Below are 244,483 nucleotides of genomic sequence, written 5' to 3'. Positions count from 1 at the left end.
ATAGATGAGTTCTTGCTGTAAAAAATTTCTTAAGCAACAGACAGCATAAATTCATGAAAGACAGAAGTTGTCAGACAAATCTGATTTCTTTTTGTGAGGAGGTAAGTAAAATCCTTAAACAAAGGAGTGGATGTGGACATATTATACTTGGATTTTGCTAAAGCATTTGACACAGTTCCCCACACATGGCTAATGTTTAAGGTAAAGTCTACAGGCTTGGAAAAATCAGTTTGTAAATGGATAGAAAACTGGCTTAAAGACCAAATTCAGAGAGTAGTGGTTAATGATTCTTACTCTGAATGGTCTTGGATTATTAGTTGTGTACCCCAAGGTTCCGTGTGGGGCCCTTACTTTTTAATATATTTATAAATGATATAGAGTCTGGGATTAAGAGAACCATTTCAGTCATTGCAGATGACACCAAGCTATGCAGTGGAATAACATCCTAACGGGATGTCTCCAACTTACAAGCCAACCTTAATGCACCGTTTAATTGGGCAACTGCGTGGCAAATGAGGTTTAACCACTTAAGCCCCGGAAGATTTTACCCCCTTCCTGACCAGGGTTTTTTTTGCGATTTTTTACTGCGTGAATTTAACGGACAATTGCGCGGTCGTGCGATGCTGTACCTAAACTAATTTCACGTCCTTTTTTTCCCCACAAACAGAGCTTTCTTTTGGTGGTATTTGATCACCTGTGCGATTTTTTGATCATGCGCTATAAACAAAAAAAGAGCGTAAATATTGCAAAAATAACAATATTTTGTTATACCCAAAAAAATGTAAAAATCAAAATTTTTTAACATTTTCGGCCAATTTGTTTTATGCTACATATGTTTGGCAAAAAAAATCGCAAAAATCGTATTTTGATTGGTTTGCGCAAAAGTTATCGCGTTTACTAACAAAGGGAAAGATTTTTGTCATTTTTTTTTTTTAACGAGTAATGGCGGCGATCTGCGATTTTTTTTGCGGTACTGCGACATTGCGGCGGACAGATCGGAACCTTGACTGACATTTTTGACACTTTTGGGGGTACCAGTGACATTACTGCAGTAATCAGTGTTATACATATGCACTGTTACTGTAAAAATGACACTGGCAGGGAAGGGGTTAACTGTATTGGAGAGGGAGGGGTTAAGTGTGTCCTAGGGGCGTGTTTCTAACTGTGATGGGACATGTCTCCTATTGTAAAAACAGAGATCAACAGTTCTACGTAGTAGAACCGTCTGATCTCCATTTTTACACAGGGGAGAATGACAGGCGGCTTGTTTACATAAGCCGCCCGCCTTTCTCCCGCTCTACCGACGATCGTAATGAGAGAGAGAGAGAGGGAGAGGGAGAGGGAGAGGGAGAGAGAGAGAGAGAGAGACGGGAACATGCAGTTCAGTTTTGGGCACCAATTCACAAAAATAATATTGGGAAACTGGAGAAAGTGCAGTTAAGAGCAACTAAACTGATATGAAGCATGAAGTAGCTCAGCTAAGAGGCAAGATTAGAGGAACTGAATTTATTTTCTCTTGAGAAGAGAAGTTTGAGGGGGGATATAATCACGTGTATAAATTCATAAGTTGTCTACATAGTGGACTTGGTGTTGAGTTTTTCACTTTAGGTCCTCACGACAAGGGGCCACTCTTTACATCTGGAGATTTGATCTCCAAATACAGTGGTGAAGAGCAGAGCTGTAAAAATTTGGATTAGACTCCCTCAAAAGCTGGTTCTTTCCAGCTCAGAAGATTCTTTCTTAAATGTACATAATATAACTGGATACTAACATTTATAGGTAAAGTTGATGCAAGGCATATATGATTGCCTCTTGGGGGATCAGGAAGGACTTGAAATTGGATCATGCTTTGTTGTTTTTTTTCCTTCTTCTGGATCAACAGTGGGTAAAAGATTGTATTCCCCCCTCTTTTATTGGTTGAACTAGATGTACTTCAATAAGCTGATCAAAAACACAAGACACTTGAGGTTCAGTTTCAAAAGGAGACATTGTTTTCTCACTTGCTAAACCCAGTCATTGTAGCTTGTCACATAAGTCAATTTTCTGCACTTAGTTATTGTGTACTGTCATGCTGGATACATTCCAATGGGAACACAAATGCATGGATGCAAATTTTTTAAAGTCATTAGCTGCCCTGGAGTACGTTCAGGCAGTTGCATGTACAACCCCAACTCTGTCGGATACAAGCTGTTACCTGGCAATTATGCTTCAGCTGTCTAAGCCCAACTCTGTGCTTCAGATGTCTCCCTCCCCTCATTGAGCGCCCTCCCTTAGTTGTGTTTATTTTATGATTTTGTAAAATGTTATTCATAATTCCTACATGCCTTCAGGCAAGTGATGAGAGAAGTCCTCTTTGTTTTTTTTTTCAGTGGTGGGTGCCCTTTTCCCTCAGTATTGCAAAGAGTGGCACTGATGTAATGACGTCACTGTTGCTAACACCCCCTCAGGGCTGATATTATTTTGCTACTGTAAAATGATGGTTGGACTGATTATTTAGCTGATAGCAGGCTGTGTATTGGTTAATGATACACCCACTGCCTGCTGTCAATCACAAGGCACGTGGACCTAATGGAGAATTAAGTGCCTTTAAATTCCCATCATGTTCCACACCCCAGGTACAAACACAGTTGTATGCTGTTTACACAACGGATTGCTGACTGTATCTTCAGTTCCAGAGTGTGAGTCCTTTATTGAATATTGAGGATACATATAAAAAGTACCAATGAGTTTCTGCACCTGGGGGCTTTGGTCATAGCTGATAGCATCGACAAAACACTACAATAAATAGTTTCTCCGATCTTGAGTGCTAAATGCAGGGACCCAGTTTCACTCTGGCCTCAGTATGCCTCCACACTTGGTTAATGCCCCAGATTTATGTATCTGTGTACAACAGGTACATAATTCTGTCTGCTTGTCTAATAAATAAGTAATTGCTGCATTCTTTGACAGTAAGTAGCAATTTAAACCAAACCCCGCAGAATGAACAAAAGGGAGAAAAGTAGGGATCCTAGAGCTGGGTCTTTCCTGCATCTACAAATGTAACCTCATCCTTCCATTAAACGGGCAGGTCTAGGAAACTTGACATTAGATCTTGGGCATGTGCTCTGTGTGCCAGCATCTAACATTGCCACTGACAAAAAGTGATTTTCTCTTCCTATTCAAAGGGCAGCTGAGTGTTACAATATGGGACTTTTTGGAAAACTCCCTTAAAACAGCAATTTCGATTCTCCCTCTTGAAAAAAACAAAACAAAAACAAAAAAACTGCACGTACCTGCAGAATCTTCAAAAAAGTGTTCACATAAGATAAAATACCAGGCATGCTGATAGGTAAAGCTCCAACATTTCTTGATAGTGCCAAAGCTTGCCTGCCCTTTCCTGCCTCCTGTGCATTCCTATTGACCAATGTGGCAGCCCTGTTAAGCCAACAGTAATCTAACAGGATGGGACAGAGCTCTGGCTTTAAGAACAATCAGGAAGTCATCCATACTTGAAGGCTTTTTGAAGTTCCTGCAAGTACATGCAGGCATCTTTAGGTGTCTACGCTTTATAACTGCAGCAGCTTTTTATTTTTTTTTCTAGAGACAGGGTCTCTGTAAATAATAATCTTATCTCTGTCTTTTTCTTTCTTTACTTGTATACAGTATCTTACACATATGTACTAAATAAATGTATATTTTACAGAAAAACTGATTTAAAATTGCTGATAGAAACAATTTATTTAGATCAATCTTTTATTACTGGTTTTCAAGGTATTTATAATGATTCAAAGTCACACGGTGGTACACACTAGAAATAAAATACATGGCTTACTAAAACACATAAGCGTAGAAGGTATACGGGAGTACAACCAACAACGTTATCTAGAACATTTATCATCCTCAGTCAAAATGTATACATTTCCTGTTCCTATCACAATATCTGACTGTTGATCTATAAAAGATGTTCATTTAATAAAGTTTGAGTTGAAGGTAGCGCTGGACTGGTGCCCCTCAAGGCTGCCTAGCGGCAAGTTACTGTGTGGCACGTGTAGATGGAATTGCTTCCAATGGGTTATATCCCAATTGTAGTTAGTAAGTGATAGACTCTGTTGGGGTCTAGGGCTGCTACCTTTCTAATAACGACAATGAAAGCATTACCGCAGTGAACAATTTGGGTGATTGGAGAAGGGTGCCCGATGTCCAAAAAGAGGAAGGTCTCAGTTGATGAATTTTATAGTTATTTGATGGAGATAAAAGTAAACAAGCCTGGCTACTGCAGAGCTGCTGATTAAATATAACCCTTTCACAATTTAACCACTCTTCAAGTAATACAGCCCTGAAGAAAGAAAGGGGGTCTTGTTTACTTTTATCTCCAGAAGATAATGATAAAATTCATCAAGTGAGACCTTCCTCTTTTTGGACATCAGGTGCTCCTCTCCAGTCACCCAAAGTATTTATTAAATACTTACTGACTAAATACTGACGCCCCCTTGACAACGTCAGAATGACGAAATGCGTTGGGAGGAGCTAGTCTAGCGTCACCACGTCACACCCGGAAGTACGAGGTCGGCCATCTTTTCGGTAGTACTGGGAAGATCCATTGCCGAAAGCCTCCGGTTCTCCACAGCGCATATGTGTTTATTCTTATCCTTTGTGGGTGAGTGCATACTCTATTGTGTTCTGTCAATAAACTGTTATTGAGGTAATACACTATGGGCTTGTCCCGTTTGTTTATTATCCCCCACTCCATGTAAGATATCCTGGGTGAGATATATGCTATCAAGATCCTGAGGGGAGCCTGTGCAGGTCTCTTCAAGTGGTTTGGAGGTCCTTGGAGCAGTTGCATTTGGGAGATAGGCTGCAGTAGTCCTAAACTACTTGATGCACTTATCCCACCGCTTTCTGGTAAGAGGGAGTACTTGGTGGTCAGGACCTCACGCTGTTTGATATCATCTTAATCACCTGGGTGGATAACCTTTGCAGTGTATTTATCTGGACTGTCTACTATTTTCACTACAGGCTTCATTGGCTGAGTAGATAACCTTTGCAGTATATTTGTCTGGACTTTATATAACTTCCAATATAGGGTATACTGGCTTATGACCAAGTTTTACACATACAGTTTATTGAGTACGTGGACTGTTTTTATATATGTGTATTTTGGTAATTTCATTCCAGCTATATTTAACAGCACACCCAAGCCATTGGTTTATGTGTGTAAAAGTTTATGTGCTATAGCGCAACTCCCCTTTCTCTCATCCATACCTAAACCTACCAGTGTTTGGAGTTTGCTGCTTTAGTCCTATAGGGGCGCGGGTTACATTTTCTTTTATATTTATTAAAGTGTCACTAACCAATGTCTTTACTCGATCTTATCCAGGGAAAAAAGTTACAATGATATGAGGACTAGAATAAAGATTATTGAAGAATATAGGAAAATAATTTGGAGTAGAGGGTTTCCATGTAGAAGCGGTAGCTTATAATTGGTACTAAGAAAAACAGGAGGGGTGGAAAAGGGAGGGAAAGTTCCACCTTTCTCCACCATGATCAAAACAACAAAGAACTGCATTGAAGAGGATGCCATAAATTAAAATTCTGCTGAGTACAGAACGGAATACGGAATACAGTCCAGGTAATCCAAGTAGTTGTATGCTGGTCCAGCCTATCATCTTCTGCTGCTAAGAGCTGTTCCAAGTCCATAATAGAATCCAACTCTAACACCCCTTCTGTTCAGAAACAATTTATTTAAACAGTGTATGTACTCTATAATATAAAATGTAATACCAAGCAGGGTAAAGAGATTTAAATGTGCTGTTTTGCCTGCCCATGGCAGGCCTTGCAATCCTAATTTGTTTGCTTTCTTCATCTCAAGTGCAATATTCTTCTGAAACCAGTTCTCAGTATATATTAGGTTCACTTTCCACAGAAGGCTGAACAGTAATTTCATCTGTTGCTATAAGAAAGAAATAGGGAAAATGTAAATGTGTAAGTTGTTGACACTGTATAACAAGCACTACCATTTTTTTTTCTGGGGTACACAATGATAGCATAATTTATTACTAGTGATATCTCATATTGCATACTATTATTAGTGGCAAAATAACAAATATCATGTGATGGCACTGCATCCCATATCAAAGAAGAAAAATATTCCAGGAGCTATTTAAAAAAAAGTATTTCTACCTTTTAATTTTAAAGTGACCCTGTCAGTACAGGGTCACTTGTAACGAAAAACATATCTATAATTGAAAAGAGGCTCTATGAATACTTAAATCTCCAGCAGCCCATTTCTTGAAATGCCTTTTCGTTGGTTCTTGACTAGTGTTGAGCGAACACGGACTGTATTATTCGTGTTCGTACCGAATAATTGGATTTTTTGTACCCGAACACGGACACGGACACTTTACTGTATGTTCGGGTAAAAATCCGTGTTCGGTCGTTTTATTTCCGGGTTTTGCATGCTTTGGCGCTCTTTTCATGGCGGGCTTTCAACAGCCAATCAACAATCGTTTAACTGGTGTGCCTTAAGCCATCCCAGCCATGCCTGCAAATGTCTCAGTAGCTGTGATTGGCCGTCTGAAGCATGTGACCAAGTCTTTATAAGTTCGAGGCAGCCGCAGCGGCGTCATTATGCTGCTTAGATTCAGGGACAGAGCACACATCAACGTGCTGGCTGCTGATTAGGGAAAGATAGGCAGGAAAAAACCATTTGTGTCCGGATAGAATTGAGGGACAGGTCGGAGTGTTTAGGCAGGGCGAGTTGTAGGCATTTTAGGGATAGAGTCTGCTGAATTATAGGGTCAGTGTCTTCTACAAACTACAATCGATATTGCTGTGTGGGGGGTGGGGTCTGCACTCAATCCTGATCTACGATCTCTTCTCAATCCTGTTAGGGACAGAGTCTGCTGAATTTTAGGGAAACTGTGTTCTACAAACTACAATCGATATTGCTGTGTGGTGTGGGATTGGAGATAGGCAGGTGTCAGTGATCCACATCCATTTTTCTGTGTGTGAGCTGCAGTGAACACAATCTTTTTGGGCTGCAGTGAACACAATCTTTTTGGGCTGCAGTGAACACAATCTTTTTGGGCTGCAGTGAACACAATCTTTTTGGGGTGCAGTGAACAAAATCTTTTTGGGGTGCAGTGAACACAATCCTTTTTGGTGTGCAGTGAACACAATCTTTGTGGGGTGCAGTGAACAAAATCCTTTGTGGGGTGCAGTGAACACAATCTTTTTGGGGTGCAGTGAACAAAATCCTTTTTGGGGTGCAGTGAACAACATCCTTTTTGGGGTGCAGTGAACACAATCTTTTTGGGGTGCAGTGAACAAAATCCTTTGTGGGGTGCAGTGAACACAATCTTTTTGGGGTGCAGTGAACACAATCTTTTTGGGGTGGAGTGAACAACATCCTTTTTGGGGTGCAGTGAACAAAATCCTTTTTGGGGTGCAGTGAACAAAATCATTTTTGGGGTGCAGTGAACACAATCTTTTTGGGGTGCAGTGAACACAATCTTTGTGGGGTGCAGTGAACACAATCTTTTTGGGGTGGAGTGAACAACATCCTTTTTGGGGTGCAGTGAACAACATCCTTTTTGGGGTGCAGTGAACACAATCTTTTTGGGGTGCAGTGAACACAATCTTTGTGGGGTACAGTGAACAGAATCTTTGTGGGGTGCAGTGAACACAATCTTTGGGGGGTACAGTGAACACAATCTTTGTGAGGTGCAGTGAACACAATCTTTGTGGGGTGCAGTGAACACAATCATTGTGGGGTGCAGTGAACTCAATCTTTGTGGGGTACAGTGAACACAATCTCATACTTCTGAAGGTTTGAGGGTGCTGCCTGTTCCATACTCCCCCTACTCCTCATCTAGCCTTTTAGGGGTACAAACAATAGTAATTGGGGCCTAGTGTGGTTGTGTACGTGTGATATACATACACTTTTTTGGGATCATATTTTCTATTCCGCTATTTAATCAAAAACCTTTGGGGATCAGTTAAATTGGGGGATAGTCTGTGTTGGTACGTGTGAGAGAGATCCACCTTTCCAAGTTGTTGGGGTTCATCTCATACTTCTGAAGGTTTGAGGGTGCTGCCTGTTCCATACTCCCCCTACTCCTAGCCTTTTAGGGGTACAAACAATAGTAATTGGGGCCTAGTGTGGTTGTGTACGTGTGATATACATACACTTTTTTGGGATCATATTTTCTATTCCGCTATTTAATCAAAAACCTTTGGGGATCAGTTAAATTGGGGGATAGTCTGTGTTGGTACGTGTGAGAGAGATCCACCTTTCCAAGTTGTTGGGGTTCATCTCATACTTCTGAAGGTTTGAGGGTGCTGCCTGTTCCATACTCCCCCTACTCCTAGCCTTTTAGGGGTACAAACAATAGTAATTGGGGCCTAGTGTGGTTGTGTACGTGTGATATACATACACTTTTTTGGGATCATATTTTCTATTCCGCTATTTAATCAAAAACCTTTGGGGATCAGTTAAATTGGGGGATAGTCTGTGTTGGTACGTGTGAGAGAGATCCACCTTTCCAAGTTGTTGGGGTTCATCTCATACTTCTGAAGGTTTGAGGGTGCTGCCTGTTCCATACTCCCCCTACTCCTAGCCTTTTAGGGGTACAAACAATAGTAATTGGGGCCTAGTGTGGTTGTGTACGTGTGATATACATACACTTTTTTGGGATCATATTTTCTATTCCGCTATTTAATCAAAAACCTTTGGGGATCAGTTAAATTGGGGGATAGTCTGTGTTGGTACGTGTGAGAGAGATCCACCTTTCCAAGTTGTTGGGGTTCATCTCATACTTCTGAAGGTTTGAGGGTGCTGCCTGTTCCATACTCCCCCTACTCCTAGCCTTTTAGGGGTACAAACAATAGTAATTGGGGCCTAGTGTGGTTGTGTACGTGTGATATACATACACTTTTTTGGGATCATATTTTCTATTCCGCTATTTAATCAAAAACCTTTGGGGATCAGTTAAATTGGGGGATAGTCTGTGTTGGTACGTGTGAGAGAGATCCACCTTTCCAAGTTGTTGGGGTTCATCTCATACTTCTGAAGGTTTGAGGGTGCTGCCTGTTCCATACTCCCCCTACTCCTAGCCTTTTAGGGGTACAAACAATAGTAATTGGGGCCTAGTGTGGTTGTGTACGTGTGATATACATACACTTTTTTGGGATCATATTTTCTATTCCGCTATTTAATCAAAAACCTCTGGGGATCAGTTAAATTGGGGGATAGTCTGTGTTGGTACGTGTGAGAGAGATCCACCTTTCCAAGTTGTTGGGGTTCATCTCATACTTCTGAAGGTTTGAGGGTGCTGCCTGTTCCATACTCCCCCTACTCCTAGCCTTTTAGGGGTACAAACAATAGTAATTGGGGCCTAGTGTGGTTGTGTACGTGTGATATACATACACTTTTTTGGGATCATATTTTCTATTCCGCTATTTAATCAAAAACCTTTGGGGATCAGTTAAATTGGGGGATAGTCTGTGTTGGTACGTGTGAGAGAGATCCACCTTTCCAAGTTGTTGGGGTTCATCTCATACTTCTGAAGGTTTGAGGGTGCTGCCTGTTCCATACTCCCCCTACTCCTCATCTAGCCTTTTAGGGGTACAAACAATAGTAATTGGGGCCTAGTGTGGTTGTGTACGTGCGAGATACATACACTTTTTTTGATCATATTTCCTATTCCGCTATTCAATAAAAACCTTTGAGGATCAATTGAATTGCGGGATAGTCTGTGTCGGTACGTGTGAGAGAGATCCACCTTTCCAAGTTGTTGGGGTTCATCTCATACTTCTGAAGGTTTGAGGGTGCTGCCTGTTCCATACTCCCCCTACTCCTCATCTAGCCTTTTAGGGGTACAAACAATAGTAATTGGGGCCTAGTGTGGTTGTGTACGTGTGATATACATACACTTTTTTTGGATCATATTTTCTATTCCGCTATTTAATCAAAAACCTTTGGGGATCAGTTAAATTGGGGGATAGTCTGTGTTGGTACGTGTGAGAGAGATCCACCTTTCCAAGTTGTTGGGGTTCATCTCATACTTCTGAAGGTTTGAGGGTGCTGCCTGTTCCATACTCCCCCTACTCCTCATCTAGCCTTTTAGGGGTACAAACAATAGTAATTGGGGCCTAGTGTGGTTGTGTACGTGCGAGATACATACACTTTTTTTGATCATATTTCCTATTCCGCTATTCAATAAAAACCTTTGAGGATCAATTGAATTGCGGGATAGTCTGTGTCGGTACGTGTGAGAGAGATCCACCTTTCCAAATTGTTGGGGTTCATCTCATACTTCTGAAGGTTTGAGGGTGCTGCCTGTTCCATACCCCCCCTACTCCTCATCTAGCCTTTTAGGGGTACAAACAATAGTAATTGGGGCCTAGTGTGGTTGTGTACGTGCGAGATACATACACTTTTTTTGATCATATTTCCTATTCCGCTATTCAATAAAAACCTTTGAGGATCAATTGAATTGCGGGATAGTCTGTGTCGGTACGTGTGAGAGAGATCCACCTTTCCAAGTTGTTGGGGTTCATCTCATACTTCTGAAGGTTTGAGGGTGCTGCCTGTTCCATACCCCCCCTACTCCTCATCTAGCCTTTTAGGGGTACAAACAATAGTAATTGGGGCCTAGTGTGGTTGTGTACGTGCGAGATACATACACTTTTTTTGATCATATTTCCTATTCCGCTATTCAATAAAAACCTTTGAGGATCAATTGAATTGCGGGATAGTCTGTGTCGGTACGTGTGAGAGAGATCCACCTTTCCAAGTTGTTGGGGTTCATCTCATACTTCTGAAGGTTTGAGGGTGCTGCCTGTTCCATACTCCCCCTACTCCTCATCTAGCCTTTTAGGGGTACAAACAATAGTAATTGGGGCCTAGTGTGGTTGTGTACGTGTGATATACATACACTTTTTTTGGATCATATTTTCTATTCCGCTATTTAATCAAAAACCTTTGGGGATCAGTTAAATTGGGGGATAGTCTGTGTTGGTACGTGTGAGAGAGATCCACCTTTCCAAGTTGTTGGGGTTCATCTCATACTTCTGAAGGTTTGAGGGTGCTGCCTGTTCCATACTCCCCCTACTCCTAGCCTTTTAGGGGTACAAACAATAGTAATTGGGGCCTAGTGTGGTTGTGTACGTGTGATATACATACACTTTTTTGGGATCATATTTTCTATTCCGCTATTTAATCAAAAACCTTTGGGGATCAGTTAAATTGGGGGATAGTCTGTGTTGGTACGTGTGAGAGAGATCCACCTTTCCAAGTTGTTGGGGTTCATCTCATACTTCTGAAGGTTTGAGGGTGCTGCCTGTTCCATACTCCCCCTACTCCTAGCCTTTTAGGGGTACAAACAATAGTAATTGGGGCCTAGTGTGGTTGTGTACGTGTGATATACATACACTTTTTTGGGATCATATTTTCTATTCCGCTATTTAATCAAAAACCTTTGGGGATCAGTTAAATTGGGGGATAGTCTGTGTTGGTACGTGTGAGAGAGATCCACCTTTCCAAGTTGTTGGGGTTCATCTCATACTTCTGAAGGTTTGAGGGTGCTGCCTGTTCCATACTCCCCCTACTCCTAGCCTTTTAGGGGTACAAACAATAGTAATTGGGGCCTAGTGTGGTTGTGTACGTGTGATATACATACACTTTTTTTGGATCATATTTTCTATTCCGCTATTTAATCAAAAACCTTTGGGGATCAGTTAAATTGGGGGATAGTCTGTGTTGGTACGTGTGAGAGAGATCCACCTTTCCAAGTTGTTGGGGTTCATCTCATACTTCTGAAGGTTTGAGGGTGCTGCCTGTTCCATACTCCCCCTACTCCTAGCCTTTTAGGGGTACAAACAATAGTAATTGGGGCCTAGTGTGGTTGTGTACGTGTGATATACATACACTTTTTTGGGATCATATTTTCTATTCCGCTATTTAATCAAAAACCTTTGGGGATCAGTTAAATTGGGGGATAGTCTGTGTTGGTACGTGTGAGAGAGATCCACCTTTCCAAGTTGTTGGGGTTCATCTCATACTTCTGAAGGTTTGAGGGTGCTGCCTGTTCCATACTCCCCCTACTCCTAGCCTTTTAGGGGTACAAACAATAGTAATTGGGGCCTAGTGTGGTTGTGTACGTGTGATATACATACACTTTTTTGGGATCATATTTTCTATTCCGCTATTTAATCAAAAACCTCTGGGGATCAGTTAAATTGGGGGATAGTCTGTGTTGGTACGTGTGAGAGAGATCCACCTTTCCAAGTTGTTGGGGTTCATCTCATACTTCTGAAGGTTTGAGGGTGCTGCCTGTTCCATACTCCCCCTACTCCTAGCCTTTTAGGGGTACAAACAATAGTAATTGGGGCCTAGTGTGGTTGTGTACGTGTGATATACATACACTTTTTTGGGATCATATTTTCTATTCCGCTATTTAATCAAAAACCTTTGGGGATCAGTTAAATTGGGGGATAGTCTGTGTTGGTACGTGTGAGAGAGATCCACCTTTCCAAGTTGTTGGGGTTCATCTCATACTTCTGAAGGTTTGAGGGTGCTGCCTGTTCCATACTCCCCCTACTCCTCATCTAGCCTTTTAGGGGTACAAACAATAGTAATTGGGGCCTAGTGTGGTTGTGTACGTGCGAGATACATACACTTTTTTTGATCATATTTCCTATTCCGCTATTCAATAAAAACCTTTGAGGATCAATTGAATTGCGGGATAGTCTGTGTCGGTACGTGTGAGAGAGATCCACCTTTCCAAGTTGTTGGGGTTCATCTCATACTTCTGAAGGTTTGAGGGTGCTGCCTGTTCCATACTCCCCCTACTCCTCATCTAGCCTTTTAGGGGTACAAACAATAGTAATTGGGGCCTAGTGTGGTTGTGTACGTGTGATATACATACACTTTTTTTGGATCATATTTTCTATTCCGCTATTTAATCAAAAACCTTTGGGGATCAGTTAAATTGGGGGATAGTCTGTGTTGGTACGTGTGAGAGAGATCCACCTTTCCAAGTTGTTGGGGTTCATCTCATACTTCTGAAGGTTTGAGGGTGCTGCCTGTTCCATACTCCCCCTACTCCTCATCTAGCCTTTTAGGGGTACAAACAATAGTAATTGGGGCCTAGTGTGGTTGTGTACGTGCGAGATACATACACTTTTTTTGATCATATTTCCTATTCCGCTATTCAATAAAAACCTTTGAGGATCAATTGAATTGCGGGATAGTCTGTGTCGGTACGTGTGAGAGAGATCCACCTTTCCAAGTTGTTGGGGTTCATCTCATACTTCTGAAGGTTTGAGGGTGCTGCCTGTTCCATACCCCCCCTACTCCTCATCTAGCCTTTTAGGGGTACAAACAATAGTAATTGGGGCCTAGTGTGGTTGTGTACGTGCGAGATACATACACTTTTTTTGATCATATTTCCTATTCCGCTATTCAATAAAAACCTTTGAGGATCAATTGAATTGCGGGATAGTCTGTGTCGGTACGTGTGAGAGAGATCCACCTTTCCAAGTTGTTGGGGTTCATCTCATACTTCTGAAGGTTTGAGGGTGCTGCCTGTTCCATACCCCCCCTACTCCTCATCTAGCCTTTTAGGGGTACAAACAATAGTAATTGGGGCCTAGTGTGGTTGTGTACGTGCGAGATACATACACTTTTTTTGATCATATTTCCTATTCCGCTATTCAATAAAAACCTTTGAGGATCAATTGAATTGCGGGATAGTCTGTGTCGGTACGTGTGAGAGAGATCCACCTTTCCAAGTTGTTGGGGTTCATCTCATACTTCTGAAGGTTTGAGGGTGCTGCCTGTTCCATACTCCCCCTACTCCTCATCTAGCCTTTTAGGGGTACAAACAATAGTAATTGGGGCCTAGTGTGGTTGTGTACGTGTGATATACATACACTTTTTTTGATCATATTTCCTATTCCGCTATTCAATAAAAACCTTTGAGGATCAATTGAATTGCGGGATAGTCTGTGTCGGTACGTGTGAGAGAGATCCACCTTTCCAAGTTGTTGGGGTTCATCTCATACTTCTGAAGGTTTGAGGGTGCTGCCTGTTCCATACCCCCCCTACTCCTCATCTAGCCTTTTAGGGGTACAAACAATAGTAATTGGGGCCTAGTGTGGTTGTGTACGTGCGAGATACATACACTTTTTTTGATCATATTTCCTATTCCGCTATTCAATAAAAACCTTTGAGGATCAATTGAATTGCGGGATAGTCTGTGTCGGTACGTGTGAGAGAGATCCACCTTTCCAAGTTGTTGGGGTTCATCTCATACTTCTGAAGGTTTGAGGGTGCTGCCTGTTCCATACTCCCCCTACTCCTCATCTAGCCTTTTAGGGGTACAAACAATAGTAATTGGGGCCTAGTGTGGTTGTGTACGTGTGATATACATACACTTTTTTTGGATCATATTTTCTATTCCGCTATTCAATAAAAACCTTTCTAGGGCAAGATCTTAAATTACAGAAATATGAGGAGACCGTCAAATAAGGGCCGTGGCCTGGGTCGTGGTGCTGCTGGTAGAGCTCCTGTTGCAAGGAGAGGACATGGTCGATCTGTGCCAGCTACACGCACAAGTGAAACACCTTCCTCAAGTGTGAGTAGGCGACAGAACCTGCATCAGTATTTGGTAGGGCATCAAACGCCCCTAGAAGTGATGAGGCCAGAACAAGTTGAGGCGATAGTAGATTGGTTTGCTGCTGACAGTGCCTCCAGTTCCTTCACATTGTCTCCCACCCAGTCTACTGCAGAAAGGTCAGAGTTGGCACCTGCAGCCAATGTCCAACCGTCTTTCACCTCACCCCCTTGCAAATCAGGCCAGCAGTCTGAGCCCCAAGCCATACAGCAGTCTCTTATTCTTTTTGAGGACTCTGTCAGCAGGGTTTCCCAGGGCCATCCACCTAGCCCTGCCCCAGAAGTGGAAGAGATTGAGTGCAGCGATGCCCAACCACTTATTTCTCAAGATGAGTACATGCAAGGATCATCGCAGCACGTCTCCGATGATGACGAAACGCAGGTGCCAACTGCTGCGGCGTTCAGCATTGTGGAGACCGACAAGGAGGGCAGGGGTGAAGACTGGGTGGAAGATGATGTGGAGGACGATGAGGTCCTCGACCCCACATGGAATGAACGTCATGCAGGTGACCTGAGTAGTTTGGAGGAAGAGGCGGTGGTCGCACAGAGCCACCAGCACAGCAGAAGAGGGAGCAGGGTGCAGAAGCGGAGCGGCCGTGCCCTAGACACTACGCCCGCTACTGCCCAACGCAGCAAGGGAACGAGCGCACCAAAGTCAGCTCAAAGGAGTTCTCTAGCGTGGAAGTTCTTTAGAAAATGTGCTGATGACAGGACACGAGTGGTTTGCACCCTGTGCAATCAGAGCTTGAAGCGAGGCATGAACCTTCTCAACCTGAGCACAACCTGCATGATCAGGCATCTAAGTGCAAAGCACGAGCTGCAGTGGAGTACACACCTTCAAAACCAAGAAACGTCTCTGGCTCATCCTGCTTCCTCTTCTGCTGCAGTCTCGGCCGCTCCAGCCACATCTGTAGTGATACCGGCACCTGCCACCCCGCAAACAGACGATCTGTCAGCAACACCACCACCTGGGTCACCAACAACCATCTCCACAATGTCCCGTGGAAGCGTTCAGCTTTCCATCTCCCAAACACTTGAGAGGAAGAGGAAGTACCCCCCTACCCACCCGCGATCCCTGGCCCTGAATGCCAGCATTTCAAAATTATTGGCCTTTGAAATGCTGTCATTCCGTCTGGTGGAGACGCACAGTTTTAAAAACCTTATGTCGGTGGCTGTCCCACAGTACGTCGTGCCCAGCCGCCACTACTTTTCCAGGCAAGCCATCCCTTCCCTGCACAACCAAGTGGGGGAAAATATCAGGTGTGCACTGCGCAACGCCATCTGTGCCAAGGTCCACCTAACTACGGATACGTGGACCAGTAAGCACGGTCAGGGGCGTTATATCTCCCTAACGGCACACTGGGTAAATGCAGTGGCGGATGGGCCTGAGGCGGATAGCAATTTGGCGCATGTCCTTCCACCACCGAGGATTGCAGGGCGCTTCAGTTTGCCTCCTGTTCGTAACTCCTCCTACTCCGCTTCCTCATCCTCTACCGCCTCCTCATCCGGACAGCGTAACACCTTCACCACCAACTTCAGCACGGCCAGGGGTAAACGACAGCAGGCAGTTTTACAACTTGCCTGTTTGGGGGACAAACCACACACCGCGCAGGAGTTGTGGAGGAGCATGGAACAGCAGACAAATGAGTGGTTGCTGCCAGCGAGCCTCAAGCCCGGCCTGGTGGTGTGTGATAACGGGCGAAATCTCATAGCAGCTCTGGGTCTAGCCGGTTTGACGCACATCCCTTGCCTGGCGCATGTGCTGAATTTGGTGGTGCAGAGGTTCCTTAAAAACTACCCCGATATGTCAGAGCTGCTGCAGAAAGTGCGGGCCGTTTGTGCGCACTTTCGGCGTTCTCACCCTGCTGCTGCTCGCCTGGCAGCGCTGCAGCGTAACTTCGGCCTTCCCGCTCACCGCCTCATATGTGACGTGCCCACAAGGTGGAACTCCACCTTGCACATGCTGGAAAGACTGTGCGAGCAGCAGCAGGCCATAGTGGAGTTTCAGCTGCAGCACGCACGCGTGAGTCGCTCTGCGGAACAGCACCACTTCACCACCAATAACTGGGCCTCCATGCGAGACCTGTGTGCCTTGTTGCGCTGTTTTGAGTACTCCACCAACATGGCCAGTGGCAATGACGCCGTTCTCAGCTTAACTATCCCACTTCTATGCCTCCTTGAAAAAACAATTCGGGCGATGATGGAAGAGGATGTGGCACAGGATGAGGAGGAGGAGGAGGATGAAGAGGTAACATTTCCAAGGCTTTCAGGGCAGTCATTCGCAAGGGGCTCCGAGGGTGGGTTCCTGCACACGCAAACGCCAGGGACGCAATTGTCCAGCAGGGGCACAGTTCTGGAGGATGAGGAGGATGAGGAGGAGGAGGAGCTGGAGGAGGAGATGGAACCATGTTCACAGCAGGGTGGCACCCAGGCCAGCTCATGGCCATCACTGGTGCGTGGCTGGGGGGATACAGAGGACACGGACGATACACCTCCCACAGAGGACAGCCTTTCGTCGCCTCTGGGCAGCCTGGCACACATGAGCGATTACATGCTGCAGTGTCTCCACAACGACCGCCGAGTTGCCCACATTCTAACTTGTGCTGATTACTGGGTGGCCACGCTGCTGGATCCCCGTTACAAGGACAACGTACCGTCCTTAATTCACTCACTGGAGCGCGATCGCAAGATGCGCGAGTACAAGCGCACGCTGGTAGACGCCATGCTGCTGGCATTCCCATCTGACAGCGGGGCCACAGTGGAAGCACAAGGCAGAGGAGGAGGAGGAGGAGGTCGCCAACGCAACCAGGGCACCGCCAGCACCTCAGAAGGCAGGGTTAGCATGGCCGAAATGTGGAAAAGCTTTGTCAGCACGCCACAACAAACAGCAGCACCAGCAGCTCAGATGGAACGTCTTAGCAGGAGGCAGCATTTTACCAACATGGTGGAGCAGTATGTGTGCACACGCCTACATGTAGTGAATGACGGGTCTGCCCCCTTCAACTTCTGGGTCTCCAAATTGGGCACATGGCCTGAGCTTGCCCTTTACGCCTTGGAGGTGCTGGCGTGCCCTGCAGCCAGTGTATTATCTGAACGGGTATTTAGCACGGCTGGGGGCGTTATAACAGACAAGCGCAGCCGCCTGTCCAGAGACAATGTGGACAAGCTCACGTTCATTAAAATGAACCAGGCATGGATCCCACGGGACTTTTCCGTACCTTATGCAGAATAGCAATGGATACCGACCTTACCCACCCATTGTTCCATTTTTGCTCTTTCTCACTCTTTTGGGGTGTACCCTCATTTAAAATTTTTGAAAAGAAGCAGTGTTGGCTACCTCGTCCTCCTCCTCAGGGCCAGATTAATGTAGGGGCTATTGGAGCTGCAGCTCCAGGCCCCTACCTTTTATATAGGCCCCGGGTTGGCCATATTCACTGTTACCGCTCTTCTGTCACTTGTAAACACAGAAGTCTGGCTTCTATGCTCGCTTCCCCAGGCAGCACCCTCAGAACCTCCCCACACAGCGTGAAGGCCGGACAAGGAGGGACAGTTGGCGATGCATGGATGTGTTTATGGGCTTCAGAGACAGCATCCCATGTTGAATTAGGCATGCATGGCTGCACCCTTCCTCCTCTGGGTGCATGGCAAGGCACGGCCCTTAAGGCCCTTCAAAATCCTCAGCACCAAGCCCATGATGCTGTTAATCCGGCCCTGGTCCTCCTCCACCGCCGCTTCCACCTACACCGCCCATAGGTGTGCGCAGCCTATTGCATTAAGGTGTGCACCCCAAAGTTGAAATACACATGCATGTGTTTGCCAGCAGGGAGAGTAATGTATCGGGGCCATGTACCTGTAGGCAAGGAGAAATAGAGCAGAGCAGGTCCCAGGGAGATCTTTCCCATCTCCTCACTGGCAATGCTATGTGCCCTAGGTGATTAGGGTGTGCCCAGGCACACCCAGCACACCCTGTGCGCACGCCTATGTCACCGCCACATCCACCACCACCTCAACCTCCCTCCTACTCCATATGGGCCTCGTCCTTCAGAGATGAAGAAGAACATTGTTTTATTTTTCTGTTTTTTTTTTTGTTGTTTTAAGTTATTTCCCTATCCACATTTGTTTGCAGAGCACTTGCCATGCTCTTAATTACGTTTTGCTGCCATTTGCAGCACTCTAGCCCTTTCCTTTGGTGTTTTAAAGCCATTTTAGTGCCTTAAAGTTCGGGTCCCCATTGACTTCAATGGGGTTCGGTGTCCGGGAAAAGTTCGGTAAAAGTCCGGGACACGGACCCGGACTTTTTTTTAAAGTTCGGCCGAACCCGTCGAACACGGACATCTAGGTGTTCGCTCAACCCTATTCTTGACAACTGCTGCATGTGTTTCACGCTTTTGAATGTGTGAAATATCTGCTCTCCTACCGCATGCCGTGGTTTCTACCTTCAGCTTGTACGTCACTACAGGATGTACAAGCCAGTGGGAGGCATCATTGCGTGTAATCATAAAGGTATATGATTTATCCAGCCAGTCAACTCCCTGCAGTGGTCAGGTAAAACCAAAGAGATGGCATTTTTAAAACTTTTTTCACTTGGTTAGTGAGAAAAAAAAAAGCGAAACAGTCTGAGCTTGGGGAGAATGAGGCTTGGATGCTTTATTCCGCTTTAACCCCCTAAATGAGCTTTATAGAAAGCACTCTGTGTACTTACCTATTTTAAAGCATTTTGGATACTCTATAACTCCGCTGAGACATTTGACTTTTAATTTCTCATGCTCAGAAGTTTTATAATCAGGCAAACAGGCAAATTCAATGGTCTCATTTTCCTTAATACCACATTTGTTTTGCACCTTTTGATTTCCACAATGCTTATTACCATTTTTCACTGTGATGTTGTTTTCTAGCATTGTCATTTCATTTAGAGAACAAGGTTCTGTAACATAAATATATGCTTTAAATATGAGCTCCAGATAAAATACATTTAGTTATAGACATACGAGTGTTTTGTGCAGAAAAACAATCATACATATAAAAAAAGGTTTGTTGTTTTTTAAGAACATTTTTATTACAAAAATGTGCAATTCAATGTACTGACGGAACTTGCAAAACAACATTTAAGCCCTAAAATGGACAAATATGTCCCTCTGGCCTTTCATCTTTTCCACACTGCTAATACATGCCTACAATTAACTCTCATGCCAGTTGCCTGCCAGAGCAGTATGAAATATCCATAAACCTAAAATTATAGCCCCTGGACTCCTTAGAACATGTGAATCTCTCTCTATTCTTCTGTACTTTGCTGCTTGGCAGAATGTCCAATTGGCAGGCCTGAACATTATTGCCTGAGGTTGGGGGAAGAGTATTTAGCCTAAAATATCTGACCAGGTCCCTTTGGAGTTTACACAGGTTGGCTGTTATGTAAAACTGTTGTTTTGCTCTGCATGGACATTTTTTAAATCACATTAGCCGTGCCTGGTAGACATGAAGAGCGATAACATTAAAGCATGGTGCTGTGTATGAATAAAAAGAAGAAAGCAGAACCTGCATATATATTAAACATGGGGAAGATTTACTGAAGCTGGAAAGTGCAAAATCAGGTGTCGCTCTGCAAAGAATCCAATAAGCTTCCAGGTTTTATTGCTAAAGCTTAATTGAACATGCTGAAGTTAGAATTTGATTGGCTATCATGCATAGCTGCACCAGATTCTGATTGCTCCAGTTTTAGTAAATCTACCCATATATATCTGTTTTATATACATATACAGTATGTTTACAAACTACATGTCCGATCACAGTGTGTCAAATCACAGCCGGTCACAAATGTATACAAAGGTCATAACTCACTGTTTCTGGCTTCTTCTCCTCAAACACAGATCCAGTGTGAGGAGAAGAGTGTTGGCAAACTGTGAGTTACCAATCTTAGTGTATTTCTACTGTGCACAACACACACCAGGATAAAGCTAACTTGTCACATCAGCAGTGTTACTGTCACCCATCAGTGCCCATGAGTGTACCTGTTGCCCATCAGCTGTATACCTGTCGCCCATCAGTGTACATGTCACCCATCAGTGCCCATCAGCAGTGCACCTGTTGCACTTCGCCCATCATTGCCGCCATCATCAGAGTACCCGTCACACAGCCACCATCAGTAGAGTCCCTGTTCTACAGCCGCCAATCAGCAGGGTACCCGTCCTACAGCCTCCCATCAGCAGAGTACCCATCCTACAGCTGCCCATGAGCAGATTACTCATCACACATCTACCCATCAGCAGAGTACCCATGCTACAGCCACCATCAGCAGTCTATATATCAAAGTGTCACCAGAACCAGCCATGTCAAAATTATTTACACTAGTGAGGAGAAGTTTTAAATCCTCAGCATGGCTGATGGGAGCAGCAGGGAGCTGTCACCGTCTGCTTCTGATTCTGTGTATATACCGGTCAAAAGTAGTGGATCAATGACTGAATCAGAGAAGGAAAGGGTCCCTCCTAAAAGGATAAGGCACTCTGAAAATCGGACAGCCACCAGCAGCGCTATACACCCCAATGGTCAATTTGCAGACACCAATGGAGCTAGTCCCCAGGATGAAAAACCCAGTACCAGCACTGGAAAAATACACCAGACCCCAAGAATTAGTGCCCATAAAACTCTCCCAGACATAATCGTGAACCCAATATGGCTTCCCTCAAACTCGAGATCAGCAAGTATTCCTCCAAGTATTTGGTGAAGCACAGCCAGGTGTGCAGGCAAACCCTGAATATTTTTCAGAAATGTATTTTTTTAAATGTATTTTAGCCTGACAACTTACTTTATTTTATTGTGGACCAGACTAATCTTTTTGCCCAACAATATATTGCAAACAACCCAAATTCATGCTATGCTCGTCCGTTTGAATGGAGGCATCTTACAGTGGAGGTTCAAGTTATTTTTAGGCCTCTCCATTAACATGGGCCTTACAAAGAAAATGAAGAATGTGCCTATTGGTCCACCCACCCCATTCATCACATGCCCATTTATTCTTCTGTAATGCCCAAGTGATGCTATGAAATGGTCATGCATTTACTTAATTTCAGTGAGATTACCCAGTGCCCTCCCCAAGATCACCCAAAATATGACAAACTATACAAAATTCGCCAACTTTTTCCCCCAAAGATTTGCTGAACATTATGTCCACTTCACTGCCCGGCTGGGAATCAAGCAATACATTCCCAGCAAAAGGGCCAGATATGGAGTAAAGATCTACAAGGTTTGTGAAAGAGCCACGGGATAAATGTATTCACACAGATTCAGTGTGTATGGAGGCAAAAGATTGCCAGCTCGAGCCCCCTGAGTGACCAACCTACATTGGCACAAGTGGAAAAATTGTCTGGGACCTAGCATTTCCACGTTTCAACAAGGGTTATCACATCTACCTTCAAAAGTCTGCCCCTTTTCTGCCACCTGTACCGTGAGAAAACCTTGGCCCGTGGTACCACCCAAAAAAACAGGAAGGGCTTCCCACAAACTTTAGTGTCCACAAGGCTACAAAGGGGAGAGTCAGCAAGTCTGATTAACAATGAATTGTTAGCCGTGAAGTGGAAGGATAAGAGAGATGTGTATGTCCTGTCCACCAGCCACAATGACACATTGGTGGAAATTCCCTAAAGACACTGTACCATCCAAAAGCTTATGTGTATCCAAGATTATAATGTCTGCATGGTAGCAGGGGGGGGTGGATTTCAACAATTAAGTGCTACAGCCCAATTTAGTAACAAGAGGGTTGCGTTTGTGGTACATAAAAGTTGCAATTAACCTTTTTCAATTGTCCATTTATAAAGCATATGTCACCTACCCCAAATCCACAGAAAGACCCACCATATTATAGAAGAAATCATCACATCTCTTATCTAACAGCATGGACCCCCCTCCCCCCCCCCCCCCCCCAGAAGACATTTGCTCTGATTCTATGAGCAGACTTCATGAGCGTCATTTTCCTGAGAACATTTCACCAACAGAAGCAGTCCGAAGAAGCCATTGTCCCCAATGTCCCTCCCAAAAGGGCCTATACATTGGAGACTGCTTCTGACATTATCTCATATCCCTAGCCCATATTTCTAACAGCCTGCCCCATTTTTTTATATCTGTTGATTTTTTGCCTGCTGTCTTAACTGACCTTCCACCTGCCTTCCACCTGAACTGACCCTGATCTGTTTATTGACTATGTCTCTGCCTGCTATCTGCTATCTGCATTGTTTATCAGCCACATTTCTGCCTTCCACCTGAACTAACCCTGGCTTGTTTATTGACTATGCCTCTGCTTGCCGTTTGGATTGTTCATCAACCACGTTTCTGCCTTCTACCTGCACTGGCCTCGACTTGTTAATCGATTATGTTTTTTGCCTGTCGCTTGGACTGATCTTTTGCCCTGCTACTGTAGTCGTGGGATTCAAGAAAACACAGGGGTCTCACATATGTGTTCTGAGTGGGGAAAAACAATTTTTGTTTTTTTCTGGGTTTTGTAATTCCCAGATCTGGGTCTGATGACCGAAAAGGCTTAGAAGAGATTTGGATGGGAAGAAACTTTTACACCTCTGATTTTTATGTTACATAGGTTGTAATTTTAGGTACAAAATCCATTCAGAAATTGAAAAGGTCTTGTGGTATCCCCATAATGTAGCAGAATGTATTTTGGGGTGTAATGCTAAGTATGTACAGTACATTTTGTTTGTTAGAAATATCTACAGTACAGTACAAAGTTAGAGCTTTATGCCACTTTGCTCCAGGGGACTGTCCCTCATCCCCAATTTACGCATTCCTATATCTCTGTAATCCCTAAATCTGGTAAAGATGCTTCCTTGCCTGATAACTATAAGCCTATTGCCCTGAACTCAGACTACAAGATATTCACCAAGATCTTGGCCACTAGACTATCAAAATGTATCCCCAAACTGATAAATGAAGACCAGGTGGGATTTGTTACATCTAGACATGCTGGGGACAACACTAGGTTCACCATTGACTTAATTGACCTCCTCAACAGGTTCCCTCTTCCGGCTCTAGTCTTGAATTTAGATGCCCAGAAGGCCTTTGATAGGCTGAGTTGGCCTTATATGTTCTCCACCCTGTCCCGCTTTGGCTTTCGGGGCCCCTTTTTTAGGGCCTTAGAGGCACTGTACTCGCCCACTATTGCTCAGGTCCGGATGTCATCTACCTTTCTGTCGCTTCCATTCTCCATGTTCAATGGCACTTGCCATCGGTGTCTCTTGTCCCACTGCTTTTTATCTTATGTCTGGAGCCCCTGGCTGAGGCCATTCATTCCCACCCAGATATTAGTGAGGTTTTGATGCGACATAGAGAATATAAGTTATCTTTATTTGCTGATGACATCTTGTTGACCCTGACCAACCCCCTGTTGTCTCTCCCTTCCTTACATTCCCTACTGTCCTCCTTTAGTGCTATCTCAGGGTATAAGGTTAATACTGCAAAGACTGAGGCTATGCCTCTACACGTACCACAATCTCTATTGACCCAACTTGAGCAGGCATACCTGTATAGGTGGTGCCCTTCTTCGCTTACTTATCTGGGTATTAAACTGACACCCTCTTATTTCACTCTCTACTCAGCTAATTATTCCCCTTTGCTTCTGGAGGTTTTTCACTCTTTGCACCAATGGACTGGGTACCCCTATCGCTCTTGGGAAGAATCAATGTTTTGAAGATGTCAGTTTTGCCTAAGCTACTTTACTTCTTTAAGACTCTACCAGCTGCCATCCCCTTGTCCCAACTTAAGGCCCTTCTCTCACGCTCGCTCCCTACAGGCTCTTTGGCAAGCAATGTAGTACTACGTTTGCACCAATGGACTGGGTATCCCCTATCTCTCTTGGGAAGAATCAGTGTTTTGAAGATGTCAATTTTGCCTAAGCTACTTTACTTCTTTGAGACTCTGACAGCTGCCATCCCCATGTCCCAACTTAAGGCCCTTCTGAGCAGAGATGTATAGTAACTAAGTGTAATGTTCTGGTACCTTTGGTACCCTAATTCCACTTTTCCTAAGTGTATGCGCCCCACCATTCTCTTTTGGTAAGGTGCGCATACACCTTTAAGACCGATGCTGTCATCACTGAGCGCCGCTGGAGCGGCTATTTCAACCTCCGGCGGTCTCACTTGCATGTTCGTTCAACGCCGCATAATCTGCCTTGAAGCTCTCATGCTTGCAAGCATACCTCGCTATCGGAACCTCGCTGCTGATCCCTGCATCCCGATACCGGATCATCCGCTCTTGCCGAACCTCTCCTCTGCTACATTGCTACTAGTGATAAGTACCCCACAGGGGAAACCTCTATAACATTTATACTAAAGCTTACACTAACTAGCTCTGCATACTAAGGACTATTACTACATCTGCATTAACTAAGATTGCTAGCTCTTGAGCCTACTACCATCTGCTCTTGCACTGGGTTGGTCTCTCCTGTATGTTCACCTGCTACTCTATCATCTGCTGCCATACATGATTGCTAAACCTATCTGCATCCCATCTGCTACTATCTTACTTTCAAGAACATTCCTTTCAAGTTTCTGTCACCTACCATCTCTACCCAACCTGTCTCTTCAGCCTATCATCACTATATTACTATATACATAAGTCACTCTAGGAACATCTTATTGAGTGTGTGTATCCACTTGCTGAATTGAGACTATCTACACATGATGAGTCTTGGGAGTTGGGATTGGTGTCTCAGCGTTTCTCTACATGACTACTGAAGTGGAATATTTCTGCAGCTGTAAATCCACATTATACATAAAACGCAGGACCGTTACAGATTGAACGAACCTCAAATGGATTCAGCAGAAATAACCACACAGGTGACACAATTAAAACAGCAAGTAACTGCGTTAATACACGCACTTGCTGAATTAAGAGAAGAAAATCAGGCTCTGACGCAGCAGGTAACCAGACTGACACAACTTACCACTGCTCAGTCCCCTGAACCCAAAATAAATCCTCCTTTGGTATTTACAGGCGATCGCAAAAAATCTCGCGAATTTAAAAACGCATGTGAGTTACTTTTCTTGCTAAAACCCCGTACCTACCTTACTGATCACATTAAGCTTTGTACTATTATTTCTTACCTAACAGGCGATCCTCGGGCCTGGGCAGACTCTCTTTTTGGGAAAAGCGATCAGCTTCTCAACTCCTATGCCTTGTTTCTAGCAGAACTTACTAGCCTATATGATGATCCCAATAGGCAGAGTACTGCCGATCTTCAATTAAGGTCCTTGAAACAAGGTAGGAGACCTGTGGAAGACTTTGTCGCAGAATTCAAGAGATGGACCCTTGATTCAGAATGGAATGATGCATCTCTGAAGACTCAATTTAGGCTTGGCCTATCAGAGGCCGTTAAAGACGAGCTCGCCCGAGCGGATCTGCCAAAGACCCTGGATGCATTGATACAACTCAGTATCACCATAGATAGAAGACTACGAGAAAGAAAGGCTGAAAAAATGGGAATGCCATTATCCAGTTCTTCTCGGATTTCGGCCGATGACCCCACTCCTATGGAGGTAGGAACCATACGCCCACCTCTATCAACTATGGAAAGAGCCAGAAGACGATCTGGTAATCTCTGCTTGTACTGTGCATCCCCGGATCACAAGATAAACGTCTGTCCCCTAGTCTACAAAAAGAGGGGTGAGTGTTCACATGTCCTCCTAGGGGGATTGACAACTTCAATTACTAACCCTTACCTTTTTGTTTGCTTAACATTACAGTGGGACCAGAACAGGATTACTACTAAGGCCATGATTGACACAGGATCTTGTGGAAATTATATTGACATACGTTTTGCTGCTTTAAATAAAGTCCCTATTATTTCTAAACCTAAACCTGTCTCAGTGAGTCTTATTAACAGTGTTCCTTTATCCTCTGGTCCAATCACTGATCAGACACAGGCACTCCTAGTCTTTCGGGAAGATCCTGTCTGTGGTGACAGATGAGATTGCACCACTATGTTATCAGGATCTCTCTGAGGTTTTTCTTGAGAAAAATGCTCAAGCACTACCTCCCCATCGAGACTATGATTGTAGTATTGATCTACTCCCAAATAGCAAATTGCCGTTCGGTCATGTTTATCCTCTTTCGCAGGATGAACTTTCCCATCTCAAAGAATATTTGGATGAGAATTTGGAAAAAGGCTTTATTAGACCTTCCACTTCTTTCACAGCAGCAGGACTCTTTTTTGTCCGCAATAAGGACTCAAGTCTCAGGCCTATCATCGATTATAGGCAATTGAATGCTATTACAATAAAAGATCGCTATCCTCTACCGCTTATCCCTGAGCTCATTGAGCAGGTGCGTGGAGCTACCTATTTTTCAAAATTGGACCTGAAAGGAGCATACAATCTCATTCGAATCCGTGATGGACACGAGTGGAAGACTGCATTCAGAACCAGATACGGATTGTTCGAATATCTTGTAATGCCATTCGGGCTATGCAACGCCCCTGCAGCCTTTCAACGATTTATAAACGATATTTTCAGAGACTTACTAGATGTCTGTGTTGTGGTATATCTGGACGATATACTTATATATTCACGATCCTTGTCTGAACACATAAGACATGTAAGACTAGTATTATCGAGATTGCTTGCACACAACCTATACGTGAAACTGAAAAAATGCTTGTTTCATAAAGAAGAAGTACTGTTTCTAGGCTACATCATATCCAAAACAGGAATCAAGATGGACATGAGTAAAATATCCTGCATTCAGGATTGGCCTACACCAACCACCCGCAAGGTGCTACAGCGATTCCTTGGATTTTCAAATTTCTACAGGAAGTTCATCAGGAACTTCTCTGCCATTGTGAGACCCCTCACACAGCTCACTAGCATTAAGAGACCATTCAAATGGTCAGATGAAGCAAATAAAGCTTTTCACCTGTTAAAGACAAGGTTTACTTCTGCTCCCATACTACGCCATCCAGACCCATCCCTCCAATACATTCTGGAAGTAGATGCGTCAAACATGGCAGTAGGAGCAATACTCTCCCAACGACCAACTAACACTTCACCACTTCATCCAGTCGCCTTCTTTTCTAAATCCTTAAGCAGTCCAGAGGTAAATTACCCCGTGGGTGAAAAGGAACTGCTTGCTATAAAATTGGCTCTGGAGAATTGGCGACATCTACTCGAAGGCACCCGATTACCAATACTTATATACACGGATCATAAAAATCTTCAATATCTTCAGACTAACAAAACTCTCTCTCACCGACAGGTACGATGGTCACTATTCTTTCTAAGGTTTAACTTCCTAGTGACCTACACACCTGCAGATAAGAACAAAAAGGCGGATGCACTATCACGACTAACTGAAGAAAACTACTTTGAAATCCCTTCCGTTCCTATAATACCTCACAAGCGTATTATTGGAGTTGTCCGTTCCTTGAAGGAAGAGGTTTTGCATGGTATAAGTTTGGATTCACCCCCACCACAACTAAATACTGATGCAGAAGGCTTCCTCTACTACAACGACAAACTTTACATACCACCTACCATGCGCACCAAGATCTTGGAATTATCGCATGATGTGCCTATGGCAGGACATATGGGTATGACAAAGACTCTTAATCTGATTACCAGGCAATTCTGGTGGCCTGACATGAAAACATCTATACAAAAATTTGTCTCTTCATGCAATGTCTGTGCCAGGTCCAAAATTGACACTACGAGACCATCCGGTCTACTATGCAGTCTACCAATACCCCAAACTCCATGGGAAGTTGTGTCCTTGGACTTTATAGTAGAACTACCTCCTTCCAAAGGATTTAATACCATCTTGGTGTCAGTGGACCATCTGACAAAAATGGCACATTTCATTGCTATTCGCAGACTACCTTCGTCCAAACAAACGGCAGAACTCCTGATGAAACATGTCTTTAAGTTACATGGTATCCCAAAAACTCTTCTGTCTGACCGTGGATCACAATTTATTTCCAAGTTCTGGCAAGAACTATGTCACATACTACGAATTGAGCGGAAGCTCACTTCTCCTTACCATCCGCAGACCAACGGACAGACTGAAAGAGTCAACCAATGCATCGAGCAATATTTACGTTGTTACACTTCTTACCAACAGGATGATTGGGTGGATCTTCTCCCTCTGGCAGAATTTGCCTACAACAACGCAACCCACAGTACGACCAAGCAGAGTCCGTTCTACTTGAACTATGGGTTTCATCCCTCTATTCTTCCACCACGCATCCTTCCTTCAAATAACCCAGTAGCCTCAGACTAACTTACCCAAATAAAGGACTCTCTGGGTTTGCTTAATACTACCATTGCACACGCTCATAGTCAACAAAAGAAGTACTATGATCTTCGCAGAAGACCTTCTCCTCAGTATGCTATTGGGGACCTCGTTTGGCTCTCAACAAAAAATTTAAGACTGAAAATCCCTAGCAAAAAGCTTGGACCTCTGTTCTTGGGACCTTTCCCAATCAAGAAACTTATTGGAAAAGCTGCAGTACAGCTTACATTGCCAATAGACCTCAAAATACATCCCATTTTCCATGTGTCGCTACTGAAGCCCCATGTTCCTGACCAAGGAATAAGGCCTAATATCCCCCTTCCTCCTCCTGTACAAGTTGAAGGTGGAGAAGAATATGAGATAAAAGAGATTCTGGATTCTCGTATCCACAGAAGAAGACTTCAATACTTAGTTCAATGGAAGAACTATGGGCCCCAAGACGACACCTGGCTAAACACCTCTGACATACATGCCCCTAGATTAATCCGCAATTTTCATGCGAAATACCCAGACAAACCAGCTCCAGGGGCCTTAAGGGGGGGGTACTGTAATGTTCTGGTACCTTTGGTACCCTAATTCCACTTTTCCTAAGTGTATGCGCCCCACCATTCTCTTTTGGTAAGGTGCGCATACACCTTTAAGACCGATGCTGTCATCACTGAGCGCCGCTGGAGCGGCTATTTCAACCTCCGACGGTCTCACTCACATGTTCGTTCAACGCCGCATAATCTGCCTTGAAGCTCTCATGCTTGCAAGCATACCTCCCTATCGGAACCTCGCTGCTGATCCCTGCATCCCGCTACCGGATCATCCGCTCTTGCCGAACCTCTCCTCTGCTACATTGCTACTAGTGATAAGTACCCCACAGGGGAAACCTCTATAACATTTATACTAAAGCTTACACTAACTAGCTCTGCATACTAAGGACTATTACTACATCTGCATTAACTAAGATTGCTAGCTCTTGAGCCTACTACCATCTGCTCTTGCACTGGGTTGGTCTCTCCTGTATGTTCACCTGCTACTCTATCATCTGCTGCCATACATGATTGCTAAACCTATCTGCATCCCATCTGCTACTATCTTACTTTCAAGAACATTCCTTTCAAGTGTCTGTCACCTACCATCTCTACCCAACCTGTCTCTTCAGCCTATCATCACTATATTACTATATACATAAGTCACTCTAGGAACATCTTATTGAGTGTGTGTATCTACTTGCTGAATTGAGACTATCCACACATGATGAGTCTTGGGAGTTGGGATTGGTGTCTCAGCGTTTCTCTACATGACTACTGAAGTGTAATATTTCTGCAGCTGTAAATCCACATTATACATAAAATGCAGGAACGTTACACTAAGTAGAACTACTTCACTACTGTACTTAAGTACCGAAAGGCGGTATCTGTACTTTCCTGGAGTAGAATTTTTTTCTCCTACGTCCACTTTTACTTCACTACATTTTTTCAATGATTTCAATACTTCTACTCCAATATTTTTTTTTTGTGCTGCATAGTTACTAGTTACAATTATAAAAATTACCACTGCAAGAACAGTAGATGGCAGGTTTCATGAAGCTCAAAACATATGTATTATCAGCGCATACGAAAATAAATGTTACTGTATGTATAAATAAAAGCTGCATTCGAAATAATAAAAAACAATATGATGTTCAAACTTTTGACTTCTTTCTTTAATAACTACATAACACAGTACTTGTACTTTTACTTTCAGTACTTGAGTAGCAATTTTTTTTTCAAAACTACTGGTACTTTTACTTTCAGTACTTGAGTAGCAACATTTTTAAAAAAACTACTTGCAGTATTGAAGTACAAAAAATGTTGATTACTTTAGTACTTCTACTCAAGTCACTTTTTGATCGAGCACTTCCACTTCTACTCAAGTCACTTTTTGATCGAGCACTTGTACTTTTACTCAAGTATGGGTTTTGAGTACTTTATACAACTCTGCTTCTGAGGGGCTTTCTTAAATTTATTTGGAATAATACCCCTGACTGACATTTTTGACACTTTTGGGGGTACCAGTGACATTACTACAGTAATCAGTGCTATAAATATGCACGGTTACTGTAAAAATGACACTGGCAGGGAAGGGGTTAACTTTATTGGTGATCAAGGGGTTAAGTTTGTCCCTAGGGGCGTGATTCTAACTGTTACTGGGCGTGGCTAGTGAAGTAACCACAGAGACATGCGATCCTATATAGCAAGATCACATAGCCTCTGTGCCTACTTCAGTGAGAATGACAGACGGCTGTGTTTACATCAGCCGTCTGTTTTTCTCCCTCTCCTGTGGAAGATCGCGAGTGGCCCGTAGCTATCGGAGCTGCTGGTCACGCGCGCTGGGTCAGCAGGGAACGAGCAGGGGCGGGAGCTCGGCTCTGGCGGCGGGAGCTCGCCCCCTACAGGCTCTTTGGTGAGCGATGCAGTACTATGTCACTTTGCCTGTAAGCGGCTGCGTGCCGCAGTAAATATACAGGAAGCGGTCGGCAAGTGGTTAAATATTATTATGCTTCCCACCTCTGATCGGTGACCTCCTGGTCCTCTTTGGTGGCTCCCAATCGGTGGTCGGAAATAGAGAGGGGTTCCATGTATCCGATTCATCCCTGTTCTTTTGTGTGGTCTGAGGCATTACATGTGGATCCTGTTCTGAAACGTATGTGTCTTGCCCCTATGCTTTTCACTTTGGAGATACGGCGCAAGTGTTTTCGGAAGTTCTCCCTCTCTTCACCATGCCCCCCCCCACACTTACAAATGTAGCAGGATTCCCAGCCATTGTGCTGGATGTGAGTCTGCCAGGGTTAGCACTAGCAACAACAGCACATTTAAGCATGTTCTCCAAGTGTGAGCACTGAGACAGGAAACAGTCCAGCATCTTTGGGTTTTGTATTTATTTAGGAACTTGGATGGGAGAAGGGAATGAGTGGGATACTCCTCTGGCTTAACTATTCACAAGGTAATGGGACAATTGAGAAAAATGCCCAGGGACGCTGACTTGACGCTGGCCGAATGCTGGTCAACGCCGGTTGGCACTGGTTAACGCTGACTTGCTGTCTGTTATCTCCGAACTGACTTTGTTACTCCCCGTTGGCACAAAGTCCTTTGTACTGCTGCCTTTAGCCCTCCTGGCTGAGGTAGCTACTTGTAAACACTGCTGCAACTCTTAAAACTTCAGGGCCCACACTGGCACCCTCTCTCACAGACTTCTCTTCAGGGCTTAGACTCTGGCACCCCCTTTCTAAGCCCTCTCTCCCGGTTGACTGGCTCCTGGATCCCTCTGACCTTCCGGAGCGGTCCCCTATCCTAGGCAGACCCCTGGGCAGTTTACAGTACTCATGACACTGCTTTCCTGGAAACTACTGCCCCGGCAGCTCCACTCGGTCCACAGCACACTGGATCCCTCTCTGCAGCTCAGCTCAACCTTCTGTCTTCTAGGCCGAACGCCAAGGACACCTTTCCTCACGCTGACAGTAGGAGAGACAGCCGTCACCCTCCTTCTGGGACTCTGCTTCCCGCCAAAGACACCCTGTCATGTGCTCCCCTCAGACTTATATCTCCTCCCAGAATGCACTGTGGCAGATTCTGCGCTCTAAGGTAGATACAAGCCTTGATGTGCCATTGACCAGGTTTCCTCCACTGCCCAATGAGGGCCCTCATTGGACACAGTGGGGAGACTCCCCAAGCTAAACAGGCACACCTGAGAACACATGACAGCCTAGCTGAACAATTAAGGCCTCCCTGATAAGCAGACAGGGCCACACATATACTTTTCCTAGCACCTACCTAGGAGGGTGCTACACAAATATTTTGTTTAATGCACTGCTACCGGATAGTCTACAGTTTAGTCCCACATGGTCATGGTCGCAGGCTCCCCTGTTTCAGCTCTGTAACCTGGTTCACCCGGTGTCTCGAACTCTGTACCCTTTCGAGACGTTGCGGAAGAAGTTCGCCATCCCGAAACACTCATTTTATTTTTACTTACAAGTGCGACACTTTTTTCACTCTATGTCAATGTCCCTGACTTTAGATAGATCTACTATGTTTGAGTACTTGTGTGCCCATGGCCCAAACCAGGGACACTTAGTGTCATCCATCTATTGCCTCCTTCATGATGCGGTTCCCCTTACTGAAGAGTCTCATTATTATATGCGTCAGTGGACACGCTTGTTGCAACAACCCATATCTTTACAGATCCTTTGTTGTCCTACATGCCAGACATCTTCCACATGAGTAAAAACCAGTTAGTAGAGGTTTTAATTAGTGATCAACTGATATCGGTTTTACGTTGCCGATACCGATATTTTGCCCAATGCATATCTGTATCGTATATTTTCTTTTTCTTTTTTTTTTAAAGGTAGTTTTGTGGAGGGATCTGGGGGTCTAAAAGCATTCAAAACACCAAGTTTGGCTTTTTTGAATGCTGTAATTTTTTTAATCTAGCGTCAGACAGTACCCAGAAGTGATGTCACTCATGACTATCAGTGCCGAATGCGGCTTTGATCGAGTCTCCGGCGGCCATACAGGATTTAGGGTGGATGTGCTAGAAGTGGTGTTTTGCGGGGGATTTGTGTCAGGAGTGGGGATTTTGAGTGTGGGGGGGGGGTGAGGTTGTGTACTTGTAGGGATCATTTGAGGGATTTGAAGGGTAAAGGATCTGTGCTAGGAGAGGTGTTTTTTTTTTGGGGGGGGGGGGACATTTGTGTTGGGGGATTTCAGCAGGGGAAGTGGATTTGTGCTGGGAAGATGGGAAATGTATGCTTAGAGGGAAGGCATGCAGATTAGTGTTAATTTTTTTTTTGGGGGGTTGTTGACACATGATGCTCATACATCCTGGGGGGGGGGGCGCAGTTTGGCATGGTTGCCCTGCACTCTAGATGACCTTGTCCCAGCCCTGATCATAAGGAATGAAGTATATTTTGCTCTCCAATTTATTTTGTATTGTTCTATGAAACAAATAAGCCAGATGAGTGTTTTCATTCTAATATAGGAGTATCATCAAGAGGGTCTGTTTCCTTTCATCAAAGTTTGATGTAGGGTCTCACTTTATAACATTCCTTTGAAAAATGACGAGACTTACAGAATATCTTACCGAAAAGAAAACCCTTTATAGCAAATCCAGTAAACGAATCACACAAGCACATTTCTGAAGGCATTCTTTACACCGCCAGCTTGAACACCCTCATGTTTCCATACTACAAGCAAGTGGCGTTTCTTTTTTTTACAACAATATACAAAGTGGAGCTTTCTTTTAAAACATTATTTATAATGATTAGTACACAAATAGTGGGAACCAGATCTTTTAGCTAAGAAAGTGACTGTGGGAAATGAAAATGTATAATAACAAGAATGTAAAAACATTTTAAAGTAATTGTAAAGGTTCGTTTTTTTTCTTTTAAATAACAAACATGTTATACTTGCCTGCTCTGTGCAAAGGTTTTGTACAGGGCAGCCCCGATCCTCCTCTTCTGGGGTGCCCTGGCGTCACTCCTCCTCTTCATCGGTTGCCCCCACGGAGAGACGCTTTCCATGGGGGCACCCGTGCACAGGCACGCTTCCGAGTCCTGCTGCTGCGCCTATTGACACAGACAGTAGGGCTCAGTACCGCCCCCCCCCCCCGTTCTCGTGTCACTGGATTTGATTGACAGCAGAGGGAGCCAATGGCTCCTGCTGCTAACAATCTATCCAATGAGGACCCGAGACAGCGGCTGGAGCTGCTGGGCTCGTGCTTGTCGCTGGAACGTTGCGGTTCAGGTAAGAATGACAGGGGGTCTGGGGGGCAGCTGTTACCAAAAATGTTTTCCCCCTTAATGAATAGAATGCATTAAGGTGAAAAACCTTGAGACTTTACAATGCCTTTAAGTCACACTATTTTGGCTGCTACTTACCCATCTTGACACATTTGGGGTATTTTAGCTTTCCCTCCAAGCATTTACCATTTAACAGCTTAGAATCAGATATGTTGAATTTTGGCAGGCACTTAAATTTTACAGTTTCACCATGTTTAAAATTCTTTTTGCTGGCAGGTACAACAATTGTGTTATTTCCTTTTAGGTAATCATCATTTAGGACACAAGGCTCTGAAAAGGCAATAGAAAAATGACTTTGGAATTATTTTTGCAACATATGATAATTTGACATTGTAAATAAGTATGCTTTTGTAATAGTACAGTTTCAACTATAATATTGCATTTTTTAAAATAATCATACAATCGTACACAGTTAATAAAATTTGAAATATCTTTTACATGTATCAAAATGTAATTCTGAAAGCTAACCCAGGTTTTGGTTGGGCCTCTATCACCTGAGATGTCCCAAATCACAAAGAATAATGAGCTGTACATCTTTCCCATTGTTACAAATGTTAGCGCTGTGGCTCTTCTTTTCCCCTTCAACGGTTAATCATTTATTATAGAATAATCTGTAGCCAGCTTGATTTCATGATTAGTAAATTATAGCCACAGACGAGGGCCTCTCACTGGAGACCAACTTGTTCTAATTGCTCTTTAGACTGCTGTGAAGAACTTATTTCTATGTTATTATACAAAATCATGAGTCTCTTTTATAGTTACATTTGCTAATTAGTCTGCAAAGAATATGGACAAAAATTTTAATAAAATGACAAAGATTTTTAACTAATGCAAAATGGACATATTCTAAACATTTAATACTTTTATTGAAAAAATGTATACTCATATTATCGTCAAATACACCAGAAGGGTTCTCCCCTAAAATTCACATAATTGTATTTTACCACTAAGTAGGGTCTTTGAAGTTATTGAAGGTCTGGTTGAGCTAAGACCCCTCCGAATGCAAATAAAAAAAAAGGATTTATATTTTTTTACGGAAGGGAATTTATGGCTTAAATTGAATTTTTCCATCTCCTTCTGACTGACTACTTTGCAAAGTGATTGTTCACTTGGATTGGTGGATAGGGTGAAGCTACTTTTACTTCAGTCATCCAGTCATTTGCAAGCAAGGGACTGATTTACCGAAGGTATTATGGCTGTTCACTTAGAAAGCAGAATGTTCACTGGAAAATAAGTGTAGTGAACAAGGCAATGCTTTGTACACTTTAAATACCCAATCAAGTATCAGAAATAAACCCTGTTTTTTTAATTACGTAGGGACCAGGCCTATTACTGGCAATTGTTGCTTACAAGTTAAAATCAGTATTTTTTGCTAGAAAATGACTTAGAACCCCAAGACAATATATATATATATATATATATATATATATATATATATATATATATATATATATATATATGCATATATATATATATACACACACACACAGTATTTATATATACAGTGCCTTGCGAAAGTATTCAGCCCCCTTGAACTTTGCAACCTTTTGCCACATTTCAGGCTTCAAGCATAAAGATATAAAACTGTAATTTTTTGTGAAGAATCATCAACATGTTGGACACAATCATGAAGTGGAACGAAATTTATTGGATATTTCAAACTTTAACAAATAAAAAACTGAAAAATTGGGCGTGCAACATTATTCAGCCCCCTTAAGTTAATACTTTGTAGCGCCACCTTTTGCTGCGATTACAGCTGTAAGTCGCTTGGGGTATGTGTCTATCAGTTTTGCACATCGAGAGACTGAAATTTTTGCCCATTCCTCCTTGCAAAACAGCTCGAGCTCAGTGAGGTTGGATGGAGAGCATGTGTGAACAGCAGTTTTCAGTTCTTTCCACAGATTCTCGATTGGATTCAGGTCTGGACTTTGACTTGGCCATTCTAACACCTGGATATGTTTATTTGTGAACCATTCCATTGTAGATTTTGCTTTATGTTTTGGATCATTGTCTTGTGGGAAGACAAATCTCCGTCCCAGTCTCAGGTCTTTTGCAGACTCCATCAGGTTTTCTTCCAGAATGGTCCTGTATTTGGCTCCATCCATATTCCCATCAATTTTAACCATCTTCCCTGTCCCTGCTGAAGAAAAGCAGGCCAGAACCATGATGCTGCCACCACCATGTTTGACAGTGGGGATGGTGTGTTCAGGGAGATGAGCTGTGTTGCTTTTACGCCAAACATAACGTTTTGCATTGTTGCCAAAAAGTTCGATTTTGGTTTCATCTGACCAGAGCACCTTCTTCCACATGTTTGGTGTGTCTCCCAGGTGGCTTGTGGCAAACTTTAAATGACACTTTTTATGGATATCTTTAAGAAATGGCTTTCTTCTTGACACTCTTCCATAAAGGCCAGATTTGTGCAGTTTTCGACTGATTGTTGTCCTATGGACAGAGTCTCCCACCTCAGCTGTAGATCTCTGCAGTTCATCCAGAGTGATCATGGGCCTCTTGGCTGCATCTTTGATCAGTCTTCTCCTTGTATGAGCTGAAAGTTTAGAGGGACGGCAAGGTCTTCGTAGATTTGCAGTGGTCTGATACTCCTTCCATTTCAATATTATCGCTTGCACAGTGCTCCTTGGGATGTTTAAAGCTTGGGAAATCTTTTTGTATCCAAATCCGGCTTTAAAATTCTCCACAACAGTATCTCGGACCTGCCTGGTGTGTTCCTTGTTCTTCATGATGCTCTCTGTGCTTTAAATGGACCTATGAGACTATCACAGTGCAGGTGCATTTATACAGAGACTTGATTACACACAGGTGGATTCTATTTATCATCATTAGTCATTTAGGTCAACATTGGATCATTCAGAGATCCTCACTGAATTTCTGGAGAGAGTTTGCTGCACTGAAAGTAAAGGGGCTGAATAATTTTGCACTCCCAATTTTTCAGTTTTTTATTTGTTAACAAAGTTTGAAATATCCAATAAATTTCGTTCCACTTCATGATTGTGTCCCACTTGTTGTTGATTCTTCACAAAAAAATTACAGTTTTATATCTTTATGTTTGAAGCCTGAAATGTGGCAAAAGGTCGCAAAGTTCATGGGGGCCAAATACTTTCGCAAGGCACTATATATATATATATATATATATATATATATATATATATATATATATATATATTAGCAGAGACCCTAGAGAATAAAATGGAAATTGCTTCAATACTTTATGTCACACGGTATTTGTGTAGCGGTCTTACAAACACAATTTTTTGGGAAAAAATAATAAATAAAAAAGAAAACAGAAAAAAATTTAGCCCAATTTACTTTGTATAATATACAAGATAATGTTATGCTGAGTAAATAGATACCTAACATGTCATGCCTAAAAATTACGCACGCTTGTGGAATGGCGACAAACTACGGTACATAAAAATCTCCATAGGGGACGCTTTAAACAATTTTATAGGTTATCTGTTTAGAGTTAACAAGGTGGTCTAGCACTAGAATTATTGCTCTCACTCTAACAATTGTGGTGATACCTCACATGTGTGGTTTGAACACCGTTTACATATGTGGGTGCGACTTATGTATGCATTCGCTTCTGCACACGAGCTTGGAGGGATGGGGCGCTTTAAAATATTTTTTTTCTTATTTATTTTACTTTTTATTTTTACACTGTCTGTTAATTTTTTATTTATTTTTTGATCAATTTTATTCCTATTACAAGGAATGTTAACATACAGGTAGCTTAGAAATAAGCATGACAGGGCCTCTTTTTTGCGAGATCTTGGGTCAAAAAGACCTCAGATCTCACACTTACACTTTGAAGCCCAAAAAAAAAAAAAAAAAAAGTAATTTTGCCCTGAATAGATGAAAAAAAATCATCCCTTTAAGGCCGGAATGCGGAAGTGATGTCGGACATCGCTCCTTTCCTCCAAGGCCATAGAGATGAGTGGGGGCTATCTAACCCTCACTCCACTTCCTGTTTCCCTGTCAGAACACAATAGAACAGCAGGGGAGATGGCTGTACTAACATTAGATTGTTAGTACAGTGGTCTTGATCTGAGCTGTCTTTTAAAAAAAAAAAAAAAAAAAACTAGCAGTGTGTACAAGGCTTAAATGTTAGGTGACCCGCCTCTACTCCCTAAAGTACTCCTTAAATCAACCTAAATGTCTCTAAAAGTTAGTGTGATTTGCTGCAATCTGGATTTTGTGTCTAAAAAAAATGTAGGTTGCTTAAAATCAGACCTTCACTCAATAACACTTTCCACCATCCTAATCCTCTCCTCTGCAGAACATAAAAAGCACACCAAATTTTTTGTTACCAGTATTTCTATTTACATTTTTTAGCTTGTGTTCAACTCATCCCCTGCCTCCATTTTCACCTGGGCAAGAATGATGTAGAGCCTCCTTTTGCAGCCTCCTGGGACACTGATGTCACATATCCCGGGAGGCTTGCCCACAGTGCAAGAAGATTCATCTGGTGCCACGTCATCAGGGGGGAGGCTGCAAGAACCCGAAAGAGACAGCCAGCTCCCTATGATAAAGAGAAGGAGGAAGGCGGCTTGGGGATGGTACATGCAGAAGAGGTGCGACCAGGGATGAAAAGTGCAATGCAGGATTTGCTGGGCTTTTGAGTATGTTTTTCTTGGATAAAAACTAAATGCAGTTTTGCGATTTAATGAATTGGGAACATGGGCACTTGTTTTCTGTGCCATATTATCATTTCTTTTTGTAGTTTTTCATCCAAGCGCCTACCTTTTGTATATGTCAGACAATATTTTTTGTATCTCTGCAGAAGGATAATCCACATAAATGGCCTTTTTTATCTATATACATCCATACACTTGCAATTAGACAGACAAACTATAAAACCTAATCACTGTAAATCACTACTAATTAGGAAGCACAGTCTGCTTATGCAATGTGTAAAGTATATGTTAAAAAGTATAGTTTACAGACTCCCTTTAAAATTAGATGGAAAGTGTACTTGATAAATATATCCTGTTAGATGAAGCATACTGTCAGCAATAAAATACAACACTTAAAAAAAAAAAAAAAAAACGACCTTGATTTATTAGAAATGTCTGCGTAAACTACACACATTTTCCCCACAAACAATATTCAGGCTTAACATAGATGCTGCATTGCAAAAATTGCACATTTAGAGACAATGATGAGCAAAAATAAAAATTGCTCAGATGGAAATTTGAATTTTGCATACAAAAATATGCAAAAATGTAGTTTTAAAAAGTGTTTTATAAACTCTCACAGGGAAATTTGATATGCATTAGCATAGGATGTGTTATGTTTGCTGTGCTATCTCCCTACAGGTTGCCACTTGTTTGCGTTCTGTCTTGGATTTTTTCCTCTGTTCTAGTTCCATCTTGAGGTTGTCTCTGCTGCTTTGTATGATCTTGTTGAAGCCACTCTTGCATGTGTACCTCAGCCTCTGGTTGGCACATATGCCGCTTGATGTTATTGTGAAGGGGCAATAGGGGATGTTTAATATGTAGCAGGGGACCTTGCACTACATTTCTGAACATGATGTGCATTCACAGCTTACTCACTGGGAAAGAGTAAACCTTATTGCGGACTCCCACGGACCTGGGGCAGGGGAACTCATGTATTGTGTTCTCAGTTAATGATGGACCAACTACAGTAATGTGATGATCATGTAACCTCTGCAGTGCACGCTCCCTGTATTCACCGTCGCCGACTGTAAGTTCACTGAAGGAATCACCTATGACTACCAACTAATAGAACAGGAGCATATTCTTCACAAAATTTTAAAGTTCGAGGTTGAATTTGTGTAAGGGAACACTTTACATTACAAAAGTGGAAGATTTAATACTACTTTAAAGATGCTGATTGTGTGGAAGTTTGTTCTTTGTCTCAGTTGCCATTTGTTTCATGGTAGAAATATAAAATTGTATGCAGGGAATAACCCAAAGCCAGAGAATTGTTCTCATGCTTTATTTTTGGGTGAGAGGATGGTAGAACATAGCAGTAGCAGTGACTGGCATTGGTGGATGGGCATATATATATATATACACACACTATATTGTCAAAATATTGGGACTCTTACCTTTACAAGCCCATGAACTTTAATGGCATTCCAGTCTTAGTCTGTAGTGTTCAATCTTAAGTTGGCTCACTCTATGCAGCTATACCACAGCTTCAACTCTTCCGTCCACAAGGTTTAAGAGTGTTTCTATGGTAATGTTTGACCATTCTTCCAGAAGCACATTTGTGAGGTTAGGCACTTATGTTGGGCAAAAGGCCTGGCTCGCAGTCTCCGCTCTAATTAATCCCAAAGGTGTTCTATTGGGTTTAGGTCAGGACTCTGTACAGGCTATTCTAGTTCCTCCTGTTATATGAATAAAGCCGGCACACGAAAAGTCCAAGAAAAATGCTTTATTCCAACATGGATAGCGGTGACAACATGACAGATGCTGACGCGTTTCGGCTTTATGCCTTCCTCATAGCATGTACATGTACAATAAAATCAAACTTATATAATGTGAAAACTGCTCCTAAAGCTACGGGCGGTGCATACTTAATTGCAATTAACATCAATACATAACACCAGGGGAGGGGTGGTGTATTCAAGTCGGTCAAGGATCAAGGAAGGTGTCCCATAGGAAAACAAACATTAAATGCCAGTCCACACTATTGCGATGACAGACACCGCATGCGACTCGGAGCGCACCACTCCTACAATCACACGCAAAGTCTGTGCGACACACACTCAGCCACACTGATTGCATGGGCGAATCAGAGTCGCATCGAACATGCATATGCCCTAATTTAGGTTTGCAGAAGAATCGGATTGCATGGTGGTTCACACCAGTGCGATCCGACTCGTGTGTGAACTGTCAGCTCGCACCATGACACGTGAGCTATCCCAGAGGCGTAGTAAATAAAGCATTGACACCCCCAGCGATTCACATACGGCAGTTCGAATCGCCATGAAAATTCAATGTGACGCAGGAACCCGCACTATATTTGCAGGGCTCCCGCATCGCACAAGTGTGGACCGGCACCAACCCTTAATAAACTTCACAATTCTAGTTCTAGTTCCTCCACCCCAAACTCGCTCATCCATGTCTTTATGGACCTTGCTTTGTGCACTGGTGCGCAGTCATGTTGGAACAGGAAGGGGAAATCCCCAAACTGGTACCAAAAAGTTAGGAGCATGAAATTGTCCAAACTGTCTTGGAATGCTGACGCCTTAAGAGTTCCCTTCCCAGAACAGTTGAAGCTGTTATAGCTGCAAAGGGTGGGCCAACTCAATATTGAACCCTATTGACTAAGGCTGGGATGCCTATAAAGTTCATCTGCGTGTAAAGGCAGGCGTCCCAATACTTTTGACAATATAATATATATATATATACAGTTACTTGCGAAAGTATTCGGCCCCCTTAAACTTTGCGACCTTTTGCCACATTTCAGGCTTCAAACATAAAGATATAAAACTGTAATTTTTTGTGAAGAATCAACAACAAGTGGGACACAATCATGAAGTGGAACAAAACTCTCTCCAGAAGTTCAGTGAGGATCTCTGAATGATCCAATGTTGACCTAAATGACTAATGATGATAAATAGAATCCACCTGTGTGTAATCAAGTCTCCGTATAAATGCACCTGCACTGTGATCGTTTCAGAGGTCCGTTTAAAGCACAGAGAGCATCATGAAGAACAAGGAACACACCAGCCAGGTCCGAGATACTGTTGTGGAGAAGTTTAAAGCCGGATTTGGATACAAAAAGATTTCCCAAGCTTTAAACATCGCCAAGAAGCACTGTGCAAGCCATAATATTGAAATGGAAGGAGTATCAGACCACTGCAAATCTACAAAGACCTGGCCGTCCCTCTAAACTTTCAGCTCATACAAGGAGAAGTCTGATCAGAGATGCAGCCAAGAGGCCCATGATCACTCTGGATGAACTGCAGAGATCTACAGCTGAGGTGGGAGACTCTGTCCATAGGACAACAATCAGTCGTATACTGCACAAATCTGGCCTTTATGGAAGAGTGGCAAGAAGAAAGCCATTTCTTAAAGATATTCATAAAAAGCGTTGTTTAAAGTTTGCCACAAGCCACCTGGGAGACACACCAAACATGTGGAAGAAGGTGATCTGGTCAGATGAAACCAAAATCGAACTTTTTGGCAACAATGCAAAACGTTATGTTTGGCTGGCGTAAAAGCAACACAGCTCATCACCCTGAACACACCATCCCCACTGTCAAACATGGTGGTGGCAGCATCATGGTTTGGGCCTGCTTTTCTTCAGCAGGGACAGGGAAGATGGTTAAAGTTGATGGGAAGATGGATGGAGCCAAATACAGGACCATCCATGATGGAGTCTGCAAAAGACCTGAGACTGGGACGGAGATTTGTCTTCCAACAAGACAATGATCCAAAACATAAAGCAAAATCTACAATGGGATGGTTCACAAATAAACATATCCAGGTGTTAGAATGGCCAAGTCAAAGTCCAGACCTGTATCCAATCAAGAATCTGTGGAAAGAACTGAAAACTGCTGTTCACAAACGCTCTCCATCCAACCTCACTGAGCTCGAGCTGTTTTGCAAGGAGGAATGGGCAAAAATTTCAGTCTCTCAATGTGCAAAACTGATAGAGACATACCCCAAGCGACTTACAGCTGTAATCGCAGCAAAAGGTGGCGCTACAAAGTATTAACTTAAGGGGGCTGAATAATGTTGCACGCCCAATTTTTCAGTTTTTTATTTGTTAAAGTTTGAAATATCCAATAAATTTTGTTCCACTTCATGATTGTATCCCACTTATTGATTATTCTGGACAAAAAAAATTACAGTTTTATATCTTTATGTTTGAAGCCTGAAATGTGGCAAAAGGTCACAAAGTTCAAGGAGACCGAATGCTTTCGCAAGGCACTGTATATATATATATATATATATATATATATATATATAAATATGTATGTATTAGAGTCCTGTAGTCAGATGATATGACGGCAGACACTAATTCAGCATTTATAAGATAAAATGGAAAGGCAACTTTTAATAATGTTAAAGTAAACAATGGCTGTCCTTTAAGCCCCGTACACATGGGCGGAATGTCGGGAGCTTTTCCCCTGTCAGAACACAACAGCTCAGTGGGGGACATCGCTGAACTAACCGAACATGGCTAGTACAGTGGCTCCGACCGGAGCTGACTGTCTTTTTTCGTGCAACCCAAAAAAACGAATAATGTGTACCGGGCTTCAAACTTTAGTTTACCTGATTAGTACACAAAAGGTGAGAACCAGGTATTTTGCTGAGAAAAGTTACTGTGGGAAATAAACATGTAAAAAAACAAGATTGTGAAAACATTTCAAGCCACGAAATGTTACAGTACAGTGGCTGCTACTCACCCATGTTAACACATTTGGGGTATTTTAGGGTTCCATTCAAGCATTTTACATTTAGCAGCTTAGCATTAGCTATTCCAAATCGTTGTAAGCAATTAAATTGTACAATTGTGCCATGTTCCAAATACTTTCCTTTGGCATTTACAACTTCTGTGTTATTTCCTTTTATGTAATCAGAATTTAGAATACATGGAACTGAAAAAGTAGCAGAAAAACAACTTTAATATTTTTTGTAACATTCTTATATTGAAACAATGTAAAATAGTATGTTTTTAGAATAATACAGTTGCACGTATTTTATTGCATATGTATACTTGTATAATCATAGAAATATACCTTGGTTTTAAATATCTTTAACTAGTTTCACACTATTGAGGGTGCAGGAATGAATTCGTAATGGCATCCCCACGCACTGGAAAGTGTAGTGTGTTTTCCCGTGCACGGAAAAGCATAGAAACACGTGAAAACGCATAGTGCCAAAGCACCATGCAGTTTCTGTGCTTCTGCAGTTTTAGAAAAGGGTCAGGGACCTTTTCTGTAGGTACAGAAGCCCATTTAGGCCTGGGTTCACACTAGGTGCGGAGCGAATTCACAGCAAGTTCACTGCAAATTTGCACCGCATTAAAATCACAACCTGTTCATGCAAACTGATTGCAAAGTGTATGTTAATTTAACAACAACCCGCAATCAGTTTGCGAAACGCAGCACAATTTGCAGAGTCGTATCGCATGCGTGTGAACAACATACGATCTGATTCTGGTGCGGACAAAAAAGGGTCCTGCACAAGTTTGGTCTGAATGCGATGCAAATTCAGCCATACAAACTGTTTTCATTGTACAGACATTGCATGGGATCTGCACAGGTAATGCGGTGTGAATCACATGCAATGTCTGCCATCGCACTAGTGTGAACCGGCCGTTAGGCCTTATTCACATCATATTTGCAGAAAAACCAATGGAAAAAAATGCACAGATTTCAAATTTACATCGGTTTTTATGCGAGCTTCAGTGAGTTTTATACATGTTGCAGATTCCTGCGCAGAAAAAATCCACTTGTGATACTAGTGTTGTGGTGTGAACAGGCACAAAGAGAACAATTTTTTTTTTTTTTGTGCCCTTGCAGAAGGCGTGCTAAAAAACTCATGTCGCTGTACACTGATGTGAACAAGGCCTTAAATAAATGGCTGCAGGGAACCGCATAGTGTGAACTGAGCCTTAAGAATGATTTTTGAACTTGCAGAGGCAGACATACAGTAAGTCTGTTTATTTGTTTGTAATGTCTTACACACATTTTAAACAGTTAATCCAGTTTTAAATATGTTAAAATGTAGTTGTGAAACTTGGGAAGACAGAGTATACCCAGGTCTCAGATGGGCTTCTAGGGGGCAAACAAAGTTGCACTAACTCCATGGCACCAACCAGCAGCTGTCGCATATCGATTGAACTCTGAACTGAACATATCGATTGAGTCATAGACCCTTGCAGAGGTTTTTCAGAAGATGCCCCCATTCCTTCACTTGGCCGAGGCTAGGCAGGGGAAGGGGGGGGGGGCAATAAACTGCAGGAGGTGAGAGGGGAAGGAAAGACGACATGAACCTTTTGAAAAAACTCATATAATGTCAAAGGATTAATTACGCCTACTAAAAGACATACAGAATTAGAAGAGCCTACACGTAACTCTGCCAATATAGTTTTCTTACAGGAGACATATATTGCACAAGATACAAATATTACAATTTATTCAAAACGTTATCTGATATGGTACTATGGAGACTCACCAATTAAAAGGGCAAGGGGGGTAGCAATCGGCCTAGCCAATGACATAAGGTTCTCGCTTGAGGAAAGTCTGGTCGACCCAGAGGGCCGATATATTTTCCCGAAGGGATAACTGCAGGGTATAGAATGTACCTTGGGAAATATCTACTGTCCAAATAAAAATCCAAAAGGTATTTAAGAAAAGTAATAGACAAGCTGATCTCCTTTAAAAAAGGTAATTTGTTCCTAGCAGGGGATTTTAATTTCTACATGGATCCATCTTTGAGTACATCGAGTGCGCAGGTGATGGAGTATTTCAACTCAAGGTAAGGAAAGGTAAAGTAAGGAAAAAAGCTTTTCTGCAGCCAATTGGTAGATGTTTGGAGGATCCAACAATTGGGGGAGAGGGATTATTCTTTCTATTCCCCTGCGCACTCAATGTACTCAAGACTGGATTATATAATGATAGAACATAGGCTGATAGAAGCAGTAGTTAGTACATCAATGGGGACAATGACCATATCAGACCATGCCCCAATTGTTTTGGAAAAAAAACTTCCAGGGTCCCATAAAAAAACAAATACTTGGAGAATAAATGAAGAACTGCTGCAGGATGAGGATGTGGGAAGAAGGGAATAAAAAGAACTGGACCAATATTTCCTTGAGAATGAAACCCCAGATAACTCTTCAGCAATGATAAGTGAGGCTCATAAAACATATATTAGAGGAATATTTGTCTCAATAGGCTCCATGAAAAAAAAAGGAAAGAACTATCATTAATTCATTATAAATAGATTAATAACAGAAATACATGAGCTAGAACAGAAACATAAAGGGAACATGGAAGATGGGACACAAAAATAGTATTAAAAAGAGATAAACTGAGAGAGTTGTTGGAGGAAGAGACTAGACGAAGCTTTAACCCTCCTCTTATGTTAGAATTCTGTTACTATCCATGATGTTAACGGGTCGGTTTTGACCCGTGTTTTAAATCAGCCATAAAATACCCTCTGAATAATTATTTATCATCAAATTTGTTTCTTATCTCTTGGTTACCTTGTTAGGCTTCTTTATCCTTGAAAAGATTGGTTTTAATATTTTTGGTGTGACCCCTTAGACCTTTCTTTTGATAGCATACCTCTCATTTTCAAATTTAAAAAATGGTAAAATAAAGTCAGCAACTCTGAAATGTATTTGTCCTATGTTTCTTCACTTTATGTAGAGAACCAGACAAGCAGGAAAAGAGATAGGCCCCTCCCTAACTACAGCTCACAGGGTTTAGAGGTGATTGGCTGTCAGTGTTACTAAGCAGAGAGAGTGTTTATGATTTCAGTTTTGGAACTTATTAGTGTCCTAAAATCCTATATTATAACTGGGTCAGAATTGACCCTAACACCATAAACGTCTTAATTTTCACCACAGTATTTTATAATTTAGTGAAAAGGATTCTTTTTCTATTACATTGTTTAAATAGAGGTTCCTGACAAAGTAAAAAAATCTTGATGCAATAAACAAATTTATGTGATACTTATAGACATTCAAAACCTGAAAACGGGTCGGTTCTGACCCTAACATAAGAGGAGGGTTAACAGAGTTGCTAAGGAAAAATATAAATGGGGAAATAAACCAGGAACATATCTAGCAAGATTAATAAAGAAAAAAAATTAATTTCATAGAAAAAATAAAAAATAGCAAGGGGGGAATTGGTTCATTCAATGACAGAAATAGCTAAAGCATTTCAAAATTATTACAAAACTCTATACACTGTCCGTCAAGTAGAGAAAACAAAAGTTACAAGAATATATAAAAGAATCAAAATTGCCTAAAGTAACAATAGATAAATTATCAGCATTGGATACTTCAATTACCCCGAAGGAAATAAGGGAGAGAGGCCTTAAAGAATTCTGCAACTGGGAAAAGCCCTGGTCTGGACGGGTATACCACCCTTTACTACAGGAGATTCAAGGAAATATTGGTTCCAAAAATTTGCTCATATTTGAATGAGATAGCAAAAAACTGAGAGATGAGAGTAGAATCACTGCAGGCTCATATAACATGACGTCCTAGCCCTCCTGATGTCAATTGATGCTGAGAAAGCATTTGACAGGGTGGACTGGGAGTTCATGGTCGAAACAATAAAGCATTTGGTTATTGGTTCAAGGATGAGTCAGTGGATAGGAGCACTGTATCGGAACCCATCAGCATTGGTAAAAGTGAACGGCAACCTATCACCTCAGTTTGAATTGTGCAACGGGATGAGACAGGGATGTCTTCTCTCGCCCCTGTTGTTTGTTCTGTCATTGGAACCATTATTGGCGACTGTTAGGAATAATATAGATATAAGGGGAGTGACGGTCAAGAACATAAAATTGCAGCATATGCAGATGATATTTTGTTTTTTATTAATAATCCTAGAATAACTCTTCCAAATATTATTAAGGAGTTGAAGAGATATGGGGAATTGCCAAACTTTCACGGACACAGCAGGTGACAGGACAAATCGTGGCACAGCGTGGCCCTTAGGGTGCATGCAAGGTGCATGACTAGAAGAATGGCATATGACATCCACCCAGACTAGCGGTGCTCCCACTCAGTCGTCATTTGTGTATAGGCCGGGCAAGAGACAATTAATCTTCAAGAATGAGGAAAACTTTATTAACAGAACAAAGATTTTTAACTAATGCAAAATTGACACATTCTAAACTTTTTGTGCTCTTACTGAAAAAAAGAATACTAATTTATCCTATAGTAATGTGCAGCAGCAAGGTATTTTGGAATTGTTGCTACCCAGAGGAAAACCCTTATGTTAGAATCACATCTACGTACATGAGGTAACCTGTGATTGTGGAAGTGGATCTCTTAAAGCTCAAAGTGAATGGTCTGCCTAAACGGAATATTCAAAAACGTTTGCATTAAAGCAGGCACTGGTACTCAAAGATGCTATATTGTAAGTTTCGAAACACAAAAAGGGGTTTCGTTTGAAGTACAGAACTTTAGTTATCATTTACCATAGCACTTTGGAAAAAAATTCTTTAATTACAAGTGTTTCTGTATTAAAACACAAAAACGCAACACATCGCACAAAATCATTGTCTTTTTATTTTGATATATATGAGAATATGATTTTATTGTATTGTTTACCTTACCTAGACATTCTGGTGAGTTATCCCAGATTCCATTCCGACATTTGTTTTCTTTCTTTCCTTTAAGTTTATAATGGCTAACACATTTCAACTGGAGGATGGATCCTGAGTCATACATCTGCTTTTTCTCTCCCATCCACTCGCCATTCTTAACTTCAGGTGGAGGAGAACACGACTTTTTTTTACCTTTTTGTTCTTTAACATATAATACAAATGAAAAGTTCATCAGAATGCATGCAAAGCAGATGAACAAATCTTATAACAACCAAAAATGTTTATGCTGGGAAACTTAAACTTTGAATTTCCCCTAATTTTTAGCCCAAACTGGCATTTTTGTGAAATTTCACAATTTTGAGTGAATAGGGTAGGCAAAAATAAAATGATTGGTAGTTTTTTAATTGGAACTTAGTTGTATCTGAGCACCACAAACTGAAAGCAAATTCATTTTTATTATTCAATGCAAACTCACCCATCCATCTGTTTCTCCGTGCTGTAGTTTGTTGAGAAAACCCCCCTAGCATTTCTAGCTGTAAAAAAACAACCACCTAAGTGCATAGTCAAACATCAACAACAACCTCTGATGGCCAATAAAGCTTCAATAATCCATCTAGGGATAGTGGAAGATCTGTGCTGGGAGCCAATAACTCCTGCAGCTACCTTTATGAAGTCCAAGGCTGACAGAGAGACAGAGACAGGAGCGCAGGATCCCATTAAAAGTTAGTATAATTTATTGCAAAATAAAAATAGCACACTTACATCTAAGTTTCTGTGATCTGGCATAAGCAGTTAGTAGAGGGTCAAGCCACTTGGTGTGAGGAAGTTGTATAAGGCAGCCAATCAACCAAGATATGCTGGAACAAGTAGCTCTTGATACCAGTAATACTCCTTTGGGATTCCCCTTGTTTTCAAAGTCTATTTAAACAATCTGTCACCTTGGAAATCTGTTTTGACAAAGAAGACGTGCTACCATCCCCTTCTATGCATGTAGAGCGAGTGGCCATGGAAAATGACAGTGGCATTACATGCCACTCTCAGTGCCTGAACCATTCTGCGCCCTGTGTCTGTATCTCCCTGTCAGCATTTCTAGTTGTGGCTGTCTTGAGTAAGGGCAGATGTTTTATGTAGTATTTACTTCTTGGAATCCATCTGCCCTTAGCACAGACATGCAAGCAGGAGGGTGTGCTTAGCTGCAAAAGCCTCTAATCTCCCTTTTTATTTTGTTGAAAGAAAGAAAATATCCATGAACACTTTGGGGATGTATGACATTATTTTGGTCCAGGTCAGAAATCAGAAGCGTAAAAAAAAAAATGAGTAAAACATTTAAACATGATATACCTTCCTATCTATTTACTAATGCTAGCAGCATGAGGATTAAACATTATAATGTTAATTGAAAATGCTTAGTTCCCCTTTAAGGATGCAATTGCCCAGAAATAGTTCCTGAGGGTTACAGAAGCTTCTTTCAACTATCCTAGACCTATTCTTGCGTCAAATAGGGCCCATCATTAGCCTTATTATTTTACATTATTATTTTTTACAGCAAGAAGAAAAGGCAGAGAAAAAAAGTAAAATAAAAATACAAGCAAAAGTGCACAAATAATGATTAAATACACCAAAAAAATAATAAATTAAATAAACCAAACTACACTAAATAAACCAAACTACACTAATACTTCCCCCTCAAAAAAACCAAAAACACCCACTATATAAATGAAGCAAAATTCTTCTGAGCAGTTTGAAAAACAAAGTTGAACGTTCTGTACTTTTTGAGCTGCTCATGGTAATGAGTTGCGTTTAACATTTTGTTTACCTTTAATTAAACTACATTCTTCGAACCGCAATTTTGAAAATTTTTGTAAATTCTTGGAAATTTCACCAATGGCAAAATCAATAGTGACAAAAAACATTCCTCTCATCCCTACACCCCATAAACAATTGTTCAGTAGGCTAAAGTCTGCCCTTTTTTAATATGATCTTATACATTCCTACATATACGCACACACACAGATGTAACAAATAGCAAGGAAATATAATTAAAATGACTATCAAAACACCCAAAAAACTACATACAATAGTTTTCGTGAAAATGAAATGCCATCATGCATGTCTGTTTTTCTAAATAATGGTAATAGATAATGCCTTGCAATAGCGAGACACCCTAACATTACAACAACTTACCCAGCTAACACAGCTCAAAATGGAACTCCAAGCAAACAGCTACATTCACAATTGAAATAAATATATGTACTGTATACTGGCTTAAAAGCCAAATGATTTAGAATTTGAGTCAGTCTTTCAATTAAAAAAAAATATATATATTCCCGCTTTACTCTATCCACAAGCCCAAGTATTCTTGCAGAGCTATATAAAAAAACATATATAAAAAACAAGCTGCACTTTAAAAATGAAAATTGTGCAATAAAGTACAATATTAAATGCAATAGTCCATGAATTAAAGTCCTATTCCAAAAAATGTTTTGTGATAAAAATAGGTATATAAAAGTCAAAAATTCTGGGTTCTTAACTACAAAAAAAATCCAATAGTCCATGTGTAAAAAAAAGAGTAACCTCCACCGACAATACAAGCTGCTTACCAGACATGCGAATATATATAGCCAAAAGAAGGTATAAAGATCCAAATGTGTCCCAGACTTCAGTCAGGGCCGGTTCACACTTTTGTGAGTGCAGCGATCGCATGTAATTGGGAGCGCACTGCTCCTTCCTTACATGCGATCGGATGTGCAGTGCGAATTCAGCCATACACTTTGTATGGCTGAAATTTGCACTGCACCCGCACAAAAGACGCACAGGACCCTTCTTTCCAGCCGCATCAGGATCGGATCGCACAGTGGTTCACACTTGTGTGATCCGATCCTGTGCGAACTGTCAGATCGCACTGCGATATGCGATCAAACTGGGGGTGTCGTTAACATTTAATTGACACCCCCTGCGTATCGCATATGGCAGTGTGAACTGCCAGATGTGCGTTTGCGATGGGGGAACAGGCTGCGAATTCGCAGCCTTCCCGCATCGCACAAGTGTGAACCGGGACTCAAAGGCATAACCACCACCCACATACACAAACTGCTTACCAGATGTACACAATTAAGTGCCAATAGCAGATAGCAATTCACTCAGGAATATGGAGTTCAGCAGGTCCCAATGAGGGGAGATAATGCCAGACATGCGAATATATATAGCCAAAGGAAGGTATAAAGATCCAAAATGTGTACCAGACTATCGAAGTCTGGTACATAGCTTGTATTGTCGGTGGAGGTTACTCTTTTTCACTTTAGCACATCATTTTCTATCTGGTAAGCGGATTGCACTTAAGGTGGAAGTCTTACAGCTGGGTGTAATATTTGAGATATATGCACCCTTTAATAAATATAAAGTATTACGCTATGGGATTCTCTACCATTTTTTACATGCACGCGGTTCATGTCTGCTGAGTTTTCCCTGTTGTGTGAGGCTGGAATATATCTGAGTGTCTATCCTAGTATCTGGTTACACTGAGGATCCTGGGAGTATACATCATTGAATCAGGCACTTGACATATCTCAATCTGGTAAGCAGTCTGCATTACTAGTGGTTGTTTTTTTGCACTGAAGAGCAATAAAACATTTTGGATGTATCAATGTCACACGGACTATTGGATTGATTTTTTTTTTTTTTGTAGTTAAGAACCCAGAATTTTTGACTTTTTTACACCTATTTTTATCACCAAACATTTTTTGGAATAGGACTTTAATTCATGGTCTATTGCATTTAATATTGTACTTTATTGCACAATTTTCATTTTTAAAGCGCAGCTTGTTTTTTATATATTTTTTGTTGGGTGTATGTCACACTTTAAAGCCCCGTACACACGTACCGATCGTCGGCCGAACGATCGGCCGTCTTTTGTCCCCGGGCTGTCGTGTCCGCTGAAAAGTGCAAAAGACTGCACACGAATTTTGTCCGCCGACTGCAGAAGTGATGTCATGTGACGGTTAACTTTCCCTGTGTTTTTTCTTTTCTGAGCATGCCCAGTCTTGCAAATCTGCTGTCTGTCGGCCGAATTCTGTACTGACTGGCGAACAATCGGCCGTTCTGGTGTTGGCATACAAAAATTTTAATGCTTGCACAACAGATTCTGTTCGGCCGAAAGTGCGCTGTCGGCTGTCAGAAGCATCATACTAACAAGCTGAAAATCGGCCGATCGGTTGTCGGCCGAATCTTTTCGGCCAACAATCGGTACGTGTGTACGGGCCTTAAGTTGCTGCTTTGACTTGCTAATTTATCTAGCGCGGTTACTTCCTTTATATTGATTCTTGCACAGCTGCTAACATCCGTGTATCACCAACTCAAACAATAAAAAATAAATACATATTAGTGCAGCACTCATTCACATATACTTCCTAAATTGTCACATATATTATAATAAAAAAATCAATGCCACAAACTTGTTGTAAACAGTGGGAGAAATATATGTGATAAAAAATATAAAAAATAAAAAAATAAATACCGTATGTGCACCACATGTGAAAACCCTTGTGTCTAAAATCACATATCACAAACCCTATAAAATAATAATCTCCGAATAGCAGTTCTGTAAATTTAAATTGTGCAAATCTCAGTTCACTCCATTTGCTCTCCCAAAACACCCCCATCTATTCCAATGGACCTCAGGAACCCTCCTCCACAGCCAGCTTCTAACTTTTCTAGCTCCTCGCACCACCAAGAGTTAAAGCGGTTGTAAACCCGGAAAAAAAAAACAAAAAAAACCCTGCAAGACAAAGGCATAATGAGCTAGTATGCATCGCATACTAGCTCATTATGTATTACTTACCTTAGAACGAAGCCCCGACACGGACCCCCGGACACCGCTGCGGGCACTGCCATGATCCCTCGGGGTCTCTTCCGGGTTTGGCTGTGATTGGCCGGAGCCGCGATGATGTTACTCCCGCGCATGCACACGGGAGTGATTTTCCAGCAAGCTCCCGGCAAGGAAAGCTGAAGGTCCCCCCGGACCTTCAGAGCGCATGCGCTGCTCGCGTGAGCGGCTGCATGCACTGCAAATATCTCCTAAACTGTGCCGGTTTAGGAGATATTAATTGTATCTACAGGTAAGCCTTATTATAGGCTTACCTGTAGTTAAAAGTGTCAAAAAGCGGGATACTACCGCTTTAATATCATCCATAGAGAGATATACAAAGAAAGCTCATAGTGTTCACTGCATAAGCTTCTTTGCTGAAGCATAAGAATCACACTTACATTTTAAAAGAAGAACATCAGCATCCCAGTATTTTACAGGATACCCCAATAACTGATCACAAGCCTCTGCACAGTCCTACCCAGCGGGATGACCTCACAATCCTGCCCATCTGACGCATTACATCCTCAATGGACTTTCTCAAAGGTAGGAGGGCATTGAGATGCATCACACACTAAATACAAGCACCCAAAGGTTGTCAAAGCAATTGGTAACCAAAACCACTACCTGGAACTCCCTCTGCATGTACTCTCTTCTGACCTTTGATATTTACAATTTAAACAGATTTGCCACACTGTTCAAACAGGTGGCACACTTTTTTCCTGGTTCAGCAATGGAGCTGCCTGTGCTACCTTTCCAATTAATTAACATCATCAACTCTTTCCTATTAGCAAGGAGCAGGGATGTGCAAATGTGTCTGGGTTTGATTTGATGGCTGTTCATCTAACGTATTGTAAAGACCGAAAACGTATTTCAAACCCTAATGAAGTCTACGGGGGATTCGTTTTTTTTGAACATGTAAAAAAAAAGAACTAATCATTTAGTAGTAGACAATCACAAAACAACTAGTAAGAGAAGACAAAAAAAAAGAACTATAACCCCCCCCCCCCCCCAAAAAAAAAAAAAAAAAAAAAAACAAGAGAAGATAAAAAAAAAAAGTGGCATGGGGAACATGTACTGAAAAAAAAAAAAAAAAAAAAGTTTAGCAGAGAGAGAGTTGTCCTTTTTATGCATCTTTAAGGGTGACATGGGAAAAATGCTAATCTTTTCAGTTACCGCCTTGAGAGATCACTTTAAGCTGTATGTGTTGTTAGAGAACAATACAATTCTCACAGTCAGCTTTAGTGAAACTGTATACTTGCATCACAAATTTAGCAGTGTAATACATTTTTTTATTTTTACATTATTAGGTGGCTCAAAAACAGCATCAGCAGCACCCACATCTGAATCATTATAACTTGAGACAATTTCTTTAGATAGTTTAGAATGCAACAGTTGATTTTTTTTTTTTTTTTTTATCCAGTGGTATTTGGCCGAGTTGACAGGTGGAAGTGTCAGCCACAACAGATCTAAAAGCTATAGAAAAGTGTGCTCTTTAAAAAAAAAAATAAATAAAGCCTTCACCTTTATACAACTTGAACAAAGGCAAAACAGTTTGGTATTCTACTTCATGAGCTTCTTTTTTCACAGTACCTCATGTCTCAAAAGTCAAGGTATACAGAGACCGAAAATCAGCTGGTTCAGCAGAAACTGTCTGACTTATAGTCCATGCATACCGCTGACTAGTCAATAGAAGCTAGCCTAGCGGGTTCTGTCAAATGTTCAAGCTGGAAAGCCAGCATTTAGCTGCAGTGCTGATCAGGGCCACTGTTAGAAATCATGGGGCCCTATACAGCCCTCCTGATGGGCCCCCCAAACCCTGCACCCCCCCCCCCCGGGTTAGAGGAAAAGCAGTGCAGACTTTATCTGCCTACACCTCAAAAATTTAAAAAAAGTCCCTCCTCTGCTCCCACCCCCTGATGGGGGCCCAGGGAAATATAATTTAAGCCCTGGTAACCAAGTAGGAGTGAGGGTGTGGACTAGTAAAATCCATTTATTCCTTTAGGCAGAAATAAACAATAAACCTCCTCTGGGTCTCCTTTTTTAGCTGATGGGGCCTGGCCCCCCTGTTTAGATGATGGGGTCTGGGCCCAGTACAACAGGACATGTTGTACTGCCTTATCAGCAGCCCTGGCTCTGATCAGTGTATTCTGATATCAGAATATGATAGCTCAGTGGGAGAAGTCCTGCATCACACATTGTGTTGATGTAGGGATCTGTCAGTTTTTTTTTTTTTTTTTTGTTCAAACCACTGATTGAATGAAAAGAAAAACTGAAAGTGTATACCCCCTTAACAGCCATTTAGGTAATAAATGCAAGAGGATTCACATTACCCTGCACCACAGGGCGGTGGGAGCAGCTCGTTATTGAGACAAGTCAGCAGCAAAAGGTGCTTCCTCCTTGTTCCTCACAAGCGCCTAGGAGTCACTTGATTCAAGAACGATAGTATTGCACCATTTTCCTCCTCCTCCTCAAGGGCATACAGCAACCATTTTATTTTACATTGTTGCTAATGTACCATTTTTTTTGCTGCTGTTCCACAAGGGTGCAACGCAGCCATTTTATTTAGATGACTACCAAGTGCCTTTCTCCTTATTAAGGATGCATTGAAGTCAGTTTTTAGGAGGACTGATCATATAATTCCTCCTGCTCCTTATTTGCTAATTTCAAACAGAAGATGGTTTTTAGTGCTGGATGTAAGGAGGAGAGATGATATTAAGGATAAAGAAGAGTATAGCAAGCAAAAGTAAAGAGAGTAGAAGGGGGGGGGGGTTATTATACAGCCATGGGAAGGGCAGGCAGCAGCAGAAATTAATTGTATAATCCCATGACCCTAGGCAGCCAACCGTTTCACAAATCTACCTTGGGGAGAATAGATTGAAGGTGACCAGATCACCCTTCATACAAGCAAGCACAGAGGATTGCTAAGAAACCAGGAGGCACTGAAACACTGCATAAACTGAAGAAATGGCATATAAGTCATAAAATGCATCTTCTTTTTTTCTTTCCACCTTTGAGTTCTACCCACCTCCCTAATATCTTCTGGACTTAGGGTGCTCAAGAGGCATTGAGTGTGACCGTCTACTTCCTGCATGGAGACAGGTATATTCTCCACATGCCAAACTGGAAAGTTGCATTTAGCATACAGTTTGGTTACTTGCAACCTTACTAAAATAAAAAGAATTGTACAGTAATGCATTCTATGCTCTAAGATAAAAAAACCTTCTGTGTGTAGCAGCCACCCCAGCACCCCCTAATACTTACCTGAGGTCCATCTCTGTCCAGCGATGTCCACAAATCCCTCGGCTGTCCGTGACACTCTCTCCTGATCAAATCAAAGTCAGTTAGCCAATCAGAGAGCAAGGGGGCGGGGCTGAATGGCAGCTCCGTGTCTGAATGGCTATACAGAGTTGCTGTTCAGCTCGGGTGCCCCCATAGCAAGCTGCTTGCTGTGGGGGCACTCGATAGGAGGGAGGGGCTAGGAGCAGCAACAAGGGACCCGATAAGAGGACGATCCGGGCTGCTCTGTGCAAAACCAACTGCACAGAGGAGGTAAGTATAACATGTTTTTTTATTAGAAAAAAAAACTGGACTTTACAATCACTTTAAGCGTTTCTCATCTTTGTCAAATCATAACACTTCTAAAAATACCTTATATTTGCTACACTCTAAGCGCTCACCATCCTCTCCTCTCTTTTTTCTGTGAACATTGCAGAGTGTGTTCCCCTGCCACAGATCCTAAAGAGTATTTCCACTCCACAAATGTCAGATTGGACTCTCAGCTGTCATAGACTTTAAGAAGTTGTATTTGAACTTGTTATATACATTTATATTACAAATGCAATTTACATTTTAAAAATGTACTTACAAATTCATTTTGGCCAAATTCATTGCACAGCAACCCCACCCTTATAATCTAGTGCAAAGTTTCTAGTCTTATTTCTCCTCCTTCCCAACAAAGGCACATAGAAGCCATTTATTTCAGGCCCGATGATGTGTCCTGTTCCTCCTCCTCAAGGCTGCAAATCAACCGTTTTCATGGAATTCTAATGAATATTTTTTCCCTCATTCTCCTCATCAAGGGTGCGAAGTAGGAGGAGGACAAAAAGGGCCTGATAATGTGCCGTTTTTGTCCTCCTCCTGCTCCTCCTTAAGGGCACAGAGCAACCACTTGCCTTTTTAGTGCTGCTCCTGAACCTTTCTCCTTTATTTTCTCTCACCATAGCTTGGTCAACTGGCTATGAGAAGCTAGGGGAGTTTTTAGTGGTTGTTAATCCCAGGACTGCTCTACAAACCTCTGCTCCACTGATGAGGAAGCAAAAGACAAAAAATTCCCCATTTTGCCCAAATCTCCAGCAACCTAATGCCAGCTTTGCTTAATGTGTTTTTTTTTTTTTTTTTTTTGTGGCCTGTGCCGCACAACAGTGTCAGGTTTTCAGCAGCCATTAATTTATGCAGAAAGTCATATGGAGGTGCCATTAGTCTGTACAGAAAGCAATCCATGCATATGTAGAGTGCCATGCAGCAGCAGGAGGTTGAGGGGGAATACAAGTTGGAGGAGGCAGGGATTCTGGTGGTAAGGAGGAGGAGGGTTGGTGTGTTGACAGTAATGATGTGTGCTGTGGTGCTGGTGGTAACAATGGTAGGGAGGGTTGGGTGCTGGAGGTGAGGTAGAGGAGGGTTGGCAGTGCTTGCTGTAAAGTGGAAGATGAAAAGGGGAAAGCCTCATGGATGTTGTACCCTACCCTGATACAAGGGGAAAAAACATGTGAGGATCAATGCCAGTATTAAAGAGAGAGAGCAAAGTCTCCCATTCTGAGGATGACTAGCAATGCTCTTTAGGGCTTACATATGTATATGTCTTTCTTTTCACTCTCAACCTGAGCCAATCCTTGCTACATGGAGAATAAGGAACATTTCAAATGAGGCCATGTGGATTATATGGAGCAGAGCTATGAACTTGTGATCATTTATGTTTTAGAACTTTTTAAAGTATGAGCCCCTATGTCCACAGTGTTGTGAGCTTGGCCCTTACTGGTGTGCTAGGGAGGTGCTTACAACTTTGGAGTCTTCATCTGGTTATCCATAAGGGGACTGGATTCCTATATCTGAAGGAAGTACACGAGTGCATTGTGGGTCGCGGTTCCGTTATGTAGTATTGATACGTGTGATTTCTTGAGAGGAAATTTGACCTTGAGGGTTATAGTATTTTTTTTTAAGTACTTTTACTAGGCCATAGTTTCACAAGGAGACACCAAGCAGCTTATTAATGACTCCATGCACCACACTTTAGTACTTTTAGAAGGCTGCAATTTTATAGCCAGAGATCAGTGAGGTTAATAATCAAATAAATCCAAAATTGAATGTATTTTCTAACATAAAAAAGATGAGAGATTATACTGATCCCAGGCACACTATGTAAGTAGAATTTACTAGGCCACAGTTTCACAGGGTGACATAAGGTCACATTTTTACTTGGTTACATTTTGAAAATAAGAGACATCAGGCAGCATTTAATAAAAGAAAGAAATAATAGCATTAGTAACATTAGAGAGTAATTATATAATATACGTATGTGTAAGTTGGTAAAATGTTGGACTAAATCCATGTACAGTATTTAAGTACTATATAAGGCACAGTTTTAAAAGGAGGAGCCTAAGATTTGGTCCGACCACAAGTTCAGACTGAACCTTGGCTTTTCGGTTGAATGCGCAAACATTTACACATTTTGCAATCTGTACTCTTTTGGTTTCATTGGAAGCAAAGGTTTAAAGGATCCCTGGTCCTGGAAAGAAACCTTACCAGTTTTGTTGAAACTGGATGCCAGAGGATCCTTGTCTCTGTTCCCTACCTGTAACATAGGCACTGAAACATCTCTGGGTAAACAGAGCATTGTCCTGGAACCAGACACCCAAAAGTGAGAATGTCTGCCTGTCAATTTTCTACACCTGAAATGTGGAAAAGGCTAGAATGTGGAGTTCTGCCCATGCTAGAATGAGGTCTTCTTCTCTTTTTTTGCCGTAACATTGTCTAACTGAATTTTGGTCTGGTGGTTTTATAGTCAAAAAGTCCAGTGTTGCAATGACAACCACTGTTATATATAAGCACCTTCCAATCCTCATCAAGACATCAGAATGTAATGATTAAGCACACAGTCAGTGTGTGAAACGCGTCTACCTTGTCACGATTGTCATATTTGGATGTCCAGTCAATAAACCTGGATTTTGACTCAACCTGGAGTGCTGCCAATTCCTTTTTTTTTTATCAAGTTTTCACGGAGGCGAGCCGGGGCATGCACCTGTGTGAGTCATCAGGCAATTACACCACCTCGAGCAGTGACTCCTTGTCTGTTCAAAGACATCAGAAGACATGACATGAAGGTTTCCAGCCCTGGACTGGAAACCCACCACACTAGAACAAGTCTGATTTTACAATTCAGATCTAGAATCTAGACACTGAACCTACTTGTCCTACACAGCCGAATGTTCAGTTGCAAAAGATCAATTTCAATTACTAAGAAAAAAATATGTGCAGCGCTAAGAAAATTAAAAGGAGGTAATAACATGATAATACCAACTTGTGATAACATGGTAAAAAAAAAATCACTTGATAGTTCAAATAAGTCCCATGTCAAAAAACATAAGAAATAAATCAAAAAGAAGATAAAGTCCCACAATTGTGATGTATGACGAGTGAATTGACAGTTGTCTGACAGTTGCCATTACTTTCCTTGGTTAAGAGGCATCCCTAAGAGTTAATTCACTCGTCTTAGGAGGAATTGTACTCCGAAGAATGACTTCTTAAGACAATCCTCCATCTTAAAGGAAAGGTTCATCTCGAAAGGGTATAACAGCAGAGACCTTGATGCCATCATTGCGGAGGTGGCCTCCAAAGATAGAACTCAGCTACTAACCGGGCCACCTGCTAGAGCTGATAACACCTCTAACTTTGTAAAATGGTTTTCACTGAGTATTCCATTCATCACAAATCCTTAAAATAGATTTTACACTGGAATATTTTGAAAAGTGATAGGATCTTGGGTCCTTTAATCTCGGACAGACCTGCTATTACTTTTAGAGGGGCCCCCTCGTTGAGAGGGAGATTGGCACCTAACATATTAGACCCCCCTAAAAAAAAACACAATTTTTCACTGACCTGGTTGGATTCTACCCGTGTCGTAGGTGTAGGGTATGTTCCCTTAATTGCGATAAAAGGAGAAAATTTGTTACATTCCAATCAACAGTGACGAATGTATCATATGACATCATTTTTTTTTCCACCTGTATTACAACACACGTCGTGTATCTGATGACCTGACCATGCAGGAAACAGTATGTTGGACGTACTTCGAGACAGTACTATATCTGTTTAAACGAACATATTACTAACATTATAACAAAGAAAAGTACGCACAATGTACCGAAACACTACACCCGTTATCATAATGGAGACCCTAAAGGAACTTCATTTCAGATCATTGATAAATATGTTGCCCCATGGAGAGGGGGGTTCTACTAAAATTGGGGTATCCCGACAAGAAACTTATTGGATTTATACCCTTCAGTGTTATTCACCCTATGGTTTGAATATAGAGTGGGATATTAATTCTTTTATTAATACCATATAATGTCCTTTTCTTTTGCTTGATCTCTGGAATTTTAGATATATTCTCTTTTATAATTTTTTTTTTTGTCTAGTCTCCTTTTCATTAAATATTCTCTGGCCATAATGTCCCCGAGATATCATCTACTGGGGGTTAAATTTTTCCCTTTTTAATTACGTATATTTGATTATACGTTTTTATGCAATATTTTCTAACTAATATAGGTGTTTTTAAATTTTTTATTGTATACATTTATATTGCAGTTCCTGTGTTATGATCATGCATCCAGTCACTGTTATTTAGCGATTGCTATTAAGAATGTTCTTGTTTCAGTCCCCTATTTGCTGGTTCGGCATTGTGTCCCCCTCCTTTATGGATTTTAAAGTTACTTCCGGGGCATGCGGCCTCTCATAGGGTCCGCGTTAATGTGACGTTCCATCGCTTCGCAAATCTCTTTTCAGAATGAGGCTGGGAATGCTCCGGACGTCCGCGTACCTCACTTCCGGCGTAGACCGGAAGTGACGTTGCTTTTAGTGTGTACATCCATAGCGAGGCGTGGTTCACTGGCCAATCACATTTTTACATTCAATATGAGGCTTGGAACGCAGGCCAGTGCCATTTTGGCGGAAATGGCAATGCACTTTCAAATCAATTCAGCTGCAGATGGTTTTACCAGCACATATGGGACTATATATACAGTTATTATCCTCCTATGCAACGAGCAATATCCTCTGATGATGTCTATGCGGACGATGCGCATCAGGAGCTTGCAATAGAATTTTCATCCATATCTTTATTGCCTGTTACCATGCAAACATTGTAAGTGCAAGTCTTTTTTTATTAAAATTATTTTTTAGCAATATTACGCTATGTGCACTCTTCTTTCTGGCTATAATGTAACCTGGCTATGAGAGATTTCCATCCCTCTCCCCACCATTTCATGAGCCTGAAACTACATCCATGGTCGCATTCATAGGAGGAGTCTGGATCATCTTTTAAAGCCTATTTGCTTTCCAGCACTGTCTTCAGTCTCCCTTCATCAGATCACACCCTCCCGCCTTCACAGCATTATCTTCACTTCCCTTTAAATCACACTTCTCCATTCACAGTAATGTCCTCAGTCCCACTTCACATCATCACCCCTCCCCACCTCCACAGCATTGTTCTCAATCCTTCTTCATATCAAACACCCCTCCCCCTTCACAGCAGCATCCTTAGTCCCCCTTTACATTACACAACCCCCCTCCTTTACAGCAGTGTCCTCAGTCCCCCCTCACATCAGGTCCTCCCACCTTCACAGCATTGTCCCCAGTCCCTCTTCACATCACATACTCCCATCACAGCACTGTCCTCAGTACAACTTCACATCACCCTCCCCTCCTACCTTCACAGCATTGTCCTCAGTCCCCCTTTAAATCAACCCCCCCATCCCTTTATAGCACTGTCCGAGCCACTTCAAATCAACTCCCCCCTTCACATCAACCCTTCTGCCATGCCTTTACCTTCACAACAGTGTCCTAGACACCAGAAATATTTTACTGTTCCCTTGACAGCAGTGTCATAGTACCTTTTGCAGTCCTATCTTTCCCAGGGTGGAGGGCAAGAGATGCAGCTCTAGATTGAGGGCTGGAGCTGCTAGACTTTTTAGGTTAGCAAGCTGATTGGTTGTTAGGACTGCCCTGCCCCCAGCAAACAATCACGCACTTGTTAACATAAAAAGTTAACTTGGGCAGCTCCCGCCCTCCTTCCAGAATTGCCATGCCTCTCGTCTTCTTCCGTGCTCCCTGTTGTGAGAATGACAGCAGCGGCGGGGAAGAACAGGCAAAAGGACTATAGGACACCAGGCAAGAGAGAAAGATCGGGCTCCCAAGTGGCCACACTGCAGCAGTCCAGATAAGACTCACTCTGTCTGGATCTGGACTGCCATTTAGTAAGCAGTATAAGCCTACTCGAAAAATGTCCTTTCATCACTTGAGTGCTGCCTGTCTGATGGCAGCTTCTCCTCTGCTGTGTATTTAAAATGTCTAAGAACTACATTTCCCATGGTTCTTTTCAGCCTACAAGCAGTGATTTCTGTACTGACTCTGACCTCAAAACTACTCCTCTCAGCAGCTCTGTAGTTCAGAAGGCAGGCTCTGTGAATTGTTTGACACAGCAGTCCCTGCTTATAGGGGTTTTTCAGGTTTTGCATTTGAAAACTTGAAAAAGGCTTATAATGTAACCCAGAAAAGGTATGCGGCTCTGATGAAAGCTACATTTTTCAGTTTTGGCATAGAGGTGATTCTTATGTAACCACTGTAATACTTGTTTCACATGAGAAATGTGTTCCAGGTGAGTCTTAGAAAAGAGTTAGATGTTATCCAGGTAGATTATGGCAAACTTGTTTCTGAAGTCATAAAATACATTACCCATGAAACACTTGAAATCGGCAGTAGCATTACTGAGCTCAAATGGCATAACTAGATACTCATGGTGTCCGTTGTGAGTTACGAATGTTGATGATGCTGTCTTCCACTCATCATCCTCTCTTATACGAATCAGGTTATAGGCTCCTCGCAGATCCAGCTTAGTGAAAATAAGGGCCCTTTAAGAATGCTAATAGCTCAGAATAGCTCTAGATAAAAGGCAGAGGATAAGAGTCCTTTACAGTGATTTGGTTTAAACCTTGATAATCTATACATGGAGGGAGACCCCCATCTTTCTTTTCAACAAATAAAAAACCTGCCTCCTACTGGAGTAGGAGGCATCTACCCCTACTGGAGAAGAAGAGGGATGGATAAAATGTCTCTCCAAGTTGTCCTGAACATACTCTTCCATAGATTTTTGTTCAGATTGTGACAATGGATATGTCTTTCCCTTCCAGAGAGGTGCTCCAGGGATCAGGTTGATTGCACATTCAAAAGGACAGTGTTGGGGTGGAACCTCTGCTTTTTTCTTGCAAAACACATTTGCAAAGTCATGGTATTCTTAAGGTAAGTTTGGAGGTATAGTCACAGAAGCCAATAGACTGTGAGATAGTCTTGTGGAATGATGTATACAGTTCTGCTGATAATACGATCCCCAGGAGGTTTATTCTCCAATAACCCAGTAAAAAGAAGGGTTGTATTGTTGCAACCATGGATACCCAAGAATAACAGGCAGGAATGGAGAGTTCTTTAGGGATAGGATAATTTCCTCCTTGTGGAGTGTGCTAGTCTAAAGGGTGACTGTAGTGGTCTTGAATGCCACTGTGCCTTTTCCTAATGGTTGTCCATTCAAAGTAGTAATGCTCAAGGGTCTTGGAAACAAAAGTAATATTGCTTTTCTTAGCAAAAGTGTGATCTAGGAATATACCATCTGCTCCAGAATCCACAAAAGCCTCACAGGATACAGAGTTTGAGACTAAATGGAAAATTGCAGGCACTGTGATCTTAGTTTTGGAGGAAGGAATTGTGAGGTCTAACCCAGCTCCTTCAACATGGGTTAGACCCTCCCTTTTTACTGGACAGGAAGGGAAAGCGGTTAACATATGTTCTTTCAGTCCGCAATACAGGCATAGACCCAATGAGCATCTCCTTTGTCTCTCTGCTTCAGTCAGGTGGAGACGACTAACTTCCATTTACTCTACAGGTGTCATGCAATCAACATAAGCTTCAAATTTAGACTTGGAAGGTGTTTGGAAGTTAGGAGCTAAACGATAAACTGGCCGAGGTAGCTTGCGAGTCTGTAATATTTCCTTACACCTTTCATGATACCGGACATCCAGACGGACACACAGCTCTATGAAAATGTTAAGCATGGGCGTAGGAACCGGGGGGGATGGGGGGGACACATCCCCCCCAGGAAATAATGCGGGGGGGACGGGTATGCTGAAATCCCCCCCAGTTTAGCCGTGGCGCGTCCGAGCGCAGTACAATTGAATGTACCGCGCTCGGACCGCGCAGCCGCAGACGTGGCGGCCAGGGAGCAGCAGTGCGCCCGACCCGCCCATTCTGTGACAATAGCGAATGAGAATTCGCTATTGTCACACGGATCCTCCTCCCGGCCAATCAGGGAGCGGGTCCTCCCGCTTCCTGATTGGCCGAAAGGCAAACACCGTGCCATTGGACGAGGAGGAGGCGCCGAGGGAGGACTGAAGACTCGGAGACGCATGGAGCCGGGGACTGAAGAGAAGCTGCGAGAGAGGTAAATGCGGGGGGATCGCTGGCACTCTGCAATTGGGGGCAATGTGTGGCTGGCACTCTGCAATTGGGGGCAATGTGTGGCTGGCACTCTGCAATCATTGGGGGCAATGTGTGGCTGGCACTCTGCAATTGGGGGCAATGTGTGGCTGGCACTCTGCAATTGGGGCAATGTGTGGCTGGCACTCTGCAATCATTGGGGGCAATGCTGTGTTCTGGCACTCTGCAATTGGGGGCAATGTGTGGCTGGCACTCTGCAATCATTGGGGGCAATGCTGTGTTCTGGCACTCTGCAATCATTGGGGGCAATGTGTGGCTGGCACTCTGCAATCATTGGGGGCAATGCTGTGTTCTGGCACTCTGCAATCATTGGGGGCAATGCTGTGTTCTGGCACTCTGCAATCATTGGGGGCAATGTGTGGCTGGCACTCTGCAATCATTGGGGGCAATGTGTGGCTGGCACTCTGCAATCATTGGGGGCAATGTGTGGCTGGCACTCTGCAATTGGGGGCAATGTGTGGCTGGCACTCTGCAATCATTGGGGGCAATGTGTGGCTGGCACTCTGCAATCATTGGGGGCAATGTGTGGCTGGCACTCTGCAATTGGGGGCAATGTGTGGCTGGCACTCTGCAATCATTGGGGGCATTGTGTGGCTGGCACTCTGCAATCATTGGGGGCAATGTGTGGCTGGCACTCTGCAATCATTGGGGGCAATGCTGTGGCTGGCACTCTGCAATCATTAGGGGCAATGCTGTGGCTGGCACTCTGCAATCATTGGGGGTCCTTTCCTGTTCCTTGGGGGGTCCTTTCCTGTTCCTTGGGGGGTCCTTTCCTGTTCCTTGGGGGGTCCTGTCCTGTCCTTGGGTGTCCTGTTCCTTTGGGGGGTCCTGTCTTATCCTGAGGGGTCCTTTCCTGTCTTTGGGGGGTCCTGTCTTGCCCTGGGGGGTCCTGTTGTGTCCTACAAACACAGGCTGGCAGGCGGGTGGAGGGGGGCGTGCACAGCGAAGTGGCATCATGCAAGACGTCTCACCAGCATAGGGAGAGTGCGCGGCGCGCACCAAGCACCCAGCCTAGGCGGCCAGACCTAAAGCGCATGCGGGAGTGGCGTCATATGGACAGAACTGACTGACTACCTAGCAGTCTGTCCACTGTGTGTCGGGGACCGGGACCGGACAGTGAGGAGGTTCCGGCGGCAGCGCAAGGCAAGGCACTGGCAGCAAGCATATGCCAGCCCAGCCAGCAAGCCAAGCAGCAGCACCAGCACTAATTTTTATTAATGCCATGGGATTAATTTGGGGGTTAATTTTTATTAATGCCAGGTGGGTTAATTTTTATTAATGCTATGTGGGTTAATTTTTATTAATGCTATGTGGGTTATGTGGGATATAATAAACAAATTCGATGAATTAATTGTATTGCACACACACACACTCTCTCTCTCTCGCAGTTTACTGAAAAAGCATATACCTGGCGAGTAAAAATGCTGTCCCCCCCAGATTTGTGTGGGTTCCTACACCCTTGATGTTAAGGTCTTCTGGAAGATCTTTATACACTAGTTCATCTTTGATGTGAGCTGCGAAAAGCTGCATTAGGAGAATCAGCATCCCACCTAGTCTCAGCAGCCAGCGTACGAAACTTACATATTGCGCCATAGTTCTAGTACCTTGTTGAATATCCCAAAGTGAACATTCAGCAGCTAAAACCCTGCCTGGTTTGTCAAAAATAGTCTGAAGAGAAGACAGGAACTTATCAGCATCCTGCAGTAAAGAATCATTGTACTCCAGGTAAGGAGAGACCCATGCCAATGCTTTCCCCTTTAACAAAGAAATTACAAAAGTAACTTTGTGGTCAATTTGTTATGTAAGGTACCTGCTGAAAGGTAGAGTCCGAAGTGGAGCTTAGGCTGAGGGTTGGGGCATTAGTGTAGTCAGGCAGTCGGGGTTAGCAACAGTTCTGGCAGAAAAGCACAAAATCAGAATCTAAAAGAATAGTCAAGGGCAGGCAGAGGTTATACACAGACGGGTAGAGGAATGCAAAATTATCAGGCGGAAGTGTAGTCAAGAAATCACGCATGCATCCAGGGAACAAATCCACACAAACAGGCACAGAGCACAGAGCTGAGCTGATTGCGGATTGACTACAGCTGGAAGGCAGATGGAGCTAAAGAGTCCAAGGGGTAGAAGCACAAAGCACAATATATGCTGTAAAGACTCAGATCCTTCTGTGGCAGAGTGAATGGAGCTGCAAGACCAGAACCAGAAAGATCCAGGTTCAAAATTACCCAGACACATGAAAATCTATGCCAATATACAAGAGAGCGCAAAGTCCCCCATTCCGAGGATGACTGGCAATGAAGCTCTTTGCTACATTTGCTGATGGTGGCTGGATCCACTGCATTATAGGCACAGCTGAAGGGGGAAAAGCTGGCCACCCTTTCCACTAGGTGGCATTGGTTTGACAAATTTCTTGCTAAAACAGGCAAAGCTGCCCTTTGTATGCAGCATGTCACTGCACAATTCTGTGCAACAATGTTGTTCTCCATAGCACTCCCTATTTTGCCCCGGCCTTTGCCATAGCTGCCTGATGACTGCTTTCACCAGACAAAGCTGCCCATTGGCTGGTGGAGGCTGACAAAGCTGCCCTTTCTGTAAAGCAAATCACTTGCACAACAGCCGTGTGCTCCAAAGCACCACCTTTACATTTTTTGATTTAGATATTTTTTTTAAATTTGATTTTTTTTTTTATAGTTTCCTTGACGCTTAGTTGTGGATGGTGACAAAGAGTTCTCTTGGAATTATCTGAACACATTTCTCAGATTTTCAATTTGGCATCAACTGCATTCCTGGGCTCTTCTGTCAACGTAGAGGGTATTATTAGCATAATGGAAAGAGATTGACACTGATGGGACCCAAGGAAAAAGAGCAGTAGATAATAATTAAAACATACAACAGAGTTTTAAAGCAGACCAGTGAATAGCTTTTTCTAACTGAAGCCATCAAATTAAATGTGTGGATCCAGTACTGAATTTAGCCAAAATATTTGACATAAAATAGCCAGAAATATTGGAAATCAATGCACAATATGTAAGCAGCTTTTAGGAAGCTGCAATTTCAAAGGGAGAAGCAAGTTATATTTTATCATGAAATAAAAATTAGAGTGTATTGTTGATATAAGTGATATTAATTTAGCCATGCTTAAATTCATTTATCCAGAGGCCCCCTTTATGAACTGTAACTATTTTAAAGAATTTAGGTTTTCTATAGGATGCTGATTCTCAAAGCTACGGGCTTCCTTCAATTCTTTTCCATTGTAAGTTTCCTTTGATTGTGTTTTACTGAGAGAAGCCTGTCCTGTGTATTATTTCAGATTCGGTCTTTCCTGGGCTGCTTCCTGAATGTAAACATTCTTTGTATGTGAACACCTTTCCTGCTTTCTATGCATGATGAAGTAATTGTATAACGTATTTTTAGTGGTCTGGGAAGACTAATTGTCACCTCCCTTTTGTACTGTATATAAGCTGTCGTAAGGATAAATATATTTGAATACACCATTGAAACACTAACCTGTCTAGATGTTGTATTTCCGAGCGCTCGTATATTCTTTGCAGATTGAAGGGAGACTGGCCGGCAGAATTATACCTACCAAGGGGTATTACCTTTCAGAACTGGTGTCAGAGAAGTGGGATGTGACTTTGCCATCAGAGGTAAGTGAGACTATTCTGTCTTATGACACCCTGATTGCAGGCACATTTCTAAGAACCCTAGTGCTGTGGTAGCACAGGAGAATAGGTCTGTTTGAGCTGAGGTAGCTCACAGATAGATTATTAGCTGTTTGAGCTGAGGTAGCTCACAGATAGATTATTAGCTGTTTGAGCTGAGGTAGCTCACAGTCAGATTATTAGCCTAGGCAAATTTAAATAGTGGTAGGAATGCTCCCTTCAACCTGCTAAGAGTGCTATGCATGTTTTTTTGCTTATTGTGCTTTTTATTATATTGCTTATTGTGCTGTTGTAAGAATGAAATGTCAGTTGGTAAGTTAAATGAACTGTTTTGTCACTTTTGTGTAGAGATTTAAGTTCATTTACTTTTATGTCTAATAAGAGGAACTTATTTGTCACGATTACTGGTTTGACATATATGGAAACTGTGTATATATAATTATATATGACTTGTAAAAATTGCGCCTGCGGACTGATAACATAACACACTGTTCCTGATAGCGACACTCACATTATTACTGTAAAAACTGACTGACCGATCGTAGGTTATCAGACAAATCAAGATAAATGTTTATTATGTGTATTGTTTGTTTGTCTATAATGGTAGGAAAACCTTCTTGATAGCCACAATACCTGGGAGTATCAGTCAAGACTCTGAAAGGGTTTTTTTTTTGGGTTGTTCCAAGATAGGAAATTCAGAGTCAAAATTTTAAGGTTTAATATACATACACCAAGTGGCTTTTCAGGAATGTTTTTTAACCATAAAGAGGGTCTAAGGACCCAGATACATTTAAGTGAATGTGTAAATCTTAGAGACATATTTCTTTTATGGTTTTGTGAATTTATACTAAAGGTTTATTTCTGATGCTGGCCATACACGATACAATTTTCTTACAATTTTCTTGAAATTTACCTTCAGCTATGTAGTACAAACGCCTACCTAATTGGATACAAATGAATATGTTTAATTTTGACCTCTTATTATGTGGTTTGTGGTGGATCTAATAGAAAATTGTATGATAAAGAGTTGTCCGGACATGTGTGGCCAGCCTTAGAGATATTAGGATACAAGTAAATATTTTAGTAAATGTTTAATTGTAATGTAAAGTACATGGAACATGCGGGGAGAATTGGTTTATTTATGCCCTGTATTAGTACAATAGAATAGGAAAAAGCTATGTAGAGATATTAGAAGTGAAAGTGAAAGTCTTTAAACACATAGATATAGTCCACAGCGATTGCCTATAGACAGAATACAGGTGAGACAGGTGAGTTTTGGGCAGTTAAGTGTCACTGCTGAATAGCACAGTCTTATAATTCAAACATTTGTTGTTAATTTAAAGTCACAGTACATGTTAATTGTAAAACAGCAAGTTTCTGATTGGGCTACAAAAAACTTTGGAAGGTTTTCAAAAAGCCATAACAGAAAGCGATATGGCTGGCTTTTTTGATCTGTCTAAAGAAAAACAGCCTGTCAGCACGCATTTCCAAAGGCCTTATCAAAAGAGGCAAATCAGAGAGTAGGACATTTCCAACATAGGCCCCCCTACAATAATAATATTACCTTACAAATACCCAATACCCCTGACCACACCTGTACCCCACAGTTTCATTCTCCAAGGCAGGTGTAGTTTTCTTCGCAATGTCAGACAAGCACAAATTTTTGCTTCTCTAAAGACCTTATCATATACGCTTTAAGCTACTACATTTCCTTACGTGAGGGGAAAAGAGGGGGGGTCACTTCTGGAAATGCAGCTAGCATTTCCTAATTCAGAACAGTTGTAGGACTAACAGTGCCAGCATTCCCACACATATGCAATTATTTTATTTTTTTTTTTTTTAAAGTTTTTTGGAGTTTTCCATTTATACATTGTGTATAAAACATAGAAACCTCTGGAAAGAGTAATAATAGTGAATAGAAAACACAATTTTATTAGGCAAAACATTAATTGCCGTTGTCGGCAGGATATTTTGAGATAATTTATTATAGAATTTATTTTTGGACAGAAAGAGTTACCGCAATTAGTGTGACCATTGGACCCTGTTGGCACAGAGCCAAAAGTTTCAAATCAGATTAACTTTTATCTGATTATAGTTCTTGAATGATATTTTTAGGGGTATCCTCTATTGAAAGAGGGGAACCTCTGGCCAGATTTTTGTTAGAGTAGCACGAAGCCAAAACATTTTTTTGGAAAATTGTCATTAAGCCAAAAACTTTTTAGTTCTTTATCTGATCATAGCATGCAAGTAGTATCTGATGTGCCATCTCTACTGACAACCATACCATCCGATGCTACCCACTTTACAGTGATTGGTTTAAGTAATGTGTTTTTTTAAGCGTCCTATTGGACGAGGAGACACAGCCATCTTTGTTTCTTGTTTTTCAGTCCAGGTAACTGACCTGGTGTAGAAATGCCTTAGGGGCTAAATAGACAATTTGGTTGTCTGTTCTATAGTTCTCCAGACCACGCAAGAGGGGATGGACACCTGCTCATGGGTCAGTCCCGCTACAATATGTATATGACATATGTAGTCACTCTGTGGAGGCCAGTCAGAGCGAGTGAGTTTATTGAAGAATTGTACATGTATGTGGAAACAAAGTGTCACAGGAATTATGACAGTGGTGTCAGGAAAATGTTTTTTTACCTTGGTTTTGTTCTCACAGAGGGTGATAGTAGAGTCAGTCATATAAGAAGTGGGTCTTGCCAGCCCACAGTGGGTCTTGCCCGCCCACAGGATCATTGCTTGTTATGGATCCGGACTGCTCCTATCTATAATAACATTTTGAGACATACCACAGGTCCAGAAATGTCACAAGAAATGTTTAATATGTTTATGTATCTGAAAAATGCTATGGTTGTAGCGCCTGCACTGGGCCTCCCAAATCATGGAAAAATGTTTTGTGTTTATGCAAGGGACAATTGTAAGACCATGACAGGTGTACTTGCCCAGGAGTATGGTGGTAGACTTTGCCCTATAGTTTTTGTCCAAAGATGGTCGCAATCCAGGCCTAAAGGCATGCCTGAAGTGACTCTGAACATAGCACATAGCATCTTGTGAGATGGTAATAGGAATGGCCACATCATTTGCCCTAGGTAGGCCCCAGTTTTAAATGGGCTACTGGTATTAAAGGGTGTGTTACACTCAAACCTGATATATAGGCAGCCATAGAAGGAGCAGAAGATGTTTTTGTAGATAATTTCCTGCTCCAGGCCAAAAGATCACACATTATCAAAGCTACAAACGCATGCTACAGAACAGGTTTTAAAGGACTTAGGTGATGTTTTAGAAAAAGTTGTGAATAGCCTTTTTCTAAAAGAGGGGAGCTCTTGTGTGTATCCCGGCAGCTAGCGCCCCACTGTTTATTGCCTAGTATTATGGAATAGGACACAGGGGGTGGGAAAGAACATATGAAGTATTACTGACAGTTTAGTGCAAGCATATGTTGCTAGGTGCATCACCTGTATTAGGAACAAACAATCCAAACATTTAAGGCCAAACATGAGCATCTCCAATACCCATCAAACCCATTCACACTTCTACAAATAGATTTCACATATAGGCCCAAAGCAGAGAAGAAATAAGAGTTCTTTTTAGTCAATAGTGGACGTGTTTAGCAGATGAGTGGAAGCATTTAGGACCACAAAAAGGGAGATGCCCACACGGTGGCACGCATTCTCAATCAGGAGATTATTCCTGGATGGGGGTGCCTGCTTCGAATTAGTTCTAATATTGTTCATGCTTTCATATCAAAAATATGCCAGGAACTAGTTAAAATCTTGAAGATAGATTATTATCCACAGATTTCAGGTATAATGGAAAGAATGAATAGCAAAAATAAAGACAAATTAAGAAAAGAATAATTGAAACTTTGAATCAAGTGGTACGGAACAAAAAGTTGCTCGCACCTCTCTTTTCTCTTTACAGGAAAATACCCATCCTTTCAGAGAAGGAGATGTAGTGGTGATGAAGCTGCTGCCCAAAGGAAAGAAACAAAAGGATTTCGCCTACGGCCCAGAGACCACCGTGGTAGCAGTTACCAGGACCGCTGTTTTGACCGAACACAGCCCTACTTGGATCCATGCCACTAGAGTGAATTTGGTGCGGAGAGGACCTGAGCCGGAGGATCCAGAAGCAAGAAAGGAGGTACTAACGGGGGCAGACCGCCCTGACCTTGAACAGGAGAGTCAAGAAAAGGGGGTACTGATGGGGGCAGACCGCCCAGACCCTGTAGAAAATGACTTTTCCAGTTTCACCGGACTCAGACAAACTGTGGTTGCTGATACCTGACTTAATTTTCAGTGTTTTCCCTTGTATGGACTTTTACTAACTGTATCTACCACCTTAAAGACCGGGGTATCATGAGAAGTTTTGGAGATTTTTTTGGATCTGTATTATCATGGATCAGACAAGCTGGAATGTTACTTTTGTTTATTGCTTCTTCTTCTTTTTATATATTTGCTTGTAAAAATGGGCCAATGTATTTATAAGAAGGCAACACAAGATGATGCATTTTGGAAACAAGACTTATAATTGTCATTTTTATGACAAATGAGAGGATTGATATAAGTGATATTAATTTAGCCATGCTTAAATTCATTTATCCAGAGGCCCCCTTTATGAACTGTAACTATTTTAAAGAATTTAGGTTTTCTATAGGATGCTGATTCTCAAAGCTACGGGCTTCCTTCAATTCTTTTCCATTGTAAGTTTCCTTTGATTGTGTTTTACTGAGAGAAGCCTGTCCTGTGTATTATTTCAGATTCGGTCTTTCCTGGGCTGCTTCCTGAATGTAAACATTCTTTGTATGTGAACACCTTTCCTGCTTTCTATGCATGATGAAGTAATTGTATAACGTATTTTTAGTGGTCTGGGAAGACTAATTGTCACCTCCCTTTTGTACTGTATATAAGCTGTCGTAAGGATAAATATATTTGAATACACCATTGAAACACTAACCTGTCTAGATGTTGTATTTCCGAGCGCTCGTATATTCTTTGCAGATTGAAGGGAGACTGGCCGGCAGAATTATACCTACCAAGGGGTATTACCTTTCAATTGTTTAACAGAAAAAGCCAGAAATATTTTACTGACTCTATAAACAGTATGTAAGCACTTTTATTAGGCCGTAGTTTCACCAGAAGATACCAGGCAGCTTTTATTCAAGAAGTTAAAATTAAAGTTAAGTAGTTCACATAAAACAGCCAAAAATATCGTAATGACACCATGCACCATATATGAAGTGTCACTAAACCCACATCATAAAAAAACGACTAAAAAATGCTCTATTACATGCTGTTCATATTCACTATGAGATTTGATTTCTGTATTAAAAAAAAAACCTGGTTTATCCTGCTGCTCTCTATCTCCACCTTCTGTCCATGTCCCCAATTCAGCTAGAGATTTTGCATCTGTGGTGGCAACATACTCAGTTTTCAGTGAGTATCTCTCTATCACATTTGAACAGCCTGTGTGACTAACGAGTCACACATGTGTGCATATACACAGTGGTAAATGACAGTCCACTCCCTTCCTCCTCCTCCATGCCTACTAGCCAGATAAACATATTATGGGGGCAGGATATTACATGTATTTATGCAGTGATAAGCCCTTTGCCTCACCTGCAAGCACATACAACATGGACAAAAATAATTCAACGTAAAAGGCAAAACATACACCATCAAACACTTCCACAACTGCTCATCCGAATACGTGATCTACTGCCTCACCTGCCCTTGTGGCCAGTTCTATGTAGGGAGAACCATCCGGACCCTAACAAAGCGGTTTGGCGAACACCGCCGCCTAGTCAAGGCCGGAAAGGACAAACATAGTGTGCCCAGACATTTTGCCGAACACCATGAGAAATCGTCCACAGGTCTGCGTGTCTGGGTCATCGAGTCCATCCCCAACTCGACTTTGTCGCAGAGAAATGTTCTGGATCTATACACTTGACACCCTCGCGCCTGGAGGCCTGAACGAGGAAATAGAAACCAACACCTTACTGTAATGCTTCTCCATGCACCCCACCCACCTTCTTCCCACGCCCCCCATTAAATCCCCCCTCATGTGACAACACACCACCCTTCCATTCCCCCCCCCCAAATTGAACCGCCCGTGAAAACAAAAACCCCCACAACTCCCCCCAAACAGCTACAACCAAAACCATCCCCAACCCCCAAACCCCCCCCCCCCCCATCGCCTGTTGCAAAAGTTCGGATTTGACATTTATTGATTCATACGTTCTTTTTTTTTTATCATTTTATCATTACATCTCCCCTTCTCCCCCCCCAACCCCCAACATGTCCTCCCCCCAATATGTCCCTGTGCCCAAACCATGTGCCCTATTTTTATCCCATAGCACCATACATACAGCAACACATATCTGTTACACTTATACACATAACCCCCCCACACTCCCCCTTCCTTGTCATCTCCATCCCTCCCAGTGAAAAAAAAACCCAAAACAACAACCCCCCCTTTTCAATTTTCAACTAAGGTCATATTACACTATAGTTTCCCACATGGTTTATTATTCCCCTCCCCGTGCATTTAACCACATCAGTTTGTGTACCCACACACCCCACCTAGTGGCCAAACACCGATATTCCACCTATTGCAGACTTTCACACCATGCCTTTTGCCTCCCCTGAGCCACCGTCCTTATCACTGCATAAATGCCCTGTCCAAACATGGTGCATCCACGGCCTGAAGAAGGAGCGCATGCTCCGATAACGCGTCGCCGTAGTGTCCCGCATCACCACCAGGAGTGACATCAGGATCCCAGGACCCACGAGTGCCACGTTCCACCAGCTGACGGGGAGCCCGTGGACACCACCGAGGCCGTCCCTGTACACACAGAGGAACCCCCCCTGCCGCTCTCACCGGGATCCACTGCCTCCACCACCAGGACCCGCTCCAGTGATGCTCCTGCATAGTTGCCAACATTTGAAAAAAATTTCCAGGGACACTTTGCAGCACAGCTATCAATTACTTACCACACCCACTTCCCTGAAGCTCCGCCCACTCCGCATAATTAATCGCTGCCTATTTATCAGATTATAGGGTCTACTTCATAAAGAGAGAATTACAGGAAATTGAAAAGGGAATTGAAAACTTGAGGCCAAAGTAGGAGTTGGAATAATTCTCCCATTCTACTGCACTACTTCTGCCTAAAGTTTAAAATTCTCATCACAATTCCCTGCAATTCTAAAGTGTCAAATGTGCTCAGGTGTGACTGTACAAAAAATGGAATATGTAAATATAAATAAAGTACAAAGTGTAAATAAGCACGATTATACTTTTACTTTTACTATCTGGTATAATTAGGTTTTATTGTACTTATTTACACCTAACACTTTATTTAGATTTACATATTCCATTTTTTGTATGGTCACACCTGAGCACATTTCACACTTTTTTCACCTGTCTTTGAATTGATAATTTTCATTTACATAAAACAATGTGGCATCCTTTCCTTCCTAACACATTACCCAGTCCATATCATCCTAACACATTACCAAGTCCATACAAGTATAGATCCTAACACATTACCCAGTCCATATCATCCTAACACATTACCAAGTCCATACAAGTATAGATCCTAACACATTACCCAGTCCATATCATCCTAACACATTACCAAGTCCATACAAGTATAGATCCTAACACATTACCCAGTTCACACCAGTATAGATCCTAACACATTACCCAGTCCATACCATCCTAACACATACCAAGTCCATACCAGTATAGATATCCAGCATGAGATTTTTTCCATTGAGGATTGAGGTCTGTTTTCATTTTTTTGAGCAATATATATATATATATATATATATATATATATATATATATATATATGCACACACATACACATACACGGATATGTACACACATTTATCTAGAGCTAGAAAACTATATTTCCTGGTGCCTATCCATGGCAGCATACATATGGTGGTTGCTCCGCCCTCAACCAACCCACAGGACCTCCTTAACTCTATAAAAGTAAGAACTGCCCCCCCTACGCCATTCTTTTTTCTGTCCTCAAGCCTGCAGGATCACGATCAGCCCTTACTGCACTGTCACATGGTGTTACCATTACAGGGTCATGCTCCCCTGTAGGATGACTGCTAAAGGCGCCAACAAGGCTGGGAGCCTGTTTTTCTGTGGATCTTTTTCCAAGTAAGGAGTCTAGTTCAGCCATGCTCCTCCCGGGAACCCCCCCCTCTGGTTTGGGGGCTGCCCCGGTAACATTGATGCTTCCTGCATTAAATTTAGCCTGTCTTACTTACAGTCTGTCCTCATGTGGTGCGCTGGGGTGCAGGATCGCTAGCAAGCCCCTCTGGAGCCCCTGGGGCACTTCGCGCCTGCCACCTAACCTCTGTTTTACTGTTCTGGGGGCGGGTCGATGGCGCCGCCCTATGACATCACCTGCACATGCCCAGTAGGCAGATGAAGCCATCGGCGGCCATCTTGGTACTCCCATAGGAGTACATGTATTTATATGGCCAGCCTCTCTCATTCTGAGGGCGGATGTCAGAAGCATAACATCTCCCTTGCTGCTGAGGAGAAGCTTTCAAGTCTGCCTGTGCTGCTGCCTCCCGATGGAAGCCAGAGGTATTGCAGCTTCTTTTTTTTTTCTCTCCTCTTCTTGGAAATATATATTTATTTATAATAAAAAAGGGGACTATTAGGTTGGGACCTTTCCATTTACTTTTTCTTTTCTTCTTACCCTTTGTGTCTCTCTTATCCCAGCCATCTCCCGTAGTCCAGTGGCACAAAAAGATCCTCAACATTCCGCTAGGTAAGGGCTGCACCATTCAGGTAAGTTTTAAAAAAAAATTAAAAAAAAAAAAGAGCATCGGGCATATGAAACATCAAAATTTCCTATGTTTCATTGCAGCCCGCAACACCGATCATCCCGCAGGGACTCACCAGCGAGGAGGTTCAGAGGCCATAGCCGCTCAAGACATGACCAATATCACTCGTCTACCCCTCACACATCACACAAATCTCGCAGATCACCCCATCGATCTGACAGACAACGCAGTTCCATCCGGCCTGGGGACAAAGCATGCTGGGTCTGTGGCGGACAAGCTCTGCCGGGAAAACTGGTCTGCGAAACATGCTTTTTAGAAGCCACGGGGGATCGGGAAAAAGAAAAGCAAGAGTCCATTGATACAATGAAGAAGCTGATTAAGGACTCAATTCGAGAACTGAACTTGTCCCAGGAGTTGATGGCCCCGATCACAAGTGGGGGATCCCTTGAGACTCCAGTCCAGTTGGCAGGTTCCGGCTCCAGCTCAGAAGACGAAGGGGACACAGCGGAAGAGAATGTGTCTACCTTTGATTTTGGGTTGATCAGCCCCTTCGTGGTAGCGGTCAAGAACACAATTGAATGGGAAGAGTCACCTGAGCCCCCAGCCAAGTCCAGGAAATACTTTCCCCACCTCAAGAAAAAACCTCCAACCTTCCCACTTATGGAGGAGATAAGGGATCTGGTGACAGATGAATGGCGGAAGGTGGATAGGAGACCGATCGCCTTTAACCGCTTTAGTAAATTATACCCTCTGGCGGAATCTGATGCCCAACTATTTGATGGCATGCCGTCAGTGGACGCATCAGTCATGAGATTGGCCAGGAACACAACTTTACCCTTAGAAGACGCAGTCTCCTTTAGAGATGTCTTAGATCGAAGAATCGATGCTGATCTAAAGAAGGCGTATCAGGCGGCCGGGGGGGCTTGCAGGCCGGCAGTGGCTTTAACCTCAGTATCCAGAGCAGCGCGTGCTTGGACTGACAATATAGAATCGGCCCTCAAGCAAGGCTTAGACACAGATCAGATTGTGAAGGCTCTGGATGAGTTAAAATTGGCATCAGATTTTGTGGCAGAAGCGGCCATTGACACTCTGAAATGTTCTGCCAGAGCCATGCTATATTCAGTCATGGCAAGAAGAGCACTTTGGCTAAAACCATGGGCCGCTGATCCCTCCTCCAAGCAGACGTGGTGCCGCATACCCTACGATGGGAAAGCCCTATTTGGCGAAAAGCTGGATACAGCCATTACCAAAGTCACAGGGGGCAAGAGCGGTCTGATTCCTCAGGACAGGAATAAAAGGAAGAAATTTGCACCAAGAGCGGTTTTCCAGCAAAAAGCCAGAGAAGCCAGAACATACCGTCCAGGGAGAGAATATAGAAGAGGTTGGAAGGGCTCCCAGGCTACCTTCCTGAAGATGGGGAAACAGAAGGCTGCTACCTCGACACAGGAAGGCCAGAAGTCTTTTTGACTTCTTGCCCACCCAAACCGGCCCGGTGGGTGACCGTCTCAGGGCATTCTCTCAGGTTTGGGTGGAAACTTGCTCGGATCGTTGGGTCACCTCCACGATCCTTCAGGGACATTTTTGGAGGTTCAAGCGCCAACCGCCCCGCTCTTCTTTTCTACCCACCAGGATTCCAAACTCCGAAGAGAAGTGCAAGGTTCTGCTACAATATGTCCAGACGCTAATTCATCAGCAGGCAGTGGTACCAGTGCCGGAGTCAGAAAGATTCTTAGGCTTTTATTCCCCAGTCTTCTTGGTACGCAAAAAGGCGGGAGGATGGAGGCCAGTTCTAGATCTGAAGCGGTTGAACAAGTTTATCCGCCTCGAGCGGTTCAAGATGGAATCCCTAAACACGGTCATCCTAACTGTGCAACCAGGCGACTGGATGGTCTCTATAGACCTTCAGGATGCGTATCTACATATACCAATACTTCACGACTTCCAGTCATTCCTAAGGTTCAAGATAGGGGAACTTCACCTACAATTCCAGTGTTTGCCTTTCGGCATATCCACAGCCCCCAGAACCTTCACCAAAGTGTTGGTGGCAATGCTGGCACCCCTCCGGGAGAAGGGGGTCCGTGTCTTACATTATCTAGACGACATTTTCATCCTGTCGCAGGACAAAGAACTCCTAAAGATCCATGTTCAACAAGTCTTGGACACACCGATGAGGTACGGATGGCTAATCAATCACTCGAAGAGCCAGCTTACTCCAGCCCAAAAGATGATATACTTAGGGGCACTGTTCGACACACGGAGGAGGGCAGTGTCACTGCCACCCGAGAAGATTCCTATAATCACAGGGAAGGTGAAGAAGGCACTGGCGAGCAAAGCCATGTCAGCATTGGAGTGTCTGAGTCTCCTCAGAACCTTTTCCTCATGTATCCCGATGGTAAAGTGGGCCCGCTGGCATCTCCGTGCTTTTCAACAGGGGTTTCTATCCCAGTGGAGAAGGAGGTCCCTTTCCCAGGAGGTGTTGATCACGGTATCAATGAAGTCCAGCCTATGGTGGTGGACGAAGCTGCCCAACCTTCAAAATCATTGCCATCTTGGCCCCATCTCATGGATCATGCTTACAACCGATGCAAGTTGGTTGGGCTGGGGGGAACACTTCAGGGACCAGTTGATCCAAGGAAGATGGCAGTTCGATGCGGAGGATGTAGTATCAAACATTCTGGAGCTGAGGGCAGCTTGGGAAGCTATATCGCACTTGGCACCTCATCTCGCGGGCAACTCCCTCCTGTTACGTATGGACAACAGGGCGGCGGTAGCCTACGTCCAGAACCAAGGGGGGACCCACAGCAGGTCATTGTCACGCGAAGTGGCCCCGATCTTAGCATGGGCCGAGGAGAACCTTGTAAACCTCCGAGCAGCGTATCTGCCAGCCTCCCAGAATCATTTGGCGGATCTCCTGTCCAGGGAATTCATCAACAACAACGAGTGGTCCCTGGACAACTGTGTGTTTCGGTGGATCTGTCAACACTGGGGCAGTCCTCAGTGGGACCTATTTGCATCCCCCCAGAATGCCAAGGCACCTCGTTTTTTCACAAGATACCCTGCCCAGAATTCAGCAGGAGTAGATGCCTTAGTTCAACCGTGGCCCTTCCGAGTCGGGTATGCGTTCCCTCCTACCCCTCTGATTCTCAGATTCCTTCAACGCCTAACAGGGGAGGAGGTGACCATCCTGGCGGTGATTCCCTATTGCTCGAAAAGGCCTTGGTTCACGCTGTTGACCCAGCTGTCTGTTTGCAACCCTCTAGTCCTTCCGAAGATTCCCGGTCTCCTGTCTCAGGGGGACTACATCCACCCACATTCAGAAATCCTGGATCTGAGGGCCTGGAAGTTGAAAGGAAGAGGTTGGAGGAGTTAGGTTGCTCTCATGAGGTAACCCAGACGTTGCTCCAAGCCAGAAAATCGTCCACTAATAGCTCCTACTACAGAGTATGGCAGAAGTTTTCAGAAGTTGCCGAATCTAACAAGTTTAATCCATTGAAGCCAGCTGTGCAGGATGTTCTACTGTTTCTACAGAAAGGTCTGGATGTAGGTTTGGGGCTCAATACCCTTAAAGTGCAAGTTTCAGCCTTATCAGCTCTGACAGACATCAGATGGGCCTTACATCCTTTGGTAGAGCGGTTTATGAAGGCAGTACTGAGGTTAAGACCACCTAGGAAAACATTGTACCCGAAGTGGGATTTACCCTTGGTGCTGGATATTCTAGCAGCACCGCCATTTGCTCCTACTGAGGACTGTTCTCTGGAGGATGTTACTCTTAAAGCAGTTTTCCTAGTAGCGGTCACTTCAGGCCGTAGGGTTTCTGAAATTCAAGCCTTGGGTGCTCAAGATCCATATATTACGTTCTTCCCAGATAGGGTTGTCCTACGACCAATCCATCAATTCATACCTAAGGTGCCAACTACCTACCACTTTAATCAGGAATGGGTTCTCCCAACCTTTGAGGAAGATCCGGCTACATCAAAGTTGCATGAACTGGACGTTGCAAGAACTCTACGTCGGTACATTGATTTAACGCAATCTTTTCGTAGGGAGCAACGCCTATTTATCATTCCAAACGGAGGTAGAAAGGGCTTGGCAGCATCAAAAAGAACTATCGCAAGCTGGATCGTACGTCTGATTCAAAGGGCTTATCGGGCTAGCGGGCTTCCAGTGCCTAAAGCAATCAATGCTCACTCTACGCGGGGGATAGCCTCTTCTTGGGCAGCTCTAGCACATGTCTCTCCGGAAACAATTTGTCGTGCAGCCAGTTGGTCCTCATTTAATACCTTCATGGTCCATTATAGCCTGGATCCAGCTGCTCTAACTTCCTGTGATTTTGGGAAGAAAGCGCTGCAATTGGCGGTTTTGTGAATCCTAATAAACTATATTTCTGTGCAGTATCCCTCCCTATCAGCGAGTTATTTACCATATGTATGCTGCCATGGAGGCACCAGGAAAATGGAAAATTGAATACTCACCTTTCCGTAATTTTCTTTCCTGGTGCCTATCCATGGCAGCATACGCCCTCCCTTTACGTAATCTGCATTTTTGAGTCTAGTTACAAGAATGGCGTAGGGGGGGGGGGGGCAGTTCTTACTTTTATAGAGTTAAGGAGGTCCTGTGGGTTGGTTGAGGGCGGAGCAACCACCATATGTATGCTGCCATGGATAGGCACCAGGAAAGGAAAATTACGGAAAGGTGAGTATTCAATTTTCCGTTATATATATATGTATCAATTAACAGGTGTATAAATTATATCTATAAAAAAACATTATTGATAGTAGTAATTAATGGAGTGTGAGGCCTCCAGCTTGTCGGAAGGTGCTCTGCCTCCCCCTGCTGGCGGATTTTGGAAAGTGCACCATGCTGACACCCTGCCTTCGGTGACGCGTTAAATTTGCGACAGGCGGGAAGAGTGAGTGGGCACAGAGAGAGAGACAACCTGCTGCCAGAACTACAACTCCTAGCTGGGGTGAGAGCGACACTGTGTGGCACAAACTTAAAAAAAAAAAAAAATTTGATTAACAGGGACACTGTAAAATACCCGGGACAGGCTCCTATTTGCCGGGATTGTACCGGGAAAAACGGGACAGTTGGCAGGTATGCTCCTGATGATCAACATTAATTGACTAACTGCATCTTATTCACCGACTAAATGTGAGTGTAATACTGCTGCACATACTTCAATAAATGTCTTGCTGCTCTTAGAAGGCGCTGCGCTGTCTTCCCTCTTGTCTCCCCCCAGAGATCCCTTCTGTCTCTTCCGCCGGCAGCCACTACAGTGGACAGCTACCCCCTGAACTGTTTGGGGGTCCCCCTATCCCTGGTGTTTCCCTTCCCCCTTCCCCCCTCCCCCGGGTCCCCAGGACCAGACTTTTTTTAGACCTCTTCTTGCGCCAATTCACCACTAAACCACTAAATCTGCTATAGGGCTGTCCTTAATTGGTTAACAGAAAAAGCCAGAAATATTTTACTGACTCCGTAAACAGTATGTAAGCACTTTTATCAGGTTGTAGTTTCAAATGAAGACACCAGGCAGCTTTTAATCAAGAAATCACAATACAAGTCAAGTAGTTGACACATAACACAGCCAAAATATATTTCAATGACTGTATACACCATACTTAAGTACTTTGAGATGCCTGCAATTTTATAGGGAGAAATCAGTGTGGTTAATAATCAAAGAATCCAAAAGTAGTGTATTTCCTAACAGAAAAAGACATATTGTACTTACCCCAGGCACACTATGTAAGAAGCTTATGCTAGGCCATGGTTTCACAGATGGACCCCAGGTCATACATTTTCTTAGTCACATTTTGAAAATGAAAGATACCAGGCAGCATTTATTAGAAATAAAAGAACATTCAAGAGTAATGATGTAATGTATGTGCAGTTTGGTAAAATATTGTACTGACTCCATACACACTATTTAGGTACTATACTTGGCACAATTTTGAAAAGGAGAATAGTGATGAGCCTAATTTTCGGTCCGACCACAGGTTCAGACTGAACCTTGGCTTTTTAGATGAATGCCCAAACCTTTACACATTCTGCAACCTGCACTCTATTAGTTTCAATGGACGCAAAGGTTTAAGGATCCCTGGTCCTGGAAAAAACCTTACTAGTTTTGTTGAAACTGGATGCCAAAAGATCCTTGTTGGTGTTCTCTACCTGTAAAAAAGGCTTTGAAACACCGCTGGGTAAACAGAAAATTGTCCTGGAACCAGACGCCCAAAAGTGAGAAAGTCTTACTGCCAATCTTCCACACCTGGAATGTGAACAAGGCTGGAACGTGGAAATCTGCCTGAGCTAGAAGGTGGCCCTCTTCTCTTTTTTGGCCCCTTGATAGTTGATGTGTGTTGTGACATTTTCTAACTGAATCCTGGTCAGGTGGCTTGAGTCGAGAAGTCTAGTGTTACAAGGACAACCAAATCACTGTCATTCCTGTAACTGCGATCAGAAATTGCGCATCCGTCGACAACCAAGTGCAGATCCAGAAGACATCAAGGATCTCAGAGCAAGCATGATTTTGCAATTTGGATACATGGGACAATCTAGACACTGAACCTGCTTGTCCCACGCAGCCAGAATGTTCAGTTGCAAATGTTGAGTTTCAGTTACTACCTCAAAGGAGGTTACCATCAGGATCAAGACCCGCATGCAAAAGAGAAAGGTGTGGCCTCTCCTGGATTGCAAGGCTTGACTATGGGAGTTGAGGGCCCACATCTGGTCCACGTGGAAAAAAAACCTGGACTGTACTGCATCCAGAAAAAGGACCAGATACTCCCAGCAGTGGGTTAGCTCCAGTGCTGACTGCATGAGATTGACGATCTGTCCTCTACAGTGTCTGCAAAATCTGACAGACATTGGCAGATAAGTTCCAAGAATTTGCAGACAAATATGATATCAATAGTTACCAGCATTGATTTATTAAGGATAGTTCTTGCCAGACCAAACTGTTCTTGATAGAGGAAGACATGTGCATGTGGGGTATCTGGATTTGGTTAAAACATTTGATACAGCTTCACATAAATGCTTTATTTACCATTTGAAGTCTGTTGGAAAGATGATGGTGTATGTAGCTGAAAAGAAAACTGACTACATGAGCACGTCCAGAGGGTGGTGATAAGCAACGTATCTACTGAATGGTCTGAAGGTACTGTAAATAGTGGGGAACCCCAAGGCTTAGTTCTGAGACAAATTCTACCTTCATAAATGATATACCGGCTGGTATAAATAGTTCAATCTCAGTGTTTACTGATGATACAAAGCAAGCAGAACAATAACTTCACAACAAGATATAGCAAATTGACAAGAAGACCTTAGAGGGGCGGGCAGCTACATGGCCAATAAGGTTCAATATTGAAAAATGTAAAGTAATTCATTCATAAAAATATGAATGCGAGCTACTCGCTAGGGGGAGAACCTTTGGAGGGAATCAAAGATGCAAAAGGATCTGGGGGTCATAGTAGATCACAGGCTCAGCAATATCATGCAATGCCAAGCTGCATAAGTAAGGCTACCAGACTATTAGCATGCATTAAAAAGAGTATTTACTCAAGATATAAGGCTATAATTCTACCTCTTTATAAAACTCTGGTTCAGCCACATCTAGAAAAATACTCAAATCACAAATGTGAGAATAGTGTAGCACCTTTAAAAAATTGAATGAGTAAAATTCAATAGAAAGTATTAAATAACATGTAAATAAATGTAAATAAATAGTGCCAAAATATAAAGTCCAATAATCGCAGAGTAAAGTCCCAGAAAGTGTATAGTTAGTGAAAAAAGGTACATGGTATAACAACATCAGTGTTGATGTAGATACATTAAGTGAATTCAAAACCCACCAAAGCGAATGGCTACCATTACAGCAGCATATGTGCCCAAGCAAACATAGAGGTCTCACAGGAACCACTGCGGCATGTAAGCTTCAATGACATCTTCTCTTGTGCTTCCAAATGAGGGTAAATAAAGCGCACCAGGAGCCAGAAGAAAATTGCAATAGTGTCGTAGGTTTCATTTAGCATAAAACAGCCCGAATGCAGTAAAGGACAGTGAATCTAATAAAACTCACAAGGAAAACCGCTGCCGACCTGGGATCACGCAGAAGCGTGACATCAGTACCTGAATCTCTGCCCCAATGCATTTCTTTCAATTGGACATTATCAAGGGGTCCAAGAACTTATAAAAGTACTCATTGTCATGATTTCCAATGTGCAAACTTATGGTGTTTATTTCCAAATATCTGAATCAGAAACAATTACAGCTGTTCTTACATACCTCTGCATGTTGGTGGAACTACATTCCAAGTTCCATTGGATGTGCAGTAAATCTGAGATGGCCCATTAAGTTTCTTATTTGGATTTTTGCACTCCAGCTTTATTACATGACCTGCTGTATATTCATCATCATACACAGTAGACAAAACTCTTACACTGTCATCCACCACTGGCGGACATAGTTTGGCTGTAAAAAATATAGGAAATATGTAAGTATAATGGCAAACATTTACACATTAAACACATTAAAGTGATATTAAACCTTAATTTTTTTTAAACTAAAATAAACAACAAGTCATCCTCCTTTTCTGGGGTCCTCTGCCGCCGTTTCAGGCCCCTCCTCTTCAGCTAGTGCCCCCAGGGAAAGACATTTTTGGTGGGGGCACCCATGCATGCTCACTCCAGAGCTGCCCATTCTGTGTCTACTGACACATACCGGTTGACTCTGACCCACCCCCTGCTCCCTCATCACAGCATTTGATTGACAGAAGTGGGAGCCATATAGCATCAAACTATATAGCATTCATGACTGCGCTATACTGCAGTTCATGTGAACATAAGCAACTGCCATATAAACAGGAACTGGAAGAAAAGTATGGTACCACCAGCATCATGATGTTTCTTTTAACATTGGAGGCATTATCTGACGTTGTCCTCCATAAACTGACCAACACAGTGAATTATTTTCTTCAGACAGGCAGGTATCCAAAAATACCATATAATTATGTATGCTCCAGCCAGTGGCCATGCAGAACCTCTGCCTCTCCCTTTAGGCCTATCTGACATTATAAATACAGGAGACTGCTTAAAGGAACTCTATGGTCACAGCACACTTTCATTTTCACTTTCACACTAACATCAGCACTGTAATTTCCAATCTTACAGGTGTATTGAATTAATATTCTAAATCACAATTCTGAATAGGTCTAAAACACATTTGTGTGATGCGTCAGATCCTTCACAACACAGTTCCCTTCTTACATCAGTGTCCTCATCTCCCCTGCACATGACAGCCCCCCCACAGGAGAAAGGTGGGGGGGGGGGGAGGATCAGATTGGCTGTCTCCTCACCCATCCGTAAGAGGGAGAAGGAAGGTAGGTTGGGGACCTGTCAATGCCGGCTCTGAGCTATGTGAGAGAAATGCTCTCAGCTCAAAGCCCTGCTGAGGAGACAGGTGGTATTGATGAGCACTGATAGGCAGGGCTGATAGGAGGTATTCATGGGCTGCAGATAAAACAGGGTGCCGTGTCGTGGCTCTGCAGCTTATACATGCGTTTGCAAATGCATGTCAACTAAACCCGTGTTCTTTATTTATATCGAGACAGGTCTATTTGGTTGGTGGCAGACTGGAGGGTGAGTACATCAGACTGGGGGCTGGCTGGCTTCCATGCACCTCTTTTACTCCTTTTCAATTTGTTTTTTCCGATACAGGGATGGAGACGCTGGGCATACCTGCCGGTGTCTCATTTAAAGTCCCACATAGCCCACATTGTCTTCATGGGCACTGATAACTTGGATTGTTGAGCACTGATAGGCTGCACTGATAGGTGGCACTGATGGGCATTGAACAATGATAGACAGTACTGATAGATGGCACTGATGGACACTGATAGGGGGTATTGATTAGCACTGATAGGTGGAACTGATGGGCACTGATAGGCGGCATTGATGAGCGCTAAAAAGCGGCACTGATGGGCATTAAAGAGCACTAATAGGTGACTTTGATGAGCACTGATAGGTGGCACTGATGGGCATTAAGCACTGATAGGCTGCACTGATGGGCACTGATAGGCAGCATTGATGAGCACTGATAGGCTGCACTGATGGACACTGATAGGCAGCACTGATGGGCATCGATGAGCACTGATAGGTGGCTTTGATGAGCACTGATAGGTGGCACTTATGGGCATTGAGCACTGATAGGTAGCACTGATAGGTGGCACTGAAGGACACTGATAGGTGGCATTGATGAACACTAATAGGTGGCACTGATAGACAGCACTGATGGGCATTGATGAGCACTGCTATGCAGCATTGAAAATCAGCACTGATGGGCATTAATGAGCACTAATAGACAACATTAATGAGCACTGATAGGCATTGAACACTGATAGGCAGCATTGATGGGTACAGATAGGCATCATTGATGGGCACTGATAGGCGACACTAATGTGCATTGATGAGCACTGATAAGCAGCATTGATGAGCACTGAACAGTGGCACTGATGGGCACAGATGAGCACTGTTAGGCGACATTGATGAGCACTGATAGGTGGCATTGATAAGCACTGATTGGTGGCACTAATGGGCATTGAGCACTGATAGGCAGCACTGATAGGTGGCACTGAAGGACACTGATAGACGGCATTGATGAGCACGGATAGGTGGCACTGATAGGCAGCACTGATGGGCATTGATGAGCACTGATAGACAACATTTATGAGAACTGATAGGTGGCACTGATGAGCATTGAGCACTGATTGGCTGCACTGATGGGCACTGATGGGCATTGATGAGCACTGATGGGTGGCAATAATGAGCACTGATAAGTGACACTAATGGGCATTGAGCCTGATAGACAGCATCGATGAGCACTGATAGGCAGCATTGATGAGCACTGACAGGTGGCACTGATGGGCACTGATAGCCGGCCTTGATGAGCACTGACAGGCTACATTGATGAGCACAAATAGGTGGAATTTAAAAGCACTAATAAGCGGCATTGATGAGCACTGATAGGCTGCAGTGATGATCAGGGCACTGATTATCAATCAGTGTAAACAATGCACTGACATTCTTGCCGTTTAATGGCTCACCTTTCCTCAGACAGACACAGCGTGGGAGGAAAGGACTGTTGATAAACTGCAAGTCTCGTTACATGTGATCACTTGATCACATGGTAAAGGGCTGCTGTGATTGACCCTTTACCATTATCTGTAATTATCCAAAGGACACAGCAGTCACAGAGTGCACTGGATGCACACTGCAGTGGGCACTTAGGAGGCAGGGTTCTGGGAGGATGTCCATGGACGCCCTCACAAAATTGGAAGCCTGGGGCTCGGATGAAAAGGGGGGTGTCAGGAGGGCCCATCACGGTTTCTTGAACTGGGGCCCTAAAGGTTCTAGTTATGCCTCTGCCTTTAACTTTATTATCAGCTATGGCAATAGGGATATTGAAGATGTAGTTCTTTCCCGTACTTAACAATGTTAACTTAACAATTAGGCAAAAAATAAAACCTAAAGTAATAAACCCCAACCCCATTACACTTAAAGCGGACCTTCATCCTCTTCCACACGTTCCTTCTTTTCCACCCCTCCTCCCATTCTGCAGAAGTATGCACCATTTTTTTTTGTTTGCTTTTTTGTAAAAATGTCTGGCATCACATTCCCATGCACGACATTTTCCTTAGACAAATGACGGGCACACTGCCTGTTATGCCTCCCGGGATATGCACGTCACATATCCCAGGAGGCATAGCTTTTCATTCAGGGAAAGGAGGAAGTGAGTGGATCCATGAAGCTGTAACACCACATTACTAAAACAAGTATGTTTTCTAATTTTTTTTTTATCTATCTGTGAATGGCCTCATAAGTTGTGTGTTACATCTTTTCTCAGATGGGCTGCAGCTGCATCGTGTTCTAGTATGCATTCTAGTGGCAACTGTGGAAGAGAAAGCTAAGCGTCTACATTCAAGGGAATTATGCATTATGCTGAGCATGTGAAGCGGACAGATCTCATAAGGGGGGCCATCTTTGGTTTGGGTAAGTAGTACCCTAGTGGCCATCTTGGAGATGGGCAAGGCTGTCTGGAAGCCATTTTGGAAGTGAGCAAGATGAGACGGTTGCCAGGAGTGGGAGGCAGGCAGAAGAGTTGTGGAACATGGGTTTAAAGACCCAGCGGCTTACAGATGGGGCATTCACAGGATAGGACTGCATGCCAGCAGGCCGATATCCACAAACCCTGTGTCAAGGGCCTTTTCCTGCTACCTTCTGAAAATATTTGTCATTGTTCATGTCTCGGTGTGACATTATTATTATTATACCTGACTAAATGTCAGTGTTCCAGCTTCCCCGCACTATGAGCTCACTGCATAACAAAGATCCACATGGCTCCTATAGGTAAGAGTCTTCAGACCAGGTAGGTATTTTGCTGCTAAAAGAGTGCATTCAGGTGCTAACTGCCCTCTCTCTCAGTTAGTGAGCCCAGCCTGTCCCACTGGCAGGAATATGCATGAGAGGAGCACCAGAAATCCAATCCAAGGTATAGAAAATCCACTTCCATACTGCAAACGCCAACACTGTGGCCTGAAGGGTGTGTCAGGACTGCCTCGAAGAGGCAGACAGAAGCTTTCCAGCCCATTAGCTTAGCCGCAAGGAATTGCTGTGAATCCTGGGTGAAGCTGCATTTACATAGTAAATAACATATCAAGATTGCCTTATAAAGTCTGACAGAAGCTCTTCTGCTCACTATTCATAGCTGCAAAGGATTTCTGTGAGCCTGGGAGAAGTTGCCTTTACAGGATAAAAAGTGTGTCAGGATTGCCTTAAAGGGGTAGACAGGTGCTCTCCTGCCTACTATTCATAGTTGCAAAGGATTGCTGTGGACCTGGGTGAAGTTACCATAATCAAGTTATTGTGAATAACTCAAGCTGCATTCCAAAAATGTTGCTATAAACTGCATAAAGCCTCCCTCAACAGAGAGCAGGCCAAGTTGGCAAGGAAGAACGGCGAGAATAAGCTGCTACTTTATGTTCAACCTTAGGCTTTGCTCCTGCTGACCATTTTTCTTTTAGGTAGGTAAGTTTACCGTGAGTGGAGAAGAACCAGAGGAGCCATGTAAGAAACCCGAGGAGGCTCTAGGTTAGAAACTTGCTACAGCTTTTGTTCAGCCAGGAGAAGTAGACTGCATGGCCTTCCACGGATAGGTTCTCTTTGTGATAGTCCAGGTCAATGGCTTTAGAGCTGAAGTTGAACACTTGTCATTACTAGTGGAAGAAGAGTAGAGTACGGATGGCATGGTCTTTTTCTAATTTTAATTGTTAAGCATAATTTCTCCACTTGTTGCCTCTGCAGATCCTCTGAACATTTTCTGGGTCAAGGTATTTCTGCCCCAGTTGTGGTGGCAAACAGTTCACTATCCAAAAGCCCATGATGGCATTACCTGGTATGCATATTGTAGCCTAAAGCGGTAGTAAAACCTGCTTGGTAACTTTTACCTACAGGTAAGTCTATAATAAGGCTTACCTGTAGGTAGAATGAATGTCTCCTAAACATGCACCGTTTAGGAGATATTCACTCTGCATGCAGCCAGTGACATCACTGGTGCATATGCTCTGAAGGTGCAGCATACCTTGCCAGAACTTCAGAGCTTTGTGCTGAAACCAAAGGCTCCTGCGTGCATGTGTTGAAGTGACGTCGTTTTGGCTCTGGCCAATCACATAGCCGGAGCGTGAACCCGGACAAAAGACGGGGGAACTTGTCAGCCCTCTCAGCTGTGACAGTACAGCGCTGGAGGGCTTCGCTCCAAGGTGAGTATTTCATAATATGCTAGTATGTGATGCATACTAGCACATTATGCCTTTGCCTTGCAGGTTTTTTTTTTTACAACATCCGCGGTTTACAACCGCTTTAAGGGACTTGGTTCAGATGCAAGTTTTCAATCGAAAAATACAAATTTGCATTGCCACCCTTCGCCTAGGACTGGCTTGGGTGGGCATCAAAAGATAATTAATGTTCCCATCCCTTAAGCAATTTCTGTGCCTTGCTATTGGACCCATGCACTACCAATCTCGGATTCTGCCCCTTGTCCATTTGTCAGCACCTCGTGTAGTAGGATGCTGAACTCAGTACTAGCCTCATTGCTGTCCTGAAATATTCTCATAGAGAGATCCTTCGATGGGGAATAATTGGTGCACACTCTATCGAGCAACCTGACATGGTCCTCCAGATATTCCAGAAATTTGGATAGGTTCAGAGCCTTCAGAGATCATTACTGAAACAAACTCACCTTGGGAATATTGGCATGGCCCTACCCACAGCTTAGGATGGAGTGCTTTTCCTCATTTATAACTTTTCACACTCTGGTCTTAGATTCACGCTGTCTGGATCTCCACTTTCGTATGAAAGGCCCCAGGTCTTTACAGGCCTTTTTTCTTTGGGGGACAAGTTGACTCAATGTTTTTGTCAGGTGATTTCCCTTTTTTCCTATTGCTGAGGCTCAGGGGTCTGGCTTTCGAGCAAGGAAGTCTTCTCTTCCTGTTTTAAGGAATCCCCAAGGAAAGACACATCCAGCCAGTGAATCATTCTAGGCAAGAGACCTAGACACCCTAGACATCCTTGATATCAATGGGCTTGGATGTCTTTGGCGTCTTATTTCCCAAGATAACACCCAGAATTTCTGAGCTGTTTTATACAATCTGGATCCAAGCAGACAATGCCATGAAGGTGGCGTACTTCAATTTTCAGGTGAATACAGAGTTTTTTTGCAGTGGCAAAACATAGATTAATATCCTTGGCAAAACGTCAGGGTCAGGATAGAAGGTTATCTTTCAGCCTTTACGTTCCTCTTGATTTTTAAGATGGACCCTGTACGGATGCTCCGATTTATAACTCCCTCATGTTAAATCAGCTCAGCAGACCATCAACCAACTCCATGGTCTAGGGTTCAGGTTCAAGTTCCATCCTGACCTAACAAGATGCACACTACTAAATCTATAGATTATAGACTATGGTTTCTCAGATCGGCAAGGCTGCCACTTAGGCCTCTATCCTTCCTTTTCCTGTGTTCTATCAGGGGCTTGAGGTGATTGTAGCAGGATTAGCACACTTGCTACAGCAGCATTTTGGTGCTTTTCATTGTCCTTTTTCCGTCTGCGCTGGCATTTTTGGGGCAGGCTTATGGGGCATGTCTCCTTGGGGAAGTCTACTCCGGGGGCCTGTCCTGGCAGTTCACAGCTTTGCTGTTGTCATGCCATCAAGAGCCTGTTTGCTTATCCTTTAGTAGGATTGCTTTTTTCGACTTAGGTAAAGTACTCCTTCAATACACCCAGATCAATGATGGCACACTTGCAAACAGTTATAAGCTAGCCAAAGCAGCTATACATAGTTGCTTAGAAACCAACAATGGTAGAAGGCTCCATCACACAATTGCCTTACAGTTCCTACAGTTAATTCGAAGGTCCCGCTATATGGCTAGGCTGCAACCACAGAAAGTAATTTCTGCATGTTCCTCCAGCAGCATCTGAACATAGTGGGCACCTTATGCAGAAATGTCAGCCAACACGACAGGCAGGAGAGCCAATCAGGTTCTATTATGGTTCTATTATGGCGCATTCTTTCAGCACTACTGATGGGCTTAGTAGTTCTCACTCCAGCTGTCTTTGACATGAGCTCAGTAGCTTATTCACTTTCTTATAATAGGATTTGCTGGGGCTTCCCACCCTGGTAGCTAGTTATTGATCTATCACATGTATGCTGCTCCAGGAAAACAGAAAATTGTATCATACTTACCATAATTTACATTTCCCGGTGCCTATCCATGGCAGCATACTGAACCCACCCAGTTAGCAATGTACAGGGAATGGGCTGTTTTGTGGGTGTTAACTCTTTATAGCTTTTCACTGGTCCAGTGGACGGAAGTGGGCGGGGCTAATTTCACATGTATGCTGCCATGCATATGCACCAGGAAAAGAAAGACTATTACGGTAAGTATGATACCATCTTCTGTTTTTTTTTTTTTTTTTTATTTTGGTAAAGTAAGAGAGGATTGTAGCATGTCATTTTTTTTTTTTTACCATCTCTGTTAAAAATGAAGGATACTTGCCATCTTAGAACGGGGCTAAAAGAGAGGCGGCTCTCCCCAGTGGAGACACAAACATCAATAAAGGTTGACACAAGGCTTCCCCCCTCCCCCTTCCTCACTCTATCCAAAACTAAAAAAAAGAATGCATTTACATACAGTGTATAAAGGCCAACACTTCTATTCTTGGGAAAATTACCTACTATGTTGTCTTCCATAAACTGACAGTGAATAATTTTCTATGGACAGGCAGGTGCCCAAAAAGAACAAATTTCCATTTATGCCAAATAAAGTGTTACTAAATCCAGGACCCTGCAGTCACTATATCTGGTCTTCCACAGTACACAGAACATGGAAATGCAATTATTTTAGTAAATATAAACTGCTAAATACCTTTTCTCTTCAGCAGTATATCGCAGTCTTGTGACTTCTATCAGTTCCTGGTTAAGCTTGTAGGATGAGTTTTCATACTGCACTGAGCTGTCCTATCAGGATGCAAGACCCCTGATCCTCTGTCTAGACAGTGCTGATTGACCCTGTGCTGATCACATGCATTTTCCGAAGAAAAAGAAAAAAACTCTCTAGTAATACACACCAAACTGAGCATATGCAGCCTGACTCCAAAGTCTTATCTGGACCTGTTCTGGAGTCAGTGGAAGAAGAGGAGGATCTGTTCATACAAGATCAAACAGTCTTTTTACACAATGCAGAGGATTACCCCCTTAGGTTCCACAGTGAGTATAACAAGAATGCTTTACTGCATATACAGACTGATTTTACTGTTGTGGGTTTAGTAACACTTTAACTACTTGAGTTATTGCTGCCCCCTGATTTTAAGATATTTTATCACAGTGTATGCTTATGCAGATATTTTAGAATGGCACGATCCTAAAGTAACAAAGTATGGGTATCAATGAGGCAGAAAAGTCTATTACCTTTCAACTTTTGAACTTGACAGAGATAGAGAACAAACAAAAGAGAGGAATGCAGCAAGCATAGTGTGTCATAGCAAAATGTAGGCAAGACCATATGGGTGTGGTTTAAAGACACACTGGCAAACCCAAAAGCTCTTGCATACAATACAATGAAAAACAACAACATAAAATATTTCAAAAACATAATTTTAAACTAACCATTTTGCTAAGTACTGTGACACCTGCTGTGCCAAATCACTGTATATGCATCGCACATATGCCAAAATATGCTTTAATTACTGTGTGTGTCCCGAGCAAGAGTCTACTAGACATGCACAAACCTCAGCACATTCATTTTTAAAAAATGTAACTCTTCTTTAACATATGCTTTTCTGCTTCAATACACACCCAATTTCAGAGGCTAGGAAGTACATTGTTGTAAACTGGTTGCTTCAGACCAAAATTACACATTAATATGCCATTTTCTAGAACCATGACTCAGTTGGTTTAGGTTGAACACAAAGCTCATCCCTAGCAGGGAAGATGATTTAGGAAAAAAAAAAAAGTCCTTGCGACAACACATATTGTAAAAAAAAGTCTAATAATGTGATATAAGACCGTAATTAGACGTGAAAAATGAAATGTGAAAAGTCCATTCACATGTATAAAACACCATCAGTGAAGTGAATATATGACTCCAATCTTCAAAGCCTTGCAATATTGGGTAACTTTCAACACTCCAGGGCCTCTTAGATACAGAGGAATCCTGAATGTCCATATCCTCACATCCACCTCCACAGTGTTTAAAGAATGTCGCTCCCCATAGGAAACACAATAAAATTGTCATAGTGTAAAAACGCTACAAATGTTTATTAAATGAATAGTAATGCGATTACATCAATGTCAGCAAGATGCGCATATGTAAAAAGCCGGCCGGCTATCCTAATATCTAGCCCATCCTTCCGGGACACTACAGTGACATCAGCATGTCGCGACCTGATGCGTTTCCTCACAGATGATGTCGTCCTGGGACAGGGCCGGCATGCTGACTCACCATATTAAATACACTAACCATTTTTTTTTTTTAAGATAATTTAGGAAAGCCTCCTGAAACTAAGAAGTATTAACCACTTGCCGACCGCTGCAAGTACATATACTGCGGCGGTCAGCCCCGTGCAGGCAAAGTGACGTATGGGTACGTCACTCGCCCTCGAGCCAATAGGGGGCGAGGGCGCGCCGCCGGAGGCACGCTCCCGCCCCCGCTCGTTTACGGGCATCCCCGCGCGAGTGACTGGCGGCTCCGATGTCCGCTGGCCACTCGCGATCTCCCGCTGGAGAGGGAGAAAGGCAGGCGGCTGATGTAAACAAAGCTGCCTTTCATTCTCCCTGATGTAACAGCAGAGATCATACGAACCTGCTATGTAGGATCGTATGTCTCTGTGTTTACATCAAAAGCCACACCCCTTTACAGTTAGAAGCATGCCCCTAGGGACACACTTAACCCCTTGCTCTCTAATAAAGTTAACCCCTTCCCTGCCAGTGTCATTTTTACAGTAACAGTGCATATGTATAGCACTGATTACTGTAGTAATGTCACTGGTCCCCCCAAAAGTGTCAAAAATGTCCGATCTGTCCGCCGCAAAGCCGCAGTCCCGCAAAAAAAAAAATCGCAGGTCGCCGCCATTACTAGTTAAAAAAAAAAAACAATAAAAATGACATAAATCTTTTCCGTAGTTAATAAACGCAATAACTTTTGCGCAAACCAATCAAAATATGCTTATTGCGATTTTTTTCACCAAAAATATGTAGCGGAAAACAAATTGGCCTAAAATGTGAAAAAATTTAGATTTTTACATTTTTTGGGGGAATTTCATATAAAAAAAATGTGAAAAATATTGTTATTTTTTCAAAATTGTCGCTCTTTTTTTGTTTATAGCGCAAAAAGTAAAAATCGCACAGGTGATCAAATACCATCAAAAGAAAGCTCTGTTTGTGTCAAAAAATGGACGTCAATTTCATTTGGCTACAGCATTGCACGACCGCGCAATTGTCGGTTAAATTCATGCAGTGCCGAATCGCAAAATAGGTCCTGGTCTTTGAGCAGCCAAATCCTCCGGGGCTTAAGTAGTTAAATCTGAACCACAAATTAGTAGAGTGGTCACCTGGGTTGAGCATTGGTGTGTGAATTGCAAGAGTGGAAAAAACCAAATTACAGTACAAAAGATATGGCAGGTAAATCCAAAAACACAGGTGGTGGCTCCTTTTGTTTTCTTTTTTCATCCTTTTTTCTTTTTCGCCACACTGTACTGGCTCTATTGAAGGTCAGTGTTGTCCCCTTAGAAGAGAACTACAGAATACTTCCTCTCTCCTCATTTCTATACCGTTGTGGGGGGAGTGGCATTTTTACAATGCAACACATTCACTTAAACAAAACATTTTGTTTACCTTTTAAGTGGCATGTAGGATATGCGATCACTCCATCATTGCATTTTATAATAAGGTTTTTAGGGTCTGAAATTTCATATCTAGGAATGCATTCAAACTCAATCAGCTCGTTGTCTTTATAATGCCACTTTTGATAATTCTTTACTTGTAAGTTGTATTGTTTCATTTCATTATTCCATATTGTACATGTGTCTGTAATACAAGGAAGATGCTTGAATTAAAACGTTAAACTATATATATCTATATCAGACTGTATGTTCTGTATGAAAACAGGAGGACAGAAACATGAAGATTTTTGTTTGTAGCCAAGAAAGTAAACATTTGAATGGCCTATTGAAGTCTCCCATTCTTTTACCTCAATATACCGTAGTCCTCTGTCCAGCTATTTATGATTTGTGGCTGAGTTTTGCTTGAAAGTACTTTAAAATATCAATTACTTTCAGTGATAGAGCTGCTTCCTGCCTTTAATTAGACATTTGCAGAAAGGAAAAATTTGTTTAGCTTCTGATAGATTCGTTATATTACTAATTTAGTTTAGTTATGGAATTCATTTAGTTTTTGTTTCGGAATTTGTTTTGTTTAGTTTAGTTTTCGTTAAATTTCTTTTCGTTATGTTAAAATTTGTTTCATTTACTATTTTTCTAGTGAATTTCAACTTTTTGAAAAATTTGAAAAACAATCCACTGATTCAAATTCTGTGTGAAGAAATGGCTAGTTGTTAAGCCTGTGTCCTTAATAACAATGAGTCATCATCTGTCACCTGGCTTCCCCACTGATAGATGAATGTAAAGAAAAGAATGCCAGCATTTGCCCGGCAATAGAGTGATGTTTAAAAAAACAAAATAAGGGGGTCCCCCCAGTCCATACCAGGCCCTTCGGGACTGGTATGGATCTTTAGGGGAACCCCACGCCAAAAAAAAAAAAAAAAAAAAAAAAAAAACTGTGTGGGGTCTCTCCCAAAATCTATACAAGACCCTTCTCCGAGCATTCAGCCCAGCAGGTCAGAAAAGGGGTAAGGGATGAGTGTGCATGCCCTCCACCCTTCTGAACAATACCAGGCTACATTCCCTCAACGTAGGGGGTTAGGTGCTGTGGAGCAGGGGGGGGGGGGGCTCTGCAAAAGCCCCCCCCCCCCCAAAGTACCTTGTCCCCATGTTTTTTTGTTTTTCAAACTTTTTATTGTTTAATAGCAAGAAAAATACAAAGTACAACAGTGAGATGATAGCAAGCAGAACATAGCAATGGTACAAAAATATTGCTTGGATAAACATAACCATGAGTATGAACATAACCTCAAAACTCAGAATCTGATAAACAAAATCACAATCAATCTGAAAGAAGCTCAGGGCAACCCATTACAAGGAGATTCACTGGGGGATACTTCCGATTCAGATCTTGAATCTTGGCATATAATCATATCCAGAGAGTGGGATGTGCGGAAAATGACATAGTTACATTCGTAAGTGATTCGTGATGTGAGTGGAGTAAGAGTCAATGAGGACTGAGCCCTAGGTGTGTAGTGTATAAAACCATAAACCTAGTGTCTCTGAGTTTGATGGGTATTGAAATCCTCAGGGATTGATGCCTCTGTATTGGGCAAATGGTACGCAATACAAGCTTGTCGAGGGGTAAGGGATGAGGCATAAGTAGGGTCAATATGATATGAAAGAGACGGGGGGGGGGTAGAGAAGCGGGGGGGGGGTGTAGAGAGAGGGATAGAGAGAGAGGGGGAAAGAAAAAATAAAAATTGTCCCCATGTTTATTTTGGCATGGGGTTCCCCTTAAATTTTATTTTAAAATTAATACCAGACTTGAAGGGCCTGGTATGGAATGAGGGGGCAACACCATTTTCTTTGAACATTCTTCTATTGCCGGCAATGGTATTGTATTGCCAGCAATTTGAATGTAATTTCATGCATACATCATTTTTACTGCAGCATTTTCTATACATGTTACAGAAGCGCCACTTTACAGGCATACTAAGGGGACCCCCCCCAGGCACTATATTTAGGATTTTTTCATTTTTATTGTTTCACTTAAAGTGGGAACCCTACTTAAAGTGAAACAATAAAAATGAATAATGTCTTTAAATATAGTGCCTGGGGGGGTCCCCTTAGTCTGTCTGTAAAGTGGCGCATCTGTAACATGTATAAAACATGCTGCAGCAATAATGACATTTCTAAAGAAAAAAAATGGGAAAAATCACTTTTAAATTGACTCACGGCTACAATTGCCAGCACCCAGCTATTTAAAAAAAAACAACAACATGGGATCCCCCCAAAATCCATAACAGACCCTAATGCGGACATACAGCCCAGCAGGTCAGGAAAGGGGGGAGGAACGAGCGAGCGCCCTCCTTCTGAACCATATTAGGCCACAAGCCCTCAACATGAGGGGGTGGGTGCTATGTTAATGGGGACAAGAGCCTCTTCCCAACAACCCTGGGCTGTTGTTGTCAGGGTCTGTGGGCAGGGGAGCTTATGGGAATCTGGAAGCCCCCTTTAACAAGGAGGCCCATAGATCCTGCCCCCCCCCGGTGTGAATGGGTGTTGTTGGATATTTCGTACAGTATATTGTTATGTGCTATTTTATATTCATGTATTGTATGGATTATTTGCTCGCCTGCTTATTATATGTACAGGTCGAGTCTATAAGGAGTCTGTAGGATCGATATTCCCCCTGAGGAAGACTTCTCAAAAAGTTGAAATGTGTAGGGATCTGCATCCTGAACCAATAAACTTCCATTGTGCCATACGTGTTGCTTGGCGACCACGCTGTGGATATCCCCCTAATGTGAATTTTAATAAATGTGTCATGTATTTATTGTCATGGATTTTTGATGATCTGTATTATCATTAGAATGTTTTTGTTTGTTCATTTATTTATGTATTTAATAAATATATTTTTTTAGACATTTAGATTGCATTTATATACTTTTCCGGCATCACAACATCCCTTCCCCCGTCCCTCCGTCAAATCCTGTTCCAGGATTTGTGTATGCATACCCATTCACCAAAAACGTGTCAAAAAAAATAGTAAAAACACACATACAGTTTTTTTTACAAATTCTTTTGTAAAAAATAAATGATAAAAAACAGTATCCCCTGATGTAGACCTGTCGTCAATCACACCGCTCGCCATACCCGAACAAGAAAAAATGCTCTCGCCAACACAGAGGCGCTATGCCTACAGCAGGCTCCTCCGTTTTACAGTTCTTTTATAGGGAAGGGGTGAGGCCACCTGTCTACATCTCCTGGTGGCACTGCCCCCTTCTGATGTCATGGGCCGGTGCATGCTGGATCAGCGGTGCCACCAGGTGACGTAGACAGGTGGCCCCGCCCTTCCCTATAACATAACCGTCAAACAGGGGAGCTTGCAGTAGGCATAAAGCCACTGTGTCGGTAAGAGCGACTTTTTTTTTTCGGGCCGGCGGGCAGCGTAATTGATGACAGATCTACATCTAGGTACTCTGTTTTTTAGTTTTCAATAAAGGATTTGTCAAAAATTCTCCCTGTGTTTTTATTATTTTTTGACACTTTTTGATGAATGGGTACCAAATACCGGGGGGGGGGGCGGGATCTGGGGGCCTTCCAGATTCTGATAAGCACCTCCGCCCGCAGACCCCAACAAACACATCCTGCCCCAAAGCACCAACAGCCCATGTTGAGGGCATGTAGCCTGTTATGGTTCAGGAGGAGGGGGGCGCTCGCTCATCTCCCCCATCCTGACCTGCATCCTGACCTGCCAGGCTGCATGCTCAGATAAGGGTCTGGTATGGATTTTGGGGGGGACCCTACGCCATTTTTTTAAACATTTTTCTATTGCCGGATAATTCCATCATTCTTTTCTTTACATTCATTGGTCAGTGGGGGAGCCCGATGACAGGTGACAAATCATAGATGTTAAGGAAACGGCGGCTGGCTTCCCAGTCGCTTCTTAACAACCAGCTATTTCTTCACACAGAATTCAACTCAGTTGATCTGAATTCTAATCTTTCTGAAAAGTTGGAATTCATTACAAATTTATTAAATGAAACTAATTTTAACGGATTTAAATTAAATTCATTACTATTTATTACTATTTTATTCGGAGATTCGGACACACCAAAATCCCTGAATAACCAAAAACTTGTCTGAATTTGTATTCAGATCGAAATGAATTGCACATGTCTACCTTTAATTTGTATCTTAAAGTAGAACTGAAGGCAAAACTTTTTCCTGGCGCCTCTATGGCAGCATACGTGTGATAGTAGCCCGTCTACTTCTGCCCACAGAACCAGTGCATAGCTATAAAGAGTTAACACCCACACAACAGCCCATTCCCTTTTTTGCCCTCACGGAACTCACAGCCAGTGTGATGAGAAGAAACCCTTACCTACCACCTTTGGTGGTACTCCACGCAGGTTTAACCTCTCCTGTAGCGCAATCCCTGACCTTGGGATGCTAAATGCTCTAATAAGACAGGGAGCCCCTTCTGGGGATCTTTTGGGGTGAAAATTGGATGCTAACTAGCCCCACATACAGCAGTGCAGCCAGGGCTATGTTCCTCAGAAGAGCTGTCAATGTCTGGAGCTTGCCTCCTAGAAGTGAGTGGATCCATGAAACTGTCACACAGCATTAATAAAACAAGTATGTTTTCAATTTTTTTTTTTTTTTTATCTATCTGTGAATGGCCTCATAAGTTGTGTGTTACATGTTTTCTCAGATGGGCTGTAGTTGCATTGTGTTCTAGTATGCATTCTAGTGGCAATTATGGAAGAGAAAGCTAAGCATCTACATTCAAGAGAATTACTCATTATGCTGAACATGTGAAGCGGACAGAGCTCACAAGAGGGCAATCTTTAGTTTGGGTAGGTAGTACCCCGGTGGCCATCTTGGAGATGGGCAAGACTGTCTGGAAGCCATCTTGGAAGTGGGCAAGGTGAGATGGTTGCCTGGAGTGGGAGGCAGGCAGAAGAGTTCAGGAACATGGGTTTAAAGACCTAGAGGCCTACAGATAGGGCATTCACAGGATAGGACTGCATGCCAGCATGCCGATAACCTCAAACCCTGAGTCAAGGGCCTTTTCCTGCTACTTTCTGAAAAGATTTGTCCTTGCTCATGTCTCGGTGTGACATTATTATTATACCTGACTAAATGTCAGTGTTCCAGTTTCCCTGCACTATGAGCTCACTGCATAACAAAGATCAACACGATTCCTATAGGTAAGAGTCATCAGACCTGGTAGGTATTTTGCTGCTAAAAGAGTGCATTTAGGTGCTAACTGGCCTCTCCCTCAGCTAGTGAGCCCAGCCTGTCCCACTGGCAGGAAAATGCATGAGAGGAGCACCAGAAATGCAGTCCAAGGTATAGAAAATCGTCTTCCATACTGCAAACGCCAACACTATGGCCTGAAGGATGTGTCAGGACTGCCTTAAAGAGGCAGACAGAAGCTCTCCAGCACATTATGCTTAGCCGCAAGGCTACAAAGTAAATAACGTATCAAGATTGCCTTAAAGAGTTTGACAGAAGCTCTTCTACCTACTATTCATAGCTGCAAAGGATTTCTGTGAGCCTGGGTGAAGTTGCCTTTACAAGATAAAAAGTGTTTCAAGATTGCCTTAAAGGGGTAGACAGGTGCTCTCCTGCCCACTATTCATTGTCGGAAAGGATTGCTGTGGGCCTGGATGAAGTTACCATAATCAAGTTATTGTGAATAACTCAAGCTGTATTCCAATAATGTTGCTACCAACTGCATACATCCTCCCTGGCAAGGAAGAACAGCGAGGATAAGCTGGTACTTTATGTTCAACCTGAGGCTTTGCTCCTGTTGGCCATTTTCCTTTTAGGCAGGTAAGTTTACCAGAGGAGCCAGGTAAGAAACTAGAGGAGGCTCTAAGTTAGAAACTTGCTACAGCTTTTCTTCATCCAGGAGAAGTAGCCTGCATGGCCTTCCAGACAGGTTCTCTTTGTGGTATTCCAGGTCAACGGCATTAGAGATGCGGCTGAAGTTGAACACTTGTCATTACTAGTGGAAAAAGACTAGAGTACGGATGGCATGGTCTTTTTCCACTTTTAATTGTTAAGCGTCTTTTCTCCACTTGTGGCCCCTGCATATCCTCTGAACATTTTCTGGGTCAAGGTATTTCTGCCCCAGTTGTGGTGGCAAACAGTTCACTATCCAAAAGTCCCCGGTGGCATTAGCTGGTATGCATCTTGTAGCTTTAAAGCGGTAGTAAACCCTGCTTGGTAATTTTTACCTACAGTTAAGTCTATAATAAGGATTACCTGTAGGTAGAATGAATATCTCCTGTCTGGACCAGGAGAAATCTTTTGTATGAAAGGCCTAGAACAGAGGGTAGCCTCATGTGAGGCAATTCCTTTGGCTTCGTTTCAGGTCTTTACAGACTTTTTTTCTTCGGGGGACAAGGTGACTCAGTGTTTTGGTCAGGTGATTTCCCTATTTCTGAGGCTCAGGGGTCTGGCTTTCGAACAAGGAAGTCTTCTCTTCATGTTTTAAGGAATCCCCATGGAAAGACACCTCCAGCTAGTGGATCGTTCTGGGGAAGAGACCTAGACACCCTAGACATCCTTGATATCAAGGGGATTGGATGTTCCTGGTTGTTTTATACAATCTGGATCCAAGCGGACAATGCCATGAAGGTGGCGTATTTAAATTTTCAGGTGAATACAGAATTTTTTGCAGTAGCAAAAGATTGATTGATATCCCTGGCAAAACATCAGGGTCAGAATAGAAAGTTTATCTTTCAGCCTTTATGTTCCTCTTGATTTTAAAGATAGACCCTGTATGGATGCTTCAATTTCTAGCTCCCTAATGTTAGGTCGGCTTAGCAGACCATCAATCATCTCCATGGTCTAGGGTTCAGGTTTAGGTTCCATCCTGTCCTAACAAGATGCACACTACTAAAGCTATGAGAGCATCCTGAGCTTTTGGTTGCAGACTATGGTTTCTCAGATCGGGAAGGCTGCCACCTAGGCCTCTATCCTTCCTTTTGCTTTGTTCTATAAGGTGCTTGACGTGATTGTAGCAGGATTAGCAGACTTGCAACAGCAGCATTTGGGTGCTGTCCATTGTCCTTTTTCCATCTGTGCTGGTCTTTTTGGGGAAGGCTCATGGGGCATGTCCCCTTGGGGGTGTACCTTGGGGGCCTGTCCTGGCAGTTCACAGCTTTGCTGTTTTCATGCCATCAATAGCCTGTGGGCATTTGTTTGCCCATCCTTTAGTGGGATTGCTTTTTCCGACTTAGGTAAAGTACTTCTTCAATACATCCAGATTAATGATGGCACACTTGTCATGCAACAGTCATTAGCTAGCCATAGCAGCTATACATAGTTGCTTAGAAACCAACAATGGTAGAAGGCTCCAGCGCACAATCGCCTTGCGGTTTATTCTAAGGTCCCGTTATATGGTTGGGCTGCAACCACCGAAAGTAATTGCTGTATGTTACTCCAGCTGAACTACCTCACTACAGCTGTCCTTAGGGTGAGGCCAGAAGCTTACTCACTTTCTTATGATAGAATTTGCTGGGGCTTCCCACCCTGGTAGCTAGTTATTGATCTATTACATGTATGCTGCTATAGAGGCACCAGGAAAACAGAAAATTGTATCATACTTACCTTAATTTTAATTTTCCCGATGCCTATCCATGGCACCATACTTAACCAACCCACTTAGTTCCTAGCAATGTACAGGAAATGGGCTGTTTTGTGGGTGTTAACTCTTTATAGGTTTGCACTGGTCCTGTGGGCAGAAGTAGGCGGGGCTAATATCACATGTATGCTACCATGGATAGGCACCAGGAAAATAATATTACGATAAGTAAGATACCCTCTTCTGTTTTTTTTTTTTTTTTCATTTTCAAGAGAGGATTGTAAAAAAATGAAGGGTACTTGTCATCTTAGAATGGGGGCTAAAAGAGACACACAAACATCAATAAAGGTTGACACAAGGCTTCCCCCTCCCCCTTCCTCACTCTATCCAAAACTAAAAAAAGAATGCATTTACATACAGTACAGTGTAAGAAGGCCAACACATATATTCTTGAGAAAGTTACCAATTTATCCGTAATGCGGTCCACCTCAAAATGGCCACTTAATTGCACTTTTAGCCTAAAGGTAAATCAACTGTCCAAACTTATGGTGTTTATTTGTAAATATCTGAATCAGAAACAATTATAGCTGTTCTTACACACCTTTGCATGTTGGTGGATCTACATTCCAAGTTCCATTGGATGTGCAGTGAATCTGAGATGGCCCATTAAGTTTCTTATTTGGATTTTTGCACTCCAGGTTTATTACATGACCTGCTGTATATTCGTCATCATACACGGTGGACAAAATTTTTACACTGCCATCCACTACTGGGGGACATAGTTTGGCTGTAAAAAATATAAAAAAGATTTGAGTATAATTGCAAACATTTGCACACTTTGAAAACGTGTTAAGCCTCGTACACACGCAACGAATTTCCGCCGACCGGTCGTACGTCTTTTGTCCAGAATGGTCTGTTGGTTGGAATGTGTTCTAGACTGCACACAAATTTTCCCGCACGACAGAATTCTACTTCAGAAGTGATGTCATGTGTTGGATTGCTTTCTTTGTGTTCTTTCATCTCTGAGCATGCCTAGTCTTGCTCATAAGATTTTTCCCCATCGAAATCTGTACTAGTGAGACGAAAATCGGTCGTGTTTTGACGGTCGACAAAAATTATATAGCCTGCACACCAGGATTTTTTCTGCCAAAAAGTCGGAGTCGGTTGTCGGAAGCACCATACTAACAAGCTGAAAATCGGCAGATCGGTCGTCGTACGAAATTTCCCAGCCGAATTTCTACTCGTGTGTACGGGGCTTTAAGCTTAATTAAAGAACTATTGATATGATTTATTTTTGCATTTAATTTAGTTTTATAGCATGGAACTCTATTGCATCCATGACTGCAGTATTCTGAAATTCTTGTGTACATAAGCAACTGGCATATAAGCAGCAATTGGAAGAAGCAATCGATTTCGTGGCATGGCAATACTACTTATGGTACCATCAGCATCATGCTGTTCTTTATAACAGTAAGCACATGATTTTTTGATGTTATCTTTCATAAACTGACAGTGAATACTTTTCTATGGACAGGCAGGTGCCCAAAAAGAAAAAAAATCCATTTATGCCAATTAAAGTGTTACTAAACCCAGGACCCTGCAGTCACCATATCTGGTATTCCACAGTACACAGAACATGGAAATGCAATTATTTAAGTAAATATAAACTGCTAAATACCTTTTCTCTTCAGCAGTATATATCAGTCTTGTGACTTCTATCAGTCCCTGGTTAAAGCTTGTAGGAGGAGCTTTCACACTGCACTGAGCTGTCCTATCAGGATGCAGGACCCCTAACCCTCTGTCTAGACAGTGCTGATTGGCCCTGTGCTGACCACATGCAGTCTTCCAAGAAAAAAAGAAAACTCTCTAGCAATATGCACCAAACTGAGCATGTGCAACCTGACTCCAAAGGCTCTGTACTATCCGGACATGTTCTGGAGTCAGTGAAAGAAGAGGAGGATCTGTTCATACAAGATCAAACAGACTTTTTACACAATGCAGAGGATTACCCCCTTAGGTTCCACAGTGAGTATAACAAGAATGCTTTACTGCATATACAGACTGATTTTACTGTCGTGGGTTTAGTAACACTTTAACTACTTGAGTTATTGCCGCCCCTGATTTTAAGATATTTTATCACAATGTATGCATGGAGAACAAACAAAAGAGAGGAATGCAGCAAGCATAGTGTGTCATACAGTGGCGGCTGGTGTAGTTTTAGGATGGTGGGGTGCCAGACCCCCGCCCTTCCTTTTGACCCCCTCCTACTTTTCATAAGATTCCTTGATATGGGGATATTTTTGACAGACCTCCTAATATGGGATATACTGAGAGACCCCCTATAAAATAATAGGGGTTCTCTCACTATAACCCATAATAGGGAGTCTCTCACTCCCAGTATATCCCATATTAAGGCGTCTCTCAGTACTAGTATATCCCATAATAGGGTGCAGAGGCCCTATTATGGGATATACTGTGAGAGACACCCTAAAGGATATACTGAGAGACCCCCTATTATCGGACATATTGATTGAGAGTGAGAGAGACCCCCAATATGGGATATATACTGAGAGGCCCCTATTACAGAATATACTGAGAGAACCACTATAATAAAATAGGGGATATTGGTATATATCCTATATAGGAGGGGTCTCTCACTCTCAGTCAGTATATATGCTCAGTGTCGGTTTGGGCTGCATTCCATGCTTTTCCAATCTCCACACTGCTGAATATGTATGCAGCTGCTGCCGGAGTGAGAATTGACTATACAAAGAGGAGAGGAAAGAATGGTGCTTGTCACTCATCAGCCTGCATGTTCCCCTTGCTTGCTCCCTGTCTGCTTGCTGTGACCTCCCCTGTCTCCCCCTGCTGCTCCAAAATCATCTTTCTGGCTGGCCTACTGTTCACCAGACGGTGAAATTTCTCTCCCTCCCAATCTGCCACACTGTTAGCTCCAGCACTTACGGTTCCAGACAGTAGAAGAACAAGCCAAGCAGTAGCAGCGGTAGTAGACTTCTGACTCACTCTTCTGAATCTTCTCACCTTGCGATAGAGACAATGGAAAGATGTCTGCATGGGGTGAGGCTCAGGCGAGAAGCAGACAGGGTGACGCCCAAGCGCCGCCCCTACAACTTCGAACGTCCTGGACTAATCACAGGACGGAAATCATGAGTGGGAGTGTTCGGGCGCATCGCTCTGCGCCCTAAGGACACTCTAAAAGGACGCCAATCAGCTTACAAGAAAGAGGCACATGATGCCAAAACCCCCACCCTCTCCATAGCCAGCAGTGTGCCATTAAAGGTACACTTTTTTTAAAAAAATTTTAATGCTGATGTTACGGTGACTAGCCTTGGGGGGGCGGCGCCCCTGCGCCCCCTATTAACCAGCCACCACTGGTCTCATAGCAAAACGTAGGCAAGACCATATGGGTGTGGTTTAAAGATACAACGGCAAACCCAAAAGCGCTTGCATACAATACAGTGAAAAACAACAACATAAAATATTTCAAAAACATAATTTTAAACTAACCTTTATGCTAAGTACTGTGACACCTGCTGTGCCGAATCACAGTATATGCATTGCACATATGCCACACCCTCAAAATATGCTTTAATTACTGTGTCACAAGCAAGAGTCTACTAGATATCTACAAATCTCAGCACATTTATTTTTTTTAAATGTAACTCTTCATTAACAAATGCTTTTCTGCACAAAGCCAAATCTAAACAAGACCTTCAGGAGCATATAATGTACTAAGAGTGTAGTGGTCAAGAGCATGTCATACAAAGCCCAGCATACAGAGTGCAGTGGTCAGTATGAAATGTACAATACAGTGTCTACTGAGCAGAGTGTAACTCACAGAGTGCAGGTGTAAGAGAAGGTCTAAAAAATAAAAATTGAAAACATTTTTATTTAAATAATAATAAAAATGTTTGCAAAGGTAATGCGCTAGGCTGGTGCGCCCTCTGTACTTTTGTCATCTTTTAGAGTTCATCTGGGTTCCCTGGCCTGTTCAGAGTGGCAGCACAGCCAAAACAGTGGCTAGACAAGGGGAATTAGGAACACCTATTCCTCCACGTAACCAACTGCTAGCAACTCTGAAGTGCAGGAGCATTAAATTCGTAAGAGAAGGTCAGTTGGAACCAAACAGGCATTGGCACGCATGCGCAGGCATGCTAGCGTGTGCATGTGCATAAGAAGAAATGTATATATGCACTTGCTTAAACGTGTGCGCACTGGTGCCAAAAAGCCTATTTAAGCTGAATAATGACAGGAACACATTGCTGAGTGGTCTTTCAGCTGGTTACTGTTTACCTGTGCACTGATCCGTTTTCTTCCTACCGACTTGATCTCGACTTTCCTCTGAATTCCCGCCTGCCTACCTGTGACCTCGGCTTGTGCTTTGACCTTGCTCCTGTCCCATGCTCTTGTGCCTGGCTGCTTAACTGTGTACCGACTCCGGCTTGTATCCTGACCATGCTGGTTTCTCACGTTCCTGTACCTGCATTGCCCAGCTGTTGATGACCTCTTGGCTTGTGTTCCGGCTATGCTCCTGCTTACTGATCCATCACGGAGTTCCAGTTCTAGGTATCCGTCTGGTGATCCACAGCCATCAGTTTCCTTAGCTTTAGCTGGTGCTACCTGCTATACCGGCCCTTGTGCCACTCTGTGTTCCACACTACCTGTCATCTCTAACAGGGATGTTGGACAGAAGGTGCAAGAGAAGTCCCCTCAACAGCTCGATCTCCACCAGGTACATGATAGCAGGGGTCAGGGGAGCATAACACAGAGTTTAGGGGTCGAGAGTTCATAACACACAGACTATAGGGCTCAGGAGTGTGAAATACAGAGTGCAGGGCTGAGTGATGTAGAGAGGTTAATAATAAATTACAGTTTATCATTGTAATGCTCTGGTCTTGAAACTAGCAGTTCCTTATTGGACAACACACACTTTATATTCCTTTAGACTGGCTTTTCTAAGGCCCCTTTCACACACGCTGTCCGTTTGTCCATTTTTTCATCCATCCGTTGACGGATGAAAAACGGACATCAATGCATCTCTATGTAAAAACGGATGACAACGGATGAAAGACGGATAACAACTGACGAAAAACGGATAATAACTGACGAAAAACGGATGACAACTGACGTTGTGTGAAAGGGGCCTAAAAGCTTATCCAATCTTATTAGTATTACAGGTGTTTTTTTGTGGTTAATTGGATGAGTAATGGCCAGCATAAACATCCTAACACTTCCTATGCTTTTTCCCCTCTGGTAGCAGTACAGGCATTCCACAGGTTACAAACAAGATAGGTTCTGTATGTTTGTTCTTAAGTTGAATTTGTATGTAAGTTGGACCAGGTACATTTTTTAAGTGTAACTATAGCCAAAAAAACAATTTTTTTTTTTTAGATAGCATAGGGAAGGATTAACACCCCTGTAACGTGTGTTTTGCTGTCTGTGCCCCTGTTCAGATTTCACCTTACTTTCTGTCCCTGTGATAATTGGATTTTGAAAATTTTGGGTTGTTGTGGAAATAAGGATTGGTGATAATGTTTCAGTGGCACATTATGCATATTATGGTACATAAATGGCAAAACACAAACTATTCTGAGAAGGCCTGGAATTATGTTCCAGACTACTGTACTACAGTTCAAAACAAAATGGTACTGCAGAGAGAATGAACCATGCTTTATGTTAAAGTGACAAAAGCATGCTTTTTCATGTGGATATGCCAAGAGAACATACTGGGGAGAGGAAATGATGTCTGTTATCTTCAAAACATTTTACCTGGAAAAGCCAAGACTCCATATAAACTATATAAAATACAAATTATATTCAGCACAAATCATAATATACTTAACAACTAAATATGCAAGCTGAACACTTCAAGGTTAAAACACAACACCTTCAATAAGTGCAATAAAATAGAATAGTGCAGCGCAAGAATCTACCAAACCTAAATTCATGAAATAATATAATCATAAAAGTCAATCTCATATGATCCTCATGAACATGAACACTGTAAATAGGTGCTTGAAATTATGACATGCAGGTGCCGCTTGTGAGGATCCCTTCACCACAATCACACACAGCCTCTCACCTCCTTCATATGACTGGACTGGTCTCAATGCACCTTCCCCTATGGGGTCAGAAATTCACCATTCAGCATATAATATTGCAGTGAAAAATCCGTCAATAATATATGAAATAAATAAAATGACACCTAGTGCTCTCCGCACACAGCTAGACTGTAAGGAAGCTAAAAAGATCACTTGGAATCTTTTAAGAGGAGACCAGGGCTTTTTTTCTGCTGGAACGCGCTGGACTGGCGTTCCGGAACCTTTGGCAACCCTGTCCTCTTCCACTTGTCACATAACACTGAAGCTGGCAGGGGACTCACTTCCTCCACCAGCTTCTGCGTGGTATTGTCGGTGCTGCACGCAGGGCACATGATGCTGAATGGGGATGTCCCAGGTCCCAACACTGCAAGTGCCCACATTTTTTTTAGATTTGGGGCTTGGGGAGGCGGCTTCTTACTCCACCTGTCACCACTGTGTAGCACAGAGTCGAGTTTCACTGCAGTGCTGTAAAACTCCTCCTCCAGCTCTGTGCTACATTCCTTATAGGCGGAGCAGAGCTGCTGGAAACATCACAACAAGCTTTTTTTTTAAAAAAAAGCCTGGGCACAGCTAACAGAGTGGTGCCGGCTGCATTCTGTGAGAGGTGAGAACGCTGTGGGGCAGGACGAGAATTTGTCAAAAGGTGAGAGAGCTTTTTGTGTGGTCGTGGGGGAGGGGGAGGGGAGGAGTTGTGAACAGGTGAGAGCTGGGGAGAGGATTTGTGAACAAGTGAGAGCTGAGGGGGAGGGGAGGATTTGTGAGCAGGTGAGAGAGCTGGGGGAGGATTTGTGAACAGGTCAGAGAGCTGGGGGGAGGGGATGATTTGTGAACAGATGAGAGCAGGGGGGAGGATTTGTGAACAGGTGAGAGAGCTGGGGGAGGGGAGAATTTGTGAACAAGTGAGAGCTGAGGGGGAGGGGAGGATTTGTGAACAGGTGAGAGAGCTGAGGGGAGGGGATGATTTGTGAACAGGTGAGAGCTGGGGGGAGGATTTGTGAACAGGTGAGAGAGCTGGGGGGAGGGGAGGATTTGTGAACAGGTGAGAGGGTTGGGGGGAGGGGAGGATTTGTGAACAAGTGAGAGAGCTGGGGGAGGGGATGATTTGTGAACAGGTGAGAGAGCTGGGGGGAGGGGAGGATTTTTGACCAGGTGAGAGAACTGGGGGGAGGGTATGATTTGTGAACAGGTGAAAGAGCTGAGGAGGTAGAGGGATTTGTGACAGGGGGGAGAGCTGGGGGGAGGGGAGGACTTGTGAGCAGGTAAGCGAGCTGGGGGAGGGGGATTTGTGAACAGGTGAGAGAGATGGGGGGAGGGGAGGATTTGTGACCAGGTGAGAGAGCTGACCCTTCGTCCAGCATCCTGCATGTAGATTAGGGGGCCGGATGCATGGATAGGGGTTTGGCACCCCTGCATCCCCAATGGGTGGGCCGCCCCTGATCAGGACTGATCAGAGACTTACAGAAAGGAAGAAGGAGAGGCTGGGAATGTTTGCAAGTAAGGGTGGCATGCTTTTCTCTGCTACTCCATTTGTTCAGCAGGATTTCAAGGTTTCTCCGAATTCAAGCACTCCTCAGCCAATGCAGGTAGATGCAATTATGAGATCCATTTCCATTCAGGAGAAAGAAGACGTTCTGAGAACCTATTTACTGTGGAGATTCTGGTAATTACGCAGTTAACTGTCCTAACAATGTTAGAAGAACAATTGCATCGGTTGATGTGATTATGCCTGAACCAATAAACTCCATTAAACCCCATTGGTCCAGGAAGAAAATAAAGTAAATTCTTCACTACCTCATTTTGTCCTCCCTATTAAATTTATCTCTAAGGGAATTGAGATTCCTTGCTCTGCTATGCTGGACTTTGGTGCAGGGGAGAACTTTATGGACATATACTTTACCAAAAACAATAATATTCAAACATAAATAAATCTGCCCCTATCGATATGGAGACAGTGGATGGTTCACCCTTAACTTCAGGACCTGTTACCCATGAAACAGTCCCTCTGGGGCAATTTGAAGCTGACCATTGTGAGACCATTCGTTTTCAGCTAATTACTTCACCTACATTTCCTGTCATCTTGGGCATCCCTTGGTTCTACACCCATAATCCCTCAAGCACAGGTTATACATTTTACATCTGCGACCAACCGAATTGACCTGTCCAACAGTACGCGTTAAAAACAGGGGTTTAGTTGCACACATTTGCAAATACATGCGTGAGCCACAGAGCCCCGTCAAGGCACCCCATTATCTGTGGTCCTAACTCTAAATTCTGAGAGTCTACAACAATGGAAGCACATGCATTTAATGGACAGGTGTAGGACAGATATACCTGAAGGGAGCCCACCCCTTCTTAAAGGCACAGGGGCACACTGAACATCCAGCCTATTGCACAATGGCAGCAAAGATGTCAGTGCGTTGCCTGGTCAATATAGTCTATAACAAAAACAACTGGTTACTGTCCACACCTGTAACTAGTCTCTGCAGCAAGGAGCATTGGAAGGGCGATGCATATAACAAGACAAAAAGATTTCCAAGCTCTCCTTACCGACCAATCTGCGACCAACCGCATCGCCCTTCCAATGCTCCTTGTTGCAGAGACTGTGCCTTTAAGAAGGGGTGGGTGTAAGATCCTGGTACTTTCAGTACCTTCTAGCCTCTTACTTCCGGGTTGCGTTCCACCATTTAGGTAGGTGGAACGCATATAGCTGCATGTCTCTTTAACAACTGATGATGTCATCACTAGGCGCCGCTCTGAGCGGCTATTTCAACCGACGGTCTGCACTCACAAGGTGTTCGTGCAACCGCTCATAATACAAGCCTGACTGACGCTGCCGTATCCTCCAGCTATCTTCCCTATACCTGGACTGACCGGAGCCTCGCTACTTGATCCTTTACCTCACTACCTGATCCTTACCCTCGCTCACCAGCTTGTGATAAGTACCCCGCAGGGGATCCCTTCCTACCAAACCACTTGCTATATCTTTCTGCATAATAAGAACTGTTACTAAGCTCTAAGATACATGCTCTTCACCATCTATCACCTGTATCGTTACCTAGAGTGTTAGCTCTTGAACCTACTACCACCTGTAACCTATATCCTTGTATTTGCTTAGCATCTCCTGTACACTTCATCTGTTATCACCTATCACCTATTACTTGTACATGATTGCTATCTCTCCTGCATACTATCTATCACCATCTGCTATTGCTCCTGCAACATTACTACCTGAGTGCTTATTATTAATTGCTATCACTACTCAAGCCTATCCCTTCAGTATATCACCTCAATACAATTGCATAGACATCTATCACTCCAACAACATCTTCTCTGAGTGTTTGTGTGTGTGCATACTGAAGCAGGCTGAGCCATTATGATGAGTCAAGAGAGTTGGATAAGGTGATTCAACACATCTCTACACGACTACTGAGTGGAAATTCTGCAGCTGCAAATCCAGTTCACTAAATCAAACCCCAGAGCGTTACAGTGGGCTCCCTTCAGGTATATCTGTCCTACACCTGTCCATTAAATGCATGTGCTTCCATTGTTGTAGACTCTCAGAATTTAGAGTTAGGACCACAGATAATGGGGTGCCTTGACGGGGCTCTGTGGCTTACGCATGTATTTGCAAATGTGTGCAACTAAACCCTTGTTTTTAACGCGTACTGTTGGACAGGTCAATTCGGTTGGTCGCAGATTGGTCGGTAAGGAGAGCTTGGAAATCTTTTTGTCTTGTTATATGCATCGCCCTTCCAATGCTCCTTGCTGCAGAGACCAGTTACAGGTGTGGACAGTAACCAGTTGTTTTTGTTATATATTTTACATCCCCCCATTGTGAGGAATACTGTAGAGAGCCTTGTCAAACTACTTCTCCACCGATTAAGGAGTCACAGTTGGATGTGGTTTCCACACAGTCTTATCTCAACCTGCCTCCACAATACCACAAGTTTTGGAATGTCTGTGATCGGGAGAATGCTGGCCAGTTACCTCCTCATCACCTATATGATTGTCCCATTGAGCTGCTCCCAGGGGCAGAAATACCTTTCAGCCGCCTTTTCAATCTGTCAGAACCTGAAGTAAAGGTGCTCAGGGAGTGGCTTGAGGAAAATTTAGAGAAGGGGTTTATTAGACACTCAACATCTCCTGCTTGACCAGCCCTGTTATTTGTTGAAAAGAAAGACTTCACCTTGCGTCCATGCATTGATTACAGGCACATGAACAGATTTACTATTAAAAACCATTATCCTCTCCTGTTGATCTCTGAAATGCTGGAAAGACTTTGTTCTGCGAAAATGTTTACAAAGCTTGACTTACGGGGGGGGGGGGGCATATAACCTTGTTCATATTCGTCAAGGAGATGAATGTAAAACCGCCTTTAGAACCAGATACGGACATTTTGAGCCCTTGGTTATGCCTTTTGGTCTTTGCAATGCCCCTGCAACTTTTCAACACTTCATCAACTATGTTTTTTGAGATCTGTTGGACCAGTTGGTCATTGCTTATCTGGATGACATCCTTATTTTTTCTTATAACCTGGAGGAGCATCACAAGCATGTTTGCACTGCCCTTGAAAGATTAAGGCAGAATCGACTTTACATCAAATTGGAGATATGTGAGTTTGAACAAACCCAGATCCAGTTTCTGGGGTATATTATTTCTCCAGGTGGAGTAAGCATGAAAAGATTAAAGCAGTAGTAGATTGGCCTGTCCCTGGAAACGTTAAGGAAATTCAATGCTTCGTTGGGTTTGCCAACTTCTACAGGAAATTCATAAGAAATCTCTCTAAGGTAATAGCTCAGATTACACAGCTAACAAAGGAAGGGTGCCCTTTGTGTGGTCACCTAACGCTCAGATTGCTTTTGCTAAGTCAAAGACTCTTTTCACTTCTGCACCAGTATTGGTACATCCCAATCCTGAGCTACCTTTTTGTAGTGGAAGTGGATGCTTCTGACTCTGCTGTGGGAGCCATCCTGTCTCAATGAAGTGGTGAAAAGATGCAGCTTCAACCTTGTGCTTACTTCTCTCGTTTAATGTCTTCAGCTGAGAGGAATTACGATATGGGGAATAAAGAGTTACTGGCAATTAGGGAAGCCTTTTCCGAATGGAGACATCTGCTGGAAGGTACTAAGCATCCTGTGACCATTCTCACTGATCACAAAAATCTCATAAAAAGCTCATTTATTCACATTCAGAGAGCACTAGATCTTTGCTTTATCTTTATTTTATGTCCTGGCGACCTCCGGAGGTGAAGGCTGGAGAGTTTACCTGTGATAGTCTGTTTATCCCCTGATATGCTCATGCTGGCCCGTTTGGGTCTGGTACCAAGGTGAGAGGCCAATCTTATTGGTGGAGGGAGTTCACACATTGGTGGTTCCTGATTTATTCACATGGGATTGAGGCTGTTCTGTCATCACTTGGATATACCATTCATCGTTCTGGAGCACTTTATATGAACATTTATTTCTCATCAGAGCACATATTATGGACATTATATTTTGTTTATGTGATCACTGATTATTTTTGTGCACATCTGGCGCAGCACGGTTTTTGATTTTGTACACCTGTGGAACAGGTTCTCAAACATGGTAGTTTTTGTTTAGCATAGCCTCCCCACCTTAACCCCAAAGAGCTGGTGTTGAAGGAGGCCCAAAAATTGTAAAGGTGTGCACCTGTGGAACAGGTTCGCAAACATGGTAGTTTTTGTTTAGCATAGCCTCCCCACCATAACCCCAAAGAGCTGGTGTTGAAGGAGGCCCAAAAATTGTAAAGGTGTGCACCTGTGGAACTGGTTCGCAAACATGGTAGTTTTTGTTTAGCATAGCCTCCCCACCTTAACCCCAAAGAGCTGGTGTTGAAGGAGGCCCAAAAATTGTAAAGGTGTGCACCTGTGGAACAGGTGCGCAAACATGGTAGTTTTTCAACCGGTGTTGAAGGAGGCCCAAAAATTGTAAAGGTGTGCACCTGTGGAACAGGTGCGCAAACATGGTAGTTTTTGTTATAACCAAAATGAGGTTCTGTGAACGTAAAGAGAATGAGAGGAGGGTTTGAGGGTGGCACCATGGTCCAGGCTTAAACTGAGGCTCAGCAGCCACATCACAACGATAGCCTAGACTACAAGGTCTGCATCAGGTGCATCAAAGCTTGATATCCACGACTGATTCATTTTAATGAATGTCAAACGGTCGACTGAGTCGGTGGAGAGTCTCGTTCGATGGTCTGTGATGAATCCTCCTGCTGCGCTGAATGCCCATTCCGATAGGACACTGGAAGCAGGGCAGGCCAACAACAACATGGCATACTGGGCCAGTTCTGGCCAGTGGTCTAATCTTAAGACCCAGTATGCCAGTGGATCGGCATCGTCACATGAAAAGCCCTCTGTTTCACTTTGTGCCCTCACGTAATCGTCCACCATGTGATGCAGACGCTGTCGATGCGATGTGGCAGCTGAGAGGCCTGGGCGGTGAGGACTAAAAAAAGACCGAAAGGCATCCGTCAACCGCACGCCTTCTCCAACGCTCCTCTCGTGACCACCAGTAGAATCCATGGTAGGTTGTCCCCGCCCCTGCACCCTACGGGAGTCGGGGAACGTGTTCACCAGAATCCTCTTGAGACTGTCCTCAAGGGATTTGATCCTGTGGACTCTCTGGGTGGATGGGAAAAGCTCAGAGACTTTAGACTTGTACCGGGGGTCAAGTAGGGTGGCCAACCAATAGTGGTTAGTCTCTTTAATGGCCTTGATTCTGGGGTCCTTTCGCAGGCTCTGAAGCATGATGTTTCCCATGCGTCGCAAATTAGCGAAGGCCTGAGAAGCTGACTCCTCGGGGTCACTCAAAACGACATTATCTTGAATGGGCTCCTCCTCCTCCCAGCCACGCACTACTCCAAAGTGTCCCGAGGGAGTCAAACTAGGCCTTGCAGATTGCCGCATGTCTTCCTCCTCCTCCTCCTCAAACCCTGCAAAAGTTCCCGCAGAATCGTCCTCCTCCTCCTCCTCCTCTTCTACCCCTGGATCCTGCTCGGGCCTCTGGGAGCTAGGCATAATGGGGTCAGGATTCTCAGGATAAAGGGGGCCTTGAGAGGCAAGGAAGTCCTCCTCTTCCTCCTGCTGCTCTGCCTTCAGTGCCCTGTCTATAATGCCACGCAGAGTGTGCTCCAACAAAAACAGTACCGGTAGGGTGTCACTGATGCATGCGCTGTCCTGGTTGACCATCCTTGTGGCCTCCTCAAATGGCGAGAGGACAGCGCATGCATCCTTAATCAAAAGCCACTGCCGTGGTGAAAAGAAGCCCAGGCGCGCAGAGCCAGTGCTGGTGCCGTACTCGCATAGGTATTCATTGAGGGCCCTCTGCTGCGTGTACAGGCGCTGCAGCATAGCCAAGGTGGAGTTCCAGCGGGTGGGCATGCCACAGATGAGGCGGTGTACATGCAGGTGAAACTCGCGCTGCACTTCGGCCAAACGTGCAGTGGCACTGTACGACACATGGGTTAACTTTCCCTGACGAAGGGTGGCCAGGAGGTTTGATCCATTATCAGTAACCACCATCCCTGGCTGCAGCTGGCGTGGTGTCAACCACCTCTGGGCCTGTGCCTGCAGAGCCCCAAGAATCTGAGGGGCAGTGTGCTGCCTGTCCCCTAGACACACAAGCTGCAGCACTGTGTGACACCTTTTGGCCTGAGACATAGAATAGCCCTTTGAACGTTTACGTGGTACCTCATCATATTCAAAGGACCATTCTGCAGAGGAGGGCATGGAGGAGGTAGAGGAGGAAGAGCAGGAGGGGGTAGAAGTGATCGATCTACCCGGATCAGCGACACCACCAGCTGTTTGCAGACATGGGGGCAACACTGGCTGCAGCACCGAGCCCTGGCTACAATCCCTTCCGCTGGCAAGCAGTGTCACCCAGTGAGCAGTGACAGAAATGTACCGTCCCTGCCCATGTTTGCTTGACCAAGTGTCAGCCGTCAAGTGTATCTTACGGCTGACTGACTTGGCCAGGGACGACACTACATTGCCTTCCACATGTTGGTATAGGGATGGCAGGGCCTTAAGGGCAAAGTAATGCCGACTTGGCACCTGCCACTGTGGAACTGCACATTTTGCGAAGTCACGGAGGGGAGCAGACTCTACCAGGTTAAATGGTAATAGTTGCAGAGCCAGTAGTTTAGCCAAACTACTGTTTAGACGCTGGGCATGTGGGTGGCGGGGAGTATACATTTTTTTTCGTTCCAGCATGTGTGGAATCGAAATTTGGCGTCTAGATGTTACAGCTGGTGGTGTGCTGGAGGTAGATGCGACACTGCCTGCTATATCATCATCCCTGTCAGTGGATGCTGCCAACAGGTGACGAGTGACTATAGCAGGGACAGGAACAGACTGATGTGCAGGTGGAGCAGGTGGAGCATGAGGAGGAGCGCGAGGAGGACTAGGAGGCTGACTGACCGATCTTTGGCCCTTTTGTGGGTTCTTTAAATGCTCCTGCCAACGGGCCGAGTGGTGGGTTGTCAAATGCCTGTTTAGGCAGCTCGTACCCAGGTGGTTGACATTTCTGCCACGTTTTATACCCTTCTTACAAATCTTGCAGATCGCAACTGTTTTGTCTGCATGGGATGTCTCAAAAAAGTCCCAGCAAGATGAGGTGTGTATAGTGGCCCGGGAGACAACAGGTGCGGCCTTAGATGGAGCAGGCCGTCTGCTCTCCCCTCTTGCTTGCTCTGCCTCCTCCTCAACCTCAGACCCAACATCTGACTCCATCAAAGACTGAGCATCAGGCCTGGCCCGGGAGACAACAGGTGCGGCCTTAGATGGAGCGGGCCGTCTGCTTTCCCCTCTTGTTTGCTCTGCCTCCTCCTCAAACTCAGACCCAACATCAGACTCCATAAAGGACTGAGCATCAGGCTGGAGTAGATGGCCGACACTGTGGTCAAACAGCTCAGCTGACTCCTCTGTCATGTCTGAAGTTGGGTCTAAGGGAGGACGTGAGGTGGACATGGACTCATCTGTTCTGACAACTGCAGAAGACTGACCACTTTTCTCTGCCTGGGTCACTGTAGTTGCAGATGATGCCGATGATGAGGGTTTGGTCATAAAGTCCACCACCTCCTGTACATACTGTGGACGTATAGCTTGGCCACTGCCGGAGAACAATCCAAATGGTGGCCTGGCTGAGGACTGACCACCACGTCCACCCCTGCCTCTAGACACCCTAGAAGCTGTGCCCCTTTCAGCAGCAGGGCCACGTATGCCTTTTCTTAGTCTACCAGGCATATTTGTCACTGATGCGTTGGCAACTGTGTGCGGTGAAAAACGCACACTGCTATGCGACCCACAGTTGTCGCTAGATACAGCACAGCAGATGTGTCACGCACAGTAGCAAAGCCTTTTGCACAATGGACCTAACGCTTTGAACAACAGGCGTTAAGTTGTCACTGATGCGTTGGCAACTGTGTGCGGTGAAAAACGCACACTGCTATGCGACCCACAGTTGTCGCTGGATACAGCACAGCAGATGCGTGTCACGCACAGTTGCAAAGGATTTTGCACAGTGGACCTAACGCTTTGAACAACAGGTGTTAAGTTGTCACTGATGCGTTGGCAACTGTGTGCGGTGAAAAACGCACACTGCTATGTGACCCACAGTTGTCGCTGGATACAGCACAGCAGATGCGTGTCACGCACAGTTGCAAAGGCTTTTGCACAGTGGACCTAACGCTTTGAACAACAGGCGTTAAGTTGTCACTGATGCGTTGGCAACTGTGTGCGGTGAAAAACGCACACTGCTATGCGACCCACAGTTGTCGCTGGATACAGCACAGCAGATGTGTGTCACACACAGTTGCAAAGCCTTTTGCACAGTGGACCTAACGCTTTGAACAACAGGCGTTAGGTTGTCACTGATGCGTTGGCAACTGTGTGCGGTGAAAAACGCACAGTGCTATGCGACCCACAGTTGTCGCTGGATACAGCACAGTAGATGCGTGTCACGCACAGTTGCAAAGGCTTTTGTACAGTGCACCTAACGCTTTGAACAACAGGCGTTAAGTTGTCACTGTATTTTGCTGCCTAGCAAGCACGTATACCTGCTGTGATACAGCAGCACTGTGCCACGTGCTCACTAAACAGAACCCTCACACTTTCCCTACAGAAACTCAATTATTAAATATAACTAATGTAGTACAAAGTTCCCTAACTACACTAGATATCCCTTTCCACTAAATAGAAAGCTCCATACAGCAGAAGACTGACACTGTCCCTTAAGTTTTTTTTTTTTTTTTGTAACTCTAAGAACCAGCACAATCGCTGTATCTAACTACACTGGCTGTAAGCTAAATACAATTCTGCTATATGGAGCTTTAGAACCACTCGATATGTAGAAAATGTAGTGTAGCAAAGCAGGAGTCAGAGAACTGCTTCAACTCTCTTCAACAGGATCTGGATCACTGTGCTAGGGGTTAGGCGGGGCCATCTTATATAGTGTGGGGCGTATTCACTCCTGATTGGCCTCTGGTCCCCGTAGTCACTCCAATCACGTTCCTAGGAGACTCCTGCCCCCTCATTGGCTTTTGCAGACGTTTCTGGGCCAATCACGGGCTTTTAAAGCCCAGTTCCTGTCCCAGTGCATTTTGGGCGGTTCTGGTGGCCGAATACCGAACTTTTACCGCAAAAAGTTCGGTATTCGGCCGAATATTGAACATCCAATGCTCCGGTTGAACCGATGGTCGACCCGAACCGTTCGATCATCCTTAACAGCCAGCTCAATCTGAGTCAACAATGAAACAAGCAATCAAAATTTTAATATAGCTCTTTTGCACAAAGCATGTTAGCTTGCAAGAAGGCACTGCACCAACCCCTTCTAGGGCTGATGCTTAAATACCCCTCTGGGTTAGAGGATATACCCAGCATCTTTCAAGAAGCACTGGAAGTCCTGGCATTCTGAGAGCACCACTGAAAATACTGCCAGTGGCATTGGAAATACTGAAAATAATACTGTAAGTCCTGGCATTGGAAGCGTTGGTAAAGATTCTTTGAATTCCATCAAAAAAACTGTCAGGAATACTGGAAGTCCTGGCAGGGATTTTGTGAGAAACACTGGAAATACTTGCAGAGATTCTGCAAGTACCATTGGGAGCACTGGCGGGGATTCTGCGACTAAGAGTTCTTACAAAGATTCTGGATTTTTAAAGTGTGAGTTCTCGAAATCCTGGCAGAAGTCCTGGTGAACCTGGTGGTACTGTAACAACCTTGTTCTAAGGAAGGTATATTTGTTGACTAAACTGAGTTTCAAAAGGGACACATAACTATACTGTGAGTAGTAGTTCTGCCACTGGGTGGTAGTATTTAATGCATGCATAATTTAATGTTTTTCTAGTGGAACTACATGGTTATGATGCAATTTCCTGTCTCTGTGTTGCAGTTGTTTTCCATGAAAGAAGGTGGGTTCAGCTATGCATCCAGCAACATCTCAATGATAAGCCTTAACAATCTTAACCTCCTAACATTTGACACTTAACAAAAAAGTATAACCAAAGGCAAAACCTTTCTTTAGGTTTTGGAAAGAGTGGAGGGGTATTAGAACGCTTTTCAGTTTTTATTGCTGTCTGTGTCTTGTTAAGGAGATTCTTCCTCTCTATTTGTCCTGTTTACGATAATCATTGAAAGTGGAAGTAAAAGAAAATATCAAATTTCGGGTTATCCCCAGAAAAGTAATAGAGGAGAAAACTTCCAATGGGGATACTAGTTCTGGTGACATGGGGGTCTCCAAAGAAATTCCTATATTTGCAGGGATTTCCTCTAACCTTCTGTTTGGCTATGGGACAGGAAGTGAAGGGAAATCTCTACAATGGGACAAAATGAGAAAAAAAAAAAATCGGACAGGGGTTATAACCCTCCCCTACTCTATCCAAAACAAAAAAAAAATGTTTGCCTGTAGTTCTACTTTAAATTAATTTAACCTAATCGCTAACCTAATCTCATGCATAAAAGTAACAGCAACAATATTTTGGTGATTTGTAGTGTGCCTATTGTTTGCTGACTTAACGTTTAACAGCTTCTTGCAAATCTGCTTGGGTAGCCCTCTTTTCTTTTGTGTTTTAGAAACCATCTCAAAATGTGCTTCCTAACCACTTCTGCCCCCCTAATGACCAGGCCATTTTTTGCGATTCGGCACTGTGTTATTTTAACGAACAATTGCACGGTCGATGCTGTACCCAAATAAAATTGATGTCCTTTTTTTCCCACAAATAGAGCTTTCTTTTGGTGGTATTTGATCACCTGTGCGATATTTATTTTTTTGCGCTATAAACAAAAAAAGAGCGACAATTCTGAAAAAAAAAAAAAACAATAATTTTCACTTTCTGCTATATAACATTCTGCAAAAAAATAAAAATAAATAAAATTCAAAATTTTTTAACATCTTAGGCCAATTTGTTTTCTGCTACATATTTTTGGTAAAAAAAATAAATAAAATCACAATAAGCGTATTTTGATTGGTTTGCGCAAAAAGGCATCACATCAACTAACTACGGGAAAGATTTATATAATTTTTATTGTGTTTTTTTTACTAGTAATGGCGGTGATCTGCGATTTTTAGTGGGACTGCGACATTGTGGTGGACAGATTGGACCCCTGTCCGCCACAATGTCACAAATTTTACACTTTTGGGGGGGCCAGTGACATTACTACAGTAATCAGTGCTAAAAATATGTACTGTTACTGTAATAATGACACTGGCAGGGAAGGGATTAACCCTGTGGGTGATCAAGGGGTTAAATATGAGCCTAGGGGAGTGATTATAACTGTGAGGGGGGGGGGGGCTTTTGAAATGATCACAGAGACCTTTGATCCTATATAAAAGGGACTCTGATCATTCCAGAGAGAAGAACGATCAGCTGTGTTTACAACAGTTGGCCGTGCTTCTCTCTCAGCGGGGAGCGATCGTGGGTGGCAGACGGTAATTGGAGCCACCTGCCCCGTGCATCGGAGTCCCCACTTATGAGTGGGGGCGGTAGCGTGCCGCTGGTAGTGCGCGCTCACCCCCTAGCTGCAGACGCGCGACCGACATATACCTACTTCAGTTCACACAGGAGGGGCTGCCTGCTGCAGTATAACTGCGGTGGGGCGGTCCGGAAGTGGTTAAGCAACCCTCCCAACTAGCAATCTTGCAATTGGCTGTCCTGTCATGAGTATGGGCTTGGTTTCACAGTAGTTGTCACAGCTTAGAACTAGATATCATACCAACATCCCTGATTTGATTAACTCTGTTGATGATAGCATAGAGCTTTCAAAACATTTAGAGTCCACAGAAATTCTAGCCCCTTGGTTCATTGTACCATTTCCTATGATCAAGAAAATCAGACATCAATTGTATAGATTGGAATTTCTAGGTAGTCGAAAGATTCTAAATATGGTATACAAGCCCGTGTTTAAAGCAACAAAAAAATATCCAGCCCTCACCTCTAATACCTGTAATGATTTATGGAGAACTTAGCATAATTATTGTTGCCCATGGCCTAAATGAGAGAAATTTAAATGTTTAAGCCTTTTCCAAAACTTTTGCAGGAATTTTCTACAAAAGATTTATACTGCAAGTCCAGAGGCCCCTCCTCAAGGAAGGTTTATTGTTTACCCATCACGTTTAAAAACACCTGCTTATTGGCTATTAGCCTTATATAGCACCATTCCATCTTATAAATATGGGACTTTGTCATGACTGCCTGAAAAGTGTATCAATCAAATGTTTCACCCAGTGGAAACAAATATTTTTCCTGGTTTTTATCACTTTTTATGCTCACTCCTGAACAGAAATGTATCGAGGGGCTAACTCTAGTCCCATGTGCATTTTTTTTTAAATTAATTCTTTAGCAAGCTTTTAGCACAAATAACAAAATATTAAACCAAGTACAGTACACAGTAGAATTTTGTACAATAATTCATAAGAAAACTTGTCTGAAAGTTTGTATGAAAATTCTTAGAACATTCGACTATTGTTTGAAAGTAGTTCAAGATTTGATTTGCTTTTGATTTTGGAATGAATAGACTTTACCAAATGAAAACCACATACACTGTTAGAAATCCATACATTCAAGAAAAATTTTCCATCCTGCTCCTTCAAATTTTCTCATCATCACAGTCAAAAATGAATATCGATTTGACCCCATTCATGATTAAAAAAAAAAAAAAAAAAAAAATGTTCTTACAACATTTGCATAGAAACCACCTGTGCACACTGGAAACCACCCTGTGCCCAACTGCTGCTCCCAGATGTACGCACTATACCTACAACATATACTCAACAGATAAAATAACGGTGCAGCACTAATATATCAATCCAAAAAAAAATCTTAATTAAACTTCCTGGCTTCTGGAGCAGAGTGTTTGCTATGTTGAATGAACCACTTGAGAAAGTTTCACAAGCTACACAGAGATTGGTATTTTTAATCCTCTTAGCAGCTAAATTACCTGTTGCTAGGTCATGGAAGAAGGCTTCAGTCCCTGTCTGTCAGGTATGGCAGAAATTCTCATGGATCATGACTCACGAGAAACTAGCCAAAATTATCCATGACTCTAATAAATGTTTTGAAAAGGTCTGGAGCTCTTGGGCCCTGTATATGCACATTGATTTATAATTTTTTTTCGTATTCTAGGGATCTTGCTAGAGCGATTCTGTAGTCCCTGGGATCCCTTCCTTTCCCCTTTCCCTTCCTCCTTCTTTTCCACTTTTTCCTTCCTTAACTTTGTTGTTTTAATGAATACTCTACATAACCTGGCAATGGTGGCTCAGTTCCGTAGTATAAGTGCGAGCTATTCGAGGATATTCCCCTAGTTATATAGCTAGTGTTAATAGAACTGACAAAATACTTAAGCCTCGTACACACGTACTGATCGTCGGCCGAACGATCGGCCGTCTTTTGTCCAGGGCTGTCGTGTCTGTTGAAAACTGCAAAAGACTGCACACGAATTTTGTCGGCCAACAACAGCCGACTGCAGAAGTGATGTCATGTGATGGTTAACTTTCCTTGTCTTTTTTCTTTTCTGAGCATGCCCAGTCTTGCAAATCTGCTGTCTGTCGGCCGAAATCTGTGCTGACTGGCGAACAATCGGCCGTTCTGGTGTTGGCCAACAAAAATTTTAATGCCTGCATGACAGATTCTGTTCGGCCGAAAATGCGCTGTCGGCAGCATCATACTAACAAGCCTACAATCGGCCGATCGGTCGTCGGCCGAATAGTTACGGCCAACAATCGGTACATGTGTACGGGGCTTTAGTGAGCATGTCTTTAAACTTGGGTCTAGAAGATTTGGATGTTATATAGGTGGATCACTGTGCTGTTTTGTATTGGCTGGATTTGTATCTTAATTGTATTTCTCTTGGATTATCTGTTGTTCTTCAATAAAAACCTCTCCATAGACAGTGAATCAAAACAAGTAGAAACATTTGCAAGAAAATATTTCAAAGATGTTTGCAAATGTGCATCCTAATCCTCTTCAATTAAACATAATACCGATAAGTATGTGACATTTGCACAGTATCCACTCCCTAACGAAGTCCTAGACTGATGAAATGCGTAGGGTGGGGCTACAACCACTTATGGCACTTCCACTCAATGGAACTCTGTAGAACTTATGCTCACACCCAGTAGGAAGTGAGTGGAGAGGTGCTCCTATACAGAAACTAAGCTGATTGATCCGGGTGCTGGGTGGTAACCATGTAACTGTGAGTTTTTTATGTGTGTATTTTATCACTTTTGATATAATTGTTACTGCACTGTAGATAATTATTCCAAATTCATAATTTGACACTTATAGGAGTTATATTATATTCATGGCAAGCTTGCAAAATATATTTGGTTTTATGATTAATCATAATATTAATTTGTGTGAATGACCTTGATCAGGTGATTAGTGATAAGGTTCTTCATCTGAGCTGAGGCAGTAATATGTCAAATATTTCTGGTATATGTAGCTAGTTGGAGGATGACATATAAGGTATCTGGTATAGAATGTCATGGGAAGTCAAGAATAGACAGGATCTATGTAATACGAGGAATAATACTTAGATTTGTTTAAATACTGTTAGTTGGGATTAGTGTAATCTCAGTCATAATTAATAGTATATGTATTTACTTAATCTTGTATAAGTTGGTAATATGTGTTACTTAAGTAGCTCCGTGGTTATATGATAATGACATAACATGACATTAGCCACGTTACAAGAACAAAAATAGTGTTTTCATGTGGGCTTGTCAATCAAAGTCCATATATGACTTTATGAATTTAGTATGAATTTAGTATGAATCTTGTATGTAAATAGCTGAAGGTAGCAAAAATTATGTATGCCATACAAGGTTTTGAGCTTTGTAAAGTTATGACGTCTACATGTAAGACATGTGTATAACCAAGAGATCAATATTCAGGAACACACACACATGAGGAGGGAACACACACTATGAGAGATCACACATACACACAAAGACTTTACATACAGTATACTCTTTGACAACCCTAAACAGGTGCTTGCTCTCAGAAATTTCCTGCTTCTTCTGGAACATGCAGCTTAGAGTAGAAGGACAAGGAAGGACACATATGCCTATACAGCCATGATTTCAAGCTTCACACATTTTTCTTATATTTTTACCTACACTGAACTGAACTGTTATACTTTTTACATTGTATTTATGATGCCAACTGTGTGACAATAAATTCACACTTTGTTTTTAGGAAAGTCTGGCTATCAATACTAATCATCCAGAAATGCCTAAAGATACTAAAATATTAGATATATTCAATATTTTTCACACTATGGGAATCCCTTTTTCTGTTTTTGTTCCCTTGAGAGTACCAGGCAAAGAGGAATGAAGTGGACCTGGTAATGGGTTAAGAGCCTGGCTGGAAGGAAAAGTTTCACCAATGTCCCTGTTGTGGGGTGTGGAAGAGGAAATTAATTATTAGGAAGGAGAGTGGGTTTAACACTTAAACCTTCTTATATATGGTTACAATTCATCTGGTGAGTGAGCACTTACAAGAGGAAGATGAGAAAGGCACTGAAGAGCACATGTGTATTGAGTTTGAAGTGGTGCACAGGTTGAATTTAGAATTTTGCACCAATAGGGATTTTATATGAATACCTTTTTTTTTTTAAATCACGGTTTATAAGTTGCAGCATGGATACATAGATTTGGTCATTGAAAACATACTGTACTTTGCGGGTGGAACACTTTCATGATTATGCTGTGTGAATGTAACATATTTATGGGTATTCAATTTAAATAAAAGGATTAGGATACACATTTGCAAACATCTTGCAACTTTTTCTGCTTGTTTTGATTCACTGTTTATGAAGAGTTATTTTGGATTGATGTATTAGCGCTGCAGCATTAAGTCATCTGTTAAATTCTTACAGCTTTCTTACAACGAAAAATCTTGAACAAAATTTTGCTAGAGTACTGTATAGCTAGCTTTAGACATTTACCCAGTTATGTAGAACTGTAGTGTAAAAATGTATCATTACCTTCACAATGAGGAAGGTCTCTTGACCAACCAGTTGCTGTACACTCAATAGAGTTATATTTGCTAACCATTTGATACCTAAAAAATAGAAATATATACGTTCAGAAAAAAACACAAAATATAACATACATACAATTAAAAAAAAAAAAAAAAGAAGTCATTAATGACAAACAGGTAAAAAACATACTTACATGATTAGTTTATTCATATTCATTATTCTATATTGACATGCCATTATTACCAGGTATGTTTTTAATGGGCAAGCTGACCATTACCTGACAATGATTCAAGCAAAAAGCTAAGGAGAAGTCAAACGGTCCATGACAAGGTCCATGTGGGCAGAAGAAATCCAATAGGATTAAACACAGAATAATTGTAATACAAGCGTACCAAGGTAGCTGGGCATGGATGGCACCAAAAGGTGAAACTATCAAAAGTTTAGATTCTGTCAGGGAGTATTTATGACAGTTTGATCCAAGGACTGTAAACCAAAGCCAAAATGTAGAAAAAAGAGTTGTCGTCTAGGATTTGAGTGAGGTTAGGACAGGAAGAGTTTAGGTGAGGTAAACAAGGGAAGTCCGCTGCAAAGGTATTCCAAGAAGACTGGACAGAGTTGCAACTAGCAGTAAACAATACATCGTGCACCCAGACTTTAGACTTGTGCCTTTTTAAAGGAACCTGGACAAATCAGAATGGACAATGACATCTACTAAGTTGTGAGTGTACCTAGTCACTACTCTTTAGTGCATTGCTTAGCTGATGGGTAAAGTGTGTATGTGCTTGGACAGAAACGATGTCCAGAGTGTCCAGAGTACCTGCAGGACCTGGAGTGAGCACTAGTATTCCGGAAGGCTAAAGGAAATGTATAACAAATGTGAATAAAAAATTCACCGATACCACAGCGCTAGTCTAAATTTTCACCGCTTAAAAAAGTTCAAAGCAATCCTTATCCAAGTAAGGTGAACACAGAATGAAAATAAATAAATTGTGTATCCCAAACAGGTGAACAAACAAATATGTGAAAACAAATCTTGAAGTCCAGATAAACGTGTAGAAAAAATAGTTATACCATTCTTAAAGTGGTTCTAAAGCATTATATGCATTAAGGTAAAAAAAACTTTTGTTGCAGAGCATCCCCCCTCAACCCCTACTTACCCACTGGGCAGATTGATAGCAGTGGGAGTCATTGGCTCCCACTCCTGTCAATCAAATCCCATGACGAGGGAGTGGGGACGGGCCAAGCCCTGCTGTCTGTCAATAAATGCAGACATGGCAGCTCGGGAGCGAGTCTGCACAAGTGCCCCCATAGAATGCTGCTTTCTATGGGGGCACTGGGAAGAGGGGGAAGAACCAGGAGTGCTGGCACAAACAAACAGCATAAAGGCAATCAGCAGATAGCTTACTTCCACAGTTGAGTCAAGAAATCCATTGGCCTCCAGCTTCTCAGCTCTCCACTCCTCACAACAATTCCAAGAGACACACTGCTCAACTCAGCTCACAGCGCCAGGCTCCACCCCTACATGTTACATCCCTAAGGACCTTGTCAAGCTCTTTTTTCCTGTGGTGCCTATATATCCTGCTCATCCATCCATTCATCCTGTCTGGAATGTTGGAATTAAGTATCTGTGCTGTTTATGGAAGATTACTCCCCCTGAAAGCTGTTCGGGTAGCGTGTCCATCTACCTATGGGAAATCCATGCTGTACTTTCCTTTTTAAAATAGGATTGGCATCACTTTTTGGTGAGTGCATTCCCATATTTGGGAGCACTTGGATAAACATTTTTTTGACTGATTATTTATGAACTATTTCAAATGTTGCATATACTGTACATCTTACAATTCAGACTTGATGGATGATTTTGTTTCTGCACATTTATCTAAACTTAAGATTTATTTTCACATATTTGTTTGTTCATCTGTTTGGGATATGTGATTTATTTATTTTAATTCTGTGTTCAACTTACTTGGATAAGGATTGTTTTGCACTTCTTATAAGCAGGTAATATTTAGACCATAGGCGTGCACACGGGGTGTGCCGGGGCCTGGGTGTGCCTTAGTGGCAGTGAGGTGCCCGGCGCTAGAACTCTATGTTTCAGCACCCGGTACTGAAAGGAGTATAGGGTGGTGAAACACCTCCCTAGCCTCAATCCTCCAGCATCAACATAAGCCTGTGGCAGCAGCCTGACCTGCCACTGTAAGTTGTAGATTCCTCAATATTGGGGAGAGGAGAGCTGTGGGTACTGGAGAGGGAAGGTAGAAGAGATCTGTACTGGACAGGGAAGGTAGAGGAGCTATGTACTGGACAGGGATTAGAAAAGAGCTCTGTACTAGAAGGGGAGGAGAGCTTTCTCTTAGGGAGAAATTTTGGGGGAGAGCTCTGTACTGGGATAAAGGGGGGCTCTGTAAACTGACGCAGCGCACGCCTGAAAACTACACCCTGTGCGTAGTGCACACCTAAACTCTGCATCCTGTGCGTAGCCTGAACAGAACACTCTGTACGTAGCATGCTTCTGAACCCTACACTTTGTATGTAGTGCACTCCTGAGCCCTTCATTCTGTACATAGCGCACTCCTGAACCTGCACTTTGCGTGTAGTACACTTCTGAACTCTGCACTTTGTGCATAGTACACTTCTGAACTCTGCACTCTGTGTGTAGCACACTCCACAAGCCCTGCAATCTGTATGTAATCCACACCTGAATCCTTCATTATGTACATAGCACATTCTTCAACTCTGCACTCGGTATGTAGTGCACCCCTGAACACTGCTCTTTGCGTATTGCACTGCTGAACCTTAAACTCTGTATGTAGCACACTCCTCAACCCTGAACCCTGTGCATAATGCACTCATGTTATTTATCAATGCCTCAGTAATACCCTCCCCCACAGTTTGTGCAGTTTGGTCACACCTACCATTTGATGTGGCATGCTGTCTTCCTGTGCATGTGTGGAGGGGGGGTGGGTGTTGATGATGAATGGTGCGGTAGGGGCATTGCTGACTTCCAACACCTATTGTTTAAAAAAAGCCCTGGTGTGTGGAGTTATCTCTGGCCCAGTATAAGAAAAGTCCCAGCCAGGAAAGAGGGGCACGAAAGTCTGTGATCATGTACTGTAAATTATCACAATGGGGGAGAGGGCTGTGATTGAGAAAAGGGCTAACATTCACTGCCATTACCTTGGATGTAGGATTGGAGGATAGGAGGCTAACGTTCACTGACATTACCACTAATACAGGACTGGGGGTGGTGTTAACTTTCACTGCCACTGACCACCCCTCCCCCTGCTTTGGTGGTCATGGTAGAGAAATTCTAACCCATTATCCTCCATTCTGCGTCTGTGGTCATGACAGTAAAAGTTAACCCCTTCACCCCGCCACGCACACTTTTTGTTGCCAACTCCCTGGTAGGGGCCCCAGTGAATTACTTTGCCTAGGGGCCCATGATGCTTTTAAGACCACCCTGGCTCTCCCCCCAACCTTTTGTTTGTTTGTTACACATTGAGTCCTGACCAGACTCCTCAGGTGGAGCACCCCACTCTCCCACATCAGTACTTTGTTATCAGTGTCCACCAGTAAGCAGATATAGGTGTCCCCTTATGCACATTTTTCCCATGTAAGGAGTATCTCCCATGGTTCAGAAAAGTAGGATTTATCCTTCATTTTATGAATAGTGTAGGACCCACTGAGAATGGGGTACTTAGATGAAGTGGTGGGCTTAAGCATGATATGGCCATATGGTGTGACCAAATCCCCATGTTACTACTGGTAGCAGGATGGCACATCAATACTTACCATTGCCAGAAGGTTTGCTGTGTCTCCCAGCACAAACTCAAGAGCATGGAGGAGATTCCATGAGACAAGCAGTTACTGTAGGAGAGCTGGATAGGGCCATAGAAGGCCCTAAACCCATCAGTAGGACTGGTATTTGCTCCTTTGTGCAAGGAGGAACAGGATGAGCACTGCCAAAGCCCTACAAAATTACCTCCAGCAGGCCACTGGTGGGAATGTCTCTGACCAAACAATCAGAAACAGACTTCAGGAGGGTGGCCTGAGGGCCCGACGTCCTTTACTGGGCCCTGTGCTTACCGCCCGGCACTGTGCAGTTAGATTGGCATTTGCTATTTAAAAACAGAATTGACAGGTCCACCACTGGCGCCCTGTGCTTTTCACAGATGAGTGCAGGTTCACCCTGAGGACATGTGACAGACGTGAAAGGGTCTGGAGAAGCCGTGGAGAACATTATGCTGCCTGTAACATTGTTCAGCAGGACCCATTTGGTGGTGGGTCAGTGATGGTCTGGGGAGTCAAATTTCTGGAAGGACACACAGACCTCTACAGGCTAGACAATGGCACCCTGACTGCTATTAGGTATTGGGTTAAAATCCTTGGACCCATTGTCAGACCCTACGCTGGTTCGGTGGGTCCTGGGTTCCTTGCAGCCTCATGTGGTGAGAGCAGGTCCATTTCCTGGATGATGAAGTAATTGATATCATTGAATGGCCCCCGTGCTTGCCTGACCTAATTCCAATAAAACGCCTCTGTGACATTATGTTTCGGTCCATCCTATGCTGATAGGTTGCACCTCAGTCTGTTCAGGAGCTCAGTGATGCCCTAGTCCAGATCTGGGAGGAAATATCCCAGGACACCATTCATCGTCTCATTAGGAGCATGCCCCGAATTTGTCAGGTATGCATACAAGCACGTGGGGGCTATACAACTACCGAGTACCATTTTGAGCTGCTGCAATAAAATTCCAGCAAAATGGACTAGCCTGCTGCATCATTTTTCACTTTGCTTTTTTGGGTGTCTTAGAATTCAGCCCTCTGTAGGTTGATCATTTTTATTTCCATCAATCAATGTGGCATCTCTTCATTCCTAACACTTTACCCAGTCCATGTAAGTATAGATATCCAGCATGATATTTTTCCCCATTGAGATCTGATGTGTTTTCAAAGTGTTCCTTTAATTTTTTTGAGCAGTGTATATAGTTTCTCTGTAGCGAGGAAGGTTTAATATAATTTTTGCAAGACTCAAGAATCAGCAGCAGAAGAAATATCAGGAGGCTTTGCAGCAGCATGGAGCAAGCAAGGACCGACCACAGTTAATTGACTGATGCCAGATCATGGTCCCAGATGATTGACCACATTGCAGTTAGCATTCCCTACTTGCCTGAATAAACCCATTGCAGGATAATTTGTAACAGTATTAATCCCGACTTCATATCCCATCAAATACCATCTATCCTTTTAGATCATACAAGTGTGACAGAGTTATGACTGACAGTAATAGATTATCTTCTGCACTCTGAAAAGAATGTGACATTTAAGGCATACAGAGCAGCAAGATCTAGTTGCACAAACTAGCTAGCTATCCCATGACAGTTTTCATTTCTTCTGTGGCTCAGAAAATAGCAGATTTTTGTGTCAACCCTTCCAGATACATGGAAGAGAGTCCATGGACGAAAAGAAAAAAAATATTTAGGTACTATTACCTACTAATGTAATTGTCATAAGAAGATTTTTAGGCCCTGTCAACTTTTCTCGAGAATTCATTGAAATTTTTGCAGACAAAGCATCAGTCTGAGTAAATCCGAATGAATTATGGAGGCCTATTGAGGATATTGGGCAAATGATTTTAATAATAGGAGAGGCCTTGTATACAATCATTTTTTTTTTAATGAATCTTTATTTATTGAACATGAGTACAGAGGAAAATAAGACAATAACAACAAAAATGCGGGGGAGGGGTGTAGGCCAAACAGTGCCATACCCCAGGGGGCATAAAATGCATAGTGGTATTGTTATACCTGAAGGGTTTCACATGTACTGTCACTTTAAGGCTGGCTCCACCCAGGAGTGATGACAAGGGTCAAGGGGCAGAGTGGCCATCTTTAGACACATGTAGAGATGTATTGATATGCAGAGCTGTCCTGTAATGCTGTACAGAGAGTCCTGAATAAACATCCGTTGTTCCAGACCAGAGTCCTGTGTCTCTCACAACACGGAGAATATAACAGTGGCGACGAGGATGGGATTTACAAGGTTACTATCCGTGTGAGAAAGGAAAAGAAAAAAAAAAAAACTCTGGATTGTCAGCTGAATACAAACACCCACAGAGCCCAGCAGGAAAATGTCATTGATCGGGACATTAAGTGAATTTGATGGAGAACAGACAATGTGGATTTCCTGGATTGAAAGACTAGAACAATATTTTGCTGCAAATGCCATCCCAGGCGACAGGCAAGTAGCAGTATTTCTGACACTAGTTGGTGCTAGGACATATGACACTCTTAGGGATCTCCTTTTCCCTGAAAAACCAGCAACTAAGACTTTGGCAGAGCTCCTGACACTGTTAGGGAATCACTTCCAGCCTAAACCATTAGAGATTGCAGAAAGATTCAGGTTTTATCAGCGGCAGCAGCAGCCAGGTGAAGATATTAAGGCTTCTGTGCTCGCCCTTCGCAGACTAGCCTCAACCTGTTCTTTTGGGGAGTATTTACTGACTGCACTGAGGGATAAGTTTGTCATGGGACTGAATAGTGAGTCTAGCCAAAAGAGACTGTTAACAGAGAAAGATCTTACCCTTACAAAGGCAATTGAGATAGCTTCAGTGATGGAAATGGCTGTGAAAGATACAGAGGCATTGAACCCCCAGAGCAGAAGGGAAGAGGTTTAAGAGGAAGTTTTCAGAACAGCAGTCAAGCAAATTGTAGCTAACTGTAAATATAGAACCTCACCAACCTGGAAGTCAGCTTGCTACCGTTGTGGGAATACAGACCATGATCACAAAGTCTGCCGGTTTAAGGATCAGCTCTGTCATAATTGTGGTAAGGCAGGCCATCTGAAACGAGTCTGCCGTAGTAAGAAGGTGCGAAATAAACAACCTCTGAACCCCAGGACAAAGGCATATATGGTGGGAAGATATACATCATCATCTGAATCAGAGGATGAGGAAGTGCTCCACAGATTGGACATACATCATATGCATTCAGCACCCTCAGCAATGACTGTAGAGGTAACCGTGGAAGGAAAGAAGCTCAAGATGGATGTAGACACAGGAGCAGCAGTTTCAGTTATCACCCAGAAACAATGGAGAAAACTTCTGATCCGAACAACTGTCCGTCCAACACCAATCAAACTGCAGACATACTCAAAGCAATGCCCAGCCTAGGTTCTTCAAAGCTCGGACGGTACCTTTCACACTCCGAGCAGGTGTGGAAGCTGAACTAAGCCGGCTGGAGGAACAAGGTGTCATCTCAAAGGTAGAGCACAGTGAATGGGCATCACCAGTTGTACCAGTAAAGAAAGCGAATGGGGACTTACGCATTTGTGGCGATTTCCGCATGGCACTAAATTCTCAACTGGAGATAGACCAGTATCCCCTACCCATAGTAGATGACATTTTTGCATCTCTTGCAGGAGGTCAAAAGTTCACCAAGCTTGATCTCAGGCAAGCTTATTTACAGTTTGAGGTCCACCCTTCGTCCCGCAAGTTTCTAACAATCAACACTCACAAGGAACTGTATGAATACAATCGGATGGTGTTTGGGGTAGCCTCCGCCCCAGCCATTTGGCAACGCAAAATGGATGAGATTTTGGCAGACATTCCTTTCACACAGTGCCTGTTAGATTACATGCTCATCATGGGCCTGACGGACCAGGAACACAAGCATAACGTGGAGCTTGTGTTGGCCAGACTCCAAGAGCAGGGTCTAAAAGTGAACTTAGCGAAATGCCAATTCATGGTACCTAAATTGGAGTTTTGTGGCCACCTTGTGGATGCAGAGGGTATACACACCACGGAAGCCAAAGTTGATGCTTTAGTAAAAGCTCAAGCCCCGACCAACGTCCAGCAGCTGCGATCATACCTGGGCTTGCTGAACTATTACCACAAATTCCTGCCGGATCTAGCACACACTTTGTTTCCATTAAACAAGCTTTTGGAGAAACACTCCATATGGAACTGGTCGGCTGCATGCCAACGTGCTTTTGAAGTTTCTAAGCGAAAGCTGTTGGCGTCACGCATGCTCATGCACTATGACCTCCAAAGGCCTCTCACCTTGGCTTGTGATGCCTCACCCTATGGTCTAGGGGCTGTACTATCTCATGTTTTACCAGATGGGTCAGAGAAACCTGTGGCATTCGCCTCCAGGTCCTTGACAAAAGCAGAAAGCAATTACTCTCACATTGACAAAGAGGCTCTGGCGCTCATATGGGCAATTAAGAAGTTTCATCTTTACCTGTATGGTAGGGAATTCACCATACTGACTGATCATAAACCACTCCTTCAGATCTTTAGCCCTGACAAAGGCATCTCCCAGACGACTGCGGCCCGTCTTCAACGCTATGCCCTATTCTTGGGAGCATATAGCTACAAAATCCAGTATCGCAGCCATGATGCCAACGCTAATGCAGACGCCATGTCCCGTCTGACAAGGACATTAACAGACTCTTCTCCACCTGTCAAGAGTTGTCGTTACATCAGCCTGTCCTTTCTGTCTTCCGGGGAAGTAGCAGCCCATACAGCCAAGGATACCTTCCTTAAGACAATACTCTCCTGGGTACGGTACGGTTGGCCTGCAACTGTCACACAGGATTATGAACCTTACTTCCGTAGGCGTCTGGAATTAACTGTGTCTGGCAACTGTGTTTTATGGGGATACCGAGTGATCGTTCCACAGACCCTCCGGAGACACATTCTGGACTTGCTACATACTGGTCATCCCGGGGGCACACGTATGAAACAAAAGGCCCGAGGCTATGTGTGGTGGCCGAACCTCGACCTCGATATCACGACATATGTGAATGCGTGTGCTGGATGTGCACAAACTGCAAGAGACCCTCCTCGAGGGTGCGTCCAGCCCTGGACTTGGCCCACGGTTCCCTGATTTCGCCTACACTTGGACTTTGCAGGCCCGATCAGAGGACACACCTTTTTGATCATTATTGATGCCCATTCAAAGTGGCCTGAGGTTATTCCTGTTACCCAGCAAACGACTAAGGCGACGATTGCCATACTGTTACATCTCGCTGCTACGTTTGGATACCCCAGAGAAATTGTCACAGACAACGGTGCACAATTCACAAGCCAGGAGTTTCAGGGTTTCCTGACTGCCCACAACATCAAACACAAGTTGACTGCACCTTACCACCCGGCTACAAATGGTCAAGCAGAAAGGTTTGTACAGACCTTCACACGCTATTTCAAAGCTACTGTGGCTACAAGTAAACAACAGTCCCTGTCACTCCAGCAGCTGGACTCCTTCCTTTCTGCTTACAGAACCACACCACATGCAACCACTGGGAAAACTCCAGCTGAACTTCTTTTGGGTCGGCAGCCATGGACTGTTTTGGATATGCTCTGCCCTCGAACGGTCCAGGAACATGTACGGCAGTCCCAAGACAAGAGGGTCGAACACGACGAGATTCCCCGGTTTACAGCCCAGCAAAAGGTATGGGCCCGATCTTATGGCGCTTCCAACACTCGTTGGCTTCCTGCTATCGTCGCAGAGACTTTGGGACCCAAAATGTATAGGGTCTGCCTGGAAGATGGTTCCACTTGCAGAAGGCATGCGGACCAATTGCGTCCTCGTTCTCAGCTGCCCGAATCCCTGACATCGGCTGCACCTCCAGTGTCTCAAGGATCTGCTCCTACCGGATCAGGAGGCATTGAGAATGATGCTTGGGAGGACTCTGAATTTTTGAACTCAGCTCCAACAGAGCCCTCCAGCCCTGGTCCAGAGGTCTGCTCACCCTCTGAGCTAGGGGATCCCCTCTTGGCCTCGCCGGTGTCCATTCCGGCCAGCCCTGCTTCCTCCGGCCCCGAGTCGCTGGGTGCCCGTCCTCAACGACACTGTCGCCCTCCTGACCGGTTTCAAATGCAAGACCGGTTACGAGACTTTCGACGGGCCCGCCGAAAGTGATCCGCTGCCATGTTCTCCCCGTAGCGTCCCTGGAAGTTGTTCTCACATCCGGACGTGGAAGAAGCCATGTAAATCTCCTGAGTTGGAGGACTGTATTGGACAATTATGAGTTACTGTTTTATGCCTGTTCTTGTTTTGTTGTGTTTTTTTTTTTTGTTTTTTGTTTTTTTTTTAGGGATGGATGGAAGGTGTTATACCTGAAGGGTTTCACATGTACTGTCACTTTAAGGCTGGCTCCACCCAGGAGTGATGACAAGGGTCAAGGGGCAGAGTGGCCATCTTTAGACACATGTAGAGATGTATTGATATGCAGAGCTGTCCTGTAATGCTGTACAGAGAGTCCTGAATAAACATCCGTTGTTCCAGACCAGAGTCCTGTGTCTTTCACAACACTGAGAATATAACAGGTATATAACACAGTGAGAAAAAGGAGCAGCAATTATCAACACAATATAGTGCAAAAACCAGCATTCAATGAAAATAAAGGGCGGCCTGCCGGGTATTATGCGCCACAATCATCTGCGGACGCCGTGAATCCCAAGGGATGCGAACACAGCCCAGGGAAGCTGCGAGGCAGGGGGAGGGGGGTGACAGCCTCCATAAAACCTCCCCCGGAGCAGTTCCCTGGACAGGCACCCCCCGGGCACCCCCCAACCACTGCAAACGGGCGGAGTGGGGGTACCCAGTAACAATGGGGGACCCCACCGAAGAGCTACACCACCTTCAGGCCAGCTCCATAATCAGAGGTGCCCAAGGAGAAGGAAAAACAACATGACCAACTCCAGCAGACCACCCAAAACATTCACAAAGTCTCCCGAGAGTGGACAGCATAGAGATAAGAAGAACAAATATAAGAGTCTAGAGATAGGGGATACCAAGAAGAGGGAATAAGAAGGAGGGGATAAGGAGAAAGAGGGGGAAGAGGGAGGTCCAGGGATAGAGAAAGAGAAGGGGGGGAGAAGATCGTACCTGCCGTGACCGGAGCACCGCCAGTGCCTCGCCCCCATGGGGCCCTCCCATCCTCCTGAAAAGCAAGAACTTCCCACAGAAAGGGGTCTAAGGGCCGGTAAAGGGTTGCCAGGGACGGATCGGCCAGCACCAATAGGGCATGATCAAGGCTCGAGGGAATGGCGGCCGGGTCACCGGAGTGTTCGGTCCACGGACTCCATTGACTACTCCCTTGTCCCATGACATCTAGCAACCCAGTCCTCTGCATCTCTGATAGTGTCCACCTTCCGCCGCCACTCCGTCCTGCCCGGGACCTGCGGCCGCTTCCAATAAATCGGGATCAATCTCCTCTCAGCATTAAGGAAATGAGGTAGCAAGCTACGTCTGTAACGACTGAGCGGCATGCAGGGCACGTGCAGGAGGAAATGGAGGGGGTTAAAAGGCACGTCCAGGTCCAGGATAGATTTAACCTGTTCCCGGACGTCGTGCCAAAAGGGGGCAATCAGCGGACACTCCCACCACAGGTGAAGTAGGGTACCGTCTCCGCCACAGTTTTGCCAACAGGCAGAGGAGGCTGAGGGATAGATGCGGGCCAAGTCCGCTGGTACCCGGTACCAGCGCGTCAGGAGCTTGTAATTCGTTTCTTGCATCTTAGAGTCTGCCGAGCTCGAGTGAGTCAATTGGTAGAGACAAGAAAGATGGGCATCAGTAAGCTGTATTCCCAGGTCCCGCTCCCACAGCCGAGTATAGATGGGCGCAGAAGCGGAGGATGCAGCACCTAGTAACTGGTATAGTTCAGAAACCATATGAGGGATGGGGTCATCCTGGATGAACAAGCGTTTAAAGGGCTTAAGAGAGGCCTGGGGGTGGATTGCCGGGCCATCGGCAAAGAAATGGTGGAGCTGCTTGTACTTCCAGAAATTCATAGGGGACCCGCCATGACGCGCCTTCAAGACGTCATAAGGCAGGAGCTTACCGCACTCCATCAGTTTCCCGCAACTGGCGTTGCCATCGTCCACCCATGGGTCACAGAAGGCCATCTGTTCCCCAGGGGGAAACCAAAAGGTAGCCCCCTAGGGGGGCCAAAGGGGACACAGGGGGTGCCAGATCCAGGAGCTTGTTCACACGGTCCCACACTGTCAGCGCGTGGACTGTGAGGGGAGAGACTTTGTCTGACAGCCCCCGGTATTCCCGAGAGAGCCAAGGTGCATAGGAGAGATTCCTGCCCGCCATAAACTTTTCGAGAGGGACCCAGAGTTTAGAGTAGGTATGGAAGCGCCAGTTGAGGATGCATTGAAGGACAATAGCGCGGTAATAGCGCTGAACATCCGGAAGGCTGAGACCTCCTAAGTGTTTGGGGAATTTCAGGGTAGCCAGGGCAATGCCGGGGCGTTTGCCATTCCAGACAAAGCCCGTAATCAGGCCGTCTAGAAGGCGGAAGAAACTACGAGGCAAAGGGATGGGTAGCATCTGGAGGTAGAACAACACCCTGGGGAGAACATTCATCTTGATAATGTTAACCCTCCCCAACCAGGTAAAGGCTGTCTTGGTCCAATGTAGGAGGTCCTGTTTTATGTCTGCTAAGATGCGGGGGTAGTTAGCCATATAAAGTGCGTCAAAATGGGTCGTAAGCTGTTTGCCGAGGAATGTCAGGGGGGAGTCAGTCCACTTGAAGGGGAAGGCCACCCGCAGGGATCTAGACAAGGGTGCGGGCACACAGACGGGGAGAATCTCGGACTTGCCAAGATTGATCTTAAAGTTGGAGACGTGGCTAAATCGCTCAAGTTCTCGCATCAGGACCGGCAAAGAGAGCAGGGGGTCTGCAAGATGGAATAGGATGTCATCCGCATAAGTGGAGAGCTTATGTTCCATCGTTCCGACTCGCACATCTCTGATATCACCATTCACCCTGACCTTAGCCAAAAGGGGTTCCAGGACCAGGGCGAAAAGAAGTGGCGAAAGAGGACAGCCCTGTCTGGTCCCGTTCCGGATCCGGAACCCGGCAGAGAGATACCCATTGACATGGACCCTGGCACTAGGATCTCTGTATAGCGCCATGATCCAGGCCAACATGTGCGAACCCAGTCCCAGTGACTCCAAAACACCCCTCAAATAAGTCCAATCCACCCGATCGAACGCCTTTTCGGCGTCGGTCGAGAGGATCAGATAAGGCGGCGGGTGGGGGCGGGTGGTAGCGCAATAGATTAGCTGCATTGCCCGAATGGCATTATCTCGAGCCTCCCTGCCTGTAATGAAACCGGTCTGGTCAAGATGGATAACCTGGGGCATAAGGTGCTTCAGGCGGTTAGCCAGAAGTTTAGCCAGAATTTTGATGTCCACATTAAGTAATGAAATGGGACGGTAGCTTTGTGGAGCTGTGGGATCCTTGTTGGCTTTCAGAATCACAGAAATATGAACCATTAGGGCTTCTGAGGGTATCTCCCCGTCTGTGGCCAGCGAGTTGAAATAGTCACACATGGGTTTCTGCAGAAGAGGGAGGAATGTCTTGTAATAGGTCTTTGTGTAGCCGTCAGGACCAGGGCTTTTGCTTCTGTCATTAGGTAGGGAGAGTATTGTGCGTTCCAGTTCGTCCAGCGTAATGGGAGCGTCCAGGTCAGAGCGCTGGTCCACGGACAAGGAGGGGAAGACATGGTCAGAGAGGTAGTCCCGGATGGCCGTCAACTTATCAGTTTGGGAGTTCGACGTGGTGGTACTGGATAGGTCGTAAAGGTCCGCATAATAATTGCAAAATTGGTCAGCGATCTCCGAGGGCTTAAACACCGAGCCGCTGGCAGGGGAGCACAGCTTGTGCACACACATCTGGGCACGCTTCCGACACATGGCTCGGGCAAGCATGCGGCCACATTTATTGCCCTGTTCATAAAACTTGTGAGAAACGTGACGCAAGCGAGCCCGAGTATGTCTGTCCAAAAGACGAGAAAAGAGGAGGCGCAGTTCGACCAGTTTAGTCAGTGCGTCAGGGGTACCAGTCTGCTTGTGGGAGAGTTCAGCCTGTTGTAAAGAGGCCAGCACGTGGTGAAAATCCGCCTGGCGCTCCCTTTTGAGCTTAGCTCCCAAGGAAATGAGCTCTCCCCGCACCACCGCTTTATGCGCTTCCCAGATCAATCCCCCACTCAAGTCCTCAGACACATTCTCCGCAAAGTAACACCGCAAGACCTCCGAGACCCTGGAGACCACCGGCGAGTCGTCCAACAAGTTTTCGTTCAGCCTCCAGGTCCAAGACCCAGAGGAGCCAGGGGGCAGGGTAAGCTCCATCACAATCGGAGCATGATCCGAAATCGTGATGTTACCAACGGACAACCGCAGGAGGAACTCCAGGGTAGGATGATCCTCGTGTACACCTCGTGTAGAGGAGAAAAATAACTAAAGTCTTTTTCCTGGGGATGCAGTACGCGCCAGGAGTCCACTAGGAGATGGGACTGAAGAGTCTTGTGGTAGTGTTTTAGGAAGGAGAATGAGCGACCGTGAGAGGTGTCAAGGAGGGGGTCTGAGCAGACATTGAAATCGCCGCCAATGATCAGGGAGCCTTCCCTGAACGAAGCCAGGCGCTCAAGTGTTGCGTCAATAAAAGTAAGCTGACCTATGTTGGGGGCATAAACAGAAGCAAACGTGTACATTTTACCCATGATTGTGCCCTTCAGGAACACGTAGCAGCCGTGGGGGTCCACCAAGTGATCAATAGGCTGAAAGGGACACGCTCGGTGAATAGCAATAGCCGCGCCCCAAGATTTACTGATTGGGGAAGGACTGTGGAACCACTGAGTGAATAGGTGGGTAGGGAGCTTTGGGAGAGATCGGGGGGTAAAGTGGGTCCCCTGTAAGAGGACCACCTGTGCTTTGAGCCTCTTCAGCTCCCACCACAGGCGGTTACGCTTATGAGGAGAGCACAGACCACGGACATTGTAAGAAATTACCTTAAGCGACGCCATCAGTAGATAAGAGGGGAAGGAGGATCCGCAGGAGGCAGCAGGCTTGACACAGAGGGCGGGGCGGCGGGCGCATCCAGAGCAGCAGGCACGACAGGAAACCAGAAGAAAAAGGGGGGAGAAGCAAAGCGAGAAAAAGTTAGGACAAGTAAAAAATATGCAAAACGCAAAAAACATACAAAAGCCACAGTAAGTGGCAAACAGTGCTCACCGATAGGCGAGAACATATCTAAGGGTCCGACCAGGGGCGGGCCCCCATGGGGGGACACATCCCGGGCCAGAGCCATCGTCCAACAAAGGGGACTATAGAACCCGTAAAGGTAGGGCCTACTGGGGGGTAGCGTGGGCCAACCACAGACGTGGGGGGAGGCACGGCTCCCAAAAATACAGGAGGGGAACAAGGGGGGGCACCCACCCTGCACCCGCCAGCACAGCGAGCATGTGCAACCACAACTAGGGACCATAAAAAAAAGGGGAGCCCAGGCCAACCGGACCAAAGCCCCAACCAGTCCCACCCAGCGTCAGTCCAGGGCACCAAGAACAGGGGTCTCAACTAGGAAGGTCTGGGGGAGGACCAGCAGGAACACAGTGCCTCAACCATAACAGAGGGGCAGGGGTAAAGGTGCAAGGGGCTATCTGGTCCACCGGTCAGGGATCCTCAGCCGGGGCTGTTGATGGCGGCACACCCGAGGAGCGTGGACGATTTTGTTTGCGGTGCTTGCGAGAGGCGGACTGCCAGGGCTGGGGAAGAGTCATCGCGGGGAGGTCCGAGATGTTTCTCCAGTCGGGAAAGTCCACAGGGTCCAGGTTCAGGGTGGACAGGAACTCCGGGAGATCATCCTTGGTGTGGAGGGTAGCCGAGACCCCGTTCCTTGAGGCCTGAAGATAGAAAGGGAAACCCCAGCGGTAGGTTAGGTCGGCAGCATGGAGAGATTCCAGGAGGGGGCGCAGGGCCCTTCGCTGCATTAGCGTGCAACGGGATAAATCCTGATAGAAATACAAACGGGCCCCATCAAATTAAAAAAAGGGTTTAGTGCGCATTTTCCACATGATGCTGTCTTTAAGAGTAAACTTGTGGAGCTTGCATATGATATCCCAGGGATTGTCCACGTCTTGTGAAGGAGGCCGCAAGGCCCTATGAGCCCTGGCAGGGAGTTCCAGGATGGCTCGGAAGACATCAACCAGGGTAGGAATGATGTCCCGCGGCGCTGTGGCCTCGGGCAAGCCACGGATGCGGATATTACTGCACCTGCTGCGATTCTCAAAGTCAACAAATTGACACAGGAGAGCCTCAATCCTCCTATCCTGATCCACATACTGGGCCTGAAGCTGAGAGATAACAGGGAGGGTCTCGTCTAATCTCTGTTCCACAGTTTCTAAGCGGGACCCCAGGTGGGAAGTATCGGCTTTGAGCTGTGCAATGTCCTCCTTAAAGGCAGTTTCCACCCTGGTAATAAACCTGTCCAAGTCAGCCTTAGTGGGCAAGGCCCAAATGTGTTTCCTCAGCTACCCATCTCCTAGAATGCCAGCGACATCAGAGCCGCCCCTCAGGACTCCGGGGGGGGGGAGGGGGGGGATGTAAAGGGGATCGGAGTACTCACTGAGCGCTGCGGGGAGAGTCCTTGGTCAGTGCTCCAGGATGGGCTCGCCTCGTGGTGTGGAGAGGCTGGTGCGGCCGACGCCATCTTGGACGTCCGGGCCTCCCTGCTGTGGGTCTCCGGGAAGAAGGCAGGAAGGCATCCCTGCTTAGACCGATCAGGTCTCGGAGGTTGCAAGGCGGTCCGGCGGCGCTGGGACATCGCTGGGTAAGCGCTGAGAGCCGGGGGATCCCGGGTTGCTGAAGATTAAGTGGCGGCGGGTGTGGAGCTCAAGCACCGTGCGCCCTCACTCCTCCATAGCCAGACCACGCCCCCCGTATACAATCATTTTAAGATCTAATGAAAGCCCTTATAAATTCAGTATTTCTGATTAATGTAAATCTCTCCATTTTACATTCAAGTGTATGTGGATGATGAGATAATTTCATCAGTAAAAATGAGTTACGTGTGCATTGTAAAATGCTACAAGTCAGACACATTGTGGGTTTTGCGCCACTTGTTTTGCTAACACCTCAGGTTACACTAAAAGGTGTTACTACAAAGAAAAACAAAGGTGTTAATTCACAAAGATTTGGCTAGTGGCAACTGGATCTTGACAAGAAAGGCTTGTCAGTTGAGGAGATAAATATTTCTTGGCTCAAATGATGCAATGTGAGAGACAGAGCCACATCTGTGTAATTAAGCATGAAAAAGTCACTCCTTCACTTTTTAGTGGAGGTTTGTCAGGAATAATTTCCTGTGCCTATATAGATTGATCCAGATATTGGCACAATGGAGTGTATGTGATAGGATTTGCTGTTTGGATTCCGGATCAGCAACTTTTGTTACAATATAAGCTTCCTGGTCTGGATATATGTCTGCACAAAGAGCTGAACCTGAGGCTGCCTTGTGTTTTTTTGCAGTCAGAGTGACAGTGCAAATGTGGTTCATTCACTAACATTGTATCTTTCTATATGGTCCACGAGAGGCATGGTTGGTTCTCAAAAACAAAACACTTCAACATGATTAAGTTTTTTTCAGAAATAGAACATATAGAAAAGATCAAAATAAATCAGTGTTCCTTTTGCAAAATGAAAGCAATTGTGAGTGTAGTAGTCGAAAGAATATAATAATCTGATAAGGCTACTTCTTTATAAGATTTAATTTGGTCACAGGATAAAGAGGGGAAAACTGAAATTTTATCTCAGTTAGAATCAGTGCAGACTGATGGTGGAGATAATATTTATTGTAAAAATATTGAAGTTCAATTGGTTACTTATACTTCAGCAATAATGGCTAGAACACTATTGAAATGTAATCATTCTCTTTTTGCACATCCAGTACCTGATTTTATTTTGTACGAGCTAATGGAAGTACATTTTTGAAATACTTATTTTGAGAGCCCTTTGTCATCAAACTTCTGTCTTGTTTTATTTGTTTATAGAACAATGCAAAAGGAAAAGGTAAACCTAAACTAAAGATTGGGTGACATATTTACATGCTATACTTTTAGCTTAAGAGCTTTAGTATTTTCTAGTATAGGTTTGTCACTTTTTGAGTTGAAGACAGGACAAAGAATATCTATTCTTCTATCTTTTGAGATTAGCATACTTAGTTATTTGCAATCTTTTGTATAGAAAGACGTGTGGTTGCAAACATTGCAACAACAGGTACAAGAACTTCAGAAGTTTGCTGCACAAAACATGGCTAAACCCTTGCTAAATTTAAATAGAAATTATATTTTGAATAAGATTTCTTCTTCTTAGTATGTCAAGAAATGTATTCCAGGAACTCAAGTTATGGTTAAGAATTACAGATCTGAAAGTACTTGGGATGCCAACTGGGAAGGTTCTTTTGTTATTCTTAAGTAGTGTTGAGCGAACACGGACTGTATTATTCGTGTTCGTACCGAATAATTGGATTTTTGTTACCCGAACACGGACCCGAAAACTTTACTGTATGTTCGGGTTTAAAATCCGTGTTCGGTCATTTTATTTCCGGGTTTGTATGTAATGGCGCGCTTTTAATGGCGGGCTTTCAACAGCCAATCAACAAGCGTTTAACTGGCGTGCCTTAAGCCATCCCAGCCATGCCTAATAATGTATTAGTAGCTGTGATTGGCCATCTGAAGCATGTGACCATGTCTTTATAAGTTCGAGACCCAGCGCCGCTGCGTCATTCTGCTGTAGTATAGGGACAGAGCACACATCATACGTGCTGGCTGCTGATTAGGGACAGACAGTCAAAAATTATATTGTGTCCGAAAAGAATTCAGGGACAGGTCGGAGTGCTGCAGGCAGGGCGAGTTATTAGGGCATTTTAGGGCGAGGCTGGAGAATAGGCAGGGTCAGTGTTCTACATCGATTTTGCTGTGTGTGGGGTGGTGTGAACACAATCTTTTTGCCCGCTGAGGAGGAGGGAGAAAAAAATCTTTTTTATCAGTCAGTTGTGTGCAGCGTGTTTCCTTCAGTGCTGCTGACTGTGATAATACACTGCTGTGTTCACATGTGCTATTATTGAGTGATTTTAAAATTTATACACTTTTTTCTATTCCACTATTCAATATACACCCTTTTGGGTTAAAAAAATTAAATTGTGGCATAGTCTGTACTAATCTATTTAAAAAATGACAAACTTAAAGGAGAATTTTCTTTTTTTTTTCCTTTCATAGCCTGCAGCAGAGCTGACTGATATAAGACACTACTGTGTTCACATGTGCTAGTGATTTTAAAATTTATACACTTTTTTCTATTCCACTATTCAATATATACACCCTTTTGGGTTAAAAAAATTAAATTGTGGCATAGTCTGTACTAATCTATTTAAAAATGACAAACTTAAAGGGGAATTTTCTTTTTTTTTTTTCCCTTCATAGCCTGCAGCAGAGCTGACTGATATAAGACACTGCTGTGTTCACATGTGCTATTAAAAAATCACCAATTTTAAATCATATTTTCTATTCCGCTAATCAATCTACACCCTTGGGGTAAAAACAATTAAATTGCGGGATAGTCTGTATCTGTACGTGTGAGATACACCTTTCCAATTTTTGGGGCGCATCTCATACTGCCGAGGATTGCAGGGTGCTTCAGTGTGCCTCCTGCCTGTTCCGAACTCCTCCTACTCCTCATCCTGCCTTTGGGGGTACAAAAAATAGTAATCGGGGCCTTGTCTGGGTCTGTACGAGTGAGATACATACACCTTTGATATCATATTTTCTATTCCTCTATTCAATCTACACCCTTGGGCTAAAAATAATTAAATTGCGGGATAGTCTGTATTGGTACGTGTGAGATACACCTTTCCAATTTTTGGGGCGCATCTCATACCGCCGAGGATTGCAGGGTGCTTCAGTGTGCCTCCTGCCTGTTCCGAACTCCTCCTATTCCTCATCCTGCCTTTGGGGGTCCAAAAAATAGTAATCGGTGCCTAGTCTGGGTCTGTACGTGTGAGATACATACACCTTTTGATATCATATTTTCTTTTCCGCTATTCAATCTACACCCTTGGGGTAAAAACAATTAAATTGCGAGATAGTCTGTATCGGTACGTGTGAGATACACCTTTCCAATTTTTGGGGCGCATCTCATACCGCCGAGGATTGCAGGGTGCTTCATTGTGCCTCCTGCCTGTTCCGAACTCCTCCTACTCCTCATCCTGCCTTTGGGGGTACAAAAAATAGTAATCGGGGCCTAGTCTGGGTCTGTACGTGTGAGATACATACACCTTTTGATATCATATTTTCTATTCCGCTATTCAATCTACACCCTTTGGGGTAAAAACAATTAAATTGTGGGATAGTCTGTATCGGTACGTGTGAGATAAACCTTCCAAATTTTGGGGGCGCATCTTCCACCGCTGAGGATTGCAGGGTGCTTCAGTTTGCCTCCTGTTCGGACCTCCTCCTACTCCTCATCCTCATCTTGCCTTTAGGGTACAAAAAATTGTAATCGGGGCCTAGTCTGTATCGGTACCTGTGAGATACACCTTTTTAAATTTGTTTGGCGCATCTCCTTCCATCGCCGAGGATTGCAGGGTGCTTCAGTTTGCCTCCTGTTCCGAACTCCTCCTACTCCTCTTCCTCATCCTGCCTTTAGGGTACAAAAAATTGTAATCGGGGCCTAGTCTGTGTTTGTACGTGTGAGATACACCGTTTTATAAAATTTTTCCTATTCCGCTATTCAATATACACCCTTTTGGAGTGTAAAAAATTACATTACGGCATAGTCTGTATCGGTACGTGTGAGATACACCTTTTAAATTTGTTTGGCGCATCTCCTTCCACTGCCAAGGATTGCAGGGCGCTTCAGTTTGCCTCCTGTTCTGAACTTCTTCTACTCCTCTTCCTCATCCTCCCTTTAGGGTACAAAAAATTGTAATCGGGGCCTAGTCTGTGTTTGTACGTGTGAGATACACTGTTTTTTATCCTTTTTTCTATTCCGCTATTCAATATACACCCTTTTGGGGGTAAAAAAATTAAATTGCGGCACAGTTTCCATATTTGACTGTGAGATACACCCCTGCGATACTGTTGTTGTTTTGTTCCGCCATTCAATAAACACCTTTCTAGGGCAAGATCATAAATTACAGAAATATGAGGAGACCGTCAAATAGGGGCCATGGCCTGGGTCGTGGTGCTGCTGGTAGAGCTCCTGTTGCAAGGAGAGGACGTGGTCGATCTGTGCCAGCTACACACACAAGTGAAACACCTTCCTCAAGTGTGAGTAGGCGACAGAACCTGCAGCAGTATTTGGTAGGGCATCATGCGACTCTAGAAGTGATGAGGCCAGAACAAGTAGAGGCGATAGTAGATTGGTTTGCTGCTGACAGTGCCTCCAGTTCCTTCACATTGTCTCCCACCCAGTCTACTGCAGAAAGGTCAGAGTTGGCACCTGCAGCCAATGTCCAACCGTCTTTCACCTCACCCCCTTGCAAATCAGGCAAGCAGTCTGAGCCCCAAGTCATGCAGCAGTCTCTTCTTCTTTTTGATGACTCTGTCAGCAGGGTTTCCCAGGGCCATCCACCTATCCCTGCCCCAGAAGTGGAAGAGATTGAGTGCAGCGATGCCCAACCACTTATTTCTCAAGATGAGTACATGGAAGGACCATTGCAGCACGTCTCCGATGATGACGAAATGCAGGTGCCAACTGCTGCGGCACTCAGAATTGTGGAGACCGACAAGGAGGGCAGGGGTGAAGACTGGGTGGAAGATGATGTGGAGGACGATGAGGTCCTCGACCCCACATGGAATGAAGGTCATGCAGGTGACCTGAGTAGTTTGGAGGAAGAGGTGGTGGTCGCACAGAGCCACCAGCACAGCAGAAGAGGGAGCAGGGTGCAGAAGCAGAGCGGCCGTGCCCTAGACACTACGCCTGCTACTGCCCAACGCAGCAAGGGAACGAGCGCACCAAAGCCAGCTCAAAGGAGTTCTCTAGCGTGGAAGTTCTTCAGAAAATGTGCTGATGACAGGACATGAGTGGTTTGCACCCTGTGCAATCAGAGCCTGAAGTGAGGCATAAACCTCAACCTGAGCACAACCTGCATGATCAGGCATCTAAGTGCAAAGCACGAGCTGCAGTGTAGACATCTTCAAAACCAAGAAAGGTCTCTGGCTCCTCCTGCTTCCTCTTCTGCTGCAGTCTCGGCCTCTCCATCCACCTCTGTAGTGATACCGGCACCTGCCACCCCGCAAACAGATGATCTGTCAGCAACACCACCACCTGGGTCACCAACCATCTCCACAATGTCCCGTGGAAGCGTTCAGCTTTCCATCTCCCAAACACTTCAGAGGAAGAGGAAGTACCCCCCTACCCACCCGCGATCCCTGGCCCTGAATGTCAGCATTTCAAAATTCTTGGCCTTTGAAATGCTGTCATTCCGTCTGGTGGAGACGCCATCTGTGCCAAGGTCCACCTAACTACCGATACGTGGACCAGTAAGCACGGTCAGGGGCGTTATATCTCCCTAATGGCACACTGGGTAAATGCAGTGGCGGATGGGCCTGAGGCAGATAGCAATTTGGCGCATGTCCTTCCACCACGAGGATTGCAGGGAGCTTCAGTTTGCCTCCTGTTCCTAACTCCTCCTACTCCGCTTCCTCATCCTCTACCGCCTCCTCATCCGGTCAGCGTAACACCTTCACCACCAACTTCAGCACAGCCAGGGGTAAACGACAGCAGGCAGTTTTACAACTTGCCTGTTTGGGGGACAAACCACACAGCGTAACTTCGGCCTTCCCGCTCACCGCCTCATATGTGACGTGCCCACACTCCACCTTGCACATGCTGGTTAGACTGTGCGAGCAGCAGCAGGCCATAGTGGAGTTTCAGCTGCAGCACGCACGTGTGAGTCGCTCTGCGGAACAGCACCACTTCACCACCAATAACTGGGCCTCCATTTGAGACCTGTGTGCCTTGTTGCGCTGTTTTGAGAACTCCACCAACATGGCCAGTGCCGATGACGTTGTCAGCTTAACTATCCCACTTCTATGCCTCCTTCAAAAAACGATTTGGGCAATGATGGAAGAGGATGTGGCACAGGATGAGGAGGAGGAGGAGGAGGATGAAGAGGTAACATTTCCAAGGCTTTCAGGGCAGTCATTCGCAAGTGGCTCCTAGGGTGGGTTCCTGCACCCACAAACGCCAGGGACACAATTGTCCAGCAGGGGCACAGTTCTGGAGGATGAGGAGGAGGAGATGGAGGAGGAGATGGAACTATGTTCACAGCAGGGTGGCACCCAGGCCAGCTCATGGTCATCACTGGTGCTTGGCTGGGGGGATACAGAGGACACAGACGATACACCTCCCATACACCTCCCACAGAGGACAGCCTTTCGTTGCCTCTGGGCAGCCTGGCACACATGAGCGATTACATGCTACAGTGTCTCCACAACGACCGCCGAGTTGCCCACATTCTAACTTGTGCTGATTACTGGATGGCCACGCTGCTGGATCCCCGTTACAAGGACAACGTACCATCCTTAATTCACTCACTGGAGCGCGATCGCAAGATGCGCGAGTACAAGCGCACGCTGGTAGACGCGATGCTGCTGGCATTCCCACCTGACAGCGGGGCCACAGTGGAAGCACAAGGCCAAGGCAGAGGAGGAGGAGGAGGAAGAGGTCGCCAATGCAACCAGGGCACCGCCAGCACCTCAGAAGGCAGGGTTAGCATGGCCGAAATGTGGAAAAGCTTTGTCAGCACGCCACAACAAACAGCAGCACCAGAAGCTCATATGGAACGTCTTAGCAGGAGGCAGCATTTCACCAACATGGTGGAGCAGTATGTGTGCACACGCCTACATGTAGTGAATGACGGGTCTGCCCCCTTCAACTTCTGGGTCTCCAAATTGGGCACATGGCCTGAGCTTGCCCTTTACGCCTTGGAGGTGCTGGCTTGCCCTGCAGCCAGTGTATTATCTGAGCGTGTATTTACCACGGCTGGGGGCGTTATCACAGACAAGCGCAGCCGCCTGTCCAGAGACAATGTGGACAAGCTCACGTTCATTAAAATGAACCAGGCATGGATCCCACAGGACTTTTCCATACCTTGTGCAGAATAGAGATGGATACCGACCTTACCCAGCCATTGTTCTATTTTTGCTCCTTCTCACTCTTTTGGGGTGTACCCTCATTTAAAATGACTGAAAAAAAGCAGTGTTGGCTACCTCGTCCTCCTCCACCGCCGCTTCCACCTGTCACCGCCACATCCACCACCACCTCAACCTCCCTCCTACTCCATATGGGCCTCGTCCTTCACAGATGAAGAACATTGTTTTATTTCTCAGGTTTTTTTTGTTGTTTTAAGTTATTTCCCTATCCACATTTGTTTGCAGAGCACTTGCCATGCTCTTAACTACGTTTTGCTGCCATTTGCAGCACTCTAGCCCTTTCCATTGGTGTTTTAGAGCCATTTTAGTGCCTGAAAGTTCGGGTCCCCATTGACTTCAATGGGGTTCGGTGTCCGGGTAAAGTTCGGAAAATGTCCGGGACACGGACCCAGACTTTTTTTTCAAGTTCGCCCAAACCCGCCGAACACGGACATCCAGGTGTCCGCTCAACTCTATTCTTAAGTTAAGTGGGACTATAGTTCATTTTTGTTCAATGAATGGGTAAACAACGTAGAAAGGACTATGAGCCTAGATTGATTGAAGAATTTGATACTTGTTTTCATTTTCTCTCCTAGATATGTCTTTTGTTTCTAAGTTTAAAGAAAATTATTTTATTTTTATCTGGATTTATGAATTCTACTATCACCATGAGACAAGCACAACTAAACTTCTATTTGTCACTATTTTTGTTTGTTTTTGCTTTCATTATTTCATCCTTTCTAATTGTGTTATTAAGAACTGTAATTTTTTGGTATGGACTTCAAGGTTTTCCTTGTTTCATAAGAGACATTCTGAACGTTCGATCATTATGAGAGTGGGAGTTGGGAAGTTATTATCATACATTAAATTTTTTATGAATTGTCTGATATAGGAGAATATGAGTGTTTAGAGCTTGAAACTATTTTACAAAATGTGTTGCTTATTCAAATAGAATGGATTATACAGTTATGGGAATATTATGTGTAAAACCTGCTGTATTAGTCTTGATGGTAGTGACATGATAGAAGGAAACATAAGTGACTCCGTGTTGACATTGAAATTTGATACTTTCTCCTACACAACCTTTGTTAGTTTAGTTGATCCTTGGAAGACTGCTATCACAGCCACAGCTAATATTAATGATATAGTTTAGTTTACATTATAGTTGTTACATCTAGGTTTCTTAGTTATTTTACAGAAACACATATTATGATAAACTTGTAAACATAGAATTTATTTTATTTTACTAATTTTACACAACTTGGGAAAGTTAGATAGTTGGGTTATTATAACAAGGATGTACAAAAATTGTACATTTGAAGCATTATTACCAATTAGAGGACCGATTTATCTTATTTTAAAAAAGCATAGATTTAGGAAGTTTACATGACTTATGGATATATACTTCTATTGAAGAAGATGCTAATTACATCCAGATGAAAAAAGATATAGTTAAAGTACATACAGGCTTGTGTGGAAGAGAAGGATCTAATTTAATGTGTTCAAACAGGGTTACTGTTGAACTAAATAATACAGAATGTTGAAAAAAGAGGATAGATAGATAGATAGATAGATAGATAGATAGATAGATAGATAGATAGATAGATAGATAGATAGATAGATAGATAGATAGATAGATAGATAGATAGATAGATAGATAGATAGATAGATAGATAGATAGATAGATAGATAGATAGATAGATAGATAGATAATATAAAAATTAATATGACAATTGGATAATGGAGAGTTAAGATTACTTATCATACTTATAATTGTTTGGTGTGAAAGATAATGTATAAAGGCTTACGGTATATTGTACGAATCATTTAGTTATAGAAATTTCCTGGGATAGAAGAGATTTTATTTATTAATTAATAATTTATATTACACGGTAATATAATTTTACATAGCAAAGATATTATTTACTTCTTCCTTACATTGAAATAGGAAAATAGTTATATGATATGGTCAAAGATATAAGAGTTTTACAAAAAGTTAAATACATTTATGAAATTGAAGGAAGAAAATATTTGATGATATTACATCATTTGGATGGAAAACAAATTAAATGAATAAATAATATAATGATTTATAGTCTCTTAATGGAATGAAATAGTTACATTTTTCACAAAAAAATCTCTGGGTTTTGGAGAAGTGCTTATGTCCATTATCTGACATATCCAATTTTATTATTGTTTATTGTATTGTTTGTAATAATTTGTTTGTATTGTGAAAAAAGATGATCAGAAACTTTTTATTTAAGATGAATGCACTTTTATTATTGAGGGGGAATTGTTAGAGATTTAGAGTTTAATATTGTTTTAAAATGATAATAGTCTCTGAAATACAGTGGGTACGGAAAGTATTCAGACCCACTTAAATTTTTCACTCTTTGTTATATTGCAGCCATTTGCTAAAATCATTTAAGTTCATTCTTCTTCCTCATGAATGTACACATAGCACCCCATACTGACAGAAAAACACAGAATTGTTGACATTGTTGCAGATTTATTAAAAAAGAAAAACTGAAATATCACATGGTCCTAAGTATTCACACCCTTTGCTGTGACACTCATATATTTAACTCAGGTGCTTTCCATTTCTTCTGATCATCCTTGAGATGGTTCTACACCTTCATTTGAGTCCAGCTGTGTTTGATTATACTGATTGGACTTGATTAGGAAAGCCACACACCTGTCTATATAAGACCTTCCAGATCACAATGCATGTCAGAGCAAATGAGAATCATGAGGTCAAAGAAACTGCCTGAAGAGCTCAGAGACAGAATTGTGGCAAGGCACAGATCTGGCCAAGGTTACAAAAAGATTTCTGCTGCACTTAAGGTTCCTAAGAGCACAGTGGCCTCCATAATCCTCAAATGGAAGACGTTTGGGATGACCAGAACCCTTCCTAGAGCTGGCCGTCCGGCCAAACTGAGCTATCGGGGGAGAAGAGCCTTGGTGAGAGAGGTAAAGAAGAACCCAAAGATCACTGTGGCTGAGCTCCAGAGATGCAGTCAGGAGATGGGAGAAAGTTGTAGAAAGTCAACCATCACTGCAGCCCTCCACCAGTCGGGGCTTTATGGCAGAGTGGCCCAACGGAAGCCTTTCCTCAGTGTAAGACACATGAAAGCCCGCATGGAGTTTGCTAAAAAACACCTGAAGGACTCCAAGATGGTGAGAAATAAGATTCTCTGGTCTGATGAGACCAGAATAGAACTTTTTGGCCTTAATTCTAAGCGGTATGTGTGGAGAAAACCAGGCACTGCTCATCACCTGTCCAATACAGTCCCAACAGTGAAGCATGGTGGTGGCAGCATCATGCTGTGGGGTGTTTTTCAGCTGCAGGGACAGGACGACTGGTTGCAATCGAGGGAAAGATGAATGCGGCCAAGTACAGGGATATCCTGGACAAAAACCTTCCCCAGAGTGCTCTGGACCTCAGACTGGGGTGAAGGTTTACCTTCCAACAAGACAATGACCCTAAGCACACAGCTAAAATAACGAAGGAGTGGCTTCACAACAACTCCGTGACTGTTCTGGAATGGCCCAGCCAGAGCCCTGACTTAAACCCAATTGAGCATCTCTGGAGAGACCTAAAAATGGCTGTCCACCAACGTTTACCATCCAACCTGACAGAACTGGAGAGGATCTGCAAGGAGGAATGGCAGAGGATCCCCAAATCCAGGTGTGAAAGACTTGTTGCATCTTTCCCAAAAAGACTCCTGGCTGTATTAGATCAAAAGGGGGCTTCTACTAAATACTGAGCAAAGGGTCTGAATACTTAGGACCATGTGATATTTCAGTTTTTCTTTTTTAATAAATCTGCAACAATGTCAACCATTCTGTGTTTTTCTGTCAGTATGGGGTGCTATGTGTACATTCATGAGGAAGAAGAATGAACCTAAATGATTTTAGCAAATGGCTGCAATATAACAAAGAGTGAAAAATTTAAGGGGGTCTGAATACTTTCCGTACCCACTGTACATATGAATGTTATAATGTAATATGTTAGTTTTTGAAGGTTACTTCATTTTGTCTTTGTGAAAGACAGATAAGCCATTTTGCTATATATATGTATTTCTATTCTGAGTTCCTATGTTAGTATGTTAGGTGGAGTTGTGTCTTACTATAGACGCAAACCATATATGCAAAAGTGGGTGTTATAAGTTATATTTAGAATTACTACCTTCTTGGGACACGCTTTTTGCTGACATCTTCTTTACATACAGTATAAAAAACAATTGTATCTACAGATTAAGCAGAGAGGAGAAAATAACATCTTACACTCTAAAGACACATAACATCTCTCTCTCCTTCTGTCCATTTTTGTTTTATTCTGTTTCGTATGTTTTGCTTTACTTTAAGAAAATAAACAACTTTCCTGAAGTATTGTGACACCTGAAAAGTCTATTTCGAACAACTCCTCCCTTCCCCAAAAGAGGGTTACAATAGTTTGGGGTGATTAAATAGTAGCATTCACTTGTTACTGACCACTTCTTTTTAGAGCTGCCTTTTTGAAAGTACACCACTGTAATGTATGCACCTTAACCATCACTCACATTCACCCATCCAAAATATCTCCACAGTAAAGAGAGTTATCCATACACTGGTTAAGCCTATAATACCCAACCCTATTAAAAGGGTCCTGCTACTGGTCAATTTTATGTCTGGCTCATCCTAATTCTAGTAGTAAAACTCTCGCTGTGCTCTGTGTCTCTAGTAAATTTGGGACATCACAGGACAGAAATTGGCTGTATCTGCATCCATGGTAGGAAGAAGTGACCTATTGATAGCTGGAGCAAGGGAAGACTAATGGGAAAGGTAATCCCATGATGGCAGCCCTGTCCAGGATGAGACTGTGTGCGACTACAAGTCCCAGAGGGGGAACAGTGATGCTGAGAGGAGAAAAAGGAGGAGAAAAAGAGCTGCTCTGATGAAACTGACGTGTGGTCAGTGAAACGCGTCAGCGTTGGCGTCTCCAGCCCACTGACACTGGATCTGCCTTTTCCGCCACATCGGGTCTGACACTCGGCGGTTCCCTGGCTGTTCCCCCGCCTCCATACTCCTCATACCGGACATGACGTCAGACCATCACCTATGGACTTGCACGTAGGAACCAGGAAGTCGACTGAGTGAGTGCAGGGTAAGAATGCCGGATGAGGAACGCGATTGCCGGCAGATCCCTCGGATGTGTATACGGCAGCTTGGACATTCACGGATTTTGGCTGCGAAATAAAGGTATGATACCTACATCACACTGTGGAAGATCACTAGTCCATTAACTGTGGATATTCATAATCGTCTACATGGCTAACCGGTCATACATACGGAGCCGATGGTGAAGTATTCCCGCACTAATGTCTGCGGTCACTTACTGACTTTCAACTGAGATTACCCACTTGCATCTTCAGTGGATACGGAACTTAGTTTCCATAATTACAGTGCCTTGTCCAATTCGAGAATTACTCTACACCTGTTGTCTGTTTTTTCCAGCCACACCATACCCAACATTCAGGATATTCATGCACTCTAACCACTGTTATTTCTATCAGTGACCACATATTGGTCCTTTTCTTAGCAAGACTTTCGGACATCTCTGGACATACAACCCCATCACCCTCCAGAAATTAATTTATTTTTTACACAGCTCATTGTTGTGCCATTTCTGGACAGTGATTATCCAGGTGTGTCAGTTAGCGCAGTAGTTTGCGATCTGCCTGCATCATATATTCCAGCCTTCATTGGTTATCCCTGTCCATGACGATCCAGCATGTGTGCTTGTTGTTGTTGTTTTTAATTGATTTTATTATATGTATGTGCCACATCCTGTCACTTGCACATTTTTTGTTCTTTAAAGGCACAAGTGCCTAATAAAATTTATTTGCATCTATTACGGTGCTATCACTTTACTGGTGGCCTTAGTTGATTACTTTCTAGGTGCAAGACTCTTTGCCTTTCACCTAACCCCCCCTTTTTTGCATAATTATTTTTGATCAACGGTCACCTAACTAGATTTCAGAACCTATATACCATTTTCTACATTCTTTGTTTACCAGGTAGGGCCAATACGGGAACCTTCCTTCAGCTTTTTTCAGTCTCTGACCATCTCCTGTAGTAGGTCTGCAGTCTCTAACCATCTCCTGTAGTACGTCTGTAGTCTCTGACCATCTCCTGTAGTACATAAGCAGTCTCTGACCATCTCCTGTAGTACATCTGTAGTCTCTGACCATCTCCTGTAGTACATCTGCAGTCTCTGACCATCTCCTGTACTATGTCTGCAGTCTCTGACCATCTCCTGTTCTATGTCTGCAGTCTCTGACCATCTCCTGTAGTATGTCTGCAGTCTCTGACTATCTTCTGCAGTACATCTGCAGTCTCTGCCCATCTCCTGCATTACGTCTGCAGTCTCTGACCCTCTCTTCCAGTATGTCTGCAGTCTCTGACAGTCTCCTCTAGTACGCCTGCAGTCTCTGACCATCTCCTGTTGTAGTACGTCTGCAGTCTCTGACCATCTCATGTAGTACATCTGCAGTCTCTGACCATCTCCTGTAGTGTGTCTGCAGTCTTTGTCCATCTCTTATAGTATGCCTGCAGTCTCTGACCATCTCCTGTACTATATCTTCAGTTTCTGACCATCTCCTGTAGTATGTCTGTAGTCTCTGACCATCTCCTGTAGTATGTCTGCAGTCTCTGACCATCTCCTGTAGTATGTCTGCAGTTTCTGACCATCTCCTGTAGTATGTCTGCAGTCTCTGACCATCTCCTGTACTATGTCTGCAGTCTCTGACCAGCTCCTGTACTATGTCTGCAGTCTCTGACCAGCTCCTGTACTATGTCTGCAGTCTCTGATCATCTCCTGTAGTATGTCTGCATTATCTCACTATCTCCTGTAGTATGTCTTCATTCTCTGACCATCTCCTGTAGTATGTCTGTAGTCTCTGACCATCTCCTGTAGTATATCTGCAGTCTCTGACCATCGACTGTAGTATGTCTTCATTCTCAAATTATCTCCTGTAGTATGTCTTCATTCTCTGACCATCTCCTGTAGTATGTCTGCAGTCTCTGACCATCTAATGTAGTATGTCTGCAGTCTTTGACCATCTCCTGTAGTATGTCTGGCACTAAATCAGTGTTTTTCAAACTTTTTTGTGTTTTTCAACCTTTTTTCAGTCAAGGCACCCTTTAAAAATTATGGACAGTCTTGAGGCACCCCATTCTAAAATGTAAAAACTACTCTAATTGTTTTACATAATGCAGCAACATCCACACGTAGGACACCTAACATTAGAGGTATTTTATTCTTCCAAAGCAAATACACTTTTGCAAATTGGTACTGACTAGTATTCCAGTGTTTCTCTTCTCCCTCAGTTTTTCACCATCACTCAGCTAATGTGACCCCAATGCTGATGGAGAGGGGCAGGGGAGGGCAAAACAAGGATGCTTTGCAGGCAACTGACATCCTCCTTATCAACTGATGATGCCATTGGTCGTTAGAATGCCGGCAGCTAGAAGGTTGTAAGGTTGCACAGTGAAAACCTGTGGCTTTGTGTAACTAAAAGGAAGGCTTTATCCATACACCGGCTACCCCCCACCCACCCACCCCCTTTCACCACTTGGTACCTGATGCTGAACCCCCCCCCCCAGGACAAAAAATTATCTATGGCCCTGGCTGGCGGGTCTGGCATGTGCAGAGACAAAATTCCAGAGGTCAAGGTCAACTTTTGGTTTTCATATGAAATTATGCTTGATAATATCTTTTTTCTGAATTCTTATTATTGCAACTGCATTTGGTATTGTTTACAATTATTAAGACTTTACTCTGCTTGATGTGCATCCCAAATACATTTTTTTTCTCCAATGGTGATGTCTTTTTGTGGAATGCTGAACCTTATGGTGGTTTGGTGTGGTGTAATACAGTATGTGGTTTGCAGTCAAGAGGCTGCTCAATTAAAGTGATTGCAATGGAATTTATTAAAAAAATAAAAAGATGTATTATACTTACCTGTACTTTGCAGTGGTTTTGCACAGAGCAGCCCCAAACCTCCTCTTCTCGGGTCCCCTGTAAGCGCTCTGAGCCCCTCCCCTTTGATGACTGCCCAAATAGCAAGCCGCTTGCTATGGAGGCACTCGTGTGTGCTCGCTCCCGAGTCAGCTCTCTGTGTCCATAAGACTCATTTGTGTGATTGACAGCAGTGGGAGTCAATGGCCTGCATCTCAGTTGATCAGGAGGGAGAGACCATGGAGAGCCTCGAGTCTCATGCACATCGCTGGATCCGGATCGGGCTCGGGTAAGTATTAGGGGATGCTCAGAAGGGAGCTGCACAATGCATGAAGGTAAAGAACCTTCAGCCTGTACAAAAATTTTAGGGAATATAAAATATATTTCAAGTAGGAGTGTAAAATACAGTTAATATACAATACAATCCGTATCGAACAGACAGTTATTTTTAGAAAGGTATAGATAATAGAAACAGCTTTTGATTTGCTGGTAAGATTGTAAGATATGGAATATGTACAACCAAAGGGATCATTACCCACTCAAGGACAGGAAGGTTTTACCCCCTTAATGACCAGGCCATTTTTTGTGATATAGCACTGTGTTAATTTAACTGACAATTGCGCATTCGTGTGACACTGTACCCAAATGAAATTGATGTCCGTTTTCCCCCACAAATAGTGCTTTTTTTGGTGGTATTTGATCACCTCTGTGGTTTTTATTTTTTGCGCTATAAACAAAAAAAGAGCAACAATTCTGAAAGAAAAAGATTTTTTTTTTTTTTTTACTTTCTGCTATAAAACATTCTCAATAAAAAAAAAATAAAAAAACAAATGTTTTAATCAATGTAGGCCAATATGTATTCTGCTATATGGTAAAAAAAAAAAATCCCAATAAGTGTATATTGATTGTTTTGCACAAAAGTTATCGCATCTACCAACTAGGGGTAAGATTTATGTGATTTTTATTTATTTGACTAGTAATGGCGGCGATCAGCAATTTTTAGCGGGACTGCGACATTGCGGTGGAAAGGTCAGACACCTAACTGACACTTTTGACACTTTTGAGGGGATCGGTGACATTATTACAGTAATCAGTGCTAAAAATATGCACTGTTACTGTACTAATGACACTGGCAAGGAAGGGGTTAACACCAGGGGCAATCAAAGGGTTAACTGTGTGCCTAGGGGATACTTTCTAACTGTGTGGGGGTTGTACTTACTGGATGAATATAGAGACCTTTGTTTCTAAATAGGAGGAACACAGGATCCCTGTGTTCATCACTGACAAAACAGCGGTGTGCCGTGTTTACTTCAGCAGACCGCTCCTTCTGTCTCCATGGGGAGCAATCGCGGGTGCCCAGCGGACAACTACACGAAGCGACATACAGTTACGTTATGTCTCGTAACAGAGCCGACCTGCCACCGTACAACTACAATATACCGTAGCATGAATAATCTGCATAAATTTTGATTAAAAAATTCTTTACATTTAAATATGTACAAATATATAAAAAAATGTAAAAATAAAAAGGGAGTGTCCAGATCACATGTTTATATACTGTATGTTGTCATGTTACACATGTGTATGAATATGTGCGTAGTCAGGTACTGATTAGTCAATTCTCATTCTACTGGTTGTAAAATGAGAACCACAGGGTGATGGGTACTATCCTGGACTATGGGGTTATCTAGCATCTCCTTGAGGGGTAAAGCTACATACAGTAACTATCAAACTTCACTCCAATTCTATACTTTATGTTCACAGTAACCATTTTATAGATATATCTGCATGTACTTACCCTGGGTCACAGGAGTACTCAACTATAGCTCCAAATACAAAGTCGTCTTCATTTGTCAGCTCAAATGTCCCAAAATCAATGTCCCCAGGGTTACCGCACCGTCTTTCTGTTATCAAAATAAAATATTGGCATAAAATGTATGGTTATATACAGCAAGCTTATTCCGCTTCGATGTATTTAAGATACATATAGTATAATATTAAAGATCTTTCTGGATTTGATTCTGTGTTTTGTGTATTTCTTTGTCTGCTCCCAGTGCCAGATTAAACTCAGTGGAGGCCCCTAGGCAAACAAAACCTTGTGGCCCCCCCTTGCAGGTTTCTGGAGGTCTCTCGAGTAGGATAACTTTGAACTAAAAAGTGTTCATGTCAGATGCTAGATGGAGAAGATAATCACCACTGTACATTACACGTACATAGGGTTCATCAACATTTTCTACAAACTGACACCTGAAAGAAGATAAGCCTTTAAAAGACAAACTAATGTGAACCCGATGTCTATGGTTTATGTACTCTAAAGCAGTTGTAAACCCTGGATGTTTTAAAAAAAAAAACACCCGTAAGGCAATTGCATAATGTGCTAGTATGCGTCACATACTAGTATTTTATGAAATACTCACCTTGGAATGAAGCCCTCCAGCGCTATACTGTCACTGCTGAGAGGGCTGACATGCTGACATGTTCCCACGGTTATTCTCCTGGGTTAACGTGTTCCAGCTATGTGATTGGTTGGAGCTGCGATGATGTGCTGCACCACAGTGGCAGGTCCCAAAAAGTCATTACTTTTCGGGTAAGGCCATGCCGGCTCTCTACCATCATGTGGAAGGTAGTGTTTTGGCCTTGTTGGACAAAGCGGTCAGCAGGAAGGTGCACAACTACTGCTGACTCTTGGTCCAGCAGGCATGGACAGGGACGTTACATTTCTTTCACGGAGCACTGGGTAACTCTGCTGGCAGCTGGGAAGGATGCAGGACAGGGTTCGGTCTTTCAGCTTGTTTTGCCACCACACCTCCAAAAAGCTGGTGCTGGTTCTGCCATATCTGGCTACTCCACATCCTTCTCTTTCTCTTCCTCCATGTCCGCTTGTGCGCAATTCTCCTCTGCAGCAGCAGTGCTCCCTAAGCGTTCAAGGGGCTACGCAAGCAGTCAGGCTAAAAGATGCCATGCTGTCCTTCAGTTGGTCTGTCAAGGGGATAGGAGTCACCCCGGTGCAGAGATTCTGTCAGCTCTGCAAGGGCAGGCTTAGAGATGGTTGACACCACGACAGCTTGAGCCAGGAATGGTTGTATGCAATAATCGCACCAACCTTCTCTCCACCCTCCGACAGGGACACTTGACACATGTTCCATGCTTGGCACATGTTCTGAATCTTGTGGTGCAGCGTTTCTTGAGCAGATACCCGGGCTTCCCAGATCTCCTGAGGCAGGCCAGGAAAGTCTGTGGCCATTTCTGCCATTCGTTCAATGCCAGTGCTCACTTATCTGACATATAACGGGAATTGAACCTGCCCACCAACCGCCACATTTGTGACATGCCCACCAGGTGGAACTCAACGTTGGCAATACTGCAGCGGCTGCACACACAGCAAAGGGCCATCAATGAGTACCTGTGTGAGTATGGAGCAAGGGCAGGGTCAGGGGAGCTTGGCTTTTTTTCGCCACGCCAGTGGCTTTTGATTAAGGATGCATGCATCGTCCTGTCACCATTTGAGGAGGCCACTCGGATGGTGAGCCGGGACGATGCATGCATCAGTGACACTATCCTGCTAGTCTACCTGCTGGAGCACACACTGCATGGAATGATGGACAGGGCACTTGAGGCAGAACAGCGGTAGGAAAAGGACGACTTTCTTTCCTCACAAGGCCCCCTTTATGCAGATATCATTCCTGCAGGGGCACAAAACACACAGGAGGAAGAGGAGGACGATGAGGATTTCGGCAGCATGCATGTAGAGGAAGAGGATAGGATACAGCAGTCTTCAGGGGATGGTTTGCATTCCCCAGAAACCCCAGGAGTTTTATGTGGTTGGGGAGAGGTTGCTCCTGCTGACAATGTCATCCTTAGTGACCCAGAGGACTCAGAAGCTCATGCCTCCTCCAACTTACGTTGCATGGGCTCCCTGATTATGCAAAGCCTTTCAAAAGGACCCGAGGATTTGTGCTGTCAAGGAGAGGATAATTACTGGTTGGCAACCCTTCTTGATCCACGTTACAAGGGTAAAGTTGCAAAGCTCATCCTGCCTTCGCAGAGGGAGCAGAGGATGAAACATCTTGAGGAGGCCTTGAAAAAAATTGTGTATCGCCTTTCCAGACACTGGGAGGTCAACATTCTCCGGACGTGTTTCTGAGGAATCGTTCAGCCAAAGGAGGAGCGGTGGAAAAGGCGGCCAGCTCACTGATGCCTTTAAACAGATCTTTTGTCCTCAGCAGCACCCAGGGCTGTTAGGTTAAAGCAACCATCGCCAGCATCTCCATCCTATGGTGCATGATTATCTAGGTGCAAGAGCAGACTTGGAGACCTTTCCAGCTGCCCATCCACTGGGACAGACAAAAGAGTGCATCTGTCCACAGACTTTGTTGATCAGCTGACTTTCATCAAAATTAACCAGTCCTGGATCAACAAGAGCTATCAGGCCCCTGATGCAACAGATTGAATTTGCTAGTGGTCTGCCATCCCTTGAAGACTGCATATGCTGCCTATCCTATTCCTCTCCCTTGATTCTGCTAGCTTCCAACAATGTTTTTGGTTTAGCTCACTACCAACCCCCAAGGCCTAATTTTTCAGCACTTGTATAACAGATGCATACAGTTTAAATGTCATATGTCACTTTTAACAGCAGACCCTGTCCCTGTGCCCTGCTTACTGTGAGGGGTTACGGTGTCCAGGCACCACCTTCCACAAATGCCCAATTTTTTGCACTTGTATAGCACATGCTATTTCAAATATGCATGGAATTCTTACCAGCAGGTCCCATTCCTGTACCAAGCAAGAGTAACTACTAGGCCTTGGTTACGGTGTTCAGGCACCACCTTTCACAAAGGCCCAATTTTTGGCATTTGTATAGCACATGCGATTTCAAATTTGCATGGCATTCTTACCAGCGGGTCCCATTCCTGCACCAAGCAAGAGTAACTGTGAGGCATTGGTTATGGTGTTCAGGCACCACCTTCCACAAAGGCCCAATTTTTGGTAATTGTATAGCACATGCGATTTCAAATTTGCATGGCATTCTTACCAGCGGGTCCCATTCCTGCACCAAGCAAGAGTAACTGTGAGGCATTGGTTACGGTGTTCAGGCACCACCTTCCACAAAGGCCCAATTTTTGGCAATTGTATAGCACATGCGATTTCAAATTTGCATGACATTCTTACCAGCAGGTCCCATTCCTGCCCCAAGCAAGAGTAACTGCAAGGCCCAATTTTTGGCACTTGTATAGCACATGCGATTTCAAATTTGCATGGAATTCTTACCAACAGGTCCCATTCCTGCACCAAGCAAGAGTAACTATGAGGCCTTGGTTACGGTGTTTAGGCACCACGTGTTTAGGCACCACATACGGCAAAGGCCCAATTTTTGGCAATTGTATAGCACATGTGATTTCAAATTTGCATGGAATTCTTACCAGCAGGCCCCGTTCCTGCACCAAGCAAGAGTAACCACGAGGCCTTGGTTATGGTGTTCAGGCACCACATGCGGCAAAGGCCTAATTTTTGGCACCTGGAGGGTATACTTCCACCTTAAATTAGCCTTTGGTCCCTAAAGTTTCAAACAGTAACATCTACCCCAAGGCCAGCTCCATTAGTCCAGGGCCTCTTACCATCACCTCCTTCATATGTTTACAGTATCTTAGAATTAAATAGGCTGTTTTGAAATAATTCATGAAGGGCACGTATCTTTATGATCAAGGTTGAAAACAATTTGTTCAATGACACAGTGATTTCAATATTTGCAATAAGCTCTATAAAATGTATTTTCCTCCCAAAAGGAATATGTATGTAGGCAGTGAAACCATTAATGGAATTTCCCAGCTAGCAACATGGCTCTTGCTGTAGATATCCTCAGCTCTGTATTTTCTGGAAGGTAACCTAAAAGCAAAACATCTACCCAAAGCTGAAATCTTAAGCTGGATACACACTATGCAACTTTTGTTGTTAGATTTCCTTTAGATTTACCTTCAACTATGTAGTGCAAGAGCCTGCCTGACTGCATACAAATTGAAAGTGTTTTGGTTTGACCTCATATTATATGGTTTTGGTAAATCTAAAGAAAAAAATCTAAAGACAATTGTATAGTTTGTATGGCCCATTAGATTGGGTATTCTGACAGTTTATTGTGTGCCTTTTCAAACCTTGTCTTTGTTATGGAAAACAATGTAGTAACAAGGTGATTGTTGTGAATGATATTATTGCAAGAATGTCTTTAAGCATGAAAAAAAAATGAATTTAGGAATAGAAAATTAGGGGTTATTGGAGCTGTATAAAAAAAAGTTTACAACCAATACAAAACTAAATAAGATTTACTAAACCTTCTAACTTACTAATATACATATTTATTAGACATGAATCTTCTTCAGTTCAAAATAATATACAAAACCACCACCTAAGTATATTACCAAGCATAAAAAAGCCTTAATTCAGTTTCTTTGAACTATGCATGTAAAAGTGCTGCATCCCAATAGAATGGGATATAAGGTTAAATGGACGAACATTTATTTTATTTTGTGTATACTTAGTAACTCTAATTATGTGTATTCTATGTATGTAATGCACTAGAATAATATTAAAAGCAATCTTGAACATCTATTGTTATACCAAATACAACTCATTATGCTTACTTTTGCATTCCCCTGTTGAAATCTGTAGCCATTCGCCTCCTGTGCAGATCCATCTAATAGCCCCATAGCGTGCATATCCAGGGCGGCATTGATAATGTACTACATGTCCCATGGGAAATGATTCTTGTTCCAATTCCTTTGTCAACTCCGCAAGTTGTAATCTTGGAGGGCTTTTGCAACTACCTAGAAACAAAAACAAATACAGTTACTGTTTTTTTAACCACTTTAAATCCAGCATGGTAAACCCCCTTCCTGTTTAGGTCATTTTTCAATTTTCAGCACTCTGATACTTTGACAATTACTCAGCTATGCAGCAGTGTAACCAAATGAATTTTATATAATTATTTTTAGACAGATCGAGATTTCTTTTGGTGGTATTTAATCACGGTCACCATTGTTGTTTGTTTGTTTTATTTTGCAATATAAATTAAAAAAAGATAAAACATAAAAAAAAAAAAAAAAAGTTTCCTTTAGTTTCTGTTATACAATTTTACAAATAAATAATTTCTCTTCATACATTTAGGTCATAATCTATTCTGCTACATTTATTTGGTAAAAAAGAAAATATGTTTATATTATTTAGACTGTGTGAAAATTATTGAACGTCTGCAAACTATGGTATATATAATGTATTTTTGAAATTTAACAACCCTAATGTTCTGACTGCCCATCTCATTTCTTGGGACCCTAAAATGCCAGGACAGTACAAACACCCCCAAAATGATTCATTTTTGAAAGTAGACACTCTAAAAGTAAGATGCATGCTGAGTTTTTGAGTTTGTATTTATTTGACACTGTGTTCAAAATGATGTAAAAATTAATATTTTTTTCCAAAGTAGTCATTTTATCAAATTGTTTCTCACACACAGCATTGGTATACAATCATCCTCATAAAAATATTCTTTTACTCCTCCTAAGTAGAGGGGATACCACACATGTGAGACTTTTTTGCTGCCTAAATGCACAGAGGGACCCAAAATCCAAGGTGCACCTTTCAAGCATTTAAGGGGCATACGTACATTTTGAAATGTAAACGTCATCTGTGACGAAACGTCGTCAGGGCACGGCGTACTGACGTCATCCAATCGTGACCAGAGAGTGCGGGCGAGCGAAGCCGTCTGGCCGGCGGCTGCACATAACTGCTCATTCCATCCTGGTTTCTAATGGTGAACTTTGGGAACATCTGAGGATCAGTTGCTCAAGTCTATGGTCGGGCCCCCAACCATTGAATATCATACAGGCTTGGTTGATTAATAGATCTCGTAAGAGGCGACCCCTACTGGTTTCTTTCCGGTACTGAATCTTGGTGTCTTATTGGAATTTGATTTGCACACACTTGTCTTTATTTTCACATGGTAAGAGGCTCATCTAGCTGGTGATGGTTCAACACCTTATTCCTCATCATTGTTTTTTCACTTTGGCTTTTTTACCATTGTCGTCTGGTAAGAGGCAACTTCAGCTGGAATACATTAATTGTTTATGTCTGCATTAACCCTTATCTTTATTTGGTAAGGGGTATTTAACACATAAATTAATTTCCTTATCTACACACTCGTTCACTGTCATTAGTGATCCTTGGTGGTGGTTTAATTTACACACATTTCATCCTTCAAGTCACATTGTGGTGATATTTACTCAGTTGTTGGGTTTTACGCTATTGCGTATTTTTATATATTTTTTTCATGATCCAATGACCATTGAGTCTATCGCTCACGTGGGCCTGGATCTTCTATCAAGGTGACAAGATATATAGAGCATCTGCTTCTCTCTTACCTGAATCTGGTAAGCTTATACCCTTAAGGGAGTCTGGTCCAGGATTACATCTAGGATTTTGTCATCGTCATCTATTATTGGGACTTTTTGGACTTTACATCTCCATTTATCATACTTAGCGCAACTTAATTTACAAAAAAAATACATACATTTTACATTTGATTTCCTGACTACCAATCACAATTCTTGAGGCCTTGAAGTGCCAGAACAGGGAACACACCCACAAAATGGCCATATTTTACAAAGCAGACCCTCCAACATATTTTCTGAGAGGCATATTGAGTTTTTTTGTAGCTTACATTTTTTGTCACAAGTTTTTGGAGAAAGAGTAAAAGGTATTGTTCATACAAAAGTTAAATTAATAAGATATTTCTAACACATATCATGGGCCTACTTAGAATTACACCCAAAAAACATATTCTGCTACCCCTCTTGAGTATGGGGATACCACCTGTGTAATACTTTTTCACTAATTTTAGACTAATTATGTACTTCACATTGCATCTTGTTTCCCGACCAGCTATTCCATTTTTGGAGGTTCTGGAGCACCAGGACAGTAGAAACACTCATAAATTACCACATTTTGAAACTTAAAAACCCCAAACTATTTTTAAGAGGCATAGTAAATATTTTGAATATTTGATTTCTGCTTCAAATTTTGGGAAAATAAGAAAGAAAATTAATATTTTTTATTACACAAAGATGTCAAGTAAATTGATATTTCTAACACACTGGATGGCCAAAAAGTTAGAGGGTCTTTTAAACTAGGTGAGGGGGGGGGGGGAAGGGTACAGATGTAGAATTAGCCAGTGGGGAGCAAGATTCAGAGGGCACAATTGGGGACATTAGTGGTAGGGTGTTCAGAGTTCCGAAATCCAAGGTGGGTATGGGGAAAAATCATAGCAGCAGCCTAAAAACAACATCAAATAAGGATATGGTATGCAACCGGTCAAAATTACGAGGTTTGTATACCAATGCCAGAAGCCTAGATAACAAGATGGGAGAGCTAGAGCTGCTGATGTTTGAGGAGGACTTAGATTTTGTGGGTATAACAGAGACTTGGTTCGACAACTCTCATGATTGGAAGGCGAACATTCAGGGGTATTCCCTTTATCGCAAAGATAGAGAAGGTAAAAAAGGGGGAGGGGTATGTCTGTATATTAAGAACAGTGTACAGGTAAATACGAGGGATGATATTAATAATAGAGCTATGGACGAGGCAGAATCCCTATGGGTAGAACTTAAAAGGGAAGGCACTATAGGGAAGGTAATAATGGGCGTATGCTATAGCCCCCCCCCCCCAACCAGAGGGAGGAGGGGGAGGCAGACCTCCTTTTACAGATAGGATTGGCAGCAAGGATGGGAAATGTCATTATAATGGGGGACTTTAAATATCCAGATATAGACTGGACAGAAGGAACCGCGCATTCAGGAAAGGCTCGGCAGTTCCTAAATGTTTTGCAGGACAATTTTATGGGTCAGATGGTGAACGCACCGACAAGAAACAAGGCGGTACTTGACCTACTGATTACCAACAATACAGACCTGCTCATGGATATAGAAATACGGGGCAACTTAGGAAACAGTGAACATAGGTCAATCAGTTTCAGTATTAATTATAGTAATAGGAAACACAAGGGTGTCACAACCCACCTGGGGTCTTTCAGTGGAGAGGGAACCCAGTTGCAGTGGAACAGCACTCCCTTACAATCACGACCCTCAGGAGTCCCTGGAAGTGGGAACAGGGCCCCGTAGGGTCTGTGGTGGCACGGAGGCCTTTAATGAAGAGGAGGAGGTAAGGTCGACAACTCTGGAGTCAGGTCTGGCAGGCAATCAAGGAGTATCCACCTGAGGGAGAAGGGATCAGGAACCAGGAACACAGACAATGCAATTAGCAGACACACAGGAGAAAGGAAAATAACCAAGCACTGACTGGAAGGTGTGCTTGGTTTATATAGGGAGCCAGGATCACATGACCTGCCACCTCCCACCAGTAGGTGGGGCTGCCAGGGGCTATAAAGGGAGGTCAGAGACCCAGCGCCATCTTGGTTTGCTTCATAGAACCTGATCTTACCAGATCTTCAACTCTCCTCTCTCCCTCTGTGTAAAACACTGTAACCGCATGGCGGCCACCATCTTGCCATGACAGTGTGCTGCTGCAGTCCTCAGAGGTGAGGGGAGGAGAAGGAGCCACTGCAGACCCAGAGGGGGTGTCTCTGTGACCGGCAAGCACCGAGACTCTGTTGCGAGAACGCTGCAGGCGCCCAGACGCAGGTGAGTACGTGGCATTGCCGTGACAAAGGGTAATATAAGGACACTGAATTTCAAAAGAGCCAATTTCCCAAAATTGCGCTCTTTGCTAGAAAATATTGAATGGGATAGAACCCTGGGAACAAAGAACACGGAGGAAAAATGGGAGTGCTTCAAGAGCATACTAAACAAAGGGATTGGCCAGTGCATTCCAAAGGGAAATACATTTAAAAGAGAAAAACTAAACTCTGGGTGGCTAAACTCCAACATAAAAATGCATATTAATACTAAAGAAAAGGCCTTCAAAAAATACAAGGCTGAGGAGTCATTGGAAGCATTCAAGCATTACAAAGTGTGTAATAAGAAATGTAAAGGCGAAATCAAGGCGGCTAAAATAGAACACGAGAGACATGTAGCGGAAGAGAGTAAAAAGAACCCCAAGAAATTCTTTAAGTATATAAACAGTAAGAAAGCGAGGCCAGAACACATTTGCCCCATAAAAGACAACTAAGGAAATCTGGTCACAGAGGACAGAGAGAAGGCGAAAGTGTTAAATAATTTATTTTCTTCAGTCTTCACAAAAGAATTGGGGGGCTACACTAACCCAGCTTGGAATGCTAAACTAAATAATACAGCTCAGGAAGTACCGCCATGGCTAACAGAAGATAGACTTAGAACTAAACTAGAGAAACTTAACATAAATAAATCACCGGGACCAGATGGCTTGCACCTGAGGGTTCTTCAAGAGCTCAGCCAGGTGATTGCCAGACTATTATTCTTGAACTTTAAGGATAGTCTACAGACGGTATGGTGCCAGCTGGTTGGAAAAAAGCCAACGTGGTACCAATATTTGAAAAAGGGCCAAGAGCTCAGCCAGGTGATTGCCAGACTATTATTCTTGATCTATAAGGATAGTCTACAGATGGGTATGGTGCCAGCTGATTGGAAAAAATCCAACGTGGTACCAATATTTAAAAAAGGGCCAAGATATATCCCGGGTAACTATAGGCCGGTCAGCCTAACATCAGTAGTCTGCAAGATTTTGGAGGGGTTGTTAAGGGACCACATACAAGACTTTAGTAATGAAAACGATATTATTAGTAGTAATCAGCATGGATTAATGAGAAATCATTCTTGCCAAACCAATCTATTAACCTTCTACGATGAAGTGAGCTGCCACCTAGAATAAAGGTAAGTCTGTGGATGTGGTGTATCTGGACTTTGCAAAGGCCTTTGACACAGTTCCCCACAAATGCTTACTGTACAAACTAAGGAATGTAGGTATGGACCATTGGGTGAGTACCTGGATAGAGAACTGGCTCCAGGGGAGAATCCAGAGGGTGGTGATTAATGGGGAGTACTCGGATTGGGCGGGTGTGGAAAGTGGGGTCCCCCAAGGTTCTGTCCTGGGACCAATCCTGTTTAATTTATTCATAAATGATCTAGAGGAGGGGATATCTAGTACAATCTCAGTATTTGCGGATGATACTAAACTAAGCATGCCAATATCTTCTATTCAGGATGTGGAAACCTTACAAGCGGACCTGAACAAAATAATGGGGTGGGCAACAACATGGCAGATGAGGTTTAATGTTGAAAAATGTAAAATTCACTTGGGCGTCAGAAACACGAAAGCAAGCTACTCACTAGGGGGGAAACCTCTGGGTGAATCTAAGATGGAAAAGGATCTGGGGGTCCTAGTGGACAACCGGCTTGGCAGTGGCATGCAATGCCAAGCCGCTGCAAGCAAAGCCAACAGAATACTGGCATGTATAAAAAAGGGGATTAACTCCAGAAATAAAGAGATTATTCTCCCACTCTACAAGACTCTGGTCTGGCCACATCTGGAGTATGCTGTCCAGTTCTGGGCTCTGGTCCTCAGGAAGGATGTGCTGGAACTGGAGAGAGTCCACAGAAGGGCAACAAAATAATTAGGGGAATGGAGGGCATCGGCTATGAGGAAAGATTACAAGCACTGAACTTATTCTAAAACTAGAGGAAAAGCGGTTTAACCTTAAAATACGTGAGGGGTTCTTCACTGTCAGAGCAGTAAGGATGTGGAATTTGCTTCCACAGGCAGTCGTATCAGCAGGGAGCATCAATAGTTAAAAAAAACTATTAGATGGGCACCTTAAAGACCACAACATACAGGGGTATACAATGTACGGTTAACAGCAAACACGCACGCGCATCATAGGTTGAACTGGATGGACTGATGTCTTTTTTCAGCCTTTTAAAACTATGTAACTATGTAACTATATGTAACTGTATGGGCATATTTAGAATTACACCCCCAAAACACATTATTCTACTCTTGGGTATAATAGTGTGTGAGACTTTTTTGCAGCCTTACCATATAGAAGATTATAAAATTCAAGGAATACCTTCAGGCTTTTAAGGGACATAAATTACACATCTTTCTTGACTACCTATCACAATTTCGGAGACCTTCGAGTTCCAGGACAGTAGAAACATGCACAAAATTACCACATTTTGAAAATACCCAAAGGTATTTTCTTAGAGGCATAGTGAGTCTTTGTAACGCTCCTGCGTTTCATGTATGGTGTGGATTTTCAGCTGCAGAAATATTCCACTTCAGTAGTCATGTAAGAGAGATGCTGAGATACCATTCCCAACCTCTATGACTCATCATGTGTGGAAGGTCTTAATTCAGCTAGTAAATACACACACTCAACAAGCTGGTTCCTAGAGTGACTTTATGTATGTAGTAACACAGTGATGAAGATTTAAGAGACAGGTTGAGTGGAGGTGGTAGGTGACAGACACTTGTAGGTAAGACAGTAGCAGATGGATGCAGGTAGGTTTAGCAATCATGTATGGTAGCAGATGACAGAGTAGCAGGTGGACATACAAGAGAGATCAACCCAGTGCAGGAATAAGTAGCAGTAGTCTTAAGAGCTAGCAATCTAGATATGCAGATGTGAAAAATAGTCTTTACTATGCAGAGCTAGATAGTGTAAGCTTAGTATAAGTTTATAGAGGGTTCCCCTGCGGGGTACTTAGCTGTAATAGCAATACAGCCGAAGGTTGGTTCAGGAGGAGCGGATGATCCGGAAGCGGGATGCAGGGATCAGCGCAGCGAGGTTCCGTCAGCGAGGTATGCTTGCAAGCACGAAAGCTTCAAGCCAAGTTAGCATCCAGGTAAGGGTGTTTGAACGAACACATGTGAGTGAGAACCGGCGCTTTAAATAGCCATCTAGTCCGGCGCTGAGTGATGACAGCTTCAGTCTTAAAGGTGTATGCGCACCTTTCCAAAAGAGAATGGTGGGGCGTATACACTTGTGAAAAGAGTAATTTAGGGTACCAAAGGTACCGGAACATTACAATACCCCCCCTTAAGGCCGGCTCCTGAAGGCCTCTGGAGCTGGTTTGTCTGGGTATCTCGCATGAAAATTGCGGATTAATCTAGGGGCATGTATTTCAGAGGTGTTTAGCCAGGTGTCGTCTTGGGGCCCATAGTTCTTCCATCTAACCAAGTACTGAAGTCTTCTTCTGTAGATACGAGAATCCAGAATCTCTTTTATCTCGTATTCTTCTCCACCTTCAACTTGTACAGGAGGCGGAGGTGGAATATTAGGCCTTATTCCGTGGTCCGGAACATGGGGCTTCAGTAGCGACACATGGAAAATGGGATGGATTTTAAGGTCTATTGGCAATGTAAGCTGTACTGCAGCTTTTCCAATAAGTTTTTTGATTGGGAAAGGTCCCAAGAACAGAGGTCCAAGCTTTTTGCTAGGGATCTTCAGTCTTAAATTTTTTGTTGAGAGCCAAACGAGGTCCCCGATAGTGTACTGTGGAGAAGGTCTTCTGCGAAGATCATAGTACTTCTTTTGTTGACTGTGAGCGTGTGCAATGGTAGTATTTAATAAACCCAGAGAATCCTTTATTTGGGTAAGATAGTCTGAGGCTACTGGGTTGTTTGAAGGAAGGATGCGTGGTGGAAGAATAGAGGGATGAAACCCATAGTTCAAGTAGAACGGACTCCGCTTGGTTGTACTGTGGGTTGCGTTGTTGTAGGCAAATTCTGCCAGAGGGAGAAGATCCACCCAATCATCCTGTTGGTAAGAAGTGTAACAACGTAAATACTGCTCGATGCATTGGTTGACTCTTTCAGTCTGTCCGTTGGTCTGCGGATGGTAAGGAGAAGTGAGCTTCCGCTCGATCCGTAGTATGTGACATAGTTCTTGCCAGAACTTAGAAATAAATTGGGATCCACGGTCAGACAGAAGAGTTTTTGGGATACCATGTAATCTAAAGACATGTTTCATCAGGAGTTCTGCCGTTTGTTTGGACGAAGGTAGTCTGCGAATAGCAATGAAATGTGCCATCCAAGATGGTATTAAATCCTTTGGAAAGAGGCAATTCTACGATGAAGTCCAAGGACAAAACTTCCCATGGAGTTTGGGGTATTGGTAGACTGCATAGTAGACCGGATGGTCTCGTAGTGTCAATTTTGGACCTGGCACAAACATTGCATGAAGAGACAAATTTTTGTATAGCTGTTTTCATGTCAGGCCACCAGAATTGCCGGGAAATCAAATTAAGAGTCTTTGTCATACCCATATGTCCTGCCATAGGCACATCATGAGATAATTCCAAGATCTTGGTGCGTAGGGTAGGTGGTATGTAAAGTTTGTCGTTGTAGTAGAGGAAGCCTTCTGCATCAGTATTTAGTTGTGGTGGGGGTGAATCCAAACTTATACCATGCAAAACCTCTTCCTTCAAGGAACGGACAACTCCAATAATGCGTTTGTGAGGTATTATAGGAACGGAAGGGATTTCAAAGTAGTTTTCTTCAGTTAGTCGTGATAGTGCATCCGCCTTTTTGTTTTTATCTGCAGGTGTGAAAGTCACTAGGAAGTTAAACCTTAGAAAGAATAGTGACCATCGTACCTGTCGGTGCGAGAGAGTTTTGCTAGTCTGAAGATATTGGAGGTTTTTATGGTCCGTGTATATAATTATTGGTAATTGGGTGCCTTCGAGTAAATGTCGCCAATTCTCCAGAGCCAATTTTATAGCAAGCAGTTCCTTTTCACCCACGGGGTAATTTATCTCGGGACTGCTTAGGGATTTAGAAAAAAAGGCAACTGGATGAAGTGGTGAAGTGTGGGTTGGTCGTTGGGAGAGTATTGCTCCTACTGCCATGTTTGACGCATCTACCTCCAGAATGTATTGGAGGGATGGGTCTGGATGGCGTAATATGGGAGCGGAAGTAAACCTTGTCTTTAACAAGTGAAAAGCTTTATTGGCTTCTTCTGACCATTTGAATGGTTTTTTTATGCTAGTGAGCTGTGTGAGGGGTCTCACAATAGCAGAAAAGTTTTTAATGAACTTCCTGTAGAAATTTGAAAATCCCAGGAATCGTTGTAGCGCCTTGCGTGTGGTTGGTGTAGGCCAATCCTGAATGCAGGATATTTTACTCATGTCCATCTCGATTCCTGTTTTGGATATGATGTAGCCTAGAAAGAGTACCTCGTCTTTATGAAACAAGCATTTCTTCAGTTTCACATAAAGGTTATGTGCAAGCAATCTCGATAGTACAAGTCTTACATGTCTTATGTGTTCAGACAGGGATCGTGAATATATAAGTATATCGTCCAGATATACCACAACACAGACATCTAGTAAGTCTTTAAAAATATTGTTTATAAATCGTTGGAAAACTGCAGGGGCGTTGCATAGCCCGAATGGCATCACAAGATATTCGAACAATCCGTATCTGGTTCTGAATGCAGTCTTCCACTTGTCTCCATCACGTATTCGAATGAGATTGTATGCTCCTTTCAGGTCCAATTTTGAAAAATAGGTAGTTCCACGCACCTGCTCAATGAGCTCAGGGATAAGCGGTAGAGGATAGCGATCTTTTATTGTGATAGCATTCAATTTCCTGTAGTCGATGATAGGTCTGAGACTTGAGTCCTTATTGCGAACAAAAAAGAGTCCTGCTGCTGTGGAAGAAGTGGAAGGTCTAATAAAACCTTTTTCCAAATTCTCATCCAAATAGGTTTTGAGATGGGAAAGTTCATCCTGTGAAAGAGGATAAACATGACCGAACGGCAATTTGCTATTTGGGAGTAGATCAATCCTACAATCATAGTCTCGATGAGGAGGTAATGCTTGAGCATTTTTCTCAAGAAAAACCTCAGAAAGATCCTGATAACATAGTGGTGCAATCTCATCTGTCACCATAGACAGAATCTTCCCGGAAGACGGGAGGATACACGTCTCCTCGCAATAGCAAGAGAGGAAGGCCAAGGACCGTTCCTTCCAATCTATGGTTGGTTGGTGTGTGTGTAACCAGGGAAGTCCCAACACAATGGGAAAGTGGGGTGAAGGTTTTAAATCGAAGGTAGTAGTCTCCCTATGAGACTCGTTAATAGTGACTAGAAGTGCTTGTGTCTGATCGGTGATTGGACCAGAGGATAATGGAACACCGGTAATAAGACTTACTGAGACAGGTTTAAGTTTAGAAATAATAGGAATTTTATTTGAAGCAGCAAAACATATATCAATATAATTTCCACAAGATCCTGTGTCAATCATGGCCTTAGTAGTAATCCTATTCTGGTCCCACTGTAATGTCAAACAAACAAAAATGTAAGGGGTAGTGAATGAAGTTGTCAATCCCCCTAGGAGGACATGTGAACACTCACCCTTCTTTTTGTTGACTAGGGGACAGAGATTTATCTTGTGATCTGGGGATGCACAGTACAAGCAGAGATTTTCATATCGTCTTTTGGCTTTTTCCATAGTTGATAGCGGTGGGCGTATGGTTCCTACCTCCATAGGAACGGGGTTAACGGCCGGAATCCGAGAGGAAACGGATAATGGCATTCCCATTTTCTCAGCCTTTCTTTCTCGTAGTCTTCTATTAATTCAGCAAGTGCGTGTATTAACGCAGTTACTTGCTGTTTTAATTGTGTCACCTGAGTGGTTATTTCTGCTGAATCCATTTGTAGGTTCGTTCAATCTGTAACGCTCCTGCGTTTCATGTATGGTGTGGATTTTCAGCTGCAGAAATATTCCACTTCAGTAGTCATGTAAGAGAGATGCTGAGATACCATTCCCAACCTCTATGACTCATCATGTGTGGAAGGTCTTAATTCAGCTAGTAAATACACACACTCAACAAGCTGGTTCCTAGAGTGACTTTATGTATGTAGTAACACAGTGATGAAGATTTAAGAGACAGGTTGAGTGGAGGTGGTAGGTGACAGACACTTGAAGGTAAGACAGTAGCAGATGGATGCAGGTAGGTTTAGCAATCATGTATGGTAGCAGATGACAGAGTAGCAGGTGGACATACAAGAGAGATCAACCCAGTGCAGGAATAAGTAGCAGTAGTCTTAAGAGCTAGCAATCTAGATATGCAGATGTGATAAATAGTCTTTACTATGCAGAGCTAGATAGTGTAAGCTTAGTATAAGTTTATAGAGGGTTCCCCTGCGGGGTACTTAGCTGTAATAGCAATACAGCCGAAGGTTGGTTCAGGAGGAGCGGATGATCCGGAAGCGGGATGCAGGGATCAGCGCAGCGAGGTTCCGTCAGCGAGGTATGCTTGCAAGCACGAAAGCTTCAAGCCAAGTTAGCATCCAGGTAAGGGTGTTTGAACGAACACATGTGAGTGAGAACCGGCGCTTTAAATAGCCATCTAGTCCGGCGCTGAGTGATGACAGCTTCAGTCTTAAAGTTGTATGCGCACCTTTCCAAAAGAGAATGGTGGGGCGCATACACTTGTGAAAAGAGTAATTTAGGGTACCAAAGGTACCGGAACATTACAGTCTTTTGAAGATGATCTAAATCTGAATAGCTAAACCTGCCATAATTATTTAAACCTTTCTCTGCATTTCTTGTGATTGACACAACATTACAACTGTAGCATCCTCTAGCTTAGAGTGCTTGTGTGATTTTTTAGTGCAGGTAAATTGATTGGCTTGGCTGACAGCCAAGCTTGGGTTTATTCTGGGCCAGGATTGAATGTCTCAGGGAGGCTGGATGACTCATCAGCAGCATCCCTGGTGATTCCCCCTGCTTGCTGAAAACTTGGAAAAGATTCCAGAGGCAGCTGGGAGGGGTCTAGGAGGAGCTGTCTGGAGTATCCATGAGGCCCCCAGCCAAGCCCCAGAAGGACTGGAATGGGGCAGACACCTCATATATATTCAGGGTCAGCTCAGCAGGAGCAGGAGAGTTTGGGTAATTGTTTGGAAATGGAGTGCCAAGGAGGCTTTCGGTGGCCCTTGAGCGGTGTCATCGGCACTGGCCATGTTGGTGGAGTACTCGAAACAGTGCAACAAGGCACACAGGTCTCGCATGGTGGCCCAGTTATTGGTGGTGAAGTGGTGCTGTTCCGCAGAGCGACTCACGCGTGCGTGCTGCAGCTGAAACTCCACTATGGCCTGCTGCTGCTCGCACAGTCTGGCCAGCATGTGCAAGGTGGAGTTCCACCTTGGGGGCGCGTCACATATGAGGCGGTGAGCGGGAAGGCCGAAGTTACGCTGCAGCGCTGACAGGCGAGCAGCAGCAGGGTGAGAACGCCGAAAGTGCGCACAGATGGCCCGCACTTTGAGCAGCAGCTCTGACATATCGGGGTAATTTCTAAGGAACCTCTGCACCACCAAATTCAGCACATGCGCCAGGCAAGGGATGTGTGTCAAATCGCCAAGGCCCAGAGCTGCTACGAGATTTCACCCGTTATCGCACACCACTAGGCCGGGCTTGAGACTCACTGGCAGCAACCACTCATCGGTCTACTGTTCAATGCCCCTTCACAACTCCTGCATGGTGTGTGGTTTTTCCCCCAAACAGGCAAGTTTTAAAACTGCCTGCTGTCGTTTACCTCTGGCTGTGCTGAAGTTGGTGGTGAAGGTTTTACGCTGACCGGAAGAGGAGGCGGTAGAGGATGAGGAAGCGGAGTAGGAGGAGGAGTTAGGAACAGGAGGCAAACTGAAGCGCACTGCAATCCTCGGTGGTGGAAGGACATGCACCAAACTGCCATCCGCCTCAGGCCCAGCCACCACTGCATTTACCCAGTGTGCTGTTAGGGAGATATAACGTCCCTGACCGTGCTTACTGGTCCACGTATCCATAGTTAGGTGGACCTTGCCACAGATGGCGTTGCGCAGTGCACACCTGATTTTGTCACCCACTTGGTTGTGCAGGGAAGGGATGGCTTGCCTGGAAAAGTACTGGCGGCTGGGCACGACGTACTGTGGGACAGCCACCGTCATAAGGCTTTTAAAACTCTGCGTCTCCACCAGCCGGAATGACAGCATTTCAAAGGCCAGGAATTTTGAAATGCTGGCATTCAGGGCCAGGGATCGCGGGTGGGTAGGGGGGTACTTCCTCTTCCGCTCCAGTGTTTGGAAGATAGAAAGCTGAACGCTTCCACGGGACATTGTGGATATGGTTGTTGGTGACCCGGGTGGTGGTGTTGCTGGTAGATCCTCTGTTTGCGAGGTGGCAGATGCCACTGTCACTACAGAGGTGGATGAAGAGGCCGAGACTGCAGCAGCAAGGAAGGAAGCAGGAGGAGCCAGAGACCTTTCTTGGTTTTTGAGGTGTGCACTCCACTGCAGCTCTTGCTTTGCACTTAGATGCCTGGTCATGCAGGTTGTGCTCAGGTTGAGAAGGTTTATGCCTCGCTTCAGGCTCTGATTGCACAATTTTTTTCCCCCCTAAATGGGTTTTTATTGATAAGCGGAATACAACAGCAGTATCCAAAGGGTGTATCTCACTGTAACATATGTAGACTAGGCCGCAATTAATTTTTTTCCCCTAAATGTTTTTTTTTTGCAAAGCGGAATAGAACAACAGTATGCAAAGGGTGTATTTTACTGTAACATATGCAGACTAGGCCGCAATTAATTTTTTTCCCCCGAAATGGGTTTTTATTGCAAAGTGGAATACAACAACAGTATGCAAAGGGTGTATCTCACTGTAACATATGCAGACTAGGCCGCAATTACATTTTTTTCCCCTAAATGGGTTTTTATTGCAAAGCAGAATACAACTACAGTATGCAAAGGGTGTATCTCACTGTACCATATGCAGACTAGGCTGAAAATAATTTTCTTTCCCCTAAATGGGTTTTTATTGCAAAGCGGAATACAACAACAGTATGCAATGGGTGTATCTCACTGTAACATATGCAGACTAGGCCGCAATTAAATTTTTTTCCCCTAAATGGGTTTTTATTGCAAAGCGGAATACAACAACAGTATGCAAAGGGTGTATCTCACTGGAACGTATGAATGAAAATCTGAAAAATAATTGTACCCTTAATTGGTGCTTGTTGAATAGCAGATTTGAAATGCAGTGTCTAAATGCTGTAAGTCACAGTAAAATATGAAGGAAAAAAGTTTTTTTCTTTTCAAATGCAGATTAGGCAGACACATATGCACTGAGCTTGCATTACATGGCCGCTACACACCGCACACGCCTAACAGGTTGGATACTGTTATTGTTCTATTCCGCTATTGAATAAAAAAATAAAAACATTTGAATGAAAAACTGAAAAATATTTTTTTTCCCCTAAATACTGAAATTTTATTATTTTGCCCTTACATTGGTGCTTTTTGAAGAGCAGTTTAGAAAAATCAGGGTAAAACTTTTCTTAGACAGTTTTCGATTGAAATAGGTCTCATAACTGAAACATGGGACCCTCACCTCCTGTTTCAATGACAATTACAAAATGCTCATTAGGAGAAATGCAGAAGGTGAATCTTTCCAGCAGAGACACAGACAGCAATAAAAATCTTGGAAGTAAAAGAAAGGTGTGGGGTGCAGGATCCCATAAAGCAGTAGGTGTTTCAATTAGGTCTTAAGCGGTGTAAAAGCAATGAATATTTTTCCTTAGGCAGAGCTCCTAGGTGTGGTGGTTAAAAAGTCAGCTCTTGCTGGATTAAGGACTGGGTGTGCAAGGAATAACGTGCCTAAAAAAAGAATGTATTAAGGCCAGATATTATTTTCTTTAACCTCCCTGGCGGTATTCCCGAGTGTGGCTCGGGGTGGAATTTCAGTACCATTAGCGGTAACCCCAAGTCACACTTGGGGATTCCACCAGGGAGGATCACTGGATCCTGGAAGAGGTTACTTACCTTGTCCCTGGGATCCCACCATGTATTCCGGCAGTGTACGGCGGCCGGATCTTCCGCCTGATGCTCTGTGCTCTGGCCTCCATTCCCTGTGAGCATTGCGTCGCAGGGGGGTGGAACCAGCGGCAAATTCAAAAAGTAAAAAACACAAACACACTGATACATTGTAATCCTATTGGATTACATTACTAAATAAAATAAATTTACCTTAGTTTGCCCCCCAGTGCTTTCTCCAGTGCCCTTGCCTGCAGTTTTACTGTACTTTGTGTTTGGAAACTGCAGAACAACCATGGCATCAAAAAAGCGCCTCAAAAGCGGTATATGACCTGCTGGAAAACAGCGACAGTGATACAGAATCGCTTGCAGAATTGAGTGATAGCGATTCGTGGGGAAGTTGATCATCGGACAAAGAAAGCGATTTCAGCGATGATCGTGCGACTGTGCCCAGCGATGTGCGGACTTGGTGCTTGCTTGACTGCGGTACAAAGCACGTAGTGCCCCCGAGATTTCCTTTTACTGGAGCACCTGGTATTAAAGTGGATGTTGAGGATGACAACCACTTGGCATACCTCCAACTCTTTTTGACCGATGAGGTTATTGAAAAAATTGTTACGGAAACAAATTGTTACCAGGAGCAACAAGCTGCTGCGTATCAGAGGTTTTCAAGGAGCAGAAAGTTGGAACCAGTGACCAAAGAGGACATCTGGAAGTTTCTGGGCCTAATAATTCTTCAGGGAGTGGTGGGGAAACCCCTGCAGAAGTGGTATTGGACAACCAACAAATTACTAGCCACTTCTTTTTTTGGCACGGTCATGTCGGAATACAAATTTTCTCTCATAATGAAATATTTGCACTTTGCAAATAATGAAGAATTATTTATAGTTATTTATTATATTATAATTTATGATTTTGTGTTTCAAACTTTATCATACCCGAGATGTTATAAAGAAGAACGCACAGTAAAAAAAAATCATATGTAAATAGTTGGTTTGGGCTGCTCGTCCTTAAGAATTACATGCAAAATAATGGTACTGCTTTCAGCACCTAAAATCTGAAATAATCATACAGCCAGGGAGGTTAAAGTGGTTCTAAAGCCTTAAGGTTTTTCACCTTAATGCATTCTTCTCAACCTTCTGTATATATAAATAAACTTTACAGTATACATAAATAAAGTATCCTACAAAAGTGAGTACACCCCTCACAATTTTGTAAATATTTTATTATATCTTTTCATGTGACAACACTGAAGAAATGACACTTTGCTACAATGTAAAGTAATGAGTGTACAGCTTATATAACATTGTAAATTTGCTGTCACCTCAAAATAACTCACAGCCATTAATGTCTAAACTGCTGGCAATAAAAGTGAGTACACACCTAAATGAAAATGTACAAATTGGGCACAAAGTGCCAAAATTTTGTGTGGCCAGCATTATTTTCCAGCACTGCCTTAACCCTCTTTGGCATGGAGTTCACCAGAGCTTCACAGGTTGCAACTGGAGTCCTCTTCCACTCCTCCATGATGACATCACGGAGCTGGTGGATGTTAGAGACCTTGCGCTCCTCCACCTTCCGTTTGAGGATGCCCCACAGATGCTCAATAGGGTTTAGGTCTGGAGACTTGCTTGGCCAGTCCACCACCTTTACCCTCAGCTTCTTTAGCAATGCAGTTGTCATCTTGGAGGTGTGTTTAGGGTTGTTATCATGTTGGAATACTGCCCTTTGGCCCAGTATCCAAATAGAGGGGATTGTGTTCAGCTTCAGTATGTCACAGTACATGTTGGCATTCATGGTTCCCTCAATAAACTGTAGCTCCCCGATGTCGGCAGCCCTCATGCAGCCCCAGACCATGACACTCCCACCACCATGCTTGTCTATAGGCAAGACACACTTGTCTTTGAAATCTCACTTGGTTGCCACCACACACGCTTGACACCATCTGAATAAAAAAAGTTTATCTTGGTCTCATCAGACCACAGGGCATGGTTCCAGTAATCCATGTCCTTAGTCTGCTTGTCTTCAGCAAGCTGTTTGCAAGCTTTCTTGTGCATCATCTTTAGAAGAGATTTCCTTCTGGGATGACAGACATGCAGACCAATTTGATGCAGTGTGCTGCATATGGTCTGAAAACTGACAGGCTGACCCTCCACCCCTTCAACCTCTGCAGCAATGCTGGCAGCACTCATATGTCTATTTCCCAAAGACAACCTCTGGATATGGCGCTGAGCACGTGCACTCAACTTCTTTGGTCAACCTTGGCAAGGCCTATTCTGAGTGGAACCTGTCCTGTTAAACCACTGTATGGTCTTGGCCACAGCTCAGTTTCAGGGCCTTGTCAATCTTCTTATAGCCTAGATCATCTTTATGTAGAGCAATAATTCTTTTTTTCATATCCCCAGAGAGCTCTTTGCCATGAGGTGCCATGTTGAACTTCCAGTGACCAGTATGAGAGAATGAGAGCGATAACACCAAATTTAACATGCCTGCTCCCCATTCACACCTGAGACCTTGTAACACTAACCAGTTACATGACACCAGGGAGGGAAAATGGCTAATCGGGCCCAATTTGGATCTTTTTACCAAGGGGTGTACTCACTTTTGTTGCCAGTGGTTTAGACATTAATGGCTGTGCATTGAGGTATTTTGAGGGGACAGCAAATTTACACTGTTATATAAGCTGTACACCCACTACTTTACATTGTAGCAAAGGGTCATTTCTTCAGTGTTGTCACATGAAAGGATATAATAAAATATTTACAAAAATGTGAGGGGTGTACTCACTTTTGTGAGATACTGTATATAATGTATTTGTGTAAAGTATAATTTTTGTCCAGCCAAACCTTTTTTCGTTTTGGATAGAGTAGGGAATAGTTGCTATCTGGGGCTCTGTTGAAGAGTAAGGAAGAGCTTGAGCTTGTTCCAACATGTAGTCATATTAGGTCAATGATCTCTGCCCCTTTGTGTACCTGCAGCTGCAGGGCAAATTACAGCTTCCTTCAGAGTTTATTCAAATGTGTTTGGATTAGATCTATGCTCATCCTTATTGGAAAGATTTACCCTCGCTTCCTGTTGAAAACGTTTTACTAGACATTAAGTGTGAGTAACTCTGCAACGACAACACATATAGAAATAAAAATGCTTTTGTATAGCACAGTAGGGGAAGGCAAGAACCCCTGACAGATTTTCTTCTCTCCCGGTGTCCTTATTACAGTATTTTTCTTACTCTCTGTCTGGTGAGCCCCCGTTCACACTGGGGCGACCTGTCAGGCGACCTGGTCGCCTCACAGGTCGCCGTAGGTCGCCTTCCATAGAGAAGCTGCGGACCCGTTCTAATAGGAGCGACACAAGTCGCTCCGATTTAGAAAAAGGGTCCGGAGCTTCTTTGGGGCGACCCGGAGTGACCTGCATAGACTTCAATGTTATGAAGTCCGTGCCGGCCGCTCCGAGGTCGCGGTGCGAGCAGCGCGCCGCGACCTCTGAGGTCGCCCGGCAAAGTAGCGTCGCCCCAGTGTGAACGGGGCCTGAATCTGGTTATCAGGACATGAAGTGAGGGTCGTCCTCTCACATAGAGCCCCAGATAACAGTAAAAACAAATAGAAAGTTTTAATCCTTCTCCACTCTATGCAAAAAGTAAAAATGTGTTTTATCCTTAGATATACTTGCCGACCTCCAGCAGTACACAGGGCCGGAGTGGGACTCATTTTCAGCCCTGGAGTTTCATGCCTTAGACTGGCCCACTTCAGTTCACGACTCCCTATATTAAAATAATGTAATTAAAACCTCTGAATATAAGTTTGCAATGGCGCACTGTTCTCTACAGCCTTGTAATTCATTCAGTGAGAGAGAGAGAGAGAGAGAAGGAGGAGTGAAATAAAGAGGGAAGGAGAGGCAGGGAGCGAGAGAGAGAGATAGAGAGGGGTGGAAAGAAAGAGGGAAGGAGAGAGCAAGTAGGTGGGATGGAAAGAAAAAGGGGAAAGACTGACCCCCCCTACACTGCTCCCCCTACACTGACCCCTACACTGACCCCCCTACACTGACACTTCCCTTCACTGAACCCTTACACTGTCCCCCCTACACTGACCCCTTCACTGACCCCCCTACACTGACACCTACACTGACCCCTTCACCACTGACACCTACACTGACCCCCCTACACTGACACTTCCCTTCACTGAACCCTTACACTGTCCCCCCTACACTGACCCCTTCACTGACCCCCCTACACTGACACCTACACTGACCCCTTCACCACTGACACCTACACTGACCCCCCTACACTGACACTTCCCTTCACTGAACCCTTACACTGACCCCCCTACATTGACCCCTTCACTGACCCCCCTACACTGACACCTACACTGACCCCTTCACCACTGACACCTACACTGACCCCCCTACACTGACCCCTTCACTGACACCTACACTGCCCCCCCCCACCTTGCAGCAGTGGCATCTGTAAACCTCTAGCTGCTGCCTCTGCAGCTTAAACGGCGGGAGTGATAGGGAGCTGTAAAATGAGGCTCAGCAGCATGTTTTATTGCCCGCCAACCGCAAGTGTAAATGAGCCCATGGCTAGGTTCACACTGTTACAGGTGGTTGCATGTGCGGGACAGCGTGTAAATGGCACCTATTCCCCCAACCACCTGCAGGAAAAATTCCCTGCTTTTTTACAGATGCGCAAGGCTGCCATTTATTCCTTTTGGCACTCCCGCGCATCTGAAAATGCAGCACATTTTTTGGTGCGGGAAATTACACGGTACTTTTGCACCATGCGATTTTGCTGCGGCTGCGTTTTCATAAAGGTGCAGGGAACTTTTTCCTGTGTTTCCTGCAGGTACAGTAGCCCATTTAAATGAATCGGCTGCTGTGCCTGCGCAAATGTGAGTCACAGAAAACGCATTAGTGTGAACCTGATATAATAGTGACCTAAATGGAAAATACATACAGCAAGGTGCCTACAACATATTTTACTGTAAAAGCACAAAATCACTTTAAAAAAAATTTCTGCTGAGTACTCCCCTATTTAATCAATCATATCCACAGTGCTCAGCTGAAAAGAGCAGAACATCACTGCGTTGTGCAAGTGCTATAGATATATTAGATAATAAGGTAACAGGGATCATATCCCTCTGGTAAGCGCACACCCCAGATAATACTGCACGGGTGAATAGGAGATACCCACCACCACTGTTCCCCTGCATGGTCGTGAATACTTCACTGGGAGAATATTGGACAATTTTTTTGCACTGAACTTTGAGTGATCAAATTATAGTAGCACTGAGCACAAAAGCACTTTTATTTGTTTGAAGTGTTATATATATATATAATTGTATTTAATTGGGTATTTCATTTGCACTAAGCACTTTAATTGAAATCCCCTCTTAGAGAATGGTCTCCAGAACAGGTATCCCTTTTGGAAGATTACGGCCTCAATTAGACAGATGTACTTAAGCATGGTGAAGTCTGTATTTGCCTGCATGCGATTTACAGGTATTCCATGCATCTGCGTGCAGGCAGTTCATCCTGTAAATTGGGATACAGCAGCTGCACAGACACAGCTGCTGCTCCCAACTTCACATCCATGTGGGTGCAGGTGTGCGTCCTTAAATGCAGACAATGCGAGTTCAGGGACACCTACCTGAGCACACTAATGCCCACTCCCACACACATGTTAAACTGGGAGCAGCAGCTGTGTCTGTGCAGCCACTGTGTCCCAATAGACATGAATGGGAATGCCTGAAGTGGATCCATGGAACACCTGTCCTGGTCGCTAGTAAAGGGGCCAAGTATAACACCTTCACTACTAGAGTAATTTTTACCTTTGCTATGTCACCCACTTCTGGTTGGTTGGCTGTTTCAGCAAGTGACACAATTACTGTAATCATTAGAAACATCACCTTAGTTTCCTCTAGACAACATGATTAGGGTATTCCTAAGGCTTACTCCCTGTTAGCCCCAACCATATACTTAAACTAAACAAAATACCAGTGACGCCAGTTTGGAGAAAATTGGCCCGGTGGGCCATTTATTAACAACTAACCAAAAAACACATATTAACATAACCATAAATATTCCAGTACCATAAATAAGTTGTTGGTCTTGGGAGGCACAGATTCCAATTAACCTGGTATCAGCGTAATCCGTTAAACGGTCCCCAGCCGCGCAACACCAGCTCAGGGACAACCCACTTGACCACTGATACCTCCTACACTTCCGGTTAATATCCACTCTTAACCGGGATACCAGAGGGCTCCATACCTAGATGGGTCACCCTAAACACTTTTATACCAACACTGTTTTATACCGCCTCCAAAGACCCCCAACCGCCAACATCAATTATCTGAACAAAACAAAAACCCCGACAACCTCAAAGCGGCCCCTAAAATTCCCCCCCGCAAACAACCCTCAACAAACAGGGCGGGAGGGTGGGGATCCTTTCTACTTGCTGCCTACAGGGAATGTGCTGGAAGACCGTAAGTCCCCCCCACTTACCCTACTGTAGACCCCACCTATGAACTGCCCTGACCAATCCCTGACCTGACCTACATGGCCTGATGTCCTTAACCCCTGACTGCCCGTGGCCCAGTAAACCCCCTCATGAGGCCCTTCGCTTATTTTTTTTTTTTTTTTTTTTTTACTTCGGGCCTTGCTTGATTAGGGTATTCCTAAGGCTTACTCCCTGTTAGCCCCAACCATATACTTAAACTAAACAAAATACCAGTGACGCCAGTTTGGAGAAAATTGGCCCGGTGGGCCATTTATTAACAACTAACCAAAAAACACATATTAACATAACCATAAATATTCCAGTACCATAAATAAGTTGTTGGTCTTGGGAGGCACAGATTCCAATTAACCTGGTATCAGCGTAATCCGTTAAACGGTCCCCAGCCGCGCAACACCAGCTCAGGGACAACCCACTTGACCACTGATACCTCCTACACTTCCGGTTAATATCCACTCTTAACCGGGATACCAGAGGGCTCCATACCTAGATGGGTCACCCTAAACACTTTTATACCAACACTGTTTTATACCGCCTCCAAAGACCCCCAACCGCCACCGCTCGCAGGCGTGACACCTTACAACTGCGAGCCCCTCCACAAACGCAAGGCACGCTGGACACCCTCCTGAATGCCGAGTGACCACAAATCCGTGCCCACAGCATTAAGGTGAACCCCATCCCCCCGCAGATACCGCCAGGTATCCACCTCCAACTCCCGATGCCTGACCACCAACCCCCCGTTCCTAACGACAAAACGGCTAACCGCCGCATTAACCTTGATGCGGGCCTTGTTCAATTTGGCGACCGACCTGGCAAAACGCCAAGCCGTGCGGCCGACAATCTCCGACCAGATCACAACCGTGTCAGGAAATGCCAATCGCAAACGAAGAAAATCGTATTTTATGTCCCGGATAAGGTGGCGCATGGACCTGACCCCCAAATCATTGCCCCCCGCATGCAACACCAAAATCCCAGGGGCTCTGTCCAACTGTACAAAACGGTTAATCTCCGGCAGGACCCTGCACCAAAGCAACCCCGGGACGCCAATCCACCGGACGGTGGCCTCCTCTTTTGTAAAACCCAACTGCCTCCCGTCATGCCTAACCTCAGCCCTCCTGGCCCCCCAATACACATACGAGTGTCCTAAGATCCACACGAGGCATGCAGCTCCCCCTGTAAAGAAAAGAAACAGCACCACGGCAATGAAACAGCAAAACAACCAGCCACCCCCCAAACCACACAAGTACCTAAACCAAATGAGGACGAACATACAAACGAAAACGAGAAGATTCCCACCTGCCTATCCGCCTCAACGTCGCTTCATCCACACCCCACCTGGCCGCCTCCGTAGCCGCCCCGATGCGGAAGGAGTGAGAAGCGTAACGACCGGCATCACGACCCAGCTCGGACAAGCACCTCCGAAACACAGCCACAAATTGGAACCTCGACAGAGCCGAACCATCCCTGTGCATCAAAAAGGAACCCGCCACCGACGGACGCACCCGCCTGAACTCCTCCACCACCGCAACCGGGCAAAGAGAGGAACCCCCCACCCGATACAGGCGCACATACACACCCCTGCCATCCTGGTCCGTCTTGGAACGTCTCAGAAAAATCACCACAGCCGAGGCAGAACAACTCACCTCCCCGTCCTGCAGTCCGCCATGCACATTCCTAGAAGGGCTAACCAATTCCCCAATGCGAAATGCCCCGTAAAAAGCCAAAACAAAAGCCGCTGTAAACAAAAGCGACTCATATACCGAGGAGCAGATGCTCCCCAACCTGCCCACCAACTCCCCCAGCAGGTGAAAGGAGACCGGCCTACGCCCATCCGGGCGCCTCACACCCCTCCTGTACCCCTTCAACGCCTGCCGTACCGCAAAATCCTTTGTAAAATCTTCCAACCCAGACATTTTGAACAAGAACGCCAAGCCAGCCAACTTCCGAGTGATGGCCGCCGCTGACACCCCTTGTTCAAAATTCAAGCAAACGAAATACAATAAAAGAGAACGAGAGCCCATACTCACCCCCTCCACTCCTGTCCGAGTCAACAAGGCCCGCCATTCCCCCCATACCTTTGAATACGCCGCCCAAGTGCCGGCGCTCAAGGACCGTCTGATCAAGTCGGTGGCGATCCCAAAGCAATCATCCAGAGCTCCGATGGACAAGGCTCCCCCCGTTGCTCCGCAGCCGGCGCCAACTCCCGAAACCTGTCCATCTGAAAACGAGACAAAGAATCCGCCACCGAGTTGGTAACACCTGGGACATGCACGGCGTACAAGTAAACATTTAACTGCAAGCAACGCAAGACAAGATGGCGCAACAGCCGAATCACCGGCGGGGAAGCACCCGACAAGCTGTTAATGACCTGCACCACCCCCATGTTATCGCAGTGCAAACGCACCTTTTTGTCACAGAAGACCTCCCCCCACAACTCCACCGCGACCACCACGGGGAACAGTTCCAACAGAACCAAGTTCCGCAAGAAACCTTCCTCCCGCCAAGTCGCCGGCCAGCGCTCGGCGCTCCAACGGCCCCCCAAGTAGGCACCATACCCAGCGGATCCCGCAGCATCCGTGAACAAATCAATGTCCCAATTACTGACCGGACCCCGCAGCCAAAGCGAACGACCGTTGTAGGCTGACAGAAAAACGTGCCAGACCCGTAAGTCGTCAACCAGGTCCGCCGATAGCGTGACAAAATGATGCGGAGAGCGGATCCCCGCCGTAGCGGCCGACAAACGACGACTGAAGACCCGACCCATAGGCATGATCCGACATGCAAACGCCAACTTGCCGAGAAGCGACTGCAACCGCCGAAGTTGCACTTTCCGTTTCCCCACCAACAGGCAGATCTCCGCTTTTATGTCCCGCAACTTGTCATCCGGCAAGCGACATTCCATTGCCAACGAGTCAATGACAATGCCCAAAAAACTGATCGTGGTCTTTGGACCTTCCGTTTTATCAGCCGCCAAAGGAATACCGAAACGCTCCGCCACATGTTGCATGGAAGCCAACAAGACACCACACAAGGGAGAAGACGGGGGGCCAATAAACAGAAAATCATCCAGGTAATGGATAACCGAATTGACCCCCGACACTTCCCGTACCACCCACTCCACGAATGAACTGAAGGTCTCAAAAAACGCACAAGAGATAGAGCAGCCCATGGGCAAGCAGCGATCGACATAAAAGGCATCCAACCACCTGCAACCCAACAACCGAAAGCTGCTCGGATGCACCGGCAACAAACGAAACGCAGCCTCAACATCCGTTTTGGCCAGCAACGCACCCCGCCCATAACGGCGAACCCAACAAATGGCAGCGTCAAAAGACGTGTACGACACCGCACAAGCACCCGGATCAATCCCATCATTGACCGAACCCCCTTTCGGAAAGGACAGATGGTGGATCATCCGAAACATGTTCGGCTCCTTCTTCGGCACCAAACCCAACGGGGAAACCACCAAATCAGCCAAGGGCGGCGCAGCAAAAGGACCCGCCATGCGGCCCAAGGCCACCTCCTTCGCCAACTTATCGGACACCACCCCGGGGTTCAGCCGAGTCGAACGCAAATTATCCTCTAAAGGGGGAACACCATCAAGAGAACAAGGGATGCGGAAACCGACCGAAAAACCCCCCTCCAGCAAGCGGGCCGCCGCCCGGTCCGGATACCTACTTAGGAAAGGCCGCATCCTTTCCACCATCACCGGCGTCGTCCCTCTTGTGCTGAGCGTCCCCGGTACGGGGCTTACCCTGCTTAAAACAACAGGAGAAGGGGTGAGCGCCCCCACAACCGGAGCACTCATGCTTGAACTTGCAGGCAGTGCCAAAGCGGCACGTCCCTTCGTTATACTGCCAACAGAAACCCCGGCGTTTCGCGGCCGGCTGTCCTGGGGAAGAGGGACCGCCGACCCCGCTCGGAAAGGAAGACGGCACCGCCCGTGCAGAAGTCATGAGGCGCATCCACAAACTAATGTCCTTATGATCCCACCGTAACGACGGGCGGACCGCCTTCCGTTGACGGAACTGCTCGTCATACCGGAGCCACGCCACCCCCCCATACACCCTGTGGGCCTCCCCGATCGCATCCAGATAGCAAAACAAAGCGGAGCAATGCTCCGGATGCTTCTCGCCCACCACACTCGCAAAAATAGCAAACGCCTGCAGCCAATTGCTAAACGTGCGCGGAATTAAACGAAAACGCCGCCGTTCCTCATCTTCCTTCTTCGACTCCTCCGGCTTCACCCTATCCAGGTTAAACTTCTCCAACGGAAGCAACGTGAATATCTCGACGTACTCATCCTTCCAGATCTTCTCCCGTACCTCTGCCTTGAGGTGCGCCCCCAAGGGGCCCTCAAAACAGACGTACACCTCACACTTCGCGGAATCCGCCAAGCGAATCGCATCATCCTTACCTGACGCCTTGGGCTCCGCAACCTTGTCCACCGCCGGCACCGCAGGAGGCGATTCCACCGGCGCCACCACCCTGTCCCCCGAAGCCGCCGGGGCCGACCCAGCCCCCGCAGGTCCCGTGCCAGACGCCGCCGCGACCGGAGCCCCCACCGAGCCCCACGCCGCCACCGGCGCCGAACACCCCACACTCCCATCAAAACGCTGGACCAAGGACCGCAGGCCCGACAGCAAGTCCCCCAGGCCCCCGCCGCAACCGGCGCAGCAGGCCCCGGGACCCTCCCCTCCGCGACCTGCGGAGAGCCCATCCCCCCTGGAGCCCCCCCCACCACCGCGGGCCCCCCCCGGTTCTGCTCCACCCCCAACGCCCCCACCAACGCAGACAAAGCAGACCGGACAGACAAAGGGTGCAAAGATAAAGGCTCACCTGACTGGGACCCCGCGGCCGCGGGTCCCGCAGCCACAGCAGATGACGGACCAGGAGCACTTCCCTCCTCGGAACTGGACAGCTCGCCCTCCGACCGGACCTCCGGATCTTCCTCCACCACGACCGACCTGGAAACAGCAAGCGCAGGGGGGGCACTCCGCTCCACCTCCCCCCCCCGCCGATGACCGGAACTGACGTCTCCCGCCGACTTCCGCTGACGTTTTCTGCCGGGACCAGCATCCACGTCCACTTCCGGGGCCACCGCCGCACCGGACGTGCGCGGTGTAGCAGTGCCGGCCGCTCCACCCGACTGGCCAGGGCGACTGCTGGTTCCTCTCCCCCGCCGAGCCGACCCGGGCGGCCGGTCATCACCGCCACGGGCAGCCGCTGCACTTCCTGCATCCGGACGAGCGGGCGGGGCCGGAGGCCCTGCACGAGAATGGCCCCGCCCACTGGAGCTCCGCCGACGCCGAGGATTCCTCCCAGAGGCCCCGCCGCCCACAGCAAGCGAACGCTGGGACGGCGGCCCTGGAGGGTCCCCACCGGGGCTCCCCATCGTGGCGCTGAGCTCCAGGGGAGAAATCCGGGTTGTAGCGCTCCGGCGGCCGCGACCGCCGAGCGCGGGAATGCCGCTCCCCCACCTCCGCAATGTCCTCCTCCATGGCCGCCTCCAGGTGACGTTCCAGCCACCGGGTCCCACGAGACGCCGCCGCCTCCCGCAGCCGGGAGATAAAAGCCTCCAAGTCCCCCATCAAAGCCGGTAACCGCAGCAAGCCAGGGAGAAAAACAGGGGATCCGATCCTTTCTACTTGCTGCCTACAGGGAATGTGCTGGAAGACCGTAAGTCCCCCCCACTTACCCTACTGTAGACCCCACCTATGAACTGCCCTGACCAATCCCTGACCTGACCTACATGGCCTGATGTCCTTAACCCCTGACTGCCCGTGGCCCAGTAAACCCCCTCATGAGGCCCTTCGCTTATTTTTTTTTTTTTTTTTTTTTTACTTCGGGCCTTGCTTTCTGCTTGTTAGACATCTGTACTGTATCTTCTCTAACTTCAGACCCCTTGTTGTAGGCCTTGTACTTTTGATACACCATGCATGCATAGTGTCCTGGCAGTTTAGATGAACAAATAAAGAAAGTAGTTGCAGATAACAAGAAACAATAGCTTCTTAATATTAGTAGATCACTGCATTGTACCTGTAATTCATCAGTGATCTTGGGTTTAATCTGGGCATCTTCTGTCTGCTTCTGTCCCCGTCTGTCAGCCCGCCCACCACCTGAATTGCTTTAGTATTCTTAGCTCTGCCAGTGATGTAGTCCCCACATTTTCTTCATCTTCTGCCGGCCTCTATCCCCGCCTACTGGCCCGCCCACCACATACAGCACTTCCCTAGACCATTAACTACAGGTCTGATAGGAGGTGGGCGGGGACAGAAGATGCAGAAAATGCCGGGACTCAACCTGGACACAGAGCTAAGAATACTAAAGCAATGCAGGTGGTGGGCGGGCTGACAGACGGGGACAGAAGCAGACAGAAGATGCTGACACTGACAGTAAACCCGAGCCCTAAGCACTTCACCTCCGCTGCGCCCCCCTCCCCTTCTTTCCTACAATAAATTGTTCCACCCCTTGTACCGGCCCTGCACTGGACCAGCCCACCGTGAATTCTCCCGATGCTCCCGATTAGCCAATCCGGGCCTGGCAGTACATATACTGCGGCAGTTCGGCTCTATTGTGTGAAACTGCGTACCTGTACTTCGTTTCGTGCAACAGTCAGTGGGGCCGCGCTCCCCAGAGAGACAGAACGATGGTCTGCCTATGTAAACAAGAGAGACCCCCATTCTGGCAGAGATTAACACAGTGATCTTGTGTTCCTGCTATTTAGGAAAATGGATGTCTGTGTTCATCTAGTGAGTCCATCACCCCACACAGTTAGAAAGCATCCCCTAGGAACTTAACCTTTGATCACCCCTAGTGTTAACCCCTTCCCTGCCAGTGTCATTAGTACAGTAACAGTGCATATTTTTAGCACTGTTTACTGTAGTAATGTCACTGGTCCCCTCAAAATTGTCAGTTAGGTGTCCGATCTGTCTGACGCAATGTCACAGTCCCGCTACAAAATCGCTAATTTGTTTCAGAATTGTCGCTCTTTTTTGTTTATAGCGCAAAAAATAAAAGCCGCAGAGGTGATCAAATAACACCAAAAGAAAGCTATACTGTATTTGTAGGAAAAAAAGGACATCAATTTTATTTGGGTACAGTGTCACACGTGCGTGCAATTGTCAGTTAAAATAACGCAGTGCCATATCACAAAAAAAGGCCTGGTCATTAAGGGGATTAAACCTTCCGGTCCAGAAGTGGTTAATGGACTTAACATGCTGGTAATAGCTAACCAAGAGGAAGTAAAACCTGCAATTATGTAAATCTGTGTAATTTATATAACTTTAAGTGATTGTAAAGTCTTGCTTTTTTTTTTCTATTAAAATAACAAACATATACTTTACCTGCTCTGTGAAGTGGTTTTGCACAGGGCAACCCAGATCCTCCTCTTCTCGGGTCCCTAGGGTAGCCCCTGGCCCATCCCTCCTGTTGAATGCCCCCACAACAAGCAGCTTGCTATGGGGGCACCTGAGCTGAACTGCAGCCCAGTGTATCCGTTCAGACATGGAGCTGCCATTCGGCCTTGCCCCCTCTTTCTCTTGATTGGCTAACTGAGTTTGTGCGACAGCAGCGGAAGCCAGTGGCTCCACTGCTGTGTCTCAGCCAATTAAGAGAGAGATTCCCAGATGGTCGAGGGATTTGTGGACATCGCTGGATAGAGAGGAGGCTCAGGTAAGTATTAGGGGGGCTGAGGGGGGCTGCTACACACAGAAGGCTTTTTATCTTAATGCAAAAAATGCATTAAGATAAAAACCTTCTGACTTTACAACCCCGTTAAACTTTCTTTGAAAACATGGAGTTACACTTTAACATCTCTTTGCAACCACTGAAACTGAACACCATTTTAAATCAGCTATTGGACAAACAAGTGTAATTTAAGAGCTGTTTAAAATGGTTCTTGGGAATACAATGGTTAATGAACCTTGTACTATTAGATTATTGTTCTTGAACTATGTATTTTATCACGCAAATACATTTTCAAATATCGATGCAGGACACTGCCACTACCAGAATAAAACTAATTTGAAAGGCCTTTTAGGTAGGTTTAGGTAGGTTTGAGGTATGTGCATCGTTAAATGATGGTTGTGTTCTAGTCATAGCATTTGCTTATTCTATTTTCTGTTTGGACCCATGATATTTCACCAAAGTCCCTGAATGGGGCTCCTAAAAAAAACTCTAAAAAATAATAAAAAATACTATTGTAAAAAAATTATAGTAAAAAATAATATTAAAAAAATAACAAAAATGTTTATAGCACTACACAGCCACATTTGCCATGGCTGTGTTATTTTCAGGCACACTTTAATGCATAGTTTTTACCACAACACAGGTAACGCCAACTATTACATATCTCACTATTTATTTAATTTGTACTTTAGAGTGTATGCAAAAATAGAACTTTTTTGTTGTGGATAGAGTTGGGAAAGGTTAGAACCTCTGTTACATTTTGCTGTTTGTATCACCCTCTGTATTTGTCTTGGTGACCAATGTTTTTGAGGCAGAAGGTGATGCCTTCCAATGGGGATACTCGTTTTGGTGACAACAGTCTAAGAGGAAATGTTTTCTTACTGCAGAGAGTATTCCTCCCACTTCTTATGTCTAGGACACAAAGTGGAGGAAAATCTCCCCAAAGAGACATAGACAGTAAAAAAGGTTTTTTTTAAAAAAAATTCTAATCTGTTCAAAATGCAAAAAAAAATTAAAAACAGCATACATACTATAAAGCTGTTAATTATATTATTCCTCAAAATATATAAAAACTCATAATAGCTAATAAACATTTTGGTGTAAACCTAAATATAGAAGAAATTATGTCCATTCCTTGAGAATAATATACACCCACTCACTTTATTAGGTACACCTGTTTTTTGCTTGGTAACACAAATTACTAATCAGCCAATCACATGGCAGCAACTCATTTAGGCATCTAGATATGGTCAAGACGACTTGCTGAAGTTCAAATCAAGCATCAGAATGGGAGAAAAAAGGGATTAAAGTGACTTTGAACGTGGCATGGGTGTTGGTTCCAGATGGTCTGAGTCTCGATTTCAGCTGCTACATTCAGATGTTAGGGTCAGAATGTGGCATAGACAACATGAAAGCATGGATCCATCCTGCCTTGTATCAACAGTTAGTACTGGTGGTAGTGGTGGTGTAATGGTGTGGGGGATATTTTCTTGGCACACTTTGGGCCCCTTAGTATCAATTGAGCATCAATTAAACACCACGGCCTACCTGAGTATTGTTGCTGACCATGTCCATCCCTTTATGACTACAGTGTACCCATCTTCTGATGGCTACTTCTAGCAGGATAATGCAACATATCGCAAAGCTCAAATCATCTTTTCAAGCTAGCTTGTTAAATATGACAATGAGGTCATTGTACTCCAATGGCCTCCACAGTCACCAGATCTCAATCTAATAGAGCATATTTGGGATGTGGTGGAAAGGGAGATTTGCCTCATGGATGTGCAGCCAACAAATCTGCAGCAACTGTGTGATGCTATCATGTCAATATGGAACTAAATCTCTGAGGAATATTTCCAACACCTTGTTGAATCTATGCCATGAAGAATTAAGGCAGTTCTGAAGGCAAAAGGTGGTCCAACCTGGTACTAGCAAGGTGTACCTAATAAAGTGGCCGCTGAGTGTGTATATACTGTTTATATGAGGCATGAGCCTTTTTCAGACATCCAGGAAGAGAGAGGGAAAGGCAGAGATACAGTGAAGGAGAAAAAGTGAAACAGAGAGAAAGAGAGAGAAATGGGGGGGGGGGTGGAGGGGAGATATGGGGAGGGAGGGATAGAGATGGGGGGAGAGAGAGATGGAGAAGAGATAGGGAGGAATAGAGGCGAGAGTGATAGGGGAGGGGGAGAGAAAGAGTGTGTGTGTGTGAGAGAGAGATAAAGAGTGATAGAGGAAGGAAGAGAGAGATAGAGAGATAAAGAGAGAGAGAGAGAGAGTGACAGAGGAGGGGAGAGAGAGAGAGTGAGAGTGTGATAGAGGAGAGAGAGTGTATGTGTGAGAGAGAGAGAGATAAAGAGTGATAGAGGAAGGAAGAGAGAGAGAGAGATAGAAAGAGAGAGAGTGACAGAGGAGGGGAGAGAGAGAGAGTGGGAGTGTGATAGAGGAAAGAGAGTGTATGTGTAAAAGAAAGAAATAAAGAGTGATAGAGGAAGGAAGAGAAAGAGATAGAGATAGATAGAGGAGGAGAGATAGATAGATAGATAGATAGATAGATAGATAGATAGATAGATAGATAGATAGATAGATAGATAGATAGATAGATAGATAGATAGATAGATAGATAGATAGATAGATAGATAGATAGATAGATAGATAGATAGATAGATAGATAGATAGATAGATAGATAGATAGATAGATAGATAGATAGATAGATAGATAGATAGATAGATAGATAGATAGATAGATAGATAGATAGAGGAGGAGTAATAGAGGGAGTAAGAGAGAAAGAGAAGGTACTAGAGGGAGGAAGGGAGAGAGAGAGAGAGTAATAGAGGGAGGAAGGGAGAGAGAGTAATAGAGGGAGGGAGAGATAGAGGAGGGAAGATATAGTGATAGAGGATGGGGGAGAGAGAGAAAGAGGCAATCTAAATCAATATATCTGTTAGCATGCTGTGATCTTACCTTTCTTATGTGGAAAGGCGCAGCTTAAAGTGACTGCTCCAATAAATAACATCAATCCCAGAACATTCATTCTGGCTCAGAATGAGCCAATCACTCTGATAACTGATTTGGTTCTTGAAAAGTTTTAAAGCCTTCTAGCAGTTTTTCCCTTTTAATATATAGGCAAACTTCCCTTTTATGTCAATGATCTTTTCAGTTCAAATATAGGAAATGAGAAAGGGTGATGTCTCGTTATGATTACTGATTAATCATTCCAATTTCTCCTTCAGAAAATCATGGGTACTTTTCGTTCCATGAGCTATGTCTGTATGCTAACAATAACGAGCTTGTATGAACATGTGATGCTGTGGAATGTATGATTTCCTGTTTTCCTTGGTTTTCTGTGCTCTGAAATATGTCAATTACTATAACAACCATGAATGTCCCACACAGTGCACAATCAATTCCCTTATGGCAGAAATGTTTGCTAAGGGGCAGATTTAGCAATGCAAAATAAATCTCAGGCTGAGTATAAAGCTCAAGACAATTATTGCTAATATGTATTTGCAAATGTGTGCAACCAAACCCCTGTTTTTAACGCATACTGTTAGACAGTGCAATTCAGTTGGTCGCTGGCTGGTTGGTAAGTTGTGACTGGAAATCTCTTCGTTTTTTCTTGATCTGCGTCCGCCCTTCCAGTGCCCCTTACCATTAAGACCAGTTATAGGTGGAGGGGGTGACCATTTTTTGCATTATCGTTGATATCTATATTAAGCCAGGCAACGCACTGACACCTTTGCCGCCATTGTGCGATGTGCTGGGTGTTCAGTGTGACCCTGTGCCTTTAAGGAGGGGTGGGCTCCCTCTAGTCACCTGTCCTCCATCTATCTCATTAAATGCATGTGCTCTCATTGTAGAGACTCTTTAAATTGTAGAGTTAGGGACTGCAGATTACAGGGTGCCTTGCAGCGGCCTGCAGCTTTCGCATGTATTTGCAAATGTGTGCAACCAAACCCCTGTTTTTAACGCATACTGTTAGACAGTGCAATTCGGTTGGTCGCTGGCTGGTTGGTAAGTTGTGACTGGAAATCTCTTTGTTTTTTCTTGATGTTTATACTTGCAAACAGTAAAAAAAGACTTGTTTACCTACACTACTGCCAGGGAAGCATTGTTCTGTTGTATACCTCAACTGTGATCTGCCCCCACCATATCCAGATCTGAACAGAGCCTTACTGTTTAGGGAAAGCAAGCTAAGTGTCAGTCAATTATATTGACAGTCCCTGGAGAACCAAGCAAGATGGAAACTATCTTATAGCTTTTTAATGTCTAATGCCCCGTACACACGTGCAGATTGTCGGCCGAAAAGATTCGGCCGACGACCGATCGGCCGATTGTAGGCTTGTTAGTATGATGCTTCCGACAGCCGACAGCGCACTTTCGGCCGAACAGAATCTGTCATGCAAGCATTACAATTTTTGTATGCCGACACCAGAACGGCCGATTGTTCGCCAATCAGTACAGAATTTGTCCGACAGACAGCAGATTTGCAAGACTGGGCATGCTCAGAAAAGAAAAAACACAGGGAAAGTTAACCATCACATGACATCACTTCTGCAGTCGGCTGTTGTTGGCCGACAAAATTCGTGTGCAGTCTTTTGCACTTTTCAACAGACACGACAGCCCTCGGACAAAAGACGGCCGATCGTTCGGCCGACGATCGGTACGTGTGTACGAGGCATAAGTTAACCACTTCAGTACCAGGCTCTTTCTTGTCTTAAGTTCCAGAACCTTTTTTTTCTGAGAGGTATAGGCTGTGGCCTACCTTAAAGGAGAAATCTGGCCAAAAATAACAAGATCCAATACCAAGACCAGTCTTTGCTGTGATTGTCATCTTCAATCCAGAGATTTTCCTGGCAGCACTTTTATTCCACCAACTTCCTCTGAGCCCAAATCATCCAGGACCAGTTTCAAAACCTGTGATTAGACTACTAAAGCAGTGGCACAGTGGTGAGCTCGCCTCTCTGTCACTCTTCTTTCTCTTCATATCAGCATGCTTCTTGTCAGCACATGAACTGATTGGTTCCTTGTACTGTTTTTTCCTCTAACTCTCTAGCCCTGCAAGAGACTAACAGGTCAAATTCAGGGATTTAGACTATTTGCATCAAAAATAAAATGAAATAAATAAATAAATATAATATCAGTATATATATATATATATATATATATATATATATATAGTATCTCACAAAAGTAAGTACACCCCTCAGATTTTTTGTAAATATTTTATTATATCTTTTCATGTGACAACACTGAGGAAATTACAGTTTGCTACAATGTAAAGTAGTGAGTGTACAGCTTGTATAACAGTGTATATTTGCTGTCCCCTCAAAATAACTCAACACACAGCCATTAATGTCTAAACTGCTGGCAACAAAAGTGAGTACACCCCTAAGTGAAAATGTCCAAATTTGGTCCAAAGTGTCATTATTTTGTGTGGCTACCATTATTTTCCAGCACTGCCTTACCCTCTTGTCCATGGAGTTCACCAGAGCTTCACAGGTTGCCACAAGAGTCCTCTTCCACTCCTCCATGATGACATCACGGAGCTGGTGGATGTTAGAAACCTTGCGCTCCTCCACCTTCTGTTTGAGGATGCCCCACAGATGCTCAATAGGGTTTAGGTCTGGAGACATGCTTGGCCAGTCCATCACCTATACCCTCAGCTTCTTTAGCAAGGCAGTGGTTTTCTTGAAGGTGTGTTTGGGGTCGTTATCATGTTGGAATACTGCCCTGCGGCCCAGTCTCCGAAAGGAGTGGATCATGATCTGCTTCAGTACATGTTGGCATTCATGCTTCCCTCAATGAACTGTAGCTCCCCAGTGTTGGCAGCACTCATGCAGCCCCAGAACATGACACTCCCACCACCATGCTTGACTGTAGACAAGACACACTTGACTTTGTACTCCTCACCTGGTTGCTGCCACACACGCTTGACACCATCTGAACCAAATAAGTTTATCTTGGTCTCATCAGACCACAGGACATGGTTCCAGTAATCCATGTCCTTAGTCTGCTTGTCTTCAGCAAACTGTTTGCAGGCTTTCTTGTGCATCATCTTTAGAAGAGGCTTTCTTCTGGGGTGACAGCCATGCTGTCCAATTTGATGCAGTGTGCGGTGTATGGTCTGAGCACTGACAGGCTGACCCTTCATCCCTTCAACCTCTGCATACGTCTATTTCCCAAAGACAACCTTTGGACATGACGCTGAGCACGTGCACTCAACTTCTTTGGTCAACCATGGCGAGGCCTGTTCTGCATGGAACCTGTCCTGTTAAACCGCTGTATGGTCTTGGCCACCATGCTGCAGCTCAGTTTTAGGGTCTTGTCAATCTTCTTATAGCCTAGGCCATCTTTATGTAGAGCAACAATTCTTTTTTTTTCAGATCCTCAGAGAGTTGTTTGCCATGAGGTGCCATGTTGATCTTCCAGTGACTGTATGAGAGAGTGAGAACACCAAATTTAACACACCTGCTCCCCATTCACACCTGAGACCTTGTAACACTAACAAGTCACATGACACAGATGAGGGAAAATGGCTAATTGGGCCCAATTTGGACATGTTCACTTAGGGATATACTCACTTTTGTTACCAGCGGTTTAGACATTAATGGCTGTGTGTTGAGTTACTTTGAGGGGATAGAAAATTTACACTGTTATACAACTTGTACAATCACTACTTTACATTGTAGCAAAGTGTCTTTTCTTAAGTGTTGTCACATGAAAAGATATAATAAAATATTTACAAAAATGTGAGGGGTATACTCACTTTTGTGAGATACTGTATATACGAGAAACCAGTGATTTTTTGAATAAGAGATTTTTTTAATAAACTGAGAGAAATAAACTTTGTACCTGGCTGGTTCCTTGTGACATGGGTTGTAGCCTTTATACTGGTATTCCACATGAATTAGGCTTTGAAGCATTCCAATGGCTCTTGTTACATTCACAAACATATGATAATAGACAGATTTCTTTTTTACTGGAGCTGTTAAAGATTGTCCCTGAGTAGAATTATTTTCTCTGTACATTATTTGCAGCCAAAAAGGGGCTGCAATGGGTTTCAATGTCACACCCCCATATGCAAACTCGTTTATTAATATGATTGAGACTTCGTTCATTTATGACAATATTATTTTTGTTGAGTAATGCCAGGGATAGTATAGGTTCATAGATGACGTGTTTGGAGTGTGGAGTGGCAACATTGGAACCCTATTACTATTTGATTATTACTTAAAATACCTTATACCTGGTTTAAAGTTTAATATTGTCTATAACAGCCTTTTTCAACCAGGGTGCCCAGGCACCCTGGTTTGCCTTGGCAAAATGCCTAAAAATTGCACAAAAATTGTATACAAGATGGCAGGTGGATGAAGTCTGCCTTTTAGTTACACAAAGCCACAGGTTTTCATTGTGCACTATTACAACCTTCTAGCTGCCAACCTCCTAATGACCAATGGCATAATCAGTTAATAAGGAGGATGTCAGTCCCCTGAATAGCATTCTTGTTTGAGGCTGGGTTCACACTTGAATTGGATGCGGCTCAAAGCAGGGGTCGGTGCCTCCCTGTTCCTTGTTTCAGGGAAGAATCTGGCCTGAATTTGTGCCTGAATTCAGACCTGAAACTGAGCCAAAGATGCACAGGACTCCTGTGCAATCCATGGCTGCCACGGAGATGTGTAAACTGACTCCATTGAGAGCTGGCCACACTCTCCTGTCATGCAAATTGGATGCAGGGAAACCCGCATCAGATTCGCACTAGTATGAACCCAGCCTGACTCTCCCCTTCCTCTCTCCATCAGCTTTGGGGTCACATTAACTGAGTGATGGAGAAAAACTGGGGAAAAGGAGAAATATTGGAATGCTAGTGAGTACCAGTTTGCACCTCTAACATTGGGTCTCCTACATGTGTGGATGTTGCTGTATTATGTAAAATAAATAGAATAGTGTTTCCATTTTAGGATGGGGTGCCTCGAGACTGAATATAATTTTGGAGGATGTCTTGACTAAAAAAAGGTTGAGAAACACTGGACTGTGAGTTATGTGTCCACTGTGTAGTGGACACATTACTCAAGATAAATGGCCCTAGTATTGATAGCGATCTGTATATTAAATCAACAAATCACAATCAATTGCTACATTTTAGGAGTTTTCATTCCCAAGGGGTTTATAAATCCATACCTAAGAGCCAATTAACTAGTGTAACGAGGATTGTAAATAACCCACTGTGTTGAGAAAAATGGCCTGATGAAATGTAGACTAGACTTGTTAAGAGAGGCTACCTGTTAACAGCAGTTAAAAGGGATGCATTTACCTGACAATAAGGTTCTTATGAGAAACGATAAAAGAATTCCATTTGTATCTCAATTTCACCTTTTTTCTTTTCAGGTTTATAATATTATTAAGAAACATTGGGCTGTTTTTAAAGGAAAATTAATCAAATATAACTGAATGCCAGCCCCCCCCCTTGTCTTCTTATAGAAGGGGTAAAACAATAATAGACCGTACACACGATCCAAAAATCGGATGACTTTTCATCCGTCTTTGCTTGGTTGCTAGTACACTCTCAATTATATCGCAAATGGGAGAGGTTACTTACAATACGAATTTTCTCGTACGATGCCCCAAAAGCTTCCGGTATGCGTAACCACCCTGTAGCCTGTGAGGGTAAATGATGTAATGTGCGTGTGACCACTCTACCCACGCCTTGAGCGCCATCGTGCCGAGCTATTTAGAATGTTCGTGTCTGGTCATGTTTATTCGCTCGTTTATTCGCACGTTCTGCATGATAACTGGAAATATGGAGGATTCCAGCCTTCCAGTAGCTATCCTTGGTGTTCTGGCTATCCAGAATGTTCTTAACCAAAAGAAAAAGAGAAGGCGGAGATCGTGAAGTAAAGAATGGCTCATCAACTATGCAAAGTACTCCCACATGCAACTCATCCGTGAGATTCAGGAAAACATCCCAGATGATTTCCGTAATTATTTGCGAATGGATGATGAGTGCTTCCAGCATCTCCTGTCATTGGTCACTCCCTGGATACAAAAACAGGACACAGCCACGCGTGAGGCAATTAGTTCAGAGCAAAGGCTGATAGCCACCCTGCATTATCTGGCAACAGGGTGAAGCTTGCAGGACTTAAAATTTACCACTGGAATTTCCCCGCAGGACCTTGGCAAGATCACCTCTGAGACCTGCAAGGCACTGATCACTGCTCTACAGAATGAATATATAAAGGTAATTTTCATATTTACAATGTTTAGTAAATATATATATATATATATATATATATATATATATAAAGTGATAGATGGTGCGCTATATCAATAAAAAAATTTTGTGCAATAAATTGCAAACAACATATGCAACCTCAAAATACAAACAAAATATATTGGTGCAAAATGTGTTAAAACAAAGTCCCAGGACACCAAACGTGTCAATAGTGGAACCACTTTCGGTGGTATAATTGGTGACAGATGGTGATTAGTTCAAATAAGTGACTTGAAATTCCCTCCACCTGTTGGAATTCCTCCTTACCGGACGGAATAAAATAAGTGCTTTCCTTTTGCAAAATTAGACGATCCCGGTGCTCAAATCAAAAATAAGTGCTCCCCACCGTGCATATATAAGAGCCCGCTGGGCCTCTTACCAGATGAATGTGGATAACATACACTGCTCACTGCTCTCAGACGAGTATACCTCTGTATCCAACCGATACCAACAGCCACAGATGGATGTAGATAACATGCACTGCTACACTGTTCTCAGCCGAGTGTATCTTTATATCCAAACAGTGCTGACAGCCACTTGTTGTAAATGATTGAGAGGATCGTTTCATTCCAGCATCACATGTAAAAGAATAACTGCCAATGGTGCATTACCCTTGATATTACTTTAAGATAAAAAATTGCACTTACATGTATTAGGAATAAACTACACAAATGGTTACAAAGCGTTGAGGGATTCCTGTGTTTGCCCGGGTCCGGCAACCTCCTTTCTCTGAAGATAGCCAATTGGCGGAAACGCGTCAGATAGGAGGCGTGCCGTCACCACGTCGCTTGGGATCCGGGCTGCAGCCGGACCTGGGCAAACACAGGAATCCCTCAACGCTTTGTAACCATTTGTGTAGTTTATTCCTAATACATGTAAGTACAATTTTTTATCTTAATAAAGTAATATCAAGGGTAATGCACCATTGGCAGTTATTCTTTTACATGTGATGCTGGAATGAAACGATCCTCTCAATCATTTACAACAAGTGGCTGTCAGCACTGTTTGGATATAAAGATACACTCGGCTGAGAACAGTGTAGCAGTGCATGTTATCTACATCCATCTGTGGCTGTTGGTATCAGTTGGATACAGAGATATATGGAAAATGCCTTTGGAATACTAGCCAACAGATTTTGCATTTTCCAAACTGCGATTACCTTGGCAATGTATAAAGTAGACACGATAGTTTTGGTATGTTGTGTTCTTCACAACTACCTCCGTCTACATGTACAGGGATATGTTGCTGCAGCATCAGATCAGGAAGCTGAGAAACTTGGCAGATATAACCGTGAGGAAGGGCAGGAGCGCCTTTCTGGACTGGCATCTCTTGACCGAGTACATTCCAGGCTACCAACACAAAATGCTCGGCAAAGCAGGCTGGATTACATGCATTATTTTACTGGAATCGGTGCAGTGAGCTGGCAGAATGACATGTAATTTGCTGCTGTCAAAGTTATATTTGTATACTTTGTGTTTGAAAAACCTGTTTGCAATAAAAACTAGTACATTTGTACATTATTAATGTTATTATTACATATGCTTTTGTACTTGCATTTTCAAATACTTTGGAATTGGAAATATTTTTCGGACTGGTTTGAACCAACTACTTCCATGGTTTGTAATGTCTGCCAAAAATTAGGATAGCATGGTTAAAAATAAAAGGGGGATCTTGAAACAGCACAAGTGTCTTTTTCATAGGGAGCACATTTGGGAAGTAACAGTCACAGATACCACATTTCGATGACAAAGGGTTTTTATTGCAGTGAAGCAGAGTCACTGCATTTTTTAAACACTTTTATTCAAACACTTTTATGACAAAATACAGGTTACATACATTACTTTGATGCTAGGATTCTTAAAAAATCCAAGAATTGATATATCACAAGAACAATATAAAACAATTCAACATTGAACATGTACTTTTCATATATTATTTTTAAACAAAGGCTCCACTCTATCTTTTGATATTATGAACCTATTTTGTTTGGGACAGCTTGGATCACCTGCACTTTGTCCCTCACCATCATGGTGGATGTCCTTTTGAACATCTAGTTAGGTGTGGGTGCATATAGCATACTGCACTGTCTGGAGGTGCATGATGATGATGATGTCATATGCTCTGGCTCATACACTCATGTTTCAGCCATCTAGTTTAATTTGATCAAACCTAGGAAGATATAAATTTGGAGCTTATCATTATTTACTTCAGAGATAACAGATATTATACTTTACATTAGTAAACAGGACATGATAGGCTGATGTATTGTATCATATATACAATACATAACAAAAGGTTAGAAATTTAGAAACCACCCTCGTGCATTGTATGTTAGTGAGATATAGGGACAAGAAACTATGAAGCAGGCCATAGACGGTGCAATTTTATTTCCTAAGAAAAATCGTATGATTCCCCCATTATCACTGACTGTTGCATCTTTCCCGCAGAGCCATTGTGTTCTCCCGAAGGGAGGAGCGGGAAGACGTCCCTGCCACCAGGAGAAAACGCAGTTATTATTGCTAGATGCTATCGCCGCTGGCAATAAATCGCATGAAAAACTTGACAGGCTGGTTGTACCCAAGCTCATCGATCTACCAACTTGCGTACAATCAGACTACCCATACATGATTTGAATCTTGGCTGGTCCCTGCTGAACAGGCCAAAATTCAAACCCTTGATGTCCGGCTTAATGTAGACTTGTAAGTCTGACAAGGTAGTCAAATGGTGCACATGCAAACAGTCCCTAAACATTCTTTAAAGCTGCACCCCCCCTCCCCCCCCCCAAAAAAAAAGCACCTAACTTCCGATGCAAGGCCACTCTCCATTGTTCCATTTCCCTCTGCACAACATATGAAGCAACCTCATATGCTGGGCAGTATTGCATGGAGACCTTGTTATTTTTGAAAATTATTACTGCAAGTAACAAAATGAGTACCTTAATGTTTTCTCACCACATTAAAGTTGAATTCAAGACTAGATCTACTAAGCTTTGAACTGCTCCCCCTTTATAACTCCTATTCTGACTGCCCTGTAGTCCTACAACTTAGCAAATAGATCAATTCAATTTTTCAGTAAACACAGTACAGAACTTGTTGCTTCTTGAATTTTATTAAGTTGAGTGCAGCAGTGAAGCAAATCAGCAGATAGACGTGCAATGGTTTTTGGATTCAAACTGTGCTCTGTGTAGGAAGTAATATTAATTAATGGCCTTAATGTGCTCGATAGAACCTAAAGAAAAAAAAACAAGACATTACCATGTGACTTACGGGAGGATAATACTGGCTCTGCAATGTCCACAACTGTTGGCTTCATGACATCTGTACCCACAATCTCCAAAGTGTCTTCTTCCAAGATAATGGAAAATTGTTACCAATACTTACCGTAATTTTCCTTTCCTGGGTCTGCGTCATGCCATCAGGCTACGGGTCAACTCCGCCCCTCTGACCCCCCATAGGAGATCCCTGAAATAGCATAAAAGGCAGGCAGTACCTGGTGGAGGTGTTCTGTAAGAGCTTGTGACAGACCAGGGAGGGTTTGTGCTGGCATGACGCAGAGCCAGAAAAGGAAAATTACGGTAAGTATTGGTAACAATTTTCCATTTTCCTGGCTCTGCGTCATGCCATCAGACTACAGGACTTAACTAGCCAAAACACAGGGTGGGAAGAATAAATTACAAACACCAGGTACTTCTGCAAGAAACAAATTTTAATATCTTGATAAAGCAGAAGACAATACTGAAGCTCCCATTTGAGCATACTGGGATGACATCACATCCAGCTTATAGTGTTTTATGCAGGTATTAGGAGATCTCCAACCTGCTGCCTTACAGACCATGTCTGCAGATACTTTGGACCAAGCTGCCCAAGCTGCCCAAGCTGCCCAGGAGAATGACACCGCTCTTGTGGAATGTGTTCGGATCTCCTGAGGAGGGGGGAGGCCTTCCAGGGAGTAAGCTAATTGGATTGCTTTAACTATCCATGTCGAGAGGACTCTTGGAGAGGCCGGCATACCCATCCTGGGACCCTTTGGGAATACAAAAAAAGAGCATCAGTTTTCTGGAACTAGACCGTTCTGGGCAGCTATGTCTTTGGGAGAGACTTCATATCCAGATCATGCCATCTAGGCTCCTCCAAGGCTGATTGAGAAGGTGAATAGGCCGGGAGAACCGATTCCCAATTAAAATGAAATTCCGACAAGACTTTAGGAAGGGACTTCGGAGAAGGTTGTAACACCATGCTGTCCGGAAGTAAGATGCAGAATGGCTCTTTGTAGGAGAAGGCCGTAATGTCTGAGACTCGACTGGCTGAGACCAAAACTGTCAAGAAAACCGTCTTTAATGTCAGGTACCATAACGCACTGTCCGAATCTGGGGGAAAAAAAGGGTCTTTTTAGCAACCTCGTTAATACTAACGGTAAATCCCACTTTGGAAAGAAAAGGACGAATAGGCGGACATATCTTGATTGGTGCACGGAGGAATCAAACTACTAGAGACTCCTTTGACCATGAGGTATTGGTAAGGGCCGAAAGTGCTGAAATTTGTACCTTAAGCATGTTGAAGCTTAGTCCCGAGTCGAGGCTGTACTGCAGAAAATCCAATATATTCGCCACTGAGGGGAAACGGAAAGAAAATCCCTGTTTGACTGAGAAAGCCTCGAACCTCTGCCACACTCTATAATAAGTGGCCTTAGTAGATTCTTTCCTGGATGACAGAATGGTGGACATTACTGAGTCAGAGAGATTCAGGTTCTGGAGCTTGCTCCTTTCAAATTCCATGCAGTCAAGGCCAGACGGGCCGAGTTGGGGTGAGTGTGGCCAATGCAGATAAGAAGGTCCCTGACCTGAGGGAGCCTTATTGGAGGACACGCCGCCAGACGACCAAGAAGGGGAAACCATGGCCTCTTAGGCCAGAATGGGGCTATCGCAATAGCGGGTACTCCCTCCTCCCTGATCTTCACCAATGATTTGAGGATCAGAGTAATTGGTGGAAATAGGTAGACCTGCTTAAAGCCCCACTTCTGATAGAGAGAATCCTGGGCTAGAGCTTGCGGGCAGAAGTGGGGAAAAAACTTGACAGTTGAAATGTGTTGCCATTAAGTCTATTTTGGGAACTCCCCATTGTGTGAAAATTCTCGACAAATATTTTGGATTTAGCATCCATCCTGTGTAGTTGGCGAAGTTCCTGCTCAACTGGTCTGCTAGGGTATCCTGAGGGCCCGGGAGACACGATGCTGAACAGTCCAGCAAGTGGGCTTCGGCCAAGGAGAAGATCTCTGCAGTTACCTGGAGAAGTCGCAGACTTCTTGTCACCCTTTGTTTCACAATGTACAATACTGCCGTCGTATTGTCCATGAGAAGTCTGACTCTCCTGCCTTGGATTACGGGCAGGAACGTCTTCAGCGCCTCCCTGGCCGCTGTTAGTTCTAGGAGATTCAAGGAACATGGCAAATTCTAGTCCCACACTCCCTGCACTTTTAGTTGTAGGCAATGCGCCCCCCAACTCTGGAGACTGGCATTCAAAGTAATCGTGATCCAGTCTCCAGGACTGACGGGCCCGCCCAGGGAGAGGTTGCTCCTCCTGGTCCACCACAGAAGGTTGTTGGAAACTAAGCGAGGAACCTGGAACCTATGGCTGAGAGAACCGCGGCGCCACTGGCTTAGAAGGTAGAACTGAAACCTTCTCCTGTGTCACTGTGCCCAAGGCACTGCCGGGATACAGGCCGTCAGGAGATCTAAAAAAAACTCCAGCCCCAACGAACTGTGATTTCCTTTGAGGACCTAATCCCCTTGGTCTCTGCACAGACTCGATCGATATTCTCTCTTCACAGGAAAATCTTGTATTGGACTGTACTGAAGCCCCTGCCCAGGTAGGTTAGGCATTGGGACGGAACAAGTTGGCTCTTCTGCACATTCACCATTCACCCAAATTCTGATAGGGTCTGCAAGACTTGATCCCGGTGGTCTATGAAAAAAACCCTGGAGTGAGCCAACACCAGGATATTATCCATATAATGCTCAGGATCCCAGGCCCCAGAAAGATGGGCATGACCTTAACTAGCACTGAACAGTGATCTAGAAATAAGTAGACTGAATTCAAGTCTAGTAAAACTTGACAAGATGAAAGCTCTCGAGAATCCTGCAGGCTAAGGCGTTAACTAGCAGCAGTGCTCCTACGTAGCTCTAAGCAGGATATCACTGAGGAAAGGAATGCCCTAAGGAAAGATAGTACCTCCAGAAGGGCGGGTGCCATGACCAAAAACATACCCAGACCCAGAAGGATGGACATGACCTTCGCTTGCAATGAACAGCGATCCAGGACTTAAGTAGACTGAATTTGAATCTACTAAAAATTGACAAGATACTCCAAGATCAAGAGGGTCCTGCAGGCTAAAACATTACTTAGCAGCAGCACCCCTACTTTGCTATCAGCAAGATATCACTTGAGGAAATAAATGCCATAAAGATTGGTAGTACCCTCAAGAGGGTTCTGGGGGAATTCCAACCAAAAAACATACCATGACCTAGGCCAAGTCATTGTCTGCTAGAAAACCTGAGAAGTGCTGGCGAACCCAGACTATAGGAATATGTAGACTAGCATTTGCTAAGAGCAGAAAATGGCACCAGCCTCCCTTCCTTACCACCAGAATATTGGTTTTCCAGGATTCTGTCAAAGACAGGAACCTTCATAAATACATGCATGTGCTTAGCACTAAGATAAATCCAAAGGCCATCTGATATTTGCGACCCAAGAGAGGGAATGAATATTCATGCTCTACCTCTGAATCCGTATCGAAAGAATGCCCTGAGCCACAAATCACTCCTTAAAACTGTTGACAGATTGGTTGAGCATGGGAGCTATGGTAAGGAAGCAGGAAACTGCTGCAGGGATGAGAACATCAGCTATCATTGATCCTTAAACATTTAAAAATGTCTTCCAGGGTATGGGAGGTAATGCAAACATTGTACACTGCTTTCTTTTTTAAAACCTGCATCTGAATAGCTCTAGAGCAGTGATGGCAAACCTCGGCACCCCAGAACCACACCTCCCGCAATGCCCAACTACACTTCAGAGTGCATGAGCATCATGGGAAATGCAGCCCCAAAACATCCGGGGCGCCAAGGCTTCCGAAACCACAAACCTCCTGTTGCCTCTGCTTTTAATAGGCATGCCTATGGCTGTTAGACTTTGCAAAGCCTCAGAATGCAGAACATGTAATGGCTCCCATGGACTTAGAGTGGTGAACTGTCCCACACAGCACTGGGGAAGCTTGACTCAGAAACCTAGAGAAGCTAAGTGCACAATTATCAGTATTACTGCCCTCTTCTGGTTAAGAGGTATATGCACTGCTGTACAGAACCCAGTGTTCCCAGGTGGTCCCCCATTCATCCCCTAACCAGGTCTAAACCTGCCTTGCTTCTGAGATCAAGCACATACAGGGTGGTGTGGTGTGGCCATAGGCTATCTACACTAAGGCAACCCTGATGCTGTAGTCCTGGGCCATCTCCAAGAGCCAGGCAAACAAGCCTTTACCTGAAACTGAGAAAACTTAACACAAGCTTCCCAACCAGAGCCCTTTCTCCTCCACTCATGGAGAACCTTATCTGCTCTAAGCAATAAGGACTAATAGGATAGCCACAGACATAGTTTGCATTCATCCCCACTACACCGTGGCTCCACACTCGATCAGGTCCAATCGGAGTGACCAACTGACGAAAATTTATTCCGTCCTGGCCACATATATTGCTCTCTTTTTTTTTCAAAAAAAGATAAAGAAAAACAAACACATTCCTTCCCAAAAAAATCTTCAGTGCTTTGAGGCTGGCGGCAGCTTTAGACAAAAATACCCCAAGCTTCAACATAGGCAAAGTAGACCAGGATGTGCATGTACTCACAGTGAGGGCAGCAGAGACCCAGTTACACATAGTGTATTGGCCACAGAGGAAAAGGAAGCCAGCTGCACCTGCAGACTGCCTCCACTGATTAAAAGCAACATAGTGATCAGAGGAAGCCTGGGCTGTCCCCTCCCCCACACTGGAGCATGCAAAACCACCATCTCTAGCGAACTACAAGAGCCAGCAAGCATGTTTAGGGGAGAAAAATACAGCAAAAAAATCACCAGCCAGCTTCATCATTCATACTGTAACAAAAGGGAGAAAATAACCTCCACTGGAATACGGCATCTGTGGCAGTTTTAACTGTAAAGTAATGGTATCAGTATGAAATGCAGCAATTTTTACTGCAATGTAACTTACCCCCAGCACCAAGGGGAACCCACCATCAAGGGAGATTTACAGCCCATAAGAAGGGGTCTTCTTGCCCAGGAGAGAGGCTGAACCTAGGAAGGCCACAAGGAAGGATAACATTTTTTTTTTTTTCAAGGTGTCCGGAGCGAGGACGAAAAAAGAACACCTCCACCAGGTACTGCCTGCCTTTTATGCTATTTCAGGGATGTCCTATGGGGGTCAGAGGGGCGGAGTTGACCCGTAGTCTGACTGCATGACGCAGAGCCAGGAAATCCAATTTGCAGTCATAACTGGTAATTTCCTGAACCTCCATATGCTCTTTTGGTGTAGCATCTGCATTTCCAAATATAAGTTAACAAGTCAATATCATTATTTTCAGTCATATGTATGCTAGAACACTACACAAAATTGACAGGTTGGAACAAACCAATGTGAACCTTATGCAAATGTGAGAAAATACAGCCTCTGCAGTGCTCCATCAATGTGAGGATGTATTCTCAGAATACTCACCTCTTGAGTTGGTAATACTTACTAGATTGCTGCTTAAAATGTGTGAAACTCCTGATTGGAGACCATACTGGAATCCATATCCACCCCACTTTAGTACACCCCCATGTACATACATTATGGTCGGATAGGTACAGTATAATTAAAAGAAAAAAAAAACCTTTAACACAAGACTCTGACGTAGATTGATCTACCACCGTTATGCCACTGTCCTCATCAGTGTGTTCACCGGTTGATTTTTCATAGCTGGAACACCCACATGTAGTCAGGGTCGGCCTTTGGGGTGTGCGAGCTGTGCGGCCGCATGGGGCGCCATGGGCAACAGGGGCGCCATGCGGCCATCACAGCTCGCACATGATCAGGCCGCACAGCGGGAGGTAAGCGGCGACCGCGGCCTGGAGAGGGTTAACACAGGCCGCCGCTTACCTCCCGCTGTGCGGCTGTGCCTGTGTGTGTTATGTGGTGAAAAAACTTTCAAATTTCTATCACTGAAAACAATCACATATGAAAGCTGTGAATGATTATAAAACAGTCTCAAATCTGTGAACAAAATGGGAAAGGTGCCATTGAAAAAACTCCTCCAAGTTTTGCATGCATCACCTCCATGCTCAATAGTAGATTAGATAGCCGCTTACCATAGACCACAAGCGGTCAGAAGGCCTATAGGAATGCTCCATTGAGCAAACTCAATCTGTGTCACCTTCCCTGTCAGGTAAAGACTCTCGGCCAGACACCAGCAGTCAGAAGGCCTATAGGAATGCTTCACTGAGCGAACTAAATCTGTGTCACCTTCCCTGTCAGGTAAAGAATCTCGCCTCGTAGAGGAGAAGGAGAGAAGAGGACTAATAGTGCATGGAAAAGAGTTGCACTTACACAAAAATACTCGATAATGACATCAAACTCATGAAAGCACGGCTGCCTGCAGTACGGTCTGTGCACGATGACGACACAGCTGGCTCCCCTTGATGTGTTTCCCCTCAGAAGGCATCAACTGGGATTGGAGTACTTCCTTTTGGAGTACGCCTTCTGAGTAGTTTGTATGCCCATCCAAGTGTTTGTATGCATGCCTAACAACGTCGGAGCATGCTCTTAATGAAAGATGGATTGTGTCCTGGGGTATTTCCTCCCAGATCTGGACCAAGGTATCACTGAGCTCCTAAACTGACTAAGGGTGCAACCTGGTGGTGTCGGAGGGACCGAAATATAATGTCCCAGAGATGTTCTATTGGATTTAGGTCAGGCCAGCGTGGGGGTCATTCAGTGGTATCAATTCCTTCATCCTCCAGGAACTGGCTGCATACTCACGCCACATGAGGCCGGGCATTTTCATGCACCAGGAGGAACCCAGGACCCACTGCACCAGCGTAGCAGTGGGTCTGACAATGGGTCCAAGGATTTCATCCCGATACCTAGTGGCAGTCAGAGTGCCATTGTCTAGCCTGTAGAGGTCTGTGCATCCCTCCATGGATATGCCTCCCCAGACCATAACTGACCCACCACCAAACCGGTTATGCTGAATGAGGTTTCACATTTGTCACATGTGCTCAGGGTGAACGTGCTCTCATCTGTGATAAGCACAGGGCACCAGTGGCGGACCTGCCAATTCTTGTGTTCAAGGGCAAATGCCAAAAAGAGCTCCATGGTGGTGGGCAGTAAGCATAGGGCCCACTAGAGGACATCAGGCCTTCAGGACATCCTCATGAAGTCTGTTTCTGATTGTTTGATCAGTGACATTCACACCAGTTGCCTGCTGGAGGTTGTTTTGTAGGGCTCTGGCAGTGCTCATCCTGTTCCTCCTTGCACAAAGGAGCAGATACCGGTCCTGCTGATAAGTTAAGGACCTTCTAAGGCCCTGTCCAGCTCTCCTATAATCTCCTCCACGCACTTGAGACTGTGCTGGAAGACACAGCAAACCTTCTGGCAATAGCATGTATTGATGTGCCATCCTGGAGCAGTTGGACTGCCTATGCAACCTTTATAGGGTCCAGGTATCGTCTCATGCTACCACTAGTGACACTGACCCTAGCCAAATGCAAAACTAGTTAAAAACAGTCAGAAAAGATGAAATTTCAGAAAAACGAACTAGCCTGCTGCATCATTTTTTTTCACTTTGATTTTCGGGGCATCTTTGAATTCAGCCCTCTGTAGGTAATTTTAATTTCCATCAAACGATGTGGCGTCCTTTCCTTCCTAACACATTGCCCAGTCCATATCATGATATTTTTCCCCATTGAGATCTGATGTGTTTTCAAAGTGTTCCTTTCATTTCCACCGCTGTCTTCAGGGAAAACTGGCTACATGATGCAGTCTCCCCCCCTTGTAAGTCCCTAGTAGGCCTGACCTACTAACACTGTCCTCTCTCTTGCTCCCATGCCTCCAGGAAGGACTTCCTCCATGTATTGTGGCAGTATCCTGACAGCACCTGAGCCCCAGCCCGAGTTCACCCCCCCCCCCAGACTAGGGGGGTCACACCGAGGGCAACTGACAGCCTCCTTCAGCACTATATCTCCATCTTCCACCTTGCTGCCTCTGCTGGCTTGGCCCATGTCCATGTATGAGATAAGCTCTTCCCCCTGCCAGCCCATTCCTGGGGGTTGTCTGAGGCCTCAAATATTTCAGGTAGCTCCTACTAACCTCCTGCCCACTAGCTCTAGAAGTTTCTACAACCTTCTAGACCAGGGGAGGCACCACGGGAGCTGTCAGAATGAGTCATACAGCCCTTAGTCACTGAACTCTGACCCAGATTCACAGCTCAGGCTTAGCCCTGAGCTAAATTCATTTACCTATACTTACAAACTTACACTAGCATCTAGCACATACTAGAGGGCGCTACACTGTTTTTACTGCTTTCTCTGTATTTTGGTATTCCTTGATTGGACTTTGCAGTTTGGAGATTTCAAAATGCTTTGGGAGGGAAGAAATATCCAACCCAATGTCCAGTTGTTATAATAGACTTGGTCATAGTTCAGAGCTCGTGTCAGGAGACAGCTTTGTGCCCCTGTTTGGAGATAGATGTGTGTTCCTGTTTGGAGACAGAGGTTCTCTACTCAAAAGATAGCACTCATTTATGGAGGAGAGATTCTATGTCTGTAGCGCTACCCCCGCAGCAGTAATTGGGTCTATAACCCCCACTGACAGCATGCACAGCCAGGCAAACTGCATTTTCAAGACTCCCACTGGCTCAAGAATCTAGAGGTTTCTTTTTAGGGTTTTTATTGTACTGGAAGTTGGATAGGGATAAGGAGCATTGGATTCCCTGAACTGTAAAACTTGATGACGTGCTAGGCTTTTGGCTGCCCTGTACAAAAAAATGAAGGCTGCATTGTACAATATAATGCTGCACTGTACTTTCTCATTGCTGATTTGAACAACTCCTGGCTGTATTGCACAGCTTCTGGTTGCACTGGATATACTTAAGTGGTAAAACACAACTGCTGGCTGTATTGCATAGTTTCTAGCTGCATTGCACTGGCTTTTAAGGGAAAGAACAGCCAGTTCTCCTCTGTGTAGCAGAATTTAGTATTCACTCAATCCCAGAGTAATGGAGCTTCCTCCACCCTGTTCTCCTGGCTCTTTCCAGGCTCTGATTCTGGCTCTCTTCCTGGTCTCTTTCTTAGGTAGCTGCCCCCCAGCTAAATCTAGCTGGGACCCTAATGTCTTCAAAAAGGGACTCCTCAGGCTTCACCTCTGTCTCTCTGCCCCAGGGGCCAGCCCCAAGCACAGGGTTCTCCTCCAGAAGGCTAGACCCAGAAACTTTGCACACTGCTGCCAGGCCTCAGAACATTTATAGGCTCTCCAGCCACTTACTGGACAATCATCTCCAGGGATTGGCCAGAGTTCCATAAATATTCAGGCCAGTTCTGCGCTCCCTCCCACTATACTTCTAGAAATCTCAAAAAGGAAGACTTGTCTGACTTCCGGTATGTGAGCAGCTTCTCCTCGCTGCTCCGGACTGCACACAGATTCTTGCAGTATCCTGTCCAGTCTAAGGAATCTTTTTTGCTCTGTAACTGCTCCTGAAGTTGCTGGGGAGTTGTGAGACCCCAATCATGGTGAAAATCAGCCCGCATCCACCTCCAACACCCACTGAACGGCCCGCTCACTATGCCCATGCAGCCGACCAGGATGGCTTCAAGAACACACAGGAGGCTCCTCACTCCTTTGTCGATGCTGCACCTACCTGGGCTCAGGGACAGGTGGACTGGCTGTATGCCACTGATCCCCTGGCGAACCTGACTGTGTCATCATCTGATGTCATGTCTGCCATCAAGCATTGCCAGGCCTCACTCTCCTCCCGTATAGATACTCTGCGGGTAGACTTTTCACTACTGAAGAATGATGTGCATAAAATCCTCCATCGGGTTTCTAACACAGAACAGCGCATTATTGCGGGGGGAGATGACCTGAACCCCCTGATGGTGACTGTCCGTGAGGTTTCGGCGGACCACAAGTTTCAGGAAGCCAAACTGGGGGATACTGAAGACTGGCTCCGCCGGATCAATCTATGCTTTTTAGACTTCCCGGAGGGCTCAGAGGGCAAATGCCCTTAAGAATTCCTACTCCTGTGGTTGAAGCAAACATTTGAAGATAGTTTTTCTCAACTATTTGCTACTGAACAGGCCCACAGAGTCTCATTGAGGGCCCCACTGCCTGGCCGTTATTCTTGGCTTTTATTGGCTCAATTCCTATACTTCAGAGATAATGAAGTCATCCTACAACATGAACGGAATATGCCTGGCTTACTTTAAAACAATAATCCTATTACTATTTTTCCGGACTTTTCGGCGGCTACCCAGAAACAACGTGCTACCTTTCAGAGTGTGAAGCAAAGATTAAGAGATCATAATCTTCCAAATAGAATGCTGTATCATGGGTTGTGCACAAGGGGAAAATGCAATTCTTAATTTCACCAAAGGATGTTTACTGCTGGCTGGAATCCTTGGGTGGCACCTGATGTACTTTAGTGCTGTGTAATGTTGCATTTACCCCTGGCTGTCAGTCAGGGCACCTCTTTAAATCTTTTCTATACCTTTTAGCAATCCGGCTATGATCCTAGCAGATGGCAGGATCTACTGGTTCAGCCATGTTTTGATAGGCTGGCACTCATGCTTTATAAACTCAAGTGCGGTTCATTGTTGCACTGTTGCCTGACTAACTTTACTCCTTTTTCTTCATCTCTGGCTGGATGAGAAGAAAACCTCCCCTAGGGTGATATTGTTGTGCTGTTTGTTTGGGGACAAAGCTTGTAGTAGGTTTGGGACTACAGACAGGGTGGGGGGTTGGGAACATGGTCCTAGTTTTTTTTTTTTTAATCAGATAATTATTTTTTAAATAAAAATTAACAATACAACAAGATAGGTACAATATTTAAAATTCAGACACATACAGTATATATAGACCAGTGTAACAACAGTTCTATGTACATCCATCAATACATATATACTGTATGTGATCAACATTTATCTCTATACAAAAATACCTTCATCCCATCACAAGCACATACTCTAGTATATAACTATTTTTTTATAATTTTAATCCATAACTAACTACTTTCTTAACACAACCCCCCCCCCCCCCCTAAAAAAAAAAAAAAAAAAAACCCTCTCTCTTTTTGCCTCTATATTAACCATCTATTTCACCTCTTTCTCTGCCAAGACCGGTATTCTCGAGATCAATATAGTTTTCTCCTAACATATTACACTGGTCTTCCTTTTAGGGCCTCCAAAAATCAGTAGTTTTCTAGACTTAAGGAGGACATGTCTCCCAAAATTCTAATAGCAGCCAGCGGAACTGCTAGCCATTGTTCCCAAGTACGTTCACATTTTCTAGAATTGCCTCTATGTTTGTATGTAAGATGTTCACGAAGTAATGTTGTATTCACCTCCCCAACCCACTCAAAATGACTGGGGGAGAAGGAGAAAGCCACTTCCTCGCAACAAGCTTTCTGGCTTAAAAAAGCACTGTAAGAATTGCCGTCTGTATATAAGGAGGATAGTTCTCTCCATTCAAGCAACTGAATAGACCTATTTTTGGGTCATAAGGGAGAGTAATATTCCATATATTATTAATAGTTAATATTATTGTTTTCCAGTATCGAGTAAGTTTAGGGCATTTCCATAACATATCCTCTGCCATTTATATAAACGAGTAGGGGTGTGATATGTACGATGCAAAATGAATAACTGTGTAAGCTTCTGTGTGGATGAGAGGGAGACCCTAGTTACATTCTCCAGAATATTGGACCATTCCTCATTAGATATGGGACCAACATCCTCCTCCCATCCCTTCCTGCATGTTAAAGACATCACATTAGATACTTGATTCAGAAAGGAATTATATAAAAATGAGATAGTGCCTCTTTTAATAGATTTTCCCAGAAGCCTACACAGTATCACCGGATCGGACAAACTCCAGAGATATACACTTGCCAGTGCAGATATAGCATGTCTTAACTGTAAATATTAGAAGAACAAAACATTTGGAAATCCAAATTCCATTCTAAGTGATTGAAAATCCTTCAATATTGTACCCTCATATAATTGTGGAATATATCGCAATCCGTATTCAGACCACATAGAGAAACCTTCCTATTTAAGTAATTAAACTTATAATTATGAAAAAGCCGATAATATCTTGCATATCCTTCATATTTAAAATGTTGCTTTGCTTTAATCCACAATTTATTAGGAGCAATGTAAGGTACGCTGTCAATTTCCCCATTTCTCCTGCCTCCAGGCACTCCAGTACATCTTTATTAGATAAAATAGAAGATATACTGTAATCTCCCTGTTTTGCTCCCGACACTCAATATTTCCCCAGCAGGCTAAATGTTGAAGCTGTGCGGCCATATAGTAAAAATAAGGATTAGGAACTGCAAGACCTCCGGCCTCATTAACTTCCTGAAGCTTTTCCAGTTTGATACGGTGAGTGTTTTTCCTCCAAATCAACATACGAAATAAGGTATTGCACCTCCTAAAAATATGTATAGGTATCCACACAGGGGCATTATGTAAAGCATACAGCAATTGTGGGTTCCAAATCATTTTAAGTTACAGCGGCCTACCACGAGAGAGAGGTAACTTGAGCCAACTGGTGGTTTGCTCCTTAAACTTAGCCAATAGGGGTTCAATATTAAGTTTGACATAGTTGTGAAGGTTGGGATGGACAACAATACCCAAATACTGAAACTGTTCCCCTACCCGGGTCTGAGATGCCATTTGCAGGAGTGGAGCAGTAAGAGGGTCTAAAGGTAATAATACAGATATATACCAATTAATTTTGAATCCAGAATAGGATCCAAAAGTTTGTATAAGTGTCATCAAGGATGTCAAAGACCTATCTGTATCTCCCAAAAATATAAGAGCATCATCCGCATATAGTGCTATTTCTTCTTCTAAATCCCCTCGAAACGAAAACCAGTAATATGAGGATGTGCCCTAATGGCTGCCACTAGGGGCTCCACCACAAGGGCAAATAATAATGGGGATAAGGGGCATCCCTGCCTTGTCCCCCGATGAAGTGTAAACGAGGAAGAAAGTGTATTATTTACCCTGATACGAGCTTCAGGGGCTCTGTATAGTAGCTTTATCCATGATATGAATGAGTCCCCTAGTATAAATTTCTCCAGTACCAACCACAAATAATGCCACTCCACACTAGAGATGGCCTTGCGGTTCACCCAATGGTCAGTTTGTGGCGAACTTTGCTCATTCGCTGTTCGCCGAACGTGCGAACATATGGTGGCGATATTCGCGACCGCCATATTCTTTTACATCGCGAAGAACTTTGACCCATGACACATCCATCAGGTGGTACAGGACAGCCAATTGAGACATTTTGGCACATGGACATACCCTCTACCTGAACTGGCTGCCATTTTACATTCTGTCTTTTGTCAGTATAGGGAGAGGTTGCTGTGTGGAGCAGGGACAGACTGTTACTGACACAAATCGCTAGCTAATAGGTCCACAAAAGTCCTTTTAAGGACTGATATAGTTGTACTATTGTTTGGTGTGCAGTATATAGGGGTGTAATACACTTATAATATACTTTCTAAAATAGAAAGCATATTATAGTGGATTTGTATTGTGCAGCATAGTGACTGGTGAGCGGTTCTGCAGCGATACTACAACTACAAAGAGTGACAAACGCAATTAGAAAAAAGTACTTTAATATATACATATATATATATGTATATATATATACACAGTTGTGCTCATACGTTTACATACCCTGGCAGAATTTATGATTTCTTGGCAATTTTTCAGAGAATATGAATGATAACACAAAAACTTTTCTTTCACTCATAGTTGGTGTTTGGCTGAAGCCATTTATTATGAATCAACTGTCTTTACTCTTTTTAAATCATAATGACAACAAAAACCACCCAAATGACCATGATCAAAAGTTTACATACCCCAGTTCTTAATACAGTGTATTGCCCCCTTTAACATCAATGACAGCTTGACGTCTTTTGTGGTATTTGTGGATGAGGCTATCTTCTCAGATGGTAAAGCTGCCCATTTTCCTGGCAAAAAGCCTTCAGTTCCTGTAAATTCTTGGGCGGTCTTGCATGAACTGCAAGTTTGAGATCTCCCCAGAGTGGCTCAATGATACTGAGGTCAGGAGACTGAGATGGCCACTCCAGAACCTTCACTGTATTCTGCTGTAGCCAGCGACAGGTCAACTTGGCCTTGTGTTTAGGATCATTGTCATGTTGGAATGTCCAAGTACGTCCCATGCGCAGCTTCCAGGCTGATGAATGCAAATTTTCCTCCAGTATCATTTGAGAACGTACTGCATTCATCCTGCCATCAATTCTGACCAGATTTCCTGTGCCTTTGTAGCTCACACATCCCCTAAACATCAGCGATCCACCTCCGTGTTCCACAGTAGGAATGGTGTACCTTTCAACATAGGCCTTGTTGACTCCTCTCCAAATGTAGCGTTTATGGTTGTGGCTTAAAGCTCAATTTTGGTCTCATCACTCTAAATGACTTTGTGCCAGAAGGTTTGAGGCTTGTCTCTGTGCTGTTTGGCGTATTGTAAGCGGGATACTTTGTAGCATTGGCGTAGTAATGGCTTTCTTCTGGCAATTCGACCATGCAGCCCATCTTTCTTAAAGGGCCTCCTTATTATGCATCTTGAAACAGCCACACCACATGTTTTCAGACAGTCCTGTATTTTACCTGAAGTTATTTGTGGGTTTTTCTTTGCATCCCGAACAATTTTCCTGGCATTTGTGGCTGAAATTTTAGTTGGTCTACCTGACCGTGGTTTGGTTTCAATAGAACCACTTATTTTCCACTTCTTGATTAGAGTTTGAACACTGCTGATTGGCATTCAGAATTCCTTGGATATCCTTTTATATCCCTTTCCTGTTTTATACAGTTCAACTACATTTTCCCGCAGATCCTTTGACAATTCTTTTGCTTTCCCCATGACTCAGAATCCAGAAATGTCAGTACAGCAACTAGATGAAGGATGCAAGGGTCTGTCAGGAGTCCAGAAACTCATTGATCTTTTATATACACACACACACACACACACTAATTACAAGAAAACAGATCACAGGTGAGGATGGTTACCTTTAATAGACATTCAAACCCCTTTGTGTGAACTTGTGTGCCAAAATCAACAGGGTATGTAAACTTTTGATCAGGGTCATTTGTGTAGTTTCTGTAGTTATTATGATTTAAAAAGAGTAAACACAGTTGATTGATAATAAATGGCTTCAGGCAAACACTAACCATGAGTGAAAGAAAATGAATTGTGTTATCATTCATATTCTCTGAAAAATGGCCAAGAAATCATAAATTCTGCCAGGGTATGTAAACTGTGAGCACAACTGTACATATAACATATACTATATTATATAATACTCCTCCGAGTGTCAAAGCTTCCCGGTCACTTCAAAGAAACTGCTACTTCGTCTTCAAGAGGAGCTGGAAAAAAGGGGAGACAAATAAAAGGTACTTGTAGTGCCCGTCTCGTGTCAGCCCCTCCAGCTAACCTTTTTGCTTCTGTACAGGGTGAAGGATCGGTCGTTGTTCCTCCGTCCAGTCGTCCGGTGGTCTCAGACTCGGTTGCGGGGCCTTCCACTGTCGTCCCATTAGACTCTTCGTTCCTGAATGTACCAGCTGTTAGCACTGCGGTCTCTAATGACGCAGTGCCTGGAGGAGGGAGCCTTGAAGGTTAATCTGACTATCCCTGGACTAGCGGTGCCCTGTGTCCCTTGTGAGTAGAGGATATCTTTGCTTGTTTTACATGTGTTTAAGGTGAGAGGCCATTTCTCATGGTGGTGGGCTATTGTACACTGAAGATCACCTGTGTCATCCATCAGGAGTTTATACCACCTTTATTCCTCACCTGTGGGCTGCTGCATGGACTTTTTATATTTATCTCTACAAGTTATTTTCATGTTCATCTCTACAAGTTCCTTATGGTTAAGATTTAGAGTACCGTTCAAGCGCTGCACTATTTTACCATATGACTTTTCTGCTGGTTTTGTATCTTGAACCTGAGTGTACAGCTGTTATTTATTTATAGGATTGGACTAAGCGCTGATATATTGTTTTTTAAACTGCAGAAATGTTGCCTCTTTCACTGCATTACCTCAGCTACACACAGTGACAAAAGTTACTGGAAATTTGTTTTTTATAACTGATGTGATAGACCAGTGGCCCCCAACATGACCGATTGAAGCGTGGTGTTATATAACAATATACTTTCATAATAGTGTATTTGGGAACTGCAGAAATTTTGCCTGTTTTGCTGCGTTCCCTCTGCTACACACAGTGACAAACGTTACTGGGGAAAAAAGTATTATAACTGGTGTGATATACCAGTGGCCCCCCAAAATGACAGATTGACGCGGGGTGTTATATAACAATATACTTTCATAATAGTGTATTTGGGTACTGCAGAAATGTTGCCTCTTTCGCTGCGTTACCTCTGCTACACACAGTGACAAAAGTTACTGGAAATGTTTTTTTATAACTGGTGTGATAGACCAGTGGCCCCCCAAAATGACCGATTGAAGCGGGGTGTTGTATAACCATAAACTTTCATAATAGTGTATTAGGGTACTGCAGAAATGTTGCCTCTTTTCCTGCGTTACCTCTGCTACACACAGTGACAAAAGTTACTGGAACATTTTTTTCATAACTGGTGTGATAGACCAGTGGCCCCCCAAAATGACCAATTGAAGCGGGGTGTTATATAACAATATACTTTCATAATAGTGAATTTGGGTACTGCAGAAATGTTGCCTGTTTTGCTGCATTCCCTCTGCTACACACAGTGACAAACGTTACTGGGAAAAAAAGTATTATAACTGGTGTGATATACCAGTGGCCCCCCCAAAACGACAGATTGAAACGGGGTGTTATATAACAATATACTTGTGTATTGGGTACTGCAGAAATTTAGCCTCTTTCGCTGCATTACCATTGCTACACACAGTGACAAAAGTTACTGGAAATTTTTTTTTATAACTGGTGTGACAGACCAGTGGCCCCCAAAAATGACTGATTGAGGCGGGGTGTTATAAAACAATATACTTTCGTAATAGTGTATTTGGGTACTGCAGATATTTTGCCTCTTTTGCTGCATTACCTCTGCTACACACAGTGACAAAAGTTACTGGAAATTTTTTTTTATAACTGGTGTGAAAGACCAGCGACCCCCATAAAATGACCGATTGAGGCGGGGTGTTATAAAACAATATACTTTCATAATAGTGTATTTGGGTACTACAGATATTTTGCCTCATTCGCTGCGTTACCTCTGCTACACACAGTGACAAAAGTTACTAGAAATGTTTTTTTATAACTGGTGTGATAGACCAGTGGCCCCCCAAAAACGTCAGATATAAAAACTTTCATTCAGAACTAGATACGGACTATTCGAATATCTAGTGATGCCTTTTGGGTTGTGTAATGCTCCCGTAGCATTTCAGCGGTTCATAAATGACATCTTCAGAGACTTACTTGATGTTTGTGTTGTGGTATATCTGGATGATATACTCATTTATTCTCAATCCTTGTCTGAACATGTAAGACATGTAAGACTTGTGTTGTCCAGATTACTCGCACACAATTTATACGTAAAATTGAAAAAATGCCTATTTCATAAGGAAGAAGTACTATTCCTAGGATACATCATATCTAAGAACGGTATCAAGATGGATATGAGCAAGATATCGTGTATTCTAGATTGGCCTGTACCAACAACTCGTAAGGCATTACAACGATTCCTTGGATTTTCAAACTTCTATAGGAAGTTCATCAAGAACTTCTCTTCTATCGCTCACACAACTTACAAGTGTAAAAAAAACATTCAAATGGTCTGAAGAAGCAAATAAAGCTTTCCGCTTGTTAAAATCAAGCTTCACTTCTGCTCCCATACTACGCCATCCAGACCCATCCCTCCAATACATCCTGGAGGTAGATGCGTCAAATATGGCTGTAGGAGTAGTTCTTTCCCAATGACCAACGAATACTTCACCACTCCACCCAGTTGCTTTTTTCTCTAAATCACTAAGTAGCCCAGAGGTGAATTACCCAGTGGGTGAAAAAGAGCAGTGGGTGAAAAAGAGTTGCTTGCCATAAAACTGGCACTAGAAAATTGGCGACATTTACTTGAAGGCACCCGGTTGCCAATAGTCATATATACAGATCATAAGAATCTCCAATACCTTCAGACCAACAAGACTCTTTCCCACCAGCAGGTACGTTGGTCATTATTCTTCCTAAGATTCAACTTCTTAGTGACCTACACGCCTGCAGATAAAAACAAGAAGGCGGATGCGCTATCACGGTTAACCGAAGATAACTGTGCCGAAATCCCTTCACTTCCTATAATACCCCATGATCGTATTATTGGTGTTGTTCGTTCCTTGAAGGAAGAGATTCTGCACAGTCTAGGACTGGATTCACCACCACCACAACTAAGTGCTGATGCAGAAGGCTTCCTCTACTTTAATGACAAACTCTACATACCTCCTGGTATGCGTACCAAAATCTTGGAATTATCACATGACGTACCTATGGCAGGACATATGGGTATGACTAAGACATTTAATTTACTCACCAGGCAATTTTGGTGGCCTGGTATGAAGACGTCTGTACAAAAATTTGTTTCCTCATGTGACATCTGTGCAAGGTCCAAAATTGACACTACAAAACCATCTGGTCTACTTTGCAGTCTACCAATACCCAAAGTTCCATGGGAAGTTGTGTCCTTAGACTTTATAGTAGAATTACCACCTTCCAAAGGATTTACTACCATTCTAGTGCCAGTGGACCATCTGACAAAGATGGCACATTTCACTTCTATTCGCAGACTACCTTCATCTAAGGAAACAGCGGAATTACTAGTGAAACATGTGTTCAAGCTACATGGAATTCCAAAGACTCTTTTATCTGACCGAGGTTCACAGTTCATCTCTAAGTTTTGGCAAGCTCTATGTCATATACTACGTATTGAGCGAAAACTTACTTCCCCCTATCACCCTCAAACCAATGGACAAACTGAAAGAGTCAACCAGTGCATTGAACAATATTTGCGTTGCTACACCTCATACCTACAGGATGATTGGTTGGACCTCCTCCCTCTGGCAGAATTTGCTTATAATAATGCAACCCACAGTACTACTAAGCAAAGTCCGTTCTACCTAAACTATGGGTTTCATCCCACACTTCTTCCACCACGCATCCTACCATCAAGTAACCCAGTAGCCTCTGACTATCTTACCCAAATAAAAGACTCTCTGGGTTTACTTAACACCACCATCTCGCATGCTCATAGCCAACAAAAAAGGTACTACGACCTTCGTAGAAGACCTTCTCCTCAATATGCTATTGGGGATCTTGTTTGGCTATCTACGAAAAATTTGAGGTTAAAAATCCCCAGGAAAAAGCTTGGACCTTTGTTTCTGGGACCTTTCCCAATCGAGAAGCTCATTGGGAGAGCTGCAGTTCAACTCACCTTACCGGCAGATCTTAAAATACACCCCATCTTTCACGTGTCTCTACTGAAGCCACATGTTCCCAACCAAGGAATTAGACCTACCATCTCGCCTCCACCTCCAGTACAAGTTGAAGGGGGAGAAGAATTTGAGATTAGGGAGATTTTGGATTCTCGTATCCACAGAGGAAAACTCCAATATCTCATCAGATGGAAGAACTATGGTCCCCAAGACAACACCTGGTTGGATGCTTCTGACGTTCACGCACCCAGGCTTATACGAAGGTTCCACTCCAAATACCCCGAGAGACCAGTGCTATAGGCCTTCTGGAGCCGGCCTTATGGGGGGGGGGGTACTGTAAGATCCTGGTACCTTCGGTACCTTTCTAGCCTCTTACTTCCGCATTGCGTTCCACCATTCAGGTAGGTGGAACGCATATAGCTACCTGTCTCTTTAAACACCGATGATGTCACCACTAGGCGCCGCTCTGAGCGGCTATTTCAATCGCCGGTGTGCACTCACAAGGTGTTCGTGCAAACCGCCTGTTATACAGCCTTGTCTGACGCTGCCGAATCCTCCAGCTATTTCCCCAATACCTGGATTGACCGGAGTCTCGCTACTTGATCCTGTATCTCGCTACTTGATCCTGTATCTCGCTACTGATCCTGTATCTCGCTACCTGATCCTTATCTCACTACCGGACTCCTCACCTCGCTAAACCAACTAGTGATAAGTACCCCGCAGGGGATTCCTTCCTATCAACTTACACTATCTACTCTTGCATACTAAAGACTGTTGCTATCTCTAGGATCTATGCATTACTATTTCTATCATCTGCACCGTTACATAGATTGCTAGCTCTTGAGCCTACTACCATCTATATCCTTGCACTAACTTAGCATCTCCTGTACACTCCATCTGTTGTCCCCTACCACCTGATACTTGTACATGATTGCTAACCTTCCTGCATACTATCTATCACCATCTGCTATCACTCCTGCAACACTACTACCTGAGTGCCTATCATTGCTATCACTACTCAAGCCTATCCTTCAGTATAACACCTCAACACTACTGCATACAGATCTATCACGCCAGGAACATCTTATCTAAGTGTTTGTGTATGTGTATGCTGAAGCAGGCTGGGCCACAATGATGAGTCTGGAGAGTTGGATATGGTGATTCAACACATCTCTACAGGACTACTGAGTGGAAATTCTGCAGCTGCAAATCCAGTTCACTAAAACAAACCCAGAGCGTTACACCTCCTCGGCTGACTCCTCCTTTTCCGCTGCTACCGTCTCTTCTGCTGCGCTGCCCAAGATCCCCAGAACCTATTCGACATGCCAGGTGAGACTTTGCCATGCTGCGCTGCATCTGTTGTGCCTGGAAGCCAAGAGCCACACTGGTCCTGCACTCCTTTCAGCTTTGTGTTCACAGGCAGATCAGTGGCTAACAGCACTCAATTTGACAGTTGGTAAAGTAGTGTGCGACAACGGTGCCAATCTGCTGAGCGCGCTAAAACAGGGCAAGATTACACACACACCATGCATGGCACACGTCCTGAACTTGGTCGTGCAGCAATTCGTTGCCAAATACCCTGGGGTCCAGGACGTCTTGCAGCAGGCCAGGAAAATCTCGGGCCATTTCAGAAGATCTTACACAGCCATGCCTTGCCTTGCTGACATTCAGCGGCGACACAACCTGCCTGTCAGATGTCTTATTTGTGACTACCCGACGCAAAGGAACTCAACCTTGTATATGCTTGATAGGCTGCTCCAGCAGAAACATGCAGTTGACAACCTGTACGAACTCTGCGGCAGGACAGGCTCTGGGGAGCTTGGTTTTTTTTCACCGCGCCAGTGGCTGCTCATGCACAATGCATGCATACTTCTGCGGCCATTTGATGAGATCCCCAAACTGACAAGTCGCAGCCAGGGCGCCATCAGTGACATCGTACCTTACACCTTCTTTCTGGAGCATGCATTGCGTCGTGTCATTGATCAAGTTGTCGAGAAGCAGGAGCAGGAAGATGAGGAAGTCGCAATGCTGGATGAATTCCCAAGGGGGGGGGCTACTCCATCTCAGGCAAGTTAACAACAGGAGTCTGAAGAGGAGTCAGAGGAGGATGGTGCCGGGGCGGATGAGGAGGAGGAAGAAGAGCATGCTTTAAACCTTTATGGGATGCCTGGTGTTGTCCGTGGATGGGGGGGGAGGAGAACGAGGATGACATTATCCTGGATGATGAGCAGGATCCAGGCCACTACACCACTCCCAGTTTAGTGCAAATGAGGGCCTTCATGCTCCAGTGTTTTAAGAGGGACCCCCGTGTAAAAAGCATAAAGGGCAAGGACCAGTACTGGGTGGCAACGTACTTAGACCAAAATGGCAAGAAGAGGGCAGTTTGAAGATGTGTTGGTCACTTCTGATATGGAATCATTCTTTCAGCCGACCCATCGACAGCTGTCCTCCGGATCCAGCATCAGGGAGCGCATAGACCAACAGGTGTCCGACTACATCGGATTAACGGCCGATGTGGACGCTCTGAGAAGTGATGAACTACTGGGTGAGCAGGCTTGACCTCTGACCAGAGCTTGCACAATTTGCAATGGAACTGTTGGCTTGCCCCTCGTCCAGTGTCGTGTCCGAAAGGACGTTCAACGTAGCAGGGGGGATCGTGACCGATAAGCACACTCGCCTATCTCACGACAGTGTTGACTACCTCACATTTCTAAAAATGAATGAGGCATGGATCTCTGAGGAATTCAACACATGTGACCAGTAGACCATGTTTGATTCAAATTCCTCATGACAGGCCACAAATATCCGCCACCACCCATAACAATTCATGGCCCCTGTTTTAGGTAAATACAGTGGCATAAAAGGCCTTTTATGTCCGTTGAATGCCTAATTTTTGGGGCCTGTAATGGCTGACACTTACTTCTGTATCCTGTGAATGCCTAATGTACCTTCAGCCACAGAATACAAAGTTCTTTGCTGTCAGATGAACACCTGTGGGCTATTTTTTGGGGCCTGTAATGGCCGACACTTATTTATCCTGTGAATGCCTAATGTACCTCCAGCCACAGAATACAAAGTTCTTTGCTGTCAGGTGGATGCCTGTGGGCTAATTTTTGGGGTCTGTAATGGCTGACACTTATTTATCCTGTGAATGCCTAATGTACCTCCAGCCACGGAATACAAAGTTCTTTGCTGTCAGGGGAACGCTTGTCGGCTAATTTTTGGGACCTGTAATGGCCGACACTTACTTCTGTATCCTGTGAATGCCTAATGTACCTTCAGTCACAGAATACAAAGTTATTTGCTGTCAGATGAACGCCTGTGGGCTAATTTTTGGTGCCTGTAATGGCTGACACTTATTTATCCTGTGAATGCCTAATGTACCTCCAGCCACAGAATACAAAGTTCTTTGCTGTCAGGTGGAAGCCTGTCGGCTAATTTTTGGGGCCTGTAATGGCTGACATTTATCCTGTGAATGCCTAATGTACCTCCAGCCATAAAATACAAAGTTCTTTGCTGTCAGGTGAACGCCTGTCAATAATTTTTGGGGCCTGTAATTGGCGACACTTACTTCTGTATCCTGTGAATGCCTAATGTACCTCCAGCCACAGAATACAAAGTTCTTTGCTGTCAGGTGGAAGCCTGTCGGCTAATTTTTGGGGCCTGTAATGGCTGACATTTATCCTGTGAATGCCTAATGTACCTCCAGCCATAAAATACAAAGTTCTTTGCTGTCAGGTGAACGCCTGTCAATAATTTTTGGGGCCTGTAATTGGCGACACTTACTTCTGTATCCTGTGAATGCCTAATGTACCTTCAGCCACAGAATACAAAGTTCTTTTCTGTCAAGTGAACACCTGTGGGCTAATTTTTGGGGCCTGTACTGGCCGACACTTACTTCTTTATCCTAAAAAAAGAATGCTTGTCAATCGCAGATTCACTTAATACTTCTGGTATGTCAGTCTCCATGTTGTGGGACTATGTACGCACAGCTAGTAAGTATTTTGTGGTTGGAAATATGACCTGGAGGTTTTTCATGTTCGCCTGCCATTAAAATAAATAGGACCCCCCATGAACCGAACATTTGAGCGATCGCGAAACGTCCCATCAGATGTTTGTCCATCACTACTCCACACTATCAAATGCCTTGGCGGCATCTAAAGATAGAACAGCTCTATGTCCCTGATTGGTGGCGGGTATCTGCAAATTAAGGTAAAGTCTATGGATGTTATTAGCTGTGGAGCGACTTGGAATAAATCCAGATTGATCAGGATGTATAATTTTGCTTACGATTTTTGACAGTCGCATAGCAAAAACCTTGGTAAGTAATTTTAAATCAGTTGCTAATAAAGAGATAGGTCTATATGACTCAGGACATTCAGGGTTTTTCCCAGGCTTCAATAGTAACACCACCACCGCCTCATACATTGAGCTCGGTAGTGAGCCACATTTTTGAGCATCTAAGAAAGTATCTAGAAGCTCTGGCAATAATATACCTTCAAATTTTTTATATAATGCCATTGGTAAACCATCAATACCAGGGGCCTTATAATTTGGAAAAGTAGCCAGGGCAATCCGCAGCTCCTCCAATGTAATAGGGGCAATCAGATTCCGCCTTTCCTCCACCCCAACTGTCGGTAAAGATATACCATTCAGAAACCGTATTAGGTCTGAATGGTTATATGATACCCTATATACCCTGAACTCCTGTATAATAGATTGAGTGTCACTAACCACCTCCCCCATACCTGTTAGTATTCTATGTACTACAGCAGATGGGCGTTGTGCTCTAGAAATAATAGATAGCATATGTCCAGTCCGTTCCCCCTCCTCAAAAAATTCTTGTGCCTGCCCACCCAGTAGTCCAGGGGTTCATCACTTCTCAGAGCGTCCACATTGGGCGTTAACCCGATGTAGTCGGACACCTGTTGGTCTATGCATTCCCTGATGCTGGATCCGGAGGACAGCTGTCGATGGTTCGGCTGAAAGAATGATCCCATATCAGAAGTGACCAACACATCTTCAAACTGCCCTCTTCTTGCAGGTGCTGTTGGATTGGTACCCACAACTGTTTCTCTGTGAGTGGAAATTCCTCTGCCAGCGCACGCAAAAGCAGAATGCAGCATTTCTCGAAGCAAGGCCTGGAAGTGCTGCATTCTGACAGCCCTCTGTGATGGTGGTAACATTTTCGCCATTTTTTGTTTGTACCGGGGGTCTAAGTACGTTGCCACCCAGTACTGGTCCTTGCCCTTTATGCTTTTTATACGGGGGTCCCTCTTAAAACACTGGAGCATGAAGGCCCCCATTTGCACTAAACTGGGAGCGGTGTAGTGGCCTGGCTCCTGCTCATCATCCAGGATAATGTTGTCCTCGTTCTCCTCCCCCCCATCCATGGACAACACCAGGCATCCCATAAAGGTTTAAAGCATGCTCTTCTTCCTCCTCCTCATCTGCCCTGGCACCATCCTCCTCTGACTCCTCTTCAGACTCCTGTTGTTAAATTGTCTGAGATGGAGTAGCCCCCCTGGGAATTCATCCAGCATTGCGACTTCCTCATCTTCCTGCTTCTGCTCCTCGACAGCTTGATCAATGACACAACGCAATGCACGCTCCAGAAAGAAGGCGTAAGGTACGATGTCACTGATGGCGCCCTGGCTGCGACTTACCAGTTTGGTGATCTCATCAAATGGCCGCAGAAGTATGCATGCATCGCGCATGAGCAGCCACTGGCGCGGTGAAAAAAACGATATGTCCAGTCCGTTCCCCCTCCTCAAAAAATTCTTGTGACGAGAAGAATCTCTTATTAAATGCCTGTTGAAGCTGTACCTCCCTATATACCTTTTGTGACATTGTCCATTTATTTTCTGTATATACACAGGGTGCCAGAATCAAGTCCCTCCCCGCTCTACCTACTTCCTCAGCATAGTTACATAGTTACATATAGTTACATAGTTAGTCAGGTTGAAAAAAGACACAAGTCCATCTGGTTCAACCAAAAAAACAGTATTGAAAATCTAACCATACAATCCCATATACACAATCCTATTCCAGCAGTTGATCCAGAGGAAGGCGAAAAAATCCCAGCAAAGCATGATCCAATTTGCTACAGCAGGGGAAAAAAATTCCTTCCTTATTCCCCGAGAGGCAATCGGATATTCCCTTGATCAACTTTACCTAAAAAAAAATGTAGTACCCATTTATATCATGTACACCTAGGAAAGAATCCAGGCCTTTTTTTAAAGCAATCTAGTGAGCTAGCCAGAACCACCTCTGGAGTGAGTCTATTCCACATTTTCACAGCTATTACGGTGAAGAAACCTTTCCCTAATTGGAGACTAAATCTGTTTTCCTCTAGATGTAAAGAGTGCCCCCTTGTCCTCTGTGTTGACCTTAAAGTGAACAACTCAACACCAATTTCACTATATGGGCCCCTTATGTATTTATACATGTTGATCATATCCCCCCTTAATCTCCTCTTCTCAAGAGAGAATAAATTCAGTTCCTCTAATATTTTCTCATAGCTGAGGTCCTCCATGCCTCTTATCAGTTTGGTTGCCCTTCTCTGCACTTTCTTCAGTTCCCCGATATCCTTTTTAAGAACTGGTGCTCAAAACTGAACTGCACATTCCAGATGAGGTCTTACTAATGATTTGTACAGGGGCAAAATAATATCTCTCTCTCTCTGGAGTCCATGCCTCTGTTAATACAAGAAATGACTTTGCTTGCTTTGGAAACAGCAGCTTGGCATTGCATGCTATTATTAAGCTTATGATCTACCAGAACACCCAGATCCTTCTCCACTATGGATTCCCCCAGTTCTACTCCACCTAGTATGTATGATGCATGCATATTCTTAGCCCCCAAGTGCATAACTTTACATTTATCAACATTAAACCTCATTTGCTACATAGTTGCCCAATAAAACAGTGCATTGAGGTCAGCTTGTAAGTTGGAGACATCCTGTAAAGAAGTTATTCCACTGCAAAGCTTGGTGTCATCTGCAAAGACTTAAATGGTACTTTTAATCCCAGACCCTATATCATTTATAAAGGTATTAAAAAGTAAGGGTCCCAACACTGAACCGTGGGGTACACCACTGATAACCTTAGACCATTCAGAGTAAGAATCATTAACCACTACTCTCTGAATTCTATCTTTTGGCCAATTTTCTATCCAATTACAAACCAATCTTTCCAAGCCAGTAGACTTTACCTTACACAATAGCCGTGTGTGGGGAACTGTGTCAAACACTTCTGCAAAATCCAAGTATACTACATCCACAGCCACCCCTCTGTCCAAGGTTTTACTTACCTCCTCATAAAAAGAAATCAGGTTTGTTTGACAACTTCTGTCTTTCATGAATCCATGCTGTCTGTTGCTTAAAATATTTTTTTTCCAGCAAAACTCATCTATGTGGTCTTTTATTAAACTCTCCAATATCTTCCTGACTATAGAAGTTAAACTAACAGGTCTATAGTTACTTGGCAAAGACTTTGTTCCCTTTTTAAATATAGGCTCCACATTGGCCCTATGCCAATCCAGTGGTACTATTCCAGTCCTTAACGAGTCCCTAAAAATTAGAAACAAAGGCTTTGAAATTGCAGCGCTCAATTCCTTTAAGATGCGTGGGTGGATGCGTCTGGTCCAGGCGCTTTATCCACCCTTATTCTGTCTAAATATTTATGGACCATATCACTTTTGAGCCATTGTGGATCATTTGGGGTTGTGTCAATACCATCCTCATAATGGTTATGAGCTCCCCACCATGCTCCTTTGTATATACAGAGCTGAAGAAAGTATTTAATCAATTTGCCTTCTCTTTGTCCCCAGTCACCCACTCCTGATTATTTTGTAAAGGGCCTACATGCTCAGACCTAACCTTTTTACTGTTAATATATTTGAAGAATTTTGGGGTTTGTCCTACTATCTTTTGCAATCTGTCGTTCATTTTGAATTTTTGCGTCCCTGATTTCCCTTTTTACATATTCTGTTAAATTCTTTGTAACAATTAAACAATGATAGTGTTCCCTCATTTTTATATTTTTTAAAAGCTCTTTTCTTTTTATCTATAGCTTTTTTAACTTTGGCCGTGAGCCACATAGGTTTTATTTTTAGCCTTTTAAACTTATTACCCATGGGAATATACTTTGCAGTGAGTTTGCATAAAGTCTTTTTGAAAAATTCCCATTTCTATTCTGTGCTCATCAATGCCAATATTCCCTCCCAGTCTAAATCCTGGAGAGCAGCCCTCATCCTTGAAAAATTTGCTCTCTTAAAGTTAAGTGTTTTTGTATTTCCTGTATGTGTTTTTTGCTTACAGCTAACATTAAATGAAATCATGTTATGGTCACTGTTACCCAGATGTTCTTTTATATGAACAGTGTTAATAAGCTCTGCATGGTTTGAGATTACCAAGTCCAACAAAGCATAATTTCTAGTGGGGGCCTCAATAAACTGCACCATAAAATTGTCTTGTAATAGGTTTATACATTTTTGCCCTTTAACTGTTTGTAATGCAAGCTCAGTGCATATGTGTCTGCTTAATCTGGATTTTTAAAAAAAAAACTTTTTTCCTTCATATTTTACTGTGACATACAGTGTTTAGATACTGCTGTTCTAATCTGCTCTTCAAAAATCACCAATTAAAGGGAAAAATAAAAAATTTTCATTCATACGTTACTGTGAGATACACCCTTTGGATACTGTTGTTCTATTCCGCTATTCAATAAACACCCATTTAGGGAAAAAATTAAATTGCGGCCTAGTTTGCATATTTTACTGTGAGATACACCCGTTGGATACTGTTATTCTATTCCGCTTTTCAATAAAAACCCATTTAGGGAAAAAAAAATTGCGGCCTAGTCTGCATATTTTACTGTGAGATACACCTGTTGGATACTGTTGTTCTATTCCGCTTTTCAATAAAAACCCATTTAGGAAAAAAAAAAATTAATTGCGACCTAGTCTGCATATTTTACTGTGAGATACACCCATTGGATACTGTTGTTCTATTCCACTTTTCAATAAAAACCCATTTAGGGAAAAAATATTAAATTGCGGCCTAGTCTGCATATGTTACTGTGAGATACACCCTTTGTATACTGTTGTTCTATTCTGCTATTCAATAAACACCCATTTAGGGGAAAGAAAGATATTAAATTGCAGCCTAGTCTGTATCTGTACGTGTGAGATACACCCTTTTAGATACTGTTGTTCTATTCTGCTATTCAATAAAAACCCATTTAGGGGAAAGAAAGATATTAAATTGCAGCCTAGTCTGTATCTGTACGTGTGAGATACACCCTTTGGATACTGTTGTTCTATTCTGCTATTCAATAAACACCCATTTAGGGGAAAGAAAGATGTTAAATTGAGGCCTAGTCTGTATCTATACGTGTGAGATACACCCTTTTAGATACTGTTGTTCTATTCTGCTATTCAATAAACACCCATTTAGGGGAAAGAAAGATGTTAAATTGAGGGAAAATTAATAATAATAATTTGCTGCATTTGCTGTGTATGTTAATGTGAGATACACCCTTTTAAATTAGTTTGGCGCATCTCCTTTCACCACCGAGGATTGCAGGGCGCTTCAGTTTGACTCCTGTTTCTAACTCCTCCTACTCCGCTTCCTCATCGTCATCCTCTACCGCCTCCGCATCCAGAGCAATGATCATTTCCAAGGCTTTCAGGGCAGTCATTCACAAGTGGCTCCGAGGGTGGGTTCCTGCACCCACAAACTTCAGGTATACAATTGTCCAGCAAGGGCACAGTTCTGGAGAATGACGAGGTGGAGGATGAGGAGGAGGATATGGAGGAGGTGGAACCATGTTCACAGCAGAGTGGCACTCAGATAACTGATAACAACAGATACTACATTTGATCTAAGCCAAAAGGTCGAGAAGCGATGCTGGTGGCATTCCCTCCTAACAGCGGGGGCGCAGTGGAAGCACAAGGCGAAGACAGAGGAGGAGGAGGTCGCCAACGCAGCCAGGGCACCGCCAGCACCTCAGAAGGCAGGGTTAGCATGTATGAAATGTGGAAAAGCTTTGTCGGCACGCCACAACAACCAGGACCACCAGCTGTTTTTTTTTTTTTCAAGCCCGTGGTGTGTGAACACACTCAGACTATCACCCGGTGGGTGCATTAAAAAGTGCACACCAAAAAAGTGAAACACAAAATTGTATAGGGTGTACACATGGTCCCTGACCCTGATCCCCGGGGCACAAGGCTCCTGACAGGGACTGGGGTACTTACACTGGCTAACCTGGCCGAAACCAGGCAGCCCCGTTCTTTAGGTGGTCTGCTGAAACAGACCACCCCAAGTACTAGGTGGGGCTCTCCCGAAGAGAGACCCCATGAGAGAGGGTGAACCAAGCCAGAAGGCCATATCCACCCCCTCCCAAGACTTTCAGGGACAGGCCCAAGGACCTACATCCTACTAAGCACGCTGTGCAAAATAAAGTGTACCGCCACAATAAAAAACACAAAACATGAGACACACAACACATAAAAGTGGGGAAAGGGATAGTGAAGAAGAAGTGCAAGGTTAGTGCCACGTTGCAATACTATGGCAGGCCCTTTAACCAGAGTCTGGTCCTGACTCCTGACCAAATGGCCCGGCCCTAGAGGCAGGTGTGAAAAACGTGTGTAGGAAGTGCAGTGTCCTTGGTGCCTTACTCATAGTGTTGCCATCCACCATGAATTATGGCACCCCTGGACTTCCACTCCAGGGGCACATACACCACAGGCTTTTCAGAATACCGGTCCCTGGCAAGACCAGTGCAGCCCCGTCCCTACCAGAAGGCCTCAGAACTTAGACAGCTTTGGGAGAGCCCGGCCCACAACCAGGAACACATACCTTTTCCAAGGCCAGACTCAACCCAGAAGGGGGAAAAAAGCCCCCCCGCCATCAATGTTCCTTACCATATACAGTTCCTTATCATTCCTTACGTACTATACACGTACTGAATGACGGGTCTGCCCACTTCAACTTCTGGGTCTCCAAATTGGGCACATGGCCTGAGCTTGCCCTTTACGCCTTGGAGGTGCTGGCCTGCCCTGCAGCCAGTGTATTACCTGAACATGTATTTAGCACGGCTGGGGGAATTATCAAAGACAAGCACAGCCACCTGTCCAGAGCCAATGTGGACAAGCTCACGTTCATTAAAATGAACCAGGCATAGATCCCACAGGACTTGTCCGTACCTTGTGCAGAATAGACATGTATACCGGCCTTACCCAGCCATTGTTGTATTTTTGATCTTTCTCACTCTTTTGGGGTGTACCCTAATTTAAAAAGAAATTTAAAATTAAAACCAAAAACCAGTGTTGGCTACCTCCTCCTCCTCCACCGCCACTTCCACCTACACCGCCACATCCACCGTCACCTCAACCTCCTACTCCACATGGGCCTTGTCCTCCTAGATCAAGATGATTCTTTTCTATTTTTATGTTTTTATGTTATTTTAAGTTATTTCCCTATCCACATTTGTTTTCAGAGCACTTGCCATGCTCTTAAGAAGATTTTGCTGCCATTTGCAGCCCTCTAGCCCTTTCCATGTTTTTTTTAGCCATTTTGGTGCTCAAAAGTTTGGGTCACCATTGACTTCAATGGGGTTCGGGATCGGGGTAAAGTTCGGGTTAAGTTCGGGTCATGAATCCGGACTTTTTTTTCAACTTAGGCCGAAACCGCCGAACCCGGATATCCAGGTGTTCGCTCAACTCTATCTGTTTGTCATTCCTGAGGGTCCTTGTATGGGACAGCCTGCTTCTCATTCCACTATCATCTGGTAGATTGGACAACTCATTATACAAGGTATAGCCCTAAGGGAAGGGTTTCCGCCTTTCCCTCTCAAAGCTCACTCCACCAGATCAGTAAATACTTCTTTGGCTTTTCAAAATCAGACTTATTTTTTAGATTTGCAAGGCTGCCACGTGGTCTTCTGTGCACTTGTTTGTTAAGGTGGTTGTAAAGGCTAAAGTTTTTTTACCTTCATGCATTCTATGCATACATTTAAAAAACCTTCCGTGTGCTACTTCCCCCACATCCCCCCCTAATACTTACCTGAGCCCCCTCTATATCCAGTGATGTGCACGGGAGCCTCGGCTGTCCCATGACTTTCTCTCCTCATTGACTGAGACACAGCAGTGGAGCCATTGGCTCCCACTGCTGTCATTTACAGCCAGTGAGCCAATGAGGAGAGAGTGGGGGGCAGGCTGGAGACGTGGCTCTATGTGCATTATGTACACATAGCACAGGGCTCAGGAGTGAGCACACACCAGTGCCCCCATATCAAGCAGCTTGCTATTGGGGACACTGGTCAAGAGGGAGGAGCAGGAGTGCAGATGGGGGACCCAAGTATAAAAGGACCAGGGCTGCTTTTTGCAAAATAATTGCACAGAGCAGGTAAATATGACATGTTTGTTATAAAAAAAAACAACCTTTAATAATATTTTATAACAACCTAAGTGTTGCCAGGTGGATTTTAAACCCTTAGGTCCGGTTCACACTAATGCGATGCGGGAAGGCTGCGAATCCGCAGCCTGTTCCCGCATCGCACACGCACCCCCGGCAGTTCACACTGCCATATGCGATACGCTGGGGTGTCAATGTAATCTTAACGACACCCCCAGTTTGATCGCATATCGCAGTGCGATCGTGCAGTTCGCACAGGATCGGATCGCACAAGTGTGAACTGCTGTGCGATCCGATCCTGATGCGGCTTCCAAAAAGGGTCCCTGTGCGTGTTTGCTGTGGCTGCGGTGCGAATTTAGCCATACAAAGTGTATGGCTAAACTCGCACCGCACAGCCGATCGCATGTAATGAAGGAGCAGTGCGCTCCGACATTACATGCGAACCCCGCACACGCATCAGTGTGAACCGGGGCTTAGCTGATGCTAGCTTCTGTCATAAGGTTTTACATGCAGTTCTGTAGTTCCTGTTGAGCCCTCTCCCTTAGATTTCATGGAACTGTTACATACATTAGCATATGGACATCCACCTGGCAATTTGATAGCTGTCATCCTTGTGTGCGGCTGAGATTATTGCTGCTACTATCCATACCTTGAGCTGGCTGACGCCCTGTCATCCTTGGCTTCTGTTTGCTCAGTGATGCATACAGTCTCACACTGATCACAGCTGATTGGTCTCAGGTGTTCCCTATCCATGCTGTTTCATGCTAACTTCTATGTAAGTGTGCTGCTTATTTTATTAACGTAGTTATTCTTTGAGACTAACCTCAGAAAGTACTTAGTAGCTAAGCCTATTTCTGGCATATAAACAGGTCTTTAAATGGATATACAGTGCATTGCGAAAGTATTCGGCCCCCTTAAACTTTTTCGACCTTTTGCCACATTTCAGGCTTCAAACATAAAGATATAAAACTGTCATTTTTTTTTGAAGAATCAACAACAAGTGGGACACAATCATGAAGTGGAATTAAATTTATTGGATATTTCAAACTTTTTTAACAAATAAAAAACTGAAAAATTGGCCGTGCAAAATTATTCAGCCCCCTTAAGTTAATACTTTGTACCGCTACCTTTTGCTGCGATTACAGCTGTAAGTTGATTGGGGTATGTCTCTATCAGTTTTGCACATTGAGAGACTGAAATTTTTGCCCATTCCTCCTTGCAAAACAGCTCGAGCTCAGTGAGGTTGGATGGAGAGCGTTTGTGAACAGCAGTTTTCAGTTCTTTCCACAGATTCTCGATTGGATTCAGGTCTGGACTTTGACTTGGCCATTCTAACACCTGGATATGTTTATTTGTGAACCATTCCATTGTAGATTTTGCTTTATGTTTTGTATCATTGTATTGTTGGAAGACAAATCTCCGTCCCAGTCTCAGGTCTTTTGCAGACTCCATCATGTTTTCTTCCAGAAGGGTCCTGTATTTGGCTCCATCCATCTTCCCATCAATTTTAACCATCTTCCCTGTCCCTGCTGAAGAAAAGCAGGCCCAAACCATGATGCTGCCACCACCATGTTTGACAGTGGGGATGGTGTGTTCAGGGTGATGAGCTGTGTTGCTTTTACGCCAAACATAACTTTTTGCATTGTTGCCAAAAAGTTTGATTTTGGTTTCATCTGACCAGAGCACCTTCTTCCACATGTTTGGTGTGTCTCCCAGGTGGCTTGTAGCAAACTTTAAACAACACTTTTTATGGATATCTTCAAGAAATGGCTTTCTTCTTGCCACTCTTCCATAAAGGCCAGATTTGTGCAGTATACGACTGATTGTTGTCCTATGGACAGAGTCTCCCACCTCAGCTGTAGATCTCTGCAGTTCATCCAGAGTGATCATGGGCCTCTTGGTTGCATCTCTCATCAGTCTTCTCCTTGTATGAGCTGAAAGTTTAGAGGGACGGCCAGGTCTTCGTAGATTTGCAGTGGTCTGATACTCCTTCCATTTCAATATTATCACTTGCACTGTGCTCCTTGGGATGTTTAAAGCTTGGGAAATCTTTTTGTATCCAAATCCGGCTTTAAACTTCTCCACAACAGTATCTCGGACCTGCCTGGTGTGTTCCTTGTTCTTCATGATGCTCTCTGCGCTTTAAACGAACCTCTGAGACTATCACAGTGCAGGTGCATTTATACGGAGACTTGATTGCACACAGGTGCATTCTATTTATCATCATTGGTCATTTAGGTCAACATTGGATCATTCAGAGGTCCTCACTGAACTTCTGGAGAGAGTTTGCTGCACTGAAAGTAAAGGGGCTGAATAATTTTGCACGCCCAATTTTTCAGTTTTTTATTTGTTAACAAAGTTTGAAATACCCAATAAATTTTTTTCCACTTCATGATTGTGTCCTACTTGTTTTTGATTCTTCAACAAAAAATTACAGTTTTATATCTTTATGTTTGAAGCCTGAAATGTGGAAAAAGGTCGAAAAGTTCAAGGGGGCTGAATACTTTCACAAGGCACTGTAACATGAGAAATTGTGCATGTATTGCAGATATATAATGCATATATTTAATTTTGCCCTGGTATACACTTGAAGGTTTCAACAAAACATTCATTGGAGGATGAAGGTCTCATTTACATTTATGCATGTGTTTTCCAGTGCACACATAGGTGTGAATGGGCCATTTACAGTAAAGGGAGACTTTGTTGAAACATAATAAAGCAAGAAATACATTGGGCTAGTATTTTGTATATGATAGAAAACCTCTGCAAACTATTTGTATATTACAATTGTCATGACGTGAAAGGTATTTAAAATGACCATGAGTCTCAAAAATGTTCTTGCTTTGTAGAGCCTTGCAGAATATCTCAAGAGAAAATGGATGAGAACTTTTTGGAGCTTACTATTGTATTGATGACAATAAAGTTTATTTTGAAGATGGAGCAAATATTCAATTTGCATGTAAACCAGGACATTCCTCTGAATCTGATCTCATCGGAATATGTTTTAAGCAGGATATTTTACATCCCCTATGCCATTAAACAGTTACTGTACGTAGTGCTGTTGCAACATAATGGAAAAAAGTAAATTTTGGTAAAGAACAATTCTAGGAAGCACTATTTATAGCCAGAAATGTATAGTAACTAAGTAGAACTACTTCACTACTGTACTTGTACTGAAAGGCGGTATCTGTACTTTCCTAGAGTAGAATTTTTTTCTCCCACTTTCACTTTTACTTCACTACATTTTTTCGATGA

General features: G+C 43.8%; 1 protein-coding gene across 1 annotated transcript; it reads right to left on the bottom strand.

The window, feature by feature from the left end:
• Positions 1–5,831: 5,831 nt before the first annotated feature.
• LOC309562078 (complement factor H-like) lies at positions 5,832–200,089 on the bottom strand. Its single transcript, XM_082266195.1, has 12 exons — positions 199,765–200,089; positions 167,472–167,654; positions 162,638–162,743; positions 128,859–128,935; positions 105,835–106,020; positions 97,644–97,835; positions 86,599–86,673; positions 49,061–49,252; positions 44,164–44,355; positions 34,839–35,030; positions 19,362–19,583; positions 5,832–5,932 (listed from the first exon to the last, which is right to left on the bottom strand). Exons 1-12 carry the CDS (start codon positions 199,832–199,834, stop codon positions 5,877–5,879), a joined length of 1,743 nt encoding a protein of 580 aa, XP_082122321.1. The 5' UTR covers positions 199,835–200,089; the 3' UTR covers positions 5,832–5,876.
• Between the last annotated feature and the right edge of the window lie 44,394 nt (positions 200,090–244,483).

The sequence above is a fragment of the Pelophylax lessonae genome (assembly GCF_965119305.1).
Source record: "Pelophylax lessonae genome assembly, chromosome: 8".
NCBI classification, from domain to species: domain Eukaryota; kingdom Metazoa; phylum Chordata; class Amphibia; order Anura; family Ranidae; genus Pelophylax; species Pelophylax lessonae.
Note: the sequence above shows the minus strand (reverse complement) of the source record. Positions and strands in the feature narration are given on the sequence as shown.

Coding starts and splice junctions, on each gene's coding strand:
- LOC309562078 (XM_082266195.1), bottom strand. CDS start 199,834: ATGAATGTTCTGGGATTGATGTTATTTATTGGAGCAGTCACTTTAAGC. Junction 97,836..105,834: donor AGATCCACCAACATGCAAAG/GTGTGTAAGAAC, acceptor CTTGTATTACAG/ACACATGTACAATATGGAAT. Junction 35,031..44,163: donor CCCCAAATGTGTTAACATGG/GTGAGTAGCAGC, acceptor TTGCCTTTTCAG/AGCCTTGTGTCCTAAATGAT.